Source organism: Adelges cooleyi, unplaced genomic scaffold (assembly GCF_023614345.1).
Source record: "Adelges cooleyi isolate 19-005CV unplaced genomic scaffold, UGA_ACOO_1.1 ACOO_flye_CR_arks_rails_tigmint_CR_PRNA_9, whole genome shotgun sequence".
Classification (NCBI taxonomy): domain Eukaryota; kingdom Metazoa; phylum Arthropoda; class Insecta; order Hemiptera; family Adelgidae; genus Adelges; species Adelges cooleyi.
Window position 1 is genome coordinate 4,588,286 of NW_026096579.1, and position 261,940 is coordinate 4,850,225.

Genomic DNA, 261,940 nt, shown 5'->3' on the forward strand with positions numbered 1-261,940 from the left:
AATATACAGTACAATAATATAGCAAATTTATGCATACATGTATAACGTTTGTCACGTCGCTTATGCGTTTATTGGTATAATGTGTTCAATACTATCAATAGTAAAATGGTGTAAAATTAATAGGCCTATTATAAAACACCAAACAATATATTGTTGAATATTATCAATTGACCACAACGTCATTTTCTGCCGTGTAAACTAATTTATTTATCTTGTTTATCAATGTTTATCCCAAACTAAACAAAATTAACTGAGAAATTGACCAGCGAGCGACTAACTAGTTTATAGAAAAATGGCTAATTAAATGCTTTCATAATTTGAAAAAAAGTAAACACGAACGTAGTAGTACGTTTGGTAGTTATTAAAAAATCTGAACGTCAAAGCGGATAAGTTCATTTTGTTTTACTTTGAATGTGAACGAATTAAGTTTTAGTGAATATTCCGAAATTATGTGACATTAGTAACAAATTTTTTATTCGAGACGCAATTATTCATGTACTGAAAATGTATATTGGGATTCAAAACAGGTAAGTGGAATATACATGAATGGGAAAGTTGGTTTGTACAGTCAGTTGGATTGCTAAATTATTTGTATGCACTTTGTTAGCGCAATTTCTTTCAGATGTGTTTTGAATGAAATTTGTTTAACTGCTCAGTCAAACTAAACTCTATTATAAGAGATTAATTTAAAAAAAAAAAATTATTAAATGCTCTACAAGTGGAGGTCGTTGTCCATACCGCATGCCGCGCCGTAATAAACCTGTTTAATGTCTCAGAACGGCCCGATGAGCTCGACTAGATTGTAACTATCTGTGTACAACAATCAATGTTTGTATGGTGCGCTTTTGAGATTCAAAACACTATTTATTATAATCATATAAGGGTCATATTATTACTCTCCACTAGAAAATTCAAAGTATCGTGAGCATTTTATTTTGCGCAGCGATCGATTCATAATATTATCAAAATAAATAAATTATAGTTTATAAACGAGGACGCAAAATCTACTCCCTATCTGTAATATTATTAATGCAGATTTATGATAGGTACATGCTTCGAGAGTTGCCTTGACTTGGAAATCGAAAAAAAATATTATAACATAGTATATTAATATTATGAAAACGATTTTTACAAGATGCATTACATTTACATGCGTACACGAAGAGATAACGGTTATAATAACTGATACGGTATCGCAGTATAATAATGCGTATTATACGCTTATTATAATAAAAAAACCACACGAGAGCTTACAATGTTGATTTATATATGCAAATGATCGTTTATATGTATGCATAGGTAAACTCGCACCGCATCCGGCTGTAGGCTATCGATGGGTTTACGTTTGTATTTGATACCATATGCATATTAATTGTAAAAAAATCTTCTTCGCGATGTGCTTTAAATATATTATTTATATATGTTTACTTGTTGACCTATACACGTTTGTGGGAAATAGCTGTAATGTGTTTTGTTGCTGCAACTTGCAGGCGCGGTTGATAGAACCCATATGTTCCGGTTTTGGGACTTGAACCTAATAATTATGCGGTATTGCGTGGCAGTTCGTTTTTTGCCATAAATACCAACTGTAAATCACTTACGGCATTTTGTGGGGTATGTATTTCACACACCGGCCGTTGACCGACCGCTGAAGTCAATCTTTAATGTTCAAATTATATACATTACTGTTTTGCGGGTAGACGGGAAACCTAGAACCAAAATTCGTTAATCCCCATGTACAAGTGCATTTCCCGTTTCCCATGTGGCTAACAGTAATATTCATGTGACTTTGAAAACCAAAAATACTTATTATTCTCATACAAACCACCGTGTAGCCTTTAGTTATATGGAGCCGTGTACTACTTTACGTTTTCGGACACATTTATATTATATACAGTTATTTCTAAAAGTATATAGTGCAATAAGGATTAAGTATTCGATAAATGCACTTTGTAATATTTATTCACCGTACATTGAGTTCTGCGCAATTATTGTAGTCGTTTTTTAACAATGTTCACTGTGAAGATAATAGAAAATAATGGAGGCATACCAAAACGTACAATTTAATTTACTTGTTGTTATTGATTTTGTGTTGAAAGTTGTATTTTTGATTTCTCAAAATGTGCGTAAATTATGTAATGATGATTATAATGACAACTGCATCAGTACTATAAATCGACGTATCATATTATGTAGGTAATCTGACATTCGGGCAGCTAGCCAATAAAATGTTGTTTCTCACCTACAATGTTGAAATTTTACTATGCATTTAATGAGATTATACTATTTGGGCTAAGATAATTAATTCTTGACAATTTATTAATCTAAAAAGGCTTATACAATAACCGGAAATCATCATATATTATTTTACCGATAACTGTTATAACGTTAAACCGTTAAAACTGCACCGATATAATTTCGGCTCTTCATTGTTCATCTTTCACGCTAGTTTTGCTTTGACTTCTGAGCAAAAGTAAATCTTTTATTCAATGGAAAATAAACACTAAACCCAACACAAAATTTACTACATTTCTTTTTAAAATTAAAATTCTCTTTAGGAACCACAATATTTTGTCAGTTATAAACGTATACTGTATAATAGAAACGGTTACCTATTGAATGGGGAGACATAACGGTCTGGCAGGTCTGCTACAAAATGCATTTAAAACTTTACTTTGGATTATTCAGGCCAAACAGTCTGATTAATTAATTTATAATTAAAAACAAAATATCCGTTTTCTCTTTAGTCCGACTAGAAACAGATATAGGTTATACCTATGTGTGTAAATATATACATTTGTTTTAATTACTAAATAACACTGAAATATTTATTGTTAAGTATTTTGTGTTTTTAATCACATTTATGTCTAAACGTAAATCACAATTATTAGTGTTTGTTTTTTCATTAAGGGGCTTAAAAGCAGAACCATCTCCCTTCCGATGTACTTAGTAGGGTTGCTAGGTGTGATAATCCCCTAGTTCTGTTGAGTTCAGGACACGTTCGACTACTTTTTTAAAGCGAGACCAGAAACCAAGTGGTGATACAGTTTCATTTAATTTTGCTACGTTATGCTTTGGAATAAATTTAAAAGTTTAAGTAATCAAATTAGCAATTACCTAATTACGTTGAAGGCATAGGGCACTATTTGTGATAGGTGGAATTTTAAAAACAATTTTCAGAAACTGCGTTTTAAAATTTACAATGCTTGCATAATGCATTTCAATGTATTCAAAGTTGGGCGGACTCAAAACGGTCAACCTGCACGGTTAAAAAAAAAAATCCATCTCTACAAAAACTCTAAAAAAAAAAACTACAAAAAAAATGTTAACTTTTCATTTTCATTTAGTAGAAGCTTATCTAAAAAACATTTAAAACTATTTATCACAAAAATCATGTGTTAGCTAGAACATTATATAATTTGAGTGATTTTTTTTTATTTCAAGAAGTATGTATTTTGATAACCTGTTTTTTCAAGATTTTCTTTGGGGATAAGCAACTCTAAATAATTAGACACTGTCCAATTTTAAACTTAAAACTTCTCAACTTCACATTGAAACTTTGTATTTTAGCATCGATGTGAAGCTGAGGAGTTATTTTTTTTATACCTGTAATAAATTTTATTTAATTAAAGAAAAAAAAATTAGGTATGAAATTTCTAAAACTATTGTCTGACTCTGTAATGTCCTCAATGTGTTCATAATAGCTCAAAAAATTCATTTATCGTAATGCACGTTCATTATACCTACTATTGAAATTAATATTGTTAAAAATACTATGGCGCCACCGATGTTATGCTGTACACAGCGACAGTTAAAGTTGCTAGGTCATGACTTTCAATTATAACAAAAGGCTAATAATTGATATTTACTTTTTATTGTTTTATGGAGAGAGAAAAAGCACCGATCGAAATAGGTGGGCTTCGCCGAGTACAGCGCAAAAGACAGTTCCTGTGCGAACCAACCGCGGGGGGCCGGAGGCCAACAGCTGGGGTTAAAAACCAAATGCTTATTTTTTTTTTTTTTATGATAACAACGACAATAATAATATTACAACAACAAACGGTTACAACATGTATCCCAGTGTAACAAAAGCGAAGAATGCGTGTGCGCGAGGAGACTCTTAGATGCACTAATGACATGAAAAAAAAAAAGGCAAGAAGACGGTAAAAAATAAAAAGAGAACCGAGCTCGTGCAGAATGCATCAAGTGGCAGAGCGCTTAGCGGGCACAGGCCGGTGCTACTATAGTAGGGATGAAGTTATAAAAGGAACCGGTGGCATTGATCTTGGACGCAGTGCAGTTCACCAGTCCTTGACCGATGTCGGGCCGCAGTCAGGTGTTGCCATCATTGCTACTATACTGTTATTTCGTACGTAGTACGGCCCAGAGACTTTAACGCTTCCGTGTCGCGTATATATATATATATACCTATACCTACAAGTACACCGACCGGTTACGGAATCGTTTTTTGATTTTTGTTCTGTTCCAAACGCGGTTTTCGATAATTCCGTATTTTAATTGTGCGTTTTTCCCAACCGCAGCAGAGTACAGTCGTCGAGTAAACGCGATTCCTTGTGACACGAGTCGAGTTGGTGGAATTATTTGAATTTCGCCAGGAGAGTCCCACCGAGTTCCCGGACGGCGACCGTATCGCGAGCACCGGCTTTTATTCGGCTTAGCAACGGTGACATTACCAAACACAAAGCGGAATTGTAAGTACCACGATTAATAATTTATTATGTGAAAAAAAAAATGATCGTCTTTCTGCGGACAAACTGTTTTCGTTTCGAACGGTTTCCTGGAAAAATGGCGGCGAAAAAGGATTTTTATGATTATTTATTTTAGAAATTGTTATTTATTTAAAATTATCGACCTTTACTTAAGCTGGGTACAAAAAAATAGTCGTTTAGCGTATTTAACCCTTGTTCAATGGCCAATTTTTTTAATTTTATAATATACAGTTTTTTACGTCGATTAAATTGTCAAGAATTTGGGGAAAAAAAGTAAAAATTAATATATCTTAAAAAGAATGTATAACATTTGGTTGACAGCAATTTTCTAAATAACTATAGGGCACCACCTAAATTAAACGCATTTTTTTCTAACAAAATAAAATTATGTAATAAACATGTTTCAATTTTACTGCAACGGGTCTGAAGGGTTAATGGAAACGAAAAGTATTGAAATAGGCAACAATTTACATTGGAAGTGCTATTTTGAAGTAATGAGAGTCGATACAAGTAACTTTTTTTTTTATAACAAGATTTTTATTTTAAAGAATTAAAAACAAACGGTTTCTGTGTGCATTTTTTCGCATTTTTTGAATGAGATATTAAAGAAAAATAATCACCAATGCCCATAAAAACACGTTGATGACATCATTTTAAATTTGCTCCCCTATAAAGTTGTGTAAAAAATGATACACCCTATAGTTTTGTCCCACTTTCATTTGTGCTTTCAACAAAATGTGTAACGTACAAAAGTAACATTCCCTTAAAATATAGTAAAAATACAATTACGGGGTTATAAGCATTTACAGCTATTTATGGGTAAAATGAAAATAAATGCAAAACATTTTCTCAATATTTTTGAATTATCAAGTTTATAGTTTATACTCTGCTGTCTGGATAATATCATAACATTAAAAAACGTTTAACTAAACTAAACAAATTATTGTCGAAAGAAATTACATTTAAATGTACCTAATTTTCACCATGTAGTTATTTTAAAGTTGTTTATCAGTACACGCAAATAATAATAACATGATGATGAGAACAGAGTTTTTTTTCTGCAGTTTACATTAACGTTATACGATGGTAGGTAATTATCTTAATGTACCTGCATACCATATTATTACTATATGTAATTATTTTCTATCTGTTTTTCGCCGTCAAAACTTAAACCATGATAAATTACTTGCCGACAGTCTATCTAATTAATTATTTTTCTATATTGTGGATTTTTCGTACCAGCTTGACAGTTCGGGATAAAAAATGTATACAATATATGATTTGTCGTTAGCGCGGTTCGAGTATTTGAAGAAATAATATTAATGACTTTTTATGGGTGACCGGCGATCGTTCACCGTCTTCGGTCTTTTACCGTCTCGAGCTGTAAGGTTAACGGTATAATATGTTTTCAAGGATTTCGGTGGTAATTAATTTAACGATACAACCGATAAAATATTGTGCGAACCATTGGATGACCCCATGTTGACGGTAGTTTTTACATTTTTAAAAGTTAAACGTTTGTTTTTTCGCCCGTGTTGTAATATTGAAGACGACTTTGGCGCCGTCGATACGAACAACAAATGCTTTTTATACCAGTGCACTTTGCTTGTGTGGCGTTTCAATATATATTTTATGCCGTCGGTAATTTTCACTTCGGTGGCGACAAAAAAATAATAATAATCACTAAAAAAAAAAAACGGTCGAGAACACACGGTTGACCTACACTGCGTTTGCCATGGCTATACATATTATACTTTATGGCGTCGACGACACACACATACACACACACCAAGTACACATGCCCACATCGTGGTCATCACCCACATAGGCTAATGACGGTTTGTAAATGGGAATTCGATTACGCCGTCGTTTTCCGGAACACTTTCATTGTGTCTGCGTTCTATAACTACATACACATATCTTACTGTATATATATATATGTACTGTAAATTATATTATATTGGCATAGTTAACAGCTCGGTAAACGTGTGTACGCTGCCGAGCCAGGATTATATTTTTTTATAGTCCTGTGTATATAATAATATAATATAAAATAATCGCCCACTCGGGTTTCTTTGTACAATAACATTATATTAATATCGTTGTATACAATCTACAAAAAAAAAATGCATTCTCCGCTTGCCCCTTCGCCCTATACCTCACTAGCATAATACAACCGCGTTGACCTATTAGTGGTGTTTGCGAAAACGGGGAGAAGAAAATTAAAAAAAAAAGTATATATATATAAGTATGTTATAACCCGGAGTATTCCGACAAGACCGTTAACCTTATAAGCCGTGGGTAATTTTTTATTTTAACCGGACAGAGCGCACTCACAATTTCTGAATCAATTTAATGAGCGGTTTTCGTAACTCGATTATAATTTTGAATTTTTTATTTTCCATATTCTGCTGATGAATTTTCATTTGTCTCCATTGTGTGTTTGCTTTAGAGTTTATTTACAGCTCGAAAAAGGAATATATATTTATATTATGTTATGATATTACCTATGAGAACCATAACGTCTGGTGGTGTTTGTGTGTAACGTACTTCTCTATATGAATGCAGTCTTTGTGCTCCAAACAATCGGTTTGGTGTGTATACATAATAAAGCATAATGAAAGCCATAACCAAATTTGTCCGCACAACTACGTGGGCCAAACGTTTTTCCAGAATAAAGATTGACGAATTTCTAGAGAAAATAATTTCATAAACTATAACCACACGCGTACAACGTTCGCCGTTTGGTCAAACAGCTCTAACATTTTGTTGGTTATTTTAAAAAAAATATATACATAAAACTTAAAATACGAGGGTCTTGTTTTGATAATATCATAAGTACCAGATCAGCTGTTCTTCTCGCGTTATATGACTTCTCATCTGATGGCGAATGGTTCATTAGAAAAATATCCGACGGGCCAAGGGTTCGTGCCGAACACGCCCTAAAGGTACTTCTTAATTTTGTTTTTTTTTATTTCTCAGAGGCCGTACTATCCAATAATAATAATAATATATCTAAAAACGTTTCAATACGTTTTTACTGAACGACGGTTGTATATAATATTATATTATATCTGATAGCTGTTGTCAATTAATTTGTTTACTCCCATACTACAGTACTACAGTAGGTAGTTAGAGATTATAATAATAATTGTGATTTTGCTGTATTATATTACTATAGTACTATTTTCCTCAAACGATGTGCATGGTTTTATTGGCGTTTGACCGAACGGAAACAACATATTATTATATTATACACTTGTATCCACATTAGGTTTAAGTGCTCTGTATATGCGTATGATTTAAAATCGGTGACAATTGAAAAAAAGTGGACGAAAAAATCAAACCGCACGAATCCAAACACCCATTGCAACCGTCGATAAGAAAAAAAAACGGTGAACGATTATCATTAATATTTACCGTTTTGCGGTGTCGCAAAGTGTTTTCTTATATTGTTATGTGTACATCCGAGGACGTACAAAATGTATAGGAACTGCTCAGTCATTGACTTTGCGGTTTGCGGTGTAGTCCTCTTATCTTCCTCTTTCACCTATTTTTTTCCAACAAAAACGCCAGTGTGCCCGAACGGTCCAAAAATGTGTCTATAAAGGTACTAACGTAAGCTTAAACTGTATTTTTCCCTTTAGAAATTTCTTGCGAAAATTTCCCTAGTCATGTTGTCCGTCTTAGTTACTTGTGATACTTAAGCGAAACATTCCGTACGCCAACTGTTTAGCACATAATATACCATCAATCATCAACACAGTTTTGTGTGTAGGTACTGGGTACACAACGGAACGATGCTTAATATAACAGGTACCTTTGTCATAATCAATTATGTATGATGATTAATTATTTAGATAATGATTTAATAGGACATTATAGTTGAGCCAACGACTATAGCCACAGCGGTGCTAATTACATTTAATTAATAATAATTGTTATACAATAACGTAAATACAATTTTATGGATTTCTGACCGTCGCTGTTTGCACGGGAAAAGGTGGAGTAAAAAAAAGATATAATATAATGTAAACTTGAGGAGATTGGTTTAATTAAGTCAATGTAAGCTAACTCAAGGGATTTAAATTATTTATTTTAATAGTATTTGGAAACATGTGTACAGGTGTTCCTAATAAATTTAGAGTTGAGCGGTTTAGTTGCATTCGAACAGACGACATTGGTCTATATTATATTAATCCATGTCCGAATGCCATCGTAGGGCGTCTATTAATAATATTATCCATTTAATAAATGGAACGGTAAGCGTGACTTTGTATACTCCAGTAATGAGCAGGATCATTATTAATTCATGGCACATAGGTCGGACACAAAAATAAACGGATACGTGTAACTTATACCGCACCGAACGAAGGATATTGTGTACATGTGATGGAACGTGTATTCGACAGTTGACAGTACTACTTTAAGACATTTCTTCGGGCTAGAAATAGGTTAAATCAGCATCTTGTAATATGTGAGTATAGTTTAATGTTTTTGAAGTCTCGTGATCAACAGTCGACTGTTTTGAGAATACATGAAAAACAACAAATCATTGGTTTCGAGGGTTTTCGAATAATTAAAAATTAAAAAATTTTAATATTATATAAATTTCATAATTTTAAATAAACCGTACACGTTATTAAGCGTTCACTCCACCGCATCGTGTAACAAGTAATTCCACGGCGACTATGTAGGTCGAGTCCGGACTTGTAATTTTTCAAGACAAGAAACATACATTAACGTCTTCCGTATTATACACGATAAAATATAATAATTATGTTTTTGCCGTTGTCGGACAATGTTGTAATTAAAATAAGATTCCGTGTATAAATAACGTGGGGGCTATTTTAGGATAAATCTCATCATAACGTTGCATCAAACATAATACAACATGATATTATTATAATAATAATGTAATAAGATAAGAGCCGACTAAAACAGAAATATTTTAAGAGCAAACCGGTTTACTTTATTTTCAACGTGTTCACCAGCATCTCTCGCGTGTGGAACTTTAAACGCCTGCGGGGATAATTGTTTGGTTCACGGCTCGCGTCGTTATACAAACCTGTTGTGATGCCATTTGGTCCCGTTACGTTTAGTTTTACCCGTTCGTTTCCGGATATTAAAATATATTAAAAGTCAAGGGTTTTGGCGGGAACAAAAAAAAAAACACTCAAGATGATGCTTTAACGGGACAATTATTATGCGCGTGTATACCAGTTTTCCCATGTCGAGTTTTATAACATATGCCCGAAAATACAGCATAACAGTGTATCATTTATGTATACGTGTGCAGCATGGATGCAAATTTATGAATAATGTTGCGTAGTTTATATAGTATTTAATATAAGCCAATCAAAATTCAAAATAGTAAACAATATATATATAGTTAAAATATAATCATTACTTTTATAGAATGTGACTTATATAACTTATATAGAGAATGTGGTCCCGTAAAACTTGAAATTCTCATACCTACTAAAAAAACAAGTAGTCGTTGTAGGAACGTTAGACTATAATATATTGAGGAATTGGAATTGAAATAAAATACATAACATTATCAAAATATCGTGTGAGATTAGTGTTGGTAGTCCAAGAAAGTAAATCGTGCATAAAACATTCATATGAATCTGGAATTCAGAACCATTTTTGTTTTTCCTTCAGCGACCAAATAACACTATTACTTGTGTTCTCTCGTTTTTTTTCTGTAGCAACTAAATTAAGGCTAATGCAATCGGTTTCGGGTAAATCACCGTCCTGAATATTATTCTAGTGCAAAGCCATTTTTTCCTAATCTTCTTCACTCGCTTTGTTTTTTCTATGTATATGCGTTTGATGGTAATCGTGATTCGTCAATTTGATAGAATTTGTATTTTATTTTTTGTGCATTATGCATTAACCTAGGAAAACTAAAAAAAGTTGTTAAACAAAACATATAAACGGATAATAAATTTCTACAAATATCTTATACTATAGTATGTCGCATATAGGTAGTTTTTCAATTTAAAATGTTTTCACCATTTTTCCCTACATTTCCCCTCATTTTCCTTTATGTTTATATGAAAATCTACGAATAAAAACAAAAACAAAGGCAGCTCCTTGTTATTTCTTGTTGTCGGCGCATTACACAAAACAAATAGAAACGCATACAATAATAGTAGGTATAAATTACACATTATAATAATCATATATCTAGTGTATTAAATTAGTTTTTAGTCGGGACATGATTTGATGCAGTAATAACTATTTGTTTAATACTGAAATATTTGCAGCAATCTTACTGCAAGTAGTTTAGTAGTTAATGTAGTTATTTGAACAAAGTGTATTGGACATAAAACAGAAAATAAACATTTTTTTCTCGCAATAATAATATATTGTATTGCCTCAAATCATGCGGTTTACCTACAATTTACGAAATATGCACATCATGTCAATCCGCCATCGTTCTATTCTATTTAGTATTTATGTATAATTATTATTCCATTTATATTTTAAGGGTATAAAGTCTGAAGAAGTATTTTTCTACTGAAAGCACTAAACGTTATATAATCATAATCATTCGAGCAGTGTATTATTTATTTTAAATATTATACTTATATTTAAATCGTATGAGCTAGGAGATTCTATAGTATCACAGATTAAGTATACTATATTTAATACACTAGTACATATTTTAATCTATGATCATATACAGTGATATATTTTTATTCGAGCAAATTCATTTTGGCAAAGAATAATTGTCCTATTTAAAAATTGTCACGGCGTCCATCGGATATTCGTGTATCAGTATTGTCCGCTTCCCAAGCTTAGATATGCTATTATTATAATAACGAATTCACGGCGAATCCAGGTTCGCCATATGATTAAAAATATATTTTTTATCAATCCCGAGTAAAAGTACAATACTTAAGTGCATCGTGCGACACATGGCAATGAATACTACTACTAATAATAATAATAACAACAAAACGCAGAATATAATAAAATCTAGGACAAGTATGATGTGGTTGTATTTTAAACATTCCACAATAATGAAACCGAGTATGTACATAATACAATACAATACATAACTCCCAATATGCCACCGACCTTCTCCACTCACATATTTGATGCTTTATATGTATTCTTATTTCCGACTTATGTATATAAGAATTCGAAATTTGTTTATCGGAATTCAGATCACTGTATTTTTATTTTTTTCCCATGCATTTTGAAAAGAAGAATATACGGATTTACAAAAGATGCATTTTTGAAATGTATGTGTGAAGTCAGATAAGACTAATTGGGATTGGGCATGTATTAAAAGAAGTTAAGAAATGGTGCCATTAGGAGGGAAAATGCTAGTAAATAGATTAAGACGGGCTTGTTGAAAAAAGGGAGAAAATGAAACAGTAAATTGGGTAAGAGAGAATAGTGCAGTATATTTACTTTTAAAAAACTAAAAGGTAGGAATAGAGTGTGTGTGTTTTATACTTAGATGATCTAACTAAATTTTAGTAAAAAAATTGTCGATCAAAATTTTGTGTGAACACTTTTTTTAGTGCACTGTGTAGGCAGTACTAATTTCTAAAAATAATAAAAAATATGCATATAATAAATATTAGTGGTCCCAAGGAACTTGATCTTAAACAGTTTTGGTAATAAACCGATTGTCGTTTAATTTCGCTTAAGCGATGCATTATAATATCATGTCTTTGGTGTACTATACAAAAGTTCTCATCGATCATTCAAATGGAATACGGTATATTTATCCGTGCTAATACGTTTGACATAATATATCGTATATAAATGAATCGTATAATATGACATACACAGTCGTCGTACAGTACTCGTCGATGCGGTCTCGTTCTCAACAGGCCACACAATGATAATACCATTTCTGTGCTAATATATATTATATTATATATAATATGGTGACGTTCTAGTAATCTGTACCTGTGACGACTTAATCAAAACCGTTGCTAACCGTCGACTTCTTTATTTGGTAAATGCCATCTCGATTTATGAAGTATAACATAACATTATATCGTGATTGCTTTTTTTTTCTTTCTAATCATCATTACCGCCGGACTTGTACAACTCGTGTCTTCTCCTGTACAATACCATAATACCTATTGTAGCTGTGCATGTTCTTTGCGGGTCAGTATCGGCAGTATATAGCATGGGCCATAGCGCGCATTAACATTGTCGCGACGGCAAGTCGACCTTTTACCGTAACGTTTATATAATGTATTCTTAGTACAGAGAGGATATTGTTCTAGCCGAAACAATGTATCTCTATTAGCATAATACTCGACTAATTTGCATCGAGTAAATTATAAATAGAACGTTTTTTTTTTAAGCTCCGATGAGAAACCGCCGAGAAGGTAGGTATTGGTATTTTTCTTCAAATGCTTATCGAGCGGCGGATATAATGGCCAGAGATAACAATCCAACGTGTATGAGGCGCGGGCAGTGGTTAAGTTTTATTGAATTCCAAATAGTTCTTCGCGGAATCCTAGAGGTCTCTTTCCTCTGTATGCGTGTACTTATTAAAAAAAAACCGAGCCAAAGCCGCCAAAGACGTTATTTATTATACGTCGGCCGCGACAAGTGCGATTCGTGCTAAACAACTGTGCGGCGATTGTGCATGTATATTATTTACTTAGGTACAACGCAAGCCAAGGTCGAGCACCGCACTTAGGCCTTAATCGATGGCATTGACATCGGCCGGGGTGTGATGAAGGGCCGGGGTAATAATAATTGTGGTACCGGTCGTTTGCAGCGCACAAGAACACAACTGGACGTTGTCAATATTATAGATAGGTACGTCTTGAAAATAGCGTTTTCAAAGACTTATTTTCCGGTCAATCATTCTACTCCGGTTGACTTACTGTCAAACAGCCGGTGCTGTTGACAATGGCGACAATTTCAGCTAGTTTTCCGCCGACCGCGGTGGTGCCGCCGGTCCTTGTGCAAAATTCGTCGGCTGTTTAATAATATTAACACAAAACACCACGGTGTCTTATTGCCCGAACACACACACCAAACCGTCTTGTTAGTTATTATAGTACAGGTAGTCATCATAATATAACAAGTACAGGTAATAATAATAATAATATGTGTGGCCGAGAGGACGGACGGACGCATCTCATAGAAGGGGTTAACGGCCGTCAAGTTTTTTGGTACATTGATTCTTGTGGGAAACCCGACGTTTTATTTTCTTTTATATACTCTCCGACTGCCGCCGATCGTAACCTATCCAAGTACACACGTTTTTTTTTCTTCTCCAAACATATCTCGATTCGGACCGGCCCGGGTGTAGGAAAAGCGAATTTTCACTTGCGACGTCTTCGATGACTTGTCGGATGTAGTTTAAAGATACGTATTATCCGTGGCCGGAAAATAAAAGTCTAAAACGCTGCCGCCGTTGCCATCGATTACACAAGCGAACAATGACCGGAGGGCTTAACTGCCAAGTCATAGTACCTACAGGCAACTCGATTAGGTACCACTATTGCCCAAAAAGGATATCAAGCAATTTTTTTTCCAAAGTATCATTCGATGATTGTGCGCGCAGAACTCTGAAGGTTACACTCGAGTCCCCCGAAGTCGATTTTCAACCAGGTGCATAATATAATTATTACTGATTACTACTTTAATATAATTCACTAACGCAAAACTTCAAATTAAACTAAAAAGGGCTTGCACCGGGTCACAAAAAACACTAAGGTAGTAATACCCTCCTGGGCTGGTCCCCCTCCCCGGTCATTTAATGATGCACATGCACGAAAAAAAGAAAAATGTTCTATCTATACAAATTGGACCCAAAAATTACTGTAGATATTTTATGTTATTCTTTGTCTGCCTTTAGTTAAAGTTTATGTCTTCATTTTTCAAATTAAATCCAAACTGATTCAAAAATAAAAATCGGTATTATTTGTAGTGTCTAGAAGATAAAATATTTCTGTCAAATATGTATTTTTTAGCTTCGATCATTTTTCTTTATTATTATTTATACACACTATTACAAATAGATGGACAATACATAAAATATATCTAATAATATTATTATAGCGTGAGAATACTGAATAAAGAGAAGAATCCAGCGAAGGAACTTCAAAAGTATTTATTTGACGGAAGCATTATTATCCTCGGAGAAGACCAGTCCTAACAGTAGGTACTAGTACATTAGGAAATCGTTCATTCTAACATTAACACATAAAAAAAACATTAACGAAACAATTGCCTCAACGGTATCTAATTGAGAAATTCGTTATTTCCTTTTACATGCCTTAAAATTAAAATATATATTTTATATTTTTAGTTGACCTCGCTTTTAAAATTGCACCACTAAAGTATACAAAGTTTATAAACTTTTTCGTATATATCACTTAATTACAAAAATGGAAACAAGTTATGTTTTTAATGTGTTACGAGGATAATGGCGTTGATACCTCACAAAAAAAAAATTATTCAATGTATTTGTTAAAATTAAATCTGTTACCTGTTGTTGGGTGATTGGATTAATATTTAAAAAACACTTTTTAATCATAAGTTTTTATAGTTTTAAAATTTAAAAAAATGAAAGTAACATACGAGGAAGTTATATTCTAACAGCGAATTTAAATTAATTGTGTGCTGAGATTTGCTATTGAACGTGATCAATAAAGTTATTTCTTAAAAATTATTTTACTAAGTTTAAGGGGCAATCCATACTCCATCCAGTCCATCGTATAGTTGAACTAAGGTTCAAAACTTAACGAAGTTACCAAAATAAGTATCTTACGAGTAACTACAAATTTTATAGCTGCTTCTATACTTTTTCACCATATAATATTACTTAAAGAATTACCTTTTCACGTGAACAAAGTTCAATTGAAAATGTATGAATTTTTTATTTTTATTTTAAATACAAAAGTTTTGGTAAACGGACCTCTTGATTCTCAACACCCAACAAATTACAGCTTAGGTACAGCTTGGAACACCAATTAAATACATTTTTTATCTGAAAATCATACACAATTAATTCCGTTTCGGGTTGATTATTACTAAATGGGTCGTATTCATTGTTCTATCTTTTCAATTGTAACTTGTAAGAAATACATAATATATACATATTATATTTATTTGAACCAATTATTGGCGGAACAATTATTATTGTACCTATATATTCGAACCGTATAGAAACGTTTATACAAATGCAAATATAATAGTTAATTCGATCAAACCGCAAACACACGGCGTTTACTGTACACACACTATACCTAATAGTGTCATAGACAACATTAGAGAGACGCTTAAATATACAAGACGATGGACTTGAACTTTTTTTTCTACGGCAAACATTTACCTATTATTTAAATTGATTCTTCTTGGCAACGCGCGCACAGATGGAAACGGCGATTATTCTTCAATCGTTTAAACGAGGGACCGCGTCAGACAAGTCGGCGCAGCGTGATTTCGTGTTTTTTCATCCTTCCGTTATATTTCGAATCTATCCATTCATTATTTGGGTCATCGCCGTCGCCATATTATTATCATTCGAATAGAAGTTAAGATAATTTAATACGTCTGCCGTGATAAATAAATATTTAAAAAAAATAATAAAGAACACCGCACCGTCTAGAATAATCCGAGACGTTTTACTTTCTGTATAGGTACATACGTTTTTTTTTTCACACGACAACAAAACAGCCGGGCCTTTGTGCCGTATAAAACAAGGAAGTGCCACAGCCGTAATCGTCCGTTATAATAATATTTTTACATTATTGCATTCATTCCCATTGTGGAGGAACCCGACGCCGCGCTGATGAACACCGCAATATATTTCTAGGTCACCGTAAAATACATATTGTGTCTGCGCTTTTATTGCTTTACTGTTTGGTGTAAAAGTATAGAGAACGCGTGCTTTACCACGGCGACCAAGAACACACTGTATCGACAGCAGGTCGAGACGACACTTTGGAAACCGAAACTGTAGACTGTACGTCATATTAATCATTAATGAAGCAATAATAATTGTGTTGACAATTCCGTTGATGTGCTATAAAAAGTAAAACGTGATAATTATTATTATGGCGTTTAAAAAACGTTTACTCGCTGAAAAAATCAACGAGTTTGAAAGTAGCATTCCACACAATGACATTTATTCCACACACCTTGCTGCTTTGAATACTAATGAAAGTCTGAAATTGATTTTATTCATTGTATTTTGGATTTAAAAGGGAGTGTTTTAATTAATTTCCCAAAGATTTCGTGAAAATGTGTTTTGAACACAAATATAGTTTAAAAAATTAGTATTATATTAGTGGGAGGGGGGGAGTATGTGGAGAAGAGGAGGAACGATGGGGTAGGAGAAACGAGAGCTTAAAAATTACAGGTTTCGCTCGCTAAAGTATTATTATTTCCCTAATTTTTCTTTCAAACACATAATGGTTTTTTTCCGAATAAATATTGTTTTAAAATAACTCTTAAATGTATTTATTTATAAAATATAATTCGTACACAGAAAAAATGTATATAGTTAAATAGGGACACAATCAAATTTAAAGTTTGTGTAACTAAATAAATAGTTAGACCGACTAAATACATTTATTATAGTAAACCCGACTACTCATATTTTTATCCGTGTTAAGAGGAGCAACGCGGTAGACAAACAAATAAAGTAATGGAATGTCGACGAAACGGAAGCAAGTTTTACTATTGGACCATATAAAGGAATTACAATTTGGAAGTCACACATACACAACATATAATAATAGTAATATAGTGACCTAATAAATGAATATAATGAAAAAAGAGAGGTGAATGAGACCGCAACATACGCGTGGACAGATCACATTTTAATAACGACGACGATGACAACGACGTCTACCGTATCTTGGTACCTCTATATATATATATATATATAACAATATTATTGTTATTATAACTATCAATCTGTTTAATAACGGATTCCATCTAGAGTTAGGGTCGGGGCAGGGGAGATTATAATATGAATCGCAAAAAATATTTCAAATCAGATTAATTTGCCACGCATTCAACAATGACCGTAGATAGATAGACATTTAGCACCCGTCGACCTCAAGGCCTTGTATTATTATATTATAGTGTGCATACAACCGTCGCGATACACAATAAAACAGCAAGTGGTTAATCTTCTGTGATATCTATGTCAAACCTTTGGCGTAAACGTTGGTTAAAAGTCGGTAAACGATTTCTAATAGGATTATTCACGAAGGCATCAATTACGACCGTATAATTAGGTGAAAATCACAGCGAGGGCCTCTGTCATTTAACTTCGCATAATAACCCTTGTAGTTAGTTTATAGAGATGATAATGACAGTATCCATGTACGTTGGCAGACTTTCTGAACAGACACTAAAACATAAAGGCACTGAGCTCAATACATGGAACGCGTATTCATATTGAAAAATGTCCCCACCTGGGAGGCAGCCATTTTGTGTACCAATTTCATGGAAAGTAAAAATGCTACAACGTCTTTTCCATGATACATAGTAAAATGTTAGGTTAGGTGATGATAACATGATGATAACTCCGTCATATATTTGATAAATCATAGAAAAAACAATAAATATCATTGACAAAACAATAAATGTTCACAAAATGGCAGCCTCCTATTAGTGGACATTTTCATAAGCAGTCGACTATGGGCAATGCGCGTTCCATACATTGAGTTCAGTGCATAAAGGACTTCGAGTTGTTTTATACAGAAAGCCGCCTGACTTTGCGGGTTAACTCCAAATTAAGTTAGTGATAGGAATAGCTGGATGCACGTCATGTAAAAGTAAATTTTCCTATGATTATAAAATCAAGCTACATCTATTCATTTTTATCACATTATTTCTAATAAACGTGTTGATTTGAACGGCTTCGAATTCGGTTATTATTAATATGAAACGCCTTGTGGAAAAAATTCATTGAAAATAACAAGCGGAACGTCCGGAATTTTAGTTGGGCTACCCGGTGGATGGTCGCTGTACTTACCTATCGCAGTTGATTCTACTGATCGGCTTTGTTCTAGTCCCATTAGCGATTTCTACCGTTCTTCGTATAAATTACCGCATGCTGCACAATACTATTATAATACCTTATAGTCGAGGCCATTTCATATTGTTAGTCGAATCGTGTTATTATTGTTGCAAACGCGGTGTGTTAAGCGTACACTTGTTGCGGGCTGTATATGGAAAGATATGATCGAGATATAATTGTATGCCCGCTTGATATCAATAGCGGACTGTGTGAATAGAGTTTGAACTCATGCACTAAAGATAGATGGTGTATGCGGTTAGAAAATTCTTGAGATTCAGTCGAGTAAAGTGTAGACAGACATTAAGGAATTAATTCCTGACCGTTGAAGGAACTGGGAAAATGTATTTAAAAAAAAAAAATGGGCATTTACTTGTTACACAACATTAGCGTTGGACTCTTACAATATTATACTCGAACATGTTTTGACGTTTGATTTGCACCTCGTGGCTGTATTAGTACATAATTCGACGACAAGGATAGAACAGACATTTGACGGTAATATATTTTTTAGAATACTTAGCGGTAGTTAGTCAATGGTATAACAGCTACTCGTATGGTTTTTCCGCTCCGAATGTCGCACGATAACCACCGGTATAGTAGGCATACTGTTTAGTAAACGTGCAAGAGACCCACCATTGATATCCATGCACAATCGCTGATGCGATAATAATAATAGTAGAGCCTCTCAAAGTAGAGAAGAGAGAGAGAGAGAGAGAGAGAGACATACACCGTGCACGCGCGAAACCGTAAAACCCGTTACTGTATAGTTAATTCTAGTGATTAAAATAATAGAATATTATGGTTGTGTATTTTTTTTTAACACGATTGAAACTACTAGTTAAATTCTGTTTTTTTTCCGATGTTGCTCACCGACGTGTATGTATTTATATCAAAGAGGGCAATAGCTAAGGCCCGAGGGCGAAAAAAATCGATACAAAACGATCGGGCACACGAGCAGAGGGATAATAAAAAATAGCTCAAAATCTAAAAAACCGTAATGCGTTTCGCGTGACCGGCGACGAAGAATTGGGGTTAATAACAATTATATTATAACGTCACATATTTCTGAAGACGCCAGACAATTTTGACAGATATGATTATTATGTCTGCTGGTCACGAGATCACTTTCGAGAAAATAGTAATTTGTTCGTTAAGAGTAGAGCGAAATTCTTTTTGGACATCCTCTGTGCTTCACCGGATAGATTTTAAAAAAATGTTGGTATTTGTTTTTTTTTTTTATTACTACAATGGGGAAATAAAATATTATGTGTGTCAGTGTCACCCCTTTATCAGATAAATTATTGACACCCATCATTGAAAATTAATATGCATCGATGTTTATAACTAGGCCATTTACAATTTTAAAAATGTATGTTTACAATCAGATTTTTTAAATATTGCAAAAAACAGTAACCATAGTTATTCTTAAAAAATAATCCATTTATGACAATACGGATGATGCGTTCGGAATGGCTTTTTCAATTTTTTATAAGCCATTCAACCATAATTATTATTTAAATCCGTCTATTTTTGCGGGTTGTCGAACGTACCCATTATACACTATGATAATATTTAAAAGTAGGTGCAACTTAGCAGACTTAAGAAGTCTCAGGTACCTAAATAAATGATTAAAACAAATCAAACCGTCTATATTTACATTTTATAAAATCTTAAATCAGAAAATAGAGAGGAGATGACAAAGTTTTTGACCTAACCTAGGGTTATCTTGGCTGGTTCAGTGAAATTAGTTGATTCGGCTTAAGTCTTTGGAAATCATTACCTGCCATGTAACAACTACGAATCTTCTATTAAGTTTCCAAGTATTCATTATTCCTGATTGCTTAGGATCGAACTTGACTCCCGAAGTCTAAGTGATTACGCTAGGTGAGATTAGTCGGACTAGTATGCGATTGGCGATTACTATGCAAGTCATGCGGCACGCTAAGAAATGAACTAAAATTATGTGAAAATAGTACAATGTTTGTGCTATAAAAATAACGGAGATCGCATTAGCATAACGATTAAACACTATGCTGTTACACAAATAATTATATTAGACGTATTTTCTTCGTCTCCTATTGTTGGAACCTAAATAATCGCGACGCTTTCTCAGCATTCAATCGACGTCCGACATTGGATGATCCCAGTATTATTATATTATATTCTATAGACAGAGCCGTGCAAATAATACGACCATGTGGATGGAAATACATAAATTCAACAATAAAATGTTCTCACGTTCATAACGTGTAGGTTTTCATATTCCGGTAAACCCTTGAATATTTACACACAGGATATAGGCGTACACCGGACTGTGCGTGCACAAGTTATTATCATCATCTTCGTGTGGAGAAGAACCAGTCGAGATTGGATCTATCGACAGCGTGTACCGGGCACGACCACAGCCGCCGGACATTGTTGCCGCTATAATAGCGTCTGAGAAATAAATTGGAAAAGCGATTCAAAATCAAAAACAACCGAGATTCAACGGTGGATCGTGAATATTGTATTTTATATATAAAATAATAGTATGATTATCGAGACAATTCGCACACATAGATGTTTGGCGTTTAGCTTATAATAAAACATGCACGGTGAGCTACTACCGGCTGCTGTTACGCACCTGTGTAAACGTTCGACCCACAATCCTGTAGCTGTGGAAACACTCGGTAAGGAACAGACAGAATCGTGTTGGTAACGATAAGGACTCGGTAGTTATATAGCGTAAGTGCATCGTGTATGTCTAATATTGTTGTTAAATTGCTGTCATTACCGCAGTAACGGAGAAAATATTATTATAGATAAGACAAAACGTTTTGATTTCCCTAGATTACAGTTTCAACATAAAACGGAAAAAAAAATAAAGAGTATGACTAACTCGAGTGCCGTTAAACCCGGTAATATAATTTTGGAAAAAAACATTTATAATTTTTAAAAATCTTTTATTCGTTACAAACAAGTCTTGGCTAGGTACCGGCTATTATTAGACTTGGTAGCTACTAAAAACAAAACATTAATGATCCCTGACGAATTTTTCACTCTGCTAGTATACCGTTATCAACTTGACACTTTCGGTAATCCAAAACAAACGATTCAAAACGTCTTATGATGTTATTTAAGTCATCACTTTGCGGATAATAAATAACCCTTAAAACAGTCATAATTCAGTTGTCGAAACACTTTTTCTATAAAAGTCATTTTTTTGTATTATTATTAATAACGTTTTTCTAAAAAATAAGTCACGCTAATTACTGAGATTTTAGCCGCATAATACAAGCATACCGTGCGACCGTTCAAGTACAAATTTATTATAAAATTCAGTGCCAGTGCTTGGGTATTTTTTTTTTTTTTTTACTGACCAAGTAAACATTTTTATCCGGCATATGCAATAGGAGATTATTATATAGTGTGCACACTGTATAGCTTTTCGCTGTCATCGACTATTCAATGTTAAATTTTCCATATTTTCTAAAGTTCAAAACCAGACATTTCAGATTGACATTGGTCGCTCGCTGTCCCTAATACTATACCGAGTAACATGCAAACGGACAGTATTGTTATGCTATATAATATATTGTAATATAGAATTAAAATAATATGTAGACCACCGATGGTATTCCTGCGTTTGAATTCCATCGTGTCTGCTCGGTTTAACCACGGGAAACCGTACGCCGTCTGTTCCAAGTCGACGAACACAGATGACCTCGTCAAATTAAAAACAGCGCCAACGGTATTGAACTACGTGCCCGGGTCCATTCGGTTCTGCCCTGTTGCAATCGCCACGGTGGCGGGCCATCGAGAAAACCTAATTAAATCAACAACACCGAACGTCTTTCAATTTTAGCCATTTTTTTACGCATTTACATTTTTTTTTTGCCGTTCGCCTTCTTCTTTTTACTACTTCTGCCTGACCCGTTTTTCCTCGCCCGCCGAATAGTATAATAACATGACAATCGTCGATTGACAATGATTACGACAACGGCGTAGGGTTATATCGGATGGGCTCAAATGCTGCACGCATTGTCTGTACGCTTGAACTGGATTTTTCAACAATTATATTATGCTCAGCGTACCCGACGAGAATTTCCTCATTACAATAATATGTCGTACACCGTCTTCTGATAAGTCAGTTCAGTCACTTAAGATGCTCGGCCGTTCTGTAAAATACAGAAAAACATTACATATAAGTGTAATAAATCCGGGATTAAACGTTATTTTTATAAATAAGAAGGCTGTTTCAGGACTTTAAGTTAATCTGTTATTTAAAAAGTATTCCACCAAAACAGTTATAGCGAGAACTCAATAAAAAAAGCTTAAAAGGACCAATCTCTCTGATACTTTTATTTTAACCAAAAAAGGTTAAAATATCCATTAAAAAAAAATGGATCATTAATTTAAAAAAACTCTTAAATAACCACTAAAGTTGAGCTTTTCGAGAATACTTCTATAACTGTTTCGAACAATTACTTATCTTTAATATAAGTGTTTCTTAACTGTGGTGTCTAATCGTTATTGTTTAATATTATTCAGAAATTCTTTTCGGGAAAAGTTAACAAACTAATATGTAATTATTAAATATGAAACGGCAAACTGTCCACATGTTAATACGTTCTAGTGGTGTTTAAAATAATTTTGATATTAACTCAAAATCGGGAGAGGTGATAATTCCTTAACCATATTTTAAATAAGTAATTGATAAGATAAATCCTGTTTGAGCATTGATTGGTTCAAAAATAGTCAATTCAATTTAATTCATAATCATCATTTATATTCAGTAGCGACGCTAGCCATTTTTCAATTATTTTGGAACAAAGTATAAAGCATAAATAGTGTATACTACCCATTTGCTTGTTTATTATTAATTTAATTTTAAATCATATTAATTACAGGGACACTCGTCTCAGCCTATATCACCGTATCTTCAATTTGTATTATATCTAATGTTCTTGTTTGTTCGTCACTGATGGAATTGATCATTAAGAGACACGATACCACACGTCATATGTTTGTTTCTTATGTGCTGTATTGTGGTAAGCTTAATAGCTCATAAATTCGTACGATACCTGTTGTTGTGACACACACATACACACAAGATATAATATAATATCATTTGAACAATTCAAGCGTGACAAATAAAAAGAACAATAATAATTATAAACATGGCGTTTAAACTTCTGTCGGAATTTTTTTTATTACTTTTTTTTTTGTACGTGCGGTAAATTCTCATGTCTTTTAGAAAAAAAATGGGACATAATGCACGGCATTGTCGGCTCGGTCGTAATAATTATTTCTCCTATACATCGACAGACTTTTTTTTTTCTCGTCCAGATTAACGGTATCAGCCACTGGAGTGTATATGGTAAAACAATAGGCCGTAAATGCGTGATCCGGACGATTTGCCCATCTCCCTCGCGCCTACCGCAGGCCACAATTAAATAGAAAAAACCACGAAGGGGAGGTAAGCCGGGGAGAAGGGGAAATAACCGTGACAAATGTATAAGAGGAAACTCGCGCGGTGTGGTCATTCCTCGTACTCCTTCTCTGTTCGTAATGTACCAACAAAAAAAATATATTCATTATTCAGGTCAACCCGTTGGATGAAAAATATGAAAACTTAAACATAAGAAGAAGATGGCGAATAATAACAATATTTACTGTATCAGTTAGCATCGGTCAGATCGTCCGGCGTATACTTTGAATTTTTTTTTTTTTACTCATACCTTCTTGCTCTAATAAAACAACGTGTATTACATAGGTATATTGTAAATTTATATCTTGTGAACAAAAAAATGCGCGAAGACTGCGTGATGCCTGCGATTTTCGTTTACAACCTCGATTGTTTTTTTTTTAGATCTGTAATTTAACGAATCGTTTATAAAAACATAGTCGTCGTATACGCTGTACGGATAACGACGGTACTATTATTATTATTATTATTATTATATTTTAATTTTTCGGCAAAATGTATGGTTTCGTCATCCACAACAGTCGTCCGAGATGCATATATGCACCACATAATAATAATGCAGCGATGGTATAGATCCGGTGCACTGACCCAGTTCCTAAAATAGTTGAACGTCCAGTCATCGACGCACAATTTTTTTATTATTTTGAAAAGTAAGCCCGCATGCTATTGAACATAAGGGCAAACGTTTACGACTCGAAATTATTACCTACGTCGAAAAACAATCAGAAAATATGTATGTACGATCCTAAATCAACAACATTGAACGTAGTGTCGTCGACGTCCATTGACTTTAGTGTATACTCATGTATACTCAAATAGGTATAAGTTTAGAACCTAAATGAGTGTAATACTCATTTCTGGTTTAACCGCATACAATACCTAACTGTGATAGCTGTGTGTGCGGTAGGCCGTTGCTGTGTATTTTATTCTGTACTGAACGCCGTATGCATAATAGTAGGTTTAGGCAATGCTTGCAGCCTAATGGTATGTTATATTATTCATTACCGAAATAATTGTTTTCCAAGTAAAATGAATGTACCTACGCTATAATGTAAAAGTAATTTGAATTTTCAATTATATATCTACAAAAAGATTATGTCCAACGCTGTTACCTATTTACTATAAATTATTTATTCGGATAACAAATTACAACCGTGGCGAGTGCAGCACTTGATGCCCAATTGCAGTTTTGCAAATTTAAATTATTAATACTTGAATAACATGAACTAAATTAAAAATAAAAATAAAAATTAGATACATTTTAAAAACATTTCTCTGCTTAAAGACACGAACGCCATAAATTTGTTTTTTTTATTTCAATTACATTTTTAAAAATAGTATTAATTTAAAAAAATTAGTTAGGAATTTAGTTGGTACTAAATTAGTCACAACTCGCAGATTTCATACTTATCGAAATTTGTAATTGAATCTGTTACAACTAACATGTGATAAAAAATCGATTAAAATAATAATCTTATCATTGTTTATCTAAAATTTACTATAATTCAAACGTCTAATCAAGTTGTTTTCTTGTTATGGCTGTTTACACCGACTATACTTAACATATTTTATGAGCAGTGGCATCCTACATAGTAAATTTATTTTTTATTTTTATTTTAGTTTGCATTTAAATCGATTGCAATTTTGACAAACTCTGTTGCTTTCCGACAATAGTGATCAGTGCAATTGAGTATATTGTTTTAGCATTTAAAATACATAATAATCATGCAAAACTGGTACCTTACCAGTTTACGATTTCGGATTCTAGACACCGTCAACATGATGGAACGCACCGTTATATTCTTCTCGGACACATTCTTCAGTGATCAGTCACACAGTGTTTTATTAAACAAGTTATAATATGCACATCTTTAATCTTTACGATTACTTACTGCAATTTACTCATTCATCATCGCAGCCAACATCCGCTATATAATAACTATTTGCCGCCGACGGTCATATTATACCCGTTTGAACCGTGTTCGAATTTTGCAGTTATTTTTATTTCGTTAGTCTGTTGTGATTCGGCCGCCATCCGACACAGTTTAATAATAATCAATCATTGAATACCTTTAAATCCATCCGGGCTATCAGACGTACTTACGGTATATTTGTATGGACCACTCGTTAGATTATTAAAAAATAAAATGCATTTTCATATTATAATTATTATTCGTTTTATACCCTTAGAGTACAGATGTTATTTACCTAACGCAGACTGATAAATTCATTATGTTTTAAGAAACTCTCCAAGTATCCAAGATATATTGCTATCCAATGTTCTCGAGATTAATTAATTTTATACACAGCGAGTGTGTACAAAAATTCTTTTTTACACGTCTTAACTCATACAGGCTAAACCGTAAATGACAATAATATATGGTTTATCCGATGGTCGGCTAATTGCACGAGGTCGAACAACGATTGTACACTTACCATAGCTACACTTGCCGCACTACGCTGCGTTCCTGCAATTCCATATTTATGTTTGACGCTTTTTTTATCAATATTTCCATGGCCGTGGCAATAATATTATATTACATTGTTTAAACCGTACAATTTCTATTATGTGGAGGGCTTTTTTTTTTGTACATTTTTTTCTCTCTAGTAAAACGTCTTGTGCATCCGTTTAAGTCATCGCACAGGAAGAGGTACAACATATATACAATGATAATAAACGTTTGTCGGATATCTATGTACGTGTATATATATATATATATATATATAAGTAGACAGATGAAAATGACACACGCTGACGCCGATTTCCCGAGAGAGAGATATAGTTCTTTGAACTGATCGATGTAACGATTCGCCGCAATTTGTACGGTTGCCCCGAAATGCATTCCGCACACATGTTCTGGTATACGTGATGATCGGGAGACGGCGTACAATGGCAAAAAAAACACTATCTATATTAGCAAAAAAAAAAAAAAATAATAATACGGTTTTTAAATTTCTAATATATGTATATATGTATGTATATATAGGTATAAATATCCGTGTATATATGCATAGAATAATTGTGTGTCGGCCTTCCGCCATTCAAATCGTTACGGCAGTTGCGGCGTTAGTATCGTTTCCACGGTGGACGGCACCGTGTATTTTGACGGAATATCACATCTTAACAACCGGAATGTCGTGCATCTTCACAACGGTCGTGTGCTATATTCGAAAATGGAAAAATGAGTAAAAATATTCCTGTTGATTAAAAAAAATATATATGTATATATTATTAAAGAAAACACAACAACAATACAGTCCTTAGCACGACAGATCAGTGAGGAAGTCACAGATTTGTTCAGAATTATCAAGTCTAAAATATATCATAAAAGTGATATTTAGGGAGGAAAAACAATATTGCACAGCGTACTCGAATCAGTAGCCACTGTTTGTCAGAAGCTGATAACAGTAATTAAAAAAATTGATCATGTAAAAAAAGATTTAAACTTAAAACGATTATTAGTCGTTGCACCGATTACAATTAAAATTTAGTATAGTTATAGTTTTGTCAATTTACACTTAGATTTCAAGTGGCATACACTAGCTAAGTTTAAGTTTGTGAAGATTGAAATGTTAAAAATCTATTAATTCTGTGCTGTTTGAGCTGAAGGGGGAAGGTAAGGTAAGGTAAAGATTTGTTCTTTCTTTTGGCTAAGCGTGTGGGGTTTATCGCTTAACCTGTAAACCAGTTTTTTGAGTTGGGTTTTGTTTGCCAACTGCTATTCGCCAACAAATAAAGTTTTTTAAGCATGACAGTAATTAACTTATAAATCTCCAAAAGATCATGTCTCATTATAATAGCATACTCAAACCTCACATGATTATCGTCTAATTATGAGCGTTACAATTGTGATATTGATTAAAAGAATCAAATTATCTAATAATATCAGTAATTATTATACTGTATACACAATACACGTTGCACCACAGGTTGTACCACTACTGCTTGTCAAATCGGTAGTACAGTAAAAACTAACCGGAAACCGACGTTTATAACTAATAGTACCTAGTCTTTGTTCCCGTAGTTCATCCCACGTTATAAAAAATATAAATATATATATTTATTTTTTTAACTCGATATCATTTACCTTTACGTGATTTCTTTTTTTTTTTGCAGAAATCTACTAAAATATGACAACTGCCGGCCCAAGACATTCCGGTAGTTTGAAATGGAGGTGGTCGCTCGTCGTCGTATTCCTCATAGCAAACGTCGTCTGCGTATTCGGTGAGTACCTAATAATAATTATACTATTTTTTAAATAAAAAATACAAGTTTTACTTTATATACCTAGTACATGGTTTAAGGGAACGTGGTAATCACCTTCACCTTATAAGTTAGGTGTTTTTTTTTGCGATGAGAAAAAAAACCTAAATTTTTCTACATTAAATCTGAGATCAATTCAAAATTCTGCAAAGAAAAAAAAAATCTTTTTTTCAAACAATAGAAATACCAACAAACCCATTTTTTTCTAATGTGGAGGCGATTTAAAAATTAACGTTTTAGAGAAAATTTAAATCCCACATTTAGCCGCAAAAATAAAAGCTGTCTAGTTATTACTGTATAGTGTAATTATAGCTACAAGGAAATTTATTTAAAACTGTAAAATTCGTGGTAGGTACAATAATGGAACTGAATTATTTTGAATTTCTATACCTATAATTTCTGTATTTTTGGAGATTTTGTTTTTAATATATCAGGAATCAGGAATGGCCAACATCCCTTTTTGCAAATTAGCTCTATTTTTTTTCCATAAGGGTCTATGTTAATTTTTTTAACTTTTCATAATTTTTTCCACTTTTATTCTTGGCGCTAGTGATAAAACCCCCCTTGTTTTCTTTTTTCTTTTTGCCGTACACATATTTATAATAATGCCAAGTCGTAGACGTATGGGAAAACTAGCAATAAGTGCAGGTTGTACGCCTTACAACGATGTGATTATTGCTAATATAATTACACCGTATACCGTACCGTGCATGTCAATAATAGTTAAGACTTTGTGGAAGTATCTTGCATCGTTTCCTATTCGAGGGGTATCCGGTGTCCCTCGTGAGGTTCCCAGAAGTAAAATAGATTTTTTTTTATAAATTTCCGTTTCTTATTATGTCAAGAATACAGTATAAAAATTCTAACGTTTACCCACTTACGACAAATGTTGGAAGTCCGTGTTACATTTTTTTTTCTCGTATGTATACGTCATATACCTACAGGCGGTGTTGCCGTGTTATACAGTAACTAAAATAATTGTACTTACCTGTTGTTGTCTGCACGGTGGCGACGACCAGGCCGTTATGGCCACCGTCTGTATACACAATAATAATAATAATAATAATAATAAAATATATAATACATTAATTAAAAAAATCACAATTGCCAAGTGTGTGTGTGTGTGTGTGAAATGTACTTCGAGAAAGAATACTGACAAGATGATGATAAAAAAAAAAAACGAATTCCAAATACCAAGTACGGTTGTGTTCTATTATATCGGACATAACGACTACTGTACTGTGTGTCTGCTATATACAAATTATATTATATTATATACATTTATATATAATGTGTCGTGTGTATTGGTGACAGAAGAACTCGATAGACTCGCGTATAGTGATCGAACAGCAATCGATGAAATAACATTTGGCGTGTATTATTGTTGTATTTTATTATTATTGTTATTGTTATTATACATACATATATACATCATTGACAATAATCATTATCGCGATAAAGGCGTTACTGTAGCAGGATTTGTCCCGTTGTTTGGTTATTTTTTTCATTTTCATACATTTATATATATATATATATATATATATAAATAGTGCATCCACAGTGTATGACCCATAATGCATATTATAAAATGCTGTTGCGATGACGGATGCACCTACCTATTATCGTGATTATTGCCAAGAGATTTAGACGGGGGAAGAACTTAACTAGGTGACGAGATGATTATAACCGTTGGTTTGATGACCCAACGCGTAACGGTACAAGGTTATATCTGTATGTAGCGCCAAAATGTGTTCACCTAATATAGTGTTATGTATGTATACACAAACGGCGTACATTTGAATTATATTGTATAAGTATAATGTACAAGTACTTTTTGGTGTGTGGGAAATGGGATTACCTCTCAGAACAAACACGATTTTGGAACAATCGCACGGTTTTTTAACGCAGAGACGGTGCTTCAATTATAATAATAATATTATTATTATTATTATTACTTTTACTAGCACACTAGTAGTGGTGGGTGGATTCGGTTATTATATTTTTTGACTATTGCAGTTATTATCATTATTTTTTTTTTTTTACGCTGCCGTTATTATTAAGGTCTCCGATTGAGATGATCCATTTACTGCTTAAATCCTTAATGTTGTACGCCTACTCCGCTTTCGTGAAATAACATTCTTTTCATCCGTCGTTTCCTACTGAAAACCCATTAAAAAAACAAAAAAAAACAATGCGAAGCCGCAAGCCGACTTTAGAGATAAAATTGCTGTAAACGAATATTACCGGCGGCGGTGCTCATCAAAAATATAAAATATAAACCATTTCAAAAATAATTAGTACATCATATTATTTCTGTGTCTCGAATGCATAAAAGAGCCAGTCTCACGTTTAGCGGTGTATATGAACAGAGAGTTGAAGTTTTTTTACCTGAGGAATAAAGGTTTTTTTTAATGTACGAAAACTTCTTAAATAGTGTAGATAGCTAATAAAAAAAAAAAGAGGAGTGTTTTTTTTAGAGCGTTTAGCATAATAATATAATAATACTAAGTAGCCTAACTATTTTTGCATTGGTTCTTTCATGCTTAAAGTACAATTTCCAGGATTCATTATAACCACTGTCGATTACATTTCAAAACTGCTGTAACAATAAAAAATCTAACACTTTATAATCTATTAGATTTGCTTAAGGTTAACTAAATTGGAATAAAATACCGTTATTAATTCACATGTACTCATAATATACTTAAAATAACATACGACAAAAATAGTGCAGTCTCATTAGAGTTGTTGTAAACCGGGTTAACATAAAATAATTAACAACCATTAAAATAAAATACATGCATTGTTTTACTGACTTGTTAACAGTTTAGTTAATCTAATTAGGAAGTAACACTATTTAAAAAACTCGTAAATAATTATTCAAGCTTAATAATTAATTCTCATAATTAAAATTAACACATTGGGCGGTGAAAATGTTTGGCCTTTACTTATATCGATGAAATCCCAAAAAATGTACAAAAGTTACAATTTAAATTATTCAAAGAACTTTCGGTCTAAATCTAAAATACTTTAAAATATTTCTAGTCTTGAGTTGTGTTGATATTTTTTTAAGTAATTACAAAGTTATTCTCTTAGAAAAACTGGTCTTTGAAAAATACATTTCTCTACTCAAACAAGTTCTCTTCATCTCTACTCTCTCATTATTAAATTTAAATTAAAATTTTCCTGTTTATCTATCCTATTCTATGAACCGTTTCTTTTGATTGTCAATGCTTACTTACTCCTACGGTGAGTCCCCCTACCCAGGGTTGGTAAAAAACAATAATTATTCTCATTTCACCTTCTTGAAAATTCTTGAGCGTGCCAACTGTGGTGCGAACGACTTAAGTCATTGCTTTTTAGGCAAATGGAGTAAATAATAATATAAATAATTTTTTTATACGATCTATGTGTACGGACTACGGTGAGATGAGTAAAATTTCCACGGTGACGTTACACAGCAATTGCCAATTTGACATGTACATCTGTATTCTACAAATATACATTATATATTTTTACTTTTTATTTCGATGGTCTATGCATCCGTATCAGAAAAGACATATAGTTAGTGTTCAGAGAACAAAACACAACCGTCGCTGGATGACGGACACTATACCAGCAGATCAGTCAGTTCTTCGAACCATACACCAATAAAAAGATATTCCGAATTTGTATCGGTCAACGCGCTGTTGCCTATATCTTTTACCGCAATATACGATTGTATAGGCTTTGGTCAACGCCGATAAACATAGGATTATATATATGTACAAACATACACTTATTCACAGGTGTATATATAAATATATTATTCACTTTTTTCATTCGTCCTTTTTTTACTTCTTGAATGGATTTTGAACGAAGACGAGTAAGAAAGATAAAAAAAAAAAAAACGTAGTGAGGTAATCGAACTCTTAACAGCGGTTAACCGCTGATGCATGTAAACAAATAGCACCAAAGGCTTGATTGATTTCCTTCTATAGGCACGCTTTGTTTGATTTTTTTTTTGTTTCCTTTTAAACCATCGGGTATGTCGTTCTGTTGTTAATTTACTTAACAAAAAAAAAAACACCATCTATAGTTATATATAAGATTTTCCGCATGCGCGTATTTCCTACCGTCTATTTGTTCTGAGGTTGTCACTTCGGTTCGATTAGATTCGGTGAATCTATGTATACTTACTTGTCCCTAACGTTTTGTTAACCAATTATAATTATCAGATTCCAGAATAACAAAGCCGTAACGCTCAATTAGTCGGCTCTTTTTCTGAAGTCCGTTGCTCGGATCTTGTCTTATAGTCGGGTTGGTACAGATTGGTACCTCTACGCAACAAGTATCAAAAACGCTTGTGATAGAAGTGCTAATTTTCCTTTTACTAATTTATATAATGGGGGAGGGGAGTGATGTCTTACACCAAAAAAATTGGCTTTAATTTTAACTAAAAGTTTAAAAAAGTTCACACCTTTCCATTCGATATCGGGAAACAACACTCTAGAAATGCATACTTTTGTCATCTTAAACTTATGAAACTTTTTTTAATTTCAAATTTTTTAAGTAGGTATAACTAGTTAAGTAGGTATGATTAGAAATGGATTGCAGAAAAACTAGAATGGTTTGTTGAAAATAAGCAGATGTAGGGGCCTCAATGACGATAACAAAAGTTCGACTGAATAAAATAAAAATTGCTAATTTTGTAAAATAGGAAGAATTCCTAAGACTACAAGGGAGGCGATGAGACTACGAGGGAGTGTATATTTATACCTATTGGCTAGCCGTTAGAGTGATTTATATAGTATTATATGTTTGGTGCATTAACCAATTGGGCTCACTGAGTTTTAATTAATTTAAATGGCGATCTACTTATGATACTTATTATTTAACGGCTAGGTTAAGCTATTCGAGTATTCCACGCCAAATCGTTCTATGTTTGACTTTTACATTGTGGATTTTGCTGAAATATATGTGTAGACAATTTCTTTTTTTTTTTTTAACAGCCCGACAGCCGACCGGTGAAGAAATTGTGGTTTGGGAGTTTCGGTTGAGAATAATATAAGTTCAAAACAAAATTATACTCGATATTGTGCAAGATTATTTTTTTTTCTATTTTTTAACAATAACAGTGTTCGTGCTTAAATCGCGGTAGTTTTCCCGTATCCGTGTGATTAGCATGCCACCCGTGATCACACACAGGATCAGTGCTGTCAGACTACACGGATACCGACACATGTGTGAATAATGGAATCACGTACTCCGTTTTTGCACGGGTATTTAGTTTTTGAGCGGTAGTCTTAGATAGGTATGGTGTTTGTTTTCCAATATGTCAAAAAAAAAACAAAAAATTCTTTGGAGGTGTTGTAGTAGAAACGATTATACATCATACATATTATTATTATACACACTGTTCTTCCCTGTGTATAGTGCACACCGTAAACGGTTTAATTTGAGTAGTTTTTCCTTGTTAAATATCCATTTTGTTATTTTTTTTAACTGAGAAAAAAACGCCTACGCGCAGGAATCCTTAAACTTTTCCCTGACAGCACAGTTTCTAGTGATTTCAGAAGTCTTTGGTAGGTACATGTTTATTATAAAATTATTTTGGAGAATTCATTGTAAAGAATGTATTATAAACGTCTTCGTATGTCATACATAGGTAATCGTGCGCATCAATGTCAGACGGTTACAATAAAAATTAAGTTCATAAATGATATATTAGATGAGAAAATCACACATTTTTTAGACTACACTATTATTATTAACATGTATGTTTTTTTGAACATAAAATAAATATATATTTATTATAATTTCAAATTTTTTGAAACATGTCCTGGAGAGAACACAGCGTTTAAGTTTCCTTCTTTTCAAAAAGCTCAAAAATTATTTTCCCGGTAAAGTATTTTTTTTTAACAAAACGGTATTATTGAAGGCTGTTATAGTTTGAAAAAAATCCTTCTAAATAAATGGATAGTTATTAAAGCTAAAAATGACAGTCTCAGCAACTCGGTGTTTTTTAGTTATATAATTATTCATTTTTCATGTCAACTGCATGGCAATTTGTAGCATATAGGTTATTATTTTAGCATTTAGTTTGACCTAAAATAAAAAGAGTAAAGACGTTTCTACAAAACTGTAGGAAAATATATATTGCAATGTTACTTTCACAAAGTAAATTGGAAGGATAAATAGTAATAGGAATAGTTTTTTCAGAACGGTTTTACACCTTCAAGACCATACACATTTTGTGATACGTTATAATATATTTAAATTAATTAGACTTTGGCAAAAATATGATGCGAATAAAATTAGCCTAAGCTAAAATTAATATGATTGTGGAATAAAATTTAACCCAAAGCTGGTACATAAGTATAGACCCCTTATTATGTCAGTCGTTAAATAATCAACAGAAAATTCGAAAAATCATTTCACCGTTTCATATTCGGTTAATGAAATATAAAAACCTTGTTGTCAGATAAATAGGTTGGTTAAAATTACTGTTTTATTTAGGTAATTTATTTTATTACTACTCAAATAAACGCTTCTAATTAAATTCAAATTACCTCATTGTAAACTCGAAATACACTATTACACTCATTACTATGAAACCGTTATAATATACACATTTTTCAAGCTAACATGAATAAATAAGAACGTGCACTACTAAATTTCACACTAATATCTAGAATCAAGACGGTAAATTCGACCTACTTAGGTCAAAATAATTGCTCGCTAAATTTCCAATTATGACTTACGACCGTATATTATACTTACTATATTTGTTTGTCAAAAGGGTTATGAGTGTTATGTTCTATCGTGTAACTTGACTGATTATCAACCCCCGTACATCAATTTTTTGCTTCAGTTTCCTCAATTATGTTCGTTTAAAAATATCAAATGATTTAAAGTATCCAATTCAACGAACCCGTTACTATATTCATATATAGGCTTAACTAGGCGAGGAATGGTGGGACAGCTTTGCTCCCAAATATTATATCCGTTGACTCTTCAAAATTATTGATATTTTCAGTAGTTTTAATTGCTGCAAATCGTATTTTCTGTTATAATTCTAATATGTTTATTTGAAAGCAAAATTATATCTCACAAAAAATTGTCCTTTCGAAAATTTGACCTTAATTGCGCCAGCTTATACTATTTGCTGTTAAATGTCAACAAATACAGTTAACATAAGATATTCCAATCGGTTTAATTGAGTAGTTGTACTTGTTTGGTTTATTGAACTCGGAACATCGTTTCATACATTTTTTTTTCTTTATTACTTTAAAAAAAAAAACTCATCTATAATCGGCGATGATTGCGGAAATCGAAAATGCATAAAAGACTCTCGTGTATTTTTACTACCTCGATGGTCGAACACGATCGTTTTCGAATTCCGAAAGGGAAAAAAAAGAATAATTTACTCGTCCGAAACACCGAGGAGCAGGGTGTAACCAAGATGTATATATATATATATATATATATATATAAGGTCATACTTGCGTAAAGCAAACCTAATTCGTTTCCATTTCTTTTGCTTGTTTATTTTTTTTTTTTTTTAACTATACACATCTTATTTTCCTGTGTGTATTATACATGCGTACCTACCGTGTTTAACAATGACTTTTGTGTTTTTTTCCGTGTCAAATTATTCTGGGCAATTAAAAATACAAACTTGGTCACGGCTCTCGGTAGGTATTTGCGATTCGATGCATTTTGAAAGACGGGCAACAACCGCCGCGCTTGAAGACAACAAGCCACCGGCAATAATACACATATAGATACAGATATATATCTATATATATATAGTTAGATTCGTCGGAGACTATGCCTAATAATCGTGTATTGTCGATTTTCGGGGTCAAAACACCGACGCCGCCCCGTGGCAACGTTAATTACGGGCAACCCAATTTTCTCGACGAAAAGGAAACGGATAATTTGCCCATCGGGTGACACCGCATTAGTTTAGTTCTAAATAATAATATATATATACAAACCAATTGCGGCGCCGGTACTCGATCTTCGCATACAATATGTTTAACAAGGCTAGCGTTTTTTTTTTTTTTTTACTTCTGTAGTAAACGCTGCAAAAATTATATAGCTACGAGTCTCCCTCGTGTATAATACAATTTTGTCGTCTGGCAATGTGAATAAAAAAAAAAAAAAAATTTGATTCACTTTCTTAAATTATCGGCAAAATAATTTTACCAGACACCGGACGTCGCATCTGCGGTATTAAATATGGACATAATTATTTTTTGTAAGAAAATTTAAACGACATAAATCAGTGTTGAATTTATGATACATTTTTTATTGTGTCGCCGACAAAACATAAGAGAATTAACACTGTGGGTGTTTTTAATTTTTTTTTTTTTTAATCATAATTTTAATAAATTTTTCTAGGTCGCACCGCATTTGAAAAACTCACCGAACTGGACTACAAAGGTACTACATACTACACGGTGAAGAATTTGACGCTTTACGAGTGCCAGGGATGGTGTCGAGAAGAACCGGAATGTCAGGCAGCGTCGTTTAGGTAATTATTTTTATTGTTCACATCTTCAAAACCGTCCACACTCACCTACGAAAAACAGGAAACCCAAAAGTGTCTACATTAAAAAAAAAAATTACATAAAAAGTTGATCACAGTGAAAATTAGTTACCCTTAACACTTATGGAAATCAGTGGCGCAATAAACTCATACACATGAAAACCCCCTATTGCAAAAAATTGCAATATATTCACACATATACATGTTATCTAGCTCACGAGGTAAATTTATTTCTGGTTGTTCCAATTGGCGTAGGAAAAAATATTCAATCACCACGGCACAATTGGTAATACATTAACACCAACCGTGTAGGTTCGGATGCAGATAGCTTCTTTGGTTACTTAAACTGTATAGTATATTGTTTAATCTAATTGGATTTCTACACTTGCAGTTTTGTTTTAAATCCACTGACGCCTATACAAGAGACCGTGTGCCAGTTACAAAACGAAACAACGGCCAACAACCCGGCAGCGGCGCCGCAGCGTTCTGTTAACCTGTATTACATGGTGAAAATGCAAATACGGTCGGGTAAGTTATTTATGGTAGTTTTTTTAATTACCAATTCGAATATAATACACGAGAAGTTGAATATGTATGCAAAAAATCAGAATTGGGATGTTTAAACTAGCCGGTAGGGGTTTTCAATTTTTAAACTATTTGAAAAAAATATTGGAATACTTGATTACAAGCGGTTAACTATTACTTTTGGAGACCAAACCTATCAATAATTCACTGTTTGGCAAAATTGATTTATAATTGGGCTGCAATAATCGGTTTTGAAAAAATTACACATTGGAAAGCAATCATTTAAATTCTAAATTGAACATGAATAATTTCATAATTATACATACTTTGACCAATAACCAAAAATGAAAAACGTCTATTTTAAAACTAAATAAAAACGATAATTGATTGCATTTTTCAATGTATATATTTAGTTTGGTTTGAAAAAATGTATCTAGAATAGTATTGAAATAAAAAAAATAACTAGAGGTCATTGTCTTCGAATAGTTCTACTCGAAACGTTTAACATTTTAGGTTCTGGCACGTGTACTTTTAATCCCTCCTTTTTATAAATTAAACAGTAAACGGTAATATAATACGTTTCGTGACTTTTTTAGATAACGTGTGTCTAAGGCCTTGGGCGTTCGAAAGGGTCCCAAACAAAATGATCCGTGGATTAGATAATGCATTAATCTATACGTCTACGAAAGAAGCTTGTCTCGCTGCCTGTTTGAACGAAGTAAGTGCAGTGCATTATTAAGTCTCCTCTGGATTTCTAATTCGGTTATTTTAAATCTAATTTAAGTTTGTTTTTTAAATATTATAACTATTATGAGAAATAGAATCGGTTTATTAATTCCATTTATAATTATTTATTAACAGCACCGGTTCACCTGTCGTTCTGTGGAATACAACTACGTGACGTTACAGTGCCATCTAAGCGATTCGGACAGAAGAACCACTGGCCAGTATGTTCAGTTTGTCGAAGCACAGGGTGTTGACTATTTTGAAAATCTCTGTATCAAAGGTGAGTTTGTGAGCCGAATTTGAGACGGTTGCAAAAATGCAGTTGGTCACAGAATAGATGTTGACTGCAAGTTCTGTTTGAATGTTATAGGTAACCAAGCTTGCAAAGGAAACCGTGTGTTCCAAGTGCCCAGAATTGGCGTGGCCGACGACAAAGTAGCGCAGTACGCGGCTTTACACTATTACAATGACAAAGAATTACAGGTAACATAACGACCTCGAAGGGACCATTAGATATTTAGACCTAGTTATTATAATAACTCAATTAATATGTTTCCGAGGTTTCCGTCTAACTTGGTTTAAATGTCCATCGGCTTTAAAATTTAAAACCATGCCATAAAAAAATGTGTGTGAACTTTTGTATTATAATACTGGTATGTACTTGATAATGGTATACTATTATACTAGTGTGACAATACTAATTTTATAACTTTATATAAATTTCACTGTAACTGCGTCCATATGTAAACGAAATTGCTTTTTTTTTTACATCAAGTTATAGTCAAGTAATAATTGTATTTTAAGAAAACCAAAATAGGTTGTCATTATATTATTTGATTAAAACTAATCGAAACATCGTTAATGAGATATTATAATTACTAACAGGCGCGGATCCGAGGGGGCGACGGGGGTGAGCGCCCCCTCCAAATCCTTAAAAAAAACATTTTACACGTCCCTAGAGGCCTACGTTATTCGACTTTTTTTCAGAGCATTTAAAAATAAAATGTACAAAATTATAAGAACAAGTAATATCGAAACGAGGATGTACGTTTCAACTCTTTGCTGGTGTTTTTTTTCATCAGGTGACTAGCGAAGCGGCTTGTCGGTTGGCGTGCGAAATCGAAAACGAATTCCTGTGCCGGTCGTTCATCTACAAAGGTCCACCCGCAGGGACGGCGTACAACTGCGAGCTGTTCCATTTGGACCACAAGACCTTGCCGGACGGTCCCAGTACTTATTTGAACGCCGAACGTCCGCTCATCGACGACGGTCAGAAAATAGGCAATTACTACGAGAACTACTGCGAGAGTGAGTGGCATTACATTTAAATATTCTTTACTCGTATATTGTGACTATACTATGTTTGTTGTCTGTGCCCGCTTAGAGTCCACCACGCCACCACACGAGCAGCTTCCAGTTGTGTTTGAGAGCACAGACGACCCGTCTCTGAATCTGACCAGAACGGACTTGAACTGCGACAAGACCGGCACGTGCTATGACGGTAAGTGTCGTCGCTCATCAGCCAGCGTCTTATAAAATGTGTCTACACAACGTTCAATATTATGCTATAATATTATGTACCTGCAATAGAATCAAAGCATCGTTACTTGTACTTGTCAAATTTGTTACCGCGAGTGAAATTCGACCTGACCCCCGACGGTCGATTAATGGTTTTCCGAAAATGAAAAAAAAAACCTAAACGACTCGCTTTTGGTCGGATTTCTCTCGATAATGTTAACTATATTACACTATAATTATCAATAACAGAAGGAAAACGAGTCTTCACCAGATCATTTATTATACTACTTAGTACTTACTACTCGGGATGGTAACAATATTTCCAGCCGTCCGTGAAATTATCCCGGGACAGTTATACTAATTTCATTCAACCCGTATCGCATTGTGTTTTTCTCAATTTCATTTTTCCCCCTTATTATTATTATTATTATTATCAATTGAAAATGAAGTCGCGTTCAATATTATTTCACGACCCTGAACGTTTTCATTTCTCCGCCAGTATACTATGTACATCCGCGTAACTGTAACATTTTCAACAATTACAAATTCACAGAATTATAAACAATATAAAACAGTTTTTCAAAAACTGCTAAACAGTTATATCATGCGGTCAAAAATGGAGATTTTTCGCATTTAAAATTCCAGTTGACCCGCGACGCAACATTATATAATATATATTTATAAATTATAAGTTTCTATTGTAACTCACTATTCGCCGTCTTACTGGATTTAAGTCGCCTTTTAAAACGATTATAAACGGTCACGATTGGATAATTATTATTTATTATACTTGTTTCCAGTGTCTGTCCATTGCAAAGACACTAAAATAGCCGTTCAAGTGCGCACCAACAAACCGTTTAATGGCAGAATCTACGCGCTAGGCAGGTCGGAAACGTGTAACATTGACGTGTTGAACAGCGATCAATTCCGGTTGGACTTGACTATGGCAGGACAAGACTGCAACACCCAATCAGTGGTAAGTATCGACAACCACAAGTAGTAGACAGCCAAGAACAAAATAATAATTATTAAAAATATTAGACATGTGTAATATTGCAAAATAGCTGTTATTTTTCAAAGTAGTTGATATTAAAAAAAAAAAAACAATAGATGCTACTCTAACTCATAACATTTTACACTTTTTTGACATTTTGTTTTAACTCCTATTGTTATTATTATTTTTATAAGCTCGATACTTTTAGAAAAAAATATAACACACATCTCTAAAATGTATGAAATTATATAGGTACTGTATAAGGAGTTATTTTTGTACTTAATGAAATTTAACTGGTATGTTATTTGTTCCAGACCGGAGTGTTCTCTAACACGGTTGTCCTACAACATCATAGCGTGGTCATGACGAAAGCCGACAAAATTTACAAAGTCAAATGTACCTACGACATGTCCTCGAAGAACATAACATTTGGAATGATGCCTATCAGGTAATAGCAGTAGTTTTTTTGTAGTATGTACACTTAGAGACAACCTCATGCTGGTTATCCTAATCAGTAGTAAAAAAGTGTACATTATTTTTAAACACATAATTGGACATTCGTTATTTTTGTGCATAAAAGTTTTGTTTTCAAAAGCATTCTACTTTTAGCGAAAGCTATTCGACTTCAATAAACTTTATTATTACTTTCAAAATGGCGACTGCCAAATTAACTGAAACTAGACTACCGTAACGTGCCACTATTAAATTAAATGCATATCCTCCATACCGTACAGTCTACGGTGTTTACCGTGAGGCTCCAGGAAATTAGTGATTCGCGTTCTATTTAAGAACTCGTGTATAGTTACCTACGTGGAACCGTTTTATGGACCTTTATACGGTTAACCCGTTTTCATGGCTACCTTCTGCTAATTACTTACACGCCGAGCGCGTCCGTTTTAGCTTAACGGCTAACTAACATACTAATATACCTTGATGAGTAATTAAATGTACCTTAAATGTAACACAACGAATATTAGGTACAGATAATTATTGTTACACAGGCGATTACATGTTTTTACAATGTCGTTTTTTTGTGTCCGACTTAAACAGGGACCCGGAAATGATAAGCATCACTTCCGCGCCGGAAGCACCACCTCCCAGGATTCGCATATTGGATTCCAGGGCCAGGGAAGTGGAGACGGTGCGCATCGGCGACAAACTGACTTTCAGGATTGAAATACCCGAAGACAGTGAGTATACACGCACTACACGGGTTTCTTCTCCTTCGTGCCGAGTGCATCCTTATTGCGCTACGGACATCTCATTTGCTCCAGACGCACACAGATTATCTGTTATTTTCCAACGGTCGACTACTTACTTAACAGCTGCAGGTGACGACGATATTTGTACGGTTTTTGTTTTTTCCAGCGCCATACGGTATATTCGCCAGGAGTTGCGTGGCCATGGCCAAGGACTCGAAGAGCACGTTCCAGATCATCGACGACGAAGGGTGCCCCGTCGATCCGACCATCTTTCCCGGATTTTCGCCCGAAGGCAACGCCCTGCAATCGATTTACGAAGCGTTCCGGTTCACAGAGTCGTACGGCGTGATATTCCAGTGCAACGTCAAGTACTGCCTGGGCCCGTGCGAACCGGTAATGCCCAAAACTATATCAACAGCGTTATTAACGATAACAGTATAATCGTGTACTCGCTAAGACACTCGACTTGCAGTCCTCGTTGACTTCATTAATAAACTACTGGTCTGATTGTGTGACTTTTTCGCGCAGGCCGTTTGCGAATGGGGTAGGGATTCCATCGAGTCCTGGGGTCGGCGCAAGAGGTCAGTGGGCACTCCCAACAACGAGACGTCCGAAAACAGCGAAGACATGACGCAGATAAGTCAAGAGATACTCGTGTTGGACTTTGGCGACGAGAAACAATCGCAGTTCTTGAAGAGCAACGAGCCTTCGTCCACCGACTTCAACAAAGGTAAAGTTGTCGTCGATCACTACGATTTGGGTTTATTAAGTTAATCGCTGTAGAACTTATCGCCACACGCGCACAAAATGAAGCCCTAGATCTGTGTAGAACATACAGGTTCCCCTATCCGGAAATCCTATTATAGAGGAGTACAGAAGGTTATGAACCTTCTTTTCTTTATAAATTATTGTTCAATCTCCATATTATATAGACATTTACTATAGTCAAAACCGGAATAATAGACTCCGATGGTCCCAGGGCTGGGCTTCTAAGACTTGCTGGGCCCTAAAGCTTAAGTCCCTCTTAGCCCCTCTCCCATTTTCCGTCCCTATGCAATAAGTTCAATTCGTTGCTCTAAGTATACAATTCAACGTTGTGATTAATACAGATCGGGTAATAATTGAAATTGTTTTACTTATGTGCGTTTTTAGACAAGACAATCACCATCGTGGAACCGTGCCCGACCAAAACGTCCGTACTCGCTTTGGGCATCACGTGCATGTTGCTCATATTAATATACGTCAGCACGATGTTCTGTTATTACATGAAGAAATGGATGACTCCCCGGAAAATGATGGCATAGTAAAATATCGTATCCTACGTGAAATATGTTAATGATATGCCTCATCTTGTCAAGAAAAGCCATGATGGTTAATATTATCCATTACAAAAAAATAAAAATAAAACAACACTATAAAAATAATAAATTTTAAAAAAATACATCCTATGTATTTGTGGCTACCCCGCAACCCGTTATATAATTTAATTTAAAAAAATTAATACCACCCCGTTTGTCGATTATTTGATGTACTTACTTTTGATTATAAACTTTCATAAACGATACCAACGCTCATCAATTTAGGTGTAAAAGGTATAGTAATAATTATAATTATAATGTAATAATAATAATTTATGTCGTGTACGAAACGATGAAAGTACGTACCTAGCTTATGTAAATTTTAAATATAATCACTTTGCATTTTGTACATACATTTTAGGCTAATTCACATTATAAGTGTAAGTTTGATTTTGTGCCTATTAGATAACGCACATTTCCCATAAAATGCATTAGGTACTGACTCTTGCAGTTAAAATTTTATTTTTTAAATTTATGTTTGTCATACATTCATTATGTGATACTTTATATGTTTGTGTGTGCGTTAAGTGTACTTGTCATGAAGATGAGAAACTTGATTTTTATAAAATAACGTACCTAAATTTAAATAATAAAAATAATTAAAAAAAAGACAAATCTTTTTAGGTAAAGTGTAGGGAATTCAATCAAATTAAGTTTTTCCTCTTCTTGATGAGTATTGCTTGATTTTTAAATGTAAAAATAAGTTATTAAGTGTTTTTCCTCTATTTAGGCGCTCTCTAAATGGCCTAATACTGATCATTAGTGCAATTTGTAGTAGAAAGCGTTTATTCATTTACCCCTCCCTCTTCTTCCTCCTCAATAAAATGCTAATAATATTAATAATTATATGTATTTTATACTTAATTTATTTTATGTAAGTATAGTTATGTATCCCTAAATTATTTATATTATTATAGATTTATTTATTACAGCCGTATTATATGTAATGTCTTAAAAAGAATTTGATAATATAGAAAATATAATTAAATACAAGAGATTTTTTTTTTATCAATGTAACATGTCCCTTATGAAAGTATAACATATTATTCATGACTTTAAGAGTATAAATATGTTAGTTTATTTAATAAAAAGAACATATTTTCACAAACTAATGAATAAAGTTTTGATAAAAATATTATTTTACAACTATGTGTTTTCCTAATTATCAGTGTATCACAGACAAATTTTATTACTAAAACTTTAATACCATACACTTCCAAATATGTTTGATACATATTTTTAATAAAAATACTTTTAGCTTCGATGCAAAGCGAGAAGGTATTGGTTTTACTCTGATGTGGGCTTTTTTTTTCGCTGTATACACTGTAACTTTTTTAATACTAGACCAATTCCTTCGAATAGCAATTCTATAAATCACAAATTTTATCTAGTTTGTACTTTGAGGGGGTAAAAGTTGAAAAAGTTTAAGTCTTCACAGACGAAATTTGAAAAAACAAAAAAAAAAACCGTACGAGTTTTTAAGTTAGAACTTTTATTGGCTATAATTTCGAGAAAAAGAGTCGGATCGAGTTGAAACGTATAAGAAATAATTATTTGGTATGCCCGCACACGACAGTTGTGTCAAATTTAAACTATACCCATTTCCCACCCCCCTAGGGGGGTCCAAGTTTTTTTGTTTTTTGGGGTTTTTAGCCGTAATTTTAAAACTTTTGGGTTGAAAATTTGCCAGTAGTTGGAACTCATATGTATCCATAACATATTAAGCGGGTGAAAAATTCGGCACTACAGTTTTTTTTTAATTGCTGGAAAACCGTGTTTTCGCACATTGCGTATATTTTAACAAAAACACCTAAAATCTTTAAAACAAATTTATCAAATCATTAAAACAATTTTATGTATATCTATGCAGAATGATACTATTAAGTTTTGTGCCCAATTACCACTTTTGACTTTAAGTTTACACAAATTCAACTTTTTTTTTTTTTTCCGGAAGTTCTTTCCGGATGATTAAAATTGAGAACTGATATTAAATTCGTAATCACCGCCCCAAAAAAAATAGTACAGTGGGGTCGGGGCATAGTAGAGACGGGGAGGTCACAGGTTTACAGGAATTTTTAAATCTGAAAGTGATAAAATCACTTTCGAAAAAACGCTTCGATGCAAATCGATAGTTAGTATTTTCAAGCCAGTACAGTCCAAACCAAGCACAGTATAAACCAGCAAAGTTAGAAAGTATTAAATTGACGTTCTGTATTTACAAATAAGCATCAAAGCGTTTATTTGAAAGTGATTTTATACAAGAGGACTAGTACAGTAGAGTATAGGTATAATGGAATCAAAGCAACGAGGGGACGGAGAGGTCACAGGTCTAGAGGAATTATTATAAAAAAAGTGATAAAATTGAATATGCTCTTTAGTCTATTTTTTTACAACACAATATTTGTAAAACTGTTTAAATATGTACACAAATTTTGTACAACAATATTATGCATTTAATTTGCAATGTACACTGTTCAGTAACGTTTCAACTTACTTGGAATTTATTATACCGTTGAGATTTACATGATCTCTTGTCGCGGTTTCCACAGCCTTCTGTGGAATATTTTGCTTAGATCTTTCAACGAAATTAAGCGCATTTCCAATCAAATTGATTTATTGTCATCAAACGATTTTTGTATAGCATCGATTTTTTTCATACGGATCTCTAAAATCTATTTGTTGCGCAAGTAATCTAAAAACAGACAATTTACTCTATAGTTATAAGAAGTACCAATTTGTGATTTTCTTTTAATGATGTTTGGTTAATGCCTAACCAGTATGCGTGGATAATTAAGCCCAAAGTTAGTTTTTGAGAGTCTTGATATGTTTTTGACAAATCTTGATACTGTTGGTAGGATTCTAGGTAATTTTCTAGTTGTAATATTGTGTCGTTGGTATTTTGTCTTTGTAAAAACCAGCCTTTAAATCATAATTTTCACTTATTTTTACATCTATAGTGTTTAACCAATATTCAAGTACAGTCGTAGGTTCAGGGCCGTATTTAGGAATTTGTCACCCTGGGGCAACAAAAAAAACGCCTTATTATAATATAATACAAATTTAATGCAATATAATAAAATTTAGCCGCCCTCTAATAATCAGCGCCCGGGGCAACAGCCCCCTGTTGTCCCCTCCTAAATACGGCCCTGCGTAGCTTCGTCGTTTTCTTTCCATATGGTAAGCTATCTTGTCTGTAAGGATTTAATGTGTGCTATAAACTTTTTTCATTTTCGTATTTGGACGTACATGGGATTATATTTAATTTGAAAAACTAGTTAAATGTATACGGTTCTTTTTTAGTTTCATAAGATATCCTCTTTAATTTTTACTTCTGACTGAAAAAACTTGTATGATGTTACTGTGGCATCAAATTGTCGTTAAGGTAAATATTGATTATGTATTAATCATTTTGTGTGATTTTGATTTTTATTTAATATTTGACGTCAGTATAATTCTATAATTTTTCAGTACAATGTTAAAATATGTGAACTGGAAGATGGTGGCTGGAGGAGCGGCGGTGTTTGGAGCCGGCGCAATAGGCGGGTGGTATTACCACCGATGGTATTCGGTAAGTACAAATTAAACAGCATCTGACACCGGCTTTATACAATTTTGATCTATTAAAAATTTGTCTCTGTCTCTGAAAGTTGCGATTTTCTCAAAACGAATGCCGCTTAAAAATTCGAAATTAATGGAGGGTGGCAAATTATGCAAGCTGTCCCGACCCGGCGTTTCCCGGGTATATATGTATTAGACATGGTCATGTATTAGACAAACAATCAGCCGTATCCCTGTGGTATGAAAAATGGCACCGTAGATAGATCTACGGTGTAATTTTTCATAACTATTGATACTATCGATAATCATATTAAATTAAAAAAAATTGGGGTGGACCACCCTTATCACTTAGGGGTATGAAAAATAGTTAACGTCCTATTGTCAGATCTACTGAATATACACACAAAAATTCATAAGAATCGGTCTAGCCGTTTCGGAGAAGTTTTGTTACAAACACTGTGACACGAGAATTTTATATATTATATAGATTGTTACTAATGACCCAAAGAATTATAAACCGATGTCATTATTATCAGTGGTATATAAATTGTTTGAAAGAGTACTGTTAACAAGAGTTCAAAACACAAACCGAAGAGAATCTACCGAAGGAACAAGCAGGTTTCAGATCAGGAAAAAGTTGTTGTGAGCAAGTTTTGTCACGCATGTAGAAAACGGATTTCAGAAGAAAATAAAATCAGAGGCGGGTTTCCTCGACCTAACGAAAACTGAACTTAGAGGCTCAGGGAGTTAATATACAATGAGAAGGCTCTCCGAAATACCTGGAATTAAAGTTAGACAGGACTTTGACCTTCAAACAACATTTAGAAGGAGTAAAAAACAAAATAAAAACAAGAAGCAATATAATCAGTAAGCTAGCCGGAACAAGCTGGTAGTGTAGGGCAAATGACTTTCGCACTATTTGGTCTATCGACAGCACAACAGATAATCCGGAGGATTTGTGGAAGAAAATTTGGAGAGATGAAAATGTGGTTAATCGCCTCATCGTCAATGATCCGAATCAGAGAGGCCCAGGATTTGAACTCGTGTTGTGGACCGCTCAAAACCGGATCAGAACAGAGCAGGGAAATTGTAATTTCGTTTACAATAATTCGAAAATTGTAGATACACCACTCTGCGAGTGTGGACAGGTACAAAACATCAAACACGTTGCAGAGGTATGCCCCCTAACAGTGAGGCCCAAGATTGGCTAAGTAGCCTGGAAGCTCACCTTTAGAGCTAGATACGTGTGTTGCAGGCACTTTTTTCTATTTATATGTCTATTTAATAATTTATAATTTTATATATGTTAATTTCAGTTATTTATCTTTTTTATTTTTTTTTTAGCAATTAAGATTTGATTTGATTTGATGATGATTTATTTATTATTTCCAAACAGAACATACATAGTTTACAATACATGAGTAATAAAGGAAAAAGTTTGTCTCCAAAAGCCTGATGCTTGTGGAGGAGACAAGAGTTCATATCTCATGTCTTAAATTTATACATTTTTCTGTTTTCAATATTTAGATAATTTACAAATGAAAAATAACAGTATAATATACCAATATTATAAGAACAAATAAAAACAAAAAGAAGTAGATTGTAATAGTTAGTAAGTAAGTTAGCGTGTAAGCATACATTTTCAAAATGTTGACACTCGTAATTTATAGATGACATATTTTTTATATAACTTAACCCTTCACTGCATACTTTTTTTTTTTAACCATATGCTATAAATGTACTTAATACTACTTAAGAAAATAAAAATAAATTTGTTTTGAGTTTTGGTTTCATGGAAAACACGTGTGGGAAAATTCCAGAAGTAATTGATAAGTTAAATATATGTTCCAAAGAGTTGTTATGTGGTCAATAATTTGTTTTAAATATAATTTGTTAGGCCATTATCATAAAATGAAATGCTTCCCTTACGATTCGCAGACGAATATGTTTGGTTATTAAAAATGTATCACGTGGTGTTGCGGAAAAGTACGCAAGCTGTTAACATATAATATGTAATACCTATGTGTTTTTGTGACAGTTTTTTTCGATTTATTTGCCAAAGTAATATACTACCCCCACTCCCATTCCAACCCCTACCCCTAACCCCAAATCCATTCACACCCCACCCCTACCCCATCCCTCATCATTTATCTCTAATCTCTTATCGGTTATGTGCCAGAAATAAGACATAAAAATGTAAGTATAATAATGTTTTTTTTTCCAAAACAGTCGGCAGTGACATCGACCTCCACACCGGCAACGAATTCTGGGACCACCCCTCAACCGGCTAAGATTACGGCTACCTATTCCGGGACTTCTCAACCGGATAAGACTACGGCCACGGATTCTGGGACCGCCCTTCAACCAGCCATGAGTAGGGCAATGCATTCGTGGACCGCCCCTCAACCGGATAAGACTACGGCAACGGATTCTGGGACCACCCCTCAACCGGCTAAGATTACGGCCACCTATTCCGGGACTTCTCAACCGGATAAGACTACGGCAACGGATTCTGGAATCGCCCCTCATCCGGCCAACCGGATAAGACTACGGCAACGGATTCTGGAACGCGCCTAAACCGGCTAAGAGTACGGCCACGTATTCGGGACTTTTCAACCGGATAAGACTACGGCCACGTATTCCGGGCACCCTCAACCGGATAAGCTACGGCAACGGATTCTGGGACCGCCCTCAACCGGCCATGAGTACAGCAATGCATTGTGGACGCCCTCAAGGATAAGATACGGCAACGGATTCTAGGCGCCCTCAACCGGCTAGAGTACGGCCAGTATTCCGGACTTCTCAACTGGCTAAGACTACGGCAACGGATTCTGGAAACGCCCTCAACGGCTATGAGTACGGCCACGTATTCCGGGACTGCTCAACCGGATAAGACTACAGACGGATTCTGGGACCACCCCTCAAACGGATAAGATCTGGCACGGATTCTGGGACGCCTCTAACCAGATGCGTACGGCAAGGCATTCGTGGACCGCCTCAACGGATAAGACTCCGGCAATGCATTCTAGGACCGCCCTACCCGGATAAGCCTTCGGCAACGGATTTGGAACCGCCCTCAACCGGCTAAGAGTACGGCCTCGTATTCCGGGACTTCTCAACGGATAAGATTCGGCAACGGATTCTAACGCCTCTGCGGATAAGATACGGCAAACGGATTCTAGGACCGCCCCTCAACCGGCTAAGAGTACGGCCACGTATTCCGGGACTTCTCAACTGGATACGGATACGGCAACGGATTCTGGAACCGCCCTCAACCGGCTAAGAGTACGGCTACGTATTCCGGGACTGCTCAACGGATAAGACTACGGCAACGGATTCTGGGACCGCCCCTCAACCGGATAAGACTACGGCCACGGATTCTGGGACCGCCTCTCAACCAGCCATGAGTACGGCAATGCATTCGTGGACCGCCCCTCAACCGGATAAGACTACGGCAACGGATTCTGGACCCCCTCAACCGGATAAGACTACGGCCACGGATTCTGGTACCGCCCCTCAACCGGCCATGAGATCGGCAATGCATTCTAGGACCGCCCCTCAACCGGATAAGCCTACGGCAACGGATTCTGGAACCGCCCCTCAACCGGCTAAGAGTACGGCCACGTATTCCGGGACTTCTCAACCGGATAAGACTACGGCAACGGATTCTGGGACCGCCCCTCAACCGGCCATGAGTGCAGATTGGAATGTAATTACTGTAGAAAATTTTCACATGTTTGTCCCAAACATTTACGATCGAGGGCAAACATTGAATTTTATTGTTGAGCAAATCGAGAAATGTAATCCGGAAACCCGGCGGAACGGACGAAAATACGGACTTATTTGTGCATGGAATCGTAGAGAAATAAAGTACCTAATACGTGGCCGGGGATACCGCCTAAAAAAAAATGAAACTTCGAGAAGAGAAGGGGAGGCGAGAAGATGATGAAGAATCATGATGTAAATTAATGTCATTTATATAGATTATCAAAATTTTGTGCAGCCTGACATAAATTAATAAGTAATATGCTTATATAATATTCACCTAGTGCATCAATAAAATCCTGGTGATTAACAAGAACTACTCTTCTTCGTTTATTGATCAGGTTCTGTTTTCCATTAACTCGCCATTTGACAGATAGTAAATCAGATATTTGTTGACCAAAATATGCAATTAATATGCATATAAAAAATGTATCTTAATAATGTTATTTTTATTTCGCAGTTATGTGTTTATTAAGGGTCCGAAACTCACATTTAAGAGCAACTATAGCTACTATATAATTATATAGTATTTTTAATAGTAAGGAGTTAAAAAAAAAAAATCACAAAAGCAAAATTCATCATTATTAGCTGTGTTCTTTGTATTTATGTGGGTTGAAAACCTTTTATGGAGATTTTAAAAATTGTGTTTTTTTAATAATAGTATAGGAGCAGTATCATAAAGTAAAATGTTCACGAGATTTGATCCAGTCATAAAATAAAGAATTATCATTCATGACTTTTAATTATTATTAAAATACAGGGTGATTTTTTTATAACGAGCCACTCAATATCTCATATCTCATAGGGTTTAATAAGAAATTACAATATATTTTTTTTCATATTGTTTTTTTACAATGTGATCTCAATTTTTCACATTTTTTTTTGTTTTTACCCCTCTCCCAACTTATTTTTTTTGATAGCAACTTTTGAAACTTAAATGGTAACGTATATATTTTATTAACATATTTTATCCAAGAGGCCTAGTACAGTAGAATCTTTATTCTAATATATTTTCCATTATGCCTATGCATAATGCGAACGGGCGCGGTGGCACAGGCACGCAAGGCACTCATAACGCTTTGAGAATATCGTCGACACGTACGCCAGCCACAGAAACTTCATAAATATATTTTGCAGTGATTAAAATTTCTTGTACTCAACATTTGTATTAAATATGAGTCTGACAAATTGAGTTTTCACACAGAATACGTAGCTAAGTATATAATTATTACATTTGATAAAAAGACAGTTTTGAAAAATCGGTGAACTAAGTCGTTTTTGAAATGGCCGATTCAATTTAATACTTTCTAACTTTGCTAGCTTACACTGTGCTTGGTTTAGATTGTACTGCCTTGAAAATACTAACTACCGATTTGCATCGAAGCGTTTTTTCGAAAGTGATTTTATCACTTTCAGATTTAAAAATTCCTATAAACCTGTGACCTCCCCGTCCCCACTATGCCCCGACCCCACTGTACTGGTTTTTTTGATAAGCTATTAATAATTTACTTAGAAAAGGAAGATATTTGTAGAATTGAACATATTGTGGTTAAAAAACTTGAAGTTGTTTATATGTTTGTAGCTTAATTAGTAATAAGCCTATTTTTAAATTACTCCCAAGACAATGATGACTATGGTAAATGATATTGTATAATATAATTAAAATTTTAATGAGTTATCAAACATTGTTCAAGAATTAAACATGTGTGACTCAGTGTAAGGCTTCAAACTTAAGGTATAAGATTCGACCACTTAAGCTTCATTTGGCTGATGTTAGAAAATAAATTACCAAGAAAAATACATGTATTCATAGGTAAGGGCGCTTGGCTGTGTTCATACAAAACAATAATATATTATAATAATATGAGGATATTTAAAAAAAAAAAAATGTTAATTGTTTTATTTATAAATCATACCAAATTAATTTAAAAAAAATACTAAAATTATATTTATGTAGCCAATGGATTTGCATGTATTGTTACATATTGTATCCTTACATCAGACAAAGGTTTGAAATTTTTTGTGTTAACTGGTAGTTTTTCGATCTCATCAATTGCTTCAAATCCATCGATAACTCTGAAAATATTGTACAATGATTAAGCATGAAATAGAACTGAAGGTTATAAAAAAAATAAGTTACCTTCCAAATATTGTGTATTTTAAATCTAAATTTGGCTGCGCTGCATATGTAATAAAAAATTGACTGGCATTCGTATTTGGTCCATTATTAGCCATTGAAACTACTCCTCTTTCTTTATGCTAAAACACAATTGCACAAATAATATAATATGAGCCGTCGCAAACAAAAGAGGTGTAACCCACGGAAGTTCAAAATTTAGTAATGAAAGGTTAAAATAGATATGCTATATGGTTTTCACGAGAACGTAAAAATTATCCTGCCCCCCAGTGGAGAACGAGTAAAGCAGGACATACCACTTTTACAGTTAACAGATTGAAGGTAAGATTATCGCCTGGCGGTGTTACTTCAGATTGTGTGAAAACGTAACTTTTATCTAAACATTATTTATTAAAATTGTATAATTAAAATACTTCAACCAAACATTACCATTATTTTTGTTTATAAAATTAAAGGTCACGTGGCTGAGTGGGTTATTCGACTATGAGTAATGCTCCCTATCGCTGGTTCAACACTAAGTCGCGGAAGGCTAATTTGTATAGTTAAAAGAAGTTGTCATTGCCCACTCCGACACGACTAATCCCAAAAAGAAACAGTCAAGTAACTTTTGAAAATGAATATATTATGTGCTTTTATTTAGAGAAAAAAAATACAGTTAAATGGAGAAACCAGCTCAGCATAATTTTATTAGTTAATTTTCATTCAAAATAAAACATGTGTTTTATTTAATAACTAGAGCTGCATTTCGTCAAACAAATTCAGTTGCCATTTACTAATTTAGTATGGTTTTATCTTAATTCATCCGCTATTGCCTACTCACAGCTCCTTCCCTTAAATTTACCCGGTACATTTATATTTGCTGTACTTCCTCAAATGAACTATGTAATTAGTAATAATAAAATAACATACTTGCAACCCAAAACGTTAAATTCAAACATTTTATTTCAAGTTATGCTTGATTTAAAATGGTACATTGTAAGTTTGCAAAATATCTCACATAACTCATAAAAATATTTTATAGGCTATTTAAAATATTAGGGTACCTTTAAATTTTCTTTGAACTCATCTTCAAATTTTCTACCCCAAATTGATTGACCACCTTTGCCTGTATGTGTAGGATCACCAGTCTGTACAATAAAACCTTTAATGTTACGGTGGAACAAGGTGCCATTGTAATAATCGCTAGCACATAACGCCAAAAAATTCTAAACAAAAAGATATCAAAGTTTGGTATGTACTGAATTACAGAATACAAGATAAAAATTACCTCGGCTGTTTTAGGACATTCTTCACAAAATACTTCTATTTTTATATCACCAAGATCAGTGTGTAGCGTAACAGACTAATAAACAGAAGGAAAATATAATTAAACTATTTAGAATAAAAAAAATAAATTATATTACTTCAATATACTATTGGTCAAGTAAACAATTTGTAAACAAGAGACATTTTTTTTTTTAATAGAAGGAACTCATAATATTTGTAATTTATTTATTTATGTAGAATGTTAACATCTTGTAATTAAAAGTATTCAGTTCAAAATTAAAATTGTTAATTAATTCATTTAAAAAAATATCAAAAACATTCGTCTATTTGTTTACATTTACCCCACTTTACCATAATTAAACTTATTGTATAGTTTACTTATCAAATAGTGTTGTTATAATTACCATTTCAATTTTAAAATGTAACAAATTCTTAAGATGTACTACGGAACAAAAGTACTATCTAAAAAATTAGTAGGTAATTTAGTTTATCAACTATATTTTTCAGGAAATTACGTCATTAAAAGTTAATTAAAAACAATTTGATTGTCAATAGTTAAAGAATAAAAATAACGTTAAACGGTTTTTATAACTATTAATAATAATGGGTACATAATATATTAATATATATTAAAAAAGTGTCAATAGTCGATACTATGAATTATGATTTAAACTTTAAAGTTAAGACTGTATCAGTGCATTTGGTACTCGACTGTTCGCGGCATTGAGATTTGATAATTATTTATATTTATTATCACTAATCTATGTTTACCATAGACCAGGTTAGGTTAGGTCAGGTTAGGCATACTGAGAGGATAAGATTTTATAGTTTTGTGTTTCGGGCACGGTCTTGCAAATCAATTATGACCAGTTCTAAGCGTTGCCGTTAAGTTCCATGATGGCGGCAAGTGAGTATCACAAGTGATAATTAACGCACGTAAAACAAAAAACGTATTGGCTGTTCAATGCACTCGCGAGGCCGCCATATTGGAACCAAACGGCAACGCTTTTCCGTATACGTTTCCCAGTTCCCAGAACCGGGTTATAAGATCGTGGTTGGTCACGTTGATAAAATAAAAATTTGAGTTATCTATGGAAGAACGAATATCTCTTGTCGAATATGAATAGCAATTTGGCGGTATTTACTTTATTATTAATTAAGTTCCTAACCTATAAAATAATTTGGCTATATCTGTGTCAGACATAAATATTACAATAACAATATAATATATCTGTGGTGGCACAAGACACCGTGCAGATAGACACTCAGCGCTGCAGTGGACAACATCGCAAGCTATTTGTCCCGTAAGAAAGCATTGAAACATTTTTAATTGGCTTATTTATCATTTTTAAATTGATTGTCGTATACATTTGTGTAATGATCAAGATGTTTTATCATGTACAAAAATTGGATAAAACTATTCTTTTTATAACTGTAGCACTCGAGAAGAAGTTTTGTATTCTTCTACATACAATCGTTGCTTCAAACTAGTTTACAATTTCTCCACAACGGCGCGCCTTTTTTGATAGTATGCACGGTGTCATTGGTAAACGTGCTCAACGCTAAAGTGGTGAATGCTGTAAATGTTTTTGCCTCAGTAAGTGGCCATGTCATGTCGAGATGGTGAGAGGGGAGTGGAGGTAAGTGTAAACCGACCTTATCTTGGCTGGCGGCCTATCCTGATTGGCATTGGGCACCAAAGCGCTCCAAGCGGCAGTTCGGCCATGTGCCTTTTCTCAAGACGCGTTTCATAAACGGTTTACGCTTTTCCTTATCATTGCTCACTTTGCTCAGCGCTATATTTTTATGTAAGATAATATACGGTTTTCGTTCTATCACGTATCTATACAAAATTGAAAATATAACGTTCTGTGTTAAACGTGCCTATAACATTAATATCTTATTATATCATTATTCGACATGACGTGGTAAGTAAATTCAAATTGAATTATTGAGAATGATATTATCATGTTATTGTATAAATGGCCTGAGGTACGGACTACGGTTTTAAAACTCGATATGTCGCTGCTGACAGTTTTGTTTTTTTAGTTGCGACGGTTAATAATAATACTTTGAATGTAAATATTTACATCATGGAAAGGCGTGTTATTTTAAAAAAATTATTCGGCTCTTGTTGGGGGAAGAGAAGGAAGAAGATATATTTTTAATTCGTGAATTAAAATTTAAAAAATTGATAATATATGTACTAGTAGAAAAAGTGAAATTTTTCGCAATTTTAATTATTAGACATTTTATACAAATGTGTATAATGTATATTATGTCTCGTATATGTATTTACCATAGAAGATAACCATTCAAACAATGAATCATAATATGAGATATTAATTAATATATATTATTTTCTAATTGGCTGATATCAATCTATGATATTTTAGATTAGATGAAGAACATTTTTTAAATTTTGAATGAAAAATGTATTAAAAATCCACCAACATACAGCCCTCAGAAATATACAGGTTGGATAATAGGGTTTCCAATTCCTTACTTTGAGTAGTAAATCTGTAAAGAGTAAATTATGTATCCAGGTATATAGGTTTATAGTGTCCCCTTATACATTAGTTGTGTATTTAAAGATGTATTTGATTTGATTTTTAGATGTTTTGAACATGATGTCTCGTAAATCAGTGGATGAGAAAAATACCTTTGACCACAATATTGCAGTTATTGAAGATACAGACACATCAGCTGAAGATCAGATAAATGATGATAATATTCAATACAGATTTGTCTACTCAAATGGTATTGTTTTATATTTTCTTCAAAAAAAAAATTGTTATAGAATTTCAGTTCAGTATTATATTCAAAGTTTACACAGAGTCCCTCTGCCGTTACAAGAAAACCAATATTTCAAACAATAACACTTAAACTGAGCCAAATTGAATATTTAACTTTTTTATTGGAGTAAATTGGAAGTCTTAAATCCTCCCTTCCCCCTTAAGAACATTGTGAATGCTATAACATCACACTATTGTTTAGCATCATTATACATTTTTCAAACTCCTCCAACTAATGGTGTTTACATTTGGTATTTTGATAAATGTCTACTATATAAATGACTATTATAAAACTTAAATCTAATGATTGTATATTATTATAATAAATAATAATACAAGTTTAAGACTTCTTGCATTAAAATTATTAGAAATATCCATGCACATATGCACTTAAAATAACTGAAATATGCAGCTGAATATTATATTTTTGTTTAAGGATTGATTATAAGTCTAAAATGACAATAAAGTTAAAGTTGTACTTAAGTTTATCATTTTCTAAAAAAATACAATTTTAAAACACAATTCTACAACCATTTAACAGGTTTGGTCTCGCAAGGTCTGGTAGAGCCCTTTAAAAGTACGACCAATCAAATTTAAAAAAAATTGCAAATGCAAGAAGTCTAAAACTGTAATAATATTACAGTAATTTGTATTGATTTAAATACTTAACCATTATATTTGTTTCTTTAATATTATAAAATAAAACAATATTTGAATTTTAAGATGAAATAGAGGTTCATGAAATGGACACAGTTCAATTTCAATTTGTAGATGGATCTAGCAATATAGAGTATCATTCACCGGAGCCGAGTACATCAAATGTGACTAACTCTGGACAAAAATCAGGATCAAGAAATCAACATGGTCCACTAAGTCAGTAATAATACTTTTAATACAATATTTATCATAATAATAAAAATACCTACTAGTTTTTAAATTTTATCTCCTAAATTAACTATGATTTTAGCTATAAATTATATTTGCAGAAAAAATATTTGGATAAAATAGAAAATATGCCTGCCATTGTATTTGCATGTTAAATACTAATTTGAAAAATCTACAAAAAATGATTATGAAGTGGTATTGCCTCTAGTAGTACTTACTTTATTAAAGTTCATGTCATTGTGTTTTTTAATTTTTTCATTGTTATGAATTGTCTATTTATAAAAAAAAATTACTGAGTAAACCAAAATATTTTATTAAGGAAATTAATTAAATTCCATCTTGATCAGATATTTTTTCCATGGTTTCTATAAATAATGATTTAAAATTCTATTTATACGTTTCAGCTGAATGGAAACCAGAAGAAGTCAAACTGATGTTGAGCAATTATAAAAAATACATCACAGATGTAGGGAAAGACAAAACTTTTAAAAGCAAAAAAGAGATGTGGAATAATATTGCAAAAAATATTAGTGACACTTTTAATGTCACAAGAACACCAACACAGTGCATGACAAAGTAATTTTTTTAGTTTTATGTATAAACAATCCTGTAAAAAATGTTTTTAATAATAGTTTTATTATAAATTCTATATTTGTGGTGCAGAAAGCGAAAAAGGGATCTATTGTCAGCAATGTTCATTTCGAGAAAAACACCCAAAACATTCACAAACTTTAGCAGTGCAATAGCTTAAGTAATTTTTATAGCCTCAAAGATATACTCGGTCTCAAATTATTCCAAAATATATAAAGTTTCAGAAAACAGCGCTAACTCAATTTTGAAAAATGCCGACAAGTGGTCCCTTTTTGCTTTCCGCGTCAATAGTGTTATAAAATATATTTAAAAAAAATATAAAGCAACATGTTAATTTTTTTATTTAAACTTTTTTTATTTATGTTAATATTGTGTTTTGAACATTATTTTTTTTGGTTATTATTGAATATCAATTCTGATAAATTACTTATAACTAAATAATGAACAGTTTTTCATTTTTTCTTCAACTACAGATTTTTTTACAGATTCAAAACATTGAAAAAAGCTAAAAAATTAGGATCTGATGTAGAAACTACAATTAACGCAACTAAATTGCAAAATGAAATGGAAGCTATGGATACTATATTCAATGTTGTTATGGAGGATGTTGAGGCAGCTAGAATTAATGAAATAGAGACCCGTGGTCAAGAAACGAATAGTTCAGAATTAGAAGTATTAGCTCATATTTTACCTAAAACATTAATTGAACTAGCCAAAGTAAATGCCCGTGCACAAGAGCGCAGACACAGAGAACACATGGACTTCCTTAGGGGATTTGGTAAATATCGAGTTGTAACTAATGTTTAGTGTAATATAAATCTATTATTTTTTAATATAATAATTCCCTCGCTCTACTTTTTGTTTTGTAATCAAATGTGGCAATTATCTATTTTAATTAGGTTAAATATAACCATACTAATAAAATAATTACTTAATTACTAATATATTGACAATTATCAATATCAACGTACGAATTGTGGCACAAATAGTAAGGAGGAGGCGGGGGCTTTGAAAATTGACTACTTAGTATTTAGCTAGATGATATTATAATAAGTAGAATAAGACACTTTGCCCTTGAATAAATATATTGTTTAAACAAAATAATAATCTTTTTATTTGTACTATTTCAGAAAGTAGATACATGGAAATGCTGGACAAAAAGTTAAAATAAGACATTTTACTCCTATTTAAAAAACTAAATACATTATTAATAAATAAATAATATTTTATAAGTAAAAAAATTTGTTCATTAAAAATAAGTTTTGACTGTTTATATTTTTGAATAAGTGAAATTTTATGTATATCTAATATATTATATTGTTAAATAGAATTTTGTTTATTACTACAATCTATCTTTCTTTTCCTTCCCTCCAAAATCATATTCGGCTATTCGAATCTAATTTTTGAATTTTTTCAATTTCCACTCCTCTGATCAATTATTTATTTATTCTAAGCTTTCTGCTAGAGCCTACCAACACTACCACATTATTCGTTTACGATTTCACGTCGACATTAACATCAACATACTACATATTAATAATCTTTAACTCAATTTAAGATCCAGTTTTAAAATCATTCGTATTTTTGGAAAATTTTAAGAATATACTGTATTAAACACAATCGCATGTTTTCTGTACAAAAATACGCATCTATATATTTTTTTAAACGATAATTTGATACAAATCCAAAGTTTTTATTATAAATGATATAATTGAAATGACTAATTTGTCGCTTTGACAAACCACAAATGTACCTACTAGTTATTACAGCAAAATATTAATATTATTATTTATTACCGCACTGGTGCTCGAATTGGAATAATAAAAGTTAAGGCTCGTTTTTACTTTTAAAAAATTAGTGTACCGTGCATTTTATTACCCCTAAAAAAACCACTGCTTATAAAAATTATTAGGGGTACGCTACGATTTCTGAAAAAATAGTTGGGTAGTACTAATTCCCTTCCCTAATTCAAGCACTGATCATTACTGTGATTTCATATTAATTTGTTCAAAAATGTAAAAAAAAAAACCTTGCAAATTATTATTAGGTAATAGTTAATTTAGTACCATAAAATTTGTGTTCAAAATTATTTTTTGTTTCTTAATAGTCAAGTACCTAATTTTACGGCAAAGTTGTTTAAAAAGAAAAGGCTGAGCTATTGAAAATATAATTTTGTAAAACACTCATATTAATGTTATAATTTTTTATCTAACAATTAGACAAGTAAACACAAAGTTATCGTTTATTTTATTGATTATTTATCAAATGACAAATTCGTATATGTTTATGTAAAATGATTCTATAATTTGTTATTTGTGAAATATAAATATATTTTTATTTTATTTTATTGTTGTTTATTTATTTTGTGTTAAATATATCTTTTGCGTATTGATTTTTTAGATATAAAAATGATCTAAGAAAAAAAATATTCAATGGCAAAACTTGGGCAATTTGTTTAGATTATACCAATTAATTTAGCCTATAGCATATAGCCTACTGCTATACATACAATATTTATGCAAGTTTTAAAAAATAATGTTTAACGAACATTTTTTTACACGTGTTTTAGTTATATATTTTTGTGCTGAAAAACGATTTTACGAGAATAGGAATGACACCTCTTGAGAGTAATTGGATTTTGATTATTTTTTAGTTGATAACAGTGAATTCTTTCATTAAAAATGTATTTGGAAATAAATTATACTTGGACGTTTTAATTGAATTAAAATTAAACAGTTTCTTTAATTTTGTGTTTTTTTTTTTTTTTGTATGAAGACACGATGACTTTTTTCCATGTGGATCGATATACTTGAGTGTCATCTCCATTGATCCGTAATCGTATGTGATTGGTTGTTTGGTGGGTCAAAAGCAGAAAAAGTCAAATCTTTCACCCCCATAACTGGAAAAAACAGAAAACAAATTTGACCGGTTTTCAACTTAGATTCGCTAAGCTTAGCGATAAACATTTTTTGGGCACGCCCCTTATCCAGAAATTGCTTCAAACCCCAAACAATTAAAAATTGCTTCGAAAATTAAGTGCTGGTTTAGAAAAATGCTATTTATTTTTTTTAGTCATACAGAACCAATGAGGGGAACTATTAGTCACAACCATTTATTTTCATCGAATATTGAACCAAGTTATACGATGGTGGAGTCATTTTAAAAATTAAATTTTTGTTTACGTTTTCCTTCTACACATAAATTAATATTTAAATTGTAAATAGACGTCAAAATCTGATAGGCCAAGTATTAAAGAATAATTAACTTGTTTTAAATTAGTAAATCCTGGTTTAAACCGTATTTTTTGCTAGAAATGTATCTTTCAGATTTTTCGCCTCTATATGTCTATATATCGGCCATGGTAATTTTTCTTTTTACCAGACTATTAGGTAATGCTTAGTAGTACTTGTATATTTTATTTTAAATTGAATAATCTTTTCATCGATATAGTGCATTACATTTAATTTCCGTTTCACGTCCTAAAAATGAGTTGTTTTTTTTTTTTGGTCGTTTCAGTGCAACCGTTTTTAACATAACGTTTAAAATAAATAAAGTAGGTATTTAATTTTTAATAATCTTATATAAATAATTATAAGATAAATAATGCCGAAAGTAGGTATTTACAAAAATATATGTATATTAGTTTTATAACAGCTAATACAACTAGTTTCGGCGCTTGCCGCTTGGACCCTTGGCCGACATTTAGTTACATAATGAATGATAAAACAATTTTTAACTGAAAAAATAAATATATTTTAACAAAGAAAATACAAATACTATACATTTTATGGAAACTATAATAAACGATGATCTGTGCTAGTATATAGTACGGTAAATAGTTTACAAAATCATATTTTTTTAATGAATATTTTATAAATTGTTTACCATAGATGCTCTTTGTTACTAATATACTATACTACTGAATATATTTTAATTTGTTAATATTATTATTATTTTGTTATTATAAATACCTATGTTTTATTATTCATTTTGTAACCTGATGATGGCCAAGCGCCAAGCACTGTGTTTAGTTAGTAGACAATTATTGTTTTTATAAATATTCTCGGCATTATTTTACATTTTATGGTTATTTGTAAAAATTAAAACAACTCTGATTAGTGTATAATATACTATGCGCATAAAATTATCATGAATGCGGATGTTTCTGATCTACTGGACAGTGCTATAGTATTACAGATGTGTATATTAGATGTAAATAAATAACATTTTAATTTCCTCAAGTATTATGTAAACATCGGCGTGGTAACGTACAGGTTGCTCGTGTTTGGTAGGCGTTATGATGCACATTGCACAGTTCTATCTGTTCGAAAGTGTTATGTAACTGTCGTGCATATATTATGCTCATATTAAATTTTTCACACAATAATATCGATAACATACAATAATGCTTATATAACGTTCGATTAATTTTGGTAGCGTCGGTAAACTTTGTCTTTGAAATCAATATATTACGCACATGGTGCAATTATAGAATAAATATATTCTGTGGTTCAATAATGTCCACCGAGATAACAGCATAGACCGTTAATGATAATTACTTCTTAATATGAAAAATTATTTATATTTTTTGTAGATACTATATAATTATACCTACAGCGACAATACACATTTGACAAATTGTTACTCGTTTTAACATTTAACTCCTTAGCAAAAATGACTCACTTATAATATATAGGTACGTTTCAAATTCTCAATATTACCGAGTTTTTTCTCTAAGTACAAATTATTAATTCAAATCATATAATTCATCCTCAATATATTTTTACATGTCGTAAGGACTTATCAATATCTAGAATAATTATCGAGGATTCGAGACGCCTATGGATGGAAAATGTTGTTGATTTAACATGACCCTATTATAATATCGGGAAAAAAATACGTGAAATTAATGACGGGTATTGCCCGTTTTTAATGGTATTCTTACACTATATTATGCTATACCATTGTTTAATATCAGTATTTTATCCTAATTTATGATGATAATAATAATCGTTATTATTATTATTATTATTATATTACCTATTATGCAACAATATTATGCTGTATATTGCATGGATCAGTCAACAACAGCCGACGAGAGCTGCGGTATTCGGTAATACGGTCTGCACTCACATTAATTTTTTATTCCACAAGAGTGCACACTGGTCGGGCGGATCACTGGTCCGTATGTTATTTTTTACCACTATTATTATTATTTCGTTTTTTTTTTTATCAATTATTGTACACAACAATTATTGTCAATTACATTACATCCGAGCCAGCGAACGAAAACGATACGACTCTGTGTTTCGGGATTATTGTCGTTACCTAATTAACGTCGGATTTTTCCGCTTTATAATTACATGCTGTACGGTAGATCAAGTGTAATTTTACGCGGGCTACTTGTGTTGTCTATTATATTAATAATATCTCCTATGATATACGTTTGCAAACAAAACGTGTACAACGGACGCGAACGGTTTTGGTGACGAAAATATATTTATCAGCGGTATTTCATTTGTTGTTGGTCAATAAGTGCATGTGATTTTTAAAATTTTTATTTTTTTTATATTACGTATGAATATCATGTCGAATCGCGTTGACTTGTAATCGTTATCGGTAGTGTTCCAAATCCATCCAGTTTACCGTAAGCTCACAATCTGGTCGTAGCCACACAGGTCATCTTAACTGGGACCTATGTGCCCAGAAAGACATGGACGTGTCAAACAATTACAAACCCTGCCTGTGTAAACTGGACGAAGATGGTTGTGTTTCGCTCATCGACATTATTAAGTCGTTCAACACCCCCGTCAGTGAAGAACACGCGTGGGCTTTGTGCTATCAGTGCGCAAAGTGTTTTAAATATGCTTTCGAACGAGAACCCAACAAATGTCGAGTAGTTAGAAGCCTGGAAGAAGTTCGTATACACAAGGATGGTTACATACATCCGAGCACAATTATTAGAACTAATGAAACAGGTATGTGAAAAGATATCAGGATAATGTACAATTTTTTTACAAGTGGATTGAGCTTTTTTCTATTGGTACTGTACAAAAACTATTCCATAGTGTAGTACAAATACTAATAGTTTATTTCTATATTTTCCATGAAAGTGTTTTCATGTGCTTGCGATCCGTTGAGGAAGTAATTTTTATTGTGCAGTCTTATAAAATTATAACATGTTTTGTTTTATATAGTATCATATCTAAACATAACGTAATTAGTTTTTATCTAGTCTGTGGAGGTCACTTTTATACAACAAAAATTGTTTCAAAAATTTTAGAAATAAATACAAATTTATAGTCAAATTCAAATACGCTTATCGTAAAGTTCATATTCATAGTAAAAAGCTTAAAAATTAATTAAATTAATTTCTAGACTTTAACTTATAAAGTTGAGGATGTATGGATAAGCAATTACCTTTAACACACCATTAAATACATCCAAGTTTAGATACTTAATAATAGTTGTATTATAAACTATACAATTGATAATATAATTTTAATTTTTAGATATAAGCTATATACACTGTGTAAGCAATATTTTTCAGTGAAACTAATTAATTACTTTTTAAATAAAAGCATAAAATATAATGTTGCTGTTACAAAAAAGGTTAAATTTTACCATAATATGGTGCAATCATTTTAATTTTAAAATTATATAATTTTTTAATAATTATTCCTAAAAATAAATTATAAGATCAATAACTGTTTATAATTATTTTAGGATATTTTAAAACGAAAATACACATAAATAATACATACAATAGTGAAATAAATATAATATTCATTTTGTCATAATGGTTCATTGTATATTACATGTAAAATGCATAATTATAGGTAAAATAGGTAAATTGCATACATATTTTTAATATACCTATTATAATTCATACTCCTAGTATTACTTAATATATGTTTGTTATTTACATTACATTTAAATTTATACACGCATCTACTCAAAATGGCTTTGATCTCATGACCTGGTTTAATACTTGTTTCTATGAATTTTGATCACTAGTTAACAATTAAAATAATAAAAATGTATTGTTTTAATGATTTATAATAATATTTTATTAATTTGTTTTAAGCAACCGTTTGTCATATACCGGTGTTCATCTTAAGATAGTAATAGTTCTTCTTCTTTCCACTTTTTCATCATTAATCTACTAGTCTATTATAAAATCACTGAACTCAATTTTACTTAGCAAAACAGATTTCTTTTATTGTAAAAATCGCCAAAATAAAATTGTTTTCTAGAAGTATCGTTGTTGGACTGTCAATATTAAATAAGGTCATTATAATTTGGATGACCTTATACAACAGTATCCGTATTACTAGGCATTCAGTTTTTTTTTTATATACAGAACCAATGAGGGGGTACTGTTGGTTACATGACTTCCCTTCATTAGTCATCGTTTATTTACATAGATATAAATACAGACTTCTGTAAAATCTCCTTTACCTCTATGAAGGGGTGAAGAGGCTCACATCGCATATCATGCTCTATACAATTGCAGTTATCAAATTAATATGATACTCTTCCTCATAATAGTCGCTTCTGCTCTCTTTTGTCTTATTAGATTTACCTTGTTATATCAAAGCTCCTCAGAAAACCTTACTAAAAAACATATAGTTAATTAATGCCAACGACAAACAACACTTCAGTTCAGATAAACTAAGGGCTAAAGTTTTGTTTTTTTGCTTAAAATATTAAACATTTTCTAAGGAACGTCAATGTAATGTACACATTTCATTTTATTGTAGTTTGTATCAATAAAAAAATAACTTGTTGTAATTATTTAAGTATTAAATATTTAATTTTGTGTTTCAGTTGAATCTCACGATAATTCAGAAAAATTTGGCAATGACGACAGTAAAACTGTACTTAAACATCATGTAAGTTTATTTATATTTTTAATGAATTTAAATATAATTTTGTTTTATACATATTATATTAAAAACTTTTAATGCCTAAACAAAAAAAAACATTTATGTATTAAACTTGCGTTAATATGGTAACTAAACCACTTCATGAACTTGTTTATTTACAAGCAAATTTAGCCAAGACCAACAATATCATAATTTGTTTCTGGTAAAAGGCTAGTTCCTTTTTTATATGATATATTTTTGTACAAAATTACTTAAAACACAATATGATTATATAGGAAATAAGTAGTAAATTCGTACTAGTAGGTTAATAATGTTGGTTTTTATTTCTAAAAAAAAAAAATTAACATATCATGAGAAAAAAAAAGAATGTATTGTTGAAATGATTAGTTTTACTTTTTAACAAGAACATAGTTATAATTAGTTTAATTTTCTCATTTTCGTGTTATTATATATATAAGTGAGTATTTATCTACATTCATTGTTCAGTACATAATTTTTACATGTTTCTTTAAAGTTCACATAATATAAAAACTAAAACTTAATTATAATTTAAATTTGTATTATAACTACTATTAAAGTATAAAAATATTTCATACTACTTACAGGCTAACATTAGATTCTTATTTTGCATTAACAATAAAGTTTATACTAATTTTTTAAAATTTTTTTTTTTAGGTGATTGCTAGTTTGGGGTACATAGTTTTTCAAATTCTAGATTTTGGTATTGATAATGATGAAGAAAGATCATTAAATCCAGAGTTAGAATCGCTGATTAAAAGAATGGTGGATACATGTAAGTGGTTAATAGTACATAATTATATTTGACATTCTTATTAGTAGTTTATCGTTTAATCTACTTCAATAATGATATTTGTTTTAAGATTATAATTGATAGTTTTGTACTTCAGTAGGCTTGTTCACACTTGAGTGGAAACACTTAAATAAAAATAAATAGTAGTATACTTTCTATTAACAGATTGATACTAGAGTGGTGTTTGTTACCAAATCGTTTTTGTTTGTTAACCTTAAGAATCCACTACCTAATATGGATAGTGCTACTTCAAGTTGTAGTTTTTCTGGAAAACAGTTTATATGGGAATTTCTTTTTTTTTTAATAAATTAGGTCAATGAACTATGAATAACATAATTACTTAAAAAGTAAATCATTTAGTTTTGCATTTGTGGTAGAAAATGGATTTCTATCTATAAAAAACATTAAAACTAGCTGCCTGTCAAAATAAAAGTAAAATTTTTACAGTCTCTAAACTTATTAGTTATGTCATTTGAATTAATTCATAATTATTGTTAGAAAGTAATTTCATAATAAGATTTGTTATTTGATATCTTTGAAACAAATACACATTTTTAGCTTTGATGGGAAACAGAGAAACACAATCACAGTTATTATTTTATTTTTAGTAAAATTAAAACTAAGGATTAGCATAAATCGATATCCAATATCGACCATATTATTTTGAAAAATGCTTAGTATCAATCTAGGCATTTGTGAAAACAAATGTTTAAACAACATTGTCATATGCTTAGTTATAACATAGTTATTGGTACCAAAGTTTAAAAAATCAGATTATAGGCATTGGAAAAACGGTACCGGATCATACCTAAATAAGGAACAATTTTATTTACCTACGTGTTTTTTACTTTCATATTTTTTATGTGCATAACTCTCATTATAGTTTTTAATTTCTATACTGTATTTATGATTTTATAATAATTTTTTACAACCATAAAAAATATTACTATTTAGAATGTGTTGGTTATAGAAGCTGATGAATGTAGATATACATTTTTAATTATAATTTATTTATATTTGTATAATTTTCAGTTGAATATGGTTGTAATGCTCAGTCTATGGATCATGGCCAATCGGGTGAAACTGATGATGAAGGAATTGAAAGAGATTCGGCTGAATGTGAAGAATTATTACAAAATAATTTTGCCACCTTTGATGATGTTTTAGAGGTAAACTAGTTATTGCGTATCTCGAAATATTTTTTTTCTATTTTCACAAAAACTAATAAACGAACATGTGAATTAAAATGTTTTCAGGAATGCAGTAGACATATCGGTGTAACAGGGTTAGGTTCTGAAATACATTATAAGGCGGTGTGTAGAGCTCTAGTTACAGAAGCGTTAGAACTGTCATCATTTTTGAATAAATTATCCGATGGCACAGTTTGTTTAAGGCACAGAAATTCTACCTCTTCTGAATTGAGTACATTGGATCACAATGATTGGGTATGTATAAGTAATAATATATGATACTTAGCATATTAGAATATTTATTTATTTTTAAGCATTTTAATGAACTTCGAGATTCCATATAATCAAATTTATATTTTTATTGCCTTGGTTAAAACTATTTGTCGTTTTTAAAAGCAAAAGGTTATAATCATGAAGTTTGTAAATTGGAAGTAGAAATTTGCTATTACTCGGATTTGATTTCTTATCTTAATGAAAATAAATTTTAACTACATATGACAAATGTAGAAAAGCAACTGTCATTGTACTTTATAACTGTGGTTTTTGGAAGTTCATTATGTGTTAACTGAAAATGTTTTCACAAAAAAATCTTTTTGGATTGCTTAGCTACCCAACTGCAGAAAGTGGAGTATTATGCAAGTATGTTTAGATTATTGTGTATACAAATGTTTTTTGTTTAGGTCGCAAAAGTATAAATATTTTAATCTCTATGTTAATGACTTGGGGAAATAAGTAGATGAGATTATAGTTTACGATATTATAATAAAACTCAAACATTTTGACAAGCTTATAAAAACAAAATAACATTAATTATGTTTGATGTTTGTTCTTTCTAAAATTAGTTATCACTTATCATTACATAACTTTTATTTTTAACATCATTTTTTTACTATAGGCTCGTTTATGGATACAACTAATACGAGAACTCCGACGTGGTGTCCAGCTTAAAAAAGTCGACCGAAGGCCACACCCGGGTAGTGAATTTGTAGAGTATGCGTTAACACCTTATGAAATGTTAATGGACGACATCAGATCCAGAAGGTATACTTTAAAAAGGGTCACACCCCCAGAGATACCGGCAAGAGTTCAAAGAGATGCTCACGATGCAATTCTTGATTTTATTCGATCTAGACCACCTTTAAAAAGTGTAAGTACTCCAATTGACAGTGAAGGATTCAGTTAAAATTGTATTAAGCCCTTTGCATGAATGTTCAACAAAAACGCAACTAAAAAGTTATTTCTGATAACAATATCCAATGACGTTGATTAATATCATTACGTAAATTATTATAATATTTTCTTATTGAAGAAATTAATGATTGAGGTCTGGTCGGCAGAATCAATTGATACATTTTATTACGCAACATATAATATGATCAATTGTTTTATAAAATGTATGTTTGATAAATATTGTTGTACATTGTGCAAGATGAGGTTAACTTATTTTAATTTTAGTACGCCGTTTACGTAACAACCTTGATATGAGATAAGTTTTACCTGTTTTCTGCTATCAGTTTTTATTAAATAATTCCTATACAATTTTCTGACTATTACATAATAGTCTATTATGAAGTTAGTATATTGTTTTTTTAATTTAATATTTTTTAATAATAATAATAATATTCTCAGTGCTCTCATACAATATTGTCAATATTACCGATTTTGTGTTTGTGTACAACATTTGATTAAAACATCAAATGAAGTATTTTAATAATTTTGTATATTTATATATATATATGTATATGTAAAAAAAACAATTGAGTGTAATTATTTAATTTTGTATTTAATTGAATACTAATCTTTAACACGTAGGCTGCTGAGAGAAAATTGGCTCCTCGGCGACAAGATAAACTTTCACCCAGGGAACATTTATTAGAATGCATTAAAAGTGGAAACGTAAAATTACGATCAACTCCATCTACTCCATTGTCAAGTGAGTATGACTGATATATTTATCAAATTTTTATTGATACAAGTACACATAAATACAGAATACTTATTGTTGGACACCTGAATCAATATATAATTAATTTATATAATTTTTTTTTAGAAAATTCATTCAAGAACGTTAAATCATCAAGATCGATGTCAAGTCCTCCGAGTTCTCGCACAAACAAATCAAAAAGTATATAAAATCATTATTAATTTCAATCTTTGGACTGTTCGATGAATTTTTTTAAATAATTTATTATTATTAGTTCATTATGACGATTCTTCTATGAAAACTTCAGAAGAAGAAGGTACAATGAACCAGTCCATAAAAAGCATGTTGGATTCAAATAAAGAACGCAAGTTGATAAAAGTGGACTTTTCGGCATTGGCACGATTAGTGGTAATTACAATATAATAATGTAATTTGTTATTTTTTTTAATGTCTATATACATTTAATAAATAATTGCAGAGTTCTGATTCTGAAGAGGATGATGAAGACGATGAAAACAATCCGAAACCCAAGAGTGCCGGAGAAAATAACGATGATTTGATGTTTATGGCTAAAACAAGTCAAGGTAGTGATTCCAATCAGCTCAGCTGTGATATTCCCTGTCAATTAAATACAAAAACTTCAACAACATCTTGTGTTATATCATAAACAAAATTAATTTCAACTATTAGGATATCTAATTTTTCTACACCTAACCTGACCAGTTTTTTATTGACCTTTTTTCAAAAAAAAAAATTCTTCTCGTTTCACGTTACTTCAACTTACCTTGTTAATAGTGCCTATTTGAATGAAGGAGTATTTAAATTCCTCTTAAATCAAAATAACAACAAAACACAGCCAATATTCTTCCCTATAAATAATAGATTCTATTCTTGTAATTATACACTAATTAACTTTGAACTAAATTATTAAAACTGTTTAAAACTGTACATATAAGTAACACTTGAAGCATGAGACAATTAAAGGTTTTTTAAATTTCATTTTTGTATTATTATTTATAATTACCATTACTACTTTTTTATTTTATTTAAGGAACTAAAATTATTTTTTAGTTTAGCACTGAACAGAATTTGTCTACATTTTTTATTTTTGTAACTAAAGAGGTGTGCTCATTTTAATATTATTGTAAATATTATTTGTTGTATAGAAAATATTATTTTATTTTTGTAGAATATAGTATATATGTTGATACTAAAACACTTCTATTTTCCATCGATACATTTTAAAGCGCATTAAAACAATTATAACATTATTGATATTATGAGTTTTAAAATCAGGTAAGATTTTCAACACCGGTTTTCATTCTACTAAATTTTGGTATGATTTCGCATGTATATTATTCTCTAAACGCTTAAAAGTTAATGTAAAACATATACTTCTTATTTTCTTTATATTAACAAAATTCTTCGTAAATATAATATTACTTACATAACTTGCTAGTAGTTTAAACTGTTATTTTATTAAATTTATTCTTTAACTGTTATTTAATACTCGATAAGAAAAAACATGCTTTCACTAATGATCTCGTGTTTTTTGTCTTAATTTATTTCTAATATTGTTTAATGTATCATGAAATACCAAACTATTATTTAAACAATTAAATTAAATTATTTCTTTAAATAATATAAAAATAATTATTGGTAAGAAAAAAAAAAGTTGTTATATTTTAAAAGCTAGTTATTTAAAACTGTTTGTACAAATATATGTATGTGTATAAAAAATAAAATGTTAACCTTTTTTTATTCAGGTGAGGTGATTTTTTAAACTATCTATTTTCACTAACCAAATTTAGTTAGAGCTGTTTTTAACACATCTAATTTTTTACTCAATTAGTTATCAGGCTTTTTTTAAAAAAGCCCTTTAACAATTGAAATATACTTGATTTTGGTATGAATTCTTCTATTCTAAATGAACGTAATTGTTTATTTGTCATTTTTAATCGCTTGTTGTTTCGATTGTAGAAAAAGAAGAAAAACTGGGATCTTATCCTAAAAATGTGCATTCATTGAGAAAACAACACCGAAGACATACTATTGCCGATCAATCGGCTCTATCGTTTATCAAGCCGTTGGGATCTTGGAAACATTCACGCAGACAATCTGCATTCAAAACATTACCGAGTGTAAGGAACTCTGTTAAATGTATTTATCATTAACTAACAATTTACTAATATTTTAATATATTTTTTTTAATCATAATAATAAAACAAAAAGATCCACTGTACTCGATTTTGTTTTGGTTGGGCCTTACTGGATAGAGTATAGTGGATTTGAGGAGGTTATGAGTCTTGGGAGAAAAGTTACAGTGTACCATAATTTGAAGTAAAAGTATGTGTATATTTTAATAGTGTTTTTCTTGATTTTAAAGGTGAGAGGTTTTTTAATTTTTTTTCTTTGGTTTTATAACTTACCTTCTGGGCACAATTTCCGATTTATAGAAAAAATACATCAATGATATAAGATACAAAAGTAGAAAAGTAAAAACACATACCATTGTAAAAACTAAACAATATCTTCTCGACGTGACATCAAAGCTAAAAGGGATTGTTGTTATTGTTCAAAATTGTATTTTATGTATATTTTCAGAGCGATTGCCTGGCGTTAACACTCCAAGAATTAATTCACATTCGTAGCGTCCTGACAAAAGCAGAAATTGAAAGTTTGCCAGTTGAAGGCCACTTCAAAGAAGACGTTGAGAGCCGAAAAGTACACAATCATATTATTATGTTCTTTTAGTTAATTTGTATTGATTGTATTTTTTTTTCCAGGTATGTTTCTTATGTATGAAAACAAGATTCGGTATTTTTGGACCGTGGGGTCAAGAATGCAAAATGTGCCAGCGGACGGTGTGTTCAAAGTGTTGTACTAAGGTAGAAAAAGAAAATCACTACGCCGCTGTTGATTTTACCGATAAAATTGTATGTTTATATATACATTTTCAGATGCGCATACCAACCGAACAGTTTTCTCAAATACCCGTTGCCGCGCTTAGTCCTAGCGTAGCGGCATCGGAGCATAACCCGTGGTGGCCAAAGAGTATATCCAATTGGGGTAGCGCTCCGTCAAGTCCTCAAAAATTGCTGACTACACACCCGACCACCGCCATTGATATGTCTGCAAGTTACCACGGTTCATCCACTATTAGCCAAAACAATAATCGGTAAACCTTCAAGTTAATCATAAGGAGGGATCACTTCTTATTGCTTGCTTACTTACCCAATTTTTTTTTTATAGTCCTAACACTAAACACGGCACGCAAATGCCGGTCTGTATTGATTGCAAAACGATGGTTTTACAAGAAATAAAAACGTCACGAGTAAACCGTTCAAATTTACTTAGGCATCTAACGCTCGACCTGTCTTCCGTTTACTAGTATTAGTTGAATTTTATTTATTCAGTAAATATATAATATAGAAATAATTTTTTAGTTACATTAAAAGTAAGTGAAAAAATCCTATGCTTACGTTGTTTTCAATGTACTGCCATTGGTAGACTATTTTGTACAAAAAACATAATTGAATATTTTATATAAAAAAAAATTTAACAAATAAATTATGTTATCGGTTGTCTGTTTCAAGTTTATAAGGCTAATGTTAATGATTGGAAATCTTTGTTAAACAGTTGTATAATTTTTTTTAAAAATCCTAGCACAACACGCATGTAATAAATTATTGATGCATATATTTTTTTTTTTTTTTATAATTAACTTATTTTGTAATTTAAGGTTGTTATCTTTACCGATGCCATGGCAAAATTCACAGTGCTGTAATAATAATATGTAGATATTAATGATATGTATGTTAATAAAATATTAAAATGTAATCAGTAACGTTAAATTAAGTTGTAATTTATTATTTGTTCAACTTAAATGACTATGTATTGTAAAACACATTGATAGTAAATTAAATGGACAGTTAACATTGATTAAGTATGAAGTTATTCACATTTATTGATAGGACAATCTACTCATAACTTGTTTTATGGAATCTATAATTTATGCTATATAATTGTTGTATTTTCCAATTTCCTACTAGGAATTATACTGTATATTTTTGTTGTTTCTAAGTGTGGTTATCGCCGAGTTAAAAATGTGTGTATTGTACCACTACGTAAGTTAATATTTTTTCAAATGTCATAGGTTTTTGTTTTCTAAAAAAAACATTTTTAAAATTAATATTATTACTATTAAAACAAACCATAATTTTATTTTAACAAAACAAGTTAATCTCTATGGACAAACATATTTAACAGTATTATAAACACTGACAAACGGATAAAAAAAAATGCAACTAAAGAAGAGTTCAAAGAATGTAAGACTGTATTAATGTACATAGATGAATTAGTATAGCGATTAAACCATTAACGTTTCCTTTCTACTTTCTGCGCTTTTTTCTTTTTTGCATCCTTTTTCTCTTGGGCTAATTGCTTTTGTTTTTCTCTGAAACAAAACATTAAAGTCTACTTATAAATTTGAATAGATAAGCACTTCATTCTTCAAACATTTTACTTTTAAAATCAATATTAAATCAACATTATTATGTTCCTCAATTCTAAAATTGCATTACTTAGTTTTTGAATTTTTCAAATTTCCCGTATAGAACCAATTTTTAGGGTTTAACAGGTCCGCACGAGTTTGACTTAATATTTAATTATTGTTTAGAATATAATGCTAATATTGTAAAACTATACTTGATTTAAGCTACTGGTGAGAACAGAGGATACGGAGACATACCTAAAAGTATAGTATAAAAGATTAATTAAAAATGTTATGTTACCTGTCTTCTTTATCTTTTTCTTTTTTTTTGACACTCTGTTCCTTTGCTTTTTCTCTTTGTTCTTTTTTAGCGGCCAACACAGAACTAGCATTGGTGTTGTGTTCAATATCTATACCGCTAGACTCGTCTTCTTCCAATTCGGCTTCTTTCTGAAATTCATAAAATTGCAGACATTCAACTTTCATGTGTAAAAACCAAAAAATAAATGATGCTGCTGTAAACAAAAAAAAAAACATTTTTACCAGAAAGTAAAATAAAAATGTAATTTTTATTTTTTCAACTATAAAAAATTTAAAGCACAGTTTTGTTTAAGGTTTTAGATTATAAATGTTAATGCAAACGATCATTAATTAAATTTACTTTTAAGCTCGACTCACAACTAACAAATGTATCAAAACTTGAGGTACAATTACCGTTATAATAAAATGGATGGGAACTATGAGTTGATAATAAAAAATTATATTTGATCTTACCTGCGCGTATTGTGATAAAATATTTTTACGAATTTTCATCAAATCTGAATCGTCATCGGAATTACAATTTGTAGTGGTTTTGCTAGGTGCCGAGACAACGGTTCTTATATTGTTTTCAAGCAGTTTAACTAGCGCTTCTTCGGTATTTTCAATGACGTTTATACTAGATTTCTCCTCGTTGACATCATCTGTATCGTACATTGATATTATTTCCATACATTGAGTTTTTGCTTCGTTTTCACTCTAAAATATTTTTTTAAACTTATTAACTTAAATATACTTATTAAATAAGTCACTTATTTCGCTTGTTAATTAAAAATATAATTTTACAATACCTACTGTCCTGAAAAGAATTCAAAATAATATTAGTTTATAAACTATAATTATTGTAAGTTATAATTTCGATTCGATACCAATGTCGTCCATGGATCGATTAACCATAGAGTTATGTCCAAAAATGTGAGTAAGCAATAAAAACTAACTATTACCAAGACTTCGCCAAGAATGGTTTCAAGAGCGCTAATTTTTTCACTTTGCTCTTCTTCGCCTTCTAACACGCCTTCGATGTAATTCAAATAAATGTCTTCGTCCAACGCAAACTGTTTCAATTTGGAACACAGCCATGCTGTTTTAGCAGACTTTTCCATTTCTGTAAGATTATTATAAGAAAATATATCAACAAATATGGCCCATCAATTTGTAGGATAAATCAGTCCATTAGTAAAATAAATTATCCTTTTACATATTATTAAATGTGTTTATTGCTTATGCTTACAATGATTATATACAAAAAAATATTACCAGCAGTGCAGTTAGATGTATAAGTTGCAAGTAAATAAAAAAACGTGTATTATTATAAATATTATATTTTACGTGCTACTCAACATGATGGGCCTTTTGAACATGCCAGAGTTATCTAGCCGCAAAAAAATAATAAAATAAGTTAAAACTAATATATGAATATATTTTTTTGAAAATAAAATACCAATGAATTATGAAACCGAAAAGAAAAGAACGGATCGCTCACATTTCTGATTTCTTGTTATTATTTCTTATCAGTTATCGGTATTGTGCGTTATCAGTTATCACGGAATAATTGTTTATCAAACATTCAACAGTGTGCGTTGCGATGTAGTTAATTTATCACGATGTAGTTATCATAAACTATATCGGGATAACACCACTTTTCCCAAATTGCATACGTTACCAAGAATCAATTTTTCCATTTTACTCTTTTTTCTAACTACTAATAGGCAATAATTGACCTGCCGCACACTGGAGCAAAAGGTCCCCAAACTGACAAAAAATAAATTTGAATTTAAACTACGAACAATTTAGCAGTATGTAACAATACTTTATTATATTATTTTTGTTTGTGCGATAACACGGTTAAATAGGTCACAATATTTTAGTAACATGGTTAATTTATTGCTCGCGACCAAAATATGATATTATGGCACTATTATTATATTATATTTTTGCCAATTTTGGAGGCCTCTTGCCCCACTGTGCATCGATAAGAAATTTGTCATAGGCCTAGTTAACACCGCACACGTAGGTCACGTTACCTGACCATTATTCTGTGAGGTAAAAGTTAAAACGGTGTAAATGTATTAGTTCATTATTATAATTGGTCAGGCCAGGTCATATTTCTTTGCTTTCCTCACCAATAAATGGCCGTTGACAATAATAGCGTTTCTGATGTAAACAGTTTTAGCTAATAGGCCGTCATTACGAATTGAATTTTATGATAAGATTTAAAACATAAAAGTGATATATTATGTTTTTACATTCAATTATTCAAATACGTTCATAATATTATAGTATTGTTAATATTATTTCAAGTTATAACAGTTATTAATTTATTATAATGGGCTTGAGACAAATTTAGGACACATGGTGTAAACAAAACGTTTATAAGTAAGGCACCTATTGTAAGGTGTATACCTATTATAGTTATAACGGTGTAAACTAGGCCATAGACATTGGTAATTTATACAATTTGGGAAAAGTGGTAGTAATCCGGAAACATTTTTGAGAAAAAAAAATTATGTCATCTGCTCAAGGGCAGTTAACTTTTAATTTTATTTCTTAAGTATGTAAAATAAGTAGTTAGCAACATTTCAAAATCTTAAAGGGTGGTTTTCTTAGAAACCCAAGTTCCAAAAATAAATTAAACAATAACCAAATATAACTACCAATTTTCAAGATAGGAGAACGATTCTTTTTTTCGTATTATTAACCCAACATTCACAATTTATATTTTAATTCTGACATTTTATTGCTTTTTTCTACTTTCATATATGCGATTCAGTTAGGTAAGGGACTCGATGAGGCGACGTCTCAGTTCGCGCGGCGCGTGATGGCGAAAAAGGAGGAGGCGGTAAGAGTCTGCAGAGAACAGGGGTAGCCCGGCGGGGCTGAAAAACCAAGGTGATGCTCGGCGGCCGATGCGGAACCGAGCAGATAAGCAAATGATGTACATAATGCATATAGTATTTAGCAGTTAAATGTGGACCGAAGGCTGCAACCTTTTCTGAATTTTCAGGAAGTATAAATTATTAACTACAATTCAGTAGCACTTTTTAAATTGTGGTAAACCAATGGGTAACTCTCTCCGAAATAAACAACCTAGCTAAACCACCAAGAGTCGAGACTATTAAAATTTAATAGGTACAATTGTATAAATATAATCATGATTACAAATGGAAGGATTGTCGTTTGAGTTTTCTAACTAAAGTTTAGACTAAACTAGAGTTTCCTAACTCGCAGCCGGTTTTACCAACTATTGTTAAATACACTCTTAAGTCTTAACACAATGTTAGTTAACAATTCATATTTCATTTAAATTTAACATCCGGTTAAATTAAATGAGCTACACATAAGACCATAACATTATTATTGTTAAATTCTATTTGTTAAGTTAACAAAACGTTAGTTGGGTTACCAAAGCGGACCTCGATTGCAACGTTCTCATTGGTTATCAAGATATGTGATAACGGATAAGTGATTGTATTTTGTAACTTTCTATATACCTATTCAGTTTGAATTAGAAAGTAGAAAACAAATTAATCTCACCGTTTGTAAAGTCGCAGTTAACTTCTATTTCATAATTGTTTGCTCTGCTAAAATAATAAAGTGATAATTTTTCTATTTGATTGTTGTTAGTAAGACAATATAATTGATGTATATTTTTAGATCATTGAATGTATGATAATTTGCTGATAGAAACATTAATAGCTTATACTTATTTATTTCAAACATCATTTATTACTAATTATATTAAGTACAATAAAACGAATAATCCGAAATCACAATGTAGTACCGGTTAGTGTTCTTAAAATTCACTTACGTGTTATTTATTTTATAAGAAACAACTAACTCAACTAAAGTCTTGCACTAAAATATAAAAAATGTACCCTATCTTACGGTACATAAAAAATGTGTAAAATTGTTATACATTTTATATAAACTTTATAAAATCATGAATTTGTTTTTTAATCTTTTAGCTAATTAAAAATTTGAAAAACAATAATTGTTTAAGGGGATTTTATGTTTTTAAGGAGCTTTGTATAGACAATATTAAAAAAAAAAAAGAGAGATTTTAATAAATTTCGACCATGTCAATTAATTTACCTGTTAATTTGTATAAGCTTCAAGGTATTATAATTAATACAAATAATTTTTTCTATGAGTAAAAGCCATGTTGGCTTTATTTTAGACGAAAAAGCCAGACAAAATTTCGACTACATAATATGATGCGGTCCAATTAAATTTTTTTTGAAGAGATTCGAGTTCTCAATTATGTGTTATGCAGGAAGCCGATTTTCATTTAAACATTTCAATTTCTTGTAAATAAGTAAATAAATTAAATTTTTAAATTTTTTTCAATTTTAAAACCCAATTTTTTTTTACATAAAACAGAAATCGTGTACCTTACCAGAATTAAAATCGGACTGTCCTAAGTCTGTCTGGCTCTTTGGTCTAAAACATCTAAAAAGCAGATCGTTATGTTAGATCATTAAATTGTCTACAAAGAATGTTTGTACACATTTTTCCAAAAATGCATTATTATATGAGAAAAAATTTAACATAACTTTTTTCATTTATTCAGATAAACTGGTTTTCTACGGTTATTTAAATATATTTGATAAACGAGTAGAACGTGTTTAATATATTTCTTATAAATAAAAATTAATAAATCGTCTTTTAATTAATCAAAATCAACCGCTCAAAATGTTCGATACCTGGGTTTACACCTAGACCGGCGTCTTACTTGGGCAACTCATATCCACGCTAAGCGTCTCGTCTTAAACAACCGCCTCCGTCAATTACGCTTCCTTCTAACAACAAAACACCTCAACCTCCAAAACAAACTTTTAATTTACAAACTACTCCTCAAACCCATTTGGACCTATGGCATCCAGCTATGGGGAGCTGCCAAACCATCCAATATCTATAAAATACAAACATTTCAAAATAAATGTCTCCGTCTATTAACAAAAGCCCCATTTTACGTCTCCAATGATACCCTCCACAAAGATCTCTCCATCCCAACAGTCCTTAACTCTGCCAAAACCTTCTACAAACGCCTACACTCCAAAACCTTTAGCCATAAAAACCCCCTGATCTCGGAACTATCCGTGCACACAATCCCTGGTGACCCCAGAAGGCGCCTAAAGCGAACGTGGGGTCGCGATCTATTGATTGACTAATCCACGATCTCACACGTCATGAAGTACCAGCTCTGGCTGGCCTCTTCTAACAAGTCTACTGTATCAATATATTATTATATATTTGCCTACCATGTAATTTATCCTTTGTTCTTATTGTAATTACATTTATTACAGATTGTACAAATTCTAAATAAAAAAAAAAAAAAAAAAAATTAATCAAAGACAATATCAATACAAATCAGTCTTAATAATAAGTCAATAAGGTTGACCAGGATCTAATTTTTTTACGGTAATTATATTTTATATCAAAGAAGATGATTTTTTTTTTTTTTTTTTATTTAAATATGGCTTCGACTACTAGGTCATTAGCCTTTAGTTTACATTTACATTTACATTTTTTAGTACAATATTGAATTTTACAGTTTATTACATAAGTTAAGTAATTTAAGGAATTTTAGAATGTTTTCTTCGTTGTTTTCTTTTAATGCGTTTTGAATGTTGTTTGGCTGGTTGAGTATGTGGCGTTCGTTGTTGTAGTTGTTGCATTCTATAATGATGTGTTTCATGGAGATTGGTTTATTGCAGGTAGAACATATTGGCTGAGGTTCGTGGTTGAGTAGGTGTGCGTGGGTAAGGTGGCTGTGTCCAATTCGGGTTCTTGTAAGTATTATGTCCTGTCTTCTCGTCAGTGATACGTTTGAAAGCCATTTTTTGGTTGTTGTTTTAATTTCTCTTAGTTTATTACTGGGTGGAGTGTATTTCCATATATTTTGCCATTTTTGGTGGAATCTTTTGGTGATTTGATGTGTAACGTCATTTGAAGTGATTTCTACCAACATGAAGATGATTTATTTTATACTGTTCCCAGTTTAACAATTTCTATAATATATCTTTTTAGCGATCTATTAGTAAAAAATGGACGATCGTATGAAATGTTTTTTTATTATCTATTTTGTAGGCAATTTAATTTTATAAAATAAAAAATTTAATAATAAATTTAAAAGTTTTATACTTAATATATTTAATAGACATGCATTAAGGAAGGAGGGGCTGGTCTCAGCCGTTCATCTACAACGTACCAGGGACGTGAGATTTATAAATTTATTAGCCATTATTTGTCAATATATAATTATTTGACGTCATAAGGTTACTATAGTAAGTAGGTATTATTATTATAATAATATACATGTATGTTATTCTAAGTTTTTTGTCTACTGAGTTTTATTTCTGAAAAACAGGACTCAAAACGTGAAGGTATGTCGTACCAATTATTATAGTCTTGCTTTGATAATGGTATTAGTTGAAACACGCTTTATTATTTCAGGAAAAACGGCAGATAGCAATTGTATATTGTACGCAGATTGAATACTTACAGTCAACAGAAACGTAAGTCGTACCATTGTATTATTCCATTGCACAGACCGAACCAGTGATCCGATAAGCAATCTAAAAACAGATTTGAATTCACCATTTGAGTTTACTTATGATTAGTAAGGGCACTCTTTTAACTTTAACCCTTTCCAAATTTGAAATAATGTTCAAACGTGTTTTATACATAGTAGGAATAAGATATCAAAAAAGTACCCTAACCGATAATAAGTAAACTTCATGACGAATTCAAATCTGTTTTCAGATTACTTATCGGATCACTGGTTCAGCCTGTGTGATGCAACAAAAAATGTATGTTATATTAACTAAAATGGTTTTTACTCATAGACAAAATAATTTAAATTAGAAATAATACCATGAAGCTTAAATAAATAACCCGGTAAATTAATTGTCATGATCGAAATTTATTAAAACAGAGAAAAAATGTCCATGCTTAATAGTAATGTGTATAACATTAAATGTGAGTTATTGAAGTAATGTTTACCATTGTCCAATACCGAATTATTGAAATAACATCCAATTTCACTATTGCTCTAACGTCATCCATTAATTCAAGTGCATTACTCAGTGGTTCATCGCGGTGAAAAAACTTATTTATAAATTCTATTACCGTTTGTCGGTCTTTACTGGTGATAGAACTATAGAAGCTATCACCAGTGAAACCAAGTGCTAAACCAATCTTTACACTTAATGTATGCGCGGTTGTGTCTGATCAAGAGACAAACAATCAGTTAGCGTATAAGATGTTAGGTATGACATCTGAAAAACCTTATTTTTATGTACGTTATAAACAAATATTTTCTGTATATGGTGTGCCACATATTTTCAAAAATATTCGAAATAATTGTCTTAATTTGAAAAATTTTGTTATAATATTTTATAATTTGAATGTAATTTTGATTTGTATTAAATTATACTATTCTACAAACCACTTTGGTCGCTAGTCAACGCTGGACAACAGTTATTGCTACTTGTTATAACAATTATTGTTAATTATTGTTACAGGATGTTTAACCCAATATGGGTTGTTGCCCCTGTGGGCTTAGTTGTATTGGCGTACTACTCGTACATGTATTATGCAAAAGGAGACGATGAGGAGGAGCGACAGGAAGAGGAGCAACAGGAGGAGGAGCGACAGGAGGAGGTGCGACAGGAAGAGGAGCGACAGAAGGAGGTGCGGCAAGAAGAGGAGCAGCAGGAGGAGAAGCGACAGAAGGAACAGGTGTGGAAAGAAATGACCAAGACCGAAATGTTGAGCCAACAGAGGGAGTTGTTAGGGACCTGCCTGGAAGTAGCCCAGCAGGTCCGCGACCCTGGTCAATATTCCAAGTTCATCGACCTACTGTCTGCGATATTGGCATTCCCAGACAACGAGGTCACAGATACGGCAAGGATAATATTTAAGCCTATTCTTCACCGCATGAGACCGGACGAATTGCGGGAGTTCGACAAAATGGTGGACAAAAAGAAAACAATTTTAAAACGAACTCCGACGCCGTTCGGCGGCAACGTGTACAACGATGTACTCGAAGGTGCCAGGTAACTTTTGGTACGCCGTCGGACTGTTGGTATGTATCTCTAATTACTTTTGTTCCTTTTTTCCCTGCTATACCTTTGATTTTTATAACCTCTATCGTAACTGTTGTCCCTATTGTAATTATTATCACTAGATCTTTTATAATCTCTGTCTCTTGAGAATGACCTGTTTCTTCTATCATATCTCTCTCTTGAAATTGACCTGTCTCTTCTGTTCCTATCAGAATCTAAATCAAACTTGATTGTGTCAAGTCATCGTTTTAAAATGGCGACCAAATTTTGCCGAAAGTGACGTTTATTCAAGATTCGCCTCCCTGTGTGTTCTGCGTGCGCTACCTACTTTTCTCCGGTCAAACACCACTCGTGATCCACCGTAGATTATCCAGGGCGCCGATTCTCGAATATTTATCGAACTCGACAACATTTTCTCGCCATCGGTTTAAAATGGTGACCAAATTTTGCCGAAAGTGACGTTTATTCAAGATTCGCCTCCCTGTGTGTTCTGCGTGCGCTACCTACTTTTCTCCGGTCAAACACCACTCGTGATCCACCGTAGATTATCCAGGGCGCCAATTCTCGAATATTTATCGAATTCGACAACATTTTCTCGCCATCGGTTTAAAATGGTGACCAAATTTTGCCGAAAGTGACGTTTATTCAAGATTCGCCTCCCTGTGTGTTCTGCGTGCGCTATCTACTTTTCTCCGGTCAAACACCACTCGTGATCCACCGTAGATTATCCAGGGCGCCGATTCTCGAATATTTATCGAACTCGACAACATTTTCTCGCCATCGGTTTAAAATGGTGACCAAATTTTGCCGAAAGTGACGTTTATTCAAGATTCGCCTCCCTGTGTGTTCTGCGTGCGCTACCTACTTTTCTCCGGTCAAACACCACTCGTGATCCACCGTAGATTATCCAGGGCGCCGATTCTCGAATATTTATCGAACTCGACAACATTTTCTCGCCATCGGTTTAAAATGGTGACCAAATTTTGCCGAAAGTGACGTTTATTCAAGATTCGCCTCCCTGTGTGTTCTGCGTGCGCTACCTACTTTTCTCCGGTCAAACACCACTCGTGATCCACCGTAGATTATCCAGGGCGCCGATTCTCGAATATTTATCGAACTCGACAACATTTTCTCGCCATCGGTTTAAAATGGTGACCAAATTTTGCCGAAAGTGACGTTTATTCAAGATTCGCCTCCCTGTGTGTTCTGCGTGCGCTACCTACTTTTCTCCGGTCAAACACCACTCGTGATCCACCGTAGATTATCCAGGGCGCCAATTCTCGAATATTTATCGAATTCGACAACATTTTCTCGCCATCGGTTTAAAATGGTGACCAAATTTTGCCGAAAGTGACGTTTATTCAAGATTCGCCTCCCTGTGTGTTCTGCGTGCGCTATCTACTTTTCTCCGGTCAAACACCACTCGTGATCCACCGTAGATTATCCAGGGCGCCGATTCTCGAATATTTATCGAACTCGACAACATTTTCTCGCCATCGGTTTAAAATGGTGACCAAATTTTGCCGAAAGTGACGTTTATTCAAGATTCGCCTCCCTGTGTGTTCTGCGTGCGCTACCTACTTTTCTCCGGTCAAACACCACTCGTGATCCACCGTAGATTATCCAGGGCGCCGATTCTCGAATATTTATCGAACTCGACAACATTTTCTCGCCATCGGTTTAAAATGGTGACCAAATTTTGCCGAAAGTGACGTTTATTCAAGATTCGCCTCCCTGTGTGTTCTGCGTGCGCTACTTACTTTTCTCCGGTCAAACACCACTCGTGATCCACCGTAGATTATCCAGGGCGCCGATTCTCGAATATTTATCGAACTCGACAACATTTTCTCGCCATCGGTTTAAAATGGTGACCAAATTTTGCCGAAAGTGACGTTTATTCAAGATTCGCCTCCCTGTGTGTTCTGCGTGCGCTACCTACTTTTCTCCGGTCAAACACCACTCGTGATCCACCGTAGATTATCCAGGGCGCCGATTCTCGAATATTTATCGAACTCGACAACATTTTCTCGCCATCGGTTTAAAATGGTGACCAAATTTTGCCGAAAGTGACGTTTATTCAAGATTCGCCTCCCTGTGTGTTCTGCTTGCGCTACCTACTTTTCTCCGGTCAAACACCACTCGTGATCCACCGTAGATTATCCAGGGCGCCAATTCTCGAATATTTATCGAATTCGACAACATTTTCTCGCCATCGGTTTAAAATGGTGACCAAATTTTGCCGAAAGTGACGTTTATTCAAGATTCGCCTCCCTGTGTGTTCTGCGTGCGCTACCTACTTTTCTCCGGTCAAACACCACTCGTGATCCACCGTAGATTATCCAGGGCGCCGATTCTCGAATATTTATCGAACTCGACAACATTTTCTCGCCATCGGTTTAAAATGGTGACCAAATTTTGCCGAAAGTGACGTTTATTCAAGATTCGCCTCCCTGTGTGTTCTGCGTGCGCTACCTACTTTTCTCCGGTCAAACACCACTCGTGATCCACCGTAGATTATCCAGGGCGCCGATTCTCGAATATTTATCGAACTCGACAACATTTTCTCGCCATCGGTTTAAAATGGTGACCAAATTTTGCCGAAAGTGACGTTTATTCAAGATTCGCCTCCCTGTGTGTTCTGCGTGCGCTACCTACTTTTCTCCGGTCAAACAGCACTCGTGATCCACCGTAGATTATCCAGGGCGCCAATTCTCGAATATTTATCGAATTCGACAACATTTTCTCGCCATCGGTTTAAAATGGTGACCAAATTTGCTCCCCAGTGCTACTCCGCTGAACCTGAACGCTGCTACACCTGGTCTCCAAGAGCGGTCCAACCTCTGCTGAACGCCCTCACTTTCTCGTGCCCTCATTTTATCCCTGTGGACAGGGGAGTAAGAATACTTCCAAGGTTCCCGCGCCTGTCGTAAAAGGCGACTAAAGCGGCGTCGAGCCCGACGTAAAGTGGCCTTCTGACAGGTCACTTCTTCTTGAGACACACCTTCTGCGGCCCGCAATTAGCACCTAGGGCGCCGATTCTCGAATGTATATCGAATTTGACAAGATTTTGGTATAATATGGCGACAAAATCTTCGTTGAAAGCGACAAACATTCGAGAATCTGCCCTTCAGTGCTACTAGGCGGGCCGCAGTCGTAGGGGATCCCTTCGGGGTGAACCACTGAAGCCAAGGAACACCTGTCCCATGCACTTAGTGCATGGCATTTGCTATGACGTTAACTAATTGTGTTTAATCATCTTCTGCGGAGATTTTTAGCTTTTACAGCAGTACTGTTTGGCGTCAGACAGCTTCAGGCTCGAGATGAAGGCAAGCATCGGCGATGGATCTGCTCCTGCTGGCCCTCTGGAATCGCCTACGAGCCGAGAGAGAAGACTTCCTTGGTCGCAACTGACGCAAGTTTCTGACAGGTCACTTCTTCTTGAGACCGCTATAGGCCAAGGAACACCTGTCCCATGCACTTAGTGCATGGCATTTGCTATGACGTTAACTAATTGTGTTTAATCATCTTCTGCGGAGATTTTTAGCTTTTACAGCAGTACCGTTTGGCGTCAGACAGTTTCAGGCTCGAGATGAAGGCAAGCATCGGCGATGGATCTGCTCCTGCTGGCCCTCTGGAATCGCCTACGAGCCGAGAGAGAAGACTTCCTCGGTCGCAACTGACGCAAGTTTCTGACAGGTCACTTCTTCTTGAGACCGCTATAGGCCAAGGAACACCTGTCCATGCACTTTGTGCATGCCACTTGCTATGACGTTGACGCGGTCATATCGCGACTAGGTGGTGGCCGATTACTAATTACACCCGCACCCGCTTTCTCTACTCGTCCGACAGGCCGCGCTCGCCACCCAACCGGACACTTCCATTGTAGATGGATACACGGACATTTTTATGAATATACCTTGTCTTCAACCTTTTGTGTAAATAATAAAGATCAACCGTGATACTTAAACCCGGCGTATATTTTATTTTCACAACAATTACCCTTTTTGTCTATCACGATTTCAACATTTGGTTGAAATCGCTAATTTATCATGGGGCGCACCGGGAAAACTCCCGGTGTTTTTCTATTTTGAAGGCCTAGAAAAAGGTAGATAGTGATAAACATTATTTGAAGGGCAGAGAGGAAAAACGGTAGTTGTCACATTATGAAAGTTTTAGAGTTTTACACATTAATGCGAGCGTATCAAATACTCATCACATAAATGTTGATCTACCCTTGGTATGGTACAAAGATCTTAATTAAATAACTGCAAAACTTCTTCAAACGATTGTACTGTTCCATCCTTTATAAATTAGGTATGGTACCCTCGTGTTTAATATATATTTTTCTGTTCTAGGAACTTGCTTTCTGTTGTAGTTAAATAATTTTTGGATTAAGTCCTGCCGTTTTACGGTGGACATTATTGACATAAAGCTTTTTTTTAATTATTTTAATTAATACTCTGATAATCAGCATCTCATCACATTTATTTATCTCTTATCTCGTTCTCATCGAGATCTGCTGTTAAAGCTCTTTTTGCCCACAAAAAGTTTAATAAGTTATAATAAGACTGATTTAAGTATGTTAATATTTACTTAAGATTGGTGAAGTTGTGAAAATTTAAATGATAAAAACGTAGCTATGGACATATTTAATGTGAAAACTAATGAGGCTATTTCCAATTCCACTAATATGTATATAATAAAATTGTCAAATCAGAAATTAAAAGATTGAATATCAAGCGGTCAGGTTAACTCTATTTTAACTAAGTGAACATTTAAAAACAGATTAGATAATCCCATTTTTATTTAACATTAGTTAAAAATGGTATAATTGTGTTAGGAATATCTTATACCCCCATAATTTTGGTTAGAAATACTAGATTAAACTAGTAGAAGATAATTCTAACTTTATACTGTTAAACAGTTGTACTTTACTAAATTGTAGTTAACAATGAAAAGTATAAAAGTTGTAGGTATTTAATTTATCATTATTTTCAGGTAAGTGCCCCAATAGTTTTAACAAATGTGTCTTCATTCCTTTACACAAAACAGGAAATAAATAATTGTTCAGTAGTTATTATCTATTATTTCAGTCGGTAATTATAATTACTAGGGCTCTAGTTATAATTACTAGACTGTAGCCATTATAAACCAATATCGTTATCACTGTCTCTATCAAAAATATTTGAAAAATCATTAAATCCCAAATAATGAAGTAATATAGTATTTAGTTATTAAAACATATTTACATGGTTTTACGAGTTTTTATAGTTGAATTTGAATAAAACTGAACATATGGTTTTCAATATTCAAAACTATTTTAATCTGGATAACTTAAAGTTTAGAGGTCAAACTGTGTAGAGCTACAAAATTGTGTTTCATGAATTATGATTCATATAAGATGTAACTGCGTTACTATTAAAAAGAAAATAGTTGTATACTTTGATTCATTGATAACTGACTAAAATGAAAATATCAAAAATATTGAATATGTTATAAAACTATTCAATTATTATCAAGACATTATTTATATATATCTATAGTTTTTAGATAATAGCAGATATTGTTAAGGGTTAAACTTACTAAAGCTAATTTATTATTTAAATGTTGAATCTATAATTATTTACTACATTATACTATGCATATAAATAAAGATAACGGTACCTGGACTTTATAATACAATTTATATCGAACACATCATTGTATACTCAAAGAGAGTATTCAATATGTTAAACATCCTTCGTTTAAACGTATTATATAATATCCCTTGTATTACAATACACAGATACAAATCAGTCGTTATCGAGAGTAAACGTGTCTATGAGAACAGATTTAGAAAAAATACATTTGGTTTACTTTTACTTTATTGTGTCAAAAACTACATCTAAAAACTAATTTCTAAATAATAAAATTATAAACAAATATATACTATATACTAAATACGCTTTGAATTTTTATCATAATTAAATATTATTTAATTAAAAATTATCAAAAAAGTAAGTGGTTATTAAAACATGTTTTCAGTTGTAAAATAACACAAACAAAAATGTTTTGAAAAATAATTTTACCTAATTGAAATTATTATGAGAGAAAATTAGTCAATCACACTATATAATTAAGCTAACCAAGAAAAAACAACTTTTATTTCTAAAAAACAATATAGACTTCCTGTCTATCAGGCTACCTAAAGTAACACAGTATACATTTCAGACCAATTTTATAATTTATAAAGTACAATTCATAAAGTTTGATAAGTCATTTAAATAAATAATAAATAGTAATAATAGAAATAATAAATGTAATAGTTTAAAACACATAAAATAATCTGGTAAAAAGTATAAATAGTATAAAATGATACTTAAGTAAAGATATTTTTTAACTAAAAATGTATATATTATAAACTAAACATCAAAATTTACAAATGTATAATTACTTGGTTTAGCAAAAAAAAATTGTACCGTTTTTTTTTTTTAATCTAGGTATTCAAAATTTTGACTACACAATTTTTCCTAACAACATCAACATAATTTCACAACAGTTTACAAATTTTCAATCTTTCAGTTAGGTCAAGATATTTTTACAATAAATTAATATTTTAATGTTATTAAGGTAAGTAAATATTAATAAATAAGCAAATACAGAAGCTACATTTATAATTTATTTGGTAGGCTAATAATTATGTTTGTCAAAATTGTAATAATAATATACTGTTAGTATCGTTAAACTAAAGATACTTGTATTGACACTTAAAGTGTAAAAATATTCAAACAATAATACAAGTATTCAAAAAAAAAAAAAAATTTAAACAATCTTAATTTTGTTTTAATGTAGTTGAAAATTAAAAATGAGATATCAGTGTAGTGGTCATAAATACAGTACAGTTTATATGGACGTTGAAGACAGGATAATAAGTTATTCAATAAATAAACAACTGAATTACAGTTGATTAATAATAAATTATAATGAGACTTTTTTAAATAAAATTAAACAAAATATAAAGAGATTGGAGATGATACTACGATGTCTAACAGCAGGTAAACAGAAATACTGGGTGGTTTTTATAATGTTAGTCTGATACAGAATATTCTTCCAGGGGTTTTGCACAAAATCCAATTAACTTCAACAACAAATATTCAAATATAGTGTCAAAAATCCGTCTATGGATTACAGTGTCCATGGAGAAATATATGATATGTCCATTTAATCTTCCTCTGGTCACATTCTAGCTGAAAAAACAACAAATGGTTAAATAATATTAATAATAATTATAATATAAAACCAATTTTAAATGAATTACTAATGTTAAGGTTTGTTAATTGTGAAGTTAAAATTAAATATAACGAAAATTGATAATGACATTTTTTTATACCATTTAACTTCCAACTTTTTATACCATTCAATTTAAATTATCTATCAATAACACTTGGAAGAGTGATTTCATGAATAGACTATATTTGTGACCGGTATATATCATGTGGACCTAGTTTGTTATCTCATACCAATGAAGCGTAAGATCTACAAGTAAATGCAATTTTTCTTGTACAAAAACTGACAATGTTAGAAAATAGTAAATTAAATTATTAAAAAGAAAGATAATTTACATTTGATTTCTTTTTTTTTAAATACCCTATATTAGGGTGTTTTAGATTGATATTAAACTAATTTTGTATCAATATTTGTATTAATACTACAAATCTAGAATGTTTTCCATACCTAATCTATTTAGACAAATGATAAAACAATTATTTCTTCCAGTTAGTGTCGATGGAGAACTGTTCAACCAGAATCTTTGACTCATCTTAAAACTGAAAGATATATTTTTAATAAATAAGTTAAAAGTTGAAATGTTAATTATTAAAATAATAGAGATTAAATCAATTAAAACAATTTTACAAAAAATAACTCCATACCTGTTACCACACTTAATCAGACTAGAGATAGTTTCAGGAATCGAACCGCTCTAATGAATAAGCATACCGATAAGCTTTTTATGACTTCAGACAACTACCATCATACTGTAAAACATAATTTACTTGTATTAATAGTTTCATTTAAATAGGATGTAATAATATTGTCACACAAATTAGTACAATATAGTGTATGTCTGAACTTTGTCGCTAGGTACTATAATTGATAAATATATTATGTTATTCATATTAAATATTGCAAGTTTATATTATGTGAAAATAAGAGTTTTGAATTATGAATTAAAAAAGAATTCTAATAAAAATATTCATTTAATATTAATAAGAAACGAAAGTAAATTTTATTTACCAATAATTATCGTTGTCGTCATATGAACTAGTTGGTTTTTTGTCATTATAAATGTATCGTAAAAATGTGTACTATTTAAGAAAATATAATATATTTTAACACGGTTATTTTTTTTATCATTTGAATTATTGCCGTTTAGTTCTAGAGATAACAGTTAACTCTGACAAACGTTAGTTATATTTTAGTTACTTTTATTCTGATAGAATTGGCAGACTGATAGAATGTGATTTTATATTTTGGTGTTTCTGGGTTGGTCACGCTGATAAAATAAAAATTGTGTTATCTTTTGGAAGAACTCTTATCTCTTATCATTTTTTGGAAGAACTGCCCTGAACACGTGCGTTGCATGCGCATTTTTGCCGCCATACTATGAAAATATTATACTTTTATCAATAAATCTACCTTGTTTAGGGATTTTAAAACGTTAACTCGTGTATCAGATGTGTTAAGTGCAAAATTTAATTCTTGTTGTTTTTCACGTTGAGATGTTACAAAAAAAATGTTTTAATGCGTTTGGTAATGTTAAATATCACAAAAATTTGTAACATTATAGTATGATTGTCCGTTGTCGGCAAGCGAAGAAGTCAAATAGAAGATTTTATATGAAGTGTGAACGAAGACAAATAGTTCAATATCTACAAAAATGTATATAAAAAAAAAATTACTAATAAAATAAGATAGATGTTAAAAATAAATTGAATCACATTTGCTGATCAAATTCGGCCGAAAATGTTAAACAGAATGAAAAAGGCGGCAATAAAACAAATATATAATATCAAATAACGTAAGAATGATTGTTAAGTTGGGCACATGGTTTTCTTTCTATATTGTTTAGTCTACTCTAATTTAAAATCGATATAAGGATCTATTTATTAGTTAAGACTATTAAACAAGACTGTCTAGCCGACAGTCTTGTTTAATCTTCATTACCATATTATTTTTGAGGTTTTTTTATATATTAATATACCTAATTTATAATATAGGACATAAGTATACCTAATTATTTGTAAAAGCCGTTTTATGTTTATTTTATAATTTTACATTCATGTTATTCAAAAAGATGACGTTACCCAGTTATGTCAAATATCAGTGCAGTAGTCTGGCAGTAGTTAAAATAAGCTCTTCAGCGAGTGAGTGTGTGTGGTTGCTTTTGTGGTCGGTTCCACATTGGGGTCTTCTTCAAGCCGTAGGAGATTCCAAAACAAATAAGACGTCCGTCCGGCTATGGTGTTACAATATTTTTTTATAATAATAATTGTCAGCATATGTTGCCGGGCTAATGTAGTAATAGCACGTGCCATAAGAAAGGCGACAGCATAAGGAACACCCAAGTAGAACTGCGCGCTGGACAGTTTGGGTGCTGGTAAGTGTGTAATTATAATATTATGTAATTAGAATGAGTTGATTACTTTTGTCTTTACCCTCTCCGGTAGCGTTCGGTTCACAACACACAGAAGTTTAAAAATAAGCCCTCGTCGTTCATGCACTGTACGGGAAGTTCGCTATGCGATGGCGAGTTTGCCAAAAAACGCGAGGATTGCTAACAAAACACGTGATACCGTTCTATTTCTAGTTAAAGTCCACTCCGACGGCTACTTAATGGAATTCCTATGCCTAAAAGGTACTTATATACATATATAAAATGTATAAAAATATATATATATATACCGCTATCGGCTATTCATTCCTAACTCTATTTCTCCCCCTCCCCCCCCGCACATCTCTATCCATCCCGTCGAATTTCAAAAACGCGACCGTGATCTTTTAAACTGCCAAAACACATGCACACATTCACAGATCGGGTGAAAATTCCAAGATTTGTCACATGGAAGCTTAAGTGAAAAAAATTATTATTACCAATCGACCCATGCCGTTTGCTCGTTTTGTTAAAAATTGAGGCATTTATCCGATTTGAAGGCTTGTGGGTTATGTGGGGCCTATACCAATCAAACATTTGGCGTCCGATGTATATATATATAAAACTTACAATTTATTGTTAGCTGCAAAAAAGTTATTTAAAAATAACCCATTTTTTAAATTTGCAGACATTACCCAATAACGCACCGTGGTGAGTCGCTTTCTGACTAATGAATACAAATCAGCTACATTGTTCGAACTACTTACTATAATGGTTTATCCTGTTTTAGGGATTAAAAATATATTTGAGTATCTGTAGATCTTATTTTTGTTTAACCAAATTGTTTTCCTTGAACGCTTATAGTTGTATATATAAAAAAAAATTGAAATTTATATTTTATTGTTATAGTTAATATTTTACTTGGTGATTTTTTAATTTTAAACGGGTTTACTAAAAAACAATGCGTTAATTTTTTTATATTACTTGATATCAATGAAAACTTTGCACTTTTTATTGAATAGGTACACTTATGAATGTAATTCACTTTGTATTTATAATTATTTTTGTATTATACCGAATATCAAAACATCATAAAATACTGTTATATCTAATAATATTATTAAAGGAAAAAGGAAAGTATACATAAAAACGATAAAAAACAAACACTTTAAAGTTTTCATATGGCATTTTTTTTTACTATACACAATATAAATAGTAAAATATTTACAACAAGTTTATAGGTACGGGTGGAAACACTTAAAATAATATAAGATTTATATATATATAATATATTATAATCATATTTTAAGAACATGCGTTGTATCACTTGTACAGATACACATATAACATTATTTATATATTTAGATATAAATATTATAAGATATTAAACTGTTGGATACTATTGTGTAGGTCATAATGATAGCTTGATCAAGGTGCTTTAATAATGGTGGAATAAGTTCAACAATCAATATAAGTAAACCGTCGCAGATTTTGCGGATAACATTATGTTTAAAACAAAAATATACTATTTACAAATGTACACTTATTTATATAGACTATAGGACTTTATATAATATATTTTTTTTTATAATTTATGTGTTGTGGAGAACATGACTAAAATTTCCATTAGTATGTAGGTACTTTGGGGAGGTATAAACATTATTCATCAAAGTATCAAAAAAAAAGTACTTTAAATAATTAAAATCATATAATATATACAATTTTAGATTTAATTTTGTGTAAATTGTACTAGTTTTTTTTAACCAAATTGAAAATAAGATCAATATATATATTTTTAAATAATCGTTCCTAGTGACATAACTCATAAGGTAAACAAATTGGCTTACAGATATATCATATTCTATAGAATTTATATTATTACTATTATTATCAATTATTATTAATTATGTTACCAGAGGCGGATTCAGTCGATTAAGTTGAACATTGAACAAACATTTTTTTTTGAGCAAAAACCAAAATACATTTTTTTTTATGAGATTCAAAATCTTGCATTCGATTTTTTGCAGTATGTCTAGTTTTGTAATAATGTGTATTTATATATACATTTATAATATCTGTACAAAATATCAAATAACCTATATAGATTAGAAATCAACAAAAACCCCTATTAAGTCGTTTTTTTTGTAGAAAATTCATATTGCCTATTGATTTATTTCAGAATAAAATTTTGCCCGTACTCCCTGAATCCTCTACTGATGATAATATCATAACATAACCACCACAGTGTCATAAAAAAGTAAGTATAGGCTACAACTTATTGATAAAAACACAATTTATAGTATTATTATGGCCTACGGCCTACAAAGTAACAGTAAAGAAAACAGACAAAAAAAAACCAAAATATAATAAATATTATAAAGCTACAGATTAATACAATAAAAACTCATACAAACCTATGATTACGGTAACATTAAAAAAAAAAACGCACTAAAAAGTTTTACAAAAATATAATATATAAACTTTAAAATGATTATTGACTTAACCAGGTGCCAAGACCCTTTTCGACTAACTACATAATAATAATATATAAAGAGTAGTTTAATAATGTATGTACATAACTATTTCCGCATAACTTAAAACAAATACGAATGTAAAAAAAGAAAAAGAAAAGAAAACTTACTTCATAACTATTTGGAAACCGTAACAATTACACGTTGAATAACATTATATTGAACAATATAATAGGCTCAAGAAGTGAATAAAGAAAATGTAAAAAACAATAACAATACATTTTTTATGGAAACTTTGTAATGATTGTTTTTAAACATTTTAAATGTTGTTTTTTTTAAGTAGGTACCTACGTAGAATTTTTGGTTTCGAGACAGCCTATAAAAGAATGTAGTATATTATTATAATTATTTAACTACGGTTTAAAAAAAAATTATAGGACAAAACAATAATAATAATATTATTTTTTTTACTATTAAAATAATTTATTGTTTTTCTTGTTGGGAGACGTTCGAGCGATACGAGACCTTAACACAATGCACACAAACTACACACAAGTGCATTTATTATCGATCGTTTCTATATATTATATTGCAACTTTCCCAGTCCAATCGACTTGTCAACCGCTTAATAATTATCGTCTAATTTTTGGGATATTAAAAATCGTAAAATAATAATATAAATATAATAATAATAATAATAATAATAGTAATAATAGTAATATAATGGAAAGTGATATTATTTTTTGACGATGATAAAAAAAAAAAAATAAATAAAAAAGCCCATAGTACAAGTTATCTCATTCGCGACAACGTTATTTTTTTTCGTTCAACAGATTTTTTTTTTTTGGTTACTTTTATTTTTGAGCTCGACAAAGGTCCTCGCTGTTGTATCTTGCCTGCCGCTTTGTCCGGTTTCTTTTACACGAGGTGATGCCAATTTTTCGAATGTTTTTTTTTTTTTTTTAATTTTTTTGTTCTTAATTTTGTTCATAATTTTGTTTTTGTTCATTGTTTCTTTTGCGCTCATAACGAGGCAGGCGTCCCTGTCATCTGCCTCCAAACGGAGTGTCACATGGAGTTGATGTACGGCCAACTGAAACTGCTGCCACTCAACAGCATGTCCCGGATGAGAGTCTCGATGGGCGTCTTGCCCACCAGCCGGACGAAGAACAACTGCTCGATCACTTGTGAGCTGACTGTGCGCAAAGACGGCAACCTGAGCAACAACTTGCCGAACCTTATGGGTTGGTTGGGGTACTGTGTCCGGCAGTACTCTTCCAGGGCGCACTGAGATTTTTCCTGCAGCGATTCGATGTGAGCCACGTCCGACAACCCGCATGCGTCTGAAAGAACAAAAAAAAAAATGGTATGCATAAAAAACGTGTACACTATAACATATTATTACGAGTAGAACGTTCAAAGGATTGTGGTAGTATATTAAACTACTGGTTGTGGTATGAAAAAAAAAGTTCAAAAGTTCACCCGGAAAACCTAGCGCCGGATCGACCGACAGGCACTGAGAAAATACACAGTATGTCGTCAAACGGTCAACAGCTCATGGAAAACAATTCGATGTCATTAGACTATTAATGGATAATTATTACATATTTTACAGTGGTCGAGACTTGTATCGATTGATACTCTTACGCACTTTTCGCCCGTCTCTGTTCGTAGGTATATTTTTCAATATTACAAAAATGCAAAATTATGCAAACGACACCCACCCGATGTTTGTTTTCGAGATTTCTAACACACTCGACCCTTCGGCGGAGGTTTTTTTTTCAATCGAGGGTCGAACACCCTGTGCTCGTCGGGCCGCAAACAGAGGGACCGTCTCTTTAATTAGGCGCCTTGCTGCCGTTTGGCTCTGGGCGCACATAACATTAGCATATAGGACAGGACCGGAGTAACTCTTACTGAAACAGCGCACAGACCATCTGTATACACTGCAAGTGCCGGGTTTCAATCGATTTACATATTATACACATGCTTGATTAACCAAAACCGCCGGCCTTGCGAAGAACACATCTAATCGCAGCTGTAAGTCGTATATTACATTTTTTTTTTCTTATCTCAACACTCGACATAGTAGTAGATGACGAAGCCTAATTGATTATTTAACGGGGGGGAAAATAAAAAAAAAAGAAAAAAAAGAAGATAATTATTTCATTTTTCGGGTTAAGGCCGCAAAAACAGTTGTTTTCTTGTTTTTCTATTCTGCATAAATTTCGTCCCTGAATGTTATCGACGAGCACAAAATATTATGATGTATTTAAACGCTCGGTGTAAAAACAATTTATTTGATTCTTTTTTTTTTGTCTTGTCTTCAAACAATTTCCCTCTTCGAATAGTAGCTGCGTTTCTTTCACATCATAGGCTCCCATAACCGTGTCTTGGGAAGACACGGAGCGCGGGTACACGTATTAATGGGCCGACTGACCTCGAGCCGACAACATTGACCGATCCTACATGACGAACACAGTTGTATAAGATCATACATGCATATTATAATATTAATATATAAATATATATATATATATATATATATATATATATATATATATACACACACGTGCTGACGCAACGGCGCGTTTATTTAAATTGACAACGCGCGTGTATATGGGCTTTTTTTTTTACCGCTCGGTGCTGTTTTTTTTCCTCAGCTGTTGTTTAGATGTTTTAATTGTCACCGTGTTATTCGAGAGGCAATTGTACGGACGGCGGCCCATTAATTAAAGAAACACGACGATAGTGAAAAAAAATCCAACTCTCGCTTAGTGTGTATGTATATATATGTATACATTGTATACTTAATAATAAACCGGCGTGTCACCGGGCGTTTGTCTATTAAAAAAAAAAACTCCCTTTTTCGCCGCCTAATTACCTTTTCGGATGGTCCCCGCGCTCCTCCGCCTTGCATCGTTAAAGCAGAAATACTATATTATAATAATATATATCTACTAACGTCCGAGATTTTTCACGATTTTCTCCAGAGAAGAAAAATAATGTCCGTATGTAAGAATTAAATACGTCGCTAGAGTGAGTGTAGTTAAGCTGTAACCGATTGGGGTTTTATATTATATTCTAGCCAATAACAATGAATTGCGATTAGATGTTATTAAAAACTGATAATCGATAACAATTGTTCAATAACCTAGTACAACCTTGTAAAATATTAAAGAATTAACCTTAAAAGTCTATAATTTATAACTGAAGGTTAAAGGTAAAAGTTAGAAGTCACTTTTTTTTTTAGATTAATTAATAATATTATTATACTTAAATAGCTCAACGTCGCCCCAGTGGTGTTCGAAAATGATTTAGTTATTTTAAGTCATTTTAAATCTATCTAGAATATGACTGGAAATACCCTTGGTTAAGTTTTTTAGAAAATATTATATTATTATAGTTGCGCTTCGCAGAATGTTGACTTAAGGCTGTCCAACAGACCTCTAAAGCAAACTGGAATTGTTTGTAAGGATATAAGACGAGCGTCGCAAAAATACTAGGTTTGTAAGTAGCTTAAAATATGAATTAATGGCGTGCCTGTCATGTTAAACGTCGGTCGAATAGCGTTCTCGGAATTTTCGATGCGTTTTAAACAACTTTTTTACAGTATGTTTATAAATTTTCAGATTTACCCACTTAAACCTCTTGAATGTTTTTTTATTTTATTGATTCGTACATTTACATCACGCACTTGGGACATTCTCGAGTCCACTTGGTGTTACTGTACTTTTTGTTTTTATTATTGTATGTTGTGAACAAGTTGTTCGGACGACAGGTGCGAGACACGTGCCGATGATAAAAATGTGTCGGAAACCTATATTCATTTTGTTTTTTACCCCGTAGAGGTCATAATATACGTTGTGTAAAACGTTGATGTATATTTCGTACTTATAAGCACCCTCGGTGTACAAGTTTCTCGTGAGCCGAGAATCACTTGTTACACATCTGATCCCCGTCGCATCATAATACACATAACAACGCGGTTGAGGTGGTTTCTCTTTTTTTTGTTGTCGTTTCCCCTTTGGCTTTTTGCGATGACTCGTGCGGTCAACCGCACCGGCTACCGCCAACGCACTCCCCCCGGGTCGGACGAGATAACAAATGCTCAAGAACAGCAGCAGGCCACCCTTTGCACGGTCGTTACACTTGCGGCGTGTGGCAGTCAAATCCGCTTTTATATTAAACGGGCCAAACCCTCTAACCCCGTCGTCGAGGTTCACCCTCGGAGGTGGCAGTCGTTTTTTCGTGCGGTTGTCGTTTTTTTTGCCAAAGGGAAACTGTGTTATGGTATATAATATAAAAACCGTCATGACACTTTTTATTAGAATATTAATACAGCAAACAACGACGACGGCAGTACAATAATAATTGAAGACAGTCGGCATAGCCCCCCCCCCCCCAAGGGTTTCAAAGACGTCTGCAGATTTTCGGGCCTTTGTCAATTAGCCATACCGACATCCGCCGGGAAAGTGGAAAAAGTTAACGGTTTCATAAACTGATTACCGTCGTTATTGCGCTGATTTGTACGGAGCGCGGACCGCCGTACAAAAGACGGTTTCCGCGTTTACTGTACTTCGGTTAATGATAATAATAATGTCATAACAGAGGACACCGAATTATAAAATATTCAAACTTCTGGAGGTAAGAGTTCAAAACTCACGACCGGCTATATTATTATTACAGTAAATTGGACGGACGGAAGGTGACGGCTCCCGGTCGTACCGCGATGACATAAATTATTATAATATTATAATAATAACTTGCCGGTGGCCCGGAATTTACATAAAAAACATTAAACCACCCTCGGAGAAGTGTTTGCGAATTGAACTCGTCGATTTCCAGAGCTCGGGGTCTTCGCGACGACGTTGCCTGTACATTTATATATTATAATGATTATTATTATTGTTGTATCAGCAGTCTGTGGCAATTGGCACCGAGCCCCGTGCGTGTCCAATGACCGCGACACGACTAAGGCGTGTCTGCGGTCCTTGTCCTAAACCCTAAGGTTTAAGTTTCTCCGGCCAAAATCGTCGGATAAACGAAAACGGCATCCCTAGACGTTGTTTAGAGGCCTCGCTATTACATGTTCAAAGCTCCTGCTGGTAAACACATAGAATTGTCTGTTAAGACCCTAGACGTACCTACCACTAACGCGCAGAAGTCAACAACCTAATTTGGTTGGCGATTCTAATACTTAAACAAGATCGGATAAAACGTTGAAAGCCCAAAACTCTCCTCGAACAACGACGCCGAGAAACCAAAGAAAATGTACACTATTTTCATGCACGTTACTTGGACTAGTCCACAGATGAAACTTAATGGAATTAATAAATATATGTAATTGATACATTTAACGACAGCCATAACGATTCGCTATTCCATGTTGACTGTAGTATAAATAAGATTAGAGTAAACGCTGTTTGCAAATCGTTTACAAGTCGTTTAATGGAGAACGTTGGCGTAGAATTGTTGTTATAATGACCACAGTATATAATTAAAAAAAAAAAACCTTAGTTTTTCCACAAACGTTTCCCTTTTAACGTAAAAAATCAACGAATTCTATTATTTTAGATATTTTTTATAAATCTTTAACGTTTGTAAAAAAAAAAAAAAACTTCAGTAGGTGCTGGGAGCAACGCTTTAATTGACCCTAAGGGATTGTACAAATAAAAATTGTTTTATTTTATTGTAATATTATGGTCGTTTCACTTCTCCCAATTAATACTTTTTTGTTTAATTGAAAAAAAAACTGGCTCCCCTAACGGTTTTGTGTAGTTTGTACTTTTTTATTAGCATTCGTCGAGACATTTTAAGTAGCCGGTTAATTGATAAATACGGCTTATACATATTTTATTAGTATTTAAAATTAAGCGTGCTTTTTTTTTAACATACTCACAACGTACGATGAGCTCACACTCTTTTTTTTTTTTTTTAAGTACGGGGTACGTTTTTTTTATATTCATAATCGGTTCAACCCGCATTTTGTGCGCCTCCCATGTGCGGTTCGTGCAATCGCGTGTCAAAGGTCGATCTGCTGATTATACAGGGTGAATTATATTCATTGGGCTAGACAACATCTCCTAAGATACTAATTAAAACATAAACAATTCTTGAATTCGAGGAATGTAAAACGATTTGTCAATAAAATATAGTTATTATAATACCGAGATGTCTATGAACTAGTTAAGTTCAAAAAAAAAAAAAATACAATTGAATATTTAATGCGATATCGATTCATGGTTAGCATAATAATATGAGTCACCCTGTAAGCGTTACCTAAATGTAATAGGACAAACGCTCTTAAACGATTATTATTACCAACCGAGAAAGGGTTGCATAATAATAACAATAATAATATAATATGTGGGCTGTGTGACCGAGTCAATTGGCCGCGGTTAATTGAATTCAAATTTGGAGTTAAGTAGCCCGCCGGCAATTATTCCCCAGAGCGGTAAAAAAAACACTATAATACAGTAATGTACGCCGAATATCGTCCATAATTATGGTATTTTTTATTGACGGCCTAACGCGGTTTGTATATACGGGACGACAGCTTTTATAACGCTTAACGAAGCCACGCCTGTTTTTTATTATTATATTTTAAGGAGTTTGGCAATGAGAAAGAGTTTATCGCGGTCGAGTACCCCGACAGTGGGGGTACTTTTCAACTGTCTTCGGTGTATTATTCGACTTGAGCCTGATCAGTTTTAATAAGAGTTCACCTTTTTATAGGGTAGTCGATTTGCATGTGGCTTTTGGTATTTTCGGTTAAAAAACAATCTAGATCCCTAACCTACGATAGGTAATCATTTTGATTGATATCGTTTTGGTCCCGAATTCTGCGAAAACGGTTTATTATTGTTTTTTTTTACGACCCCGCAACGACCCGTGTAATTTGAGAAATTTCAATTTCGGCCAACTGTCGGCTAATCGTCACAACCCCACCGCGCGCGCCTCCAGACATGCCCCCAAAACAATCTGGTCTGCTATAAAACACACTTTGACCCTTCGCAAGAAGGTTTTGTCACGGCCGTCTCTCCTCGGATTACAACGAAAACCTTTTCGGTCACGTTCTGGGCCCGTTTATATAATAATAATAATAATCATAAATATATTAAAACAAAAATGTTAACGGTCCACCGGTTAGCGTTTCTGTGGAAGTTAACGCCGTACCTACTGCTCTCTCTCTCCACAACGTTGTCGGTCTAAACAATCCCAAAACGATAATATTATTATTGTTATTGAAATCTCGGTAAAAAGTATTGCGTTTGCCAATATTCACACAATAGAGAATAGCGAAAAAAAAAATATGTCAACATTTCGAATGAAATAAAAACACAGTTTATTTCTCATCACAAATGTATGAAGTTAATAATTATTGAGTATAGGAATGGGATCGGATCAGAAAACAATTCCAAATCAGCCCCTTTCGTCTGTAATTTCTATAGATGAACGCCTGAATACATAAAGATGGTATTCAGTACCAACTTCACCATAAGGCGAGAACATACGTTTAACGTGTCAAAACCCAATAATTGTGTAACTCTAATTGTAAAATCACTCAGTAAATAAAGAAAAAATGTCGAGGTAGGGTAGCTCTGTTCCTACCCCGAAAATACATGCTTGTAGACTTAAAATACTATGTGACAACGTTCGTTGTACAGTAAATGAGTATAGCTGTTTTGTTGAAAATCAAAGTCGGTCGTACTACTTGCGGTTAACCCGACGACGCGACGCAATGTCGCACATCAGCGGCCAACCGCAATTATTACTGTTTCTCGGCTATTATTGTTTCTTCCGCCATAGTATTCTAACAGCAGTGGACGACTAAAATTGTTATTACACATGTATTAAAATATTTTATTATGATTATAGCCGGCGGACCCGGTGGTTTTTAGGACCCAACGACCGGTGTATAAGATACCTAATTATGTGTTGTATTTTTTTTCGCACCGGACAACAAGTCTCACCGGAGGCGTCCGTGCGAAACCGTCGTCACAATCCGGCAGTTAAGGCCGATGAAAGTCTAGGGTTTTGTTTCTTTTGGTTCTTTAAAAAAAATATTTATCGATCGCATCCGTTAACAGCGTTATTTTCGGTCGTTTAACTGGCCGGCTTACGCCTTTTGAACAAAGCACATTTAGTGCTATTCTAATATCCGCGGTGACCGTTTTCACGAGTTTAACTTAAAAATGCAGTATAGCTTAACAGTACAAACATTATTACTGTAGGCCGAAACTATTGATTGTGTACAATCGAGAAGCGCCGAAAGATTTAAAAACAAATATATTTTATCCGGGAAATTTAATTACAAATGTATAATTGCTTTTTGAGAAAACATATAGTAAAATCACTTTACAGTATATACAATTCAGTACAAAAGTGATAATAATATGTTTTGTGGGTGGTCAACGCGGCACTATATACCGCGTTGGAACGTTAATTTTATTTTTATATATTATTAGTTATATATATATATATATATATATATATATATATAGCCAGCCGGGAGAGCTGTTGGCCAATTTCGGATTATGAATTTACGAGTGCTGGTCGTAAAAGTCATATGTAACCGTGTTCAGGTACTCTATACATGTGTTATTATATATATATATTATTATGTTGTTGTTATTTTTTAATAGTGAGCCAGCTCGGTGTGTTCCGAGGTCCACGTGCACGATGCGAATAACCCTTTTGCGCGAACAGAGCCAATTTATTGTTATAATATATTAAAACCGACCGCGAAACCGGCAATAAAACAAAATATCCGTTTGAGATGTTTGAAGTGAAGACGTCGTGCCGACCAAATCGATTATTATGCGAGCGCTAAAATTTTTTTTTTTTTTTTAAAAACCCCAAAACAAATAATTCACCACCGCCGAAGCCAATGTGAAACGATAAAACTCAACGATGGAAGTCTCATAATATAGGTAACCTTGTAAACTACTTGTGTTAAACACCCGTTGCTGATTCCATACCCAACTCATAGAATAATAATAAAAAAGATGAACTAATATAATAATATACTAGATTGTATACGATAGTGAAGTAAACAGAATGACTAAAACCAGTATGTCCACACAAAAGGTAAAAAAAAGTCTTCATCGTTGAGCAGTTGGTACTCTATGTCTCTATATGATAATTTAGGTTTTCACCCCTTATCTTAAAATATTTTATTTTCCAAGATACTGTTATCATTAATATCTTATTACCACGATGTGTATTGAACGGTATTTTTGTTTTGTTTTAACTAGGCAGACTGACTTTAGCTCTTCTGTTGGCGTCACATTAAAACTACTATAGCCACCCCTTCCCTCACCCAACTCGGCCACTCGTCACACACATTCTATGATATTATAATGGTTTGCGGCTTATTCGTCGCTGATAACGTTCGCTACCTTAATAATATGGCATTTTGTCGACAACATATAGAACACTTGACCGTATACAGAAACTCACGCGTAGGTAATTGCCGTATATCATGTTTAAGTGTTATACTCCATTAATTGATCATTAACTTCCAGCACGACGGTCGTATTAGGCGGCCCAACTTGGCACCGAGGACGTATTTGGCGCACCAAGACCTTGCGAAATCGTTTGTTCGACAATAAGATGCTCCACCCTGCTAATTATGACAATATCGCACGCACGTTCAACGTGATAATAACATAGCCATGATTTGTTTTTAACACCTGGGAATACCCAACGAGAAAAACACAAGGAAGCCACAGCGTACGACACAACAGTTTACACGCCAAGTATAGAAAAAACCTAACCTACCAGTTTGGATGCTGACGTTTATTTTTTTTTAAGGGGATGAGAGGCTTGAAAGAGTTTTAAAGGATATGAACATTCTAAGTCCTAAGACATTCCTCAAACCACGTTTGTGGTGACGGAGAATAGATCTACAAGGATTTATTGTTGAGAAAATGAGATGAAAATAATATATTATTTACTTCAATGTTTTACATTAATCGTGAAAAAATAGTGAATTATAATAATCCATTCATTTTATTTTTACTTGTATAAGTAAACGATTTAAAAAAAATATTTTTTACATTAGGTACAAAATAAATGAACATTTGTCCGCTTTAAATGTATTTGTTTTGACTTGAAATCGCAGAATTTACAAATGAACGTTTTACGAACTCAAGGAAAACATCAATCACAAAACACAAAGTCGAGTAGTTCATTAATGTTAATAAAAATTATATATAGATTATGATGCTTATGGTTGGTAAATTTATATATTAAACTCGACTGGACTTGTACGATACGATTTTTATTCGTACACTTGCTGAATCACAATTTTCGGCAAATACATTAAAAAATAAATTGGTCATCTCACAAAAAATGACTATATTTCTTCTAAGAAGTAGTCGTGCTTTCTAAACGAGGGTTTGTCGTACCGGCAGAGTAGCCGAGTTCGCACATCTAACATAACTCTTTGTCTGCACTACTTGCACTACTACAAATTTAATCCATTGTGTAGTACTCGCCTCTAATATAGAGATTACAATAGTCTTAGACAACAAAATATATACTACTAACAATTGGCGTGGATAACGTTTGAATGTACTTGTAAGTATTTTTGCAGTATCCAATTCGGTACCAAGTGCGGTATACCATCACGAATTCGTCGAGTGCAACTTTACACTGCATCGTTTTGCTGCCAATAAACGTCTGCCCGCTTTTCTTCCGTCGCGTTCCTTATTACTGAATGTTCCTTATTATCTCAGACTCTCTCTATGCGCTTGCCGTTTATTATATTTTACACACCGGCGTCGACAATCGTTTGTTGTGCGCGCACCAGCCGGCATTTCTACAATACTTCATTTATATTTTAATAATATATAAACACACACACAATATAATCAAACATGCGATTTAAACGCGCGGGAACAGAGCAGATGATGAGCGCCTATAGAAAGCAACAGTAGATGGGTGTGTTTTGTAGGTAACGTTATATTATACGGACTCGAGTGTGGAATATTAGACGTGTTGGTCGTTCACAGTACAATAATATCGACACGCGTTTACATAACCGTCGTACCGTTTACCTTATACAAGACGTTTGGATTTTGTTTTGTGTGCGCCAATGAGTATCTTTACCCCCGGCGGCCCAAACCACCCGTGCGCGCACAATGAGTGGTGTGCAAACACATATTATAACACATTATACTACGGTTACACGTTGGGTTCGGGGGTGGGTACTCGTGTAACTGTGCTGCTACTGTTGTCTATTAAGGAAGCAACCGAGCGTGATGTACATTGTGCAGTAGTTGCGGGTGATTTATATCCGAGTCCAAACACAAAACGACGGTGTTTGTCCCCGGGACTGGTCCTGTGCAAAACTCATTAAGGGGAAAGGATGGGGGGGGGGAGGACCTCTGAATAGCACTTCTCCCGTGGCAGCGGAACCGAACCATAAATGACAAAACAAATGTAGTTATGTTTACAGAGAGCCGGCGAGTGTAACACCTTTACTACGCGATAATTGATTTACCAGCAGTGTCACATCTAACCTATATTATAACATAATATTATGTATAAGGGGGTTTAATTATTGCTTGGACTCGCACAGATAAGTATCGGTGCTTGTATCTGTATTTATAAGTACATAATGCAAGATATCGTAGGCTGTATTTTTCGAACAACAACAATACAAACAACAGCGGCCGTTTCCCAACGTTATTTTACCATAATCGTGCGGTCAATTAGCATATTATTGTACTGTATACGACTACGGGACACGCGATGCACGCGCCCGAGGCAGATAGAGTTTTCCTTTAATTAATTACACACTATTTGTGCAACGACGGTGTCGTTATAGGTACATACCGGTGGATGTATCCGGCCGGCGGGCGGCGACACTTGAGAATTACAAAAAAATAAAAATAAAAAATAATTTATCATCGAAATACACACATGCACTCGGATAAAAATTATTAGGCAGGTATTGGAATGGACGGAAGGAATAAAAAAAAAAAACAACAAACAAACATGATATATTATTGCGGCGAACGGCTTTCTTCTTGAAATGAAAAAAACAAACCGCCTAGTCATATTATTATCGTCGAGATTCCGTCGCTTTCCAACGCGCGTTTGGTCCGAAAACGATAATACAGATATTATTAAAATGTATACACGACGAGCGAACGTAAGAGTGCTTTTTATTCGGATGCGCTTACAGCCGCCAGGAAGTCGTAGGTTATTCGTCGATCCCCCTCCCCCCTCCCTCTCCATTAACACCCCCATCGGGTGACGTCAACCCGACACACGGAGGCATCATAAACGTGTGGTTATACAACGACGACGACGACATGTAGCGAAAAAAAATAAAATAAGCGAGTAATTTCATCGGAATGTGTTTAATTTTCAAACGCGTCGATTTTGTAATAGTACAAGCGTGTAAGTTGCGCCGTCCGGGCAACTGGTTCCGCAACAGAATCGTGACGACCGATCGGCCGAGAGATAGCCGTCGCAGATTATGGTTTTCACTATATTGTATCTGCCACATCGGCTGCTAACAGCGCCCAAACGATTAAGTACCTACAATAATAAAGCATGTATAGGTACGTCGATAAAAAAAAAAAATAATAATAATATAGCACAAGCTGTGCCATAATACACCGGATTGTAAACCATGTTTTTATTCTAGAACGACAGAAACGTTTGAACCGTTTGAATAGTAAAGAAGTAGCTAGAACGTCTGTATTATTAACTGAGACTAGTAATGGAATAATTAATGCTGAATGTGAGCGTCCGGAAAACAACACACCACAGTGGTTAGATGTATGTGGTCGATGTATATGGTTACCTGATTATGCTAATATAATCCACAATAATAGCTGTTAAATGAAAACTCCAAATAGTTTACAGTGGATGTAGCTATAGCTAATGTTGAGCGTAATAATTTGCTTTTATAAGATATACATTTTAAGGTGGCTGAGTATTCAATTTTAATTTTTACTGAATACTAATTACCACATGTTTTATGCATTTGGTAGGTAATATTAATAAATGACGATTGGGTACCTTCAGCTAATATTATCATATTGTGTATGAATACGATCACAGTTTGGTACAATGTACCATACACATCCAACCATTTAAACCGGCTAACCACGGTTAGATATATACCAATAATAAAATATGCCAACAAAATCTAAGAACCATTGTTAATTGAAAACAGACAAACGGTAGATGGAATAAGCGGTAAGATCGTTGTGATTATAATTTATGAATATTGGCTATCAGGTAATTAGTGTTGTCTTCGAGCATCACAGATCCGTCCATTTCTTTATTGTTTACCGTCTTTGCCGGTGTATAACGACGTCGTCGTTATCTTTGGTGGGTATCTCGGTACACCGCAGTAATTGTGTTATACCGGAATACCGTCAGCCAGCAGCCCATTATTTCCATCTGCGAGAGCAAAAGCTTTTCTATAGTGCGATTATGCTGCGAGTTTCGGCCGATCCACACGTGGCTCGTTCGTGCTTTTGGACGTGAATGTTATTTTTACCGTTATAATATATTAGTTATGTGTATTATATTGTGCCACGACGTGGACCGGCTTTTATGTTATGACCGCGTTAAGTGTTTGACCGGAACAGGAAACGCGGTCGCGGCAAAAGGGACCCCGGAGAGATGACCGTATCCTCTTGCGCTCACACTCTCGAGGGTAGGCGGTGGTAAAGTTGTCGAGGGAGTTGTTATCGGTCGGGCGAAGGGTCGGACCCGTGTATCTTTGCCGCCGTCGACGGGGTATAACCTTATCTCTTCGCCGACGCCCCTCTTTTATTATTCTGCCGAAGAGAATTCCCCGGTTTTATTCAAATCCTGTAGAAAATAACACAGCGGCGTAGGGCGATGTGGCAGATTTCACCGTGTAGACAATCGCTGTCTACAAAAAAAAAAAACCCCAAAAAGTAGTTGTTAATCGTGATAACGCGAATTCTCTCGGGTCGTTTGTTAGGCTGGTTTTTTTTGGTACTCCAACACTCGTAGGAAACAGATTGAAAACCCAAACGCGTCTTGGTCGATGAAGCATTTATACAGAGTTTTGGTGTTCGTGAGAAATCCACAACCACCTCGACACACGTTTGTCGGTGCGCAATCCGTCACTGAACGAATCATCATCATCTTCGTTCTCCCCAGTCAGTCCATAATAATAATATATCACAGTATATACTATAACTCGTGTAAGTATTGTACAATAAAACAGTGTCGGTACACACATTGGGCTGGTCGTGTATTTTATATTATATGATACGATAGAAGTGTTTTTTTTTTTTTTAATATACCTACATATATCGTGTCCGACTCTCAGTGTGACTTTCATTTCGACTATATTATAATAATATATATATATATATGTATTAAAATAATAATAATAATAAGAACGCCGACGGCTTAGTAGTTCGACTGAGTTCTTACCGGCTTCTAATCGTGAGCGATTAATCTCGATCCCCCGCGTTTTACCTTAACGACTACATTATCATTACACCTTTATTATTATCATTATTATTACAATACACACATATTATGTACATAATATAACGCAGAAATAAAAAATAAAACAGACACGCGCTCGTGTTATGTTTGGTGCCGGTAGCTCGCGGTGTGTTTACTTAACGTTGTGAAATTATTCATTAGGTACTTTAAATTATATACTATTAATAATAACAATGCAAATTATATCATTACCGAGATTTGTTATTAATTATTTGAAATTATAACGAATGAAGTAGTTTTTGGTCTATTTTTTTTCTAATTACCCCAGTAAAAAAAAACTACTCAGAGAAACTTAAATCTAAAAATATGGGAAATTCGTTTACTACAAATTTTTTTAAAATTTAGATTAAAGCTCAGTTATTTCCGCTGGTCAGCGATATTCTTTTAACTAGTCAAAATAATGTTTTCTTAGGTCAATTCCATTCAAATTCCGTAACAATAATTATTGTTTTAAAGATGATCAAGAAATTGAGGAAGTCCAACACCAAAAAAGTTCAAAATGATAAAAGAACTAGGTGTTTTCGTTTTAGAGGTTTTAAACGATATCTAATAATTAAAATTAGTAGATATCTATATTTTGTGTCCAAAGTATAACTACTGCATATTTTTAAATTTGGTAAAGAAATTACACAAAATAATTTATAAGAAAGTATTAATACCCAAAAAGTTTTTTGACCAAAAAGAAAATGTTAATTTTATTACCTGAAATGTACACTTTTACAACAATTTAAGGTAAATGTTTATTTAAGGATTGTGTCTTCGCTGTCGCGAGAACTTATTTTCTTGAACTTGTCGACAAAAACCGGACGATAATTGCAACGATTGCTCGCGATTCCAGGAATCGCACGGGAGTTGTCGCCATATTATTATGCTGCATTTGTCAACACTTCCGGCAACACAATTGCTTAAGTGCGGATCGCTTTCTACCGTGCCGCGCCGGTTGTTCCTGTTGTTCGGTTTTTGACCATAAACTATTATCGCTCGTTCTCCGGACACACGCGTGTGTAAACATACACACCGAGCACCGATTTAGTCATCATCACGGATTGTGTCCTGGGTTTAAACCGCAGCAGAGGCAGTATCAGAAGCAAACGGCATCGGCCACTAGCCACGGTCTCGTACCTGTAGGTGCCCGGTGCTCACCCGGGGAAACCGACCGTGTCGGATTCGGCGTGTCCGAAGAGTGCGAGAGACCCTCCTAATAGCCGATTCGCTTTGGCCGGCAGCTCGCCGTGACACGTCCAGACGAGCCGTGAGAACCCAATTTGTTTTTCCGACCTTCTTCGTCGTCATAAGATTACACACACACACACACACGGAGTATATATGTCCTGATATTCGTTTCGACACACACACACACACATATACACGTGACCTTTTTATACACAATATACATGCCCGGAGCTGTAGCCTCCTATTATTATATACATATATACATATACACACAAAAAAGTAACATCACTGTTATATTGTTGTTGCTATAATAAATTTATTTGTGTTTGTGTGTGTGTGTGTGTGTATTGTGTATTGGCCGTCGGTGCATCGGCACGTCGTCCTATAACGTCGTCGTGGGCGTGTGAAACCACGTATGAGTTTTCCGCCGCGTGAAATCGCGCGTTTTTCCATTTATATCGATACAACATGATATTACTACTATTATACCGGACGGCCCCGTTAACGACAAAAAAAGAAGAAAATAGCTACACACAATGACGAGCGGAGCTATCGAAAAGAAAAACCACAACCCTTCCTGTCCGTGAAAGTAATCTGTTGTTGTTGTATCGCGCTCACGCTGTTTTCCGAAACACTGAGCGGCGTTGGAATTTTACAAAAAAAGTATCTAAACACTACTTAGAACGTTATAGTAAAACCATCGTGTTATCAATGTCGAATTCGGCGCATAAGAAAAATAATGATAGTGAAAAGATAAGCCGTGATTGATAAGGAGAAACAGAGGTGAGAAACTTAAGCATGGCAGAAAAATATACGGGTTATTGCGCAACAAAATTTCGGCGTAGGGTAATATCGAATTTGACTATTACTATAATACATTTTATTGTACACTACTTATATATTAGATTTTGATTGGCAGCTATCTTTACGGTGACATATTATTTATTGCTATCGTCGAATATTTGACCAGGAAGTGGTGTATGTGCAATAACCTTATATATTTCAATCATGGTAATAAGATGAAAAATATAAAGAAAGTATGTTAATAAGTTTTATGACAATGATAAGGACGGTGATTGACATAACAAGGCTAGTGCTTATTAGAGTAGTAGCGTTACTGTATAGCAATTAGCAACTATACATCGAATAAAGTAAATATTTTATTTATCAGCTTTTCGAAAAATCATTTAATTCGAACATAAACAATATTATAAAACAAATTCTATATTTTTATTTATTGAAACTCGTTCTCTTTCTTGTCTTTTGTTCAAGGTCGTTGTCAAACGCGCGGCCGTGCGAAAGTTCTAGTTAATTTTCTAAATACCGAATTGTGTTGTGATGTTAGATTTTTTGCGTTTTCTCATAACCGGACACAACATGAGGGCTCGCATGGGGTTTGTTGACCATATTATAACAAAATAGGAGTTTAAATATTTGAATTGTGTTATGTTGAGCTTTGGTTGTCCAGTGTTTGACCAATGACAAGTTTATTCAGTGTTAGACCATGTTTTAATTAGTGTGTTGGCGATGTAAGCAGTGACAATTTAAAGCTGAAACAACATTGTGTTCCGTGTACGGTAGCTGATGTTATTATGATGTGCGTTTCTCGATAGGGTATTTCAATTGACCTCGATAAGCCGTGGGTCATCATCGGTTTTATCAACTGGACCGCATAGCAAGTCGACGCCTCCGCCACACACGTCGGGTCGAGAGCTTAACGGTTAGGTGTCGATGCCTCCATAGCACTTACATTGTACAATATAACGGCTACTGCAGTTTGTGTGTATGCGCTGTATGGGATAATAAGTATTTAATTGCAGGTGCTACTGACAATTGTATTTTGGAAAACCGAATAGATTCGCTATGTTATTTTTGAGCTACCAGATTATAGTGATAAAGTCTCAATTTTGGTAAAATGAAAATTTTTAAAACCAAAACAGTTTTATTAAATAGACTGCTTAATAGCTATCGCCTATCATGCATAAGAAACGTGCATTGCTCTTATTATTTTCACTTTATTTGAACGATTTGATAGAAATCACCTGTACCTTTTTTGTATCTCAATTATCATTATGTTGTCTTTAAGGTTTTTTTTAAGAATTGTATAAAATAAATGTTTTTCCAGTTGCAACGAGTTTTACCGTTTCGGCCGTCTTATTTATTCATATTAATTAAGAAAAATTTCTTCCGACTCGTTACAGTTACGCTCTGAGCTCTTTTTCATTATTAAAAACATATAAAACGTACAAAAAAAACATTCATCTGGGTCACTCGTTAAGCTCATGGTCCCGAGTAATTTACACTGTCATCGACCTCCGTCGTCCGTTTCAATTCTAGAAATTAGTAAATTACAATCTTTCACGTTTTACGATCACTTTAATTTTTTAATAAACAAATTTAGAGATAGGTAAATATAAAAAAAAATGTTTTGGCTAATCGAACGAACCCTAGAATTATTTGCATTTATTTGATCTAATTATCTTAGGTAATATTGAAAGATTGTTGGAATTATCGAAAAAGATATTTATTTTTATCTCGACAAATATTCAAATAATATAAACATTTTTTTTTTTGGACGAATTAAAATAACAAACAAAATTAAATAAATATTCAAATAAAAAAAAATGATTTAAATTACAGTTTAAATAATAAAATCGTACGCACTTTTATTTAAATAATTTATTATTTGAAACAGTAAATAATAACGTATTGTAAATTGATTTTAAATAACACATTATTTTCAAACAATTACTTTTTACTTTCTTTTAGCGTTGCGAAATAATTTGTTTACTATGTGGGCTAGGTCGATTATATAGTCTGTTGGCGCCTAGCTACGAGGATTGTGTGTAAAAAACATACCGAACCCTATGGAAAATATGTTGTTAAGCCGAGATTACATTATAGGTATACCGTAGGACGCTACTCGACTTGGGAGTTCACGCGACCGCGGAAGTGCGGGGCACTCACCATGACCGTAATGATGTTCAGTGGTAGGTTTCTCTGTATAATGCACACAGGAAAACGCCTCGGGATGCTATTATGGGTTACTACTACTATGTTACAGCGATTTTTTTGCTTTCCTCCCGGACAACAGTGTTGTTGTTTTTTAATATATAATAAACAATATTATTAGCTTCGATGCGAAACCGAGAAGGTATTGGTGTGTTTTTTTTTTTTTGGTTAATTATATATTATATTGTTATTAACTCGGGATGGTATTCTCAAACATAATATACATCATAATTATTCGTTGTATGCTTAATATAAATCATAGCACTATACCATTATTATATTTTATTATCGTACGTACAGCATCAACCATAATAATATGTGTGTGTGTTATTATTATGTGGTACACGCGACGCATGATATGTGCAGGAGCCGGCAAACGCCTACGCTTTCAATGACCCCCTCGGCCGCCATGCCGGTGTTGGTGGGCCACTGGGTCACCAGGATTTATCGTCGCTGTTGCTAACTACACGCCGTTTAACCCGAAGCATCGAAAACTAGAAATCGCCGGTTTGCCGCACACGGTCCGACAACACAATAATATATCATTTACATAATAATATAATGTATATATATATATAAGTGAGTAGTGTTCGTGTGTGAGACCCGTGTTCACTGTTCACACCGATACCTATACTGCCGCCGACGCATTCCTGTGTCTTCGGGGCAAGTCTACATGTTCGGGATAATCGCACGGTCCGGATAGATACAAACTACTATAACAGTTACGCATAGATAATAAAATATGTTAACATAGTCAATAACACCTATTGATAATATTATATTATATTTTTTCGCGGTCGGTCACAAGAAAAGCGTCCAGTCCATCACGGAGGACCGTTGTCTCGTTTCACACAGCTCGGTGGTGTACGGTATAAGTTTTGATGTAGGTACTTTGTCAACACTTGGGCTATCGGTCATTTCTTTATAGAACACTGCAGTTGCCAAAATAGGTGTTGGACTCGTATTCTTGGCTGACGCACGTACAAAATATAATTTAATTAGTTCCGCATAATATTAAGTGCAACTTGTATCTCGTAACAGTACATCGAGTAACTCATCCAAATCCCTGTCATTGTGCTTTGTTTACCTATATCTCGTTATCTGATTAATTGTGTGGAATCATCACGCCGGCGTGGCGCTTGATCAATAATCTGGTTGCGGACTAGATAACATAGTCTATCATTAGCTGTTGTGTTTACACAGAATGCAAATAATAAGACAAAACCGTTACATCGCGCGGCCCACGTATCTCTCATTAGACGGGTCTCCAACAAAAGACGGCGACACACGAGCTCACGTGTGGGGAGACCGTGTACGAGATCTTAATGACCGTATGCCGTACAAACGAAGAATGGTATTGTCTGAGGCCATGCCCTCTGTATAACAGCAGCAGCAGCAGCTCTACCGCAGTTATTTATTAGTCCATACAACTGGTTTATAACGTACCTATATCCACCCGACCGACGGCTAGGTATATACGAATAATGATAATTGAAAAATCTCTCTCAATCAGGCGATAAGAGATACCGGTATCGATTGTGTCTGATGCGAATAGCGAGCTCGGGTGTCGTTTGAAACCGATCTCTGATTACTATTGTAATAATAATATTTGTGATTCGAATGTCACGCTTGTTTTAACCGCGGTGGAAAGAAAGAGACTTGAGAGTGTCCGATCGAAGGGAAACTCCAAGAGAACTATGCGATTTTGTCGCCTACGGTGGTCTGTTGATCGATTATAACGCGTCCTCGAAGCGCCTTATGATATTTATGCGTATTACTATATGTATTATATATATTTCTGCGGTTCGTCCCTTATACGGTGGGTCGACGGTTTCGCGTGCATCCGTGGGAAACGCCGAGGAGATGTAGAACGGCTGATTAAGATCTGCATGTCTTTGGATCCGGGATGCGCTGGCCGCGTGAGATGTAAAAGTAGGACGGCACAGCAAAACGGTTTGTGTGTGCGCGACCGACAAATGTGCGGGTGTACAAATCGTCCGATTCCTATGTGTAGGTATTTCCTGGTTGCCGGTACAAGATATTATTATATCTGTACGGTGTAATATGGTCGTGACCGGACCAATTCGACTCTATGTCGCGCGGGATTTACTATACAAACGTCTGGTCGCAAAGGAGGAGGCGTGGTCCGGTTGAGTGTGTTTTCTCCTCGATCGTAGTAACTAAATATCATTATTATCGCCGTCGTGAAGTTTTGATACGGTATACTTATGAATGAGAGCTGCTAATATGTATGTTTGCATCCGCGGTGGTCGAGGACCAGCGTGCTACCGACGGAGATGGGCAAACATTACAGAGTGTCGATAAGTCTCAATGTACATTTTGCAATTTATAATAACATAAATCGAGAAGTAAACTCCTAGGTGTATTATTATTTATGGATGTATCAACATTTTGTAGCTATGCCCGCCACCGTCCGGTTGCCGATTATACGAATGATCCGACCACAGGATTTCGCATTATGCAAAAGACTTAATACAGCTTTTGCCGCCGTCGGGATGGCTGTTTTTTGAAATTCTGCTGCTTCTTGCTCATCGCTCGAGTATAGGTATATATGCACGGAAAGCGAGATCATCTCGATACCGTATTAGGACGTGATCAACGCCGGCGAAGGCGGTGGCGTACGGGCAGACTCTGCGGGACGGGCTCACGATCGTTGCGGTAAGGCACGCGGAGAAAACCCGTTCCCGTCGGGATGATGAGTCCATCGCCGCCGGAGTGAAAGCTAGGACAAGCCGGCCACGATTTGCGAGGCCCAAGGGCTATGCCGACTCAGAGTTTTTAATAATAATAGTGTTAGTTTTTTTTCTCGGACTCTTCTTCTTGTCCTCCGACGACTTTCTATGCGTAAAGCAATGTTTGTTACAAGCCGAGAATCGAAGAGGCGGGATTTTTCGTGCGACTATGTCGTGAATACTACTACCGTACTTTTGGTTTTATTTTCCTGTCTCCTTAAAAATACAAGTAATTCATACTCCGGGTACTATGAGTTGTTGATAAAAGCCGATAAAGACTTTATGCTTTGATAAGGTACATTATATATAACGCTACTGTACCCTATGCTAATAATACCCTTAACGCTAATAAACAAACGTCGATAACACAATCGTATTGTTATCTATACCGCCAGCTCAACTAAAGGACAACATAGTGTGTTTAATCTTAACGGTTAAAGTTCCATGAACATTTTCACTTTCGTTCCATCCTATTCTTATTAGATATTCACTTTAGCTTTCAGTTTCTTTAAGCCGTCTCTTGGGAGCAATATCTTTGTCAGGGATCTTATTAATTATGACATCATGGAGCTAGATACTACATACAGTGTGAGCATTCCCCTACCGATACAATTTCACAGGGACTGAACGAAAGCACTATTGATATCATATGGACTTACCGGTGGTGAACAAGACGATTGCTTTCAGACAACTGTATTCGGCTGCATCCACGTGCAGGGCTTTGAGCTTTTCCACTTGCTCTTGGAAAATGCGTATGTGGTCCATGAAGGCGACCACTCGATCAGCGGCCATGGGAGAGGCGTGCAGTCCGGCGGCTGCCAGCAGAGGAGCCACGTGCAACGGCATCGAACACTGCGACGCGTTCAACACGAACAACTCGCTCCAAACGAGCCTCAGCAGAGCCACTTGGTCGGTTACCTGTGTATGGTCCAGAAAAAAAAACAAAGTATGAGCATTTATGAGATAATATACAGCGAAGGTACGACCAAAAATATGATGATGATAATAATAATAGTAATAATAATAATAATAATAGAAATAGCAAATCTGTAGTCTGTACAGACGTTTGAGACAATAACTAAAGGTGTCGTGTTGCGATAATAGAATTGCGTCGTTAGGTCGCGTTTATGCCGCGCTTTTGTATGCCAACGGATCGTAATCAAAGATAATTTAGGGTCATTCAACGACGGCCCCGAATCGACCGCCACGCACTCGGTTGTTCCCAAGGTGAAGAATCAGGTGCATTTTTTTTCGCAGCTATATCTAATACGTTTTTAATTGACAGCCGAAATCCGACTACGGGCAGCACCGTAGTCGGGGGAGAGGTTAATAATTATTATTATTATTATCACCATAATCGTGCATAGTACTTACATATATCATAGAGCATAGAGTAAGATAATATAGATGTGTATTGTCATAATATATTATACAACGGAGTTATCAAAATGGACGAACGACAGTGTGACCACTTAAAAATATTAGTTTATTCCAATATTTTTTAAATGTCTGTTAACAAGGGTCAGTGGAAGGATAATGTGTTTATTAAAAAGTCCCAATTGATTTATAGCACATAATTTAGTACAGCAACGAACGTTCTATACTAGAAAATTTCAATGTCTTCTTTCTGGTCACACTGCATCCCGACTTTTTGCTAACCGTAAAATATTATACTTATTAGCTTTGTTCGTTTTGAAAATAAAAGTGTACACTAATTAGTGTAGTGTACACTATTTCAAAACGAACGCTTTGGTGTACACTTGTTGTGAAAAAGTGTACACTTTTTGTCAAAACGAACAAACGAAAATGATGAGACATTTTGTTATAGAGATAACAACGGAAAAGTCGTCTCACCTGGAGGTCGGGGAAGAACGGTATGTTTCTGGCCCATTCGACCGCACTGAACAACAGTCGGGCCGCCAGTTCGCATATGTTGTCGATGCCCATGATGTTGTTGGGTTGCATGCACTGACCGTACCTGGATGTCGGGTATGGTTCGGCCCGCAACAGTAGCGATATATACGAAGACAGGTACGAGTGGCCGTTCAAGCCTACTGCACCCACCGCAGCGGCCGCGGCCGCAGCCGCGTCACCGTTGGTCAGGCACAGTTGACCGGGTAAACCCGTCAGACTGGGCGGCTGGCTGGCCGGAACTCGACCTCTCTGTACGGCTGAAAATATAAAAAAAAAAAAAAACAATTATTATTATGTTTTTTTAAAGTTCTGTTAAGTTCATATTATTATTGTTAAAAAATAAAACACACGCGTGAAACAATTACAAAAGGTAATCGTCAAAAAATGCATACTACCGCAGTGCATGCGGTAAACGGACTGAGTCTTCCCCACCTGTATTTACCGATAGGACTTATCTAATAACTTATTAAAATAGGGTGTCTAACATAACCCGTGGAATAGGTACGATAAATCGAAATACCTCAATTCTTCTTTCTAACGGTTTTTATTTTTCTAGTGACATGATCAACTATGGCCGACATTTTTTTTCAAAATCGTTACACGTATACGCCTGAAGCGTTTACGTAAACATAGTTAAAATCGTATCGAATCAAAAGCCATATAATAATAATTGTTATCGTGTGACATGAACGCACTTGCTACCCTCTTCGATTAGCAGCTGTTGCTGTTGGGTCCGGTTTTGGGTGGACTATATATTATATTATATGGATCCCATGCGAAATACCGGTATAGCCGATCGAACGAGTTCGAGCCCTTGACCGACCGCTGGCCGTCCCGTGTGAAGATCCGCGTACAGGACATTATTGCCGATCGAAACCCGTTTAGATCCAGTTATCGATCCCACGGCTATAACAGATGAATCATGTGCCCATAGACCATTGTGGGGTGTTTAGTTTTTCGAGTTTTCTTCGAAACTTGTTCTCGCCATACACTTTTATTTGGCGCGGAAACTAACCAGTAAAATTGAAATCCGTTATTAAAAAAAAAAAAAAAAATCCAAATTAATGATCACAACATCAGCTGTCGACTATGTACCCCCCCCCCCCACCACCCTCGGGGCCCACTCGCATTAATAATAATATTATAAAGTACAAGCAGGACTGTGCGACCAATCCAGCCGAGTGTTTATTGAAAAAATAAATAGCCCTCCGAGTTTTTGTTTGCACAGTATTTCGACTGTCCTTCCATATTATTATCTCTGGCGTGGAACTTTTTTTTATTGTATTTTACTTTTCAAACAACAGTGTTCCCCGCGAAGATCAAATCCCTGAGGTATTAGGCAAGCAAAATGTCAAATAAAACATATCAAACATAAAATTAATAAAAACGATATTTTCATAAAGTCCTGTCGATAATTCCAATGGTTTTTATTTTTTATTTTAAAGAGTCTCGCGCATTTAGAATATTAATATAGGTATAAAGAAATAATAATTCAACTGAACCGGCAAGACCGGAATAATTTTTAGTATAATATGATAATTTACACGTTATAAAATACAGTTACTTCGCTTGGCGCATGGTGATTATGCATACATGCTCTCATAGTACACCTACACAAGTTGTGTCGTTGTATAACACCATCGATGTTGAAATTTTATGTTCCCTATTAAAACAACACAATATTTTTTCGTGTGGCGTGATCGCGGTTTACTTACAATAATTACAACAACTTTTTAAGTAATATTTAGTAGCCCCCGTCGTTTTGTAGTATAATTTTTTTATAGTTTCTCGATCACAATCTAAGTACAGTAAGTACCCTTGACCATAGGAATTTCTTCAAATTTATAATCAATCAATTTTCGGTGTGCCACCCCATTCAAGAATTTCAAGAATATAGTTAAATCCAGAACGGCAACGTGATCTCGTGTTGGCCGGCCTATAACAAGAATGCTATTGCGGTAATGTTGCAAAACGGCGCTGCATCAGCCGTGATGGGACAACGTATTGTAAATCTTAGGAGAGCTGTTGAACTTTCGCGCCAAGACAATGGAGGGTCCGAAAAAGGTCCGTTCCGTCCATTACACGCGAGTTATGTTTTTAACGAGTCCGTCGGTAGATATTATAATAATATGGCGCTCCCGGACAATGGTCGGCTCGCGCGATTTTAATGCCCATACCGCCCCGAGTGCTGCTGCCTATATATGATCCATAAGACCGTACAATGCCGCCTCCTCCTTCGCTGCGACCGATTTATGACACTAATGAAAGCCTCCTGTACACACACACATACACCGTTATTGCTATGTGTACCGTCGTCGTACTTGGCAGAGAGTGGTGTAGACGATCGTATAGTCTTTTTAATGGGCCAATAAAAAATCGCCCATGAATACTGAGAAGACGCCGCGCGGCGAACGCGCGCTATTGTGAATGTCTTTTACCATACTTAAGGAGGCGAAGGGATGGCGTTTTGAAATCATATGATTATATTCAGAGAGTTGCGCTAGAGGTAGATTTTGAAGTACCGAGATTGCATAGTCCACCTAAATTCATCTTATTCTTATACTACTCGTGTGATAGGTGGTTTTGTGAATGAAACTCAAGCTAATACAATCAAACATTGCCCCAATTGTTTAGTCTGATACTAGACTTTGGTTTTAAAATAGAATGCGCTGAGTGCTGGGAAAAATATAATAGAATCTTCGGTTGAGTGAAGAGTATATTATATTGGTGCATGTGCGGTGTGACGAGTTAGGACAACATGAAGATTAATGAATGTGCATGAAGAGCATAGGTGTGAGTCTATTGGAAGAGAAAACGGGTTAAGGTCATATATGGGCTGATGGGCATGTAATTATGAGGAGAGAAAACAATAAAACAGTCGGTGTGTGTGGTGGTATAGGGATGAATATAGAAAAAAAGATAGCAGCACTTGATGTACTGTCGTAGCCAGAAATATATTTCAGAAGACGAAAAATGTTAACTAGAGCGTTTTATGATTTAGGAAAACATGAAAATCGCAAACACCTTTTCGAGTAACGTGTAAGTAGATCATAGAAGAAAACAAGTGTCCTTAGCGTCTCCGTTGGTCTTCGGAGGAAGAACCAGTCGGATAATATGATTTAGCTGATAGGCTATTGACACAACGGTATGAGGCTGCAATATTATTGCTGTGGAAAAACTATTTTGAGTGGTGGCTGCGAGTGGTCGACGTCAAATAGTCGGGACTCGGGCGCACTTATAGCGGCTGAGAGAGAAGATAGAATTTCGATTATAATGCAACGGACCGACGCATTCGTTTGGAGATTAAAAATATTTATATATTTTCCCGACGTGTCCGTCGAAATTGACCGCCGTCATTGTTGTTGGTAATGGCGCACTTGACGGTGTCGGCGTAGGGCGTACAACCTATGATGTAGGAGTGAAAAAAAAAAAAGCCCAAAGCGAAATAATTGCACTGGCAGACAAGATTTGTTCCACATAGTTGTCGTCCGCACATGTTATACGTATGTAGGTGTCAGCGTTGATGGGTTATTTTTTTATTTCTCGACGAACGAACGTGGCAGCGGCGGTGGGGGAGAGGGTTACACCATTAACGTGTCGTTTCAAAAGTGGACGTGTATAATACACCGTGTACGAATCGATTCCATAACGTCTCACCGCAGACCGCACGGGTGGGCCTAAGGAATACACTGTATGTACGACGGAGATACCTCGTTAAACGACACATAATACAACACACACAAAACACTTTAAACTCAAACTCTTTACGTATAAGAGGCAGTCCGACGACGACCAATTTTCCCCCGAGGAGACGATTTCCCGTCGTCGTCACACGTCGCTTTTCGCATGGAGAATCCATTTTTACGGCGTATGTCTCCGGCTCCGGATCTAAGTACAACGACTGTATACTATTATTGTTATATTGATATAACCGGACAGGTGCACCACCGTCACTCGGCCGTCGTCAAGTCGGGTACACGATAATAGCTGCTATTATTTGCTAAGAACGGGCGCGTTCGGCGTGTGACCAATTGGCGGTGACCAATCGCCAGAGTTTGCACCGATAACGACTCCACCCCCGATCCCGCCGTCACCTGCGTTAAGTGTTGTTTATAAAAAATACAGGTACACGTTTGAATGGGTTTCGCTCGAGACTCCACCCGTTACACGAAAGAGATCATACATAATACGAACAAGTCATGTGTCATAGAATTCGAGTGTGAAGTAAGCACAGAAAGCCTAGCGCCTGGCGCACTCAGTAAAGGTGTAATGCAGCTTTACTAACGCTGAGGAAGTTTTGCCTTAGAACAATAATTATAGTTAGGTCAGAGTTATACTGAATTCGGTGTTTGAGTTTTGAGAAACTTAACGTTAACTGTGCCAAATTGTGCACTCGACTTTACGTTGACTTCTAACCGTGACCGGCTAACGGCGCAGGCATTTGCACAGGTGGAATATGCTAACGCAGGAAGGAAGCCAACCGTAAATACAATTTTAGTTCAACTATTTTTAGACTATGTTATTAAAAATCTAATAAAATATTATTGTTTTTCATTGGATGTACACTCAGTGCTGTTAACATAATTATTGGACAATTAGAAATTTGCAAATAAATATGAATTTAAGTTTGAAAACGTTCTGCTAAAAATTAAGGCAATTGCTATTATAAATGGCCAACAATTTCAAATTTGAGTGTTGCAACTGAGTGTGTGTTCTGATTACCCTACACGCTGCTATCCTTCTGTACTGCCTAGCATGGTAGCAGAGAATATACACTATCAAACACAGAAGACAAATACTGTACCAGAAGGGCTGTTCATCGCCGGCGATTGCAAAGCGAATTTTTACTTGTATCTATACACTGTGCGCCTATATGTATAGTACTGTATATAAGAGTAATAATTGTGGAAGCGGTGGCCTTCACCTTCGCCGGGAACAGGTTTACCTCGGCCTGCGTGATATATTATAATAGCACGATACCCATGTAGACGTGCCGACCTACTGCGTACACTTTCGATTGTGCGCCGTACAACGTTGTATTGTTGTTGTTATTATTATTATGATAATGATGATAATAGTACAACCACTAAAGCAGCCGACCCTTGCTACAGCAGTAGGACACAATTTCGGAAACGCACCGATTTGCGGTCCGAAAATTCATACAACGTGTAAACTTTAATAACTCTGATCGTGCCGAAGAGAAACCAAAAGGGAAACGTCATGACGGCTTGTTTGGCACGGGGACGCCTCTAAAAATTATGGAACCGCCAGAGGCCAGGACAATAATGTTTACTGAATTTGTATCAATTTGATAATTCTTCTAGCATGATCCAATTTACAAAATCGTTTTGTTTCAGTATTATATCGATGCCATAAAGAGCATGGTTATGAAAGTGTGACATTTTGCGCCTTTTAAGTTCAATTACCGACGGTTAGGTTAGATTGTCCAGTGAGTGGCGTGCGCTGCCAGGTCCTCGGACCGCTCCTGTACGACAATTGCACCCATTCACAACTGTAATTATTATCCTAACAGGGAGACACATGTTAACCGGAGTGACGCGGATAAAAATTATTTAGAATGACTAATCTATTGGCGACCGTGCGATGATGACATTTACCGGGCGGCGGTTAGGTATGCACTTACATTTTTAGAACACCACTCACCGGCAATAAAAATAATAGGTAGCTACAAATGTGATATGTTTCTGCTTTGGTTGACGGCTGAGGTCGGATTTCAGGGTCTCGGTGTTTGTGGCGCTTCCGTTCCCTTTAGTATGACACCTAACAAATTGTGAGCTCGCGAGTAAAACATATTTCATCGTTGCACAGTCGCACAGATCTATAACAATAACCGGTTCGAAATGACTGACATTAGACGTGTGGATGTGATTTCGCCGAACGGTTGGAAACCCGATTGGGAACAATTTATTCAGGCATTTGGAATGAAAACAAATTCGGGCAACGGAATCCAATAGGCATAATGTAACGGGGTTTGAAAATCGCTCACTCGCTATGACAATATAAAAATGCATTACATAACATTATCACTGCATGCGGTCCGCCCGCTATATTAAATCGGTGGCGATTGTGTTAAGCACGTTAAGCACGTGCAACACAACAGCGTATAATACTTAGACATACACACTGCAACAATGTATACATAGCGACGGTAGTGGGACAAGATATAAACGATAATTCTCATCCGACAAATGCGCGAACCGGTGACGCAATATCGTTCTCCGTCACGACTATACGGTAGTTGAGCGAAAAAAAAAATAAAAGATATTTAATATATTTATATTACTACCTAGTGTGTGTACCGAATGTAAATATTAAGCGAATCCATTAGAGGGTCGTATGCATATTATTTTCCTTAAAGAACATTTGTAAACGTGTTTCTCGTCTAACCACCTCTTATCGAAACCGAGCCCGGCCTCCATCATGTTTTTCAAATGTCTATTCAGCATAAAGTCTGCGCACCACACTTCCATAACGACCTTCAAAACCTTAGCTATTAAATGACCATTAACTTGGACAGTACTTACGCCCAAAAGCAAATCAGAAACGCCAATTACACTTATTGGGCTTCCTACCAAATGTTTCAACAACAAATTAACTTCTTCTAACTACTCCAATCGGTCTAGCCGATAGTTCGAGTCTTGCAAAAGCACCAATGTTAGAATCAAACTTATTAGTTCATTTCCGTTTAAATTTGAACCCACTAAACGGCTAAACACAAAAAACGAGATCTTGATTTCTTTACTTCAATTGACGGACTTAAAAATTCATATTAATTTTGCAACTGGGAGAGCGCACATTTGTAAGTTTCATTCTTATCGTTTGTTCTCAACTGCCTGATTACGGAAGATTAGTGACGCGTCGCATTTGTACATATAGACATTAAAAATATCCGTAAGGACGGGATGGTGCAATTATTTGACAAATCACATTCAATACAATTATTATCTTTACTGGTGTCAATGACCAGCGACAAGCAACCGTTCCACGACCACCGTCCATTGATTTATCACACATACATTTCAAGATATAATATCACGCCGAGCTGACGAGCAAATCTCGGTGGCGCTTCCCATTTGTCTATTAACACAACATCGACGCACACGGTTCTCCACTCGACAGACGCCGGCTGTGGCTGTGTAGAATTCCCGCCGTCGGTGTGTGCCGTGTATGTAGATACACTACGTACACCGTACAGGTACTTAGGTTGTATCAAGTACTAAGTCATAGTATTCTGTCGCAAGCCTGGCAACCGTCCCTCGGGGGGCAAGGGGGGGGGACGCGACCACCGCCGGCGCCTCGTGAGATGCGAAATCGAGTAAGAGCCCAGTTGTACAGTCGATTAACCGCGATGCCCACGGGCGATTGCGTGTAAACTGCACGACGCCGACGACGACTGTCTGTTGCAGCTGTTCTTCGAGTGCGCCAAGTCGTTTCATTAGTAGGTATAATATCGTACTTGCCGGTCGACGATACCGCGCGGTATACGGTATACGGTCGGCCGCGTGACTCGAGCAATTAACCGCGAAACCAGCGCGTTCCGAGGTATCTTTTTACCGCTTTGCTCTCCCGCCCGGTACGCCCATGGCGCAAGCGTCTGAGCGCAAAAATACATTATTATTACCTACTAAAATAATAACACAGCGTAATTGGTTTCTCGTCGGCAGAGAGTGAGAGAGAGATAGAGAGAGAAAGAAGATCGTGCTTGGAAAGCGTCGGCGGCGAAAGGGGAATAGACGCATCAACGCGCGGAGCAAAAATTATTATTAATATATTAAATAACTAAAAAAAAAAATACACGCACACACACACACACTGAAATGTTCTCTCGAAAGTTACCGTACATAATGTATATAAAGTAATATAATAATGTTTTCTCCTGGCTGTGTACTTGTGCCGGGATAAACGTCAGTCGAATGTATGTGCCCGGGCACTTCCCGCACTTATTAATAGCGTTGTATCATTAATACCTTCTACGTGTATATGTATGCCCGAACAAACGCGTTATTCGGATTGTTTGCCGATTGTAATTATTATTGTTTGAAATGCTACGAGTCGTATGGACAAAAAAAAAAAAAAACAAACAAATTTCGGTAGCCCGGTCGTTAAAACGCATTAATACCGGGAGAGATCATACAAGCCGCTAATGCAAATGACGCGTGAACACGGTCTGGATCACGAACCACAGGCTAGGTTTCTAATTGGGACCCGTGAAGCTTCCAAAATAATATTCACCCATATGTACGCCGGCCGTCGTAGAGCAGGCACGTCCAATTTATACTTGGACCCACACACGAGTTCGTGAGCAGTTAAGTCGGTACTGTACCTAATACTTACGGAGAAACTTCTTTTTAATTCGTATAAACGGCGAGTTCACACTCATGATCAGTCCATCAAACATAAACAGATCATGTATGCCATAAACACATTGCACGTCTTAAGTGGAACTTGTTCTAGACACTTTGTGGCCCACGGACAGGATAGTATTATGATACGGCTATTGTTCTATATTAGTCACACGCTAATATTATAACCTAGCCCGAGACTATCTGTGCACATTTTTTGTTTGGACGCTACATGCTCCTATGTCTTATTATGTTCCTATTAACATAGGAGTCCACTTTAGCCATACTGGAGATGTCCCGAGACCTCTATAATTTGCGATTTTCTGTGTAAAATTTGAATTTTCTTCGATGCTTTGGACCGAAATTGGATAAACGATAAGAATAAAAACAAGTGTTCAATTATTGATATATACTAAGACTATACGATTATGGGCTATCGATGCGGTCCCGCCATATGACTTCAATTATTAGGAACGAGATTAAAAAACGAAAAAAATACTATAAATCCGTTGATTATCGACGGCCGACTCACGCCGCGTTTAGTCCCAAACTACATATATATATATATATATATATATATATATATAGCGGATATGTTCTTATAATATGCCTTCTCGTTAGCGCGATGCTCTAGCTATAATACCTATACGCTTTTTTTCAAGTCAACGATTTTACGGATGTTGCCCAGCCCCAGCGGACCGTGGCCGGTATTATAATATGTAGAAAAAAACACACCAAAAATTACATTAGGACCACGGTATTTATCAGCTGTACCTAAACCTTGCGTTAAGCCCGTGAAATCGTGCAAGTCGACGCGGATATCGCGGGGGAGGGCGATCGGAATATAACGTTACGTTATAGACTTTTTTTTTAACTATATACTTATGTGCGTGCGGTGAGCGTGTGTGTATAAAAACGACTTTTGATGTGTGATGATGACTTGTTGAAAACCCAAAGAATGTCCGCCGTCGACCCGTGTGATACGTTGACCCGTCGTCGCTTCCTCAGGACGCACAGCCGCGACCTTGGGACGCCCCCACTACCCCCGGAAACGATAAAAAGAATTTGTATTTTTTTTTTATTTAGAATTTCTACATGATACACGCCGGTGATTAAAAAACGGATATCTTTCACGCATCTAAGGATGAGCGCGGATAACCGGGCCAAAATAAGAGTCGCCTTCGCTCGATTGTTATTCGCCGTCAATAACAGTATTAGTTAGTAGGTACCTCTATATTAATACAACAGTGACGTCTCACAGGCCGCGGGTAGACGATACAGGTACTGCGTATGAAGACCTACAGAGCGATTTGACACGGTGCTGTATGTGTGTGTCTTATCGACGGCTAGATCTTTTTCTCTAGGTGTACATAATAATATTATAATCGCTATTCTCTTCCCGTGTATCGTTATAACGTAATAATTATACTTTATTATCATCGTACCTATATAGTATATACATATAGGTAGTATGCACATACGTCGTGGGCGCGTTGGTAATTTACCAATTACTATGTAACAATACAAGAGGTATTTTTTTTTTTTTATAATCTTACCTTCTCGGCGCATACCCATTTTCAGGCATTTTTTCAGCCGACAGTACTGACATTGGTTCCGGTGGTGTTGGTCGATAGGGCAGTTCCGGCTTCCCCGGCACGAGTAAGTCAGGTTTCGGCGGACGCTCCTCTTGAAAAAGCTTTTACACCCTGTGAACGGAGAAACAAAAAAAACAAAATTATTTAAATTACATCGCAAAAAACAAGACTTTTAGAACTTCTACCCCTCCCCTGACCTAGTTAAGTCAACGGTATTAAGGGTATTGCACGAATGCGGCCGAGTGAACGCTCACCCTTTCTCGTCGACCAGTTATACATTTAATTTAACATTATTATCATGCAAATAGGTGTCACAACACCGCGTGCATTACACAGTTCAACAAGTGAAGTGTATCGTGTTACTGTTATTTTTTCCCCTTAATATATTATATTATTGTAATATAAACCTGTCGGCTACCGAGCGATGAAATGAATTACACACCTTCTGGGTATGTAGGTATAACACATGTACCTATTTTACATAACGTACTAATTAATCTACACACGCGCGTTATGACATAATAATATAATGTGCATGTAAAATAATAATCAATAATACTTAATTGTTTTATTTTTTATTTTTTAATACGGTTATTGTTATTGGGATCTGCGGTATTAGTGTTGTTAACAAAAATCAAAAGTTTGTATAATTAATACTGTAACATGAGGTAAAATAAAATCTCTTGAGTATTAACCAATTAGTCAAAGTCATTTGTTTATTGGTCGGGTGGCAGGAGTAGTTTCTCACATTACTCCCCTCGCAAGTTATCGTTTTTTGCTTGGGCACGATTGGCCACGAAAAAATAATTATTTCCATAAGAAGTATTTCACTGATATAATAATGCTATTGCCTGTGACAGTCATGAGTACAGTCACATATTTTGCCCTAAAGACACGCGGGGCACGAGTTCGTGGCCCTTGGTCTGATAGGGGCCTCGAATAGTACAATTTGCATCTTTACGTTTTATTGTTTAAAGGGCCCTAAAACTATGTGTGCCTACATAGCCTGACACCGGACACGGCCCTAAGACCACTATGACTCAGAGGCTTATACATTAATAACGAATGACATTTGTAGGTATTTCATTTACTTTTCGTTCGGGGCTTTGGGCCCACACAATGACGTTAGTCATAGGCCCTTTGTTTTATTCTAGGCCTTTGGCGCAGTGCCTAACGTTCAATCTGGGCCTGAACACATGAAACGTGTAAATAATTTACGACTGATACTTTGGCCATCGTTTTTCAAGTAAACAATCTAATCGGTTTGCTGATTCATGATGTCGGTCAAGACAAATGTTTTTACATTCGTTTGTTTTGTGCCGGAACTCTCAGCGGTTTGAATAATTGCAAATGGTGTTGCGGATATCCTGGCGGGTGGCGTCACACTAATTAGTGTACAATATTTAACAGGGCCGTCTTAGGCTGTGCAGGGCCCTTGAGTACACAGAGTTTAGGGGCCCTTTAAGAAAACCCCCAAAAAAAACTTTAACATGTAAATTGTATCATTCGGGCCGTGGGCACTGCAAACCGATGGTAAATGGGAAAACAATTCGGATGAAAATATCATCTCTAGCGAATAATCATACCAATAACGACGACGACAACAGCAACAATAATGGCAGTTGAGAGAAGAAAACGTGTCCATTGTGTGTGTGTGTATGCCGCGAGAGGCAACGATATTATTCTTTTACTACTAGGTATATGGTTATTTTCTTTTTCGCTTTTTTTATTATTATTATTATTATTATTATTACTATTTTGATACATACGCCGCCCAGTCGTACAGTACCCGTGTGTGTGTGTGTGTGTGTTGTGCCGGTGACTAATATAGGAAGAATAAGAAGGCGAAGAGAAGAAGACACGACGGCGGTGTAAGTATACAATGGGGAATCCGATGCACACGCCGCGAGACCGGTTCCCACGGCATCGTCGGACGTCCAACAGGTTTGGGGGTTTGCGCTACACACACACACACACACACACGTACGCCGATTTACGCAAACCATGTGTACTATACTACTCTACTATGTATATATATATATATATATATGCTGTGGCCGCCGCCCAAGTGGCAAGTACAATAATATAATGATAATAATAATAATAATAACGGCGACGGCGAAGGACTTGAGCGGGCGCGCGCGCGTTTCTCTCACAAAACGCTTCGAAGGCGACCGCCCTCACTCTCTCTTTCTCTGTCTTTGGGCCGCCGACAACAATAAGCCTCTCTCGGTGCACACCACACATAATATGCATCTCGCATTCCTCTGCGGACAGTACTTTTTATTTTTTATTTTTCTTTATCGAAGTCGTCCCGCGAGTTGAGAGAAAAAAAATAATAATAATAATAAAGGAGAGGGAGAGAGAGAGAGAAATTACGGGTTTCGAAACGTACTTGGGTATAGAGAGACTACGGAGAGACAACGAAAGGGTGTCTGAGCGTCGTGACTTCGCTTATTTTACTTACTCGCCAAGTATAATATTATATACCTACATACTATTATATGCGTACGATATTGTAATATAGCAAAGCGCCCGTACTCTTCTATAAATATGTACACCGGGTACACTTATGTATCATATACATACACAACAACTAATGACGTTGTCTGATCTCGTCTAACACTTATATACAATGTAATATTTTATTATGTACAAAAAATATGTTTATTATATTACACGCTATATCTATAATAATTACGATTTGTGCGCGCCCGCGTGTCACACCTAAATACTATGTATAATAATAATTATCATAAAGACTATAGTCTTAGGGATTAGCGTTATTATTATTATCATCATCCGTTCTATTAACTCTTCGGGCAAAACGCTGTACCGGCTCGGTTCGCATTGTAATGCGCACAATGCGTTTCCCCACAAACCAATCACGGGTCGGTATTATATAATATCATAATAGACGTTATTTAGTAATTAATTGATCATACGGCGTTAACAAAACCGAACGCCTTAGGCCGTTATTCGTTAATTTAATTCTTAAGCTACACTACAGTCTACACAGGTACATAGGTACCTGTTCCGGGGTTTGGCGATTCACTCCCAACCTTATTGTCGGGGTCTGACATGAGAAAAGTTTAAAATGCTCAAACTAAATTCTACAAAATCTGTGTTGGACGTTAATTCACCCCTCATAATGTTTAACGCAAATTACAATACATGAGACGTGGCCCATAACAAATGAAATTTGAGTTTTAACGAGATTTAACACATTGTTCTCATGGAAATTCTGGTCTCTTCTCCGGGTGTACCTACGTTTTTAACACCACAACAACGTTGTCGTCCAAAATAATATTACCTAACCTAATCTAATCCAACGGTAATTCTCACTCATAGGTGTATAACACGCTTGTAAACTGGTCTGGCGCCTACAATGTATGTTATTTGTTTTAATTAACGCGAGCTGCTAATGAACGCACGGTTGAGTGAGAGTACAAAAGAGTTTGGCCGTGTAAAGGTCACGTGGACGGCTCCAAGATCAGAGGGTCACTTTTAAGTATTATGAGCGGACGAAAGAAATAAAAACAAATGTATTCAACGCCGAATAATAAAACGTCGCAGCCGCGTGTAATGCGCGGTATACCTACCTATAATGTTCTACGCCGGGTATAAGATCTATTTATCATCTCCCACGGCGCTCATACAACAAATGAGCGCGTTCGTCGTTGTTCACAGTCTTCGTTTAAACATAATATTTAGATAATAAACGCTAGACGGAATTCGTTTATAATCCACACGTTTGGCATGCTCTCCGGTCGAGTCGCTTACCCCCCCGAACCCGCTCCTTTGGCCCTTCGGTTTAGGTGTTTTTTTTTTTTTTTCATTATCACGGTCGGGATCCTTCTCGGCCTTCCCCTACCCCCGTATCCCCTGTCTCCTTTTCGGTTAATTCCCCCGGCGTTTAATATTACACCGAACCGACGACACACGGGCGGCAGACCGGGCGGGGCTAATTAAGACCGAACCGGAATAATATCACACAATTAAAATGTATAAACAAAACGTCGGGCCGGGCCACTCGTGCCACCGGGAGGGGGGAGGGGGACAGGGGCAGAGAGGAAACGAAAATAAAGAGGCGGCAAAAAAAAGATATCACGTTAACAAAAAAAAAAAATTAAAAAAATACCGGCAAAGAGAGTAGGGGGAAAAAATGTACAATTCCACGGTAATGAAGGGACGCGTTGGATTCGTCGAGGCTTGTAAATAATGCGGTTTATTATCGTCATTATCATTGTGCTGTGTGCCCAGTCATTAAAAACAACGGCCACGGTGTCGGGAACGCGTGTAAAACCCTAAGGGTATGGGGTTTTTTCTATAGGGCGAAAAAAGGTTTTTCTTTACCCCTCTCGTGTAAAATAAAAAAATAAAAATCGCGGCTTATTAAATCAACAAGGTGCGAAGTCGGACTACTGTAGGTACATTTTACAAGTACAGCGGAAGGTCGTTGTTTATACCATTAAAATTCAAATAACTAGTCTAGACAATAATAATTATACCTATATTATATTATATAGGTACTATCATTCGCGGTTCGGCTATTATAATACAAGGAACTTTCGACGCAATATAGGTATGTTTTGAAACTATAACGGTCCGTGAACACTTTTGTAATGGCAAACCCATCATCATTCATATTTGAACAGTTGGTAAATTCTAGACAATGAAATACATATAGTTTCATATTATTATTGTTTCATCAGAGCGTCGTAGCTTGTTCGACTAAATGTTTTGTATTGAAACTTCCGCGTTGCAAATAGGTACATCGTTCAGTAATTCGAGATAATTATTATGAACGTTATGTCCGGGAGGAGGGGGGCTATAGGGGATAGAATGGCCTTTTTATAATAGTTAGAAGTAATATTATATTGAGAAGTACGGAAAACTTAACTACAAATGGGCGGGATCTATCCCCCAAAAATACGCCACCGGACATGTTATGTAGCATCAAACATTGTGTTAATAAAAACTCGCCTTTAGATGAAATAGGTCAATTCTAAACAATACATTTCTAAGTCTATATTTGTTCTGCGTAGATTGTTTTCCTATGTCTTGGGAGGATTTTCTTTTTTCATACATTTTGACTAGCAAGATTATCATAGGGAATAATCGGATCTAAGGAAATTTCTTTCGACTCTAGGAAAAAAAATGTCAACAAGGAATATTTTTATTGATAAATACGGTTTTTTTTTTTTTTAGATTAGGTACTATTATTAAATCATTTTAATCGCTCAACTCGTTTAACAACGAGCGTGCGTCTTTTTATTTATTTTTTTTTTTTGCTGCCCATTTACAACACATATTTTGCATGTTTTTTTTTTCACTTATATAGTAGGTACCTACACGAATTGGTTTTTTAATCGACTCGAAACGCACTTGTTGCGGTCGTATGCGGAAAAGGTTAACGGGGCGCGAATCGACGTTGTTTATTATTTACACTGTTAAATATTATTATTATCGTTGTTGTGTATCGGAAATTGACACGTTGTCGAGAGAGAGAGAGAGAGAGAGGGGTTAAACGTATACAGCAACAGGTATTGTATGTACATACAATGATAATAATAATATGCGTGCACCACCCCACGGTATATTTTTAACGCTTAAAGCGCACCTTTCTTTTGGTTTTTTTGATTTTTTATAATGCGATTTAAACGATCACCACGTCGTCGTACTGTGTTTGTTTTTTTTTTTTTTTAATTTTGACGACCTATCCGATAAGGCAAATGGCAATATTGTTCGACTAACGTTCGCTGCCGCCAAAAAAAAAAAACCGGTTCGGCCTCGCACAGATTTGTGTACCGGATTACAGCTTACTTATATATATATACCTATATACACCACTGCCTATATTATAAACACGACGAGTGCGCGAACCGAGACCGCTGTACAGTCATAATAGCCGCTAATAGTAATTATAATAATAATGTTAAGGTGGAATTAACACATGTATTATATAATATATAATAATTGATTATGGCTTGAGCGCTGACAAATCGGGCACTATATATATTTTATATGTGATATACATTTTTTCTTTCGCTAGATTTATACTAGCAAAATAAAAAGGAAGAGCAAGAAAAATGACTATGCTGCGTATGCAATAATATAGCTACTATAAAGGTCCACAATGTAAATTTGCAATGAATTCCACTGCGTGGCAACATATGATAGTAGTATAGCGAAAAATGTATTATTCATTATTTCATATAATTATTATCGAACGCTGCGCTGTTGTAAGGTATTAAAATATTTACTAACGAGAGAAATACAGTTGTATTATTATGACGTTATAGCAAACGGCCAAGTGCGAATTACACTATTTTAATTAATTCATATAGACATTGGCCGTTGGCACGTAGCGTTCGCCATTCATTAGACCAATTAAACATTTTAAAAAGTAGTTTCATTCGCGAACGGTCGCGATGGTGTTGAATGAATTTGAATTTAATTGATTACAATCAATATATATATATATTCACAATCGGTTCATGTTTTAAGCTCTAACATTTTTTTTCTGTTAAATTAATATTACTTAATGATATTTTTTTTCACCTTTTTGTACAGATATTATCCGTTTTTTTTAAAATTAAATCACCATCTTTGGTGTTGATTTTCTAAATGGCAAACTACGTGTATTTCCACGCTCGAGACTAAATTATTTGATTAAAAAATAATATACCTATTTAGTCGGGTAACCAGTTTTTCCTATAATTAATTAATTCTCGTTGCCCGTTAAGGCGTAAAGGTTGTAATGCAAGTGAGCAGACCGCTAATGTATACGAAATATACTTTTATGGTTTAAATCTAAACCGCGTTTGCTCATTTAACAACGTGTAAAAAAATAATTGGTTACCGAAGATATATTTTTTTTCCCATAGAAATTATTATACAAAACTGCTGTTTACTAGTTTTTTTTTTAACACATTTTATCTGTTTGAATTCAATATATAGCCCTCGCAAAGGTTATCAACAGATTTTAAACTTTATGGGCAAGAAATATTTTTTTATAACATTTTTTTAAAAACATTTATTTCAAACTTTGTTGCTTAGAATTTCACCGGTTCGTTTTTGCACTAAGCTATTCACCCCGGAAAAGGATTTTTAATGTGACATCATCATCTGTTGGTGTGTTTATATTACGAGGGTATATATATATATATATTTATGTCTATAACAATATCATATCATTGTCGGAGTAGTGTACACACGCGGGTTATGACCCGGCGACCGGTTGACCCAAAGGAATCCGGTTTCTGGCACGGTCGTTCGCATGTGAGTATGCCATTAGATCCTGGGCACCGTCGGAGGCAGTGAAACCATACTTTTTTCGTTTTCGTTTTTTCATACTTAAAACTGTTTTTTTTTATTCGGCGCGCGCTTTTCATCCTAAGCCTAACGCTATGATTCCCGCGTGGTCATTAATACCTACAGAGCGTGCGGACATATTTTAAAGTGATTTCGGGAAAATTAGATTTTAATCATTTTTTTAAGCGATCAATTTTTTTTTTTTTAGATACGTATTGTATATTCTATTGGTGATTATATTTGGTAGCGGAAAAAATTTAAAGAGTATAAGTAATTTGTTTTTTTTTATTAATTCTGTTCTTAAGATGACAAATCATAAAATAATAAAAATTCGGGCAAAAAAAAAATGTTCATCGGCTGATGTTGGAAAAATTGTCACTTGTACGATTTTTTATTTTCACAATTTATAATGTGTGTTTTATCAATTATAATTTTAAAATTTTTTTTCAAATGACGTTTTTTTAACCGGATTTAGCTGGTTTTTTTGTACCCAATAGAAGAAATTTCAACTTACAATTTTTTTCTTTTTAATTTACCGGAGCCTTTCTTTTATTATATACAAAATTGTTTTATATTTTTTTAACCGACCTTCGCAAGTGAACTGTCCGTAGTGTTTACCGCTGCTCTTGTCGCCACAAACGACGCACTCGATGTTCTGTCCGTTTTTGTCGCACTGTCCGCTGAGCGCGGCCAACGAGCCGCCGGATTGCGAGCTGGCCGTACCCGGCGTGGTACTCTGTTGCGGCTCTTCCATGTGATGTCCACCCCCGCCGACCGGCGGATCGCGCCACGCGGGCGTCACCAGGGCCATGCTACGGGTGAATCCGCCAAGATCGTGGTGATGTCCACCGGACAGCGGATCCGGCGGCACGCCGTGCGGTACCTGCAGTGAGGGCGGCGCGGCCGAGCCGCCCAACGGCCCGCCACCGGTCATGCCGGGCCCGCCGCCGGACACTGTGCATAATCCGCCTACCGCCGCGCGACACACCGCGAGGCCGTTATGCGGAATAATAATGGTGCCTGCCGGTGTGGACCTGAGCTTCCGCTGAAACTGCCGGGCTGGCCCGACGAACGCGACGCTGATGTGTCGGACGAAAACTCGCGGGATGCCCCCGTATAATTTACCGACGGTCGGTCACGCGGCACTACCACGACGTAAAATGTAATTTTATCAAATTTTCTTTACCGCACGGGAAAAACGCAATTTATTATTTTGTAATAATAAAATTAAAAACAACACAAAAAAAAAAAAATGAATATTATTTGTGTTTAGTAAATCGCGAACTTTTCGGCACAACGGCGGCGGTGGCGGCGACCGTTTCGGATTTTGACCTTTCGGAGACCTGGCGGCCGCGATCCCAGATCGGAGTGAACTGACCCGCGGGCCACCGGGTTAGGTTAGTAGACCCGACCGGGGACCGGTGCGCGGCGCGCGTACGGCGCGCTCCCCGCCACCGTCGCGGCGTTGCTACGGCGACGCGGCCGCTCGGCGCGCTGCCATTGGTTCCCGACCCGGCCACCTCTGACCAATTCATACGCGCGGTCGCGGCCCCCGGTGACACCGAACATACTCGCTGCCGCCGCCACCGCCTAGCCCGGCGGGGGCGCCTCGGATTCACTCCCCCGCGCACACAGCGTACACGTGGAACGTGCCATCCACACCCCCTGGACGCCGCCCATCCCCCCCTTTTTGGCGGCCGTTGCGGCGCGCGGCAACAATAATTAACTTCGCTCGCAACGCTTTCTTTGGGGTTTTCCACTCCGATTCTCGCGCTTACAGGTTTTTTTTTTTGGTTATATTTTATCGAACAGTCAATTTTTCTGGCTCAGGTGATTCGCCGAAAGGCCGAGTCTGTTGCGTTTATTAGCGCGCAATGCCGCCTAATATAATGTAAGCAATAGACTTTAGTGCACAGCCAGATCCAACCCTTAGATTAATGTATATATACATGTATACATTTAGTAGTTGTATTTGGACGCACTTACTTAAACACTTTACTCGATTTTAACTTGAATTAAGCGAAAAAAAAATCAAATTACAAGTATTAACTTATATAATAATAATTATATACTATATAAAACTCATACAAGTACCCGCCCAGCAAAAATATCGGATTGTCATGTGCTCGGTGACAAAGTCGGTTGTTATATGATCCCATTACAATTTATACTGTTGGGCGAGATCGTGGTTTGTAATATAATTATAATATTAATTTTATCTGAAAACATAATATGTTTAAAAGATAAAGAACAATTATTTTTAATCGAGTCTAAGGCGAACGGTCGTATTATGTCGATTACAAACGTCGAGTTAAACATTTTCTCATTAAACCCACTTAATAATATATAATAATGTGTTGTATCAATAATCAGTTAAGTTGATAAGCAACTCATATGTGTAGGTTGTTTCATCGTCGAATTGAGTATGCGACTGTTATCGAATAAACATACTTACCTAATATAATAATAGTGTATTATATAAATATATATATACAATACCTATGTATTGTAATCGAGAAAGGTTAAAACTTAAAAGTATATCTACTGGTTGTGTGTATTTGTTGTCGATAGATAATCAACAGCGCTCATCGTTCAATGTGTGTACATTATTATTTTTTTTAAATCTATACCTAGATAATATTTTTTAAATTTACTTAATGATTTTGATTATGTAACACACCCGTTAGGTTGGGCACGTCAGAAATAAAATTATGTCTGCTATTAAAAAAAAAAATATATATATATTTTTGTTTTAATATTTACGCTGATAACAAAACGAAACGGTCAAATAGTAGAAAGAGAACTCATCGTTAGACGTTAATTAAAAAAATTAACGCGCACCATTGTTTGAATGTATTTTATTCATTAATATATTATATTTCAGATAAGCGGTTAACGCAAATTCTGCAAGTTTTGCAATAAATAATTAATATGATATTTATTTGTTTTGGATATGGCAGTGTTTGCTAAGGATGTTCAGACCTTCTAAAAACTCTGAAAGCTCCCTCAGAACGAAATGAACGAGTTTAGAAGGATTTTAACTTCCCTAGCCTCCCTCTAAGTGCGCCAGTAGTAATATTGATAAAATTAACATAATATTAAGTATAATATATAAGTGAAAAATACATTTTTTTTTTGGTATACATATGTGACACAGCGGTAGAATATATTTATGCACATTAGTGCTGATTATTTTACTACGACGCATTGCTAGCACATTTAATATATCGGAATGATTGTTAAATACGATTCGATTACTATTGTTTCCACCCAATCGGGCATGCTTGAATAATTCATTATCAGTACAAAATGGCGAACACACATAGTTATTATTGTTCAAAGCTTTTAATAAAGGAAACACCGCCGCCGTGCGTCATCGAGGCCACACGACGTCAACGCGGTTAACATAATATTATTTAGTATTCATACTATTTTGTTATGACACCCCAGTGCGGTTTATAACGTTCTTATTTTCCATCAGTGTAACCAATAATTGTCACTGGTATAATTATTACACCGCATAAAGGTAAAACTCGGTAGCATCTTAATAGAAACAGTAATTATTATACAAAAGCTACGCAGTAGCATTGACATGTAATATAGGCGCAAAAAATCTATTACCCAAATCTGCCAAGAGTCCGTTTTTTTTGGGAACCGCAACATTTTTTTTTTTTTTATTCGTGGCTTTCAGTTTTATAATAATAATTATCCTGTAATATGCGCTTGCATGATAATGTGCGATAATACTTGTTTATGCACATCACGAGTCGGTGGACGGTGTGGTTTTTTTGTTTTTTGCTGCTGCTGCTGCATCTAATAGAGGAGTCTGTAAAATTGGTCCTCAGAGAAATATAAGTATAATTTCATAATGACCGCGTACCGCCCGACACGTAACGCATACGTGCTTCACTATAGTCCTGTAATTATTTTTAATGAGTGTAATTAACGTATGATTAACGGTCAGCGCAGGCAACACGACCGTTTTGACCGGTATATGTATATTATGTACAATACATATGTTATAGTATGCAACGGGACTCGTTTTCCAGAAAGCTTGTAAATTCTAGGAAAAACTCGACCGAGGTGGCTTTAAAAAAACACTGTAAAAAAGAAAACTCCGAAACATCGCTGTTAGAGAACTAATTTTTTAACAGCAAACAAGTTGTTATCACAATTTAGTAGTAGTGACGTCACTCTATATTATATTGTCGAGAAGAGGGCACCGAGAAATCCTATTTAAGCCTGGTTTATAACCCTAAATCCTAATTAATACTTTGTTATTAGGTTATATTATGAAAATAAAAACGGATATCTCCTATAAAAAAAAAAAATTGAAAAACGTAAAATATGATCATCTTGTAATTGAACTATGAAGAGTGTTGAGTGTAGAAAACACACGAGCCTGTAATATTATACGAGTCCGTTTTTCAGAAGAAAGAAGAAATCCACCAAAATCTTTTGAAAATTAGTTTTATGTTGAAAACATTTTCCTGAATTTGACCTATATTCTTTCTGCACAAAATGACAAAAAATCCAGCTCAGTATATGGACGGAACATCAGTAGTCTATAATAGACTACAAACATACTCTTGGGATTGGGGAGGTCACAGGAATAATTATTACAACCAAAATCACTTTCAAATAAACTCATCGATGCGAATCTGTGGATGGTTTTAAAAATGTAATATTTAATAATACCTAACTGTTTCAATATATTTGATTTTTTTAATAACCATATTACGGCAAGAAATGGAATATCACAAACTTAATAATAATATCCAAACATTTAAATTGTATTGTAATGTATAGTGTATGTATCATATATAAAAATATATGATGTTATTGGATATATATAAATCCAAAAACAAAATTTGTCGTTATACTGGAATTTTGTAAAATTTTACCTAGTTGTAGATGTTTATCGTTGTGTTTTTGGAAGTTAGTACACTGTGTGTATTAGGCGCTCAGGCGCTTAAGGATCTACTCAGGACTTTAAGTTAAACAATAAAAAAACGTTTTCTGATTTTTTGAATTTCTATTGATAATAATAACAATATTTTTGTTTTTTTTTTAAAACACGAACATTGTCTCATAGGGTATTATATTATATATACCTACTAGTACATATACTATATCGTAGTAGTCACTTCCTGTGCCTCGTTGCAGGTGTGCGCTCCGGAGTATGGATTTCATACGTCCCCCGGGCAACCGCAATAATAATAATTACCGAGTATACTATACTTGCACAGGGTACAACATACACATCACTCGTGTGCCGCGCGACGAAAGGGTCGGCGGATGTAAAATACAATAATTATATATAAATCATAGCGGCCCTTCGACGGTTAGCAAAATTAAACCCCGCACAGACACAACCAACGCTCGGTTATTTATCTTTTTGTCAAGACGGCGGTCGACTCGCAAAAGTTTCTATGTCTTTCTTCACCGGGTCGCTCATCGCGGGGCTTTGTAATTAACTCTTCCCCTACCCTAAGGGATTTGTTTGTTCAAAACGTCACACGGTCGCTGTACACAGCGTCTCCCCCGAGATCGCATGAACGTCTCAATATATCTGTATATATATATATATATATATATAATAATAAAATATTCGTTCATCGCCCATGTCCGTCCTATGCTAGACCTTGTGTCTACGGTGTACACGGGTATCGTTGTAAAATAATTTATTTAATTAAAAGTAAGAGGCTGTCGAGGATTTTTTTTCGAATGTCGATTACACTAATGACTGCGGTGGGGCGGGAAAGGGGAAGCGACTCGGTCTGGGTCGGAAATCGTGAAAAGAAAACATCAAAGCCGGATATGTTAAATCGACGGATAAAACGCGGTAAGTTTGAGGTTTTGTTTGTTGAAAATATTTTTCTAGCCGCCGTTTGATGTGGGCTCGGGCAAAGGCGACAAACGAGTACCTACCCCGACGAGGGTTGATGGTTTAAAAAAAAAAGTGTTTTCTGCAGTGTTGCGACAGGCCGAGACACACATATTGTATATTATATCAAGATAGTCTTTCGAATATTGCACCGAGCGCAGTTCATTGTCTTTTCCAAAAACAAATTTAAACGGGACTCGCGGGATTTTTTTTTTATAATGATTAAAAAAATCATTTCCCCAAAGCGTTTTGCCGTCAAGCGTGTCCCGACAAAATGCGGCTCGTAACCGATGTATAAACTTGCATACTCTATGATAATATATATATATATATATATATATATATGTAAAGAAAAAGAGCTTTTTTTCCACCCTGGTCCCCTGAGAAACGTTTTATTCTTCTTATTCCACTTGTGACTGACGTCTGTCTAAATGGAAATAAAATAACTTTCTCCGGGCGATGAGGTGTCGGCAGCTTATTAATATTCCCCCTGTCGATCATGATACGGTGTTGATTTATTCATTTGAATTTTGCCAAGAACCAATAAATCCACATAAAAATGTTTATAAAAAAAGTGCAACAGGATTGGATTCAAAAGTAGCTGATGGGTAATCGAACGGTGTGTACACAACCGTTCAATTCTAAGTAGGTACATTTTTCCTTATTTATTTGTACAAATAACATTGCGGTGTTTTGCCACAGAGTAAGAGTAGGTATTGTTTATCAGCTAACTGCACAAAAAATACTTAAACCATCATTAGTCATGCATGTCTTCTCAATTGGAAGTCAAAAGTACTTGAGAAATACAAGGAAACGGATATGGAAAGATGGATTCAAAACGGAAATCTAAAATGTAGTGTTTCAAAACTGTACTAAATATGAAAAACCAATTTATCTTTTATCTTTGTTTGGTACATATTAATTTGATCACTGTTAACTAGGTTCACTAAACTGAATAACATATAGTTTTTATAGACCATCTTGGAAATTAAATTTTTTTGGAAAAATTAAACTTCATTATAACTTAAAATTCCATGACCAATTTCAATTTTGAAAACTTCATCAAATAATTCACTAATTATTAACCAAACGTTAAGTTCTAAGAAGATAACATGATTAAAGAAATTATTTAAAATTAAAAAGTGTACAAAACAAAAAATCTCTTAAACCGGTTCACCAGTTTATATTGTACCCACTCTTTTTATCTTTTATTATTATTACCTATTATTTTTTTATTCCTTAAAAGTGTATTAATTTTAAAATAAATGACTTGTCTGATTTGGTTGGTAACTAACATTTTAGGTAAATTACATATTATTTTCAGTTTTAAATAAAATATTAAAGGAGGAAAAAGTTATTATATTTTTTCTCTTCATCTATGATTTGAATTTTAATCAGCTAAGTCATAAGTGTATGTTATACTGTCATACCTACTTGTATATTTTTTCTAATCTTCTATAAAGCAAACGAATCAAAACACTACAAGGTTACATTTAATGTATAGAAGAGTATATTTGTATGTGATGATTATATTAGCATATTAATATGTTAGAAAATGATGTTGTTGTTGAGATATATTCCTTTACCTAATTATTTTATACTGAGATATATTATATCATAACGCCTTATATATGTTTAGATGATGGCTATTATTTTTTATTTCCGATAACATACCTCAATAATATATTTTGTTCTGATATTATTCTAATTTTTATCTATTTTTTTTTTAGTCCACAAAATAAATTAACCACTAGAGTTACATGAGATCATTATATATTATCTATCACTTCCTGTAGGCAATTAAAATCAGTTACTAGTAAATCAGCATTATTCATTTTTCACAGATCCACAGACCTTTAACAGAATCTAGGTATATTTTTGAGCTCTTTTTTTTCAGAATAAACTTGTCGATTTACATAGCGCTAACTAGCGCTAATGTGGTAAACAAATATTATAATGTAGGGTGGTCTTCATTTGGAGTTTGATGTAAATTAACGGGAATGCTGATCAAATCTCCCCTTCCCTTAATTTCACCTATAAATGGTAAAAATAGGTGGCCAAAAATGATCTGCCAACGTAACGATGCAGAAGTTAGAAAGAGTAAGAGTAGCTAGGTAAGTTATCAAATTATAAAGAAAACACAAAAGTATGTAATCTATGTACATTTTACAAGACTGTCTGGCCAAGGACTTGGGAGTATAATTTTTAATTTTAATTCAACGACGGTGGAATATGGTTAGAAATGATATATATGAAGATGATGATAACATGTCTACAGACAACGAACACACACACACTGGTACGGCTATGGACGAGGAAAAAAAGCGGCGGCGACCGTGTATTTATGCAGATAACCCTCAAGTGTGACCCTTGCCAGAAGTTGCGTCATGTTTTTTAGGCTTTTTATGGCCACAGCGCGTCTTATCGGTGGGACGTTCGTTGAAGCGTAATTATTATTTTCTCGATCCATTTATCATCGAATCGACCGTCTCCGTATAGCACTCACAAAGGAAAAATTGTGTTGGCTCCGCTATGCATAATAATAATAATGTAATCATGTATTTATAGAAACATGGTTGCGCGCTATACACTGCATATACAGGGTGTCGATAGTGCGATGAACATTGGCCATTGACTTTGAGTTGAGTTTCCATGGAGTTAATGAGTTAACAAGTTTTGTTCAAATCGGAGACGGCGCTAGGACGGGACAAGTACATTTCTTAAGTGTGAATTTATCCTGCTAAACTAAGTGAAGCTTGAAAATGGCTATAAACCTAGTTTTAGTGGTGTAAAACTAACAAGTAACCAAAATAATAGAGCACGGCCGGTTCTAAGAAGCAACAACGGCTATGATAGCAACTGAGCAAAACATTTTCAAAAACACATTTTAAACAATTTAAAAAAAAGTATTACTCAAATACACATAACTGAAAAAATAAGTATTCATGTAGTTATTTTAAATACATTTTCATCGGTCTATTGGTATTTGAGTAGTGTCTTTAATGCTTTTAAAAATAATTTTTTTAAATTTTCACGCATAGATGTATACATGAATATGGAAATAAATGTACATATTTAATTATACTTATAGGAATTGCTTAGAGAGTAAGTTATACTATTTTTTAGGGGAATTTTTACTATTCCCGAAGACCACGTTCTACAAGAAAATACAGTATAGTTTTTAAAAAACCTTTTGTCAATATAAAATCATACCTGTACCACCAACGATCAAAACTTTTGCGCTTATAACTGTTTGAAAAAGTATATACGTGTATATATTTAAAAATCTGTTACAAATAATGTATTACAAGCGTTGGATATATGATTTAGGTGTAACTATCTGGACAACTTTACACCGTATGCCTCTTTTGCCCGTATGGACCGATCGTGATTCCGATTTGATAATTAATTATTATTTTGTTTTTTTGTTTAACCATTCAACATTTCTAATTGTAAGGAGCAAAGTTTGAACTGGGCGACAGATGGTGGGCCCACACGTACGACTCGCACGTTCAACGGAGGGGCGCCATCATTGTGTGTAATTTATTTTATATTTATATATATACGATCGTATATCAATTTGTTTCTAACCGAAAGGGTTTATTTTTTACCGCCACGGTTTGTTTCAAGAGTCAATAGACTAGTTAACAAAAAAAAAAAAAATATATATATATATATCTATATGTAATGACGGGCGGACACATAACATAACGCAATTCGGGACCAATTGAAACAATTAAGACCGCGCATTGCCCGTATAATATGTGCGGTAGCCCAATACAATGCATACAAATGTAATATAATATACCCGGCGATAATTTATTCGTTAACCCTGTGGGCGGTGCGGGTACAAGCCGCAACATTATGGTAATATCCAAAAAGGGACTCGAGCCCTGATTTAAATTCAATCTTCGCCTCGTCACGTCAACGCGTTGTATGTATGTATAATGTCCACGACACATTAGACCTGCGGTTGATAGCCGCCGGCCACGCTGGTATAGTACGTTATAGTACCGCGTTATATATTATTTAAGTACCTACATATATAATAATATATTAAACGACTCTGGTCTCTGCCTACCGCGCGAATTGTCCTCCATTTCGCCACGATTACTCGTATAAAATCTAATTTCACACTAGTTTAATATATTATATTATATACTATGATATCGTTCTCGGCAACGGGCCGCCGTATAGTATGGCGAAACGCGAATGTATATAATATATGGGTGGATTGATAATATAGAAACGATTATTGATTGTTGACGGTGTTAGAGGCGAAGATCCGATCACGAAAAGAAAGCCGCGAGACCTATAATAACCGTAGGTTTTATGGGAACATCTATGGTAAAAGCATTGATTAAAAATGGTAAATATTATTAGAGTATTTGATTTCGATTCGGACTTGGGGATGGCTATAGTAGTAGTTTTAATGTAAAGCAAACGGGAAACACTTAAGTCGGTCTGTCCGGTTAGAAGGAAAAAAAATATCGTTCAAAATAATATCGAGATCATAATATATCAACGATAACATTTTTTTCGACAAAAAACGATACATTTTTATTAAGATAGATATGAAAACTTATTTTATCCTATTTAGTACCAACCGGTATAAATACCGGTTATAAATAATATGCTGGTTTTAGTCCTTCTGTTTACTTCACTAACGCACACAAAGTAGTATACGTTAGTACTTAGTTTAACCCTACATATTATTACTCTATGATTCAAGTACACACGATGTAAACACGTCGTCTTAATAATACTGAAAATAATTGTTACAATTATTAATAAATATTGTCATTTTTTAAAAAAATACTTGAAATCAATACACTCTGTATACACCACTTAAACAGGTAAATATGAAGAGGATTTAAATTGGTATTAAATGAAATTTCACAATTGAATATTCTCCGAAAATATTACGGTATAAAACAACAACATATTTTGTTCTTTGGATCTCACTAAATAATTTCTTTTTACACATTCTATACTATGTTGGCACTTGGCATCCAAACATATTATATGTAGGGTGTTATTTTATATAAATGACATAAAAACATTTGGGTATATAAATCGTTATGGTAATAGTTTTGATTATTTTTAATTATTGTGTTTTCGAAAAAAAAAAATTATTACAGTAACGCCATCCTGTACTCGCATCGATTAAACATATTTGAATTATATATAATCCAAGTATTGTTATTATATATTATTATTACCATTACAAAGACATATTAATCGTTTAAAGAATAAATCAATTTATTATCATTTTTTTTGGAAAATAATTACATTGTTATTGTATAATAATTATTCGAAAACTGGTTATTTACCGGTAATTCTCTTGGCCGAATAATTATTAAAATAGAAATCGAAGAATTTTTAATTAGGACTTAACATTATAACGTTTAGTAAACACGTGTACACAATGATATAATTAGTGATGGTTTGTGAAAACGAATAGAGAAATGTGGAGAGAAAACGATTAAAGTGATTGACTCCACTTGTGTAGGTAATTGATAAAGTAAAGAATAATAATAAGGATAAACGATAATCGATGAATAAAAATAATTAACTATTATTCGCATAAGCCATACGCCATAATTTAATCAAGATTAAATTAAAATTAAACCTAGAATTAATTTTATGCCATGACTAGTTTAACTGTTATCCATGGTTGATTTTTCAATAACAATTTTTTTTAATAGCCTCTATTATATAATAATTGGCTCAACAACTATAATGAGTGGGTACGTATAAATATTTATAAATATATACAAACATTATTTACTAATGTTAGATTTTTTTTTACTTTTTTAAAAATTATAATGAAGTTCAATCTTTACAACTATGTAAATTAACAAGGTAGAAAAAGAGAAGTAATTCTTGATTGAAAATGTACATTTTTGCCTTATTCTTAAATTGTCCAACGCTGGTATAACACTGGATGCAGAAAGGACCATATTACAAGCACTCGGTTCGATAGAGTGGCGAAGGGAGATTCAGCGGTTTTCCTAAGTCGCGAGGACGGAAAACAAAAGAGTTGAAGAAACAAAAAATTACACCGCTTAATGGGTCGGTACCTATGTTAAGAGCTGCGTGGTGCACACCTATTAAACACGGGCGGTACACTCTGAATAGAAGAGCGCACTAAAAACACAAGGGCTTAATTGTTTATGAAGAGGATTAGGACGGTGTTCGTGTTAAGTGGCGGGTAATGGAGAGGAGACGACGCCGAGGGATGGGACGAGCCGCTTCCAGAAAACGCGCGCCGAGGGATAAAAAATGATTTGTTTTTTTTAACACTGTCTAATATAATAATGAGGCCCGTGGTAAAAAACAAAAGAAGCCGCGGGCACGTGGACGCGCATATGGAATTTTCGACATGTGATGGCATGCTTAGACGTTTTTTTTTTAACTACCCGACCACCCTTTTTGAAAACAATACACGTTTAAATGATTAAGCACAGTGTACACGCGACCAAGGCAAAGGGCTGTACAATGTTATTACACGCAGGCACGCTTTGTAATTACTAGTTAATATAGTGCCTATTGAGTATACTAGAGTCAAAACGAATTGTCAAATATCGACTGACGCATCCATAATTTGCAACTGGCCACCGGTAGGTACAGGTTCAGTTTGTTAAATAAAAAATACCTATTGAGATTATTTAAATTGGCCAATTCTCAGTAGGTGAAATCGAGTTGATACATGTAATGCACATCATTTTGTATGTTGCAATTGTTCAAGTTCAATTTCCATTACTCAACTGATCGCAAATTAAAAAATGCCCCAAAATATGTATCCAAGTTTTCCCATTTTTCGTCCATACCATACTTTTTAAAGGTCACCTGTACCTATGAATACATTGCATTATTGTTTTATATATTTTGACAATTCTAGTCATAGCTAAAAACACCTTTTTGGACCGGGTCATACCATTCTCGACCGCCTCTTGTATCTGTGCTTGGCTAATAGATACAAGTATGAATAAAACACCTGTCGACATCATTCTGGAACGTGATAAGATTAATAGATACCGATTAAAACCCCAGCGGGTAAATTAAGCACAGAGTTTATACGGTTTTTTCTTGGTCCAAAGTGTGTGATAATTTATGCGGACAGACGAGTAACGGTCAGCGAAAACTCATCACGAAATCGGCCTATGCGGTCCGAGTTACACGTCGGGTTTCTTACTGTATTGTTTCCCGTTTAAGGTGTGTACCTACGCTTCTTTTGTACAATATGTTTCCCGAGCGAAAAAAAAAAAAGACTGTTGTAGTCGGATTTTTTGACCGTTATGCGATACGGATGCCGAGCACCATTAATAACAATAATAAACAACGGCCGCGGCCCAAAACAATGAGGGGAGAACGGATTGTGTTTACCGTGTGCGCTCGGCTATGGGTAGGTATCTTCTTCTTCTCACACACCGGACACAAGCAACCCCGTTGCCATTATGTTTTTTAACACAGGAATCCGTCGGCGGGACGCGGGTCCGGTTTCGGTACACCTCTGTTTAAATAAAATATACCTATAATATTTTATAATTATAAAAAAAATATATATATCCACGTACCTTATACCCGGCACTGTGCCTTGGTCTCGAGTCGATCATATTATATTATACGTTTGCCGTCACCGCCGACCAGTGTTTGTCCAGTTAGACCGAGGTTATGACAGCGGCGGTGAAGTATTGCTTTCCGCCTGTCATCATTGCACGGCCTGACCCATTGTCAAGCATACCGCCGCGTTTTATTACACTGCTAATATTATAATGTATAATATTATATCTGCCACCGGTTTCTCACCCGTTGGCCACAGTACGTTGCGGTTTTTTTTCACTAGTACGGAAAAACAGTAAAAAAAAAAAGCTGATGTGTTTTACTTGATGCAATTTTACAATATCCATTCTAGTCAAATGTTCAGCTTAGTTTAACTAGTTTTTAGTAATCAACTTTTATAGTGTCAGTGGCCTCGACGCACACAGGGCAAGCAAGCTAAATTTTAATAGTGTCCACCACTTACTAACTTACCTTCGTAGAAACATTTATATAAAATCAAATGAAGGGATGGAAGTTGCTTACTTTTTTTGTGCGCGCCATACAAAAATAGTTTTTCCATTAAGCATAATAGAATTTATAGACATAAACAATAGCTTGATCCCAGTCATTGAGAAATTTTTATACTTTACAATCAAGAAAAATATTAAAACATTTAAATATCTGTGTGAGAATAATATGTTTAAAATTTAAGTACCCATGACCTACACTCCATTTTATAGATTTTTTTTTATCCGGTAATTACAGTAACATTCATTGGAGCAATCAGGAAAAGGGTCGCATAGTCCGCTGAAATTAATTTCTGGTTGCGATATTGATAAGAATAATAATTTGTTATGTTTGGTTCAAGTTTTAAAGATGCGAACAAAACCAGAAATCAATTGTCTGCGCGTTAAAAAAATATGGTTCCCATAATCAAAGCTATAAAAGATTCGATAATCCAATAAATTATAATATAATATACTGTTGCAGCTATTTTTTTAAATTATATCACTACGATTATAAAACATATATGAATATATAACAATATTATTATTATTATCGTAGTTTTAAATGCACTGAAATTTAATTTGTCAGTATACAATTACACAGATTATTTCAAGTTCAATAAAATTACAATCACATCATCGGACTTAACAAATACCAAATATTTATTTAATTTGATTAAAAAGTGAGCTGTTTTAAAAAATAGTATATAGGTAGTGTGCCATTTTTTGTTTTATAGAATAAGACAACATTAAGCGTTTGGCCCATTTAACAGTGTTCTTTGCCAGTAAAGTATCCTCGTTACTGTATGAAAAAGTAATAAGGCTACTTAAAGGTTTTAGTTTTAAATTAAGATTTTGCAAATAATTGCCCATATACTTTACTCAAATAGTTGGTGGGGCTTACTCTGAAGACCGGTTAAAGCAACCCGTTGCAATGTGTTTTCCTTAGCAAGTGGACCTCCATTTAGGGTGAAAAGTTTAAAATATGTAAAATATTTTAGTTAAAAATCACCAGGGTGTGATATTTCTATACAGGTTGTCCATTTTTCTTTTGAATACTACAAGTTATAACTTATAAAAGTCAAAACAAAACGTTTAAATTCAACCGAAAAGTTGTAAAAAAAAAAAACACTTTTACCTACGGCAAAAACAATAGTTTAATATTTCAGTCTGGCCGATCCGAAAGTATTTTTAAGTATTCTTAAATTGATTTTTTTTTTCAATTTCACTGCGGTTTACCTTCCGGGCGTTGGACAGCAAACAATATCTATTTCCCGCTAACGCTTGTTTAGTATAAGCTATGTAGCATGTCGTTTTTTGCTTTATACACCACAACAACAACAACAACACTATATATGCATACTTATAGTAGTGCCGCGTTTAAGTCATAAATTACTTTTGTCGGATACTTTTACCTTGTTGCGACCACGGCGATGCACGATAAAGACATTAATCTTGTTAACACGTTCGTACTTAAGCGGCAACGCATTAATTTAACACAATATTATACGGTCATTGTATTGTAATATTGTGTGTGTATTTTTTTCTTCTTCGAACGGATTACGTTTCCGTGTTAAACGGTTTAAAGACGTTGAATACACATTGATAATGATTATTCTCAGACATATTTTGAGTAGTAGGTACAACCGAGTAAGCCGAGTTGGGCGGAAAAAAAATTGTTTTCTATAAAACTGAGCCCAATCTATTTATTTGGGCTATTGTCATAAGCGCCCGCTATCCTATATTTTACTATCAAGGATTACGCATCTTAAGCGTCCAAAAAAAAACCGAACACGTGTTTGTTTGTACTCTCCTGTGCACCGTGTTATGGTGTCTGTACAAGTCCTAATCGGGGTCGACCTAACACTGTTAATAATCTAATATATTATATTACATAATATGTATATCGGACCGGTCTCGGTTACAATGTTGTTACTCGATGGTTATTTATTACATCCATATGCGTGATATTATTATTACTATCGACGACGAAAATTGTTCACTTGGTGTACACAACATGTCGGAGAGGCCACACACATACAGTGCATGTACATTTTGAAAATTGTCAGAAAGCCAACGGGGTATTTTTAGTCCCGAGATCAGATAATAGTTTTCTTTCAAAAACGCGCCCGTCCCTTAGATTGGATAGGTTTTCACAAAGCATTATGGCTGTGTATAGATATTGACTATGTTTTACCGGCTGAACGCAACAAATCCCCATAAGTAGTAAAATAACTTAACTTTTGTATGTTAGTCAAAGTATTGATTTTTTCGTATTCAAACGATAATTGCTCAAAGTTGAACATTTTTCTTAGTTCAACATTTTTTAATTGTTTTCAGGCAGCGGTGAATACATTTCTGAGTTAGAAAGATATCTATAATTTAAGTGTAATATATGCTATTAATGTACTGATAAATAAACAATTAAATTAACTCTGGATAGTCCAAAAACAATTTCTTTAGACTTACTCTTATACTTCTAATACTAGGAACAATTATTAGTAGTGAGAGTATAACTTAACAAAACACATGTTTTACCCGTTTTTAACCCCTTAAATCAGCATCTAATGGATGTATATGTATATAAAATATAATGTTCTACATTTTTTTCCATATTCCTAAATTCACCCCTACACCAACTCCCCCCCCCCCACACATTAAGCCAAAAAAAATAATTATTTATTAGGCAATAAATTTAATTAATTTATAAAAAATAAGAAATTTGCGTGATTATCATTGTTTGTAATTAAAAAAAAAAAAATATTTCTTAACTTCGCATACGAAAAAACCGTTTATCTTTCTCGGCTCGACGACACTTGTATGCGAGATAAGTATAGTTGTGGTTTAATAGCAGCAACCGTTATTGCCAATTGGTATTACGGCGTTGGGATTCACCAGGTGCTTTGCACAATACAACCAACAGATAAACAGATTAAAAGTTAAATATTATGGTTCTTAAGATGTACATAAGAATGGCGCGACTTGACCTCTGCGATTTTAATTGTCCACTCTAGCGCTGTAATTGCCCTTTTCGTTCTTGCTGTCGGTGTGTTCTTTGTTTACATTACTATAAACTATTGCGCGCAAATATATCTAATTAGCGACTCCTTGGAATTTGTAAGGACCTCAGACCTGTTGTCTGATTAGGTGCACATGAAATCACAGCATTAAGTGATATATGAAATTCAGGACTATGTTTAAAAGTAAGAGTACGGTCAATATTTACCGTGTTATTCAAACTAAAACTTGTTGCTTGCAATTAATATGAAAATTAAAAAAAAAAAAAGGTTGAAGCTAGCTTTTTAAATTGTTTATGACGTCACCTATTTTGAGTTAACCCGTGTATTATTTGTGATTTTTTGAGTACTCTCGTTATAAAAAATCATCTAAAACATTATACAATTGTCAGACGACAATATCCGATTAAGTGATTTCCGTTTAAAGTCGTTAAAGACAGTAGACCATTTCCGAAATGATCAATTTAAACGAGCGTCGTAACGGCCAATGACGTTTTAACGACTTTATTAGTTCACACCCTAAATCATATGAATTGGAAAAAAAAGAGAAATCAACCTGCTTGTTGTAACATATCAAATACTAATTATCCGGTAGTTCAATTCACCCCCCGCCGTTGTCAGAGTGTTGCCCTCGGGGATCAGATTCGGCGTGTACGGCAGATGCGTACCCTCATAGGGCACCCTCGTGGCGTCTTAAGTACTTCGATAGAACGCAATCGTTGCATCGATGACAGATGTGGGGCGACCACTACATCTCCCGTCGTCAACGAAATGGATTTTTTTTTTTGTAATCATTAATAGAATTGCCCGAGATCTATCTTGAACAATGAACGCAAAACGCGAGGTACTTACAATGATACGCTATTATATTATGTAGGTAGGTTGATGTATTATTGTGTTTTTTATATTTATATCAATACTCGTACATTTTGGTCGTTAAGTAGCAGTATCCACGTTTAGGGCAAAATGAAAGCAAGAATAATTATACATGATTTGTATCAGATTACTGGAAACAAAAACAACCGCACGGAAGTGATGCAGTTTAAATGTGTATTTTTGGCAACGCCTAACTTAGTTGCTTGAATAAAGAGCAAGTTTGTGTTTATCGATATGGCCAAAAATCCAAACGCGGTTTTTATTATACCCAATTGAAATTGTGTCGTTAGAAACGTCTTGAACATTGCGAGACTTATCGTCACGCGTTCCTCTTCAACGATTCTCGATTACCATTTGGGATTATTATCTTTTTTTTTTGTCGGGCTCGCACCTAAAGTAAAACGACTGTTTCGAAGAGACCGTTACCACGATAAGACAATGATATCGTTTTATGTGTATTAGATACCATTAGTTATCAAGAACCAATAGCCATGTTTCCAATAAAATTCCTATTGTCCAGGAAATAGTGGCTGGCATCTTTAGACCAAGAAATTTGTATTAAGCGGCACGCAGAGATTAATTTGATAGTATAAGGATACCGTGAAGTGGAATTTATTTTATTACAATCGATACCATAGATATGGTTTAAAATATTTTTATCAATTGACCAATATTGTAAATTTAACGGTATGTAAGGTTTTGGAGCTGAGAAGGTATTGGTTTTACAATAATGTGTGTTTTTTTTAAATTATTATTACACTTATCCAAGTTTTTAAAATAGTGGGACTGGATTTTTAAAGTCTCATTCCTAGTACAAAGTATTAGATCCGTTTATTCATTTATCGAGAAGATACAAGTGACTTTTTTCCAAGAATCTAAGACTTATATAATATATCTGTCCAACAATATAATTGCAAGCTCGTGATGGTCATTTTGAACTCTTGGAAATTGGAGAAAACTGTCGGTTTTATGTTTATTACTACATTTATTTTGATGTTACAAATAACATTGACATTGTTTGTATGACATTTTTCTTTTCTTTTGGGGTGGTTATTCTCTAAGAGCTTTCGCGGTAACTTAACATCTCGACTGTTATCACTGACTTGTACGGTGCTCTATAATTTCCTGCTCCTTGTACTCATCAATATTCCATCGTTACCTCAATCTCTTTTCGAGAAACTATTGCCACCAGCTCATTTGCACATAGTCCGCCGTCGCTGGTTCACAAAATATTCTTTTCCATTCCTCGTTCTTGATAGTCCAGGCTTCGTAGCTGTGCGCCGGTCAAATAGTCAATATTGCCAGGTGTAAAACTTGAGCTTTGTCTTTCTGGGAAATTTTTTCGAATATCAAAAGTTGTGCGCGTTGCACTTCGGCGGCCAACGTGTCAAGTCTGAACGACCCTGTTTAGTGGTGAAATGTCGGGGTGCTTTAAGGATAATATTATTTCGAGGGACGCTCTGGGTTTGAAAACAACTTTGGAAATTCTAAGAGCTTTGACTACCGCGTCCGTTCGTCATGGCTGTGGTATGCGCATACCACCGGCATACCATACCCCGACGGTGGTCGATGGCCGCGGATTATTCCATTAATCAACGCCGAACAACTGCAACGACAACAACAACACTAATCATCCCGCTAACACCGCTCTGGATACATTGTATTATTATATTACTTTATATGTACACACTGTATAGTGTATATGTATATATATATATAAATGATAATAATATCGTATGTACATATTAACGTTGTATATAGTGTGTACCCATTGCGTGCGCGCGCCAACGGTTCGCGCCAGGCCTATTGTGCTGTCAATCACACATAACCCGTCCGCTGGTCCGTCGCCTCCATATCAAACGTGCGAAGGATTTCGTGGCACCGAGAAGGCTGCGGCTATGATGATGATAATAATAATAAGGTTCATTAATATAATATCTATGAAACTCTTGTGTATAATACACCTATAGTGCCGGTCGCAGTCAACGCTTGATGGTAGGTAATACTCGTGTGTTATATTTTGTGGCCGTCGTCGTGTGAGTCGGACCCACCAGTTGGATACTATACATTTGACTTAAACCCCCGAAGAATGGCATCCGATCAATTTATTCCAATCAGACTTGAACTAATATTCCGGTTATTAAATAATATAGTATAATAATTCTACTATTTTGTATGTGTAGACGATAAAAATATTTGTCGTCCCAAAATGTTAACACTGTCATCAGTTGGGCCATATTTGAAAATATGCAGATGTAAATTTCCAGGTTGAGAAAAGAGTGGTTCATAGGTATTACATACTCAATTGAAAATAATGTTAATGGTTTATATTTTGGCAAAAACAAAAATCATTCCAGAGTTATAACCGAAACACTATAGATAATTATACCGTAATTAGAAATATTAGTGTTTTACAACTCGAGTATATTTTGTCGTCCCAAAACGTTGTCAATGGTTATGCAATAATCGAGAGTGGGTGTTTTTTCCTTCGAGATTTTATGTAAGGAAAAGGGTAATTGCGACAAGTATTAGATGAGTCATTGAGCGTAATGCACACATAAATGCACTTCGAAAGTTACAATTGAGCAAACATCCAAAGATTTTGGAAAATTTAAAGTGTATGTGAGAATTGTCGAGTTATGACCTATCACGGGAATGACCCAATTCACGTGTTCTAGTCACTATTAACTACAATAATAACTTGCTGTACTATTGACTAATCTATTGTGATAGTACATTTTCTTATTACAGCGCTTTTTGATGTAACAGCAGTTCCATCTTTACCTCAAAGGCACGTAGGGCACGAGCCTAGGGCGGCCCCTAGCGTGATGGAGGCCCCGAATAATATAATTTACACCTTTAGGGTTTTTCGGTTTTCTTAAAGGGCCCCTGCATATCCTAAGACGGCCGTGTGTAATAGTTTTTATCGACTGACACACATTGTAATGGATATAGGAAAAAAATATTTTAAAATTTATGATGATTCATTAAAAAAACGGCCAACCCTTGACCGTAACCGCGGTTACACGTGTTTGAACATTTTGTCAATTTAGCTTTAGGCGACAAAAAAAAAATATATATATTTATATTATATACCCCCGACCAAGTATAAATGGAATTGTACAAACTCTAATACACCGTCTGTCTCTCCCTTATGCTTTCTAATTTCTTCTTTTTTTTTTTAATATGACTTCTGCCGGATCGTAATCAGGTTACCGTTGGGTCTATACAGTGTATGTATTAATATATACGTGCACATAAATAGGGTCTAGATTAGATTTGCGATATAGCCGAAGGTCACTTGGGTTTTGTATGCCCAGGGGAAATGATGCGGTCGGCCGTGTGATTTTGTCGTAGCCGCCGCCACGGCTGTGCACAGAGTATAATAATATAATATAAGGGCAAAGGGGAAGAGGAGAAGGACGGTACCTATCTAATAAGTGGCATTATAATACCTACCGGGTTATGAACGGTTCCGCAGATTTTATTAGCACAGACGGTTCTGTATATTGTAACAATGACGGCCCGGCGCTGATATTACAATCATTATTGTATTGTATTATATTGTACTAACTAATACATTGCGGTTTGCCTGGCGTGTGCCCGAGTAAAGTGTACAATATTAGTGGTAAAAAATAAATATTATAATGTATTAAATAAATATATGATTTTACAAAATAATTCTCTTTCGGTACACGTTTTATATTGTACACTTGAAAGCGGTTAAAAATTTAGACCTGACGAGATAAGACACGGGCTGTTTGAAATTCTCGTGCGAGGCTGTTGAAAAACTCACATTGAGCAAATGTGTAATTTTTCTAAACCGTTGATCATCGCATTGGACAGAGTTTTGCAATCACGATCGTGTGTACATACGTTTTACGCAAGCTCATCTGTGCTTCAATTACAATTTTTTTTAATACACCCAACATCTTTTTTTGTATTTACACACATCAATAAATGAAATGTTGTTTGCTTGCGTGCTCGTTAACCTTTGGCCGATTTCACAGACCACGAGTACATCGTATTAGAACAAATAATAATAATTGGTAATTTATTTTCCTATAGGAAAAAAAAAAATATATATATATATATAAATTTCGTTATTTGTTACATCGATATAGAGAAAAAAAATAGATTGTTTCGAACAATATATTATACCTAGGTTAGATATCTGCTAGTAATAGTATACACCTCGCAGATGTAACATGATCATTCCTGATAGTAATTCGTGTTTGTGGATTTTTAAATTTATTTTTGATGACATCATCCGACATGTTGGTGTTCGACGCAATTCTAGAAAACTTGTTATACTTAGGTATTAATAGTATGATATACCTAGTGCCGAAATAATTATCGAGTTATGTATTAGTTTAAACTGTAATATTTTAGTTAAAAAATTTGAATTTTATAAAAAAAAAAATATCATAAAATGAGATAATTTTTTAATTTTTAATATTAAGTTTAGCTTTTATTAGGACGTAGTTAAAAAATGCCACGTTTGGATTTAAATGCTAAAATGGCATCCCCCCTTAGACGATGTGGTGTCGACAAGGTGTTTAAAATTATTTTTATTTTCTCTTTAATTGTTAAGTTTTTAAGCCTATTTGACAGCTCGCTTATATTGGAAATTCGACAATGACTAGATAATATGTCTATTATTGGTCGTATATTGTTTGTTGAATATATCACTTTACACATAATATTATGGTATTTATATGTATTTTGTATATAGTTTAATAATTACACTGTCAAGACAACATTTCCTCATTGAACTGTGTGTGTATTTATTTAGATTTTGGACGTTTTACTTTTGAACTTTTCATATAGTTTGAGTCAAACTGTTTGACTTTTGTACGTTTGACCATCAATACCGAACATGCCTGTGGTGAACTTTAATTTTTGGACATGTTTCAATAATGTAGACACCTAAACCGACCGATCGTCAATCGTAGTTGTGTGATAGATAATACTATTGCGATGAGCTTTAAATAATTTTTCGTTAATATTTTGAATTTGTATTTATTTTGCCGAATTGTTTACTACTGTATTTTATTGTTTACAAGTGTACAGCGTTATTTGTGTTGGCGATTAATGCGCCATATGTATCACCTGAGCGTACGTACAGATATGCACCGTGGGCGTGGGCGAAGGGTGCAAAATGAATTATATATACTCGAGCTGGACATGGAGTGTCGGCAATTACGGGCATTTTTTTTTGGGGTAGGGGGGGGTAGGGGAGGGCCAGGACCGAAGTGCTCACGGTTTTCGGGCCATAAATTATATTGGCGTTACACTTGCGGTTCGGTTCAACCGCCGCGCCGTCAACTACCCCTATAAGCTCCGTTCTGCTGTATTAGCCGCCGTGCAATAATAATTGTATACACACGGTCGGGATGCATATAAATCACCGGGAGACCGTGCGGGACAGCTACACAGCCGCAACAGTTATTAATTATTAATCCGCAGAAGATTTTCCACAGACAGTCACATAAAATACTAATAACAATATCTGCCGTGCCGTACAAACGCAAACGGTTGGGTTTCGTACGGTTCTGCTCGACTGTTGGCGCGTCGCAACGACAAACAAATGCCTCGATATTGTACATATAAGTCCTTAACGTGTACGATAATTAATCGTCGACTCGTCTTACGACGTTATGCGGCACGGCCCGCAAGAATAATCACAATACCATGTAGGTGCGAGGGAGTGGCGCGGTAAACGTCTTGCTGAACACATTATTTGAGCCGCGGTGTTTTGACGACCATGGCTATGCTGAGTTAACTTTCATGGCCAAACAATAACGTCGTGTCCGTTCAAAACCATATAAATAATATTGCGTACCCAACAATCTTCCAGCTATACATGCACGTCCCTCTCGTTCGGGGTGTAGTATTAATGATCACTTATGAAATGGAGCAGACAACACTATGGAAAACAACAGACCACCTATATAGTACTACATAGAGATACTTCAAGATTCGTATTATGTCTAACGCGAATACTCGATAAGACGGACCTAACCCACCGACCTATGCCTGTGGTAAGTGGCAACAACAATTATTGCAGGAAGGATAAAATAGCAATTTTAACGCAATAATGAATCTTAATGGCTTCACTGAAACTATTCGAGAGAGGTCGCGGGCTCGGGTCGTCCTCTTTAGGCCAGTTAGATTTATGAGCGGTCCGTTGAAAACTTAATTTGCGCAGAACTGTTTCAAGTCATAATAAAGTCTCTACGAAATGTAAACCAGCAGTTATTTTTTAGATCAATTAGGCTCTCAGGTCAAAAGTGGGGAAAATAAAGTGCAATGAAAAAGTAAACCATTTTAATCGAGCCTTGGCATTGAAGTTTATCTCGTGTACTTATAATGAAACATTCGAGCTTAAACTGAATACAATTAATATTATTGACCATAAAAATGCTTAACATAATATCCGCTTTGAAATGCACGAACAAAATATATTTCAATAATAAATCGTTACAGAAAAGTCGAGTGGACAAATCGTGTTCCGTTTACGGTGACTATTTGTTCTTTTGATAATAACATGAGTAATATTTATGACTTATTACCGTTTAACATAACATATAGATAAGAAACACGGATATATTGTTGTAAGCCAACACACACACGTACACACATAATATATTGTAATATAAATGTATTATGGATAACAATATTGTTATTATTTATGATGTTGTTTGTATTTTGTCAAGGAGCTCGTGCACCAAAACTGTTCACTCGATTCCATTATTATGAGTATTTCTTGTCCTCGCGATACATTTCAATTGATCGTTTTGCGAAAAAAAAAATAATAATAAAAAGGTGCCAATGTCATATTATTTTGAATATGAACCGACAAAATCTTTGTTCGCTAACGCTTAGGTTCCAAATGGCCAGTTGTATTTCGTTATTGTATGTAACATAATAATAATATTATTTCATCGAAAACGCCGTTCCGAACACGTGTTGTCGGTTAATATCCATAAAAATTGAAAAAAATAAAATAAAATGCAAAAATACACAAAGGAAAATAATCATAAGTACACACACTTTAGGACAATCGGCGAGTGTTAAGAATTCTCAATAAAGAGGGGAGGGCAGGTTTTTGCAAACCGTTTATACAATATCATACCGGTGTTTACAATGATAATACAGAATACCCACGAGTATGTAGCAATAACCGTCGGGCTATAACGATTGGTACCAGTACACGTTCCGAGCTATCAATAAATGTTATTGATAAAAACGAGTCTATCCGAACGGTAAAAACTTGGAAAACGCTACAGACAAAAAACCAACATAATCAACAATAGGGAAGTACAATGCTACCCGTAGGAAGTCTTCCTCTTTCCTACAAAACAAAAATGATTGTTTTTCCCTTGCTATAATGTTTTAGTTATTATCTATTTTGTGACTTTTTTTGCAATTTGTACGACCCGCCAAACCGCAACAAAATTATGCTCGACCGTGTAGTTTAGTAGTTATTATCATATTAATGTATTAGTAGTATTCTATAGTACCTATCAAATATATTAAATAGCGCTTTATTGCGTATGCATAGCAGTTATAAATTATAATATATTCTGAGTATGCAAAATACAAGGACATAATATTTTAGAATCGCTTGTTCAAGTACTAACAAGAATCGACATGAATTATGCTTATACCTACTACTCGAATAATACTTGAATATGTGTGGTTGATCTAAATTCTTAAATTGAAAAAAAAACATAATCGTTTAAAATAATTAAATACACTTAATGAGCTACCGCCGAAGCCATTAAAACGCATACAACGGTATTAGTTTAATATATTATATTGGCAGGTGAAAAATATTATATCGGTTTACACATATACTATGTATTTGATATATCTGCATAACGTTTAGTATATTTTTTTTTGTATTATTTTATAGACATGTTTGTGTCGTTGTCTTTTTTGAGCAGGAGAGACTTGACTAATGTCTGTATAGGTACTACAAGACCTACGAAAAAAGTAAAAACGAATGGTCAGCCCTGTTTATTTACCGTACAGACACTGTCATAAGCTAAGATTTTTTTTGTGCAAAATACCAACACTATCTACAGACTACCGTGTTACGGTGTTAACGACTGAATAGGCTAGTTGGCGCTATTTTTCAACTTATTAGGGTTGCATTGGAAAAGGCAATGTATAGCCTAAATTGTAGTACACAAAATAATTAAATAAATAAATCGTGTATTATTCTGTATAGTGTATTCATAATAGTCGTACTACAAGGTAAAAACACATTATACATTTATACGGTTAGTATACGAGTTGGTCATAACATAGCAATAAATCAAATCTAATTACTTGATAAAAATGTAACGGCAAACATTTGAATGATAACATTTGTTGTTATTATTTGTAAAGGCTTGGCAAAAAACGATAATCACTCTTTTGGTATAATATATTGGTTAGTACTTTATAATTTTATTTAGGCTGTATTTGAATTGGACAATATTACAACGCGGATCCTAATCATAAAACCTAGTATTTTTTTCGACTTCAACCGGCGCATCATATTGCCTTTTTTTTTTTGGTTTTAGCGATTAATCATTAATTGCATACTTATATATGTGTGTTTTGTGTGTATACTGTATACTGAGACCCATATGGCGACCGCAGTACTCAGTACCGACGGGTTTGACGGATTTATTATTATTATTTTTCTCTCTCCGAAGCAACCCTTTGGATGTTGAAATTTCTGTAATATTATGAGGATGGACGAGGGCTAGTTTTCCGGCGTTTGCTGGTCACCGGCCGCGGTCGATAAATCAATATACCTTCACTATTATGTTATTATGATGGAAAACGAGCGAGACCGGTTGAACGGGCAATCGGTCACGGACAAACGATCCGATCGGCGCAGATCGGAACGGCAGCAGCAGCATTTTCGACCGAACAATGTAAAAAAAAAAAGTGGAATAAATAATTATTATTGTCCCGGATCGGCATACCGGTTCGGACCGTATGGGAAAAAAAAAGGGCAAGAGAAAAATCATATTATTACATATTATATCGGAATATTGTTATTATAATGCGGTCCGATCGGTCATTTGAATAAAAGTACACATGATAACCACCACCATAATCGATATGGAAAAATATATTCTTGGACCGGACAACCGGATGGAAAAGGGGGTTGGGGGACACCCGAAGAGCACGGTGTCAAGCGGGATATTTACACAATGCACGGCGCACAGACACACAACGGTCAGTGTCTTAGAGCGAGTGTGTGTAATGTTGTATAATACGTGAGACGGACAGAGAAGAAGAATATAAGAGGACCGACCCATTGTGTATGATTTATTCGTGTCGTCCCGTCCAGGGGAAAACGGCCGGCTATTGTCCCACGGTCAGTGAAATTTTTGCATAAGGGGTGTACGGACCAGTCTTTAAAGACACAATGTTTTTAGGTATTATGCACAACACACCGTACACGCTATACAGTAATACTATAAAACTCCATTCCGGTTGCATATATTTTTATATTATTTTGTACCTATACATATATACGAAAATATACACATTCGCGGTGTTCCCTAATAATAATATGTATATTTGCTATTTATTTTTATTGTACCCATACGTTCGTTCCGGGTGTACGGATCGATTTAAATAGCCGTCACAATGGTCTCGGAATAGGAATAATAATAAGTCCAATACATATATATATATATATATATATATATATATCATACGGATTGCGATTTCCTACTAAAAACCGCGAATCCCACCCCATTCGGTCGTTTTTGGCGATAAATCCGCGGCAACGGATTTATGGCAAGGTCTTCAAGTTGATAATCGTGGGAACAGTCTATGATAGCCGTACTTGGTTTTAGCAGCAGTTTGATCGTTTGTAGAAATACATACCTATTTTATTATGCGGCGTTATTGTCCCGGACACCGATTCGAATGTTAATTGTTATCTTCCCCAGATTGCATATATTATACACGACGTGCAACGGACATGTAGAAGACCTTTTCTTGTAGACCTATACGGACGGCTAACCGGCACCGGTTACACCGACAACGACCTCGCGTGTGTCTCGCCTGATCAAGCTTATCCGAAAGTAGAGAACATATACATCTTACATAGAAAAGTATGTACTACAATAACCGTTAATTGAAAATAAAACTTATTACTTGTACTTTACTAGAAACCTTTGGTACATACATTATAGTAATCCTCCCTCCGCGGTACGACAGAAACCTAAGTCCTTGACTATGTTACAAAAAAAAAAAATTGTTATATTAAAAAAACATTATAAAAATACTCAAACATAGGTACATCAATAGCTGACTTTTCTGATGACATGATTATATTGCTTATTTAAACAGAAACCAGGTTTGAGTAAAATAATGTTTCCTCTATTAAAGTTATACTACCAAAATATTAAGCTACAAAGGAAAAACGAGTAAAGTTAAGAATTTTGATTATTTTTTTTATGAAGTTTCTTTTGGCTACTTGTCGGCATCAACATAAGAAGCCTAACGCTAATTTTATTTTAGAACATTATTTTGAAATAAGACTGACTGGAAGTGAACATTTGACTGGACTATCGCTTCTGACAGTTCATTGTGGAGTATTTATTTCTCTGTTACTATTTTTAGTGTCCTATTTTACTTGGCGTGCACAAATTTCACTAATAAATTTATGTTCCTCAGTTTTTGGTTTAATGAAACCAAAATCGTTTTATTTTTTTACAAAACATTATCTCTGTGTAATTCTGCTACTGCGATAAAGAAAATTTAAACACTATAATCGATCACAGATAGATAAATAATTCCCTACTCTCGCTGCACGACCTAGCTGTCAATGTAAAACAGCCCTCGGATAACTTCAAGAATTGCATTATGTAATTCTACGTCTAATTCTCAAAAGCTTTTGTCGTTGTCTAAAATATTATTATGTTAGAAATTGAGTTCTGGTTAATGAAATGCCGTCAATAAAATATGTAAATCGATTACAGGTTATGTTAAAACATGTTAAATCGAAAACAACAGCTTATTATTTTCGTTGCCGACTCATTGTCCGCCCAAGTCCCAATCTATTTATGCATATTGAAATGTCGTCGTTTTTCTTTTGTTTTGTATTGTGACGACATCCGTTGTGTCGTTGAATGAATTAATTTAGTATTTCCATTCGTTCGGTTTAGTAATCGTCGATGCATTTTTTTTTATATACCAACCAGCGATAATAATTCATTGGGTATTTAACGAATATAACCCATGTCGAAACACTAACTATGCTGTCAACGTGTACTACGCGGGAAGTCATCATTTAAAAAATTAAATAAAACATTTTTTTTGTTTGTTTCCAACGCGCACAACAGATTGATACTATCTTTTGCTGTATTACTGCCGTGTGATATTAGCGCAGGTGCTTCCAATTATTATTATTATTATTAACGTTTCCCTATTTTAATTACAGCCGTGTGTGGCGTACAAAAAGTTAATAAATATCGTATTTAACATTATGTTAAGACGTGAGAACCGTTTGCAAATCACCTGCAACTGTTATAATATTAACCGTTTTTTTTTTTATTGTTTTGTCTGAAATTCCAGTCGTCTTATACATAATATGCTACGGCCTAATACTAACCTCTTGATATGATTTTTAAGCCAACGCTTCTCGAGTTTAGCATATTCCTCAATACAACTATCTGTAAACGACGTATTATTATATTATGCAGTTTAAGTTTTAACTAGAAAACATAATTTTAAATCGCTTTTTATTTGTTTCCTCCGAATATAGATCAATAGTTATATACCATTTGGCGATAACAAAAGCTAGGTGTATTAGCTGTTTGTTTGTCCGGATACAGCGCACCGCCTGTTCACCTTATTTCCATCTGTCCGTATTCGCATCCGTCAGTATTAAGTCGAATTCCTTATTGATTTATATAATATTTTTGGCGCGGCGGTCATTTATAACGAATTTAATTGGCCCAATTTAGGACACACCGGAGCCGTTGTTTTAACGAACCGATGACGCGTCACGTTGCCAGGGATGACACGATGATACCTCTGTGACGGCGTTTAAAGCCTCGGCGGTAGGTCGGCGACGTATCAATTAGCGAATTAAATCTACCGCATCGGTTAGGTACAACAGCGGTAACGGATGAACACAGAGAGGGCAAGAGGAGGATATTATGTAGGTGTATGTCAGTGTGTGTGTGTGTACGCGAAGACGTTATATCCGACCACAGCTCGCTTGTTAATTAATATTACACGGCATGCACAGGGATACGTCGTTTTATTTGTGTGTATAAAAGCGGCGGCTGACGGTTGTCATCAGTGGTGGATGTGGCGAACGGTGACGAGGGACGAGGGTCCAAAATAGCGAGGGCTCGTCTAAACACATATTATCGTGTGTATATATATATATATATATATATATATATACTTATATGTGGTTGCTTGATTTGACGAAACTCAATCCCGTTCAAAGAGAAAGAAGTCGTTGCTCTCCGCCGTTGGCTTTTAATTAAGCGAAGCCGGGGTTAGAGAGGAAACGCGCTGAAACCCGTGTAGTCATTATGGTGACTCCGATATACATACATGCGAGTGAATGTGTTTTAAAATCCGATTGTTATATTTAATCAGACGACGAAATTAATACACGTATAGATTTTAATACCATACGATGTAGTGTAATACCACGATGGCAAAATTAACATGTCCTGTATGGTATGTCACAACGAATTCTTATTTGCTTGTCGAGATCCAAGCGAAGAGCCATTTCCTTTGAGCCGCGCTACCGTGTTAACGCCCGCAGTTGATCTTGATTGTGTTTTTTTAAATTAGGGTCTATATGTAATTAGGATGTTTTGCAAGCACAATATTAGTATTTCTACAGAAAACGCCCAAATATTCACACAATATATTATTCATGTCCTATGTATGTATTGTGTTAATTTATCTTTAAATGATGATATTAGGTCAATACTTTTTTAATTATTATAAGATCCGGTCCACAGTGTTGATTTTTTGTGTAAAATATTAGAAAAAAAAGCATATTTATTGATTTTATAATATAATATAATATCAATAGATCAATATATTATTTCATACACAAATGTATGTTTGAACTAATTAATAATTTAAAACCAATGAAAAACAAACACGCATGATATAAAGTGAAATATGATCATAAAATTCAATTGAATTATTTTTAGTAATAGGCGAGCCATAAATATTTTACATTCTATTAAAATATAATCAGTTTCAAAACGACAGTAGAAACAATTATATGTATGTAATACCTACCTAAGTCTACGTAATAATAAATTCACTTTATTATTTACTATTCTATTTTTATTTTCCGTCAAAAGACGTTATTATTTCTTTCAATTATTAGGTTTTGTAATTTCACAGTGTCCCAGGGCTGTTTCGCTGCGAACAAATTGAACTCTCCCCCTCGGTGACTTAATCGATTAGGGTTGAAAATCGTTTGGATAATCCAACGGATTACACTTTCAATGCGAAATAAGTATGTGATTATTTTTTAAATTTATTATCTTATACAAAAAGGCGGCTTAAAATTTCAATGTCAGCACTTTGAGCAACTATGTCCGCTTTTCTCGCATTGCCAGCATATCGGCAGTGGTTTTTTTTTTTTTTGAGGTTTTTATAGGACGTTTGCTCCTCGGCGAATATGTCTTAGGAAAATATGTTAAACACACACACACAACACCCCCCGGACTTAGCCGGCAAATCGGCCGGTCGACTGGGGGGATGGAAAGTCACGTCGACGGCGTGCAGGTGATTGCTGTTCTGCCGGCGTGCCTTTTAAACAATCGTTGCGATCATTCGGGATGATGTGACCTTTCCGTTGTACCGTCCTAATGGCGTGTGTAGAAGGTAAACTACGCCGTACTTAGGTGTACGCTGTGTATACGAGCACCGTGCGTATGATAAATAGCGTACAAGGACACTATAGGCTAAGCTCCAGGGGTTATTACCATAAATCCACCGGTCATGTCACCCGGCGCAATACCCTGCGTCTTGCATAACTTATGCGTCGTTTACACGCACACACGTTTAGTCGAGGGTCAACAGGACCTTTGCGGGTCCGGCGGCCGGTTCCTTTTATGCGTACCCTCGCGGCTGTTCCCCCTTTTTCCACAGTGAAATATCTTATGCTTGTGTGTAGGGCGATCACGGTCTAACCGATACCCCGCCGCCGGACCCTTTCTTGGGTATGCCGGTCCGGAGAAGACGGGATTTAGGAGCCGGGGATTTAGCAACAGCGTTCTTTTTTTTCCGGTTTAAGGTCTAAAAACGGACGGCAAAATATAGAAACGGGGTCGTCATCGTCGTTTTATCACTATGATAAACGACACGGCCGTCGTAAAACGACGTGGCGATAATATTTCTTTTAGGCCCAACCGGAATCGTCCACGACGACAAGACCGAAAAGTCATCGGCGATTCCAAAATATAAATCGGAAAAGTCCCATTAGACTTAAAATCTATGTACAGCACTTTATTTTTGGTTATCACACTATAAGGAGCCTCTGATGATAACATTATTCCGATAAACGGCTTCTTAGATTTAACGAAATCTCATACACAAGCTGTTTCTTTGGTTTTCGAGGGAAAAGGATTTAAAACTGTGCTCAGGCTGTGATTTCGGAACAAAAAACCTAATATACATTTAATTTTTGTTTTGTTTAATTCAAAACTGGTGTCAGAGTTAGTGTGAAACGTTTAGTTAATTTAAATATAAAAGAAAACTCTGATTTATGTTTTGCACATATTTTTCTTATAACTTTGGAGGCGATTAAAAAAAAAAACCAAATTTATTGGCTAAACAAATACGAGGCCAGATTCTGATTAAAAAAAAATGGTCAGATTTAGTTGTACAGCGTAATATAAGCTAAGATTTATGTTCAAACCAATCATGAGATATTTTCATCTTTTGATGGTAGTGTTAACCATAAAATTGAAAAAAAAAATCTATTTAAGGAGAGATGTTCTAAAAAAATGGTATTTTAATAAACGTGTAAAAAATTATGTGTTTTTTTTGCGACTTGTAATTTATTATGCCTATATGCACTAAGTGTACTATAATATATTATACATCATGGGCTAGTGTCTACAAGAAAAATATAGTGTAAGTGTGTATTTTTCCGGTCCTCGTGCGTCGAAACACTCGAAATCTCGAACACTCGGCACGTATAATATCGCCATTTCTCACATGAAAAGGTTTCCAACCCTAAGGGCTGCTTAAATGTACTCCTCGAAACACTTAGACGGTTATGATTTACATCCCTTTTTTTTTCTGCTTATGCTATTCTCGACCAGACGCTGTCTTCCGCAATCGCTAAACTAGTCTCTCGGGGCCGATGTCATCGCAAAATTAAGCAGAAGTAAAAAAAATACATTTCAAAATGATTTTAACTCAACAAAACTGACAACGGGAAATCGATTTCTGATGATTGATACATTTATATGTTTGTCCACAACCGTTATATTAGAAGTACATTTATCATGTATTTATCCTCAATATACATTATTGATGATGAGTCAAGCACCTCGACAAATTTATTTATCAGAATTGGATATCCCAGTCTATACATAACGTGCTTTACATAATTGCGATTAACAGTAGTTTGCGGTAGTTAAACTGAAATTTGTTTATTTTAAATTGCTCTTTTAAAAATATTTTACAGTATAATTATTCAAAAACAAAAACAATGGGTTAATAAGACAAAAGGCGCTTTATATAATTACGGAATAGAATTCTTATCGCGCGCCAAGTTGTGATGTATACATTGAGGTTAATGAAGACCTTTTTAGTTGTTTTTTTTTTATTGTGACAACAGTTGAAAAGAGATTTTACACTAACCTGCAATTACTACTTGATAAAACTCTCCGATAAACATGGAATATTAACCGCGGCGGGTAAAACGTGCGGCGAGGATAAAGACCCCTCAGCAAAAAAAAAAATATATATACATAAATAAGAAGATTTAGTTAGGGTTTATCGTCAAAAGAGGGCTTATTCGAATTATTATTTTTTTTTTGTGTACTCAAAAAAAAAACTTCCCTGTTATTATTTTTTAAATCTTTTTTTTCTTCTTCCGTTTTTTGCATTCATCAATATTTTCCTGAGCGGATTCGTGTAAGAAAACACAATAATAATAACAACAATATAGATTTGTGTCTGCTGCGGAATCAGATAAGTGAGAATTAGCATTTTACTAGGCCCCCATTGGCATGTAAATGAATATCGAGACGTTCGCGCCCCTCTTGAAGGCGCTCACAACAATACGTGACACGGCAAACGTTTGGCCGATACAATCTTTAGATAATATTGTATTTATTTGGATTTCTATTGACGTTTAGTCAATAGGCACATCGATTTGGTTTTTGTCGAGTATTCTCTTTTTCCTCCTCTTTGTATGTTCCAATTCTAAAAACATAAATCGCTCACGCACACCGAAATAAACACAAAGTAAGTACAACAGATTTCTATTGTTCCGCGTTTGAAAAATGCTTAAAAACATGATAGTTGTTATTTTCATCGATCATAATAAAAAATGCGACTACAATATTCATCAAGCGAGGTGCTGATAATCAAAAGGGTATCGTGTAGAAGTATAACATTTTGACCTATGCCTGTAGTGTGATTTTTATAAACTCTAAAAGACAAAATAATATATTGATATATTTAATAATTCAAATATAATTCAGCTAATTAATTTAGTTACGTCTAAATGACTTATTTACTCAAATCAGATTTGATTTATGATTGATATCAATATCATTAATCAATAACAAATTATATAATGTACTCATTCAAAGAAAAAAATGTAGGTACACAAATGTTTATTTATTAATAATGTAATAACTCGTTAAATGTTGGTTATATGTATAATGTTATGGTTAAACACTTTTAGTTCAAATTGTTGATTACATATTATATCAATAACTGTTATGCATAGAGTGGCTCATTAAGGACGAGACACCCATTTTCTATTAAAAACATTTAAACTTGTATTTTTTTCCTTTTGAGATATTTCAGTTTATGTTATTGTGCAATATTCGAATTATTATCTTCTTTAATTTATTCCAAAGTGCTATAAGTTATTAAAATTTAAATAAGAACGTATATATAAGAACTACATTTTAAATAAAGAATATTTTTTTAATAATGTTGACTGGTCGATTGTGACCAGTTTTGGATAATTATTTTTAACGTTATTAAAGTTTAAGGACAGGAAGAAGGGCGGTGGAAAGAGTTATTGTTATGTGCACGCATTATGAATTTAGTAATTATATAATATTAAACAAAAATGTTTTCATATAAAAAAACTATAAAATTGCAATTATTTTATGAAAAAATTAGTGTCTTTTCTTAGTGAATCACCCCGTAGTAATACAATATCAACTATAAACTAACTAAAATAAAAAACAATTATTAACGAAGTTTTCAACTCGCGCGTCAATGTATTGAAAGATTATATGGATTGATTACCAACAGTGAATAATTGCGATTAGGTACATATAATATATTATAAAACGTTTTTTAGCGGTAAATCTTGGACTTGTAACCCGTGGAACGGTTACGTTTAATCTTTTAGCTGATAAAAAAAAAAGTGAGAAGTGTTTTCGGTTTGGCGCACTGAACTGACACGGTTACCTTACACACACAAATGGGATGTAATTTTTTTTCCCTGAGCTTTACCGTTTTAATTTATTATAAAAGTTCAGGCTAACCGGCGGTGCTCCTCCCGCGCAAACGGTTACCAGCACGGTTTGACCGTGTTTTTTTTTCTACACGCACACCGTACATATAGGTAATATCTATCTATATATATATATTTATATATTATATTGTGCACGTCTTATCCGTAACACGTCGGCCGGCTTTGTATTATTCTTCTTTAAACACGGTTTCCCTTTCACTCGCACACCGGCCGTAATCGTGTATCATCTTTTTCTGGACCGCCAACAAGAAGACACACGATCCGAGGCGTCAATTAAGTTATCGTTAAAAACTCATTAGTCTCGGGCGGACGCCCCGAAGCAATATATGTATGTATAATAGTAAATATTATATTGTTACAAGTGGACGACGGGATAAGAAGAATGAAACGAAAAACAAGAAAAGAAAGAAATAATCGTAAACGGAAAGTATAGGATTCTCCTCCGCCGACGACCAGCCGTAAGAATCGTGAAAATGGAATTCGGTTGCAAACGAAAAATAAAGTACATAAGTACTTAAGTATATGTTTTACACGACTGCGGTATATATAGGTATAAACATCCAGGGGACGTCGACCTCTTAGCGCAATTATTGAGGTAGTAACATTTTTAGATAGTAGTCGTCCGAAAAAGTCGGAACAGCTTTATTAACAGCAAAAGAAAAATAAATAATCTTCGTCGTTTCCACATATAAATAAAATATAGTCAAAATTTAATTCAAACATTTGAAGAGCACAAAATGTATATATTTTTTTTATTGAGGACTATTCTTCATCGCCATCATTTGAAGGGCATAAGTACTTGTTTGATGACTTAGCCAGAGTATACTAGTAGCATCTAACCTAGCAAGTCCCACAACCTCCACGAGTCCAACCCAGAGGCCTCAGTCCCGGGGCGCAGACCGAGGTATGCGGGCATTTGAAGGGCAGTCAATCGCAGCTTCTGGCTCCTAAATTGTTTTTTGCATTATCTACTCTGTGGTACGATTATCTTGACTACCGGCTTGGACTATTAAATTGCAGCTTTCCTGATACCCAGAATATTTGTTCTTACAATGCCGACTAAGCACATATTTTGATTTATTTAATTAAATTTATTAAAACAAGTATTTGGAGAAAAAAAAATGTAATTTATAAATTTGAAATAATATAAATATATCAAAATTAATTTCACACTTGAATTATGTGTCCAACGAATTCCGTAAAGCATTTAATATTCACTGTCAACCGTTCCCTTTAAAATTTAAAAAGGAATGAAAAAAAAACCCGTTTTTAATCAAATTATTCTTGATGTTTCAAACTCTTGTCTCTATGATATGTGTAAGTATTGCATATTATTTAAGTTGTTAAACACTTGGGCGATCACAACTTATATTTTCATTGAAATTTCTAGATAACGCATAAATCGGTTGTCCAAAAGGCAATTTCAATAAAAAAATTCAAAACAAACCTTCAGAACTGTATGCAAATATAATCTAGTAGTTAGTAATAGCCGAGTGTGTAAGTATATTAAATATTTTTGGAAAAAACGCAAATTTTTTTGTATTTAACAATATACCTAATGCAAATTCTTATGGAGAGTTTGCGTGTGACTTGGAAATAAGTTGTTTTGGTATTTTTTTTCTCTTTTACCCAAAACGTGCGCGTCGTCTATCCCATTGGATCCGCACCGTGAGGCGGTTCCCATTATTTACAATACCGACACTATGAAACGTGTGTCCAGTCGAATAAACACCGAAATCCTCTTTAAGCTACCGCAGCTACACTCGAGAGATCATGGTTTTTTTCCCCGACCGAAATCGTGTTGACTACTTTGTCGGCCGGCAATAATAAAAGATGTTCGTGAAGCGTGCAGTAGATTTTCGAAAAAGAAAAAAAAAATCTGTAATCGTAATCGCGTTAACACGAATAACAACAATATTATTATCGTTACCTTAGGACGAACATATTATAGTCTGTAGTTTTGTACAGTGTAACATTGTACCGACTCGAGTGCACCCAAATGCTGTCACGATTACTCGTTCAAAAATGTATAAATAACAGCTATATACTATAATATTATTAACAACAAAGTAGGTATATTGTAACACCGCGATGATGTGACAGCACAGGTTTTTATTTTATTTAGTGATGGGGTATATGCTATATAGGGAAAAGCTATGTATATGAAGTTGGGCCCCCTACATTATCCTATCAATTCCAAATTAGTGCCAAGCTTTTGTAAATTAATTGTAACTAATTGTAAATCTGGTTTCAGAATTTGAAAATATTTTTTTCGGTGTTTTAACCAATATACTGTTTCGGGGGACCAAATTCACGGAGCTCCTCGAGTTTAACACATCAACTAGTTTAATATTAAACAAATATATATTTTTATTATGTTATGTAATCAAACAAAAATATAATATTCATACATAAGTATTAATTTTTTTTTTATAAATATTACTTATAAATTAAGATAAGTAGATATGTTTCATTTTAATTTTCACACGACATAGTTCCATGGCATTTTAAAATATGAATTCTAGATATTGACCAGGAGAACATACTGATAAAATCATTGATTTTTTTCTTATGAATAACATTTAATTTTTTCATATAAAAAATACCTCTGAATTGTATAATATGTAATAGTTCAATAAATTCTGTTTTTTAAAAATTGAAAATGTTGAGATTTTTTTTGTTAAAAAAAATCATTTTTGAAAAGACTATTGGCATTTTCCAAGTTAATGGCATGTCCCATTTTTTTGATATTTACGATTTTTAAAATACTCAAACTAAAGCTTTTTGATGATAGTCATTTTTGAAACATAATTTTGGCATCGTCCAAGCTAAGGTTACCCAATTTTGGCATAGATATGTTTTATGGCTGGGGGTCATTCTGCAAATTTGTCCGTCGCGTTTTGTGACAGTGCTGACGTCATTTCATCATTATGGAGGGATTTTTGGTTTAGGTTTGGTTGTGTTTGGTTTAGACTTGACTTAGGCTTAGTTTAGGCTTGACTTACGTTTGGTATAGGTTTGACTTGAGAAAAGTCATTTTTAGACTCCAAATATACTATTTAATAAAACATATTTCGCTTAATCCGTATATTTTGCTTAAATCCATTTCGATTCGGCCATTTCTATAATACACATACACAACGCCCATAGGTTTTTTATTTAGTAAAGTTAGTATAGTAATTCTTAAGCACAAGTCAAATACAGTTGACGTTTCTTGTTGTTTTCAATTAACAATAGCGAATTTATTTATTCCAATTGAAAAGTTGTACCGTTGGAAACACCGTCTCATGACGATTTGTTGCCACGGAGGAGGAAATATATTTTGATAAAGTACTACTTAAACGTAACGATGGGAACATTTTGAATATCCCTAAAGGATCCCACCGTTGTCCTCCAACAGCTGAACGGCATTAACTGATGTGTATGTGAAGACGAATCTTGCGCGTTAAACCGTCTGCATCTCCCGCACAGGCTAATAATATGATTATATTCGTCTCGTTTAACGTTTCTAAGGCGGAAGACCTGCGCTAATGATCACAGTATATATATATATATATATATATGTATGCAAGTTATTTAGAAATAAGTGTACATGACATTTAAAAATGTAACAAATTTGACGAGCGCAATGAACTGAGAACAAAACATACTATTTGATAGTAAAACATGTTTTGGTAGAGCAGTTGCTTGTTCCAATAGCCAACAAAAGTTAATATTGAAAAAGCCTCGACTTTAGCCTTATGTTTTTGTCAACCTACAGGTGCATCGGTGTTTCTCGGTGGAATATGTTAGTATGTTACTGTAAATCTGTGTTTAATGTGTATGTGTGTTGTTCCTCATTATACATTATACCCACACGGTATCTGTTCGAGCCGTGGCTTACAAACAAAAGTAGTGTGGCGCTCTTTAATTGGTATAAAAACTTAAAACATTAATTATTAGGTGTATTAAATAATGAGTAGTATATCAATACAATTTGTGTTGGTAGTTTGTCAATAGTTAAAATGTTATGTTAATGACCTGAAAGATTTTGACGACTTTGTCTTTATCGTTTATTATTATCTTAAATTATATATATTGCAGACAATTAAAAAGATAAGAGTTAATGCCAGCGTTGTAAAAAAAAAAAAAAATCCGGCCAGTTTTTTGTTTGTTTTAATCGAGCAAATGTTTGGAATAAAACAAGAATGTTTTGAATCTTTACAATTTTTAAAAATAATTATTTTTCTGATATATTATAATAAAACGAAATACAAAATTTCTATAAAGTGAATTATGATATATTGTAATGTTTAATATTTATGAATCAGTAATAATTATATTACAATTTAATTAAGTTATAGAAACACTGTACAGAAAAAATTTACTTTTTTTTTTTGGAACAAGAACCGGAATGTTTAGGTTTTTAGAACTGTTTTCGTTAAATTTGAATTTTACTTTATCGTATAATTTTTTCTAGTGCGACTGGTTATTAAAATATCAAAGTAAACGGTGTTTTTTACAACATTCACTATTCGATTACATAAAAACTTAGCATATTATACAATGCGGATTATCGGTAAAATGTTCAAAATTATCATGAAGCCGCCGTCTTTGAAATTTAGTTTTTAATCTGCGGCTTCTCACTTCACATAATAATAATAATAACATCATCGGCGTATCGTTTATCGGTTTACCGGCCGACAAAAATAACAACACTGGGATTGCAAGCACACAATGAGCCAAACTGTGCGAGGAGACTTGTCCTTTATCTTTTCGACGCAGAAACAAATTAATATGCTAATTGTTCGTATCGTCCCGACGGCGGCCCTGGCTCGCAGAGGGTTCCCAAAACCTATAACCGTTATCTGAGTCTACACACCCTGCGCAAACCATCTCGGCGTGGCCGTAGCCGCCATCGATTTTCACATTTTCATACTAATAAGAGATGTGATTATTTTTTTTCCAAACTGATTAATCTGTAAAAAAAAAATAAAAACATTATTAATTGAAATAACAAAAAACCGTAACCGTCTAACGAGGGTATTACTCGCCGGTCAAAGACTGTATTAAATTGTAATAATATTAATAATAATGCACAATGCATTCGTTTATTATTGGACTCACATTGTACTCGAGCCAGTAGAATAATACATTATTGTATAACAATGCTGATTGGAAGACCGCACACGTTAGTTTCGCAAAACTTAGGAGGTCCTCGTCTGGAAAATAATATTATAATATAAAGAAATGACAACAAATATGTGTGTAGGTACAATCGTGCAATACCGGGGAACTGCAACTTGTGCAGACAGTAGACGGTCCTAATAGTGATTGAGTTAATGGAATGGGGTGTTGAATGAACTCGAATTTGTCTCGTTAGAAAAACGATAAAAGTCGTCAAAACTATTTTTTATCTGATGTCGTTCGGGTAAAAAAAAGTAAATTTGGTTAAAAAAAATTAATAGCCTAATAAATTTACAAAACGATTCATCATGACCCGTGCGCGTGGTCAAATTGTTTTTATTGCTTTTAAATTGTTTTCTTGGTATATTTTTAGATTTATTCCTACAGCGTCAATTTGCGAAGTTGCGTTTTTGTATATTCTAAATGCTTTTTAAATAGAGGCTGTTAACGGTCTCATAAAAACAATAACAGCCAATAATTAAAGATTTTCCTTATTGTACACTTATATTTGTATATTATACGCACTCGTACTGTACACTTGTGCATCATGTACATTTAAATTAAAAATACCCTATACCGAACCCCCAAATAAAATAGGATTTGTGTTGATTGTTTTTTTTTTATCTTCCTATTGCGTGTTTGTTGCAGTGTATTTTATTTTTTGATCATTGTTCTACGTTTAAATCACTGTTTGACTAGTAAGATCTTATGTAGCTGTGACGCCGAACACTGTAGAAATCAATTTACTATTGTACGTGAACCGTTTAACTTCAATAAAAACTGTTATTAAAATCGGTACGATACATTAGTGGCGCCTGTCCAATCAGTCAAAGCGGTCGATGGTGATTTCATATTACTCGTCTTTCGCCCTTTCTGTTTATAAGTGGCAATTTACTGCTCACGGATCTTGTCACACGGCGAGATCATAACCGTACTATATTTATCTGGTTTCTGTTTCCAAATGCAAATCTTTATTTTTGAGAATTGCTTATATAGAAACAACAATTTTTAAATTACTTTTGTGTAAAAGCATCTTCGACTTTTGGTCGTTTCTGCGTTTTGGGAGGTAGTTTTTACTTTTGATATAAGACCTTATACGAGGCAACGTTAGGCCAGAAACGAGGAAACTCGTGTTTCGTGCAAAAACATACCAAAGTTTTTTTTCTCTTATCGACGGCCCTCTTGCACGGGCATATGCGACTGTATTCATTTAGATAATATCTGTTCCTTACCGCTGCTCTTTTCCAGCGCTTGAAAGTAATAGGTACTATGCGTCCATCGGTGTTTTTTTTTTTAATCCGGATTTTGATAGTCCCTACAGCTGTATCTAATAATACCGAGGATCGGTCATTCGCGTACCGCCGTAATGGTTAAATTTGGTGTAAAACAAAGGATGTCTTATGGCTGTTATTGTCTGTGTGGCGAGGGCGCGTCGACGGTCCAAATCGGTGGAGTCTGTGTGTGTTTTCGTCCCCTTTCGCGGTCTTTATTATTATTATTATCACCGTTCCCAGTACAAGGACAAATGTTACCGGGCCCCGTGCAAGTTTCAATTACAAGCTCTCCCATCTCCGAATTGAACGGCCGTTCAATGGGCTTACGGCGACATCCGAGGTAATGACGACTGGGGTACGGTCGGCCACAAATTAGGCTCCGGCACCATTTGTAAGGAATTCCCGGGTATTAATCACGAGAGGTCCCTCTGCCGGTTAACCGCGCATACCGCGGTGAAAGTGACGGCGAGGGAGGAGGTGGATTATTCGTCGGTCGTTATACATGTACAGTATATATATATATATATTTATTACACATCACCGGGGTGTCTCGGACTTAAGTGTGCGTCCCGTTTAATAACCGCCGACTACGTCCGGAATTCGTATTGTGTCCACATACATGATACAGGAAAACGAAGAAAATCATCGCAATAACGTTTTGGACGAACACTCGAGTTTCGTTTGAGCGTTTGTGGCTAGAACATATATGACCGCGTTTGCATATTTAGTAAATTATTTTTCAATTGGCTGTTTACCTATATTACTTTATGTACTTACAACTGCTAAGGAAGAAAATGGTCGATATTGATGAAATCTTATTGATAAGAATTATTTATTTTGCCAAGAAAGTATTTTTGGGTTTCGCCAACGACACCTTTTATATTCGCCCAAGTCGAAAAAGATCATCTTTACCTAAAATACTTTAAGTTTACAAATTAACACTGTAAAATTGCAAATTACTCGTATTGTGGTGTTCTTAAGAAGGTTAAGCACCTTTTATTCTAGAGTCGATGGAATGTTTTGCTTTATTTTTTCGGGCGCAGTGCTTGAACTTGAGATAAATTAGACGTAAGATACTTTTAGCGTTTTGTATTATATATTTTGTTATTATAAATACTGATATACAATTTTTTATCTTATTTGTTTGTTATTTAGATTTTTTTCACCGGCGTTCTCCATCCATCAACTGTAAATTTATTACTTTTACTCTGTTTGGACATAAAACCTGTTTGCATACCCAACCCCGTGTCTTGTTTCAATTCATTTTTTTTTTAAGTGTCCAAAAACTCATTTGGTCAGTTTGTTTATTGGATTGAAATTCCTTGGTCTATTTTCTGCCTATCACAAAACTTGTCCCCAAAAAATGTTGTTTCATATAAATTATTGTGTTATTGAAATCACCGAGTCACTGCTCTGTTAGTGATAAATTAAAATTACTATATTATGTTACAGATCTCATAAATGATGAAGATAAAACGTGTGATACTAGTGCTGGGCGTTCAGGATTATTTCAAAAGTAATAAATCGATTTGTTTTTTTATCGAATAAGCGACACCGGATCCTTATAACTTATAAGAATATAATATTTTACACTTGTATCTTTCATCGCTAGACACCACTACTATTAATACAGTTTTATCTTAACCATGTAAGTCGTTATCTCGCGTAGACCTTGGCTGGACACTTGTGGATCGGTATTGATTCCGAGCGGTTAGACCTATTTAACAACGGCGATATAGCAGCGCATAATCAATCGTCTTGTGTGGCCTGACACGGAAATTAATTACCCGATGTGATATTATTTTTTTAATAATACTCTACAATATTATTCATTATAACGCGATCTGTTATATATAGTCGTGCACCGGCCGATAGTCCGAAACGTGGTCGACCCGAAAAGCTACAGGGGGGCCGAGGGTTCAGCCGTTTTTATCCGTCCAGCAATAATATTCTGGACCGTTTAGCGCAGAGTCACTTGACTCGCATGTAGGTCAGATGTCGAAAAATAGTTAATCGTAATCGGTTCGTTTAATTAATAACAAGTCGTTGAATCTATTTGTGTTTTGATTTTTTGCCGTGACCCGGCACAATATCACCCATACATAGTGTTTGAGCCTTTGGATTTTGTTCTAGGCTCTAGTGTCAATGTAGCAGTTATAACATATTTTATCTTATTCTTATGTTTATCAGACAAACTGAAAAACAAATTTTTGTTTGAACCCGTTATTTATTGTTAGATATAATATTGTTTTAGCTTAAAAAAACAAAGTTTTTTAGGCTCGCACCATATTTTTTTATCCATTAGATGGCGTATTAAATTGTACTTTTATAGGCTTACTCTAAATTAATTGTCGGTAAGGCATAAGTCAGGCATTATATTAGATACAAAACATTTTTAAACATATAGATTTTTCTTATTAGTCACGTCTCGCATAGGAACATACCGAACCCCAAAGGCCGCCGCTGAAAGGTACACGATAGCCATATATTTAAATGTACTTGGCAAAACGATAGTCATTGGACAACTTAAAGAAATAGTATTAAACCTCTGCGCGGTGTGACTAAACTCCTAATCATAAATTAAGCATATTGACTCGATGACTTTTGTAAAGAATTATACATACTATTATAACGTATACATTTAAAATATTGGGTACCTAAAATGTTTACATTCGATTTATGTCCATACTTATACAGGGTGACCGACACACAAGGCGCACAAGCGTGCAGTTTCCCCGATTGTTCTCTTCACATGCGACCTAGTTAACCTTTTGAGCTTTACGCTTTGTGCAGTTTCATCTCATTTGCATTGAATCGAAAACTATAACCTCCTCATCGGCTTGTCACACTACATGTGCGTTCTAGAGGCTGGTATATACTTATACAGTGCAATAACGCACTGACAATGTATTTGGACTTACCATAGGTCTAATGTAATAATATAATAGGTGATTCTGTTTTATTAATATTTTCTAAGTATTTTTGATCGTTATTAAAAACGATTAATATATATATATATATATATTTTAACGTCTCGGAAATTTATATTATACAACTGTGATGTCGAAAGATGAATATATTATTATGTAATAAATTTAATACTGCAGCACTCATTGCAGAGAGTTATGATAATAATTATAAGAAGCATGTCAACCGACAAACGGGTCATGAAAGTCAACTAATCAAAATTCCCTTATGTGATTCGGCATGTATGAATGTATATTAAATACTAATAATATCATGAAATGCATGTATACCGAGTGGCAATGACTAATAAAACTAATAATACTCTGTATGAATACTGTGTTGTCGTCGTCCTCACAAATCACTCGGTAGATATTGAAATTAGTAAAAAAAAAAAAAAATTATAAAAAATGAATTACTCATCATCATGCCTCTTCGTCTCTGTTGATTGATGGACCGTTGTCTCGAGAGTGAAGGCAATAATCGCGACAGTGTGCTTCGCAGGCGTTCTAAGACCAAAGTGTTCGCCGTTAGTTGTTAAGTGGTCCACAGCTATACGGCGTTTTATTCTTAGAAAATATACAAATTATGTACATAAATCATCAATAACGCCGTCAGAAATCTGTTTGTTGATAGCGATATCGAATAAAATGTATTAAAAAACAAAGATAGCGAGAGAAAGAGAGAGGAACACTTTTTTATTAAAGAATTCAAGCGAACTGCCCAATGGATGGGTTGCCTTACGACACAGTATGCACTTATCAGTAATAACATATTACATAAAGATTGATTGTAATAAAATAACACTAATAATTAAGTAATGTAAATACATAAGGGATACTGTGTTTGATATAAGTACGTATAATATTCTGATAATAATTCTGAAAATTAAATAGATCACACCAATTTAGTAAAAATATAAAAATAAATATAGATAGTAATTAGTAGGTATACGGTATAAGTACAATCAAGAAAATAATCAACGTCTCAAATTTGAATGCCATTGGCTTAACTTTAATCTATCCTATATAAGAGCGGTAGTGCGTAGAAAACAAGCGTTTAGGTCTGACAGAGATCTGTCGAACCCGATTATTGAGCCATATTGTTTGCAAATAAATTTGCAATTAATGAACGTGCTTTGGAATACTAGTATGCGCTCTGTTCAGAATACCTACAATAAAAATACCAGATCCAAACAAAATAAAATGTTTATGTTAAAAACTAGTTTATATTTTCAATATTATCTTATTTAAAATAGCATTTAACTTTGGAATTTTAAAATTCCATAAAAATCCGGATTACGCTTAACTCATATTAGGCCTTGTAGTTGACTTTTCACTAGTTTTTTTAGTTTAATAACATACGAATTGTGTTCGAATAAAAAAATAATTAGTATTACAACAGACAGCCATTTTAAATAATTAGTGAGCTTGCATACGACGCACTCTAGAAAGTAGATAACTTACTTTTGTGGTTAAGTGCACATTAAGTGTTTGTGTTGCGAAAGGATCTAAGGTCTAAGTGTGACACGAACAATGGTAATATTATACCTGTAATCAATGTGAGTCATTGTGAGTCGTTTGACATTTCTATAGAAAAATAAAACGACATTAATGCACTAGATCAACTTGCTAAGATAATCATTTTTACTTTGTGAAACGACATACAATAATAATTATTATGTCCATGCTGAATGTGAACTGTAAGTGTGTGTAATAAAGTGCATTATAAATGTCAGACAACAATTAAATAGCATATTATTCTTAATAATCAATATTATGTATTGGGTACTCACTCGATCGTTGTTCGACTCAGAAGTACTTGACCAATGATCTTATTATTATCTTGTCGGATGGCGGACAAACGCCTTTCTCCGTTTTTCTTCATATTATATTCATTATTGTTGGCCAATTATGGTAATTGTGTAGCAGTAGTTGATTATTTTTGCCGTTTTAATCAAATTCCATATTAAACCTAACAGTAAGATAATTAAAACAATTATATAAGTACAACAGTGTAGTGACCATGTACAAAGTTTAGACCTGTGACAAAATTATTTTACCGAGAACTTAAAATTTTACTTGTCCATCGCTTATTTCATGCAACTATGATATTACAGTGAGCCCATAGTAACGATGCTGATATTATGAAAATGGGTGTTTGGCCATTGGATAATGTGCATTCGGTTAAACGTTAAACGACTCAATTATTATATCAAACAACGAACTTGTGCACCTTTTCAGTCTTCCAACAAAGATTATAGAAAATCTGGCCGTTAGCGTGTGACGCACAATTGGACATGCTTCTCCTCTATAAAGCCACATACACACCTCCAAGTCAGCAAACGGCAGTTCGACTATAGGGTAATAATTCGCTATAAATTTATATTGAAGGTGTATAATAGTTTATTCCTTATTACTGCCGCGGCTTGGTAACAGAGAGCAACTCTAAATAGCTTTGAATAGCTGCTATGCTCGTTACAATGGTAAGAATGTCAAAGATCCGATCCAGTTTTGCGCTTTTCTTTATCCGTACCTAACACAAAAATTCAAATGATATTGTTGTGTGTTTTTGCATCGGTACGGGTGTCTTAAGATGTTACTGCACAATATATTCAGACATCAGCTGCCGGACGTTTAAGGCAATTCGGTCACACGTGACCCAGAGGTCCATTGGCACACGTTCATTGTCGTCGATCCGGAAAAAAAAACATATAAAATATAAAAACGGTGGTCGGGGGCGGACACGTTTGCGGGTTATTCGACAAATTTGACAAATCATTGGATGGGAGTGTCAGGCATTTTATCTTTTATACTCAGATTCCCTATTTAAACGGTTCTTTTGAATCTCCAGTAACACACATACACACAACACAACGAGACCTTATCGAATCTGGTCAACGCCTAATAACAGTCGGTGTAATCATATACGAGAAGGCGGTACCGTTTTATCGTTGTAAAATATTATTATCATTTTTTTTTTTTTTTTAGCTTAGACAGTTTTTTAAAAAATTTTTTTTTTTTACAATACACACCAGAATCGATAACCTATGTCTTATGCATTTATATAACTAGTTCAACGTACGTGGCGCTTTTAACACATACATTGGACCCAGATTCATTATGGATTTGCTGACGTCTACGTTCCAAGGCTCTGCGATTGTATAATACCTATTGTACGTGGCATAATATATATATGGTTCAACACAATATTTCTATTTACCATACAACTGCGTGTACTACTTAATAATAGGCAAACAACATAGTAGCACTGTGGTCTATGGCGATTAAGTTGTTGTAAACAACATAATGGAATTCATAGGGTTTATTTGTACACTTCCTGTTAGACTTACAAAGTATAATATATTATGGTAAATAATGCAAATATTTTGAATAGTTAAACGGATTAATATGTATATGATATTATTGTTTTTAATAATTTGTTCATTATTCATTCACTCCTGCATATCTAGAACAGTGGGCTAGGATTCTCCTATTCCGTTTCAGATTGCAAGATTTGCACTGGCAACTCCAATTATTTTTCAAAATAAAAGCTATCTAAAGATAAAAAAAAAGTCAAGAGTACAAAGTGATAAGCCATTTTTAAAATAATACTATTTTTAATATTTCTGAGAAATAATGAACAAATTGAGAACTTTGCTTTTTTGACACTTGTGCTCCACATCCCAAAGGACAAACATTTTTTTTTTTTAAATCGAAAATTTTAAGTTTTTTGGTAGATTTTATTACCATATCGCCTTAAGTTAATCAAAAATAATTATTGATAATTTTCAAACTATTAGTTGTATCGTTTAGACGTTTGATAATTATTATCATTATGTGTATAAAAAATAAGTCGTTTGGTAAAATTTTCGCATATGTATTATTGCACTTGTCATTTTTAATACTAGGTCCCTTTTTCTATGAAGGAAACGATGTAACCTATTTAGTTGTATAGTAACTACGCTAAAAAAAGTGGCTATCAAATCACCATAAACGCGCATACAGTGGAAATATCGAGGTATTCTCACCCCATTTTCCGTCTATCCGATGGTGACTTCCGTTCACAAAGTTTCATTACATCCGCCCCTAAATAGATATAAACAACGGACGTCGCCGCATGTTATCATTACAACGATTGGGTAACATATCCGCTTAATGTGTTGAATAGTGTAATGTAATTTTCTAGTCGCCGCACGGTGTAGTATGAATGGATGTAATAAAAAAGGGACCCTAAGTCCTAATGATTTTGGGGACCGTAAAACGCGTGGCGATAATAATACTATATATCGATGGAGGAATTTAATACATTTCCGAAAACATTGGTTTGGGCTTTGTGATAAGTAGCGGATAGCGTTAGAGATGGAAAATATTGGAAATTGGGAAGAATGAGATTTTCAATTGGGAATATGTTTAAAAAAAACATTTTTTAACTTTAGGCATATTAAAAACATGTCATAAACATATTATAGTTATCCAACTAGGCGGTCGATAAATATCCATAATAATAGCGAAATTCCATCAAATTAATTGGATTTTAATGGAAACAGAATTGAGTTAAATTCTAATCAAATGAAAATCCATACTTCTAACCTAATAACTAATGTTTGTGTAATCAATTTAATTAAAAAAAAAAAATTGTAAATAACCAATACATAGTAAAAATAAAATAAATGATGGATGAAATACTATAATTAACTTATAATTAACGCTATAACGTTTTAAAAATAGTCGAATTAATTCAAAATTTGTACGGAATATTATTTAGATAAAGTACTATCAATAAACTGAAAAAATTATCAGAAAGCCTTTCTCATATAGAAAGAGTAAGAACTAAATTTTTTAGAAAACTTTTAGGACTTATGCATGAAAATTAGACTGAAGATAAATCTAGTTTGGGGCTATAACATATGCAATTTGTTTAAATATTTGTAGTTAAAATTTCTCTCGATTAAGAAAAAATAAAAAAAAAGGAAAAACTACATTTTGACCGCAGTAAATTTCTATATTTTCAATATACTGTTCAATATATATTATACATATTTATACACATTAATACCAAAAATTACAATTTTAAGCACATTGTTATTTGTTGACAATGCTTGTATATCTACAGATGCGCATCGAGGCGTTTATTTGAAATCGATGTTATCACTTTCAGTTATAATAACTTTAGTAACCTGCGACCACCCCTCGACGGGTCATTATTTTTGGTCATCATTAAACGTCAAATTTTGTCGTTAAACAAAAATGTAAATAATATATTTATATTTGTTTTGTATACATCTGTGTTTACATTTGATCATATCATGATACAGATAAAATGATTAAATGTACAAGAAACTTATTTTTGCCAATACCTAACTGTTACATTACACGCAGGGGAAAAAATCCGGATTTCCAGTATTTTATACAGACACATAGGAACGGGATATTGCCGGTAACTGCACATACATGACATATTATATGGGAGCCGTACATCGTGCCGCCACCAAAGGATAATGCCAGCTTTTTACCGGCGACCACGATAAATCACCGGTGGTCACCGTGTAACAACAGCGGCAGTGGTCGGTACGCCCACCCCGGGACGAGCATGTGCCCGTGCCGGCCGTTGTTATCCCGTAGGAGGCGTGTAAAATTTGCCTGCTGCCGCGGTGGCTGTTTATGCTTCTATCCTGCGACCAGATCGGACCGATGTGTGCATTACACATCCCAATGCCACCGTCTCCGGGCAAACAATCGCGCACGGTTCATACCGAGAGATGCGTATCTTCCCCGTTTGTGTGCTATCCACAAACCCATTGTGTCTTGCGCATAACATATACAGCATGTCCCAGACACAGTATATGTATACACACGTACGGTGCGCTGGCAGTATGAATAATTATAATAATAATAATAATAATACCTATAGACTATATTATAGCAATAATATAACATAAATAATACGGAAAATATGCATACATGAGATTTTTCTCCTCTTAGCCGCGCACAGCTCCCGTCAGCGGCCGCCTGGAGTAAAAATATACCTTTTGTGTCTGCGCGGAGTGTATGGCACTTGGCAAGACCTACCGAGAGAGATTATAGGTGGTCCGGGGAACGCGAGTAGAGGGGCAAACACTATAATAATATAAGTATGAGCGAACGGGGCGGGGGAGGGGGAGCAACTTGACTCGTTCTTCCATTATGATGCGCTGCCGGTTGATCTCTCGGCCGAAAGGTCGGCCATCAGATTTTGAACACGCGTCGCGTTATTTTAGCACACCAAAAAAAAAAACGGTATTCCATCTTTTTCCCCCGGTATTTGAGATTTAGAGATAATTAAAAAGTACAATCGGTGTTGCTTAAATTATACTTTTAACATCCGAATTTCCGAAAAGACGATAAATGCTACTATTTTCGTGTAGAAATACAAATACAATATTATTAAGCAAATGTCGAAAAAAAAAAATTTATAACTAATACTGAGCGAGAAAATTGATAAAACGTGAAAAATTCAAATTGTTTGAAGGTTTTGAATTTTATAGACGAGGCGCATATGGCCAAAACAACTCAATCCACAAATCTATTATTTTAATAGAAAAAGCCAATAATGCATTTTTGAATGTGAGTTCCAAAAAATAAGTTCTGTCATCTGGCCGATCAATGTTTTTATGGTGTGGTAAGTTTTGTTTTGAAATATCATAATATTCTAAAATGTGTAATGTAATAGAACGAAATTATTTTTTTTTTTTTTGGTGGGTTGAGCTGTTTTGGTGCTATGCGTCTTAGATTTTCTCATTCGGGTTTGTCTATGTATACAATTAATGTTAATAAGACACTAGAAGAATAAGGTTTTTTTTTAATGAAAAATCAAGTATTTGCTGTCCCATCCTTAACAGAGACATATCAGTTATCATAATTAGCTGAAACCTGGAATGTATAGGATTTAAAAAAGAAACAAACGACAGTTAATAATTCGTTTAAGAATTTTTAAAAATGTCTCCATATTAGTATTAAAGATAATTAGCCAGTAAACTTTAAAGCGTTTTCATAAATTGCAAGATTCGTTCAACATTGCGGACAAGAATTAATTGATTATGATAATTAATGATCAGGACCAACATTTAGGTGTCAAAATAAAAAATACGTTTATAGCTATAGTAATATTTATATGTATGCTAAAACTGGTGTATTGGGAAATTTAGTAAACATAGACATCCTGTTTTAATGAGCACATTTTGTCTGGGATCAGACAAATTATATTCATTATTATGTAAATCTACTCAACTGTATATCTATACTTATAATAGGTTAAACGATTCACCGAAATGCAGATATTATTTTGCTTTACTGTTGTGTGCCCGCAAATTTGTACTTGTTGCAATACTATAATAGTAGGTTTTATAACCTACTTATAATGAAATTTTAATTCAGTGTTATTTCTTCACTAATTAAAATAACATACTTAATTAAAAATGAAATTCCGAAGAAAAATAATTTATGTTATCGAGCACCGTTACATTACAGCACTCGATAACCGGTAAACAATTTTAGTATTTACATCAATCGGTATATTAAGTTTGTTTACATAATTACAATATAATGATTAATTAAAATTAATTACAGCCATTACCATCGCATCATGTACATCCTATAACGGAAGGTAGGTATATCTGCAACGCCCGACTGGCTGTGTCGATCATATTGTGACAAGCATCTCGAAGATTCTGTCTCGTGATGTGACGAATCAGTGTGTTATTGATGATTCATTAGTCATTGCCATAATATTATAGTCGCTTAGAAATAATTACTTATCGATTAGTGGTAAATTAACGGTAATAGACCGCCGTGAATGCGATTAAACTAAAAACATCACATGCGAACACCGTCGGTTGACGGTTACCATGTAATAATAATTAGGTTCGTGACTACACAACCAATGTGGTCGGTGTATACTGGGGACGAAGAGGTCACGAGTCTCTAGAAAACAAGATTTTTTAAACTTTTTTAAACACACGGTAACGCGTGCGTATAGTTGACTATTTGCAATTAACTATTGATTAAGCAACTGACTATTTACGTTAAGAATAATGTCTACTGAGAATGTTACTAGTCGATTGGAAAATGTAAAAATTAATTGTAATAGTATATTTTTACTAATACTGTACTGTAGGTTGGTATACTGAGGAAAGAAAAGCTGGTGTCGGAGGGTATCACATTTTCTTAATCCTTACCTATCTGAACACTCCACTATAACCGACATAAAAAATAATACTTTAAAACAATTTATCAAACTTGTAGATTATGAAAAATATTTTTTTTTTATGATTAATTGTATTATTATATTAAATAAAAATATTTAAAATATTTATAATTTTTAAGTTATTAATTTTAGTTGCTTATTAAGTATAAATTAACTTAACGCGATATGATTTCATCGTCACAAATGATAAGAATAAGAATTATTTAGATGGTTAATACCTAAAGCTACTAAAAAGAATTTATATATATTTTTTTGTTTTTCCATAACTATTAATGAATATCTGTATTATTATCATTATAATTATTATTCCAAACATATCTTATACTATACTACTGTGTAACTTTAGTATTGAGAAGTATACCGAGTCGCTCCTGGCCACCTATGTGGATATTAGGCAGCTCACTTGGTTTTTATGTATTACACAAATGATACATTTTTTATTATTTTTATGAAAAGGCAAACAACACGTTCTCCGTCGTATTGGCGTGGGTGCGCAATCACCTGTACGTTACGCGGTTTCGCGTGAGACTTGATTCACTGTGGGGATTTGAAAATCTCCCCCGGGAAATAATTATTGTTTTTGTCACCCCTCCGGGGAAAAAAAAGTCACATGCCACCACGGCCCGGCCGAGAAATCACGCGAAACCCGCGCTCCTGCGGTTGATAAACTTGGTTTGGCTTTTTCCCACGTTCAAAGGGATCAGACAGGATGTCCTCGTAAATCTGCAGCCGTGCACCTGTGCCGCAATGGTAAGTATAATAATAATAATAATAATAGCACAGTAAGTATACAATATATCTAGTGTGCGTGTGGGTGTGTGTTACTCTGCCCCGTTTGTCACAACACCAACCGAAACTTCACAGCTCATTAATTAGCCGGCAACACGCTAAGTCCGACATACCCCAACGACCGCATCGGCATAGCAGCACCCTTTTATTTTTTTTTTATTCTGTCGAGAGGGGGTTGTTGGGCTGCTAAAGTATTTCGGGAAACGTAAATTCGTGATTCGACGTAATGACCGCCAAATAATACAACAAGGTTATTACTGTTTGTACCGGTTAATAATTATTCATTAGCATTTTAATAACGTTTTTCCATCACGGGACGTCCCAAACAAATCACCAAGTAATATCTGACACAATATTAACATATAAATGAACCCACTGAGAAACTACAGTTTAGTATTGTTTCGTTAGCATAAACCGTAAGCTTTTAAATTTTATAAAAACAAATAAAAACACACAAAAAACTGCCTGTATTGCACCAATAGAATTTTGAATAATATTGTTTGCAGTTTTTTTCCAAGGTGAAATATTTGTCAGAAATTTATTTATTTGGTACTTCAAAAAAAAAATCATAATATATTTTAACGGTAAAATAACAACTGTTAACCGCTACTACTGGTTACTATATTTCTGTCCATACGAATGATAAATAAAATTTAATTTTGAAGAGGTCACTCTTAGGTTTCTATTGAATAGATTTCCTTATGATATTTTATTGCAAAGCATTCGCCTATAAATGTGCCTATATTCACTTCTATTAATAATATTAAAAATCTTTTTTTAGTTTCTAATTAGACACAATTTTTTATACCTGTTAAAAAACTATAAATAATTAAAAAATTAAACTTTTATTTATAGTTTTAAAAACCAGTATAAAATACTAAGTTTAAAAAAAAAACGTGAACTGATCATTTGGTAGACATTCAGAAAGTAGCTGTAAGTTTTAATTTGTAGTTAAGGTGACCTTTTACTTTTTCCCGTTCTTCTTATATGAACTTATAATTAAAAATTATATCAGGATAATATATTCGCTAGTACTCATACATAATATTATTGCTCTAATGATTATACAACGAATTATTATTATTTTTTTTTTTTAATAAACTTGTTTTAAATATATTTTAAGTTATCTAGATGTTTTGACTTTATTTACATTTTTCGAATATTATATAATATCAATCGATAAGCAGATATGTAAAAAAAAATAACTGATGGTACACGTACACCATGTAGGTACTAATGAGAAACGTAAAATCTATAACGGATTGGCAATTTAAAGAAATGTCCTAAAGTACGATCACCTTATGTCATTAAACATAAAATCAGGTTAGTTTTTTGGGAAAGGACCGGTTTTTGAAATAATGTAGGAACGATAAAATGTAATTATTTAAATTAACACTCTTCATTTGGTTACTAGTCTTACTGCATATTGATGGCACGTTTGGTTAAAAATATATAATTAGTAATTTTGTAATGTTTATTTTTTTAGTAGCAAATTTACATGTAGGATTGTTTATCATCCATTTTGCCAATTATTGTCGAACCCTATTTAATGCAAATTACAAAAGTACATCGAAACTTGAAATGAAAAATCATTCGATATTGAGTTATAGAGTAAGTATTGTTTGAAAATCAGGAGTCAATATTTGTATGTTTGTATGGGAAAAAGAGGGAAAATCGGGTGTCTCAAAGACATATTATATAAACGTTAGCTGTACCATTTCATTCAAGTCGACGAATTTGTGTCTAAACCTAAGTATTTTGCCTTGGTCCGACTGTCTGTACTGTAAACACACACGACGTTTCATATAGTTAGTACCGTCCATGTTAATATTGTAATCATGAATATAATGAAAGGAAAAAAAAACACACACACACACATCAGTTCTAAAGGTGCCCCGAGGTCAACCCGTTTGAAACCCCGTCAGAATCCAAGATCTTTTTCTCTCTCTCTGGCTCTATGCTCTCTCTTGCTGCTGTCCTTCTTCGACACAATATTATTATTATTGTTTCGCTCATCATTTATCACGTCCATTCTCCATTACAATACGTCGTCGTCGTCGTTTTATTTCTCTCACCTGACCGTCTTCGACAACGACTGGAGCAGCTCCGCAACAACATAAAGATAGACCAACAACGTCTTGTGTATTATTATTATTATTAGTTGTACACCTCGTCGGTGCATAATCGTATTCACCCCCGGTCTCGTATCACTTGTATCATTATCACTCATTGCTCGTACACTATTATAACAACAATATAATATTATAAATACATATTATAGTATAGTAGAGTTATGTAAGTGGATCTGCGGTGTATATATGTATAATACTCATCTCACAGGTGCATTCAAGTCACCGGCACAATTTGTTATCCATCCGTTGTATAGAGCCGCCACAGATGAGTAATGGACTACGGGTACGCGCAACAGGCGACGGTTTTGTCGGCTTGTATATTATGATAATGTGTAAACATAATATTGCAATGTGTCTATGTGTGTGTGTGTGTGTGTGTGATTTGATTTTTATAAGGCAAAGGACACAAATATATTATACTATGGCTGTTATACACAAATGTTTATAAGTGTAAGCAAAATAAAAAATACTTAAAATTAGTAGTAAAAAGACAATTTCTTTTTAATAAAAAATCTAGTACCTAGGTAACACAAGGACGTTTTTTTATTGTTATTTATTTCACTTAGTTTTCAAATCTATAAAACAAACATCTTATTGGTTATTTGTCCTTCTTCTTGGCTTTATGCTGTGCAAGTGAGGTCGACTATATCCTAATAACTGTATTGATTAAACGCAATTAGTTGTACGGTATAACCTAAAACACGCTTTGTTATTAATGAATAGTGAAGTTAAATGTAAAATCATACTCGCTATCATTATACGAATAAATTAAAATACAATTAATCTAGTTTTTTTAATTAGGTTAGGAAAAATTAGAAAAAAACATTCATATAAATTCTAAAAAATCTTTCAAAACAATTTTTATTCTAATGAAGGTGGCACAACTCTGCTTTATTTAGCAAGATTGATACAAGGAACAATATCTTCGTACACCGATAAATTTACATTTTGATCCATTATGACAATATGTATTAATAATATGAATAATCAATTGATCTAATGTAATATTTAGACTTATTGACACTTTGATACTTCTTCGCCCATCTCCGCCCACACTTATATAATATTCTTATAGCTGTTATTGTTGGCTAATTGATTATAGAGTACGCAGTAGGGCAATGAATATCGGGCCTACACGATATACTAGAGTGATATTGATAACTATTAATAATAATTTATTCCATTACTTTTTTTATTTCGGTATTTAGTCTATCAACTACTTTTAATAATTCGTCTTCGTTAATTGTCGATTAAAACATACGATATTCGGCCTCGGCAAATGAAAAAAAATATCTAACCAATTATAACACATTTAAAAACCTGTACACTTGTTGACAACAAATTCCATGACTAAAGAGCGTGGGTATTAGCACAACACAACCTATAAGTAAAGGGCAACAAACCCACGTGAACCTTCTTCTTCGTTTACATTTGACGCTCAGTCTAATAATAATAACTGCAACAGAATATTGGCGTGGGCACGGGCAGTGCAGATTTTTGCAATTTACCCTCATCCAGGTCATCATTAAGTCAAGTAAAATATTGATTAAAATATCCAACAGTTATATTTTTATTTAGCTTTGTGTCAGTTTTCACACTGTTTTCATATGTGTGTGTGTGACTTCATCTCGCGGTGTTCACGTATGGTAAATGATAGCTGTTACCAAATGGAGTGATGAATCTTCTATAAGTTTTGCTGCGTTTCTACTGGCGTCAATTAATCAAAAATCGAATGAAGATTTCGCTTTTATCTATTATAGTTGGTCGGTGGCGAAAAAAATATGTTAAAGTTGGGCCACCGTTAAATCGGTGTGATTTATTTGTAGTTTATATTTGAACAAACTAGCACACTTAAAACGCAGTAATATGATCACTCGGTGAGATATTGTATGCGGTCACTGCATTCGAATGGTAATAATAATAAGCTGAATGACACAAATCTGTGTACAAAACAAAAACTAACCGATTATAATAAGTCAGATTCACAGTGTTATTGAATGGGTTCCTCGAAAGGGATAACTTATGCCTGTGTTTTCTTGGATTTTTCACAAATTGTTGATATCTCGACATAATATTATGTCATCGTTGAGTGGGAACGATTTCTGAATTCCGTAGACTCTACTGGGTATTGATAATGCTCATTAGCTTACAACTTAAAAATAATATACAGGTTCTACAGATATAATAACGAGCATTAATCCTGACAGTGGTAAATACCTACCGTATTAATATTACAAATCTTTTAAAAGATTTCAATATGCTATTTCTATCGTACTAACGATCTTACGTTAAAGTAGCGACAAGTAGCTTAATATAATATGAACATATATAAGTAGTAACCACTAACCGCAGAACAATAGATCAAGTATACGTGCGGTACATTATAGAGCTACGGGAGACTTATTCGCCACAATGTGTGTTTGTATCATTGTTTAGAACTATACTTGAAATAGGGATATTATTGTCTTGCGTCACATAATTATAATATGGCCAGTAATATATTTTGCCTATATAATATTGTATCATTGTGATCATTTTACACCGCCCATGTTCAATATATTTTTCGTCTATTAATAATTGTCGTCACAATTCCTACCAATAACCGATTACTTGTACATACAGATATATCATAATATTAAAAGTAATAATATTGTGTTGGTCGTGTAAAACGCACACAAGACCAACTACAAGAATATATTATGTTATCTATGTATTTACATATCGGGGCCGGATTAAGATGTTTGTAAGCCTTATAGGCTCATGTGCTTAGCGTTTCTCAATTTTCAGTATATTCCACCAAAAAGAATAATTTAAATAACCTATTACGATAAAAACAAAGTTATCTGTCGAAGTACACGATTTTTAACTCTAAAAAAGTTGAATCGAATTTTAAATGAGAGACAACTAATCCGAATCAGGTGAAACTGAAATATCGTAAACCAATTTAACGTTACACGTTTATAGCTTCAAGATACGGCTAATTAATTACCGTGTTAACATGCAATGCTTTTTTTTACATGTTAGTATTAAGTAAATTTAATAGACTACAAATCGATAACTCTAGTTTAATCCGGAATTAACATGCGAATTAGCAAAGGTATTTAGAATTCTGTTACATCCTATTTGTTATTTCCGGGCCTCGGCCTGTTCAAAAACACTGCACTAACAGTTTTGACGATCCATCTGATATTTATCTGTGTGTGTAATTGGTCGCGTTTAAAACCAACTACATGCATTTTTGCCGGCATCGATGTGGTGCTACCGACATTCAAGCAGGTTACTCATAAGCCGTACAAATCCCGTAAGTTTAGCAATATTGACCGTAAAACTGCGTATCTGTAGGTAGGTAGAGGACTGTAAAAAAAAATCAGAAAGAAAACAACACGCTTTAATCACTGTTACTACCTCCCACGAGACTTTACCGCTTTTGCCGTGGCCCGTGGGTTTTCGCGGCGAACAATGAAGAAGAAACAAATATATATGTGTATATAAAAGTACAACACACCAATATAGCTATATAATATAACAACAATTACCTTTATTTTATTTTTATCTTCAAGACCGACCGTTCGGTTTCAATATTGTCCGCCGACAGAAAAGCAATAAAAATACGAGAGAGACCAAGGAGTAAACCTCACTTAGTCAAAAAATAATCCATTGTCTCGGGCCGTACTCTAAACAATTGATGTCGATTTTTACGACCAAGCGCGTTTATATTACTAACATAATATTATAAGACGTCGGTGCCGGGATTCCGAAGATTCCATACGTCTTATAAATGGGGGGGGGGGGGGGGTAGGCGTAAGCGGTAAGGGCGAACAGCCGCGTTTCGCTAATAACGCAAATAAAAACTGGTTCGGGTCAAAAGTAAAACGACAATAATAATAATCATAACTGTAACCGCATTAACCTGGACAACGTTGTGGGCTTCTGTTTTTGCCGGGACCGTGTAATTGGGGTGGCCGTATATGCTGGTTTATGGTTGTTTTTGCGGTGTTGCCGACAAAAAGCAGCACATGGACGCGGGCCACGACCCCGTGTGTATCCCGTTGATCCCGAACACGACCTCGGCCGTCTTCTCCTTATGTCAATTAGTAACTAATTACCTATAATTGCTATTACCGTATGGCGGTCGCGACTAATCCACATGAAATCGCGGGTTCACACTGTACACTAATATGGAACTGTTGGCAATCCAACCCCGTCGAAATCTAACGACCCCCGCCGAATTATAGGTGCAGGTCGTATGAGTGAAAAAGAAAATGTAGAAAAATGCACAGCAAAATTGCAGTAGTATACTGTTCTTATATGGCTTACGTTATTTTAATGATATAATTTTTTTTTTAGGGATGAGACCATAAAAATATGACTATTCACAACCAATACCGTTTTCTAAGCAATTCAAAAGTCATACTGGAGAAAGTAAACTCTGCGACTAACGTGGACAATAAGGTTACTCTCATACTTGCAGATTGAGGGAATGTAAACCAAGGCCGAAATAAGTACAATATCCAAGACAATCTAAGCAAATCACTAGGGCCGCCCCCAAGTAAACAACAAAGTTATTAAATTTAACAAAAACAATGATTTACACAATTGAATATAAAAAACGCATTTAATCGTATCTTATTGCATTTAAATAATAATATAAATAAAAATGAACACATGTAACTAAAGGCCAATGAAATCGAAGTTGTTATTAGCATAAGACAATGACACTTTTTATTTACAGAAAAAAAAGTCGTTTTAACTTTTAATAACAGTTTGTAAATATATGTCTGTGAGTGCATATTATACTTATGTTTAATAGCTTACTATATATATTTATAGTATACGCTATATAGGTATATGTAATGAAATAATGGTTATTATTATTTTTTTTTTTTTAAAGATTCTTACGTGTTCGCCGGTATATATGATGACAATTATATATTATATGAAGGCTTAATTAAGGTTGAAAAACATGGTAGTCACATGTTATACTTCGGTACAAGCAATGACAAACATAGAGCTTAACGCGAGGAATGGTCGAATGTGGTTTGTCAATTGCACCACGCTACATCATTATACATTATGATTATTGCAATCAAAGTTAATGTTAGACTAGCATTGTCTAATTGTATGTTTCTGTACAGCTAACAGATGATTATCGCACAAATTTGGAACGAATACTTGTACCGAAAAGGTTGTGCAACCTAATAAGAACCAAAGTACCTACATTTATTTGTCAGGAATTGTGTTTTGAACTTTATATAGCAAATCAAGTTACCGTATTATAATAGTAGTAATAGTGGTTTGCTGGTCAAAAACGTTGAACGTTTTTATATTAATAGTTTTCGACAGAAAATGTATATTCGGCAAGACATTATTAAGCAGCAAGTCTGCAAGAGACATACTAGGTATACATATAAACTGTGTTTGTACAAAATTGTTGTGTCACCCATTTGAGAATGAAGTCTTAGGTTGCTGAATCTCGGAAAGATATAATAATATTATTTCAACACAAAAAGAAAAGTCGGAAATAACACTCGAGTAGTTCTGTTGGGGACAAGTGGTAGTTTTTAAAAATTCGTAGTCACCCAAACTGCAATAGAGTGATTAAATATAATTATTGTTTGTTTGGTTTTTAAACGTTCTAACGTTAACTTGACTTAAGGGGTTGATAATTATTTTGAAAAAACAAACAACACTAATCGAATATGCCGGTAACCAATGCATTATTGTAAAGGATAACAGTCGCACCAAATATGAACTGTCATATTATTCGAGACCAAACACCAAAAATCGTGTAACAGAGATTTTTGACACGACTTGTCGTACAATTTAATTTACCTGCCGGAACTATGACCGGAAGTGACTGCGAGGGTGACGGACACGCTGCTAACCGTCGGAAAAGGGTAGGTACCCACGGAGCTTTTGAGGGAGGTGAAAAAAGGTTCGGATATGTATATGTACTATATATATGTACAAATGTCAGGAAATTAAATCGGACCCCTGTCCAGTTTTCGAGAGCACAACAATTGATATGAACATGCAAAACACACCCGTCTCTCTGTATTAGGTACCGCACAAAAGGCAAATAATCGTTGGATCGGAGTGGACATTTCAATTTCCCTTTTGGGCAAATAGGGGAAACCACAGACACAATTTAAATGAATACAATATAATGTTAAAATAGAAATACTGCTTTAACGGTAGTCTATACGTATCAACGAATATCCAAGACCTAATAATTAGTTTTTCTTATTTTATTGCATATTAACAGAAAAATTACAAAATGCCTATTAGAATATATACCTACATATTTATACATATTATAAATAAAAAACGAGAGTAACTTAACATAATAATTCATAATAAACTACTTTGATAAATATTTAAAAAAAATCATTGTGTATTATGTACTCGATATGCGCATTTTCATGGTCATAACATAAACAATACTTTTGCATTTCAATGCGTTTGGTATCCGCTTTGCCTATCAGTACCAGATTTGAAATCGAACGCATGCAAATGTTTATACAGTAAACATTGTATCGGTTGCAAAATTCACTATATCAGACAATAGTGTAGTATTTAAATTATCATACGATAACGGTTAACAATATATAATAATAAAGGGAGTTACCTATATCCATTGAAAGTGTGGTATTATTCCACACAAACTGGTTTCGTGACGCGTTATGTGTGTATTAATAAGTGTATTCTATTTGTGCACTGTTCAGTATTAATAGAATATTAAATAGATACTATTTATTGTTAAACAACATGACCCACAATGGATATTGTTCGTGGTGAACTTCTACAAATATTATCTGAATTGATTAAATTTAATTTTAACCAATAAAGGCGTTTACTACGATAGAAAACTATTTTTCATATTTAGTACTATATGTTTTCAAAATGTTCATAATAATTTTAGTAAATTATTGTTTTTAAATTAGTTTGTGGACTTGTGAAAACTAAAAAACATTAAGAAATGAACTACAATTTTGGTCGATGGATTTGATAAATTTTGATAGCTAAACGGCCTTCCGAATTCCGTATAATTAATTAATCTATTGATTTGATTGCTGTATACAACGTAATACTATTGAATTATGTATACATCCATTACTTATGATTTTTCCTGCTGAAACCGAATCTAGCCACAGATTCTGTGCATTATTATTTTTTTGTAAATCACTTTTTATGTTTATGATATATGCAACATGTTGTTCGTTTACATCCTTTCCAATTTAAGTGGTATTTAATATCGATTTTAAAAGATATTTTTCTGTAGAGTTCAGAGTTAATCTCAGATTATTTTATTATTTTTTAACGTTAAAGAAAATATGTAGATTATAGATTATAGATTGTAATTTAAAGTATGACCATGCAATATACATAATTTATTAGAATACTAAAATGTTAAGATCATGCACATATTATCAAGGATTTGAAGTAGCATAACATAACTTAATATAAGACATCATGTCATGTTTAAAAAATAATAAAACCCTATTTGCATTACTTCTGGATGAGATTCACAAATAAAACTTGATTTGTACCAGTACAAAATTTGAAACCGAATAGAAACTCAAATTTTGCTGTACATTGTGTACTAACCACATCCACGGAGTTCGATCATGCCGATTGATGTGCATTGGCGCAACTATAGGAGGAGGGGGCTAAGGAAGTTCAGTCCTTTTAAAAACTCTATAAAAGCTTCCACAGAATTTCAGTAAAAATACAATACCTTACTCGGGGGCTATGCCCGTTGGTTACTGACATTTATTTAGTTCCTGAACGAGTTTAGAAGGATTTTATCTTCCTTCCCCCCCCCCCGGGTTGCGCTAATGTTGATGTGCAATTCGGATAAAAAGGTTCCAAGGTATATGCTTGCACAACGCTGATAAGATGATGATAATAAAAATACAGTGTTATTTGTTCACAGATAAACGTTTCTACATAGTGCTCATCCTGTGTTTATTTAACATACATAGTAGTACCGTGGCATAGTATAACACGCGACTGACTGACGTTAAACTTACTTCGGGACGTCCAATATATATATATAAAAGTACACGTCATACTTCCTAAACGGATAAACGGGTCGTCGCGTCGATGACAGCGCGAAAACCGTCGATTACCTACTAGATATTATTATAATATAATATGATGTGTGTACGCAGATACGGTACATACAATATATAATACATGGTCGTAATGAGTCGCATAAAAAATAATTTGTAACCGGTGAAAGTATCGTTTCAGCCGAACCATCATAAATCGTGCGGTTGTTAAAAAAAAAAAAAAAAAAAGTTTAATTAAGTAAAACGCCGCCGCAGTCTAGGCCGAGCCGTGCGCGAAGAAGGACCACTGTATTGGCATTAGCATTATCATTATGGTATACAGTAATATTATGCACTGTGTACAAGCGGGGTCGCACAGCTTGGGAAGAGACCTGAGGACGCGAAAACCTTTTGTGTTCTGGGCGATCGGTGATAGTGTTGATTTATGTGTGCACGATGGACGGCGACCGGGATTCCGTGTGTTATATTGCCTACACCGCTGCAGGGTTGTATCTCTAATCGCATTCAAATGTCGTCGCTTGCACACACACACACACACACACACAATATTAATATATATATATATGTATATTACCCTATAGGATAGCCGGGTAAAACGCGAAAACCGCCTTACGCGCTTTTCTTCTTCTTTTCCCCGCCTCTCCTCATTGGTTTACCGCAATAATAAGCCGTCACGAGAGTCGTGATCTCATTTTCGAAACATGTTTATATATACAATATAGAGTCATATAAGTACTGTGTGTGTGTGTGGACTTATGTTAATACAGCAGTGAGTTATGCCGGTAAAACAAACAAATAAATGCCATCCAATACAGGCGGCGGTCAGAGGAGAGCGAGGAAATGGTTGGAATGTATGTAATAGACGAGCAAAGTTTAGTATACGATTATAACATTATCATGATAATGCTATATGATAATCGTTTGTTCGACCCAGAATTGGCTCGAGAATAGGTACACGAAAGTCTAAAGCAGAGTATAAGCTTAGTACAATAAGAAGTTGTTTGAAAGAGAACCTGTCTTGATTGGCGAGAGCAAGCGGTGTATGTACAGTAGACAAATTTAAGTATCTGCAATCAGTTTTGCAAAAGGAATCGAGGATGATATGGCCAGTGGGCTTACTCAAAAATACATACCGTGTAATCAGGCCTACTAAAATAAAAACCAAATACAACAAAATCCTTCGGATAACATTTATTTATATAAAAAAAAGTGAAATGTTTTCAAAAATAAAAAGTTGAAAATCAAATAGTCTTCAGAAAAACAATGAAGACAATTTGGTCTATAAGTTAATAAACCCTTGATAAAAAATATTTAACTTGCTTTACAAACATAACCGAAACAACATCGCATACGCTTGTAGAAACATTAAATATGTACACAAGTATATCAGTGTTCTGATATTATTGCACTATTATTCTAGGGTTTAAAGTCTAAATAAATTGTATACTTTTAAGAGTGTAGGTATACTAACCATTATACAGGCACACGGCAATACCGATAATTGATTTTTTGGTTTAACGAATCTTAAAGTGATTAATATTTTAAAAAACCAAAACACAAACGGGATACATTTAAATAACACGGGCTTGCGCGCGTTCTTAACCATTACAGGAATGCCAAAAACTCAAAGTGAAATGTATTGAAAATGTTACGTCCAAACAGTTAGAAAGTGCTGAATAATCTGTCGAGGAATGTAGAAACGTATAACCGTTGGCGCGTTTGGCTTAACAAGTTTGTATGTATTAAGTATTAACACTGTCAAAGCCATATAAAGCAGAATCATATTATTATTATTATTATTATTATTTTAACACGATGTGCGCTCGTAAGTTTTGCTTAGACAATCGATAAACGTCGATCACGTGTTACACGTCCTTCATTTAGGCGTGCGTGTGTACAAGAAAAATGCAATTAGAAACTGTCAAATGTCTCATAAACTATTCTAGTTGGACCGACAACAACCTAAAAAAAACCCGAGTTTAATCAACAAGAGTAGAGAATTACGTTGGTGCACCGATGCCTAAAAATTAACGGTCGAGTAATTATAGTTCAAAGAGCCATCATTGAAAAAAAAAACAACCACAGGTTAGGTTAATAATAAAATATTTTTAACGTGTAGACAAATGTATGATTAATCTGGTAAGTATTTGCAATGTGCGTGAGAACTCATTATAATAACACTCTCGTATTGACAATATTATAGCGTAGGTGGGTTTGAGAGACTATAACGAATACCTACTCCATTGAGCCTGGTACTTCACGGAGCTAGGTATGTGGAGTCAAGCATTTTTAATAGTTGTAGTAATACAAGAGTTTTTTACATTTTTTTTTTACTTTTTTCCATGGTTTCTATATTGTCGGTTCTATGTACAACAACAATATACGGCCGTACAATATTATTTCAAATAGTAAATCTGAACCGAGCGTCCTGTCGACCCCGTGCGACTGGGATCCGTCACCTTTGTAGAATATGCAATTATCCACCACATGCGCTGCGGTCCACTTAACCGACAGCAGTTAACGATACGTGTAAATGTGTCTCTTGGTGGTGCACACACACTGTACAAGGACCTCTTTGCACGGTAAACGGGGATGCGCCTCCGGCCGGTGGGGTTGAGATTTTGTGAATCCCGAAACCAGGATGTTCCCACGCGGAGGCGGCGCTCGGATGCAGAATACGCAATATACATACACGCGTAAAAATTATCTTAAATACACACAAACGATGATAATAACCTGTTGCCGCGGCTGTTGAGGGTAACCGTTTCCATAGGGAAGTCGTTCGCCGTTCCCGTGTGATTTGTGACAAATCCCGAAAGCGTTGTCTATACGCCATCCGGCGAACATTGACTACTACGTTCGTGTAAAATAATAATGATATATCTTACATATAAATCCTCTGGTCTCTACAATATTACATGCGATTCGATACATGTTTTTAAAATTAATATTTCATTGAAAAACGATCACACTGCGAGTACGTCGATTGTCACAACATGTTTAATTTTAGCACACAGAAATGGGTACACTCAAACTGTGCCCATTTTTGTCAGCATATTAGGTCAACTAACATTGTCAGGTAGTTCAATTGCACGTGAACTGCGCCCAAACTAAATAAATTCACTTATTCAAAGAATACTTTCTAAAATATGGTTATTGGTGACATTATAAAATTAATTAATAGCGAATTTAAAAACGAGTTTATTAAGACTTTTCCAAGTCCATATGCTATTACTATAATAAATGTGGCGCGATGTGTGTAAACACCCGAGTCATATTTTGAAATCGACCGTAGTGACAAACTTTTAGTATAACCCGTCCAATTCTCCTAGACGCCTGGTGACCGTTACGGTACCCCTGATTTGTTCAGACAAATGACGTCACAGAGTGTTCAGATGAACTGAACGGGTTGTAAGTGATAGTAATTTTAATCATAAACACAAAAATCTTAGCAAACAAATCGTCAACGATCTTACCCAATCTAAACCATAACATATTATATAATAAAAATTAGTAAAACATCAAACAAAATATTATATTATTCCTATAACATAACTAATACATATTTATAATTGTATAATAATTATAAAATTATAATATAATAATAATATCATAAATAATAAAATATATTTCAGAATTTTTTTTTTGCTTAGTAGGTAAGATTGTTCAGGTCCTTCGCCGCAGCCACCACTTCCCTCCATCTGTCTCTATCCGTGGCTCTTCACCGTTCAGTATTCCCAGCGTAGCCAGGTCTTTATGGACTCTGTATATTTGTTATATATTTGAATTGCTGTGTGGGGTACATTACCGAAAATATTCGTTTGGTGTTTTGACGCGTTAATAATGTCGTCGACTGTATTGTTAAAGAGGGTTGGCCGTGAGTCGAGACGCTGTTATAGTTTTTCCGTTTTTAATTCAAATTCGTTTAACTTCCTTAAACGTTTTCTGATGGGTTCTGCTGGTAAATGGACCGTTAAAAATAATAAAAAGATCCTTATACCGGCGGTGGGGCTAATTGTTTTTTTTTTTTAATTTCATTTTTTATTTACCGACCGACACCGCGTGCACTGTAGATGAAGTTCATCCAAGCAACTCGGTGCAATCACTTTTAAATTCGAAACCGCAGATGACTTTCTTCGAAAAAAGTCTTATCGTCTCACGACGATGTATCTAATAGTACTATAAGACGCAAAACAATTTATTAAAGTTAGTACTATGTATGTCTTTCTCTTTGTCTGTATTTTGTATTGTTGAGATTTTTGTGTTTTTGATTTTACAGGTCTAATTTTTTCCACTGATTCATGTTTACGTATACGGCAAAACACTATTGACGGTTAACGAGAACATGCTTATTGCCCTGCTACACATACATATAGGAAAATCTAAGACCATGTTCTTGATATAATATTCTGTACATATGTGCAATTATTTTTACAAATTTTGCGACTCGTGTATGAATTCACTTTTCTTTCTTTGGCATAAATAAAAAATAGTAACGGATTTTCCGTCGGCAAAAAGCTCTGCCATAAGCGCACGAATTAAATACAGACAACAGCAATAAGGTTTTAAGAAGGTATACTTACACGGTAATAAATTATTTATATGGACATCGGTAATTAGCGTTGTTAGCACTACAACAAAACAGGTTTTTCGATAACGTTTCTGCGCCACACAGCGCAAGAAAGTACGGCTTTTATAATATTATGTGCATTATAATATTGCAATAAACTATATAATCGGTACACCCGCATAACGCTAGCCTAGATATCAGATAATTTTTTTCACTCGAAGCTTGTGTTAAAAATGTACATTTTTTCATGCTCGTTTCCCAAGTCTCTGGAACACAACCAATTTGTTATTTATCGATTATTACTTAAGTCGCCACCGCCTCAAGTCTCGACGCTGATACTCATTCCGCTAACAACGATTTCTCTCCTCCATTAAACAAAAAAAAAATATGTATGTACTATACTTATAAGGATATTGTATGCGTTTACAGGGTACAAACTTTCAGTGCATGCCTTTTTAACGATTGGAAACAAACCATCCATTGGATATGAAACGATCATTTATCATATCGTTGTTTAATTATTTTGATGCTAATTAACAGTAAAATAAAAAATCAATATTACAATACTTGAATTTGTTTTATTAAAGAAAAAAAAATGTCAAATATGTTTATGTATTCCATATTTTTTTACTTAACCAAGTTATAGTGTGACAATATCATAAAAAACCAAATGCAGTGTAAAAGGATTGGAGGGTGATGACTATAGGATGCATGATTGACAGCACATCAAAAAATTACTTTTGTCGGATGATATTATTATAAATCTTTAATAATAAGAAGGATATGTATAACTTAGACGTAAGTGCAAAAGGGTTACTAAAGGCGTATTTATAGTATATACATTTTCTATAACATATTCGTAGTGTTGTTGTGGCTATTATAAAAGATGCTATTGTAGTGTAGGCATTAAAAAGCTTAATTATTTCGCAAGCGTGAGAAAATAAAATGTAATTTACAGAAATTAATGATATTTTTTATTACTTACAATTAACGATTTAGAAATCAATAAAGCCAAAACACAATTATTACCGTTTGTGGAAGAGATTGTAACTCGTAAATTGAGCGAGTATGAGAGTGAATACAACAACATAAACCGCTATAAATGCATTTTCATCGTTATGCGATATTCTTATCACTAAGAATTCTCCAGACAAATGCCTTGGCTATACTTTTAATCATGGAAATAACTATACAGTATACTGAATAGGCTATACTCGTATTGGCAATAACTTTATGTTTACTTTCTTCTAACATTTAAACTTATACAATAATACAATATATAGTATGTTAATATTGTTTTTTTTTTATCGATCACTGCGATTATAACAGAATACCAATCCGTATAACTTTCAAACTTTAAACGTTACACGCACGTGGTTGAATTTACTAATAAATGCTTTGACTTATAACAAGGGGATATCCTGGGGATGAACCGACAAGCAAAGGCAGAGGGCGATTAGAGACGGCCGTCAAGTGAAAAACTGGCAGGACCACATGAGCCCCCCCCCTCTTTAACCCAATGCACATAAATAACTCACCCCTCCCCTCCGCTCCCACGCGGTGCATAATATAATAATATAATCCAGTGACGGGGCACATAAATTACAATGTTCTTCCGCCGTTGACCACGCGCGGCCACTTCTGCCACCCTATACGGTTTACCTACCTCAGACAAATTTAATAACGCACTTATTTTCCAATATATTATTTCCCCGGTCCAGAATGAGGTGTCAATCACAATGTTGTGTTGCACATGGGGATGGGGGCGATACCGTATCTCCTATGTGTAACACATATATAATATTATACCAAATAATGTATTGTGTGTGTGACGTTGAATACAATTTGCAATGAGTAATATACTATATCAACAGATAACAGTATTCAATTTGACACACACTTTTTGGAAATTATTTTAACGTAGCACACTGAAACAATAATCTAGATATTTAGTCGCGGGTAATATATATATTTTTTTAAATCTATTTAAAATAAAAATATAGTCTAATTTATTTGTATTTAGATAAGAAAAAATATAATATTGTTTTTCATGTAGATTATTCGTGAACCTCGTTTATAACAAATTAAAACGCACCTTGGATTCGATTTTTACCTATATGTAAACCTAAACGTGTAGTAAAGCGACAAAAAAACTTTTATTTTTTATAAATGTGCAGCTGAAATCTTACAGCTATATTATGTTGTTTGTTGCATTGCTATAAACATAAATAATAGCGTACCTATTCTCGCTAACGGAATTTATTAGCCAAAAACACGTGTGGCACATGTCAGCCGGGTGACATCTGTTTTTTTTTTTTTTGGTCTGAGGGAAATAAAGTTCAAAAGTTCATCGGGCTGCTACTTTCAAATACATATTTTCATTCCGGGGTTGGTTTTTTTTTTCCCTTCGTCTGTTCACGTGTGTGTTTTTGTGTGACGTTTTCGCAGACGGTTCGTTTACCGCCGGCGACGTGCAACTATATACCTACTATTATAATATACATATTATACTATATTATTACTATTTCCGCTCGAGTCTCCCGCAACGTGTCTTATGATACCCAAGGCGGTTTCCACGACAGACGCCGCGAGGCTTCTTCTCTATATCCGGGGCAACGGGGTTAGACGTCAAGAATATACTCATATAATGAACCCCCTTCTTAACTCGTCGCACCAACCCCCCCCGGAGTAATTAACATCCCTGTAGATTTGCGTACACTGCCATATTATAGAAACTTCCTTACATTGTTTATAATATATATATATATATATATATATATATATATACGTGTACATATACAGTAAGTACAAGAGCACGTGTGAGTTCTTTCATTGCTACCACTCGAGCCTGGGGCTTCTCGACTAGCTCGCATACAGGTCTGACTATTCGGATCTAATTCTTAATACTGTACTCGAGTTTCAAGGTAGATACCTAGGTATCTAGCCAAATAAAAACATATCGGTTAACAATAAACGGTCCTCGGATTTGATATCAGAAGATTTATACTTTGTTTGTATTACAAGTACGCAATTGGAAGAAATGTATTTAAGATTTACTCATTTCTTAGGGGGCGTCGAGGTTAAAATTCGAAAATTGACTTTTTAAGGACCCTCCTAATATATACAAAAATAATATATTTTTTAATGTCTTTTCCGTATTTATAAAATTATATTTTCTAGTAAGATTAAAATGAGATTGTAATTAGGTTATACAAGATTGGGCTTAGCCCGTAAAATAAAACAAAATAATCATTCGCTAGAATACATTTTACAATAAACCCGCTCGTTCCTGATGCCGACCGTAAAACGATTTTCCGTTGGATTCGTGCAAGCCCAAAAGGTAAAACGCTGATGGTAAAAACGTTTACGGTAGATATTCGGAGACTATTTTCTACCATAAACCGACACCGGTTGAGTTTACTCAATGGGACATAAGTGACACACGGATCGGCGAGATGTACCCCCGGCGTGTACCTCTCATTGTCTAGGTGAGTATCTATGCGGTATGGTAAATGCAAAATATTGTCTGTAGACCTTATACCCGGCGATCCGATCACACGCGGCGGCCAAGTGAAGCGTAAGCGGCGTTTTGGGGCGTCGCGTCGGCGGTATAACCGATAAATCTGTTGTGTCGGAACGCGCCGGGAATTTCAAATGATGATGTTTCAGGCCAATAAGCCTCGTGTAACATATTATATTTATATACATACTGTAACGAAGTGACGGTAAAAAAAAAAACCTTATTGGTTTCTTCTTGTATTGCGGTCGCGTCTGTGCCGTTCGCCCGACCGTGGAGACTCCGTCTACCATCGACCCCATCGACACTGTCGAATTGGCCGAATGTAAAAAAAAAAAAAAAACTTAACGCCTCTATCGTTGGCATGCATATAATATATATATATATATATAAACATGATATCCGAAAGTAATTTTCAATTCCGCCGGGGATTTGAAAAGAAATACACAGGCCGAAGGGACGTGACATTTGGCTGTGGCATATCGTGGCACTTTCCGATCGCGGGGATATTGACCTTTCGTCGAGAAATCCCTCCTTGCCTTGCCAAAAGTAAAAAAAAAAAAAAAATAACCAAAAATGTTGAACCTTTAAAAGGTGACGGCGTCCGGTGTTCTTGTATTATTGTCACAGTCGACGCCACTGAGAAATCCTATATACACCGTGGCCATAATACACAACCGCTTAAGCGCGCTATGATATCCCCAATTATTATTATACTGTATATGGATAAAAATAAATACGGTTAGGCCGGAGCGGAGCTAGAAAAATACTAATATGAGTAATTTGTATAATACATATACCATGTGATAGCATATAAGTACGGTGTACCCTTTTTATTATCAATAGGTACTTTTAGTAGTGAAAAAAGTATTAGTATAAGAAGTATTGAATAAATACTTCTTGAAAATGGATTTTAAATACGATTTTATCCGACATATTAGTTCATTTAAAATTATATTATTTAATTACAGTAGATAACATTTTTTTTTTTAATATTGTCAAAATATTTGTACACCGTTTTGCTAAAGAATATTTCCTTAATATTGTGTATATAACTAATATTAACAAGTAACAACTTACAATTTTTTATAAAACGTTCTGCAGATACTGTACTGTAATCATATTTTCTACTGAACTTTAACAAAACAACATAAGAGCATTTATATTTCAAAGTAGCTGTGTGGTAAGATAACCAAAAGGTGAAATAATATACAAATCCATTATACTCCATTGTATTTTATTTACCTGTGACCTCTTCCTGGACTCTATATTCGCTTATTATAGTATTTTTAGATTGTTAACCGAAGCGGCGGTGTGACATTTGAGCGGGTGCCAAATACTAGGTGTAATTAAACATAAAGCTCAAGTTGCAATAGGCGAAATTTATGCAGCTAAGGCGCTGATACCTATAGAAAATTAAAATTATTAATTGTGAAGTTAACTGGCTCCGTAAAAATGTCGAAATAAAGATCCTGGCCATTATCGAGGTCCAGTGAGTAAAGATTTATAACGACTTGGGGGAAAGTTTTTAATCCTGTGCGGTCGGTTCGAGTAACATCATATGTAAATGGAACATAATTATTAATAACGTGCCAACTTTGGATTGCACGTCCATTATATTAGTCGTTGGCCGCATACTTTGTTAAGGACCACTTTGGTAAAGATTGAAATTAGTTTTTTTTCGCTTGTTTACTTGTGTACTTATTCCGAACGACAATATAATAATGTTTCGGACCTCCAACCGGGCGCGCACGATCAAAAGGTAATTTTAACAAAACTCCAAAATCTATTGTGCGGCTAATTCCTTTCTTTAAACAATACCACTGTCGAAAAACAGCCGATTTGTTTTCGGTCTTGTACTATTTAATAATGATGATTATAATAATAATAATAATATGTTCTTTACCGCGGTTTTTTTGTACACACACGGGTCACAGCGTGATACAAAATTATACCGTTTCGACCGGAATCAATAAAAGGTTTTGGGGTACACACGAATCGAGGATAACGTCCACGGTAGATAATTAAAAAGAAAAAAAGAATATTATATTGTATAGGAAAAACCCCAGAGACCGCGCTATCAAGCCCGATTGGCACGGGGTTTGCTAAAAGGGATGGTTTTGTATTCGGCCTTTTGATGTATTACACAACAGCTATTCCTCCTAGCAGAGAGAGAGATCAACCAGTGTTTGCTCAGCCTTTTCATATTATCCTAAAGCGTTGGCTTTTTATCCTGGCCTGTTCTTTGTTACCAGCTTGCGGTCGTCCAAAGTTCTTATTCCTTCTTTACTCTTAATATATATATATATATATATATATATTTTTTTTTTAATACATTTTTCTCTGCGCTTTTACTATACATATATATACTGCAAATAACAATTATTCCGGAGACATAATCACGGCCGTGTGCTTTCTCTCTCTCTCTCTCTCTCTGCGGACAACCCGTGCACAAGTTAAATGAGAGCCAGCTAGACGATCCATTGTCTGACGACAGTATACTGTAATAATAATACACTCAAAAAAACAATAAGCTCCGAGGCATGTCTATAATATGTACTTATATTTTACCACTCGCACATGTATATGACAGAAAAATATTTCCCAACGGATTTTCGAAATAATTAAACCGAAAACACCGACAATATTTCGAAAACATTTGGTGACTTTTTAATGACACCTAGGGTGTTACGAGACATCCCTAATATGCGAGTAGCTGTTCCGGTAAACAGAAAATTAGTTTTTTTTCGGAAGGGTATTTATACTTTAATTAGTATTTACTTTTAAAAATAGCGACACACTCGGAGGGGGAGGGTAGTATTGGCTATAATATAGTTAAAAACAATTTTAAAAATATGCCTCAAAATATAGCTTATGTAAACAATTTATTTGGCAATTTTTTAGCGCATAAATACATGCATATTTAAATATTTTTTACTTGTATAAAAACATCCAAGGCCTAGCTATTTAAACGTACATTTTATAAACAATTTAATTAAACAACTATTAAAAAATGGATATTAGGTTTATTATCACTTTCTTTTTAATAATATTTTCATTATTCTAATAGAAATTTATCGATGAGCAAAAGTATTGTGTTTTGTAATATATTCCTAATAGTTAACAAATTATTGGACTTTTCAAAACTTTTTTGGTGTTCGTAAAATAATTAATTTAAAAAGTGAGTAAAGTTTCGTTAAAGAGTTAGGAAAAACAAACATTATGTTGAAAAAGTTAGTAAACCTAGACTATCATTTATATTTTTGTTTGTTTTAAATATGTATTAGTCTAAAGTAAAAAAATAAATGTTTCATATTCATTTATAGCACCAAATTTGTCCTTATTTAATTATCAAATTGATACCATTTGAAAAATACAAACTATTTGTGTTGAAAACATTTCTAAAATATAAAAGTACTTTTTAGTTTTTTTTATGCCCGAAGACAAGTTAGATGTAATACTCATAGGTATATACTTGAATAGGATTAATAATAATAATATAGTTACACCTAATAATAGACATTTTGTTTTTTTTTTGTCATCACGAAGTGCTAATAATATGCGTCACGAACTAGCATGAGAAAATGTTAGGAAAATGACTGAGATCTGCACAATTCGGTACGCACCATAGGTATAATAATAATTGTGCACTTTCCAAGGCGTTGGGTGTTGCAGTATATAGGTACTACATAATACCTGTGTGCAATTCTATTGTATGCGTGCCATTCGATAGTGTTGATGATAGAACAATAGAATAGCTCGCCAAGTAATGTCCGATCGTTAAGCAAAGACACACGGCGGGTATTTGGCCTCATATGCGAGACTTGTGTATAGTCGTTGTATACGACCTTATTGTAAACAAAACAAAAATACACACACTACATTGGACATAAATAAATGTACCTATTAAAAATTAAAAATAAATAGAATTTCGGTATATATTCCAAAAGTTTATTATACAGTAATTAAGTTGACAATAAAGATCCAATGGAAATAACTCACTTGACCCTAATATACACTTGACCATCGTTATTTTTTAAACGTTATTAATAAAATTGATTAAAAGCTATATAATATTCCTATTATACTTATTTGCTCGTTGTAAAATAAATGGCATGTTGTGCTTGTATCACAACAACTGTTAATAATACTCGTCATACTATAATTTACATAGGTAAACTTGATTTGACAAAAAGAAATTCAGCAAATATTTGATATTTAAAAACAGTACGGTTTTTTTTTTGTTTATTTAGGTTAATGTATATTTTATAACCCAAAAAAACCTAACTCGTGGGTTTTAAATAAAGGATTTTTGCCACTCAGAGATAACATTTATTTTGTTAGGTCTGTTTGAATTTACCATATTTTTTAAGAACCGTTTAAAAAATGCTATTATAGTTTTTTTATTGGTTCTAGCTTTGAAAATACTTTATTAATAAATAAAACTAGTTACTGTGTAAATTACGGATGGGACCAAAAAAAATCGAATTTTCCCTAAAACCGTTATTTCAGCTATATAAAAGTCTTCTTAATCACTTGGATACACTCCGTAGATATTACGTATCTTAATTAAAAATATTTATTAAAAAATGTATTAATAAGTAATATAAAGTATATTTTCCATGTTTTTGACCTAGGCAACACAAAATTTATGCCAGGAAAAAATTTGTTTTTGGTTTTAATTTTTTATTTAATAAGATAATTTCTCTAATAGCTTTGATTTTATTACTTTAGATTTACAGTAAATTTAAGTTACAATCACTCGTGGAATAATGTTTAATTAGTAAAAAAGCGCTATCCTCGATAAAGTCTAACCACATTTGTTAGATTTACAACTCGTGAAAATATTTTATAATCATTACAAATTGTAAAATAACGGTCGCTAAATTTTTTTTTTTTCCAAACGACTTAGAGAGTCGTTAACTCTTCTACCGTATGCAATACAATAATATATCATCGAGCACTATTAATGTAAACGTTAACATTATATTATTCTTAAAATATATTAAATCGTGTTCCTCTTGCCGGAGAATCTCGCACGCGGCGTTTAAGTTTCCATTTGTTTAAACGTTATTTATTATTTTATGGGTTTCCTCGATTTCATTCCGAACAGTTGAGTTCGACGATGATTTTGATTGCACTGTCTTGAGTTCTATTTTTGCAACCGCGATACAACCATTATAGCATCAGACGACCGTTTGTGTACAATATTTTATGTATGAGTTACAGCGGCCGCCCAACTGCGGATGATAATAATATAATAATTCTTGTAGCGGTATATATATATATATATAATGTAATATATTATTGTTGTACTATAATAATATACTCCACGGTATATACCCGGAACAAATGATCCGTTGACCGAACCGCAAGGGATGATATTTTTCTTTAAAAAAAAAACGAAATTATATTATTTATTTATTTTTTAAAGTGTATAAATAACGTTTTATGACCTCGCGTATGGGGTAAACTTTTTTCCCCTTTTTTGAAATCTTTTTAGACCGGACGCACTCGGTGGATTACCCGTACCCATTGCGGTTTGTGTAGATATGTTTATTTCCTTACAGCAGGACTGCACATAGCTACTCGACAAGGCCAGAGTACACGGTCCCGTTGTTATTATACATATATATATATATATTTGTTTTTCCCTTTTTTTGTTTTTTGTAATATTATTATTTAAAGTCACGAGACCCGAACGAATCGGAACGATGACCGACAGTTCGTTTTTTTTATTATTATTATTTTGTACAAATCGCCCCATAACATTTTTGTTTGTGATTATTAAAAAAAATGTATATAATATTTTGACGTCCGTAACGGTAAACAATTTAATGATTTCCGAAGAGGGTAAGAAACACGGCGTGGCGGCCGGCAGTCACCACTGGAACATAAAATAGTATCGTTATTATGAAATATCAAACTTACTATGTATAATAATAATATGTATGGAGAAAAATCTACAAAATATGACCCGACCGGGCACGCGCCAGTTGCCACTGATGTGTAATATGATGATGACATTAGCGCCGCGGGGGGTTTGTCGGGTCAGTCTACCGTTTTTTTTTTAATCCTAATAAAATAACGAATATCATCATTGACAAACTTTTGATATCACAGATCTCCGCACCTCAGCAATATGAAAATACAAATAGTTTGTTAAGGTTTTATTTTCAATATTAAATTCAAAAAGAGCTAGTTACCTTTTAACGCAGGATGCCAACTCAACTATTGACACGGTCAATAATGTTCAATACGTTTGTAAATAAATTAAATTAAAAACATTTAAACAAAATAATTTATGATACAAATAGCGTAATATTATACCTGTTATTTGAAAAAAATATAAATTTTAACCATATAAAAATTATTGCACATCTCCTAAGATGTCTTTTAATAAACTATTTACTTAAGCATGAATCAATTGAACTGACTTTATATGTACTCTAAAAAAAACATACCTAATTGGAGTATTAATAAATATAAAAAAAAATCTCCTGTGTTAACACACATACCTCGCACTTACCCCTGTTCCCGTTCTAAATTTAAACTTAAAAAAAAAGTATTCAAAACTGGTTATCGACCAGTCGACATTTTCAGTAATTTATTCTTGATTTGAAGAATTAATTATATATAATAAACCATTTAGATTTCAATAGTTTACATTTTTTTTTTTAGAAAATACTAAAAAAAAAATATTTATTCGTTTTATAATTTTGTAAAATATCAAAACTTAAAAAAAAGAAACCTAAAAAAATGAAATTATTTTAAGATATATTGAGTGTGTTTTATTTGATAGATCATTCTGTGTAGAGCAACAATATAATATTTGATATTGCCTAAGCTTGTTACAATGGCTGCACTTACATTCAAAGTCGTACTTGCCACTTGGACATTGTTCTGAGTACTATTTATAAAAAAAAACATTTATTTTAAAATGGTTGTCAACTTCACAACATATGATACAAGACTTGTAGGTAACACAAGTTTCTATTATTGTGGAAATTATTTTGTTAGAGTTCTATGAAATTATGTAAGATATATGTTAAAATTTAGGTTTTATTATAGTATTATACTTGTAGTATATTTATAATAATTATACGAACAAAATTCAACTATTTAATGGAAACAAAAAAACACATCATCGAGGTTATAAGCTTTTTATTTATTTATAATTGTAGATTGCAGTGCGTGTCACGTGCATATTTCCCAGATCTTAATACACATCATGAGAACGAGTCTAATTACCGAGACAGCTGACAGCTAATAAACTTCTTGAGATGTCGCTTTTACGACTTCAAACGATAAGACCGTCAGAGATAATGTCACAAGATATATACCGTAATGTTTGTTAGTCTGATGTTTAGATCTGTACAAACTTACAAAAATTGGATTTCATTAAGTGAAAGTATAACTGTGATTGTACGTACAAAAGTATATAATTAAAAACAAAATGTTTTTAATATTGTTGTACAGCTATAAAACATTGTATATATTATATGACGTGTAATTATGCGCCTATAGCGTATTTAATATACAGACTAATACATTGTGAACAGCTGTTATAGTGCTTGAGTTTAAAGTCCATCGTTGATTTAATTTTTAAGTGATCAACCAATATGAATTGTATGTATTTAGTTATATTTTATGATAATTTATTTATACCTATTGTTATGTTTATTCAGTACAACATGATAATAATAATAACAATAAAAAATAAAAAGACTAAAGTTTATAATGTTTCTACGAATTCTCGTCCATTAAAAGTAAAGTTTTAATGTATAAATTCTTGAAAAATCATTATACTACATATCGAGATATTTAAATATAAAAAAAAACAGCTACGTTATATAAAACTGTTTAACTGCAATGTGCATCGAGTGAAACAGCATAATAAAAACTACACAATAATATTGGTTTAACGAGTAAGCTTGCAATTTGTATGACTACAAAGTAAAATCTCAAACAAAGGTTTTATTATCGAAACCTCTAAGATAGGTCCAACAAAATAATTTACTGATATTGTAGCTAAAAAAAAATTTAACGAATAATTACGAATAATGTATATACAATTTGTAACACTTAGTTACTTTTGTAGGCAAGTACATAATTCAATGTATTACTAATGTACTGTAGAACCCGCTTTGAATATCTGTATTAATTAATTACTACTACTCATAATATGGAGCACACAATTTTTAAGTACAAAAAATAGAAGAACAACTAACATTATACTAAGCAGTTGTTTTTCTTAAAAATTACTTGTAACCAAACTACAAACAATTAAATGTTTTGTACTTGAAATGAGACAACTGCACGTGTAATTTCTAAAAAAAACAATAATGTTTGTGTTGTAATTAATTGTGAAATATTATTAATTCTGAAACATTAAAAATGCATAATAAAATATAATAATGGCGTTGGTAAAATTACATAATATTATATTTTTGATGATTTTTCTTAATTTTTAATATAGCTAAATATAATGTTACTTGTATTATTGTTGTATTAAAATAATAATAATTGTACTGTTATAATAATATGTAGGTCACTTAAACCGGGGTGAACACGTGTTCTTCATTCCGCGCTCGGATCATTGCCAATGTTGATAATCAACAGCTATAAATCCTTCACTAGTAACAAGAACCGAACCCGATAGTATAATGATATTCTCCTTTCTCGCACGCCCACGCACATATATTTATTTATTTCCACCTGAGTGTTCGACTAGGTAATAAAAATGTTCCCTGACAGCTTCACACCTTGTAGGAAACTATGCTAATATTAATTGCAATAACGGTGTAAACATTTTATAATACTTTCGCAAGTCCAATTACATGACTTTTATCAACGTAACGATTGCGAGTTTGGTAAAATGATAATGAGTCCAATACCCGATCAACCATTATTTGCTTTCACTATCTGCGTTATTGCAAACAATTAGTGTAAAATAATCAATATTGAGGGTTCATTAAAGTACAATAAACGATCAAGAATAATTACTTACTTAGATTAGAAAAACCAAAATCAAAGTCCGTTTTGCTACAAGTGTTGTTAGATTAAACAATATTGTAACATAACTGCATTGTCCATAAGCAGTTAATGTGCTGTTTAAAACATTTGTACGAAATATACATTGAAAACTGGTGCGTTAAAATGTAAAATAAATGTTCAATATTATTATTATCAATGATTTTACTAACCGTCTGTTCCATGATGGAGAACTGGTTTTGCCACGACATTTCCAAACCCTATACTCGATGTATGTTTAAAAATTATTGTAACCTTCGGACGTATTTCTCTGCAGCCATCAGTTCCCGTAAGTGTACCTATATTCTAGTCAATCTCGGACAACCGTGAGCCTCCCGGGTCGTTTGCGTCTTTATACCGTTTTATATTACACTATTGTGAAAAGTATACAATGCCATTACGAGTGTATAGTATATTTTTAATGTTATTCAGCAATAAATCCGCGGTCGGCCGGCGCGTTTCCTTGTTCGTCACGGCGGTAGACCGTAAAAAAACGGTCGTCGTGGCGGCCAAGTCAAAAATGAATAAACCTCTTAATTGCGCGTACGCGACTCTGCACGTCCCGGCAGCTTATTTTACGAATGAGGATTTTATTGCGGTTAAAACTTTACGCTCCGCTCCTAACCACCCCCCCCCCTCCCCGTCCCCGCACGGCCTTCGCGCGCGCGTCTATACTTCTTATTTAATAAGTTAATAATAACAACAGCCAGAGAAGCAAAAGAGAAAAAAAGAAAATGGTTTGTACTCTAGACACGACGGCGGGGCAAAACCGAGAAATTAAATTAGCGTCGAGCTATAAAAATTAATAACCCGAACGCCGCCGCAGTCGCCCAAAAGGGGTAGAAGACCTTCAAAAAAAGGGTTAGAAAGGCGGCGAGCGCCATAACCCACATCCGCGCTACCGCACACCACCGTCGCGACGCGTTTAGATTATGATATTATAATTCTGCAACGTTCGCCTTCCTTGTTCAGAGCAAGCGGTTCGCTGTAAAACAACAATAATAATTATTATTATATTATATTATTATTAGTGTTATTCGTCGCGCGTCCTCCTGTGCGTCCCGCCGTCGCCGTTTCCATAGTTCCCTCGTCACGACTTTTTGAACACTTCACATGCACCCCGCATCAGCCGCCTTACAGCTGCAAGGTTTTTCTTATACGAGTCGTCTTACTTTTGAGAAATCCCTTAGCTATAACCTCAAGATTATCAACACAATATGTAAAATTAACAGTCCAACGAATAGAAACCGCTCGCGAAAAACCAATTTTGGTCTGATATTAGATTTCAATTTGGTAATGTTATGTTATTTTCCTTAAACCTTCAGCGTTTGTCCTTATTATCGAGACGGTCAAGTTAGAATTAGATAGAAGTGTATAGTCATTGGTACGCTTTTGTTTATGTAATTATTATCGACACACGGCGGTTTGTGTATGCAATTTTGCTACATTACAACGATATTATTGTATTGTTTTTCTAGCAATACAATCGTTTAGGCAGCACGTCTAGAGTCTAGGCTAAGGTCTTACTACTTGTAAGTAATCTTCCCTGAGCATAATCATAAAATTTATCGTAATTTTATATTGGAATGAATTTTGTACTAAAAATTCATAGGTAAGTACAATCTTAGTGAATCAGAGTGTGCGTGATAGTATTATTTTAGAATTTAGTTTATCATCCAAGTAATTATTAAATGCTTTAATTTCATAAATCTCGATTTATTTAATTTCTTAAAGCTGTTTTTATTTAGAAAGAACAGCCTTAGAAAGGGTTCGCATATCCCACTTGACCATATTTTATTATTGAATTACATTTTGCTCTACTCAGAATGAAGACACCATCTACGAGTACACTTATGTAAATTTGTTGTATTATTTGTAAGCGTTAATGGTAATACATTAATCATCTTAATCTATATGGTATTATTCGGCATGACTCTCAAACAAGGGTTGCATTTTTTTTTCAGTTTTGGAATAAAATATGAAAGTGGCTGAAACCGGCACTTTTGGTTCGGCCACCGATTTGACGAAAACCGTTAAAAACGATTTCCATCGGCCAACACTCACCGTGGTTTTCAAATACCTTCTCAGAGTTTCTATCTTTCGGCTGTCTGTTTGGGTATTCCGTTCGCACCGTCGCGCGCGTTTCCCGGCGGGCCAACAAAACAATCGTGTTGTACAATATATATATATATATATATATATATATATATATATATCATAATATAGATGTATATGTTATATATTTTTTCCTTTTCGACGAACGACGTTGTACACTTTTATGTCGGATGGGCTACCGTGAAAAAAACACTCGGGTGTAGTCCGCCTCGGCGCGGCTCGCAGTAAAACGCGTTATCCCCCCCGTGCTCGATCGTCGTCGACTTAATGCAGACATAAAAGAAAACCGCGACAAACGCTATACATATATATATGTATAACGGACCTTTATTCATACAACGACGATATTATATATACGGCAAAGGCGCGAGAAAAAAATATGAAAGAAAAACACTTTATCCGCGGTCTAGTGTATGTGTACGATAACACCCGCGCTGTGTGGCTTATACGCGATTTGAATTTCTAACCGGCGGCGACAACGGCCAAGAAGGGGGTCCGAGCCGGAATGATGCATTTTGTGTTTTATGGGCATAGAACGCACGCTCGCACACAATGTATGTCACCGTATACACAATCACAATCTACTTCACTTATATATATATATATATATATATATTAATAATAATGTATCCAGTGGCACCGGGCGAGGAATAAGGGAGAACGAACGGAGGCTATATGCGTCGTATACATGTCGACACTTTTAACAGGATTGCTTTGCTTTTTTTTTTTTTACTATTCTCCTATTCTTTTTCCTTTTTTTTTTTTTGGCTTTTTATACGCAATTTTTTATCGCCCAACGCATTACGCGCAGACCTCGCCAAAGGGCTATTTGTCCATTTAATAAAGTCCAGATCGGATGTCGTCGCGCCTATACACGATTTCCTCTACATTATTCAATAAGATCCCTTAGCCGTACGTGGACGGGCGGTGGCGCGGTGCGTGTGTGTTCGCATTTGGGGTGTGAAATTCCGGGGGCGAAAAAAATCGGCTAGACATTATTCGATTAGCTCATGAATATGTATGCACCGGGAACGTGGTCACGACGGATATGAACTTGATTTTTATTTCCGTACAAGTGCCGTCGGTAAATTACGGTCTTTGTCGATTTAAACGAGTACTTTTCTTCTTTTTTTTTTTTTAACACAATTTGAGAGCAAGAGGTTTGGAAGAATGTAAACGCGAGATCGGCGAAAAATAAAATCCTACAACAATAAGTGTATTATATTACCTATATACAAGACGTACAAGTTCAATGAAATCGCATGCCAGTTTTAAGAGGTTTGGTTTTTAAAATTTTTTTATTTACGACAGTTTAATTCAAAAAAACCGTTTTAAATACAATTTCGGTAATTGAATGATTTGCCAGTTAAATGGTATATATTTCATAATTTTTAGTGCGGCATGTAAAAAATATGTGGTCTTTTGTAAAATAAACAATTTAATGTTAAAATTCGTTAAGGATTTTATAGTCTTCGCTAACGGTTTTGACATCCCCACTGCATTATACACCTATGCTCGCAGGGACTGAAATAATTATGTATAAACCTCTTGAAAACAACTTTTAGCTCGCGGTGTGTCGTCGGTTTTATTTATAATATTTTAAAACTATGTAAACTTCTTTGGGAAGTCTTATGCATTTTTAATATAAAATCCAGTCATTATTGTATTTTATGACTACTTAAATAAGTTCTGTGGAGACTTGTTAATGGATGCAATCGTTTTTCATTTTTGTTTTGTTTTTAGGTATTTCTCAGTATTAACCGAGAAAGTACATTAAATAAATGTAATTTATAAGTGGATTTTTATTTTTATTAGTTATTACATTAATGCAATAACGAATTATTACCGCAAAACTGGAATATTTGCTCTGTTAATACTATACCTACAATAATTACAGGTGACTTTCAAACTATCAATTTTAATGTATTACATATTCTGTTTACGTTGAAATAAATTTGTATATCTACAAAATGCGGTTTGTACCTAACCGCCAATGAGTACTAAATTTTAAAATTGCGGGGACACGAAACAAAGGATAATATATCATATTTGATAAGTTATCACACCTGTATAACGCCCGTCTAAGTGTTTAAATGTAATTTATTGAACTTAGTCAATATGTAGAGTAGAATTAATGCGAATTAAAAGTTATAATCACATAATAAAAAACAGATTAATAAACCACTTGTATCTATTATATAATTCATACGTTGCCCCGTAATGGTACGAGACGGTTATTTTACATAATAGTATACTATAATGTAATTATAACTTTCTTAATTTTAACACAAAGTTCCACTTAACAGTTTCCAGGATATGTGAAAAGATTATTATCATTACTATTATTGTTATTATTATTATTATTATTATTATTATTATTATTATTAAAACATGTCAGGTTTCCGGTACTTACTTTATTCAAACGCACTCGATTAGGGGCTTACAAAACCGTTTAAAGGGTATATTTCGTTTCTCCCCAATTTGTTTGGCAAAACGACTGTACTTTTGTCGAGCCCTGACCGCGTTTTTCCACTTCCCTCTCCGGGAGGGATGCAAAGTTACGCAGTTTGTTTCGGCTTTTTAGGTACTTTAGCGAAAACGAGGATGTCACGGTGTTTACGAATGCGTTATCCGGGCGACCGAGTGAGAGGGGAGAGAGTGAGAGAGCGTATGATAAAAGTTTCCAAACAATTAATTATTCTTTCCTGAATTTACTAACATAAAGTTCCGAAACGGTATCGGTGTTGAAAAAATGGCCTCGGTCGTTTTTGTTCATGGCTCGTTGGTAAAAAGTCATTTGTCATTTCCGCCGGCAATAAAATAAAAAAATTCGTTGCACGGTTGCAAACTTTTTGCTTTTATCGTTAATTAAAAACGTGTAGAAAATTAAAGTTCTCATTTGTATTTGCATATATTTGCTCTAATAACATAGTTGAAAACAATGTGAAATAACAGCTATACCAGTTATAACAGTTATTTCGATTAATAACATAATGACAAAAAATAAGTTGTACCTATATTTTCATTCTAGTACAAAAAACGTCGATTAGGTATTTAAGCGATTGTACTTTGGGTCATGGATTGCTAATGTTTCTACCATAATCTAATCATCCAATTATATTATAATCTATAATTATCATAAAATAGTTATATTAATATTATGAGTCTATTTAATACAATTCTATTGAACTTGAATTCAAAATTTACCATACAAATCAATTTATCAAAAAAAAAAAACATATTTATAATTATTATTTTATCATAATTTTAGTTGGCTCAAGTATATGTTTTTTCCGTGTAAACTTAGTAGACAACGTATATAATACTATCGTTGTATAAATTCAATTGTTTTTTTCAAAGCTTCTCGTTAAATGTAAAACTTATAAAACAAACTTGCATGGTTAATAAAAATATATAATTACGTTAACATTAATTCGTTTGTTAATTACTCGAGGCGTTCAATCTTAAATACCTCTCACAATTTCAAACTAAGTTATAATATTCAAAAGCTCACACTCCAATGTCAGGGGAATACTCTCGGGCCTACTCTCGTGTAAATAATATTGAGAACACGTCACTCTTAAACTATCGCTTAAACTTTGGCACGAATGGCCTAAACTTCGACCGGCAGAAACTTGACCGGGTCGTCGACTTGACGTTGCAGCTCGAAGACCCATAGGAATTGAATCAATATAACATTATAATAATGTGCTGCGACCGTCCACTCAATCATCTCATCCATTTCCCGAAAGACTCATTCATCTTCCGGCCGGCCGTGTGATCAATGCACGGGTTGTGTGGTCGACACGCGGTGCACGAGCCAAGACACAATACCGCATAAGATAATGTTATTACCTACTGGTGAACGACCAAAATGTTTTAGATCAATATTTGCGCTGTTTGAGTCTTGTACATAATTATTAATATTATTATACAAATAACTATTGACTATTGCTAACAATAGTTCTTAAATTACTAACTTCGTAATAACATCTTGAAAACGGGTATCTAAACACTGCGTAACTTGTTCGAAATTAAGACACTTTATATAATATACTATTGCTATTTGCTTATAACCCAAGGCAAGACTGGCCATAAGTACTATAGAGTAAATGATAATATTTAAAAATATGGTACTTTATCGGCTAATGAACCCTTTGTAATACCAAAAAATAAATATAATAATAATAGGAACAAATGATAAATGCTCATATTTGTTAACGGTTTATTCACTAGTAATGTAATTCTAGTTGAATAATTTTAAACCGTATTAGATAACATAAAACCAGGCGAGAGACAAATTAAATAGGGAGGGGACTCTTTAGCCGAGGTGTGAAACTGAGTAGGTATTTTTTTTAAAAATATTTTCTTTGTTAAAATAAAAAAATTAATAATAATTATTATTGTATGAAACTAATTGTAGGCTTGGATAGGCTTGACTTAATTCTTTGTTATGTTATTCAAAGTCTTCGAAAAAATATTTGAACAAACGCAAATTAGCTCGGCTGAGGATTTTTGATTTATAAAGCCTTATGCCGTGATCGAAAAACAAGTTAAGAGGTTTTTCTTTCAAATAGGACAACGCTATACAGATCCAGGTGCGTGTACGGAGTGAACATTTCGTTTCATTTATTGTTTTATATATTTTGTAATAAATATATTTTTCCGTCTTACGGACAAACACTCTAAAATATGATAACGATAACAATAATGATTATCATTATTGTCACTACTAATACTAACACTTAACTACTCTTACACGGTGTGAAAGTTTGTAACCGGTATAATGAAGAGGAATCGGACCCTTGGGGATTTTGGACACGATTACCCGGGGAAGTGACGACGACGCCGGCCAATAACATCATCATCATCAACCGTAACAGTCATCAGCTGCGACCGCTAATTTCCGACGGGCTTACGTCGTGCGGTACACCGTTTCGCATCTGTGTCCCCGTCGGTTTGCCAATTAAACCGATTAAAAATTAAAAAATAAAATAAAAAATACACCGACCCTTTCTCTCCGGCGACTCGCGACCGTGGCAAAAACCACTCCGATTAATCATGTCCGTAATTCGATTACCGCCGCGGCCTACCCCACCCTCGTCCTGGCCACCGAGTATCATCATGTACAATACACGTTGATGTATAATACATATATCTGTAAGTACGCCGCACACCCACTCCATTTGGAAATCGAACCCGGAACACGATGACAATAGCACGTGTAATTAACATGACGACGACGATATATGATTATTGTTATTATGATGTGTGTGTGTGTACTCGTAACCCTTTTTGACCGTTTGGGGTTTTCGATACTGACACCGCACGAGGGTACACTCAGACCACCGCAAGACACGCACCCGGTCGCCGTATAGAATCACTGTCACCACAACAACTAGTTCCTTGCACCTGTACAGGGTGTAACGATGATCCGGATGACCCGGAAATAAGCCTTGCGAGTGACGCACAACACCTGTCCGTGTTGACCAAGAGCACACAAACAACGAAACGATACTCCACTAAATCACACCCACACACACGGTCTGTATCTATATAAGCGCTTGTATAAAATAAGTTCGGCTATAAAAGTCGCCAAGTAACGAATGGTAATGATGATAGATAGCCGACTCATAATGACTGAGAAAATAATGCTGCTCGACATGATATTTCTTACACGACGACACTTTCTACTCGAGGGTGGGACCGATGAAAGATTTAACTTATAACTAATGGATATGAGACATTGTATTGTTTATACGGTCGTTTGCACTGGTGGTAAGCATTAATAATCGTTTGTGAATACTAATTACTACTAGGTATTTACCTTAATTTGTTTAATATAAATACGAGTATACCTAATCGTATTAATAGCTATAGCGTTATAATTAATTAAAACTAAAAACATTATTCGGAGAAAGCAAGAATCATATAATTTGTATTATACACTGAACTTGTAGCTGACGATGTACTAGTATATTTTTCTATGATGTGCAATAGTACTCTAACCTTGGCAATATATGTATACAAGACTAGCTTACTCGGACCTACACCGATTGAACGAGTCTTGTTTTTTTTCGAGCTGCTCGACAGCTTTTTGTTGTAGTCATTTTTGCTTCTATTTGTTTTTAAGCAAATCTTACCTAAAATTTGTTTTTTTTTTGTGTTTGCAAAGTCGTCGGCACCTTATGCGTTTGATAATAACTATTAAAAACCGACGACTGTGTAAACCCCGTCGAGTTGTATTTCGGGTGTATAGAAAAAAAATCTCATACAATGTTTGCCATCCGCGTGTACTGCGGCGTTTCGCGCGATGAGTCGAATGAGACAAAATGCGAAAACCCGCATCGACTAAAACACACTGGACGTCGGCCATTTCCCACCGGGACTCGGGAGCTGCCCGAAGACAAAAAAAAAAAAAAATCACGAGAAATAATAACGCGGTGTGTGTTTTTTTTTAATTAGAACTAACCAAATACAACCGTCCCGCGGAGCAAACAACGGTTTTTTTGGTCCACGCACAACGGCGGCTTGGCCGCGTATCCTTTTACACGTCCGTCTGCCGGGTAGTCGTCCCTCGCTCTCCCCTTATATAATATCGTCTGGCCCGCCAATAGTTTATGTCGACAAAACCGTACAGGACAACGTGTCCTTTAATTACACGGGGCTTTTTCACTCTCATATTATTTAGACCCTTCCGCAGCAAAAAACCACACTCGCCGTGCTCTAAGTGCGATGACACCCTAACGAGCGTCCGCCGCCGCCGCCGCCTGCCAGCACCCTTTTACTACTCGATTTCCTTGTTTGATCATCGAAAACCACCACCTTACCCAGACCTACAACCGACGAAAATCCCCATACTACACGATATAATAATAATAACAATAATACACACGATCACACACACCAAGTTCAATAATGATAACTATTATCGCTGTAAACGTGCGTGCCGGGCAAGTGTCCGGGGCGGTTTATGTGTAATGACTATTATGTGTCTTTATAATAAAATGCTCCTTATTATTTCCGTTTGTCACGTACGGATTTAACAATATAAAATAATATGTCATATCACCCGGATTCTAATGTGTACCAGTAGAGCGGTCGACACCGGCATAGAACCAAAGTTGTATATTTTCACAAGTCCATGTACATTGTGCATGTCGACCACCCTTAGTATAATGATATCAACGGCGCAGCGGAACAACCTAAGCTAACCTGACGGTTTAAAAATGAACAATGTTAGTCCACGAATTGTATGAGCTCGAAATGGCCTGGAACAGCAAAAGTTTCAATCTTCGGCTTTGCGACAATTGTATAAAATGTGCAAAAGTCTCTATACTTGTATAATTTTAGCGCAATAATTTACATAAATCAAAAAACATTTTTATAACATTTGTTAGACTCGAAAAATTAAAAGAATCAGTGCACAGTTTTACTTTCGTGGACATTCAAAATAGAATTAGCTTTGACTTTTACCACAAAGTGATGAACAAATTTAGAAGAAGAATTCACAACTTTTTTATGTGGCTTATATTTTAAGAATCTATAATCTAATTAAGAATGGAATTTAAAAATCAAAATAAATAATTTTAGTCTTGTGAACGAAACGCATTTAATTATAAAATGGAAGATTGAATACTTCAGAACACTTAAATATCGAACTCGTTGTATCAATGATTATTCGAATAATTAAAAAAAAATTGTATTTAAAGAGTTTATTAGTGATTTTTTCACGTAATTATATTTGGAAATATTATTTCGTAAAAATCTAATATATTCTATATTTAGAAAATATGTAAAACCAGTAAATATAGGAAGACATATTTTTTTCGAATAAATTATAAAAAAAATTAATTGAATAATTTGTGAAATCATTATTCCAACAACGTTTTATTCGAATTTGTGAAATGATAAGAATTTGCCCAACTCTGAGAGAGATGGTATCTTCATCGAGTCATGTTTATTAGAGACAATTACACGGATTTTATCGGTTTTTTTTTGTATGGAGGAGAGGGAGGTCAGGTATCGGCGTTATATAATACATTACAATAAAATACCGTTAGGCTTAGACGGAAGGTATTTTGCGATTCGGTTTATATATATATATATATGAATGCCGAGAGGGTATTTCTCGGTGGCATTCTTTATTATTCCACTTCGGCGGGTACCGGTGCCGCCCGTGATCGAAATCTCATCGGACATCGCGAGGGCGAGAAGATGTGCTGGCGCTGGAAGCCAATCGTTGTTGACAAACCCGACAACACAGTGTGTGTGTGTGTATTTAAGCGGTTATTTCGATGGGTTTACCACGGCATTTGTTCCCGGGACGACGATTTTAAAAGGCAATTTGCACGGGAGACAGCGACTGCGACGGTTTTGCATGCGGATTAAGCGAGAGACGGGGGCCATAACCGAGCCATACGCAGCACTGATAAGAACAAAAGACGTGCGGCGGGGTTAGGGTTAATGGCGAGGATTGTAAAGCGATTCTTTAGACGACTACGGGCCGCCCAACTGATAAGCGCGATTGCATGCATAAACGACTGCGGCATATATATCTCTGGACGTTCTCCTCCCTTGTGCCACTGTATCTGTAACTGTCTATGGGTAACCCCGAAAGGGATGAGATAAAATAAAAAGAAGGCAGCGGGGGAGCGAGAGAAATAACCGAGTAAAAAAAAAAAAAACAAAAAAAAAAAGGCCTTCGAACCACGTCGGAGCCGACCGTTTGCGCATTGGTCGTTATCGCGCCGATTTGTCACTAGGGACCCGGTCGAATAATTCAAATCAACAACACCATCAACCTATAATAACATTATACAGTGGTGTAAAACGGCGCGTGAAAAATAATCACCGTTTTTCCGTCCGGGGTGGCAAAAAAAAAAGCCGGCGTGAAACACAAGCGGAATATAAAACCGCGCCAACGTTTGAATAGCATATGAAAAAGCCGTTACTCTTATTGCAAAACAGCTACAGCCGATTGTTCTTATGCGGTAACCGTACTTGAAATCGTTTTCTCCGATAAGAAAAAAATATATTTTAACTTTTGCAATATTTTGGTTTTTTTTTCAAGAGACATAAAAAACTATTTTTTATGTACAATTTTTTTTTTAAAGAAAACTAAAATTTTGCCTATTTTACAACCATTAATGGGCGGATTTAATTTATAAAATATTAATTTTTACTTTTAATTTAGCCTAAGGAATTTTTTTAAAAGTCTCCTGAAGATAACCAAAATGTAAAAAATTGGGCCCTTGTTTTAATAAACGTCTCGCTTGTCTTATAATAGACTCACATTAAACGTGTTTCAGGCTTTATAATACGTTTATTACACGTACTAAATACGGGCCCAGAGAAAAGAACCGTTTCTCTAGAACGGTTCTGTAAAAGTTTGAAATTGTTTAGATTTTTTTTTAATTATTAATAATAATTGTAGTTAATAGTTTTTGAGTTTAACTTTGTTTATACTGATGATTACCGTTACGGTCGAGTTATAAACATTTGATCAGCCGTTTTTGTAAATCTATACACATAAAAATAAAACAATACAAATCATGCGTCTTCTAGTGGTCGGTGTGTCACTGTTCTTTCGACACGAAGCACTTCATTTTTATTCCTTATTTACACTTTTACGCGTATAATATAAGTAAGGATATACATCCACCGATGGCTGCCTGATAAACGAGGGAATCGAAATGTCACAATATTCCCAGGAGTGGTGACAGTTGAGAGGGGTGTGGAAAAAGCCGCTTCCACCGGAAGACATCCACGTCACCTATGGCAAAATAACCTAAATTGACAGGCGAAAAATAATTTGCATGTTTTATATTGGTCGGAGGAGAAGGTCGTGCCAACACACGGTTTACTTTTATACATTTATTTTTGTTCCATTCAGAAGCTTGACAGACAACAATCTGTCTTGAGTCGATACAAATATAAATGCAGCGACAAAAGATTTTTCAAATGTTGTCTTTCGTTTAAACAATTATTATTATTTTTACACTCCAGATGATTTATTTAAATTTATGCAGTTTCTCGTGTAACGTCAGCTATCACTATTGTCAGTCACAACATTTTATGGTAAATACTGTATAAATAACCGATTTTGTTCATCCCAGGTATTTCCTAGATAGTACATTTCCAAAGTAGCTACATATTGATAATACATGATGATTATATGTTTTTCATGATCAATTGAAATTAAATTAGTTAGCCAATAAAAAAGCGTTTGAAAAAAAAGACCCATTTTCCGAATTAGTTTTACTCATAGCAGCGTGATAGAATATATTCGAAATATACCTAGCGGAATGAATGGGGATACGAATTTCATTATAGCCAGTGTATCAGGACAATCAATATTTCCATTTACTATATCACAAATAAATATTACATCTGCCATTTTGCAACGATAGAGTTAAACAATATACCTAGATCTTTATCGAGATGAATTTAGTAGCTAAAGTTTTATCAATATTAATATACTTGTCAATATTTAACGTGGGAAAGCGATTCCGGTTACGAAAACAGGGAGAATAAGTTTTAGCATCGACGGCAATAATATAGGTAGGTATTAATACGATAAAAAAATGAATACTTTTTTCCTGTTCATTTTGTAGACAACACACTTAGCCCAGTCGTCAAAGTTTCATGTGTATAATAATAACAATAGCTGTTAAGTGAAAACGGACAGATAATAACGCGAGGGAGGGCCGAGGGGTTAAAAGAAGAAAACTAGCAAGGGGAAGAAAATAGGAGAAAAAATGCAATTCCTGTGTACGGATACAAAAAAAAAAAAAAAAAACGTGCGCCCGAAATCACTTATCTGTCTTTCTTCCGTCGTGTTGCCATTTCTCTCTCTTTTACATTGTACAAAATACATATATGGTGCGACAAACGTAATAATATTAAAAAAAAACCGTCCAAATTGAGTTTTACAACGTTACAATGGCACTGCCACTCGTCCGGGCCGACAGATTATACACTCCACGGTACATTTGTGTGCCCCTCTTACCCGCACAGACAAACCGCATCGCACTAATGCCCCGGTGACAATCGGACTGTAAGCGTGAACGTCGCCTCCTCCGCCGGCTCGGGTTGTATACAAAACGCCGAGGTTGGCGAGAGGGTATATTATATTGTGTGTATTATAATATCGTTTTGTGTGAACTTTAATGCAACGTTACCCTCACACACTCGAACGCGCACCGGTGTACACCGGCACCAGATGACAATAATATTATAACGCCGTAGAAATGCTACCGGCGTGGGTTTACATTGTGGCAAACGCGATATTATCCGTTTGCTCGTTGTCGTGTCGCAGATAACGCCCAAACTCGGTCTGTATCTACGCCGAGGGAGACGAGCAGTGGATAAAGACGTGAAGAGAACAGCGGGCAAAAGAAAACCGCCGAATGTCACGCGGTAACTAAAACGATGTAAAAGTCTGAATGTCTTTCAACGCCACAGCGAACCCCGAGTCCTTAGTTCATCCCGATGCCGCAAAATGTATACTGCATGCACGGTACCGCGGAGTAGATTATGCGACAAACAATTTAGGAGCCAATCGCTGGAAATCGGCTGCGATGGACTTGTTTCACTTTGGATTCTTTCCAGTAACAGGAACACATTTTCTACGTTTGATATCGCACTCTTATAGAACGAGTTCTGTCGAGTCTATAAACTTTAATGTTTTATATACACATCTTGGCAACTAGGGATTATCATGCAGTATATTTTTGTCGGTAACAAAGAATCGATTGAGTACGTCGGACCTTAGAATACATACATATCCGCCTCTAAAAGAAGAAATTTCGTTTGTATCATCTTGATGACTACCCCGTTTTTAACTATGCCCCATCGAACATATTTTGTCAAGGGTGCGATCTTGAATAAAATATACTATGTTGCAATATCGAAAGAGTCTAAAAAATTATTATCTAGAGTTGCAGTTGTACACAAACGGAACGTTTTTGCTTGAACAGACTCATATTAGACATGGAATGCGTTCTATACAGTTTTAAAATACTATATATATTTTCAGAATACACATGTTATGTTTTGCTCTGTTGTTGTCTTGAAATGGGCTCTTTCAAATTAATTGTTTTTACAATGTCAATAGTTTACGTTTGACATACCACACTGAATACACAAAAATATACACGCACAATTCTATATATTTAAATTTTAAATTATAATTAAGCATTGAGCACACGTATCAATACTTTCTAATTTCATGTACGTCTATATACTCCTAAATTTATAATTTCGTCGTAGCTTAATCACTCCGCACATCTAGCTCATCAATGTTATCATTTTACCTACTTTATTTTATCTTTAATCTCTCATATTCACAGTCCTCGCTCAAATTGTATTCAGCAAATTATATTTAATAAATAACGCTTCTTCACACCATTTCATCGTTCTTCTCTAATTCCGTTTCATCCAATCACACTTTATTTAATCATCCGGCGTCCGTTCTTCTATTTGTCCATTCTTATTTTCAACGTATATGAAATAGTACTGTTATTTGTCTACTATTATCTTCACCGAACGCAAAGTCATAGTAGAGCCTAGCTATTCCCAAGCACAGAGTACAACATATTCAGTTTTCTCACACTAATAAATAATTTATTTTAAAAAACTAAAGAGTATTAAATAATACATCTGTATTTCACCACATAAAAAAAAGATATATTAGGACTTCAATTTGTTACAGTATAATAGTACAATACAAATTATAAAGATGTACACATTTAATTGAAATAAGTTTATTAATGTGTAATACTCAGCTTTTATTTAAAAAAAAACATTTGATTAAAAATAATTAGTTAGGAATTACAACGTACGGAAACCCTAAATGCAAATAGTATTTATTAATGACCTCGTCCACGTGATTTTTGATCTGCAATTTGACCACTTCCTCAGAGTATTTACCAACATCAAGAGGCTGGTTAGTTGTTTCATTTTCTATTATTTCTTCATCCATTGAAGGAGTTTGATTAAGATCAATAGTATGACCTTCTTTTGGTTGTATGCAGTATGTCTTCATTATATGTAACAAAACATAATTTCCTTGGTAATTTAAACATTTATTTACTTTTTTATAAAACTCGTTTATATTTTCATCGGCGTTCTTGTGGTATTTATATTTATAGGTAATCATTAATGTAGGCTTTATATCGCGAACCCTAATTACACTAGCTATAAGGTATTGTATAAAATTGATTATGGGATATTTGGTTTTATAAAAAATAGGATAAAGTATTTTCAACGGTTTTACTATATAATTCATTGCATATAACATGCAATCAAACATTTGCTTACCACTTTCGAATTGCTCTAAAACAGTGTTGAAGAGTTCACATGATTTGTGATAGTTTCCAGGGCGTACTTTAAAAGGCCCACTAACCTCTCCACGTCGAAATAATATTTTAAAAATATATCTTTGGTTTCGTTCTCTTCCTCTCGCACGTGTTATCTCCTTTAGACATACGTTCAGAATACGTTTTATCAAATTGATGAATTTAAACATAGCAGTTGCATACACACATCCCAATAGCTTAATCGTCATCCAGTATTTTTTTTCAACGTTTTTCTCAGTGACGTTAAATTGATTGGTTTCTTTAGGGGGTATAAATAGATCTATTCCTGAAAAATAATACTGACCGCGTGTAGTATCGTAATATCTGACTTCCACGTGATTAAGCAGGCCCCATCCAGCATTTTTTAGAAGTGTATTTAGTTGGTTGATAAGTTGATTGTTATTCGACAAAAATTGGTGCGAATATGATGCGAATGCGATTATGGTTAATAAAAATACGAGATCCGTAGCCACTTTATAAAACATTTTTCCAGCAACAACTTTTTCGTGTTATAAGTCAGTACAAAAAAAAATGTATGAAGAGTTACATTTATTCTCAAACAAAAGGCTCTTTAACAAACAGTTTGCTTTTGTCGTATGAAAATGTGTTTACTTCAGAGTAAAACGAATGAAATATGTTTATTGTGTATTGTTTTTTTTACATGGAATAGATTGTTTTTATTCGTTTAAATAAATAATGATAGACTATATTTTTTGTGTTTTACATTGAAAACACGAGTTCCATTTAATTTTTGAGAACATTTTTTGTAGCAATAAGTATATTAAAATGCAAAATCTACATAAACTATTTTACAAAAAAATAATGTGTACTCGGATTTTTTTTATTAATATTTTCAATACGATAAAATTGTGTGGCAAAAATACAAAATTATAATAAGTAACGCTTCTTCACGCCATTACACCGTTCTTCTCTATAATTCCGTTTCATCTAATCACACTTTATTTATTCGCCTGACACCCGTTCTTTTATTCGTTTATTCTTATTTTCAACATATATGAAACAGTACTGTTATTTGTCTACTATCATCTTCTTCGAACGCAAAGTCATAGTAGAGCCAAGCACAGGGTATACCACATTCCATTTTCTTACAGTAATAAATAATTTAATTAAAAAACTAAATAGTATTAAATAGTTACAGTCTATTCAAGGACTAACGGCTAAAATTATAAAACATGGAACACGCTTTAGTCTGCTGGCTCTCGAATAATGATTATTTCCGATCTATAATCGCCTTGTGATATAAAATGATGGTATAGCCTTAAGTTTATGTTGTGCCTAAATGGTTATTAGTATTTTTTTAATATTTGGCTTTAATCGGTTTATTGACAACATTCATCTGGTCAGTTATTTTGGATAAATTTAACCTTTCATTCAGTTATGCTCGTTGTGAAAACATCATACTTCAAATAAAATTTAGCAATTAATACTCAGCCACTTATACATTATATATAAAAACAACCGCTAGATCACGCCACTTCCGGGCTACTTTCGTGCCGCTAATTCGTTTCGTTTTCGAACGGGGGACCAAGGCTAAAGCAAAGCATGAGAACATGCTAATAAAATAAGTATTTCATCACACAAAAAAACCAAATATTAGAACTACAATTTGTTACAGTATAACAGTACAATAGAAATATGAAATATTACACAGAAATACAAAGATGTACAAATTCAAATGAAAAAAGTATAATATGTAATATCCAGCTTTTATTTCAAATCAAAATAAACAATTATGAATAATTAATTCGGAATTTCAACGTTCTAAAAACCCTAAATCTAAATAATATTTATTTATGACCTCTTCCACATGTTTTTCGATCTGCAATTTCACCACATCTTCAAAATCTTCTGTTGTTTCTGCATCCATCGAAGGAATTTGATTAAGATCAATATTATGAGCTTCGTCTGGTAGCATACAGTATTTCTCCATTAAAGGTAGCAGAACACGATTTACTTGGTGGTTTAAAATTTTTTTTACTTTTTTACAAAATTTATTAACATTTTCATCGGCGTTCTCATGGTACTCATGCGAGTATAGTGTAGTCTTTATATCGCGAACCCTAATTACACTAGCCATAAGGTATTCTATATAATCGATTATGGGATATTTGTTTTTATACAAAACAGGATAAAGTGTTTTCAACGGGGTTACTATATAAACCAATGCATGTAACATGTTATCAAACATTTGTCTACTACTTACAAATTGCTCTAAGCCAAAGTTGAAGAGTTTACATGATTTGTGATAGTTACCAGCGAGTTCTTCATAAGGCGTAGTAACATTACCTGATTTAACATTTGGAAGTAGTTACGTCTATGGCTTGGTTCTCTATCTCTCGCAAGACTTATCTCATTTTCACATTCGTCCAGAATACGTTTTGTCAAATTGATGAACTTAAACATAGCAGTTGCATACACACATCCCAACAGCTCAGAGGTCATGCAGTATTTTTTCTCGACGTTTTCTTCAGTGACATTTAGTTGATTAGGTTCTCTAGAGGCTATATATAGATCTATTCCTGAAAAAGAAGACTGCTCGAGTGTATTATCGTAATTTTTGACTTCCACGTGATTAAGCAGACTCCATCCAATATTTCCTAGAAGTATATTCAGTTGGTTGGTCATTTGTCGGATATCTTGTCCATTTGCCAAAAACTGGTGCGAGTATGGTGTGAGGGCTATTGTGGTGAATACAAATAAGAGATCCATAGGCACGTTATAAAACATTTTACCAGCATATACTATTTCGTGCTAACGCAATATAAAAAAAATGTATGTACGAAGAGTACTACTATACGTTTTCAAGCAGAAAACTCTACGTTAAATGATTCGCATTTGACATTTGGAAATGTGTTTACAGCTATGTAAATAGAAATAAATATTTTAAGTAAATACAGCTGACGCTTGTTAATTTAGAATAGTGATTTTTTTTATTCGATGACATAAATTATGACAGACTATAGTTTTTGTGTTTAACATTAAAGGCGAATTGTAATGAAAATTGTCTTAAAGCAGTAAATATTTTAAACTAGAAGAGAAACTATTATATATTTATTTTTATTATATTCAGAAGTTTGAAACACAGCAAACTGTCCTATGTTTATCCAAATAAATATAGCGACAAACGTTTAAACAATTATTATTATTATGTTTACAGGCTAGTTGCTTTGTACAAATTTAGTCGGAAAAAAAGTATACTATGTAATATTCAGCTTTTATTTCAAAACAAAACATTAACTTTTGTTTAATAATAATTAACAACCTGACGGAAACCCTAAATGCAAATAGTATTTATTTATGACCACTTCCGCGTGATTTTTGATCTGCAAAATGACCAAATCCTCAGAGTGCTGGTTAGTTGTTTCATTTTCTATTGTTTTTTCATCTATTGAAGGAATTTGATTAAGATCAATACCATGACCGTCTTTTGGTTGTATGCAGTATGTCTTCATAAAATGTAACAAAACACAATTTCTTTGGTAACTTAAACATTTATTTACTAATTTATAAAACTCATTGATATTCTCATCGGCGTTCTCGTGGTATTTATACTTATGAATAATCATTAGTGTAGTCTTTATATCTCGAATCACAATTACACCAGCTATAACTGATTGTATTTTATTTTGGATAACACGACAATTTTTACCATAAATAATCTTTTTTAACGGTTCTACTAAATAATTCATTGCACTTAACATGTAATCAAACATTTGTCTACCACTTTCGAATTGCTCTAAAACAGTGTTGAAGAGTTTACATGATTTGTGATAATTACCGGGAAATGCTGTAAAAGGCGAACTAACCCATCCTCGATTGATGATACTCATAGTCATCGAGACGTATTAGGTCATCGCTCTCTTACATCTCGCAAGTTTTTGCTCCTTCAACACATTCGTCCAGAATAAGATTTGTCAAATCTGATGAACTTTACCAAAGCAGTTGCATACACACATCCTAACAGCAATGTGGTCATGAAGTATTTTTTTTCGACATTTTCTACAGTGACGTTAAATTGATTAGGTCCTTCAGAGGGTATAAATAGATCTATTCCTGAAAAAGAATACAGACCGTGTGTGTTATCGTGATATTTGACTTCCACGTGATTGAGCAGGCGCCATCCATCGCGTTTTAGAAGTGTATTTAGTTGGTTGATAAGCTGTTGATTATATTTTTCGATCCCCAAAAACTTGTGAGTTGGATGATGCGACTGTGATTATAGCTAATAAAAATAAGAGATCCGATTGACACTTTGTAAAACATTTTTTCAGCATAAACTATTTCGTACTAACGCAGTACAAAAAAAATGAAGTGTTCGCTTTGGATATTTGGAAATATGTTTACTTCTAAGTAAAATTACATAAAAATATGTTTAGCCTATATTTGTATTGTTTGTTCATTTGGAATAGAGTTATTTTATTCGTTTACATAAAGAATGACACACTTATGAGTGTTTTTTTTTAACATTGAAAACACGAGTTTTTTTATCTATTAACACGATAACGTCATAGTGAAGCCATATTGTTCTCAAACACAGGTTACATCAGATTCGTTTTTCATACAATTTTAAATAATTTATTAAACAAACTTAAGTGTATGAACAATGTATATATATATATATATCATATATATATAGCACTGTAATTACTATCATATTATCAGGTGTTCCTTGACTTTAGTGGTTCGCCCGGAAGGGATCCCCTACGACCGCGGACCGACTAGTAGCACTGGGTGCTAATTGCGGGCCGGGGAAGGTGTGTCTGAAGAAGAAGTGACCTGTTAGAAGGCCACTTATCGGAGGGCTATACGTCACTTTAGTCGCCTTTTACGACAGGTGTGAGGCCCTTGGTAGAATTTACTATCATATTATCAGTAATTGATAGTATTACATACTCATAATTTACTCACTTGAAATTATGCTTAGTGCGCAAAATTAAAACGTACAAGCATTAGTTTTTGATGATTTATTTATACAAGTGTTTTTTTTTATACATATATACAAATATCAACTTCAAATTAACACACTCTTTGGTGATTTTAATTTACCCAATTTGTATAATAATGCTAATTTAAACTTAAAAATGTCTACTGAAGTATTATTAAATGAAAAAATGTCTTTATTAAATTGATTACAAATTAACTCAATAAAAAATTTCTTGGTCTTATACTATCTAATAATAATTTTTTTACTATACATTTTCATAGTCTTGATTCTATCGTCTGTATTAGTTATTATCACCGTCCTATAATTGTCGAGTATTTTTCATCCCCTGATTTCTACACTCTCATTTTTTGGTATGTCAAATGACTGGTTCAGGTGATTATCAAGCGACATATTATATAGGTGATTATCCTCCAATTTTATCATTGTTGGAATCTATTAATTAGTATGAGATTTTTAAGATCAATATTGATATGAATATTATTATTGATGAGTTTCATTCTATATTATTGAAATTGAAATCCTAAAAAAATTATTTACACCATGACTACAATTTTTCTGTATGGTTTTTAAAAAAAATTAAAGAGCTTTTAAAAAAAAAAAATAGCTCATGCCCATTGCTAGGCTCAATAACTCAGAAGTTTTAGATACTACTTCTTTTTAGCTTATACAAAATTAGACCCCCCCCCCCCAGAAGTTATAAAACTTCTTAATTTTATAATTTAATTTAATTTAGTTTTGTTATAAAAAGAAAAATACATAGAATGTAAAGAATAATATATAATCAAATATTTCGAGTAAAAATCTTTAATTTATAATTATATAAAATATTATATTATAAATATAAACTAACATATTTAAGTTTTTAGTGGTCAGTATCGAATGACGAGGGGGGGTTGCTAAGATTGAGGGTGAAAAAGTGTAGTACAAAAAAAAATTGGACACCCCCAACATTTTCTTCAAAATACGCCACTGAATATACTGCTGAATAACTAATAGATGATACTATGACTTTAAGTTTTATTAACTTTAAAATATAAGTAAATATGTTGTCAGAGGTTCTAATTTATTTTATCTAAGGTCTTCTTCTCATAGGCAGATGCTTTCCTCACCTATTAACACTTTGTTAAGAAATATTAATAATAATAATAATAATGCTATCGTATTTTTATAGTTTCTATTATATGTATTTATACATACATATCAATAAATAGATATCATTGTTACCATACCTATATAATATGTATGTTAACTATGTAATGTCTTTTGTTTCTTTTATGAGTATTTAATTTGCACTAATTTCATTATCTTTTTTTTCATTAATATTATTTTTTGTACTTACCTGTTTGTATATATTTCTACTGCTATTGTGCTATACTTTTTGTAATTGGACTTTATGTCCATGATGTTTATTACAATTAAAAAAACAATTGTTAGGTAAAAGTAATAATAAATTGAAAATAATAAATGTGCCCAAATTTATTCGGAAAACCAGATTTTATTTCAAAGCAAAACATAAACATTTCATTAAAAATAATTAATTAGGAATTATAATGTACGGAAACCCTAATTCCAAAAAGTATTTCTGTTTGACCTCTTCTACGTGTTTTTCGATCTGCAATTTGACCAAATCCTCAGAATATGTACTTACATCAAGTGGCTGGTTGGTCGTTTCATCTTCTATTGTTTCTGCATCCATTGCAGAATTTTGATTAAGATCAATATTATAAGGTACTTTTGGAAGTATGCAGTATTTCTTCATGAAAGGCTCCATAACACATTTAACGTGGCGTTTCAAACTTTGTTTTGCTTTTCGAAAAAGATCACTGATATTTGTATCGGAGTTCTCGTTGTATTTGTAATTATGCGAATATAGTGTAGTCTTCATTTCTCGAATGTCAATTATGCTAGCTATAAGGTATTGTAGACGGTTTCGAATAACATGATGCTTTTTAATTTTTTTCAACGGTTCTACAAAATAAATCAACGCACATAACATGTAATCAAACATTTGTCTACTGTTTTCAAATTGTTTTAAAAAAGTGTCGAAATCTTTACAGGATTTGTGATAGTTACCAGCGTTTACTTTAAAAGGTGTAGTAACATTACATAAATTAAACGTACGGAAGTAGGTACGTCTTTGGCCTCGTTCTCTTTCTCTCGCATAATGCAACTCAGTATAACATTTGTCCATAATAGGTTTTGTCAAATCTATAAACTTAACCATAGCGTTTGCATACACACATCCCAACAGCTTAGTGGTCATGCAGTATTTTTTTTCGACGTTTTCTCTAGTGATATTTAATTGATTGGGTTCTCCAGAAGGTATATATAGATCTATTCCTGAGTAAGAAGACTGCTCGTGTGTGCTATCGTAATATTTGACTTCCAGTTGATTTAGCCGACTCCATCCAACATTTTTTAAAAGTGTATTTAGTTGGTTGATAATTAGTTGGTTATCTCGTTCGTTAAACAAAAACTGGTGAGAGTATGATGCGATTGTTATTATGTTTAATAAAAATAAGAGATCCATTGAAACGTGATGAATTATTTCGTTTTATAACGCAGTACAGAAAAGTGTATACACGAAGAGTTACATTCGTTATCAAATGCAAAGCTGTATATGTTAGACGTTTCGGTTTTGACATTTGGATAAGTGTTTACTTATAAATAAAATTAGTTCATATTTTTTTGTGTATGTCGTTGCTGTTTGTTCATTTGGAATATATTTTTTTCTTCGTTAATTTGAATAATGACAGTCTATAGTTTTCGTGTTGAACATTGAATACACGAGTTCCCATTTAATTTTAATGTAACAATAAGTATGGTTAACTACAAAAACTACAAAAATATTTAATAGGGAATTGGTGTATATTTGGATATTTTTACATAGTAATTTTGCTAGCATATAATTATGTGGCAGTAATGCAAAGCTAGTATAATCTTAATAATACATTTTAGTATTTAAGAACACTACTACTAGCAAAGTGCTAGTGAAATTGTATAAAAAAATTCAGTCACTATTTTTTTTTAATCTTATGAAATTATAATGAATTTTGCTTTTAATAATCATCGTTTCAAAAAAGTCAGGAGTTTTGGTGGCAAACACGCATCTAATATTAATTTTTTGTTATTCTTTTTTTACAATCTTTACAAAAAAATGTACAATAAGTAAAATAATTAAATTAACACTGAGTGACATGATAGAATACCTAGAATAACATAATTAAATTAACATACAATTAATTAATATCTTAGGTCTCGGCACTACTTTCTGTAAAGGCGTCCGGGAGAGTTTCCTAGTAGATTAACTGATGCTAACTGTATGATGATTCGATTGGAGCTTGAGTTTTGTTTTGAAAAGGAGCGGTTATAATACATTTTATCAGTTTCATTTACTGATTGCATATTTAGATCGTATTTATTTTAATGATTTATTTGTTACAATCCAAGGTGCATTGGTGTTCGCAAATATTTTTAAAGGTTTGAGTAGTCCTTATATTTGAGGATTTCACAGACCCCCAGATTGCTATACCATAAGTCTTAATAGAGTGTTGTACAGAATGAGCTTGTGTGAATATTTATTCAACGAGGTATATTATGGTATACGTTTTACATAGCCAGACACAAGTTTTTTTAAGGCTATTTAAAAAAAAAGGGTTGTTTAATTAAATATTTTTTTTAGTAGGTACAGAATTTGTTTTCGTTCAATCATAACTTATACAATATAAATACCTGACTATTCTAACTTTACTGTTGGATGTACAATTGTGACGGTTTTCCATACACTAGTTAATAGTTAAGAACGACAATCGTTAACCACGAGTATGTAAATATAATATATCAGAATATATTTTTAATTGTTTTAATTTTTATTTAATACTCTAATAGATAAACGCATATGGCAAAATCACAAACTGACAAAAAAAAAACAGAAATCTTAGAGCATATACAATCTTTACAGTGTTATGACATATTTTCACCAAAGTACTACTGTAACTCTACAGTGTAAACAGTTAATTTTTTTTTTTACAATAACTGTTTTTTTGCTAAATAGAATAAGCATAATTACTTATTATTAAATGCAAAATTAACGGAATGCAATAACAGAATTTTATTAAGACCAGTGTCACGGGCATTTTGCGTTGGTTGTATGCAGTATTTATTTACGTAAGCCGTCAACAGTATTTCTTGGCGTCTCATACAGTCTCTTAACTTTGCTGACAGTGGCTGTGTCGTTCTTATTGGAATCATTGTCATACCAGGTTAAGGCGATCTTGATGTCTCGAACAACCATCAGACTAGATAGTCTATAACGGGCTGAATTCTACCGAGAAGCGTTTTTTTTTTTTTGTGTTGTCTGTTAAACAATTCCGTTAGATAAGTCAGCGCGCTTAACATGCAATCAAACATCGGATTACCAATTTCGAATTGAGTCAATTCGGCGTTGAAGTTTATCCAGAATAAGAAATAGTTTAAAGAAGAATTGCGAAGAATTTCTTCGGTCAAATTAACAAACTTTAACACCGCCGTTGCACATACACACCCTAACAACATAATGGTCATGCTATATTTTTTCTTGACGTTTTCACCATTGACACAACAATTATTGCGTTCTTCAGATGTTACACATAACTCTACTCCCGAAAAAGAAGATCTTCCAGTTTTGGAATTTGTATAACTGACTTATAGATAGCTAGCTTGTCCTCTCTCAAATCGAACTGATGTGTATAACAAAACTAGGAGGTCTGCAGAACATTGTGCTTTGATGCAAACAATTATTTATGTAGTTTACATGATATAAGAAAAGAGCTGTCAGATCATTTCGAAAACTAAATCAACTATGAAGCGGTACGTATAGGTTAAAGTATAAAGTTAATAAAAACGTCAATGCTAAAAAAAAAAAGCCTAAAACGTTACTTAATTTTCATAGTAATCCAATATATATTACGCTTAGCTTCGTGTAAAGTAAATATAAATGCAAAAAGCATTCAAGTCAGTTCAATATATATATATTTTTTAAATTTTTGCGATGTTTGGCCCGAATAGTTTTTACTTATAAATCTAAATACTGACAGTTAATATTGTACAATTTGCATATGAAAAGAAAATCGAATAATATAGAACAGAACGCATAGTTTAACTTGCCGACTAAATAAATTGCAAGACGTTTATTTGATCATGATTTTAACACTATCAGTTATAACTTATAATAGTCCCTAAAGACATTGTGAACTCTTTATCTACACCATGCTGGCATATTTTTTAACCTTTTTTTTTTTTCGGGCTTACACCGCACTTAATATCTTGGCTTATTTTTACTTCAATATTTTTTTTTTGACGTTTAAGTTAATTAGGAATGCATGTTTTAAAAAAAGATAAATGAACATTTAAAATTGTATACCAGCTGTAGAGCTGACATTTTCGATCTGTAATCTTTATTTCATATGATAACATATTCAGCCTGACTACCGGCTGTTTGCTGCTAACTTTGAGTAAAACAAAACCAGCAACTTTCCAAGCGGTAAGTTCGGAGAGCTACATAGTTCATTGTGGGCGGTGGCCTTTAGTGCTTTGTACGCCGGCGTTTCGGTGTCGGGCGTGACCTTTGCGTGACCCGGCAAAACGCACACTCCTATATCCGTGACCCGGCCGACCTTTTCTATCCGCCTACCCCTCGGATCTCATTTCGGCACGTCATTGGAGTGTCCCAGTACCTGCTTTTTGTCCCCGCATTCGGTTCCCTATTGAATTCTATATTTTAACTATATCAGTAAACATTTTTTTTTTGTTCTCCAATGTCGAGCATGTGCGATGAGAAGAAAATAGTAGGTACATTCGAACCGCCGTTTTATTACACACACAAGACAATTAGATAGACCCAACGCTTCGTTCAAAGCCCGGTTGCATGTAAAAATTATATATTTTAACCAATACATTAAAAAACAAATATATTGATATACACCTTTTTAAAACACGAAAGTCCGCTAAAAGTTTGTTGAACCATGTGATTAATGCTCTTAGACACACAAATATTCTACAAAATTATCTACTATAATATTATACAAGTTCAGTTTACGTATCATCGATCCTTGGTTTTTTTTTCAATAGTCATGACGTTGTAATGTATACTATGATATTTAATAGTATTTTTGTAGCGACAAAAGTGAGTCGTCAGAAGGTATTATACTTTTATTGTACGCGGTTTAGTTCCACGGCTAGCTGCCTATATAAACTACAATAATAATAATTATTAATATTTTTACAATAGTAGACGGACGACAACAATATCTGGATTCAATTTCACGTTGTTGTTCCGATTAAACACATTTGTCACAGTGATATGGTGGGCGGCATAAGAAATTCGTTCAACATTAGAAAACCGCGTCGTTTTGTGAATAGTCTCACACGGAGAACACACAAGTCGATTATACGCCTGTATTGTACAAGGTTCAACTAAAATATAATATAATAACATAATATACAACAATAGTATACATTTCGAAAGTCGACAAAAGCGCTAGTACATAATAGATTATGTATTTTATAGGTTGGATTTTCCGCAAAAGAACTGAAACTATTATTACTAAGCTAAAAACATCAAATATTCAACTCCAAAGTCATTAGTGCAAAAGCAATACTAGTTTGGCGTTTTAATGTAATATACAATAATATACAGCTATGCTAAATACAAAATATAATTTCTATTTTAATAAATCATATTAATCATATGATATTCACAATATAAATTCCTTCGTATAATTGTTTTAAATCTAGTGTTTTTTCAACTTGTGAAAAACACATAATATGTTTTTGCAAAAAAAAATAAAAATCCCATTTGAATACAATACAGACAGATAAAATATATATTTTTAAGGTAACTCGCATGGGTTGAAATGCTTTTACCGGTTATCTTTATAGTCAACCGGAAAACAATTTATTGTAAGAGCTATTGTATTGAATATTCAACTTGTATAACAATATTATGTATATGTTTTTTTTATTGTATTCTTAATATACTGCTTGCTTGGTCCTCGCACGAGTTTTCACCGTAATGTAACATTTATGATATACATGTTATATTTTACTCATATTTTATGAGTTTTTAGTAAGACGGCAAATCAATACAGGTAGACGGTAATTATTATACTATAAACTGATCATTTCGTTTACATCATACCTATCCAAAAGTGTAAAACTTAGTTTTACCCAGTCAGATAAAAATAAGAAGCCATTATAGTGGGGACGAGCATTTTGGGTCGGGAGAGGTCACATGTCTATAGACATTATTTTAACTTTAATATAATTTTCAAATGAACTCTTCGATGCGTACCTGTAGACGGTAGACTTACAAAAATCAATAAAAACATTATAATAAAATGTATAATATACTTAAAATTACTTTTTGAGTATCAGGGAGGATACGATTAGGGTTAAACAATGTAATGAAAAGGTACGATTTCTGGTCTATATATTTGCTGCACGAAGAAATCGGGTCAGCGGCTTAGTATAAATCGTGGATCCAGCATAGACCGATCTGACCTAGCTTGATATAAAACCTAAAATAACCTAATATTTTTTAACTTCAATAACTAAAGAAAAACAACGAAGATAAAACTTCGTTACTACTTATTTAGATTAGTGTTTTATGTACATCCGCAGGTGTTCACTACGTTTAAGGACTAATCAAATCTAACTTAAGCAGGTGTTGTTATGTTTGACTGTACTGCAACTATAAACAGTACAAATTTACTCTGCTGACGGTTTTAATTGAACACGTGTATAAATCTGTAAACATTATGTCCGAAAAAAAAATTGAAAACTCAGTTGTGCTGATTACTGAACTAATAATCACACATCACAGTTTAACCTTTAAATTAAGGCTTTGCAAAATATTGCCTATACCTAACTACTCAATAAATAAGGGTATGACGTTCTCTTAATGACATATTTTTAATACACTACATATTCAATTCATAGTCAGGCTAGCGGTGGTACTATATGTATTATAAAATATCCTTTTTAATATCAGAAAAAGCCCCGAGGGCTGACCGCCACACCGATCATCGCTGTCGAAGTAGATAAAGTCATAGAAACGTCATCGACGTTGAGGGTTGACAAAAAAAAAAAAAAATAAGCGGGGAAAAATGAAGCATAAAACACATCCAAAAATAAATGATCCGATTTTTTTTGTACCCGGGGGACCGATAACGGTGACGTTAAAAAGAACATTGCTCCCTCATCCGGACACCGTAACATCCTAAAACAAACCACTGGTTACCCGTCGGCGATGAACGAAAAAAAAATGCCTCTAAGGAGTATATAATATATATATATATATATATATATAAGTAGATATGACACTTGACGAATGTTCGCGGTTCGCTTCATCAGGAGTAATCGTTAATACATATCTGTCTTGCACGATGAACGCGGGACCCCTCGAACGGTACGGAACGAATGATATATTGACCAGATGAAAATATCGTTTTATTATCCTCTATATACCACCTATGTGTATGTATATATATTTATATATTTATTGAAACGGTATTTGTTTGGTTATTTTCCCATATTTGGTTATCTTCGCAACTACCGTACGTAATTTAGCCAAGTATAAACTGTTATTTTTTAAGCATTGTTTTAAAAAAATCCATAAGTTATTTCCTTCTACGTTTGGCTCCCACCGCAAGACTACTGGCCACAATAAAAAACTTGAAAATGTACATACATTTACATTTGATGTACATTTAATAAAGGTAATACTTATCAACTACAAGAAGTGAATGCTTGAACCATTTAAAATCAGCTAATAGTTTGTGTTATCACAGTGCCAATTATAAATAAAAAAATTGATACATTGTTTATTACTCGAAAAAATAACTCTATTCCAAATGAACAAACAATAACAATAAACACTAAACATATTTATTTAATTTTACACATTAACACATTTTCAAATACCAAGAGCGAATCTTAAACGTTATATACAGCGTTCTGTCTGCGAATAAATATCAACTCTTGGTTTAGTATTTTTTTTTGTACTGCAGTATAACACGAAATAGTAGGTAAAATAGTTTATGATAAAATGTTTTATGATGTGGCCATGGATCTTTTATTTTTATCAACCATAGTCGTACTCCCTTCATTCTCACACCAGTTTTTGTCGAATGAAAAAGATAATCAAGAACTAATCAACCAACTAAATACACTTCTAAAAAGCGATGGATGGCGCCTGCTCAATCACGTGGAAGTCATATATCACGATGATACACACGGTCGGTATTCTTTTTCAGGAATAGATCTATTTATACCCTCTGGAGCATCCAATACATTTAACGTCACTGAAGAAAACGTCAAAAAAAAATACTGGATGACGACTAAGCTATTGGGATGTGTGTATGCAACTGCTATGCTTCGGTATATAAATTTGGCAAAACCTATTGTGGACGAATGCGGTGTTGAGATAAAATTTGCGAGAGAAAGAGAACGAGGCCAAAAACGTAAATATACCAAAAAGTATAAATTAGGTAAGGTTACAATGCCTTTTAAAGTACTTGCTGGTAACTATACCAAATCATGTCAGCTGTTTAACACTGTTTTGGAACAATTTGAAAATAGTAAACAGTTGTTTGATTACATGTTATGTGCAGTGACATTTTTAGTAAAGGCGTTGGAAAAAATGAAAATATACGATATAGTCCGAAAAAATATAGATCCACTTATGTTTAGCATATTTAGGATTCGAAATATGAAGACTAAACTATATTCTCAAGAATATGAATACCACGAGAACTCCGATGAAGATTTTAATGAATTTCGTAGATTGTTAAATAAATATGTAAGCCAAGTACAACACAATTTGTTACTTTTAATAAATAAATACTGTATACTACCAAAAGGAGGTTGTGATATTGATCTTAATCGAATTCCTCCAATGGATGCAGAAACAATAGAAGATGAAACAATTAATCAGCTCTTTGAGGTAAGTACCTACTCTGAGGATGTGGTGAAAATGCGGATCGAAAAACACGTAGAAGAGGTCAAACAGAAATACTTTTTGAAATTAGGTTTTAAGTACGTTAATATAAAAAAATAATTGTTCTTAATCAAATGTTTTTTTTTTAATAAAAGCTGGATATTACATATTTTTTTTTCTCAATTAAATTTGTACATCTTTATGAATTGTGTGGTACTCTGCTCAGGAAAGGCCCCGGTCATGAACTTATAAAGTAATTATACAAAGCTGGTTACTGATCAGTTTAAATGCTCACCAAATTATTCTTAACAAAACTACTATCTTGAATTTAAAGAAAAAAAATGTATAGTATTTATGAAGAAACGTGAAAAGTTACAGATTTTTGCCTCTACGATAAAACACTTCCTTTTTAGTAAGTCCATAAGACTTGAGTTCATGTCAGTGTAAGAAAAGTGACGTTGTTAACGATAAACATTAGATGTCTGCCAGCGAAACGAGTAATGAGTTTGCAAACAGCTGACTAGACTCTGTTGAAACACAGAGCGCTTTGTCGGCATGTTACCTGGAGCTACGAATATTGTGATGAAGGATTTATGATGATCGTGATACACGACCATCCAAAAATTATAGCTGTACGTTTTCGTTTTTTAATTAATTGCCAATTAATCAGAATGAAATCATAGTGAAAGCGATAATGGCTAGAATTTAATAACAATTTGAATGTTTCACCTGTAAGCTTAGTTTTTATGATCGAGTAATAGTTTTAATATTCCATTAGTTGGTATGATTATCAGGTAAATGTCGATCGTGATGTTATTCAATACATATAATAAATAACTAAAATATTATATAATTAATTACAAAAAAATCTGTACTGACCTTACTAATAAATACAAAACAATTTATATTTTACCAAGTAATACCACGGGCGGTAAAAAATTAAAGAAGTTCAAGCCTTCCACCAAAGTACCAACTAGATATCATTTGTGAAGTATGGAGTATATGGATCCAGTAGAAAAAACACATCATTGCGGATGTCCACCAGAGCGGTAATAAAAGTAAATTAAAATTTAGTAATTAGTTATATGGCTGTTTAAAAACCTGAGTAAATTATTTATTGTTGCCATTCATTAAAAATATATCACACACGGAAAAGTAGAAGTGGGTTAGACAGAATTATGATTGTGAATACACGAAGAAGTTTGGATGAGTTGAATCATAAGCACATAACATATTAATAATACATTTAAGTACAATATAAAACTGAACGTGTAGTTCTATATCAGTGTTTTACGGCATACATTAACTCTACACCGTCGGTGTTATAAAATTATTTAAATAAACGTTAAATAAACAATAACACAAAATCTTATTTAGAACGCACCTAAATAAATGGTTGTTGTTCTCTATAACTAAACATAGTAGTATGGTGATACTGCAACAGTATTATGTTTTGAATAACAGCTTTTCGTTCTATTACAACACTGTAGCTCTACAAGCTTAGTTTGTTTTCAGTTTGCACATGGTATATATTTTGTTCAAGTATTATGTTTTGCTGTATGTTATTTATAATCGGTTTTCTAGTTTTGATAGTTCCACAGCAGTTCGTTTCGAGTACGCATGACCCGATTAACAAACTAAACATACTTTTGAAAAATGCTGGATGGAGCCGGATCAGTCACTTGGAAGTCAGATACCCCAGTGATACAAAAGGAACGTTTTCTTTTTCAGGAATTGATTTATGCGCTACTCCCGGAGAACCTGTTAATGACAAAAACGTGGAAGAAAAATACGTCATGGCTATCAAATTGTTGGGATGTGTGTACGCAACGGCGGTGTCAGAGGTATTAAAGCTAACAAAAGTAATACTTGAATTATGTGTAAATGAAGTGAACCGAGCGTATAAAAGGCAGCAAAAGCGAGAGCACTACTCTCAATATATGTATGAAAGGCAGCAACGGCCAGAGTACTACTTTAAAATCCCGTATAAAAGACACTTTAGATCACGCCGTAATTTCGTTTTCTGGTATAGTTTCAGTGCATTGCAGAATGAATTCGTACAAGGTAAGCAGATGATTAATTACATGTTATGCGCCATGTCTGATTTAGTGGCATCGTTGAACATAATATTAGGAGAAATCCAAACACCTTATGAAATACAATTATTCGAACATTGTTTAAAAGTATTTGGAAGTATTAACGAACCTGAACTGCCCTCTACTAAGGAATATTACTTTACAAATATCGATGTAAACTTTGGAAAATTTATTGAAGATTTAGAGTTTGTGTTGAATAGTCGAGTAAATATAGTTCTGATGGACTACATAGAGATAAACTGTATATTGCCAAGATTAAATGCCCATAATATTGATCTGAACCAAATTCCCTCGGTAGATTCCAATGCAAGCGATCAACAAGAATCTCATCAATCACTTAGCCCAAACACAAACTCCATAAACCCTGTACAATTGCAAATCACTTCAAGTAAAACACCAAATGACCAACTTAGAGAAATCATGGACATCGTAGACACTGTTAAATTGCAAATCGAAAACCTTATTGAAGAGGTGACAAACAAATACTTCATAAATTTAGGTTTTAATTACAAAGAACTATAACATTATTTATAAATATATATATTATTTATAAATTCATAAAACTTTTGAATATTAAACTATTTATTTGAAATAATTACTTAGGGTGTTTATTTTTTTGAAATGAAAACCGATAGATGTGGCTTTTTAGCTTCTATGTTGATCGAGATTTTGTTTTTACAATTGAAATTTTTTTTCGTGACGGTTCTTTTGTGTGTTAAATGTACGTAGGTACGCCCATCTTTTATTTTATAAGCTACCTTATAGTGCAGTTGAGTATCAGAAAATATGATAACTAGTATAATCTCCAAACTTTGGTTGTCATGACCTCGTCTATAAAGCAGTATCTTATAACAATAATATGAGAAGAAAAGAAGCCGATGATGTCCAATCACACCACTGAACTCAATATACATATGGGACGCGCATACAGCGGTTAAAATATATATCCCGACCTAGGACGCGGCCGCGTTGTGTACAATTTCATGTAAAGTAAAAATACTACGTTACTTTTCCATGGTAGATATAAAATTGATGATAGCACCGCCATAAGATATTTGATCGATCGTGGAAAAAACAATAATTAATCATAGTATGGCAGCCTTCTAGTAGTGGACATTTAAGCAGCCATTGGCAATAGGTAATTGGCATTCCACACTTACTTTGAGTTCAGTCGATCGACGGGGGAACAAAATTAATTATAACTACTTATCGACACCGTTTTTGGCGATTTCAATATTCTCAAGTGTCCCCCCCCCCCCGCTGTGACGGTTATTAATTATTGTAATATAGTTATGAAATATATGTATAAATATCCGGCCCTGTGACCAGAGAGCAATGGTTTGGAATCAATTCCGTCAGGTGGCACACGCCACGTTCTGACAGCGAATGTCCCATTGTACATCGCCGTTCACCCGGTCTCCTGCCGTTGCGTTTGCTAATCCCCTTTCGCGACGGTTCACGGTCTCTCGCCCACGTTGAAAGCGACCACTTCACGAAGCAAAACCCTTCCGCAGCCACTTCCGGACGAATCCGGCATCCGACCGGAACAAACCACACGAATCCCCGTTATCCTCTGGGTTCGCGTTTCCCAGATTCTTTGCAATACGCTTCGATCAAGTCTTTCGCCCTCCCCCCCCCTCTTTTTTTTATCCTTTATGTTCCACTGCGTCGGTACTTATGTCCTTATGTTTTTCTCGCCTCCGCACCGGATGTATTACACCCTGTTTGCTGCCACCGTAATCGCTTTCATCCGATTACGGGCAATGATGTCGGCCGCCGTACGACAAACAAACGAGTTTAAACATTTTTGTTCGCGCTTAGTGTTGAGTGGGTGTGATAATAAAACGGTAGTAGTTTTTTTTGTTCTGTAATAACATTGTGTAAAACCGGCGTTCTGAATTAAACGTATAGATTTTTCACGCACCAAAAGATATCGGTGAAAAACAAATATATATATATATATATATATATACCCCTGATAATATCACCACACATAAGTAAAACTAACTAAATAGATCACATAACATATTATTCGGTACACGACAGTAATATTACAGGGTTGCCCATACAGAAAAACAATTTTCAAAATGTCAAACATGTTTTCAATTTTTTTCTAGTATATTGTAATAATAATTTGACGAGAAATTAATGTTTAAAAAATGTATCTCAACATTAAAAAATTGTAGTGTTAAAAAAATATAATCAAACATGTTTTCGATAATTTTTTTAATATTTTGTTACAGATCTTTTGACACAGAGTCAAACGTTTCTACAATCTTGTTACGAAAAGCATGCGTTTTTAAAAAAAATACTGAATACTCAAAAGATATTAGCAAAGTCAACCAGAAGATAAACAATACAAATTATAAAGATGTACAAATTCGATTGACAAAAACTCATAATATGTAATATTCAGCTTTTATTTAAAAACAAAGAAAAAATATTTGACTAAGAATAATCAATTTGGAATTTAAATGTTTTAACTAAAACTTTTTTAGAAGTGTTTTTAGATCATTGATAAGTTGTTGCTTATATTTTTTATTCAACAAAACCTGGTGCGTGTATGATACGATTACATTAATTATGGTTAATACAAATAACAGACACGTAGCCATGTTATAAAACATTTAACCGGCATAAAGTATTTCGTTCTATACTACAGTACAAAATAAAACTAAATGAAGAGTTACATTTATTCTCAAACAAATAGCTTATAGCTAGGCGGTTCGCTTTTGATATTTAAAAATGTTTTTACTTTTAAGTAAAATGAAATAAAAATATGTTTAGCGTATATAGCTAATGTTTGTATTATTATTTTATAAACAATGACAGATTGTAGTTTTTTTGTTTTACATTGAATACACGAGTTTCTATTTCCTTTTTAAGAATATTTTTTTGTAGCAAAGTGTATGTTAAAATACACTATATGAAACTCAGCCTTTGCACTATATTCCTTTTAAATTTATTTTAATTAATACTCCTTCATTGTGTATATTATGCTTAGACGAATGAAATTGACTGTTACATGAATCATAATATTTTTAATTTATTTTTACATTAGTATTATTCTTATTACTTTAGTATCTAGATAATTTACATTCGAAAATTTCAGTACAGATTGAATGTATAAAAGTTTTCGAAAAAATGGAGGACACATAAAACATATTATATTTTAACAAAGCAGTTGATTAAAACAAACCATCAATAAAACATTTAAATGTATACAAAAAAAAAGGTAGAAATGGAGATATATTATGGTATAGTTTAGAGAATGCATTTAACAATAAACCTAAAAAACTTAGTCTAAAATACTAAGTTATATGAACTTTCACCTGATCTAATGAATCTTTAAAATTCTAATCAACTAAATTACTAATTAATATACATTCTAGGAACATACGGTTGACGTGCCGAAATAGCTTAAGTTCTGTCGATGGTTAGGGGTGTAGAATATAGGTGTGGAACGTAAAGAAAAAAGGAACATTACAGGGAATGATATAAAAAAATACGGGGCAATCAATTTTATTATTAACTAGGCCGTACATCCGAGTATTTCAGCGACTCGCCGAATACTTGCAATACGTTAAATATTAAACTCTAAATTTATTTCATTCAATTCCCGTCAATTTAGACAATCGTAAACGCTATAATGCATAAGAACCTACGTTTTAGTGTTAGGAAACCAAACAATGCTACAAAAAAATGTTCATTGAAATTTAAAATTAAATAGGAACTTGTGTTTTCAATGCAAAACACAAAAACTGTAGTCTTTCATTCTTTATGTTAACGAGTACCTAAAAACAAAAACTCTATTTCAGTTGAACAAACAACAACAATAATGTATACTACATAAATAGTTTTTATTCTATTTAGAAGTAAACACATTTTCAAATATCAAAACCGAACCGTTTAACTAAGAGCTAGTTGTTTGAGAATAAATGTAACTCTTCATTTAGTTTTTTTTTGTAATGTAGTATAGCACGAAATAATTAATGCCGGTGAAATGTTTTATAACATGGCAACGGGTCTATTATTTGTATTAACTATAAATGTACTTGCATCATACTCGCACCAGTTTTTGCCGATTACAAAAGACAATCAAGAACTTATCAACCAACTAAATATACTTCTAAGAAGTGATGGATGGAGTGAGCTCAATCACGTGGAAGTCAAATATAACGATAATACACACGATCAGCGTTCTTTTTCAGGAATAGATCTATTTATAGCCTCTAAAGAACCTAATCAATTTAAAGTCACTGCAGAAAACTTCGGAAAAAAATACCGCATGACCACTGAACTTTTGGGATGTGTGTATGCAACTGCTTTGGTTAAGTTCATAGATTTGACAAAACCTATTTTGAACGAATGTGGTAATGCGATTAGATATGCAAAAAAAAGAGAACTAGGCCAAAGAGATTACCACAATAATTATAAATTCTTTAATGTGACTTTTAAAGTACGCGCTGGTAACTATACCAAATCTTGTAAACTCTTCAATACTCTTTTGGAACAATTTGAAAGTGGTAGACAAATGTTTGATTACATAATACGTGCAATGACATATTTATTAGAAGCGTTAAAAAAAATAAAAACCTATTATGTGATCCAAAACAATATACAATACCTTATAGCTTGCGTAATTGAGTTTCGAGGTATAAAGACTACACTAATGACTATTCATAGATATAAATACCACAAGAACGCCGATAATGACATCAATGAATTTTATAAAAAAACAAAAAAACTGTTAAATCGATATGTGAAATATATTTTGGCACCTTTATTGAAGAGATACTGCATACTACCAAAAAATACTCATAATATTGATCTTAATCAAATCCCTTCAATGGATGCAAAAACAATAGAAAATGAAACAACGTACCAGCCTAATGTGGTAAATAATACGTACTCTGAGAATTTGGTGAAATTGCAGATCGAAAAACACATAGAAGAGGTCAAAGAGAAATACTTTTTGAAATTAGGGTTTCCGTACATTATAATTCCTTATTAATTATTTTTAATGAAATGTTTATGTTTTGTTTTGAAATAAAGTCCGTTTTTCCGAATAAATTTGGGCACATTTATTATTTTTAATTTATTATTACTTTTATTATACCTAATAATTTTTTTTTTTCAATTTTAATAAACGTCACGGACATAAAGTCCATTTGCAAAAAGCATAGCACAATAGCAGTAGAAAGATATACAAACAAGAAAGTACAAAATGTAATATTAATGAGAAAAAAAGATAATGAAATTAGTGCAAATTAAATACTCATAGAAGAAACAAAAGACATTACACAGTTAACATACATATTATATACCTTATAGCTTGCGTAATTGAGATTCGAGATATAAAGACTACAATAATGACTCTTCATAGATATAAATACCACAAGAACGCCGATGATGACATCAATGAATTTTATAAAAAAAACTGTTAAAACGCTATGTAAATTTTATTTTGGCACCTTTATTGAAGAGATACTGCATACTACCAAAAAATACTCATAATATTGATCTTAATCAAATCCATTCAATGGATGCAAAAATAATAGAAAATGAAACAACGTACCAGCCCAATGTGGTAAATAATACGTACTCTGAGGATTTAGTGAAATTGCAAATTGAAAAATACGTGGAAGAGGTCAAACAGAATTACTTTTTGAAATTAGGATTTAAGTACGTTGAAATTACAAATTAATTATTCTTAATCAAATGTTTTATAATAAAAGTTGAATAATACATATTCTACATCGTTTCAATTAAATTTGTAAATATTTGTAATTTATATTGTACTACTACTCCTTCTGTAGCATATTATAGTGTTAAATATGTAGTAAATTGTTTGAAAAAATATTAAGATATGTTTTATATATTTTCTAAATATTAAATATTTGTAACGTTTGGGTACTACAATAATAATAATAAAGATAACACAGATTTAAAAATGTATTAAAAATATTACGATTTATGTAATAGTCAATTTCATTCATCTCAGCATAATATACTCAAAGGAGGAGAATGGTTTGAAAACGAATTTAAAAAGGATATAATGCAAAGTCAGAGGTGCAGCAATAATATACTTACTGGATGAGTAATTCGAAATACCAAAATACAAAATCTGTATTCCAGTTAGAGAATTTCGGAAACTTAATCGATAAAATTGTCTGGTTTGAAGTAATTCAACCGTTTTGACGGTTAGTGGTAAAAGTAGAAAATTTGGGTAAGAATTTAAGTGACGATGTCGATAAAAACAAGGTGATGGTATGTGGTCATATAATAAGTTAAAAATAATCAACGAGAATGACAAAATACTGCTAACACAATTTTTAAAGCTTTATGGGAGTCTTTTAGGGAAAAAACATTTTTTGGCATAGTATGTAAATATTGTTGTGTGTATATCAATATTGTCCATATGTGTATATCTAGAAAATTTTCAAAATGTAATTTTTATGTGTTTTTTAAAATCAATATATTATAATTATTGTACATTGTTATCTAATATCGTAGTTTACAATATAATATGAGCTTCAATTGTCGTAAGGTATCGAGTATATATTTCTATTTTTTTGTTATTGTTATTGTATATATATTGAAAACGCAATAACACAAATGCAGTTTTTCTTTGTGTACATTTTTCAATTAAAATCATATTCAAATATTTTCTATATAAAAAATACCTCACTACCTTACGTACCGCTTATGCGTATCGGTTAAATATATATTTTTTTTAATCATGATTTCACCATTTCGATATTTTGCGATTTTCCATGTTTTACTCTATTACTTTCTCCGGTATACTCTCGATTATGTGTATATAGTTTCGGGTCCAAGGAACCGAACTGCGTTCCCTCGGTCCGATCGAATCCCAAGGAAAATTCATCCCGATTGATTGCTCTAACAGCTCTTCCTGTACCCCAGTTTTATTGTCCGTGCCGTCAAGGTCAACCATTAATCTCGGTCCGGAATCCCTGTTATTTCCGTTCATTTCCTTTGACCGGTCCCTCTCGCCACGAATATATATGCCACGTCCATTTATCAACCGGAAGAGTAGTGGCCGAGTCAACATCAATTTGTCTCCTTTTTAAACCGATACACCAAACTGCCTCTCTCTTTTAACGACTTTTATTATATATATATGTACATTTTTTTTGTTCTACTCGAGGGTGGTTTCGCACTCGCGTGTGACCATAAAAGCGTATGGAAAGAAATACTCTTCTCGTAAACCGAAATGTATTCGGGCCGATATACTTTGCCACTATACCGTTTACATTGTATACAATACATTTTCCTATGATAGGTTTGTGATATTTAAATTAAAAAAAAAAAAAATCAGTTTAATCGATAGTTGAAAAAAAAATATTCAGATGAACTTGGTTTGGATAACTTGATTTGAATATTAACCGAATAAAAAATTTTAACAATGAAAGTATTATTAATTAATTATTAATTTAATTGTGAATAAAAATAATTGTTAAGGGAATTGGAAGCGGGCGGTGTTTAAGGAGTTTTATATTGGCAATAAGGAATATTTTTAAATAAAATGGTTTTAATAAATGTCGACCATGTCAATTAATTTTACGGTTTTTTTTTTAAGCTTCAAGGTAATATATTTAACGTATATAATTTTTTTTATGAGTAAATTAGCTATTTTGGTTTATTTAAGACCTAAAAGCCTGACAAAATTAAGCCTACTTAGAGTTATCAGATTTCAATTTTGTGGAGAGAAATTCGAGTTCTTCATCTACTTTACTAGGTAATATAGGAAACCGATTTTCATTTTAAAAATTCAGTTTACACGTAATTAAATAAACTAAATTTGAACATTTTTCAATATTTAACACATTTATTACATAATAACAGCAATAAATCCGCTTCCAACATGACCTAAAAGAATTCGTATCAGAAGAGATCTTTAAGGAATTGAAATCGGACGATCCTAAGTATTCGAAAATTTTGTGTTTTTAAAAAACTATTACACATATTCAAATATTGTTTGTCTTTAATATTTAATTATTTCTTATTTATATATTTATTAAGAATTATTCTGAATAGTCCAAAGTTGAGTTAAAGCTTTTTATGTAATTTTCTGTATAATGTTAAAGAACAGCATTTAACGGTTTCAGCACCAGTTCCTGTTCTAAGTATGCAATATTATACATAACGTAATTTATGGTAAACTATTCAATGATATAATAAGACAACTTGTGCGAATAAATTCAATTATTACCGTCAGTTCGTAGCATTTTTATTGACATTTTTTTCTTGTGTAATTTTTTTAGCTTCGAATTAGAAACGGATGAGGTATTGACTTTACAACGGCGCGCTTGTCATTAATATCTTTTAATAAGTAAATGGAATTATTATTAAAAAATTATACAGCGTTTCTGGTTATTTTTCTTCTATACTGCATAGATATACTGATATACACAGTGTAATGTCTTGCACCAATCGTTCGTGCATTAATAAGTGGTATTAATGTGTACAAATGCACATTATTAATATGACCATCGGACGGGTAATCATATTTTAATATAATATATAGAAATGATTGTCTCGTGAGTTGCAAGAAAGACTTTCTATGGTCAAAGAGTGATTACAGAATGATGAAAGTACATATTTATAGCATACGCATATAGAAGCACCCGTGTCCGTTATTATTATTGGCGTTTTGGCGTAAACCGCCGTTAGGTCGGCCGAGTTTACCGGATTGATTAATTTACCATTAATACCGTGCACACGTTTCGAGTTTGATATTATCGTTTACAAAAAGTGAAATTATAGGTACTATTTTTGGAGGGGCGGGCTATTATAGTAGCTGCATATAATACACGGTGACCCGTGTGAAACATGCGTATCGTTGACACGTTGGAATGGCCGAGTAAAGTGAAGAATGGTGTTTGGTACTTTTTTTTTTTTTATTGAGAATTATAATACTTGTTGTATACATGTATAATAATAATAATAATAATGTGATATCATATGCGTTAATGGAAATACGGTCGTGCGGCCCAGCCGTCCCGTCGCCCATATCGGTTCGTCATCATTAATCTTGGCCGTTGTCAATGGACCGTTTTATTTTCCACGACCGACTGCTATTTGTCACCCACCGCTGCCGGACAGTACACATTGGCGGCGCGCATCGTTAATCACTCGGTAGTCCGATGTTGTAGTATTTATTATATTACTATTATCATTGTACAGGTAAACTTCGAAAATAAAATACAAACGACGTGCTATCCTATTCTGAACGCGCTTTGGCCGGTATCATACATGCCTACGATTATTTTATTGTTGTAGTCATGTACGACATCAGCAATATTCTAGACAGATGGCGCAGAGTCGTATTTACCGAGTCGTGTATACCTACCTACGTTCATACAACAAGTAATACCAATAGTAATGGTAGATTAAAAAAAAAATAAAACCGCCGTGTTGTCTTCGTGACCGTCTGGCTGGTTGTGAGAACAGACTCAGAATCGCCATTAAAATCCATATTGTGGTGGCTATGATTTCAAAATTGAAATATCCGTAAGCACCCGTAAAAAATGAAATGTCATTATTGATTATTTTTAACTCATTATATGACCACATACCATCATCTTTATTTTATCTACATTGTCAAGTAAAATTACTTACCCCAATTTTCATTTTTTTTCACCGCTAAACGCCGTAACTACCTACCTTTTACATCAAACCAGTCAACTCACTTGATTTTCAATTGCAAAACTTCTCCGTCCAGCATATTAGGTATAGATTCTTGTAGGGTGAAGGAAGGTATTTTCGTGGCATAAGCAATTTCGTGATATAGTTTGTTGATCGTATCGCGTAATTCCCTATTAGAAAATTATCTTGAAAATCACACTGATTGTTAAAATAACTGTGTTTTAAGAATCAGTGTGATTTTCAAGACAATTTTCTAATAGGGAATTACGCGATACCATCAACAAACTATATCACGAAATTGCTTATGCCACGAAAATACCTTCCTTCGCCCTATAATGCATTTTGGTATTTAAAATTACTCGATTTAACGGATTTCACTTATCCAGCAACTATAATACGGTTGCCTTTGCAAAATATTCCTTTTAAATTTGTTTTCAAACAACTCTCCTCCTTTGAGTATATTATGTAATCATAATATGTTAAATACATTTAAAAATCCGTGTTATCATTATTATTGTAGTATCCCAAAGTTATATAATAAAACAGGTCACGAATATTTTTACGTATATTTTATTACAGATGTTTTCACACATAATGTAACGTTTCTATAATCTTATTTACAAAACTTTATGTGTTAAAGGTTTTGAAAAAAATGTTGAAAACTCAAAAGATATTGGCGAAGTCAACTAGAAGATACGCAATACAATTTAGGTTATTCGTCACAACACAAAAATGAAAAATTTAAACTATTATATGTTACAGAAAGAGTAGCAGTAGTACAATACAAACTATAAATGTGTTCAAAATGAATTGAAAAAAAAAATAATCGTATGCAATATTCAGCTTTTATTTCAAAACATTTGATTAAGAATAATTAATTTGTAATTTCAACGTATCTAAACCCTAATTTCAAAAAGTATTTCTGTTTGACCTCTTTCACGTATTTTTCAATCTGCAATTTTACCAAATCCTCAGAGTATCTACGTACCCCATGAGGCTGGTTACGTTGTTTCATTTTCTATTGTTTTTGCATCCATTGAATGGATTTGATTAAGATCAATATTGTGAGCTTTTTTTGGTAGAATGCAGTATATTTTTTTCATTAAAGGTAACAATACACGTTTTACGTAGTATCTTAACCTTATACTAACTGTACCACGTAATTCATTGAAATATTCATCGGCGTTCCCATGGGATTTATAATTGTAAGAATATATTTTAGTCTTTATATCTCGAATCTCAGTTACGGTAACTATAAGTGATTGTATATTGTTTCGTATTATATCAAATTTTTGCATTTTTTTCAACGCTTCTAATAAATATGTCATTGCACATATTATGTAATCAAACATTTGTCTACCACTTTCAAATTGTTCCAAAAGAGTATTGAAGAGTTTATACGATTTGGTATAGTTACCATCGCGTACTTTAAAAGTCACATTAAAGAATTTATAACTATTGTGGTAATCTCTTTGGCCTAGTTCTCTTTTTTTTGCATATCTAATCGCATTACCGCATTCGTTCAAAATAGGTTTTGTCAAATCTATGAACTTGACCAAAGCAGTTGCATACACACATCCCAACAGCTCAGTGGTCATGCAGTATTTTTCCTCGTAGTTTTCTTCAGTGACTTTAAATTGATTGGGTTCTTTAGAGGCAATAAATAGATTTATTCCTGAAAAAGAACGCTGATCGTGTGTATTATCGTTATATTTGACTTCCACGTGATTGAGCTCACTCCATCCATCACTTCTTAGAAGTATATTTAGTTGGTTGATAAGTTCTTGATTATCTTTTTTATCCAACAAAAACTGCCGCGAGAATGATGGGAGTGTTAATAAAAATAATAGATTCGTAGCTACGTTATAAAACATTTTACCAGCAAGTATTACTATTTCGTGCTATGTTTCAACACAAAAAAAAATTGTATGAAGGTTACATTTATTCTCATACAGATAGCTGTTAGTTAAACGGTTCGCATTTGAAAATGTGTATACTTCTAAATAAAATGAAATAAATATGTTTAGTGTATATTATTATTGTTTGTTTATTTGTAATAGTCTTTGTTTATTCGTTAACATAAATAATGTCAGACTGTAGTTTTTTTTTGTTTAACATTGAAAACACGAGTTCGCATTTAATAGTAATGAACATTTTTTTGTAGCAAAAAGCATGTTAAACTTCAAAAACTACAAAAACTCTGCCTTTGCACTATATTCCTTTTAAATTTGTTTTCGATTTATTCTCCTTCTTTGAATATATTATGCTGAGATGCATGAAATATACTGATTATGTTTTTAAATATCATTCTTTATTATTTTTTAAATATTATTTTATAAAATTTATATAAACACATAATAATAAACTAAGCCTAACCATTATAATATAATATCTATGTGACGGACAACTATACTGGACAATTTATCTTCTTCTTCTTTCCCGATTCTGGATTGGAGAATTTTCGACCATTAAAAAATGTTCAATTCGTAGTAAATTATCTAGTACAGTTTGAAATTTAGAATAGTAATTGTTAGATACCATTTTGATATAAATTTGCCTAAAGTGCATAGACGAACCACCGTAGAAACTCTGCTAAATAACGTCATGTTG

At 33.7% G+C, this 261,940-nt stretch overlaps 7 protein-coding genes and 2 long non-coding RNA genes across 18 annotated transcripts; 4 read left to right on the forward strand and 5 right to left on the reverse strand.

Moving 5' to 3' along the window:
- Nucleotides 1-4,300: 4,300 nt before the first annotated feature.
- Nucleotides 4,301-44,310, forward strand: LOC126846749 (uncharacterized). The gene is made up of 15 exons (XM_050586535.1): nucleotides 4,301-4,712; nucleotides 28,353-28,460; nucleotides 36,888-37,020; nucleotides 37,427-37,563; nucleotides 38,157-38,278; nucleotides 38,422-38,566; nucleotides 38,657-38,769; nucleotides 39,369-39,594; nucleotides 39,671-39,787; nucleotides 40,605-40,780; nucleotides 41,113-41,246; nucleotides 41,849-41,988; nucleotides 42,167-42,393; nucleotides 42,529-42,730; nucleotides 43,153-44,310. The coding sequence occupies exons 2-15, from the start codon at nucleotides 28,367-28,369 to the stop codon at nucleotides 43,302-43,304; spliced, it is 2,118 nt and encodes a 705-aa protein (XP_050442492.1). The 5' UTR covers nucleotides 4,301-4,712; nucleotides 28,353-28,366; the 3' UTR covers nucleotides 43,305-44,310.
- Nucleotides 44,311-52,558: 8,248 nt separating this feature from the next.
- LOC126846553 (peptidyl-prolyl cis-trans isomerase-like 3) lies at nucleotides 52,559-54,826 on the reverse strand. Its single transcript, XM_050586121.1, has 5 exons — nucleotides 54,489-54,826; nucleotides 54,086-54,160; nucleotides 53,862-54,023; nucleotides 52,822-52,940; nucleotides 52,559-52,757 (listed from the first exon to the last, which is right to left on the reverse strand). The coding sequence occupies exons 1-5, from the start codon at nucleotides 54,489-54,491 to the stop codon at nucleotides 52,631-52,633; spliced, it is 486 nt and encodes a 161-aa protein (XP_050442078.1). The 5' UTR covers nucleotides 54,492-54,826; the 3' UTR covers nucleotides 52,559-52,630.
- Nucleotides 54,827-55,789: 963 nt separating this feature from the next.
- Nucleotides 55,790-60,529, forward strand: LOC126846416 (uncharacterized). Of its 4 annotated transcripts, none has more exons than XM_050585789.1 (7): nucleotides 55,791-56,012; nucleotides 56,481-56,630; nucleotides 56,701-56,844; nucleotides 57,603-57,752; nucleotides 58,169-58,340; nucleotides 58,829-59,133; nucleotides 59,486-60,528. In XM_050585789.1, exons 2-7 carry the CDS (start codon nucleotides 56,621-56,623, stop codon nucleotides 59,524-59,526), a joined length of 822 nt encoding a protein of 273 aa, XP_050441746.1. In that variant the 5' UTR covers nucleotides 55,791-56,012; nucleotides 56,481-56,620; the 3' UTR covers nucleotides 59,527-60,528. The 4 variants fall into 4 exon arrangements, with proteins under 4 accessions (XP_050441749.1, XP_050441746.1, XP_050441748.1 ...); XM_050585791.1 differs by having other exon boundaries at nucleotides 55,792-56,012; nucleotides 58,841-59,133; nucleotides 59,486-60,527; XM_050585790.1 differs by lacking the exon at nucleotides 55,791-56,012 and adding an exon at nucleotides 56,069-56,302.
- A 3,053-nt stretch (nucleotides 60,530-63,582) lies between these two features.
- On the forward strand, nucleotides 63,583-73,851 carry LOC126846579 (protein spire). 2 transcript variants are annotated; one of them, XM_050586171.1, is made up of 16 exons: nucleotides 63,583-64,333; nucleotides 66,186-66,250; nucleotides 66,920-67,037; nucleotides 68,088-68,224; nucleotides 68,312-68,500; nucleotides 68,852-68,884; nucleotides 69,141-69,392; nucleotides 70,058-70,178; nucleotides 70,296-70,370; nucleotides 70,444-70,577; nucleotides 70,648-70,753; nucleotides 72,150-72,310; nucleotides 72,774-72,893; nucleotides 72,956-73,057; nucleotides 73,130-73,347; nucleotides 73,422-73,851. In XM_050586171.1, exons 1-16 carry the CDS (start codon nucleotides 64,069-64,071, stop codon nucleotides 73,558-73,560), a joined length of 2,235 nt encoding a protein of 744 aa, XP_050442128.1. In that variant the 5' UTR covers nucleotides 63,583-64,068; the 3' UTR covers nucleotides 73,561-73,851. The 2 variants fall into 2 exon arrangements, with proteins under 2 accessions (XP_050442128.1, XP_050442130.1); XM_050586173.1 differs by lacking the exon at nucleotides 68,852-68,884 and having other exon boundaries at nucleotides 63,584-64,333; nucleotides 73,422-73,848.
- A 512-nt stretch (nucleotides 73,852-74,363) lies between these two features.
- On the reverse strand, nucleotides 74,364-76,486 carry LOC126846580 (coiled-coil domain-containing protein 43). The gene is made up of 5 exons (XM_050586174.1): nucleotides 76,237-76,486; nucleotides 75,924-76,084; nucleotides 75,436-75,678; nucleotides 74,963-75,111; nucleotides 74,364-74,625 (listed from the first exon to the last, which is right to left on the reverse strand). The coding sequence occupies exons 2-5, from the start codon at nucleotides 76,080-76,082 to the stop codon at nucleotides 74,547-74,549; spliced, it is 630 nt and encodes a 209-aa protein (XP_050442131.1). The 5' UTR covers nucleotides 76,083-76,084; nucleotides 76,237-76,486; the 3' UTR covers nucleotides 74,364-74,546.
- A 4,799-nt stretch (nucleotides 76,487-81,285) lies between these two features.
- Nucleotides 81,286-83,422, forward strand: LOC126846839 (histone H3.v1-like). Its single transcript, XM_050586654.1, has 3 exons — nucleotides 81,286-81,365; nucleotides 81,436-81,497; nucleotides 82,506-83,422. Exon 3 carries the CDS (start codon nucleotides 82,507-82,509, stop codon nucleotides 83,041-83,043), a length of 537 nt encoding a protein of 178 aa, XP_050442611.1. The 5' UTR covers nucleotides 81,286-81,365; nucleotides 81,436-81,497; nucleotide 82,506; the 3' UTR covers nucleotides 83,044-83,422.
- Nucleotides 83,423-89,898: 6,476 nt separating this feature from the next.
- LOC126846775 (uncharacterized) lies at nucleotides 89,899-91,569 on the reverse strand. The gene is made up of 4 exons (XR_007686929.1): nucleotides 91,323-91,569; nucleotides 90,959-91,063; nucleotides 90,762-90,853; nucleotides 89,899-90,274 (listed from the first exon to the last, which is right to left on the reverse strand). It is a non-coding gene; the product is annotated as an uncharacterized LOC126846775 (long non-coding RNA).
- Nucleotides 91,570-95,962: 4,393 nt separating this feature from the next.
- LOC126846500 (nuclear receptor subfamily 2 group F member 1-B) lies at nucleotides 95,963-137,189 on the reverse strand. The gene is made up of 5 exons (XM_050585933.1): nucleotides 136,389-137,189; nucleotides 128,445-128,594; nucleotides 118,466-118,782; nucleotides 117,271-117,529; nucleotides 95,963-96,493 (listed from the first exon to the last, which is right to left on the reverse strand). Exons 1-5 carry the CDS (start codon nucleotides 136,732-136,734, stop codon nucleotides 96,219-96,221), a joined length of 1,347 nt encoding a protein of 448 aa, XP_050441890.1. The 5' UTR covers nucleotides 136,735-137,189; the 3' UTR covers nucleotides 95,963-96,218.
- Nucleotides 137,190-175,651: 38,462 nt separating this feature from the next.
- On the reverse strand, nucleotides 175,652-183,693 carry LOC126846810 (uncharacterized). 6 transcript variants are annotated; one of them, XR_007686936.1, is made up of 7 exons: nucleotides 183,392-183,693; nucleotides 182,847-183,319; nucleotides 182,580-182,758; nucleotides 182,251-182,334; nucleotides 181,204-181,353; nucleotides 176,487-176,581; nucleotides 175,652-176,338 (listed from the first exon to the last, which is right to left on the reverse strand). It is a non-coding gene; the product is annotated as an uncharacterized LOC126846810 (long non-coding RNA). The 6 variants fall into 6 exon arrangements; XR_007686935.1 differs by having other exon boundaries at nucleotides 183,387-183,693; XR_007686934.1 differs by having other exon boundaries at nucleotides 182,847-183,140; nucleotides 183,204-183,693.
- Nucleotides 183,694-261,940: the final 78,247 nt, after the last annotated feature.

Excerpts from the sequence above, each read along its gene's own strand:
- LOC126846579 (XM_050586171.1), top strand. The coding sequence starts at position 64,069 with ATGGACGTGTCAAACAATTACAAACCCTGCCTGTGTAAACTGGACGAA. Across the intron at positions 67,038-68,087 it reads TAAAAGAATGGTGGATACAT|TTGAATATGGTTGTAATGCT; the intron begins GTAAGTGGTTAA and ends TATAATTTTCAG. Across the intron at positions 68,501-68,851 it reads CATTGGATCACAATGATTGG|CTACCCAACTGCAGAAAGTG; the intron begins GTATGTATAAGT and ends TGGATTGCTTAG.
- LOC126846553 (XM_050586121.1), bottom strand. Across the intron at positions 54,024-54,085 it reads AATGTCCTAAAACAGCCGAG|AATTTTTTGGCGTTATGTGC; the intron begins GTAATTTTTATC and ends CTTTTTGTTTAG. Across the intron at positions 52,941-53,861 it reads AGTTCAAAGAAAATTTAAAG|CATAAAGAAAGAGGAGTAGT; the intron begins GTACCCTAATAT and ends ATTGTGTTTTAG.
- LOC126846416 (XM_050585789.1), top strand. Across the intron at positions 56,845-57,602 it reads CAGATTTGTCTACTCAAATG|ATGAAATAGAGGTTCATGAA; the intron begins GTATTGTTTTAT and ends TTGAATTTTAAG. Across the intron at positions 59,134-59,485 it reads GGACTTCCTTAGGGGATTTG|AAAGTAGATACATGGAAATG; the intron begins GTAAATATCGAG and ends GTACTATTTCAG.
- LOC126846839 (XM_050586654.1), top strand. The coding sequence starts at position 82,507 with ATGTTTAACCCAATATGGGTTGTTGCCCCTGTGGGCTTAGTTGTATTG.
- LOC126846749 (XM_050586535.1), top strand. The coding sequence starts at position 28,367 with ATGACAACTGCCGGCCCAAGACATTCCGGTAGTTTGAAATGGAGGTGG. Across the intron at positions 41,989-42,166 it reads GATTGAAATACCCGAAGACA|CGCCATACGGTATATTCGCC; the intron begins GTGAGTATACAC and ends TGTTTTTTCCAG. Across the intron at positions 42,394-42,528 it reads GCCTGGGCCCGTGCGAACCG|GCCGTTTGCGAATGGGGTAG; the intron begins GTAATGCCCAAA and ends TTTTTCGCGCAG.
- LOC126846580 (XM_050586174.1), bottom strand. The coding sequence starts at position 76,082 with ATGGAAAAGTCTGCTAAAACAGCATGGCTGTGTTCCAAATTGAAACAG. Across the intron at positions 75,112-75,435 it reads TTTTATCACAATACGCGCAG|AAAGAAGCCGAATTGGAAGA; the intron begins GTAAGATCAAAT and ends TATGAATTTCAG. Across the intron at positions 74,626-74,962 it reads GAAAAAGATAAAGAAGACAG|AGAAAAACAAAAGCAATTAG; the intron begins GTAACATAACAT and ends GTTTTGTTTCAG.
- LOC126846500 (XM_050585933.1), bottom strand. The coding sequence starts at position 136,734 with ATGACCGGTGGCGGGCCGTTGGGCGGCTCGGCCGCGCCGCCCTCACTG. Across the intron at positions 128,595-136,388 it reads CGGACAGTTCACTTGCGAAG|GGTGTAAAAGCTTTTTCAAG; the intron begins GTCGGTTAAAAA and ends CTCCGTTCACAG. Across the intron at positions 117,530-118,465 it reads CGTTCTTCCCCGACCTCCAG|GTAACCGACCAAGTGGCTCT; the intron begins GTGAGACGACTT and ends GACCATACACAG.